The 227284-nt window shown below is 33.0% G+C and overlaps 3 protein-coding genes and 1 long non-coding RNA gene across 8 annotated transcripts; 2 read left to right on the top strand and 2 right to left on the bottom strand.

Moving 5' to 3' along the window:
• Nucleotides 1-12128: 12128 nt before the first annotated feature.
• On the bottom strand, nucleotides 12129-56420 carry LOC124352973 (DNA-binding protein Ets97D). 4 transcript variants are annotated; one of them, XM_046802733.1, is made up of 11 exons: nucleotides 56266-56420; nucleotides 49571-49683; nucleotides 46469-46611; nucleotides 43251-43350; nucleotides 41293-41425; nucleotides 26947-27106; nucleotides 24870-25007; nucleotides 21765-21977; nucleotides 20336-20521; nucleotides 19437-19660; nucleotides 12129-12345 (listed from the first exon to the last, which is right to left on the bottom strand). In XM_046802733.1, exons 2-11 carry the CDS (start codon nucleotides 49678-49680, stop codon nucleotides 12172-12174), a joined length of 1581 nt encoding a protein of 526 aa, XP_046658689.1. In that variant the 5' UTR covers nucleotides 49681-49683; nucleotides 56266-56420; the 3' UTR covers nucleotides 12129-12171. The 4 variants fall into 4 exon arrangements, with proteins under 4 accessions (XP_046658689.1, XP_046658691.1, XP_046658692.1 ...); XM_046802735.1 differs by having other exon boundaries at nucleotides 19437-19646; XM_046802736.1 differs by having other exon boundaries at nucleotides 19437-19640.
• Nucleotides 27113-41286, bottom strand: LOC124352975. Its single transcript, XR_006921560.1, has 3 exons — nucleotides 35943-41286; nucleotides 33512-33610; nucleotides 27113-31433 (listed from the first exon to the last, which is right to left on the bottom strand). It is a non-coding gene; the product is annotated as an uncharacterized LOC124352975 (long non-coding RNA).
• A 4245-nt stretch (nucleotides 56421-60665) lies between the features above and the next one.
• LOC124356005 lies at nucleotides 60666-70321 on the top strand. Of its 2 annotated transcripts, none has more exons than XM_046807153.1 (3): nucleotides 60666-61158; nucleotides 68424-68533; nucleotides 70054-70321. In XM_046807153.1, exons 1-3 carry the CDS (start codon nucleotides 60921-60923, stop codon nucleotides 70243-70245), a joined length of 540 nt encoding a protein of 179 aa, XP_046663109.1. In that variant the 5' UTR covers nucleotides 60666-60920; the 3' UTR covers nucleotides 70246-70321. The 2 variants fall into 2 exon arrangements, with proteins under 2 accessions (XP_046663109.1, XP_046663113.1); XM_046807157.1 differs by having other exon boundaries at nucleotides 60667-61158; nucleotides 68427-68533.
• A 3757-nt stretch (nucleotides 70322-74078) lies between these two features.
• LOC124354446 lies at nucleotides 74079-121589 on the top strand. Its single transcript, XM_046804899.1, has 4 exons — nucleotides 74079-74251; nucleotides 74480-76311; nucleotides 76788-77081; nucleotides 121474-121589. The coding sequence occupies exons 1-4, from the start codon at nucleotides 74079-74081 to the stop codon at nucleotides 121587-121589; spliced, it is 2415 nt and encodes an 804-aa protein (XP_046660855.1).
• Nucleotides 121590-227284: the final 105695 nt, after the last annotated feature.

Raw genomic sequence — 227284 nt, 5'->3', positions numbered from 1 at the left:
AAAAACATTCTAAAAAAAGTTGCGCTCTTTTTGGTGGTCTATTGTGTTTACAAACACTTCAAGTTTATGTCAGAAAAGATTTAGCTCTATATCAATCTCAAAACAGTTAAAACCTTTGTGTGATTTTCTTGAGATATAATGAATTCTTATGGTCAATTCATAAAACATAACCTCTAACCTGTTCTAGTAATTTTACTTAAATTCCTAAAACTAATCTGATCTGAGCAATTCCACTCTGGCCAAACCTATTGTGTCACATGAGAACGCATGTTTTTATTCTAATGGATCCTCGAATAAAAATTATTTTAAACTCTTACAAAGTTGTATTGTAAAACAAATGTTACATCACGGCATAAAATTACTATATTTTTACTGTTGTAAATGTAATATACAATACTAAAATATAGTATATAAAATATATACTATATATATTTTATATGTAGTATATATAAAATATAGTTTATACTATACTATATTTTAAGTGAATTGGTATCACACATTTCATAGTAGATTATGTTTATTTGAATTGTACACAAATTTTTTTTATGAAATGTATGTTTCCAATTCAAAATGGGGAGAAATGTGTGCTTGTTTACTCAATAAATAGTCTTAATCTGCGATCCACACTTCTCAGAAGAGGGTGAATGAACAGACGCATAAACGCATAAAATATGTATAATCATATACCTATGTTCATTTGTTGAGCATTGTTATTAACAAATTAAAAAAAGTTGTTACATATCTCTAATTTTTTAATGTAATTTTGAGCTGTGCTCAGTTTTTAACAATCAAATAGAAGTGACTTTGAATACAAGTGACAGAATTATAGTGAACTTTTATTTGTGTATACAGATTTTAGAGAAGAAATTAAACTGCCAAAATTTACAACCTACAATCTATTGATTAAATAGGTTTGATAACTCAGTAATTGATTGCTAGTTGTAAAAAGAAGTTAACATTTCTAGCTACAGTAAACACTTTATAGTTATAATGAATGTTTAATTCTCTGGACTCCAGGCTATGATGATACATATTCTAGAAATCATTGATATTGTTGCCTGGGGTTCAGAGAAATATTGTGTACTATACAAGTGTACATAGTCCGTTATTGTTGTTAACCGTGTGAACCCCAGGTGATAATTTTATTGCTACTCATATAAACATAAACTCTAGAGTTCAGCTGATGTTGCCTGGAACTCAGAGGATTGCACATTTGAAAAATTAATCATGGTTGAGAATCCATTAACCCTCTAACTGCCCTTAATATTTTCCGTGAACACCAAGCCACTTTCAAAATTTTGCAAGCTATTTTTCTAAAATCGGTAAAAAATGGGTTTTTACACCAAACCTAACTTTATTTGGTATCATTTTTTTCACAATGAAAAGTATAATGCAATGATAATAAGTAACTAAGATAAATATTTTGATTTAAAATTTTTATGGTGAGTGGGGAAATTTGTGGTTTGTATGAAAAAAGGGAGAGAGGTGTGCCTGGAAAATATAGTTCAGTATATAAATTTCAAATTCCAACTTAACACAAAGGTTACAAATTTAGTCTAGTTTCAAAAAAATTTATATTTTTGTTTGTCTTTTGGTAAATAAATTAGTTTTAGCGCTAAAATAAAGTGGTACAAAAGCACGGTTTTCATGGTTGAAAATAAAAATTAGTGAAATTGTTTTTAAATTGTATATATATATATATATATATATATATATATAACTATACTAAATTTGTGACCATTAGGTTATTATAAAATGTTATTATTAATTTAACATATTAAATATTATAATATATTATAAAACAAAATATTACTCTATATATATATACCTAATGGTCACAAATTTAGTATAGTTTTAAATTATATATATATATATATATATATATTTTAAACTATACTAAATTTGAGACCATTAGGTATATATATATATATATATATATATATATATATATTTGTTATAAACTGTAAAACACTCACAAAAACAAAAAATTGGGTGAAACTATTTTTTCTGCAAATATGAAAACAGCAACATCATTCTAAAATGATTCCACTATTATGGAACAACAAAAATACCAGTTCTGTGTTCGGCAACTCTTTACCTTTCCAACGGTATATGAATCACATCGATACTTGATTGTTAATGTATTATAACCAATGAGATTAAGCGGGCAGTCCAAATCAACAGATATCCGTTGATTTGCGTTTAAGGAATGAAAATAAACAACAGATATGCGTTGAGTGGCAGTCGGAAGGTTAATGGTTGTGTAGTAAAAAACCATTGAAATTGAAACAGACTTATAAATAAAGTTTTATTTTATTTTTTCTTTAATTAATACCAAATTGGACCATGCAGACTGAATATTGAAAATTACTAGGGGTATATAACGGATTTGTTACAAATATGAGACAATTAACAAATCTCTATTTGATTGTTTTAAATTTTTTCAAAGGTTAAGACTTTTTCCTAGATAATTTTTTGCCCGTATGATAATTTTCACTAAAGGCACTCAAAAGTTTTAATACATTACATGATGTTTCTTGTGCATGAATTTGACCAACATAAAATATTATCCTTAACTAAGAAATGATAGATATACACAAGCCATTTGCTGGACTAAAATAACTGTAATTGTGTTAAACATTATATACTTTGTGTTAAAATATATTTAAATACCATTGTCAGCTTTTTTGAAAGAATAATTGTTGTAAATTACAGAAAATTCTAGATGTCATTAAGAATAACATCATTTATCTACTCAAAAAAATCATTAGACATGTTTGTTAATTTTAATGGTTGGCCTGCTAAATTAGATCAGGAGCCAGACTGATTTAATGATAATTGATAAGTAGTAGATGGCAGAGGGAAGGTGTCTATTTTTGAAATATATTTTTCTCATTCCATATTCATGATATTTCCCTGTGGCACTATGAAAAATTCTTGGACACTCAACTGATGCTGGATCAATTCTCATTACTTCTCCAGATCTATAATATGCTAATGAATGCAGGTAAAACAAATAAGGCAAAATTTTTAAATGCCTGGAGGTTTAGAAATGTTATCTCGGAAATAAAGTTCAAATAAAATAATTACAGTTTTCAAATTTTAAATGTCTAAAATTAGCTTCTTTAATCTAACCCTTCCATTCCTTCTGAAGGAAACAGGATTTTTCCGGACATTTGCCATCGTTCAGTGAAACAAAAAATCAGTAACACTATGTTTCTTTTTTTGCTTCTGTCTTTTTAACAATACCATACCACTAAAAGCATCTAAATTACCGAGGTTTAACTATGTATAGATTTGAACTATTGTATTGTCTGTTATAATCCAGTTACTGACATGTTTTGCATTATTAAGATCACAAAGGCGTTGTAAACTGCAAAATTTGGAGTTTTAAGTTGACCATTTGTAACTTTATTATTAAAAAAAATATTTTATACAGACTTTAAAACAACTGCATTACTTCAAATGCTACTCAAATTCAACATTACAACTTTTGCAAAAATATATTATGGTTACTTTAAAATTCTATTCAGTGCTCATTTGTTAGCATAGAGGAAAGTCAGGATTATTTAGAAGGCAAGAATCTCTTCATTACAACAAAAAAGGCTCAAAATAATATCACATAGATGTTTTTTGTTTACTATGACCACATAATGCCTAAATATAGACCATAGACTGACAAAAAGAGTACTTGTTTTGATCTACCACCCATCATTACTCATATTTTTAAATTTCTGTTAGGATGTACAATCTAAGTGTCTGTACTAAACGCAATTGTTAACAAAGGTTAAATTAGTAAAAAGAATTTCAATTTCACCAAAATCTCTTGTTTCGAACAATTGGTAAATAGAAAAAATATCAGTGTTTCAATGCTACATTGAATACCAAAGATACAAATATTATTCAGTTTATAAAACTGCCTTTATTTTCAACATATTAACTTAAGTTATAGTAAGAGATTTTAAAATTATTTTTACTTTATAAGTTATAAAATTACATAAATCAAAACCAGCAGTTCTACTTTATTTGTTACTTAAAATTTTGTTTTTATGTGATAATATAATATGATTAGGGAGTCTGAGTATGTGTGTACTTTTTTACTGTGTTTGTTGTAGATAATATTATTAGAGTGCTATGTTGTAATATTGACATTTTCACTGATAAATTCAAACACTGGAGGAATGACATGGCTTTAAGGCTGACAGACTTTTTTAATGTAGTATATAAATTTTCATGTTGTGAAATTGATTAATAATAACCATTATACAAGTAGTAGCTCTTTTTTAAAAAACCCTATATCTCCAATTGCTTTTTTATAAGATGATGATATTGAGCTTTGCTGCATTCCCCTCACACTTAATGCAGCGTCTGAAATCTGACACTCACAGACTTGGCTCCTGGAATCCTTGTACGTCAAAAAAATTGCAAAAAGATGTTCAAAATGAACTTACTGCATCGTTTCAACATCATACGATCCATGGAGGATAAGGTGATCGAACCACACGTACCAAAATCCTCGTAATTAGAAGTATTGATTTTTACAAATGAAACGAGCAAAACACCACCAATATTATCGAAATATGTCGGCTTAGACGAAACCGACAATCGATGGCGGATTAACTATGTTGCATCTGCGGGCCTGAACTATACCAGCAGTTGCGATGCAGTTTCAGTTATTTTATGTTTTCGATCCAATTTGGATTTTAAAAATTTCAGGCATATAGCTAGTTTTGTAATACTACAGCATGTTTTTAAGAAAAAATCTGTGCAAACAAGTGCCCATAGTCATTACTTACATTATCGAATCGTTTGGCAATAGAATTTATGTTTAACACACACGGAATGCACACGTTTTTAACTGAAGCGAACTGTGCCTAAGGGATGCATGGCGCAGGGGAATGCATTGCGAGTGGAACCCAGAGTTGGGTACCTCCCAAGCATAAATAGCCTTACCTGGTCATGCTGGCCTCTGACCAGGTGGACCTGTTATTTCCTCGGTACAGTTGGGACCTTTATGGAGTCTAAAAACAGAAAAAACACTAACCGAAACCCAACAGATCTTGATCTGTAACTGTTACAGCAGGTAGTTGCATTCATGGTTTTGGATGTATCTGCCTATTCATCATGCTCAACTGCCGTTGACGAAGCAGTTGGTGGTGTTGACGTAGAGGGTGAGTCCAAGGATACAGAATCTGATGTATGTGAACTGGACTACAACCTCAAGCTCCCTTTCAATTTGCACAAGCAGTGGTTGAAAATACAAAATATGGCTGATGGCACCTAGTTTCCTGACAACAAATGGAGACAGAGGGGCAAGAAATCAGCCAATGAAAGAAAAAGAATAAAGCAGTGGTGGGAGTCAGAACCAGGTGAAATTGCAGGAGCTAACTACTCCAAGCAGAAAGAGAGGACGCTCATGCAGCTCTTTGGTGGAAAAGCATTCGTTTTCTCAGCAAAGTGTGTGTGTCTGCATTTCAATGGGTACTTTACTGAAAGATGAGCTCTTGTCATGATGTATGGCAATGATGAGACAAGGTACTGGGTGTGGAATCGGGCTCCGTGCCTGAGGGAATGGGTGTGGTCTTAAGGGACCTCATAAGATCTATAAAGTCCTTCCTAAAGGTCGACGGTCCTGTGGACACAAGGACTCTGCGACTATATTTAAGGCCATTGCAATGCAGAATATTAGAATTTCTGTAACGGACTGGAAGGTTGTTTGAGATATCCACACGGGAAGTTCATGGAAGATGATAATGTTGGTAGATGAGCAGTCTATAACGACTCTTAATGTGAGGAACTGGAGTGGTGTTCATTGGTGTAGAGCATGTCCAGCTGAATCAAAGTCCTTCAGGTCAATCTGCAGCACAGTAAAGTGACTAAAGCTGTGTTCTGCAGACACTTTTGGCAGAATAACATGTGGCTCTGATACAACAACTCTGGATTTGTAAAGGTAAAGGGTTTTTCTTTTCATGATATGGGTTAAACTTGTTAGCACCCATGTCCATAATGCCAGAGCTTGTATTGATGTAAGCAACAAGGTGAACAGCATTCCTGTTCTGGCATTTCGTTCCCGGGATCTCTCGACCCTCAGGCTGATTTGGACTGGCACTGGACGAACCCTGGTGCTATCATCATATCTTCCATATGATGATGTGGATTCCACACCCTCCTAGAGATGGCTGTTTAGGTAGATGTTGCCTAAAAGAGTGGTGTGGAATTGGTTATTGGCTGTGATGCTAAATCACATAGTGAAGCATGGAGCAACACCAACACAAATAGCAGAAGTAAGTTGTTTCTGAAATACATGATGTCCAGTGGTCTAGTGATTGCAAACATAGGTAATGCTCCTTCATTTTGCACGTGGACAGGAAGGGAGGTGGTAGATGGGACCATGATGACGGAGGTTACAGTTAATTGGATACGCATTTGGCATGTACTAGGCCTTTGATACTGTTGAACATAGTATTCTAGTCAATAAACTGAAATTTTATGGTTACCTTTAGATCTTTTGAACTCTTATCTGACAAATAGGTCACAATGTGTATATTTAAATGGCTCATATTCAGTAACTAAACCTGTTAACTTTGGAGTGCCGCAAGGCTCAATACTGGGGCCAACATTATTTATTCTTTATATAAATGACCTCCCAGGAAATCTAAATGACAGCTGTGTAAATACTCATCTCTTTGCAGATGACTTGGGGCTATTGGTTAGTGAATCAGCCTTGGGCAGTGTAAATAAACTTAGCGATAAGAATTCTACTGTCTTGGATTGGTGTTCTGCAAATAAGCTTTGCATAAACATTGAAAAAGTTCAAGACCTACCTCTCAATTTCTACAGTAAAAGTAGCGATAATAGTATTAAGTTTCTTGGAATATATGTTCAGTCGAATCTCAAATGGCATGATTATATTAACTATATAGCCTCTTGAGTTGCTAAAGGTGTTTTCTTAATTAGGGTATTAAAGGGTACAATTTCAACTGATTATTGTTTGTATACTATGGTTATGTTCATAGCTTCATCACTTATGGGGCAATACACAGTATGCAACAAAACTTTTTACTCTGCAAAAAGGACTGTTAGATTGATTGCTGGTGTACCTAACAGAGATCACTGTAAAGCTTGGTTTGCAAAGTTTAATATTTTAACCCTGCCACCTGTTTATGTATTAAGTGTTTTGATGTATGTTAAAGATAACTTGAATGACCTTGTTAGCCTTAGTGATAACCATAACTATTTTACGAGAAATAGGAATGATCTTGCTGATGAAGTGTAAGTTAAATACACAAGCATGCAAAGTAGCTTTAGGTATCTGGGAATCAAATTGTACAATGCTTTACCTGAACAAATAAAAAAATTATCTAGGCCTAGGTTTGAAACCTTCATAAAAAACTTGTTGCTTAAGAAGTGTATATATAGTGTAAATGAATTTTACAATGCTAGTAATAGTAGGCTATGCTTCTTTAACTTGTTTCACATGTTATAACTTTTGACGCTATTATACACTATTGTAGTGTCCTGATAATAAATGATTTGATTTGGTATCTGACGAGCCTTCCCTTGCCAGGGGACATAAATTTATTAACGATTAGCTCATCAACTCGAAGATGGAAACACTTCCACAGCCATATTCCTTGACTACAGCAAAGCCTTCGACTGCCTTAGCCACGACCACCTGCTATCAAAACTAGCTACGCTTGGAATACGAGGACAATCCCTGGAATGGTTTCGAAGCTATCTCACAGGACGAAGCCAGATGACAGAAGTGAAATACACCGCCAAAGGAGTTACACGCCAAATATGCTCAGGACTACAAGCCATCACTTGAGGAGTGCCGCAAGGCTCTGTTCTTGGACCAGTCCTCTTTATCCTCTACACAAACGATTTTCCTCAGTACATGGAGGATTTCAGCAGTACACTGATGTATGCTGATGATACTGTGCTTCTGCTCGGGAAAACGAATCAAGACGAGCTAGAGATAGCTGCTTACACGGCTGTTAATATGGCAGTGCAATATTGCCATGGCAATACCCTGTTGTAAACGAGACAAAAACAAAACAGCTATTCTTTGGAAGACACAAAGATACTGTAGGACTGCCTGAACTGGAGGAAATCAGCACTTCAAAGTATCTCAGAGTGACAATAGATGACTCGCTGACGTGGACACACCACATTGACAACCTCTGTAAAAGGCTTAGCGCAGGACTGTACGTGATCCGCAGGATGAAACATATCAGCGACCTAGGAACAGCTAAAACTGCATATTATGCTCTCTACGAATCACATCTTCGATACGGTATAGCAGTCTGGGGAGGTACCACACTAGGCAACCTGCAACGGGTCCTAATACACCAAAAGAGAGCAATTCGGATCCTTGCAAGCCTACGCACAAGAGAATCATGCAGGCAAGCCTTTCAAGAACTGAAGATTCTCACTGTGGTTAACCTATACATCCTAGAAGCTGTGACCTACGTACACCTGAAATCATCCGATGAAGTGATGCCTGGAGCACAGCAACTGAAGAGGAGTGACCGACTGCAGTTTGGACACAAACTAAAACTCTGGCTTCAAGACCATCCATTTTACACAATAAATGAATTTTTAAACAGAGCTTACTAACCTGCTGTAACAAAATAAAATCTGACGATTGTACTGTTCTCTAAGAATATGTTCAATAAAGAATAATAATATAATATATATTTTAATTTTTCAATAGCTTCATCGAATATTTTAGTCCTAGAAATGTATTTGTAAACAGATGGACTAAACGCAGATTTACTTCTCTTTGTTCTAGATTTGTTGCATAAGCATTTGCACTCCCCCAAGAAGATACAAAATGTTTGATGCCAGTGCAGCCATTGTTCTTCTGCAGATTCATGTTCAGGCTCTACATCAAATCTATTATGTTTTCCATTACTAGTAAAAAGGTTCATTACATTTTTAATCAAATCAAACTTTAAAGTAAATTTACCTAAAGATAGGTTTTAATAAACTTTGAACTCAGATACATTTCAGAATACATAAACAAATACATAAGTTACAGGTGGGAGCATTATTAACGGTTTACTGTATTATTTTAAATAACAAATGTTATCAAAACTATTACATAAATTTGATTTTAGTTTACCTATTATATTAACTTTGTTGAAAAGTGTTGTTAAGTTGATGTTGATCATAGTTATAGAAACTTTCTATTCAGAATGAAGAAAGCACTTTTTGAGAATCACATAAGGTATGCCCTTTCTGATGAGAGCTTATCAGATTTTTTAGTAACAATTCTAAAAGTTTTCTACTACAACTAGTGATTCTGATGGTAGTGAACCGTAAGAGGTAAGGGTTTAGATGAGATGTAAGTGAAGCTTTTAAGAAAGTGAACAATACTAAAACTTTAAATAATGAGCAAAGTGCCAGCTATGAAAAATATTCTACATAAGAACTAAATAAGAGAGTACAGACAAAGTGAAAAAGAAAAAATCATCCAGCTCTTTTATTTGATTTGCAAATCATCATATTGTGTCCCCATGCAGATATCAGCAGCTTATTACATAAGAGAAAATTAAATATAACTTGACCATCTACTTCACTCTAACAAAAAAGTATATTGTGTTGTCTGGAATGAAATGATGCAAGGACGTGCAGCGATGATTTAACAAACACTGTCAAGAGAATATTTGATGCAGTCATGATTATAAGATTACTGAAATAATTACCTGTCCCTTTCTTGTGTGTCATAAAACCGCAATTAAATTAAATCAAATGCAGTTTTGGACTGTTGATTATCTCGAATAACTTCTATATTAATGACATATTCTCTTCCTGAACATTCCTGTGTCCCGGAAGTGTACAATGTTCATAGTTCAAATGAGAAAGCAATGAAGAAGACTGGGTCTTAAGAGAGTATTAGAGTGTAGATCATCTCAACCCATACAGTGTGATTCAAATAAAGGTAAGTGACTAAAACGACTTTTGGAGTACACTTGATGTAATACATATACCTGTAAATCATAATTTCTCTACTACCACTTCTAATGAAAAAAGTCTTTAAAATGTTAAAAGCAATCAAGTGTAGAATAGGTAATTACTTAGTTGTTGATACAAAGGAAATGGACTCTCCTTTTTTCTATTGCTTTATTTATTTATTAACTCGTTCTTTGTCCTTGCTTAACTAGTTATATAAATTAACATTGATATAAATAAATAAACGTTTGATTTACAATTATTTTTGAGTTTATTTGTTACATTTTATGATACAGGGTTTCGTGAATTATACTGCCATGGGCACATAAAACAAATTATATCCAACATAGAAAAGGTTTTGGTGCATGTTAGGTTTGAATTTATACAAAAAAATAGATTTGAATCTTGAAAGATTTGGAATCTTAAATTGGGTAGATCTTACTTGAGTTCAAGTCCAGTTTTACTTTGTGTTTTCCATTGACATTTATTCATCTTCCAATCATCCTTGTCTGTTTAGTATTGATTTAATACTGGCAATGTTGATCCTTAAAGATTTGAGAGTCTAGTTGCCATCCAATATTCGAGTGGTCATCCTCTAGTAAATGTCTATTCTGTTCTTTTACAAAAATTGAGATTCACCAATTTAACACAAAGAATAAAATGTATGACTGTATTTAATAACTCAAATAATGATTAACTTTGTTTTTTAATACATTTCTTGATGAAAAAGGTTCTTCTCAGTCTCATATTCAGTCACGATTCAAAAGAATAAATTCCATTATTGAATAGTCATCAGCTGATCTAAATTCAATTTATAACTCCAGGTGTTGTAAACTTAATTTGCATATGCAACTCCTTGTTTTTGATATTAAGATTTAATGTATTCTGTGGTATTTGGTCTAAAGAAATTACTTTATTTTGTCTGCTGATTCAACATTGTGTGTTATGCTATCTTATATGTATGATAATTTGTTTTATGTTAATATTAACTCTAAAATAGGTTGCTAGTTTATCTTAATTTAAAAATCTATTGACTTATATATGTTTATTGTAAGTTATCAAAATTGTATGGGTGTATGTTCTTCTTCTTGTATGGATTCCTGTGTGTGGTATACACTCCTTTAGTTATTTATTAATCTTTTATAAACAAACATAAAATAATATGAACTATTAAATTTTCAAAACAGAACTGTAATATTACCTTGTAAAAAATAATTTTGTGATTCTTAATTTATTTATTAATATTTTATAAGTACTCCCATACCATATCAAACCGCACTAAATTTTTGAGTTGATTAAAAAATAGTATAATGTTTTTAACAGAGCTGTGTTAAAAAAATTACGCAAAAAATAAAAAGTTCTGATTGTTGATCTTATTTTATTCTTTAACTGATTAAAATAACTTTTCCAAGAGAGCTTTCGATCCAAAATAGCCCCTAAATACCTTATACTGTAAACTCTTTGGATCTCTTGACAGTTACAATTATGAGAATGGTACTTGAGAGATATTGGAAAATCCATTCCCATTACACCAAAATTTATAAATGTAGTCTCATCAACATTGAATTGATTTTACACCATTTATTAAAGGATTTTAAATCTTCCGAAATCATTTCACCTAAAGTAATTTTATTAGAGTGTGCATAGAAAAATGCAAAATCATCTGCAAAAGCTGACATTTTACAAACAATTTTAATTTTAATAAATTGTTAAAAAATGAATTTTGTTGCAGACAGTATAGACCCTTGTGGTACTACGGATTTCACTATCAGAGGAGGACTACAACAACTAGTAATTTTAACTTTCTATTCAACAATTGTTTTCTTTCCACAAGAACATTTTTGAACCAATTTAAGGTTACTCCTATAATACCCACTGCTTCCAATTTTAATGAATCATATTGTGGCCCTCTAAAGGACGAAATTACCCTCTTCAAAAGAAGAAAAAAACCCCAATGTCATTGTATAAAGTGCTAATTGGCTCTTGGCTACTGGACTATGCTGACCATCCATAAAGTAACAGTAAGAATTTCTTTATTCACCATGGAATTCCCACAATCTTAAACCAAATTCTTGGACTGTATCCATACAAATTCAATTAATGTAATGTAATTTGTCTTTTATACTTGCAAATTATAGATTAAAAGGAAGAAAAATCAAAGTAAACAAAACTTTCGTTAAAAATATATTTTTACAAAAATGTTTTTACATATTTTTATAGTTGACTAATATTTCTATTTCCAAAAATACTGTGTTGGAGAGGGTCATGTGCAGCATTCTGTGATCTCATTTCTGCTTCTATGACGAGGCGATTCAGTTCAAATGCTGAGTAGCCCAGAAGCTGCTTTAAGTCACACACAAACTTGTAAACAAACCTTTTGCCATGAACCTGCAATGTAAAAATATAATAGATAAAATAAGCAAATAAATACATTTTATGCAATATTTATTCTATAAACAAATTTAGGTTTCAATAGATAATTAAATGAACTCATTCCAACAATCTTTCAACTATTAATCTTCCTAAGAGTGCTCTCTCGTTTGCCTTTACACAGAACTTATCAAGTAATACTGCATGCCTTATAAATTACTAAGACTTCTTGGATGCTTTTCCAATTTTTGATTTTCTTGCTTGTACTCTGTAGGTGTTGCCATTTCAGTTCCATATGTTTAACCAGAATATTTGAGTTTAAAGTCACACCAACAGCTACTGTTGATAAAAACAGAAAAATAACAGACTTTGTTATTGTCAGGTGTATGCTGACTGTGCAGTTATTATTCCATACTGTTGCCTTTGTATTCCCAAAGATGGTTTTACTATCCAAGTTTAATTTTTCTTTAATTTCAACAGTATTTTACGGTACTTTTATAGCAGAAGAGTAGGGTACTAAATTATCCTTTGAAATTACTGTAATTTCATTCTGAGTTTTAATCCATTTACATATGTTTTTAATATTAGAAAAGTATAAAATAGATTTAAATTAAAAGTAAAATTTCCACTGCTGAAATGTTACAGTCCAGTATTTAACAAGCAATGTTCAATATTTCAAGTGCATACATAAGTTTGATTGCACATCTTGAACTGTGTTACTAGTTGGCCGAACATTTCCAAATTAGATTTTGTATAGTTTCAATAAAAAAGCTAAAGATTTATCGTAGTTATTTTTGTAGATTATACATGTTTTAACTCTAGCACTGCAGCCATGCTAAATCCCTTAGATGGATTCCAGTTTTAGTGAATGATGCAAGCCTTTTTTAAACAACCCGTAAATAAAATACAAAACCTGTTTAACCCTTTGAGTGCCACAACGTCGCTAATTTTGACACTACAAAAAGTGCCATTTTCGCCAATTTCGACGTTTTGTATTTTGATAATATTTTGTAGTACAAAGTTATTTCAACCAAATAACCGGATAGCTGTAATCTATAGGTTCCAAACTATTGTATTACAATGTTTTCCTTCTTCTTTGGTCTGTGAAACATGTTTTGTTTGCGATGATGTTTCTTCCAGCCACATGACGTGGCGGTCAAGTATTGTGTTGCGCATCAGCCATTATTTTTGTTTACGTGCCGGTAACCAAGCGTTTCAATAAATATGAACTAAAATAGTTAGTTATACAATGTTTAGCTGTATTTGTTACTGTATAAGTAATGCAGTAACCGAGTTGTGTTCAATGAAATACGTTACTTTCAGTGTAAAATAGTGAGAATAGTGTCTTTGTTTATATTTTTAGACTTTTATTTAGAAATGAGTACGTTTAATGGGAACATTGTTGACGACGATGATTATCTTTTACAAATGTTGAATGAAAGTGTTTCTTCTGTATCTTTCATTAGCAGTAGGCTGGGTGGTTCAGTCGATAATGGAGAGGTTAGTGAGAACATCAGAAGACTCTGATTTAGAAAGTTTGAGCGGTTATGATGACGACACTGATGCAGATAAGGACTATGAGCCTTCTTCGGCCGATTCCGACTCTTCATTTAGCACCAGAGGTAGGTTAGAAATAGCTACATCTACTCCTATAGCTAAAAATACCGCAATTAGTAAATAATGTCACGCTAGACCTAAATGTCTCAGACTACTCAGTAGCAGTGAATTAGCCACAGCTGATGAGTTAGAAGAAGAGTCAATCCTGGAAGAAACTGATGATTCTCATGCTGAGGATAATCCTACTTCTGAAGAACAGCTATCTTCTGAATGGGAGGAAGTGGGTCCTGATGACAACTTTCCCCCTGGCTATGTTACTTACAGAGAACTTGCAGGACCTAAACATATGCCAAATCCCCAGTCTGGCCCACTGGCTTATTTTTGTTTGTTATTTACAAATGTATTGTTTAAAAGCTTAGTCAGAGAAACTAACAGGTATGCTGAACAGTGTATTACAAAGACAATTCCAGAATAAATGTATGGCTACCTGTCACTATCGATGAAATGAAGGCATTCATTGTGACAATTTTGAATATGGGTATAGTACGGTTGCTAATAATTTGTAGCTACTGGTCCACGTGTCCCTCCACAAATCAAACTTGGTTCAGACAGATGTTTTCACAGAACCGATTTCAGCTAATCCTAAAATATTTTCATATGGTTAACAATGAAGTTTTAGACAGGTAACCATATGACCCCTGCACAAAATGTTACCCAATTGTTCAGCATGCAAATGTATTTAGACTTCATTACACTACGCACCAGCAAATTTCAGTAGATGAATCTTTAATTCGTGCTAAGTCCAGAACAATTTTGCAGTATTATCTACCGAATAAAAAATATCACCAGTGGGGCATCAAGGTTTGGATGCTGTGCAATTCTGTTGTAAATTACTGTTTGGGGTTTTTTGTCTACAAAGCAGCATGTCACGATGACCTACAAGAAAAAAAAGAGATGAAGGAACCAGGAACAGGTTTCTATGTTGTAAAAAAGCTACTAACCATGTTTTTGTGGACAATTTCTTTCCTCACTGTTTTTAACAGACTACTTATACAGTGTTGGGACTTATTTCACTGGAACTGTATGGTCAAATCGGAAAGGTCTGCCAGAACACTTCAGCAAGACAAGATTTGCAGTAGATGTTACCAAATTTGTGAAGAAAAGACATTTTCTACTTTGTGTTCACAGAGACAAGAAATCTCAGAAAAAACAAGTTTTGTTATTGTCAACTTCTTCAAAAGCAACTTCAGAAATGCCTAAAAGGATGAGAAATCAACAAGAACCACAATTGATTGCTAAGCCAGATGTCATCATTGATTATAATAAATATATGGGAGGCGTTGATACATCAGTGATATGATGTTGTATATCTACCTCGATGAAAAGAAAACTAAAATATTGGAAGGAGGTTACCTTCAACATTATGAACAGAATGCTTCTCAACTCCAACATATTGTATAATGAGCATAAAAAACCAAACAACCAAAAAGCAATAAATCGCCTAAAATACACTCAAACCATTGTTTCGGAGATTGGAAATGAATGAATTAAAATAAAAAACCAATGCCCCCCCGCCTGACAATGGACTTTCTACATCAAAGGACACATTTGGAATAAAACAGTTGCCTGGGAAAATGCTTCGCCTCTGCAAGGAGTGCAGCACTGAAAACACCAAACATTGCACTGCCTAAGTTTGTGTTAAGTGTGAAAAAGATGTACATCCCAAGTGCCTCAGCAGGCACAAGAGCAAAATATAGATGTGTAACCTAATTTACAGTTATATAATTTTGTATATATAAACTTTTTATTGTTTCTTTTTATAATAGTGTTGTTTTGGTTTTACGAAGTTGCTGACACCCATGAAAGAAATGTAAGTAAGTTTTTCTCTACATTTACTTGTTATATTGATTTTTTAGTTTATGTATTGTGAAATCTGTACTATAACTATGTCATTTCTAAACTCTGACAAATGAGGTACAATTTATAAAATGTCGGTACCGAGCAGAATTTTGTTATAAATATAATGCTATGTTTGTTTATATTATAGAATCACATATTATGTATGACTATTATTTAGAATTTCATGGCCTTTCTCATGACATACAAGATCAGTCCAAAAAGTATCCGACCGCTGTCCAGTAGTCGGCCGCGGCGTAACCGATCGGCTCGAACCGGTTATTGGAGGGGAGGGGCGAGCCTACTCCTTCCCATATTAGGCATTGAATACGATCCGGTCACTCAGTGAGTCACAGCGCTCTGTTCCGTACAGTACTGCTGTGTGTGTGCGTCGCATTTCAATATGACTGAACGTGTTGAGCAGTGCATTTGCATTAAATTTTGCCAAAAACTTGGCCATTCAGCATCAGAGACGATTACTAAGATACGGAAAGTTTATGGTGATGTGTCTATGGGCTGCTGACAGAAGACCAAAAGAACTGTTGACTTGAAATCGCACAGGACAATCTGGATTTGATAAAAAGTGACCCAGGGCTATTTAAAAAAAGATATTACTGGTGATGAGTCATGGGTTTATGACTACGACCCTGAAACAAAGGCTCAATCTTCACAGTGGAAAACTCGCAAAGAGCAATGACCGAAAAAAGCAAGACAAAGTCGAAGCAATGTCAAGACAATGCTGACAGTTTTTTTTGACCAGAACGGCGTTATTCATCACGAATATGCTCCAAGAGGCTGACAGTGAATAAGGAGTATTATCTTGAGGTCCTAAGGCGGCTACGAGATGCAGTGCGAAGGAAACGACCTGAACTGTGGACAAGCCGTGACTGGATCCTGCACCACGACAACGCACCAGCTCATTCCTAAAATATTATTCAGAGTTTTTTGGTCAAACACGACATCAACCAACTACGACAGCCTCCCTACAGTCCTGACATAGCTCCTTGTGACTTCTGGCTATTTCCGAAATTAAAAATTCCTTTGAAAGGAAAAAGATTTGACGATGTTAAACAAATACGACATCAACCAACTACGACAGCCTCCCTACAGTCCTGACATAGCTCCTTGTGACTTCTGGCTATTTCCGAAATTAAAAATTCCTTTGAAAGGAAAAAGATTTGACGATGTTGAACAAATAAAACAAAATGCGAAGAAGGACCTGTTAGCCATTCCACAAAATGAATTTAAGAGTGTTTCCGGAAGTGGGAGGAGCGTTGGAATAAGGTAGTGGTTTGTGGAGGGGAGTACTTTGAAGGGGACCAGATTGCCGTTGCCACAGAGTAACGTCAGTTCATACCAGACGTCAAGGTCGGATACTTTTTGGACACACCTTTAATAAATCTAATATAAATTAATATGTAAACAACTTCAAACATTTTATTTTTAAAAAAGTTCGGGATTTTTTAATATTTGTTTTAAGAAATGTAATTTTTTTATTTTAAATCCTATGAAAGTAAGTGCATTCTATTCTCCATTTCATGTACAACAATGTATTTCAACAATTATGAAAATCAAATCATGTTTTTCCTAATTGCTTGTAGTTTGAAGTAAAATGTTACTTTCTGCTGAATCATCGTACACGTTTCTTTTTGTCAATAAAACAATGTTGTAACGTACGAGGGTCTTCCAGAAAGTAAAGAACGATTGCGCATCACGGGCGGCGCAGTTCCCCCACCACCGCGGTAGATAGCTTGTTCGTTAGCCACACCTTCTGCCTCAGTGTGAGCTGAGTAGCGGTACCGTGAGGTCACGTTTGCGTCTCATGTGAAAGTTTAAAATGGCGGCGTTAATTGAAAATCCCGCCAAGTGTGAACTGCGTAGTGTGATACGGTTTCTGAATGCACAGAATGTTCGACCTATTGAAATTTATAGGCAAATTAAGGCAGTTTACGGTGACAATGCGATGAACGAGTCATCAGTGAGAAAATGGTGCATTCAATTTAAGGAAGGTCGAACTAATGTGCACGACGAGGAACGAAGTGGAAGGCCGTCACTCGTTACTGACGAGTTGGCAGCGAAAGTTGATGGAAAAATTCAACAAAACCGTCGTTTCACTTTGAGTGGTCTAGTGGAATTTTTTCCACAAATTTCAAGGTCGCTTTTGCACGAAATAGTGACTGAACGTCTTGGTTATCAGAAAATGTGTGCTCGTTGGGTGCCTAAGATTCTTACTGATGTCCACAAGACTAAACGGATGGGAGCAGCTCTTGAGTTTTTGACTCAGTATGACGAAGAAGGTGATGCGTTTCTTGACCGCATCGTAACGGGTGACGAAACTTGGGTTTCCTATCGAACCCCGGAAACAAAGCTCCAGTCAATGGAATGGCATCACTCGAATTCACCAACAAAAAAACAGGAAAGAAAAAACCAAATTTGAACACCCAGGAAATTGATGGCAACAGTTTTTTTTGGGACCGAAAAGGCCTAATCCATGTGGAGTTCATGCCGAGAGGCGAAACAATCAACTCAGAGGCCTACATCGAGACCTTGCATCGCTTCGCCGCGCTATTCAGAACAAACGACGCGGAATGCTGTCGTCGAAAGTGGTGCTGATCCACGACAATGCTCGGCCTCATTGCAGTGCACGAACCAAAGCAGAACTCAATTCTTTCAAATGGCAAATCTTCGGACACCCTCCGTATAGTCCAGATCTGGCTCCGAGTGACTATCACTTGTTTCCAAAGTTGAAAGTGTTTTTAGGCGGAAAAAACTTTTTGGGTGACGAAGACCTCAAAGAAGGAGTAAAAACGTGGCTTCATTCCTTGGCGGCAGAACAGTATAACGTCGGTATAGAAAAACTGGTGCCACGCTACAACAAGTGCCTTGACAGTTCCGGCGATTTTGAAGAAAAATAGAGTAAGTTTATAAGTATTTATAAATAAATTTTCATGCTCTTATCTTTTGTTTTTTATTGACTTATAACAAAACGTTCTTTACTTTCTGGAAGACCCTCGTACTAAATTTGTTCAGATTTGTACACCCTTTCTCATGGTATACATTAAAAAGATCTAAAAAAATACCATATACACTCAAATTAGGTTCAAACACAACTTTTAATAAAATAATATAAATATTATCATACATAAATTTTGTTGTAAAAACTGAAATTTTTATATAGCAAAAAAATTTTGTTAATCATATGCTTCATATACTTCATTTCATTAGAAAAAACAACACCAAAATGATCAAAATCTGTTGGATAGTTATTTTACTACAGCTTTTCTCTCAAAAGCTTGTAAAATATGGGAAAAACATATAAAATGATACAATATCTATGTGAGGCTCTTACAAAAGCTAAGAAGACAGATATATAAAATGTTAAAACAAAAATGTTATGTGTCTAACATTTAAAAGTATATACTTTCATAAAATTATACTCATTAATATACACATTATACACACACAGAGATTAATGGATGGAAATTCAGATTATTTGGTGTGTTCCCCAATCCTGTATTTAAAAGTTAATATTTTAATAATTTGAACACCAAATTTTATTTAAAATTTTGAAAATGAGATGCTCTGGTCATTCCTCGCACAACAAAAATACCATTCATCCCTCTATTGACAACCCTATGGTATGACAATAACCTCACCTTGGCAATCATGTCTCCGTCATAGTAGTAGCGTAGTGCTCGGCTCAGTTTTTCGTAGTTCATGCTCGGTTTGTTCTTCCGCAGACCCCACAGGTGGGCTACCCTCTCCGGATTCATCAGTTTGAACTCCCCCTCCGCTCCCAGCCACTGGATCACCTCCCGGTGGTTCTTGTCTGTCAGTAAGTCCAACAGGAACTGCCACAGCTGTACCTGGCCATTATTACCTGTATCAAGAAATGGAATGGATTCCACAAAGGAAAAAAATATTAAGTGTTGCAGTATGGCATTCTCCCATAATGGAATTATTGTTCAGTCAGTTACAATTTGGTATTGCCTGCGAGTTCAGCTGAGCTTCGAGTTTTGTGATTCTTATTACATTTTTGAATACTATTTAAAATGAGAAGGATGGGACAGGTTAAACCCCACCACGGCATATTTGGCCATGAGTTGTTACATAACTCAACCACCCATACTCTGAAGTCAGTTCCAGCATACATACAGTCGGACATTGAGTGATGCCACCCACAGTGCGGCGTATCTCTGAGGTTATGAGAGAGAAATCTGGGAAAGTCAACTTGGAATGTGTACATTTCCAGAATTTCGGCGCATCGAGTTCACAGCCTTTCTCTTTATTTAAAAAGTGACTCCTGGCATGGTGGAAGAGGTTAACCCCTATTGTAATTCAGGGGCTTATTGCAAAATGAAGGGTCTTATCAGTGATAATATGCTGGCTCCAGTGTTTAATATGAGCTGGCACTGCTGTTGTGTGTGTGTGTGAACTGGCCTGTCACCACTTCACAGCAGTGATGGGCAGTTCTTTTTTAACGCTCGATGAATCCATTATGGAGAAGAATATTTCAGAATATTCAATTACTATAAAACAGAATAGCGGGTATTACCTGAACCAGATCTTAGAGCCCATGCACTTGACGTGGGTGATGCATTCTGTTCCATTATAACTGCAGTTTTTACAGCAGTTTTGGTCTTCTTCTCTCTGCCTCTCATGATATTTTTATCGGTCTCGTTTTCCTTGTCCTTCGGTGATTCATCATTTATAATTACTTCTTTAGGATTCTGCATTACAGCTGGAAAATTCAACCATTAGTATATATACAATTTTTAAATTTATTCGTAGAACTTAACTCCTAAAGCGAGAGACACGGAAATATCCATATTGTCTTATTTTAGTATTGTGTACTACATTATAATTCATGACAGTGACGCAAATGAAATAGTCTATGGGTAAAACACGGCTGTCAGTAACAGTAGAATTTAAAACATTTTTTACATTAATTTCTACCAAGAAACAAAAAATAAGTGTAACTTGACAAAAACCCAATATTTGAAATTATTTAAACACATGCTAATTGAACTCAGGCCACATTTCTTTGGTGATTTAAAAGTTAAAAATAAAATGAGTGATTATGAACTGAAATGTATTGAAAAAGAGGATGAAAGAAATCAAAATTTAACCCATTAGCCACTCAATATACTTGCGCCTAACCTCCTTGTATAAATCCAATTAAATATACAAAAAATGCAAGGGTTTAGTAAAACTCTCACAAACATTCAATTTTATTGCTATTTGATTGACTGAGCCATTGTTTTTTAGGTAATGAAACAGGCTTTAATATGCTGTAATTTATAAGCACTAAAGTATATTACATGTTTTTTTAATTTCGAGAATAATTTTTAAACATTTTATTTTTTTGTAAATTTTGAAAGCAAGAATTTTTTTAGTACAAAACGCAGTTATAATCTATGATGTTTGGTGTAATTATGTAGGAAATTTAATTCTTAAGTAGAAAATTGTATTTCATTGATTTATCTTAATTTTTCCAATTTTACGTAGATTTCAGTAAAATGTGACATTTGTGTTCTTACACAAATCCTAGCAAACACGAAAAAAGCGCAAGGGTATAGTATTATACCTTGATTCACATTATTTTTCTGGGGTTAATACATATTTATATGTACATTACACATTCTTTAGTTTAATTTTAATATATAAATTTTATTATTTGAGCCCATACTATTGTTTAAACAAATATTTAATAACGTATGTCGTCATCACGGTACCAGCTCACGATCAGTGTTTTGGTACTGCGTCGGGCGTCACGAGATGGTACCGTTATAAGTGGTCAATGGGTTAATGACTTCCAAAAAAACATGTTGGGAATGGAGAGTAAAAACTACAAGATCTATGCCACAGGTTAGAATATATGTACCGTTTTACTTGTGAAATTAAGCATTAAGGTCTAATGCCTTAATTTAGAGTAGATCTAGACTGAGTTGCTACATCTAAATTTATAATGTGAGTGGACTGACCGACGAACTTGCATCGCCGTAAGAGCTCCAAGTGTGTCCAGAAGATGTCAGCTGGATCATAAGGGACACGAGCCTTGAAGTCATCAAGGGTAAGGTTACATAGCATGGCTCCTGAAATCTTCCAGTCTGCCAGGTTGATGCCAGTCAAGTTGAACTGACGGACGGCCCAGAGCAACCAGTGTCGCACATGTGGTACATCCCACTTCATTGGATCTGCACAGCATAAGGTGTATTGTTTGACCTTCACAAATATTACTACATCAAGGGTAAAGTTATATAGCATGGCTCCTGCAATCTTCCAGTCTGCCAGGTTGATGCCAGTCAAGTTGAACTGACGGACGGCCCAGAGCAACCAGTGTCGCACATGTGGTACATCCCACTTCATCGGATCTGCACAGCATAACGTGTATTGTTTGACCTTCACAAATATTACTACATCAAGGGTAAAGTTATATAGCATGGCTCCTGCAATCTTCCAGTCTGCCAGGATGATGCCAGTCAAGTTGAACTGACAGATGGCCAAGAGCAACCAGTGTCGCACATGTGGTACATCCCACTTCATCGGATCTGCACAGCATAAGGTGTCTTATTTGACCTTCACAGATATTAGTACACCACAGGAAAGTATCATTTGGGAAAATTTTTTACACCCTGAAAACATTTTGTACTGAACAAGAACAAAAACTGCCTGTCCCCAACAACGATATAATGCATAGGGAGAGCAATTGGAGATCTATAAAATGTGCTCACAAGACCTAGTAAAATCTCACTACTCTTTTAATTTGATTTGTTATTACACGTACATATTCCTTTTACCCTTAGTACATGGTTATTATATTGAACCACTTTAAAAACCAATTCAACTTTCTTTTTTAATAGGACATTTCCTTGTTAATAAGGATATATTCAAAATTCATTCTTAATTAAGAGTGGTTTAGCGATTTTAGTTACATTATTCTTTACTGATATGAAGTAATTGAACCGTGTAAATAGAGAGACAAAACAAAACAAGAATGAACTGTATGGAAACCAATTGATTTTGACACAAACTTCTAATAAAATAACTCAACTTTTAAGAAAGCACTAATTCAATATGCATTAAAAACTAATTAACTGCTATGAAACATTTTTGGTTATGATATATTTTTGATTATTACAGTCTTTTACAGTTGTTATGTAAGGGTACAGCAAAAGTAACAAATACTACGAATAATTATATTTTTTACAATTGATATAACCTTCTCTCTGTGGTACGGTACAAATTTTGCACAAGGTATTCTTTAACAACCATAATTTAAATGAGTAAAAGTTACTGTCACCAAGTGAAAATATAATAAACATAAGCGTCAACTGTATATTCAAGATCAGCTACTTCCTTATATATTAATTTTTATGCATAGTTTACACTTTATTACAAACCATTATTTTCTTTGTGTCTTAAGAAAAGAAACACATAAAGCGCAAAATAATGTTAAAATAGTAGCTTCTTGAAATTGTGATATAGGCGTTTCCATTGGATGTAAGTACTCTGGGTTATCATCATTAAAGCATACTCTTAAAAAGAGAAAAAGATTTATCATACGAGGGGTATCCAAAAAGTAAGTTTCCATTAATTATGAAAAAGTTAAAAAGACTCAAAAAATAACTGAAACACATTTATTCAACTTTTTACATCATACCTTATTTTTCTACATAGTTACCATCCCTTTCTAAGCACTCTTGGTATCTAGGAAGTAGTTTTTTTATTCCAGCATCACAAAATTCACCCGCCGCCAAATTTTTAAGCCAAGTATCCACCTCATTTTGAAGGTCATCGCTGTTGGCAAATCGCCGACCGCCAAGGTGTTTTTTCAGCTCCGGAAACAGATGAAAATCGCTAGGCGCAAGATCTGGTGAGTATGGAGGATGACCAAAAACATCCCACTTAAATTTCCTCAAAAGTTCCATTGTTGCACGAGCAGCGTGTGGTCGGGCGTTATCTTGAATAAGCAGTACTGTGCGCGACAAAAGTCCGCGCCGTTTATTCTGTATTGCCCGCCGAAGTCTGGTGAGAACTTCACAATACCTTTCTGCATTTATGGTTTCGCCACGAGGAAGATAGTCAATCAATAACACTCCACGGCAGTCCCAAAAAACTGTAGCCATTACCTTTCCTGCCGACTCAAAAACTTTGGCTTTTTGAGGAGCTGCCTCTCCTTTTTTTTGCCACACCATACTCTGGCGTTTGGTCTCTGGAGTTGAGTGGTGAATCCATGTTTCATCACCAGTGACTATTCTACTGAAAAGGTTTTCATCTTCATCGTCAAACAATCGCAAGAAAGACTGGGCAGCAGCCATTTGTTGTTGTTTATGGGCATTGCTCAATAAGCGAGGCACCCATCTTGCACACACTTTTGCAAGCTGAAGATCTTCTGTCATGATATTGTGCACAGATGACCGGCTAACTTCAACACTTGACGGCAGTTTATCCGTAATTTCATCGAGAGTCACTCGCTTATCATTGTCAATAATTGCTCGTACAGCATTAATGACGTCAGGTTGCCGAGAATTGGCCGGTCGGCCACTATGCTCATCGTCATGAACATTTTCTCTTCCTTCCAAAAACATTGCACGCCAACGACGGACCATCTGAACGGACATAACATGTTCACCATACACTTGACACAACTGACGATGAATTTCAACGGCAGTTTCGTTTTTGGCGGTCAAGAAACGAATAACACTACGGACTTCACAACTGGCGGCAGATCGCAGTGGAGTCTCCATGATGTTTGGGCAGCAACTGACTGAGAAGCGTGACAATGGGCCAGTGACCGGCGCACCTGTTGCCAACCGAACCGCGCTACATATCCCCGCCCACAGCTGCACGCTGTGTTACGTACGCGTCTTTTTACAAAACAGGGAAACTTACTTTTTGGATACCCCTCGTAATTATTTCCAATCAAAGAGAAACATATGTTAATAGGCTAATAAGATTTAAAAATGTTGCTTGAATAAGAAAATCTAGTAACATGAACATTGAATTTTCACTTCTTTCTTTCATATAAATTTATATTGGTAAAAAGGTGAAACTCTTTTAATTATTTATTGTTGATATAACTGTACCTTCAGGGATCTTCAGTCTTTGTTGGCTGGCCTTGAAGTTGTTGTCAACTACCCAGCGGATGAGGTTCTTGTCGGAAGGCCCCTCTTCTTCAGACATTGGAGTTTGGTTTGTCTCCTCTGGCACATCAGGGCTGAAGGCTGGAAACATTGTTCAATATCTACAATGGCACTTGTCAAATACTGAATAATAACCCTACAAAACTACTTCAATGTGTACCCATAGTTTACGATATATTAGATGTTAGCCGTTGTTAAATGTAGTGATTTATAAATCTAAATACACAAATTAGGAAGAATTTTATTTTGGCCTATACTTTACTTTCACAAAATATATGAATCAAAATGTGGATTGGAATTTAGTTAATACTTGTAACTTCCCAAACTTACTAAAACAAGCCAATCAATGGAAATCATTGATATATTTCCTTGTTTTTATTCATATAGGGATTTATTAAATTTTTTTTAGGTACATTTTGTACATAAATCGGCCTATTACAACTGTTCTCATGATAAGATATACTGAAGTCTTTACACAAGTCTTTCACTGAACATTACTGACATTCCAGTTTACACATATATATCATATGCTATATTATAACACAGCTACTTGTGAAAACGATTGCCAAACTATCGCATAAAAGCCTAAATAAAACTATGTTCCAAATTGATCTTATAAATATAAGATAAAGCTTTTTTTAGAAAACTTTTTTATCATAAACAGTTTTTGAGCTACTTATTAATGTAGCTGAGATTTTTATTAAGGAAGAAAGTGATGATTTAATTCCAATAATGGATTTCTGTAAAAATGATGAAAACAATTGTAGAGGTAAAGACTGTCGGCTAGCGGCGGTATGGATACTCACAAGTGTGATTTTGCACTGTATATCCCAAACTGCTTACACACCACTAAAAACTTCTAAGGATACAAGAGTACACATTATTAAACAATGATTTTTTATGCCTTTCTTAATGAAGTATACATAAAAAAACCAACAAAAACTGATTTACTGTATTATGAAATCTTAATGTTTTGTTTTTAAAAATTCTCAAAAAATAAAAACAAATAATTTTAAAACCATTTTTTAACCATTTTGAAAGTCTTTTTCGTATGTGAATTATAGCCTGTCCACTTGAGCAATAAAACAATTTTGGGACATGAATACTGTACAAAAACATACTAGTCAAGGGGTTAATATATTTTTATTGCGCATATCAGATCACCTGGATTGCTTACTATCCTATACATGTCAATCTAACACTTAGAACTTTGACCCAAAACATTTTTCTACTAAAAAACTTTGACACAAAACATTTTTCACCTAAATCCATCACAATGAACTAATTAAAAATACTTTTGCTTTTATTCAACTTCAGACTTTTGCAATCAGAACAGACTCACATGTTGATTCTAAGCAAATGTTATGTGTAAACCTATATCATGATCCTAAATTTTACTTTTTTATTTATAACTGTAATAGTACTTTAATATATATGTGTTTTTAAAAATTTAGTTGTATTGGGTATACCAAACAGAAATTATATAAAAAAGTTCATGTTTTAAAATTTAATTCATGCAAAAACTGGAAAAACATTTATATCAATAGTATATTTATTAACAGAACATTGAGAAAATCAATACTTTTACAGTCTTTTCTCATAAATATACCGAGGAAACACAAAACATTAACAAAGTTCAATAAACTAAGGGTGTACGGTTTCCTTCAGAAATAATCATGTCACATAGTTTGGGACACATTCAGAAAAGAAACTAGGAAAACTAAACAACTTAGAACTACTGAGAACACTAGTAGTTCTTAGTAGTAGAAACTAAATTAAAATGTTTCTAAACATCACGGTTTTCATTGTTTCATAGTGCATCATGGAACAGTGCAGAGAAGAATCTTTAGCACAAAAATAGTTCCTTACAGCAATCAGGATTACCGTGGTGAGCCGTGGCTGCCGCATAAACCTTAGGAGGGATTACCATACAGAAGGTACACCACAAAATCTCATGTATTTTGGACGATTTTTGGACGGACATTTTGGTGATTATTTAGTTCTTAGGTATGTGTCTTACCTGGGTTCCCTGTAGCCAACAGATACGAGTCGGAAGGTTTGAGGACATCGATGATGTTTATCTTCTTAGTGCCGTCTTCTGCCACCTTGAGCTCCAAGTTGACCTGCACCGTGCCACAGCCTTGCACGCATTGCTCCACCAGGTTCTTGTGGTTTTCCAGCTTTGGAACAAGACATACCCAATCAGCTCAACTTATCTATTTGTTAAATCTGCTTTATTGTGTTTTCTGCTAAAGCTAACTAATTAGTTTAAAAATGTATTCTTATAATATAATATTAGTTAACATTGTCAAGCAACAATTCCATTCTATATACACACATATTCAATATGACTAACCTTAGGAGCATCAATTAGAAATTTTGAAATGCAGATGGTTTTATAACAATAAAATTGTTTAGATCCACATTGAAAATTTAATAAAACATTCATAACTTTAAAGTGATGTGTATATTTTTACAAAGAACAAGAGAAAATACAACAAAAAATGTCAAGCTAGAAAAAATATAATTTTTCTATGGCCAACTAAATTGCCACCTAGTGTCGAACAAAGAGTATCCACACTTAACTGAAGTACTAACTTCACAGTTATTCCATATTAGTCAAATCATATAACATTCTGTTACAAACAACAATAAACAGTTAGTTGAAAAGTTCACATAGTTTAATGTTTTCAAGATGTGAGCAAGTCTAATTTTTTCAACTATTTGTGGTTGCCTTGAGAATTTTCATAAAAGTATTTTACTATATTTTTACTGAAACATCTTGATGTATCAGATTTACAATGCAGTTTGTGACATGAAAATATTATAAAATTAAATGTAAAAAGTTCTTGAAAAACTGGAAATTGGCCTAACTTCAACATCAGACTCAACAAAATCACTCCTATAAGTTTTCATAGGAATGTTGTTAATATCATTCGTTTTGTTGACAATGCTTGTGTATGTTTGATAACTGAAGGAAGGTGAACTGGAGCTAAATTGAACATTAAAATTGAATCAACCCTTCCAACCATAGCTAGGTTATGTATAAAAACCAAGTTTGAGACTTCGGGTGCCCCGAACAGGGCTGGGCTTCAACGTGTTAAAACATTTATGACTGGTATCAATGATGTTAAATTCATTTACACTCATTAGTACAGATTTAATGTTTCATGGCTGATGCCACTTTGGAAGGAAAAAGATTGACAGAGAAAAGAACGCTTGATGCCCATGGTGTTAACATAAATAATAATATGCTTAAATAATTCTCATTATATGTATTTTACCATTGCAGAAAAGAAACAATTTTTGACTTATCTATTCTTACCTGAAACAAGTATTTATACAAGTACAACTGTTATGTTTTATACTTTTTTAAATGTAGAAATAAAAAATAATATAATATTACAAGAACCATTGTAAATGACTATATTTATCTTATTTGACAAAAATCAAAAATAAACAAAGAAAACATTGGCATATTAAGTATGTAGCTGACCTCAAAACTTTGCCTGCAATAGTCATAGGCGTTTTCTCCAAAAACTAAAGCAGTTTCTCATGTTCTTGAAGATTGCGAAATGAACATTGCAATTAATGAAACTTAAACCCTTAAAATTAAAGTATCCTTGGCAATCAGAGAGTAGGCCAAGTTAATACACAATACACTAATAGAAATATTTATCATATACGGTACCGTACCACTTCTTATACAGTATAAAACATTCATATCCATTTTTTGCCATTTGTACCACAGCAAATTAATATATTTTTCCAATATAATTTCATGAGTCTCAAGGCACTTTTGGAGATGTAAGAGCACAAATAACACAAACACCTTACCAGTCAAATGGCATTAGGAAAACACACGTAACCCATCTTACCAGTTTCAAGTAGCATCTACATCGCTTCATCACTAGAATCACTTTACTAGACACTAGTACTCCACACCACGATAGGATAAAACTGTAATATTATCACGGAGCACTATAGTGTGAATATACTACCACGGGAATATCAAATTCATTAATAAACATCAACTCATATTGAAGTAAAAATCTTAGAATCTCACAAAATGCCCCTTGTTTTTGTTACTAAATTCTAATTAGCCACACTTCTCTTCATTGTTCCACACGTCTCTTCTCTTGACGATTCACCATGGTACCGGACATGAACTTGTTCCAACTTACTTAGAATGAGTTATGTATCCTCAAAAAAGTTGCATCAAAGGAATGCAGCTATCTTCTGTTCTAAACAAAACCTGTTCGGTATTGTCATTGTATACATTTTTCTGAACATTTAAAATATTTTCAATTTTTTACAGGAATTAGTTTTCCAGCAGTTCCATGTTAAACTCTTGTGAGTGGAAATTTCCAACCAATTCTTTCACTAAAATGTAAAAGAATAAAGATATTTACATTTATAACAACCGTACCATGCACAGAATGATTACTAACAGCATAGAAGAGTCTTGTTGACATATTTTTGTTAGTATAATCCGGTTATAGTGCCGTCCCCACATCGCCGACGTTATAAGCGGGAAACGTTATACACGAAAGTTCGGAAAACATGGGTAACGGTGCTCAGGCTTGCCAGGCTCTCCTCTGAAGTTACTGGAAGGGAGCATCCTCGCTGTCGGCGTCATCGTCGCTCTCGGTATTCTCCACTTCCATGCCGTCGGCAGCAGGCTGGTGTGCGGCGGCTATATCGTCTAGACTCAGCTCCTCGCACACATCCAGATTATCGTCATTCCTGACGAAGGCGTCGAAAGATGGAGTCTCACCGTCATCGCCGAGCATGCTGCAGACATCTTGCCACCTTGAATTAAGAGACATCTTGCCCCGCTCCCCCACGCTCCTTCTCCGATTGCAACCCTTTGGCGGCGAGATCCTGGCGGCGCGACGGTACGTCATGTCAAAAGTGGCGTTTCTCTCACTGAACTGGATGCTCTCTCAATACAACTGAAAACGTTATAAGCAGTCGAAATGCAGCCAACACCGTACCTTAAACATGGATAAATGTAATAAGCGGGCGACGCTATAACCGGCTTATACTGTATTATTATTATGTGTTTTAAAATTCAAACCAGATTAATGAGACATTGATAACATTCATGTCACAGTGTACAAGCCAACCGCAGTGACATCACTGTTGTGTTTTGTATTTATCTTCAAGCAGTGTGAAAAACATGTTGCAATGTACTCTTGTTTGTGACTACTCCGTCACCATCCATTGGCAGATAAAAAAATTGTTGCAGTTCTAATCACATCCATTAGGTGTCAAAAGCGTGTTGTGTGAGTAATGCATAGCACTACTGTATGGCCCCAGCTAGTTCACGGCTACCAACACGATTCTTGATTAGTGTGTCTTTGTAAGTATATCTTAATATGGTGTAATATAAATAAAACATTCACATTGAATCTACACATAAATTAACTGTTTGTAACAACCTTATTTTGTGAGTTGACACAAAAATTAATACGGCTCAAATATAAATTCACTAATACTTAAAAGAGCAGAGACGGTTGATCTGTATTAGAAGAAACCGTTTGTTGTTGGGTTGTAAGGATAATATGAGGTTATGTTGTTCAAGATTCTAATGGTTCACAAGGTCAATTTCCTCTCTACTTTGTAAATTGTCACATTGTGTTAGGTTCCAGTGTATACAGTCACTAATCTGGTTTGGTGAACTACGGTAGAACTAAGTAAGTTCCGGTTTCTTCTGCAGCCCCTCCTACACTCAACCAGTATTCCCAAACGCTCCTAGCAGATTTCTGAAACACTATACTGTATTTCATGTCTGGGATAAAGCTCATCCTTGAAATTTATAGTGTCTGTTGTAGCCAATTTTTTCAGAGAGGAGCTAACCTTTGCTTTTCTCTTTACTTTTATAAGAATTCCAAAATTTCAATGGAAATGGACACTTTCTGAGGAAGAAAATGATATATCTATTTCAGTTAAGTTGTACTGGACCTCACTACAACTTAATATCAAAAAGTTGTTTTGGACCCTGAAATATTAACTGATCACAGACTAGAACTTAGAGAGAACATTGATATTTTAATCTGTAGCAATTTAAGAAGCAAGTTACAGCTCCATATCAATTATACATATTCTCTGTTCAAATAATATAGTTATATTACAAAGATAAAGTGTAGACTTTAAGAATACTTTCAATTTATGATCACACAATTTTGCAATATTGTTCATCATATTGAACACCTACAGCCTATACTTTAAAAATAAAAATCTCGGCAATAATAGAGCTGCAGTCCAACAAATCCTGAAACATCAAACAAAAACAAGACATTTAGAGACAACTTCAAGCAAAAAGAAAGACATTTAGAAACAGCATAAGGGAAGAATACATTTTTAAAAGAAGACAGTGAAGGGAAAGAAAAAGTGGAAACAAACCACACAACAGACTCCTGAGATCGAGAGCTTCAAATCAAATGTACGTTCATAAGGGTATCCAGGAACAAAGATAGCAGGCCACATTCTTTCAATCTCTTTCTGTAAGTCATCAAAATAACAACATAAAATTAAAACAAATATTTCATAGCTTTTTACAAAATAATATCATTGGAACTAGCGATAGTCGAATCAAAATGTTCAAATCTTAAATCTGAATCTTAAACAAATTGATTCCCGATTCTCGAATTTTCTATATTAATAATTTTTAGCCTAAGTTTGATTTAAATAAAATTATTTATTACTATAACATTTTTGTTAACTTTTACTTTTTAGTTTAAGAATACATTTGGAGATCAGGTTAACAAAAAAAGAAATCCAATGAGACAATTCCATTTCAAAGGGAAATGGGTACAATTTAAGAACTAAGAAAACGTATCCTATACCGTCAAAGTACGACAAACATATCTTAGCAATCTGTAATTTGCAAACTTCTGATCAGCTAACGTCCACAAATAGAAGCAGCAGACTTGTGGTAATACACAAACAAAATAAAGAAATTACCAATAGCAACCAAATATTATTTATAAAATTATGATAATGTTTTAATTAGATTATCTAGAGGTTTTAAGACATGTTTTAGCAATCGGTAATTTGTGTACTAGCCATCAGCCAATAATTAGTGACACAGTGATTTTTAGTATCCTAATCTCGTTTATCAATTCTCAAATCAAAATATTTTTTAAAGATTCAGTGGATTTGAGTTTGGTCTGACATTACTAATGGAAACAATGGCCACTTTTTGAAAAATGATGTACTCATATTTAAAATCTTTAATCTAATTGTCTCATAAACAAATAAAAAAAAAATTAAAATTGTATGATTTAAAAATAATCTTCAATAAATGGATGAAGGCTGAGAAAGACATTGTGTTTAACAAATTAACCCTCTGAGTCTAGTAGTAACATTGGTGAGGCCTTGATATAGGCAGTAATGATAATAGGAAAGTCATTTTTGTAGTGAAAGTTGATTTTTCTGTCTTTACCGTCACTCTGTAAAGATTTGAAATTTTGAAGCTATCACCAGCTATTAGTTGTTTGTAAACAAATACGTTATGTCTATACAGTAGAACCCCTCATATCCGGCCTCGGTTTTACCGCACCTCGGTTTATCCGGCCACTTCCCGGAAGCCAATATCAAAATTTATTTACCACGGCTTGCAGACGCGCAGTTGCATGCACTAGTCTCCCACGACTCTTGCGTTATTTTGGTGTATCTATTTGTTTACATTTTCCTGGGTTGTCCTCAGTTGAGCTAATAGGTTTAACCTGTAAACAGTTCGTTGATTATTTCCAGTGCGGTTAGTACAGTACAGTACAATTGTTTTGTTTCGTCAAGTGCTGTGTACTGTAGGTTGTTTATCCGGCCGAATCGTTATCCAGCCAGGGGCTCGGTCCCGTGGTGGCCGGATATGAGGGGTTCTACTGTATATTGGAAACGAGTTCTCAATGTAAATATTTAGTTGAATATCTTTATAAAAATACACTCTCAAAGTTATATATTGAAAATGGCAATAATAATGAACAGATGTTATAACCACAAATGTAGTTATAAGAGTTATATAATTATGATGCTAAAGACTACTTTGTGGAAAAAACCCCAGACCAAGTTTTGACATGGGAGTAATTTTGGAGATTTTTTATTAAAATCATGATACTTTTTTATTTCAATATAAAATTTGTTGACATAAAATCAGGTTTGTTTACACCTAAGCAGCAGCAACTGGGGCGTAGTCTGACCATTGAGGGAACAAACGGGCAACATTGCATGTATACAAACATAGAATAAACAATCGAAAAGTCAAATACTACTTACAAAACTGTTATATTTCATTATTTCGGTTATCCACTGAGACTTTTATTTGTGAAAATTCGATTGAAATGTGTCATTGAATAAATGAAAAACATTTATAACAAAACTATTCCGATATATCAGAAGTTCACCGTATTCACTACTATTACCAACTTTCAATATACCGGAAGCTGATCTCCAAAAAGTTAAACAATAACTGAAACGTACAAACCATTATAAAAGCTGTAATAAAAGTAAAAAAAAACAAAAACAAAAAAAGTTATTACATTAACAGGTAAGGTGTAAAAAGTATAGGTAAGAAAACAAACCAAAAAGAATTTGGAGGTTAATTCTATTGCTAGGAGTTCATACAGGGATAAGTCTTGTGGGATGGGACCAGTGTACCAACATGGAAAACCTGGATCATCCTGCAATACAACAGTTCTCTGTCAAACAGGCCAAGACACAGAACAGTGGAAACATTACACTGTTATTAACAATAAAAAACTTCAATTGAAAGAAAATTGAATAGAAAGAAAGTGCAAGAATAAACCTCACCCTTCATTCATTTTCCTACCACTGCTCTTGCTAGTTGAAGTGTTCTATAGACTGCCAATCCCAAAAGAGAAATGAAATAGCTAAAAAATATTTACTATTTCATCCTTCAAATGACAACCAAGGAGCCACATGGTCAGGAGGGCTTACAATATCTTGAATGAGGTTCTTGAGCAACCCTGAAGATAAGCAGCAGTGTGACTACTTTATATCATTTTATGGAAAATTTAGTAATAATCTGAATGATAAGCACATAATATAAGATGTAATTATAATGTTTACTTTATAAATTTTTATTCCTAGCTAATGTGATAATGTATCTTGACTTAAACGCAAAACTTCAATTTTGTTTCTATTGTCAACAAACTGCTGTGACAGTTCTATTCACATATGGTCAACAGCAGCGCCAAATTCAACTGCATGAACCTTTATATTGATAGTAAACGTTTTTTTTATGATATGACCGGTGGATTGTTTGTAATAAACCACTGAATACAAGTCAACCCATTCTATCATGACCAGAGATCACTTTATAGTAAAAGGTTGGGTTGATTGCTATTAAATAATAAAACTTGTGTATACAGGTTAAAAAGAAGTACAACAAGATGTATTGAGTACAAAAGTCAGATTGTCCAAAATATTACCAAGGAAACAAACAAAACTGTCTTAATAATAACAATCCTCATTACTAGGCACCGAACTATGTGAAATTATCTATGTGCATGTGGAAATCCACACTAACCCCTGGACTTTGGCTACAGGTCCAAAACATCCTTGAAACAAACTTTTCTTCCGGAGTGGGTTGTATGTTCTTGAACAAGAATTATTAGCCTCTAGCTTTTTAAATTAACAAAAATGTTCGAAACTAGAGTTTCTATATCACTCACAAAATTCTCAGAGTTTGTGAACATTTTCTAAATTACATTTAAGCAACACCATATGCAATCAAAATTGAGGTTAAGAAACTGAAGGTGCTAACAGAGGAAAGGATATAATGTAGAGGTTGACTAATCTGATATGTACAGAGGTCAGTCACAAGCAGGTAATTATTTCTGAGGAGGCTCGTGTTAGCAGCAGCACACACTATCTGTGCCGAGGCATAGACGCACGAATCTACTCTAGGATAGGATTACTCTAGTTCAGTACACTGACTCATTGTTCTTCACGTAAATCAAACGAAACACAGAAAGAAGTAATACAGTGTAAAAAACAATATTTTGAATATAACATATCTTAGCAACTGTTTGAGTTCTTTGGTATTATCTGAAGGCCACTATTTTTGAACGTGTTTTTCTTATCGGGACCAAAATAACTTTATTATATGTTACTAATACTTTCCTTCTTTCATAATGAATCGAAAAGTACCCTATGAGTCATACTTTCTGTCGCCAAATCGCCTTCAAATAGGCATAGACGATCGACCCTTCAAGTAGGCAAAGACGCACAAATCACCAGTAACTTTCAAATAATTAATTGTTGTTCTTTTAGTTTTTGTTTCTACTGGTTATTATGTGCTTCATTAATTTATAATGTTATCATGAATAATTATTAAATGAAGTGGAAAGTTTTTATGGTGGCAAAGAATTTAACTCAATTCTTGCTGACATCGCTTCCTTTTAAGAGACAGAATAGCCATTCATCATAATGACATGTAAATTTCTGTTCTTTTTAATACTATAATTTATTTTGGTCCCCAATAAGGAAAACTTGTCCAAAAATAGTGGCCTCCAAGTAACACCAAAGTATCACTGTCTGTTTATTTACACTCGAGAAGCAGCAACTGGCATGTAGTCTGGTCATAGAGGAAAAAAACGGGCAACATTGCATGTATAAGAACATAGAATAAACAATTGAAAAATCAAATACTATTTACAAAACCATTAATTCATTACTTTGGTTATCTATTTAGTCTTTTTCCATGAAAATTCAATCAAAATGTGTCACTGAATAAATGAAAAACATTTATTACAAAAAAGTGTATAATGAAAAACATTTGTTACGAAACTATTCCGATATATCAGAAGTTCGCCGTATTCGCTGCTATTACCAACTTTCAATATATTGGAAGTTGGTCTCCAAAAGGTTAAACAATAATTGAAAAGTACAAACCATTATAAAAGCTGTAAGAATAGTACAAGTTAAAAAACAAAAAAAGTTTATTATATAAACAGGTAAGGTGGAAAAGGTATAGATAAGAAAACAAACCAAAAAGGATTCGGAGGTTAATTCTATTGGTAGGAGTTCAAATAAGTCTTGAGGTTCAGGATCAGTTGGGTAGAAATACTGAAAACCTGGATCATCCTGCAATACAACAGTACTCTGTCAAACAGGCCAAGACACAGAACAGTGGAAACATTACACTGTTATTAACAATAAAAAAAAACTTCAATCGAAAGAAAAATAAATAGAAAGAAAGTGTAAAAATCGGAATAAACCTCAACCTTCATCAATTTCCCTACCACTGCTCCTGCTAATTGAAGTGTTCTGTAGACTGCCAATAACCCAAAATGCCATTATTTATGTATAAAACAGTGAACAGTGATGTTTAAAAAAATGAAAATAACTTTTGAAACATGGATACAACTGAAAGAAATCAAATCACTAAAAACTATTTCATCCTTCAAATGACAACCAAGGAGCCACTTGGTCAGGAGGGCTTAGGATATCTTGAATGAGGTTCTTGAGCAATCCTGAAGATAAGCAGCAGGGCGACTACCATCTATCCTTTCAAAGAAAATGTAATAATTTGGATGATAAGCACATAATATAAGTTGTAATTTTAATGTTTACTTTAGAAAGTTTTATTCTTAGCTAATGTGATAATGTATCTTGACTTGTATGCAAAACTTCAATTTTGTTTCTATTGTGTCAACAAACTGCTGTGACAGTCCTATTCATATATGATCAACAGCAGCGCCAAACTCAACTGCTTGAACCTTTATATTGTTAGTAAACGTTTTTCACTGATATGACTGATATGATTGTTTATAATAAACCACTGAATACAAGTCAACCCATTATCTATCATGCCCGGAGATCACTTTATAGAAAAAGGTTGGGTTGACAACTAGTAAATAATAAAACTTGTGTACACAGGTTAACAAGACGTATTGAGTAAAAATAGTAATACAGTGGAACCTGGCTAATTCAAACTTCTATAATTCGAAATCTTCTTTAATTAGAATATTTATATTGGTCCCTAGCATTTTCTATATAAGTAATACAAAAATATCGTGGTTAATTCGAAGTTTATTTTGGATAATTCAAACTTTTTATTCGAACCCGCGAAAAGACGCTGCACTCTTTCTAATCGCAAGGCCATTGGACACAGATCTAGCCACCCTCCCGCCCGGCCGGCCGGCTCGGCCCTATGCTTCCTCGCCTATTGTTTTGTAGACGTGACTTCGGTTGTCCAGCCTATGGACCAGGGGATCATAAAAATTCTAAAACAGTTTTACAGACGTTTATTGGTTGAGTACATACTGACTGAAGATTGCGACACCCTAAAAATCAAGTTAGACATTCTTCAAGCCTCTCGCATGTGCAAGAAAGCTTGGGACAAAGTAACGCCCGAAAAGATCAAACACTGCTTTAAAAAAGCTGGTTTTGTAAAAAAGGAGGACGACGTCGAAAAAGCCAACGACATTATAGCGGAAGCGGTACCTTCAGTTGACGGCTGGGAGGACGTCATTACTGACCCTGCCATCTCGTTTGAAGATTTTGTCAACGTGGATGAATATGTTGCAGTATGTGGTGAGATAACAGACGCGGAGATCATCGCTGAAGTGCTCAACAATAAACAAGATGGCGACATAGCATCGGGTGACGAAGACGGTGAGTCATCAGTTGGGGCGGAAATAAACATTCCGAGTGCGGCCGAAGCAGCACATCACATCATGGAACTTAGACGTATTTTTGAAAGTAAAAATGACGTAAGTGAGTCTATTTTCAATTAATTGAATATGGCAAAATCTTTTGTCACTTTTGAAAGACTTAACTTTAGAAAACAAGTGAAGATTTCCGACTTCTTTCGAAAAAATTAAATAATATTGTACTGTATAATGTTCCTTATGACCATTCAACTTATTTTCTTTTATTCATAAACATAAACTGTAATTGTGTATTTTTTTAGATAATTCATGATTCAATTTTGCACTGTTTTACCATACTTCGCTTGGTAGAAATGTACAGAAAAACATACATTTACAACCATTCATGTTATTTTCAATGAAGGTTTTCAGCAAAGATGTGAAGTGTCATTATTTTAAGTCTTAAATTCTTAACTTTTTTAATTTGAATTTTTGGATAATTTGAATTTTTTTATTGGTCCCTTGAGATTCGAATTATCCAAGTTCCACTGTAATGACAATCCTCATTGCTAGGCACCGAACCATGTGAAACTATCGCAATCCAAACTACCCCCCTGGGCTGTGACTTTGGCTACAGGTCCAAAACATCCCTGAAACGAACTTTTCTTCCAGAGTGGGTTGAATGTTCTTGAACAAGAGGTGAAGTAGATGTAGGTAAAGGAGTAGTAGTAGGAAAAGGCGAGGCAGCAGGAACAGATGCAGGTACTTCTTGTAGAATAAAAGCTGGTTTCACACAATCGATAGAAACTTTGGCAGGCTTATTACAAATTTGAGAGTTACAGTTTTGCTGTCTTGATCAAGAATTTCGTGAGTTCCAGTATATAGTGGTTGTAATGCTTTAAACATTGATCCATCTCTCAGAAAAGCATGACTGCAATTTGCCAGTTTAAAAAAAATTAAAACAACAAGTTGGTAATGTCTTGACGCTGGGAAGGTTGTAAACGAAACAAGGACTCTCGTAAACTTGAAAGAAAGCTGCCTGAATCATCAAGATAGTGATTATTGAGATTCAAAGAGAAGAGTTCACCGATAAAAATAAAAAAGTTTTTTATAATAAAATTCAGCTGCACTAGCTTTGATGTCACCTTTGAAAGCAGTTAGAATGCTGAGATAAACAAGAGACAAAGCATGAACCCAATCAGTCTCAGAGTGAGCCATGATTGCAGCTTTTAATTGACACCATTGACCCTTCAGTTTCCTTACAGTAGAGATAAGCTACACCTTCCAGAACTGGACATGGTGCCAACCGGAATGTTCAATCTATGAAACAGTTCCAGTTGTTCCATTATTCCAACAGGTTTTCGCCTATATAATTCTTGGCTGATTTTGTTCCGGAATCATACATGCTTTGATAATTATATTTGAGATAAAAAATATTCCATCACATAGGTTCCTTAAAGATATTCAAAACTATGAACATACAGTGTGCATTATGAAAGTAATGAGCAGGATTTTATTGTGACACGACCATCCATTCCAGCATGGTCCAGGTCGTATTGGTCGGATATTATGATGGGGGTTCTGCTCCTCCAAACATGTCCGATTTCAGTTCGCTCCAAGCAGTAGGAGTGATAGGATGTGTCTTTACACGAAGTCTATTTTATTATTGTCACGGTGCGATGGAGCGCTCTAACAAACAGACCAATCTTGTGAACGTAAAAAAAGTAGGCACTAAACTCAGCTAAAACCAACTAGATAGTACATTCGGATATACTACACATCCTTAGGATTAGGATGAATAAAGACACACAATTATCTCAATGTAGAAGTTTCTGTTTCAAAATCGAGACGTGAGATCTCAGCACACAAAAGAATAGATTGTCAGCAGTTAGTTTTGGTGGAATACATCTAAAATATCATATTTGTTCACAAGGCACACTTTATAAGTTTATTACATAAAACCATGATAAATTATACTGAAAATTGTGAAATATAGCTTTTTAGTGTATTTATTTTGTTCTTTAACCCTAAAGTACTGTTATTTGAATGACTAACTAACGTTTAAAGAGTACCAAAGGAGAAAAGGTACTATAAAAATTTATTTGACTTCTGGAACTATCCCTGAAACTATTGTGGCTGACAATCAGTTTCTGCCAAACGTTCAATAAAATACCACTATTGATCATGAATAGCTTAAAAAAAATGTTTATGATTGTCAAAGCTCTGTGCAAATGTATAAGTAAATTGAATACACCCAATTCCAAGGAGACAACATTAATATGATAATTATTATCCAAAGCTTTTTAAATTGACAAAAATGTTTGAAACTATAGAGTATCTGTATTACCCTCAAAATCCGAGTTTGTGAACACTTTCTTAATTACATTTATGCAACACCATGTGTAATCAGAGATGAGGTGACGAAACTGAAGGTGCTGACAGAAGATGTGTGTTACCATTAGCACACACTATCTGTGCCAAGGAGAAGAAAAATTTGTTGGACTGTCGTGTCACCAATTACAGTGTGTTCAACTTCATTAGTCACGGATTCCCACATTCAGCTACTTACAATTGTCTGATACCACCGGATGACAGAAGGGCTCAGGTTAATTCAGTTAAAACAATTAGAAATAAAACAGCAGTGCCATATCACGACGTTGTAAAGTAAAAAAGACGTAACTTAGTAATACACGTATGCCTTCTGGATTCCAGGTCTACCAAACTGATACAAATTTGTAACTTCAATATGTTTAAAATGTTGTGCTCACTATTCTAGGAAACTGCAAGAGATAAAGATTTACTAAATAGAAAAATATAACAGAAGTACAATGTAATTTAAACATATGTAATTTACAAATGTAATATATATATTTTTTTTTTCATGGTTTGTATAAACAATATAGTGTGCACAAAACATTCATTAAGTAAATGAAACCCACTAAGTTATTACCTTAAATCATGAATTGATGTTGGCTGTACTGTATGCAGTCAATTCTTTGTTGTTGCCCTCTTTATAATAAAAAATGAAAAGGTAATGACCATTACAGACCCTTTCCTCAACATTATTATAATGTTTAAATGCATTTGGAGACATGAAATATATTTCTTTAGAGCCTGTATAAGTAACAACACAGTTGGTTTTTTGCAATCAGGAAAAACTACAAAAATAGCTGAGAGACCACCATAGCATTAAGGAAATTACCATTCTCTCTAAAGAGCATTTCAGTACTGAAATGAAGCTAAGGCACCTGCTGTGTTCAACGAGATTGACAGCTTACTGAAGGTTAGCTAATAAAATACATTACATCTTTAAGTTGTGAAAAAAGTTATGTGGAAGCAATTAACACTGGATGAACAATTTCATAAAATTGAGTTTGTATATTAAAGCAAATTCTACGTTTAAAAAGCTAGCTAGTCTATCAACATAATTAAACAAGTAGCTTATAACTGAATACATCTAGACAATACACAATGGCATCTCATGCAAGAACAACACAAATGCAGAATCATCACAACATCTACAATAACCCTTAGTTCTATTTGCTTTACAAAATTAATAATCTAATTCAAAACCTGCAAAATACTAGCCAACTACAACTCCATTAAAATTGTATCAATGGAATCTTACTAACTATTAAATAAATACTCGATTTTACTTTCTCATGCAAACAATTTCACTTTATAACTAAATCCCCAAAAAACAAAGCAACAATGATATCAATTACTCAAAAGAGAGGATGACTCACCAAGGTAGTGTCTTGGAGGTAGAACTCATATCCATCCAAATTAATGCTGTGAGTTTCTTCCAGAGCTTTCTTCAAGTTGGCCAGAGGCTCTTTGATGTCCATGTGATGGATAAGAATACAAGCATCGTCGTCTCTAAAATGTAAGAAACAAATAGTTATTGATATTGACACTTTGGCCTTTTTACTCTTATTATCTGGGATCTACTTTCTTGATGGGTAGATTTAATTTTGTGTAAAAACAACATATTTGATTAGTTTTTATTCATTTCTCAACCCTTTTACTGCCAGACTCATTTTTATGTTGAAAAAATGTCATGCTCTAAAGTAGATGTCCTAGTTTTGAAGATCTAATTTGAGAACATATAGTGTCTTATATAAAAATTAGTAGTTTTCTTATTTTTTATCAGAAATACATGAATTTGTTTTTGTTTTTTTTTTTTTGTTAATGAAAAGGTGTTGACTGTAACAATGTACTATCTCTTTAAAGTGCAAATAAAATGAAACAAATATTTAATGTAACTTAATTATTAAAACTTTGTAGTACTGTATAATAACATAGTATAGTAATAGTACACCATTACCTTAATTTGTTATTAGTTATAACATAATAATTACAACATAATTAATGTTGATAAACACAACATTTCGAGGACTTATCTTTGTAAATACCGAAGTCTTGATGATTTTTCCAAAATAGTGAATATACAAAAAATTTCCAAATGCTGCACCTAAGTGTATAATATGTCACTTGTACAGAAGAAAACACTTTGAAATAGATAATGATATAACAAAATAAATTAGAATATGTATAAAAATAAATAAATAGAGAATTCCATTAGCATTTGTGCCCACCAAATCTTGTGAGTTTCACACCACTTTCGCAGTTCTTGCAAGGTCATCCTTTACTTGCTGGCATTTTGCTCACCAAAACTTGGGAATAAAAACCCCTTTTGCAGTTTTTGCAAGGCCATCTTTTACTTGCTGGCATTTGTGCTCAAATAAACTTGGGGGTAAACACCTCTTCTGCAGTTCCTGCAAGGTCATCCTTTACTTACTGGTTACCTTCTTCTTTTACCCATTTTCAATATTAACAATAAAAATAGAAACAAAACAATCGGTAAAATCACAAATCACAACATCAATCGTAACTACAACATAGTAGGACACAGCTGACAAAAATTATAAAGTACAGTAAAGTGGTTAAATAGACAACTAAAGAAGATATTGATCTCATGTAAAACTAAGCTTATTGTCCAGTATTTTTATTTATTGGATCCAGAATTTGGTTTATCAGCAGTGATTTGGCTGTATTATATAAATGAACTTATATGCGTTGTTCCTAATCCAACTTGATTATTGCAAAAAAGCTTGTTGTAACGTAATATTGTATATTTCCATTATTATTATGAATAATACATTAACATTACAAAAAATTAAAACTAATTACTTTAGAGTAAAATACGTTAATATAAAAGACACACAATTGTTCACTGAACTATTTTTTGTACCCTTCACACCCCCTAATAACACATATAGAAAAAGGCTGTACTGCATTAATGTTCTGCTATCGAATATCTGAATTTCACCACTTATAAAGTTCTCAAAATTAATTATTGCCTCATAGAGAAATATATACATATCTTACTTATCTGTGCTCGCTTAAAGCCTTGATGGATGCAGAGTTTTAAAAAAATTACAAAATTCATGTATTTAGGAAATAAGCCTAGAAAACTATTTGCAGTTTAACAATAAACCTATTGAGAGCACACAGATCAAGAGATGTCCCAAAATAGTTTTCCCAGAACTCTGGTTGAGTGGAGATAACAAAAATGCACCTTACTAAGAGAAAACAATAACTTGTACATACTAAATCACACTATCTCAGATAGTATGCCTATAATTAATAATTAAAATTTGTTCAGTAAACTGGAGCACTTAAATTGATAAAAATGTCTTACGAGTTTTCAGTTTCGTTGTTAAACACCAAATCTGACGAACTTGAAGCCATTACTTCAGGAGGTGTAGATCCAAGCATAATTCCAGGGTCATCTCCCAAATCTGCAAATACAAAAATAACATACTGAACAACTAATACATAACAAGCTTTACTCATTACTGGCTCGTACTTATTGCCGACTTTGTTACTGGAAGACCTGACGAATTTACAGATTTGAGCCAACTACGTTTGCCCCTAGTAATCAGTGTACCATTCCACATAGTCTAAGTTGTAGCTCATAAGGAACTGTAGATGCATTAGATAATTGTGAACTGCACAAACAGATCAACTTAGAGATCAAGTTTTGAGGCTATGGTATAATGGAATTATTCGTCATATGATATAAAAATTGACCACTTTCTTCATTAAATTGGAGTCTTGAAAAGGTATCCAGGTCATCTTTGAACAGTATGGGGTGGGATTTGTCATTGGAAATAGAATTTTAATAAACTACAGATATTGGAATCTCCGTTGATCAGACTCATAACCTGTCGATGTATGTGTCAAATGAGAGCCAAATAAGTATAGTACACAGCATTTGTTGTTTAACCCTTTGCACTCCGACGTCCGAAATATCGGACAACGTTGTTTTGGCCAAAACCTCGGTCGTCCGACATTTCGGACGTTTGCTGTTTAGGCCAAAACCTCGGACGTCCGAAATGTCGGACGTTTGGTAAATCCTTTATACTGGCTTTATAAATTATCCAAATGCGGTAAATTTGTGATATACGCAATCTGGATAGTTGTTGGATGTAAAAACGTAGTAAACCTTTAAACTCTATAGCGGTGATTTTGCAGTTTTACATTGAGTTGTAGAGGTTTGTCAACTTCACCATTTTCGTCAGCTGATTTGATCACAACTTCAACAGCTGATCTCTTCATTGTTTGGTTTAGTCTGATAAGTTATTTCAGTCAATAAGGTTATGTTGACGATCTGAGTGATACTTTTTGTCAGTAACATATCAGATTCGGAATCATCTGACGATGCCAAAAGTGAAAGTGAGGGAGGTATTATGGTACTTTGGGATTATACCGACAACACCCAGACATGAATCGTTATTTGACATTTTGCTTCTACTGATTACTAGATTAGCGTAGAACAATATTTCTTCAATATAAAACAGGAATTGTCTTATCGCAAACCCCTCCCCAACCTCAGACAGAGGTCAAAGTCGAGCGGTCTAGTAGATAACGTGATTGCAGAGTCCCGCCGCGCGGCCTGCCGTAATCGGGATTCTCGAGAAAGATAAGATAACAGCGACAAAAATACCGATCACAATACCTGGAAATGCTTGTTGATTGATGGAATGTTAGTTCTGTTACTCAACTACATCGTTTTATAATGTTCTAAGTTCATTGAAAAAGGTTTAAGCGTTGGGGCATATAACGGAATCTGACCCCATTGACAATCGTTGTAAGTTTGTAATTTTGTAATTAAAGAGTTGTTTTTTTTCGTTCTATCATGTTTGTTTCTATAAATTTATATTTTTGTGTTCTTCATACTGATGCGGTCGGTATAATCCCAAAGTACCGGTATTACGGGCATAAAAAGGTGTAAAAAAGTAAATATTCAATCATTTGACAAATAACTCACTATTTGGGGAAATTGTCGGAAATTACAAAACTGCCTACAACATTTTTGTTTATAGAGGTAAGTTTATGAAATTTTATGTGAATGTTTAAAATTATGTAAGGAACCTAGAAATAATAGTAGTTTATATAATGTCAATGCAATTTTTTTCAGTTATAGCAGCTTAAAGTTAATTTTAGTAAAAACTTTTGCAAATGAATTTTTTTTAATAAGTGAAAAAAGGTATTAAAAATATTGTAATTACAAATATATATTTTTTTACAATATAGAATGTTATGACAAATAAAACAAAACCAAAATTATAACTCTAACTGCTAAAATAAAAAAGTTACAACTTTTTAACAAAACCTTTACAAAATTGATAAAAAGGGCTCCGAGGTTTTCGCCAGTACTTGTTCAATAGAGGCCCGAGTTTTTGGTAGTGACCAAAAATTTTACTCTCGAGTGCAAAGGGTTAAACCATATGAGGGAGATGCTAATTGTAGTTGAGTTTTGAGAACTAATGCTTTTAGTGGCATGGCATGACATTTAAGAGCTTGTCAAAACATCTTAAGCGATCCAATAAAAATTATGTCAAAAACATTTTGGCACACTCTTTCTTCCCAGTTAAACAATCAACAATCACTATAGGCACAACACACCCAAATAACAAACAATATATCATAAAGAAAAAACCAACAAACTAACTTAATAAGCCAAAGTCATTTCCAAGTGGAAAGTAATTTGAAATCAATGGTTGATTTAAGCAAGTAGGGTGAACCTTCTCTTTGTTATAAAAAAAATCTATGGATACAATAATTTAAATCTGATTTTTAAATGCAAAATTATAATATCAATTTTCTTTGTTCGTAAGATGTCATAATATGATCTATGCTGAATAAAGTACATGGTCATGTGATCCTATCCAACCAATCAGAAGAGTCCAATATCCCGCCACTTCTTGCTTCTCTCTCTCTCAACTCCTTTCCAGATTAGGTCATGTCAGTCTGTACCTAGTGTTAACCTACCATGTATTCGCAACCACAGTATTTAAGTAAAATCACATGTAGTTATTTTTAAAACCGACTACTCCCATAGTGTATTACAAGTGTCAAAAACACTACATGATAATATAAAAAAAGTAAATCACAACTACAGAAAATTTAAAAAAGAAGTATATATAAGTATACGTTAATCAGAGGGTGAACTGAATAACAAAGAACTGAGAGCCACAACCTGTAAGGGTTGGGGTACAGAGTGAACAAGTCTTAAGTTGAAAATGTAATCAAATTTAAGCTAAATATCCAACTACGACTTTACATTAACAGCATGCTCAAGAAATCGAATGCATCCATTCAAAAATTACAATATTTAGAAAAATGACAATTCAAAAACTTAACATCTAGCAAATGCAAGTCACTATTGCAGATATTAGAATGGCCAGCATGGATCTACGAACACTATTCCAGCATAAAAACTGTATTATGGGCAAAGATTAGTTATCTTTTAATCATTACTTAAGAATAAAATATATGTTTTATATACTTACAGAATAAGTGTTGTAACAAACTGAAAATACATTGGCCTAATCAAACAGTAACACTACTTACCCTCACAGCCAGTCCGCATCAACCCAGAAGTGCCTTCATTTTCGTCCTCAGAGTTATTTTCCAACTTAATCCTCTTGTCCATCATAAATCCACCAAAGTTGCCTACTTCAATATCCACAGATGACTCACTGTCAAGATGCAATCTACAACAAGGAAGTTTTAGGGTGTTAATCAAAATTGATATCTTTCTCAAAGAACTGACTAAGGCAGCTAGCTGGTCATCAATCAGCTAGTCTTGATTCCACTGACTTTGTCTCTCCATAAAATATTTAACAACCTGTTAAATGCTTTATCTTTCTTGCACCAAATCCAACATTCTATACCTTTCAGTAATAATCGTTGTAGCTATGAGTTTATATTATAGGGCACCCAAACATTTTCCTGAGATTTCCACGTGTTAGACCAAACTCCAAGAATTTCCAGAGATGTCAAAGAATGAGTGTAATATAATTTAATGAAAAGCAACAACTTCTTTTAGTATTTTAAGCCATAATAGTACAGTTTCACACAATGTTTGAAAAACCGAAACTATATATGTAAGTGTAATAAAATAATATGTAATATTATTTTAGGTATTTCAAAATTAGGTATTTTTAAAAGATTCCCTGTTTTTTTCTCTGAGTTTTCCAAAGCTAATATAATAAATCCCTGAGAATTCCCAGTTTTTCCTGAAATAGCAGTCTTGCATTACCTCTAACAAGGTAAAATTATTTGGTATAATAATTCAACTACAACAGTTGACTGTATCCTAACAAAAGTTTATAGAGGAATTGGACCAAACTAAGTTCTTTAGAGCACAAGAATTAAGTTTTTCATCTTCATTAATGAAAGAATTTCAAAATTGAATAAATATAGTAATACTTGAATACATAACAAAAAGTCCTCTTTTATACACTTAACATACTGTAACTTGTTTTACTGACATTTCTTTAGTTACTACTTATATACACTGCTGCATTGTGAATATAACTCAAGTGAATATAACTTAGTGCTTGGATTCTAAATACTCTTTCTTGAACTTTATCAACCATGTATGGTTAGGTTCTTGTCTAATTTAATAATAAAAATGTTTACAACTTTACTTTCAGACAAATCACTGAATTTTATAAATATGTTTCATTGAACACAATACAGTACAGATTTATATTAATACAATGGCTAATGAGCTGTATTTGTGTTTCCAATAGATACATGGGCTGAGTTACAACACTTTTATACATTTTTTGGTTAATCTTCAATGTATAAACATTAACTTTTATATTAGGACCGAAAAAATTGTCTATTAATCAAGAAGTTTAAAAAAGGAGAAGTTAAAATGACCAACTATACACATTGCTTCTGAGATTTTTTTTGTCAATATCCTGAATTAAAAGAATGCTATAACATGTAATAAAAAATAATTTTTTTAGTTTCCACAAAAGAAACAACTCTGGAGGTATTATGAGATTCATTCTTCAATTGTAGTTTTAATTTTTTTATACATAATGTTGTTTACTGTGACAGTTTTCTTTACAAATTATTACATAAATTAAATCAATGATGCAAAATAATTTGTTGGTAAGCTTCTAAATTAACTCAGAAGTTTTAAAATTTAATCCCTTAACTGCTGAGCAATAAAGCGAGCCTAGTTTCCAGCTCTATTCTTATGTTTACATGTTCCAACACGTTGTACACTCACTGCTGCTCTTGTGTCAAATCTTTTTTTAAAATGGCTGGTTGTTTTTTATTTTTTCCCTGCCTCTTTAGGTGTACAACTCCACTGACTGCTCTCTGGTGTACAACTTTGGTACTATGTGAAGAGCACATATTTATTTACATTAAAATTTATTTTGTCTAACTAGAATTTATTAACGCTGTGTGTGTTTCATTGTATGAAGATTTATATGATTTGTTTATTTTAGAGTTTGAAGTATTTATTGCTGATAGTCACAATAATGAAAGTGAAAAAATACTATTTCTTAAAGAACCTAGTTCACAGTTAGACAATGAAAACAGCCTCGTTGTCACAAGATGAATATATTATACCCAAAAGTGAAGTTTGCATTAAAATTTAGGTAAGGATACGGTTTTTTATGCAAAGTATAAGCAATTGTTGAAACAGCACGTTGAACTCCATGATTTATCCTTAACACTCTTCGCTGCTGTGACACTCCCAATCAGCCACGGTAATGGCTCGGTGCTACTGTACGTGATAACACATCTAGAGTCATTAAGGTGTTTAATTTAAAGATTCTGCTTAGGTCTATTTACTAGAAAAAATAGTTGTAGTATCAACAGCAAAAATAAATTTGAATTTAAATTTTGAAGCTTCCTGCATTCGTAATAGGATATTAAAACCGGGATTAAATGTAGGTCAGCAGTGAGCTGACTTGCTAACCCGGGATGGCACACTCTGCCCTTTAGCTTGCCTTTCCGATGCACAAAATATATATTAACAAAGACTTAAGTGTTGGTCCATGAGTTGAGTGCAGAAATTGAATAAATGCATGAGAGGAGAGATTGGTGGTGAAGGTTCTCCTTTCACGACACTGCGTAAGACTGCCACTGTAAAGTGCCAATTAAAAAATTATATTTGAATTTCTAGTTAAATAGCTGTGAATAAATTTGTATTCAGTAGATGGTCAGATAGTGACTTGAAAACACAAGTATATTGGCATTATTATCAGTAATCGTTGCAATACAGCTTGAAGCTCTTCAGATGCTTTTGGTGTCGCTAATACAGACTGAAATTAAAATAAAAATAAAATGTCTGTAGTGTACAAAATATATAAAATAGTACAATTGACGAAACTGCTGAGGACGGTTACACATGATGCGCATTGGCTGCTTTATACTTTTGCACTGGTCTCATTAGTAACAATGCTAACTTCATGGCCATTACAAATATGATTGTATGTTAAACCCCTGAAGTCAATAAATCCCAGATTTAGTTCAAGAAAAATAGCACAAAATATATTTCAGAACCTAGAAACACTAATAGTTTTTCAGGAAATCTCTGAATCAAATAAAACAAATGTTAAAATATGGTGCAGTACAGCATAAAATGTGAGCATTAATGCCTGTGTTGTTCATTGGAATCAGTTATGATAGTTGTTACAAAACCTTTTTGTTCCAAGAACAGGGTCAACTTCATATGAGATGTTTTGGTTTCCATGTTCATCTTCACTCAATCCAAGAATTTGCGCATCACTTTCCATTTCAGAGCTATCCATTATCTGTAAAAAACAATGTGCCATTCTAATTACAAATTTTAAAACAGCGTTTTTTGTTTTACTGAAATTCCGACAACTTAATAAGTCAATAAAACAAAAATAAAACCCAGGTGGTTACATCAATGCATCGGGAATCCATTCATTTGAGCAAGTAAACCTCATGATTAGTTTCCCTTCAAATAGACTTCATACAAATTAAAAAATTACTTTAATGCCCTACAAATCTGTAAATTTAACCCATTTGAAATTAGATAGAAGTAACTTTTGAATGGCATAAGAAAAAGGGTTTTTTACAGTTTTGTTTTCAGTTTTATTTAATATATTTTTAGTTTAACTTTAAAGAACATTGAAGATTTAACTCAATATTTATTCTACAATTATAAGTTGGTACACAATATATTCCTTAACCAATAATTTAAAGATCATGAAAATAACTTTATAAATTTAAAATTTTTGTAGGCATTACTATGCAGTATTATTACTGTACTTATTTAATTCATACATACAAATACACAAATCATAAATCATTAAAAAGAATTAATCACCCTAGATTTACATTACTAGAGTAAACCTTTTATTTGCTTTAAAACTAAATATTTTATATTTACAATGGTTTTTAGTAGTTTGTCAATAGTTTTTGAGTTTATAAACTGTACTTAAAAACTGCAGTAGAAACACAGAAAATCGGTTGTGAACATATGATTTTTATGTGTATACAAAAGAGTTTGTAACACACATCAAACTTCACATTAATTCTCGAAGTATACAAAATTACTGCAAGAAATTAGTTGATATAACTTGTTTATATCATATATTGTTTGGAATGGCAAACAAATTTAATAAACCAGCTGTAGTTAAAATAACATTTTAAAACTAAAGTAACACTGGAATGCACTGGGGAGGATCATGAATCTGGTTTATGAGCACACAACCTGGGGGATGGAATAAATCTGAATAAATTTTAATAAATAGGTAGGCCTAATTTAAAGTCAAATATTTAGCTGCTGTATTTCAAACAAGTTGGATTCTTGTTTACTGGATGAGGCAGACCACCCGTGCAGTATGTATAGCAAGAGAACAGTTTGGTTCATTGACATAAAACAAAGTGTTTTTTCCACATAAATCTTCCAGGGGAGTCCGTTGAAAATATATTCATCAGATTCTATGTACAGGGTATTCCAAAATTAAGAGTCGAGTTTTCAATCTAAAATTTTTTAAATACAGCATAGGGCAAATCATAGATAGTTTTAAAGGTGTTGTTATAAGGAACTCATTGAAAAAAACAGAATTCACTTATCTCAATAGCCTACATTTCAAAATTACGGCCTTTTTTTTTAAAACAAATTTAGAAATTAAAAAAATTTATTTAATCAGTTGAAGTTTTGTTTGGTCTGATTCCGATTTCTCGCTTACAATAACTGAGCTTGATTCTGATACGCAACATGACTACTTTTAAGAGTACTTTGGTGTTGAACCCTAACTCAAATTTTGGAAAATTCATTTCAGTTACATTTTGAAATATGAACATGCATAATGTTGTAAATCATTTTAATGTTCTCATTAAGACAAAGTATGTATTTTAAACTTTATTCAGATCTTCAATGGTTTTCAAAAATGAAGCAGAAATATATTTTTCACGTAACTTTCCCAATATTTTATGGCGTTGCCTTAGCCATTCATAAACTGTCCACTTGGAAAGTTTACATTATAAGAAAACAAAACATTTAAAATGAATTTTTAAAAATAATAATGAATTATTATAGAGAATGGTACTATTAAGTATAATGTATTAATAAAACAAAACGAAGTCATGTTTATACCAAAGGTTTGAAAAATTGTTAAAATAATACAAATTGTAATTTATAAATGAACGTTGAAAAAATAACAAAATCTTAAGTTATTTCACTACTTTACAGGTACTAGGTTGGTTAGAGGAAGGTTTATTTTAAAAAATAGGTTGCATGATACACAATCTAATAGTTGGTGTTGCACTTAACGCTTTTGCACAAAATATCACGCAATTTACAATGTACAATAAGTGATTTTTTTTACTTTGAGTGCTTGCTGTTAATATGCAAATCACAAAATGGTTTTTTAAAACATTAAGTACTAAGGTAAACATGCGGCAGGGCTCTTTTGATGATTTTACGGATTTGTAAATACTCAAAAATTAAATGACCTTTGAAAAAAAATTGTATTTTTCAACATGGTTTCATGTTTTTGTTGTAATTTTCCACTCTTAGGTAGGTAAAAATAGTGGACCCTTTCTCAATACCATTTCACATTTTAACTGCTGAGGTACCTCTCTTAATGTATTAGCCTATCAATGTTCACTATCATTGATACTTAGCTCCTGGGTCACTGTAAAATTAATCTTATGATTGATTTATCAGCTGATAATTATCAGTGGTTCACTAACACCTGTGTTGGGTCATTGTTGGTTTACTTTCTGTTAGTTTCTCAACTAGAACATGCTTTTTTATTGTGAATTATAGTGTTTCTGTGAAATACTGTACACAAATGAAGAAGCGTACCAAATGCTAATGGTGTTAAGTGAATGTTTTCAGAACTACTCAGCTGCAGTGTATCTCTATGCTGAACACTATCCAGACAGTGAACCTTAATCGTGAATAGCCTTTCAAAGACTTGCTTGTTGTACGTGTGAAAAAGGACAAGTGCAACAAGAAAAAAATAAAGGAAAGACACTGGCTAGGCCTGTAAGAAATAATAGGGCACCAGAAGTATTTGGCAGCAGTTCAACTCAATCCAATTGACTTTTCCAGGAGAGTTGCTCTTGATTCAGGTGTAAGCCAAAAGGATTGTTGAGGATCGTGAAAGACAATAAAATGTACCAGTATAGGTTATTGCTACACCAAGAGTTGCATGGTGATGACTGCCTTTATAGAATGAATTTATGTTTGTGGGCTAGAAAAATGTGTCAATAAAAAAAACACTTCTTTCATTATGTACTGTGTGTGTTGAGGCAATTTTCCACAGAAACCGAGAAGTAAACCCCCATAACATGAGGTATTGGGTCTTTGAGAACCCACACTGGATGCGTGAGGTTAATAATCAGAGGTACTGGACTTTGAATACCTGGTATAGCATTGTTGTTGGCAAGATTGTAGGTACTTTTTTGCATAACACCTCATTGAAGACTCTTACAACTTTTTGATTAATTACCTGCCTAACTTACTGATAAGTTTAGCTGATGAAGACTTGGAAAACATGTAGTTTATGCACAATGGGACACCACCTCACTACACGCCAACGCTAGACAAACACTCAATGAACAATATCTTGGAAGATGGATGGGAAGAGGTGGTCCTGTCAACTATCCTCCAAAATCTCCTGATTTGACATGCCTGGATTTCTAGCTATGGGGTAGGTTGAAAGATTTAGTGTACACTATAAGACCAACAACAGTTGAACATATGCAAAGAATCAGGAATACTATAAATTTGACCAATGGCCAAGAGGTGTTGCGAGCTGTAGATAGTTTAAGTTCTAGAGTAGACTTGGAGGAAACAATCTAAAAACCGCTGTTTAGTGTGTTTAACAAATAATGGATCTGAGAGTTTGAACACCTGTAAACTAGTGAAACAACCAAAGTAAGATTTTGTTATTTCTTCAACGTTCATTTATAAATTATAATCTGTTTAATTTTAATGATTTTTCAAACATTTAGAATAAACATGAGTTTTAGAATTGTACCAAAGTTTTGAAACAAATTGAGATAAGTGAATTCTGTTTTCACCAACAAGCTCCTTTCAACAAGACCTTTAAAATGATGTATGATTACATGCTATGCTTACATTTAAATATTTTTAGATTAAAAAACTCAACCCTTTAATTCTGGAACACTCTATACATAGAATTAGATAAATATATTTTCAATGGAGTCTCCAGGAAAATTTATAGGGAAAGCACTTTGTTTTATGTCAATAAACCAAACCGCTCTCCCGCTATACATACAGCACGGGTGTTCTGCCTCAACCGGTATATATTTTTTTAAATGGTTTAGGTCTTTGGCGAAGGGGGGGGGGGTTATTTCCCTCATCCTTCCCCTAGTTAATTCCCTATACACAAAAGCAATACATAGGGTACTAGGTTGGCTGAATTGCTCAACAAGGTTAAGGGTTACAACCAAATGAAATAAAATTGTTAATTTAACTAAGATGAAATAAATTAAAAAGGTATTTTTTCATTGCAAACATAAGCAGGAAGCCTTACATTTATATTTTTATTATGGTTTAACATTAACTTGCTTTTTAAAATTATATGTTAACTATAAATCAATATTCATGCATATAATAACCTACATAAACAGACAGTACAGTACACAGTCTGTCTCTAGTATATAATAATTTTTGTCAGTTAATGTAATTAGTTACATGTTTTGTATATGATAAAATTAAAGCTGCATGTGCTCCAGTGACTGTCACAAAAAAGTACATGATATTACAAGCTTAACATGCTTTTCATACAATGCGGTGTCTTCAGAACATTTGTACTATTTTTTCCCACATGTGACTTTTAGAAGAGCTTTTGGAGGGAGGGGAGGATTACTCTACTCACAATTCAAGTTGACATGAAATGCAAGAGAGTTTAAGTATCAATGCTAAACAAAAACGCATTGACTTAAATTTGTGTTCCAAATATTGGTGTGATTCTTTCATTCAACTCTTAGTGATCTGAATGATTTAATACTGAAAAATAAGAAGGATACTAAAGAAATGAGCTACAAAATATGTAGAGTAGAGAACATTAATTACATATAATCTTTTGATACCATTGTGCTATAAGTTACATGTTGTGAATAGATATGTACAAAGAATTACAATAAACTTAAACTGTGAGTTGCTGTAAATCTGCTAATACACTTATGGCTAACATCACAAAAGGGAGTTTTATGCTTGTGGTAAGATCACCTCCTAAGACATGAATAAGTTAGGCTATGTGGCCTGAGAAGTTTCAGATAAACCCTGCAGACTGTTGCCCTTTAAAATAGAATTTTCTTGTTTAGCAAAGAGATTAGTAGATCGTATGTCATATACAATTTTTTTTATATTAGGTCTAGCCATATTTTATTCATCTGGAAAAGGCCTACTGGATAATAAATAGTTCCTTTGTATGCATGTTTACCAAATTAATTTCTGATACACAATATATTCTACTTATAGTATTTTCATTTTTTTATATAAATTATATAAGTAATCATATTATAAAATTAACAAAATTAAAAGCCTAGGTTACCTATCAATGTTTTACTGCTATCATCTTTCTATACTAAGTTACAAAGTTATTTTTAACTATATAATTCTGCAACTATATGAGGTCTATTTATAGGAGTGGCAATGTGTGTATAAAAAAACTAAACTTTAAGATTTTAGGCCATATTGTGCACAATGGTTTGTGATCACGGGCAAATATGTCAATAGTTGGTGTGAATTTATGGGATTTGCAATAATGGTATCGGAAAGCTAATTAAAATAATTGACTTTATTTCATATGAGATAAAATGCAGTAACTTTATTCTGGTTTTAATATGATAGTGTTATACTATTTCATTTTGCAGTAAAAAACATTTTCTAAAAATGGACTACAGTATAGTAAGCGACCACTACCATAATCGAATTAAGGAACCAAATTATTGATTAGAAATACTTAAACTATCAAATACACAAATATTCTCATTACAGTGGTTTACAATTGAATATTGCCAGCTCTTTTTAATGTATTAAATAGTAATATTGGTCAAAATTAATTTAAACAAATTAAAATTATTTGTATGGTTTTTGAGTAATGTCAGCAATAATTTTGAACGATATTGATATTCAACAGATAAAAATAGCTGCCAATAATTAATTCTAATAACTATAATTACAATGTGTTTTGCATTCCATAGTGTTTGGGTATCTTTAATTGATAATTTGGTACCCAAATTTGATTGTGGTGGTGGGCGCTTACTATAAAGTAGCTACATTTGTATCAAACCAATAGGCTAGATAATAATATAGTCTACCTAAAACAATTTATGCTAACAGAAATAAACAGCACATTCCAAATTAATCTGAATCAGCATGTAGACATCTCACTGAATCGGCTTGTGTGAGAATAAATCACATCATGAATCTTCCGAATTAGTGGATCTGTGATTGACATTACTCCACTTCACTAACATGAAAATTGTAGGTACATTATATGTAATGATGAGCATTAGGCCTAATAGATTACTTACTCTATTATTTATATTTTCACTTTATAGGAAACTTCTAATAGGCAAAATAAAATCAGAATAGTATATTATTGAGTAAGTGACAGTAGGCTATAAATATGTTCTTGATTAGTCAAAAGTAGCATGATTATTTAAACCAACAAGGTTGCAAGTATCTTAAGTAATGGTAAATTTAAAATGACATTTGTTTGCAATAAAATCGTACAGTTAGTTAAAACTGAAACAGTTTCAAACAGGCATGGATCACACTACTGATAATAGATACAACGTTGCAGTGAAATAATAAAAATATCAAATAGATGTACATAATGTCCTAAAAAACATTTTCTGAATAAAACAATACTTACTGTAAAAATTAAGTTGTAAAGATTATGAATATTTGATGTTGTCTCAAACTCTTATATGAAATGAAGTAAGAAACTATACAAACTTGACAAGTCGTTCTTAACTCATCCCGCTGGTAAATGGAAGAATGTGTAAGACGAACGTTTCCGCATCCACCGTATGTGAGGACAGGAAGAAAAAAAAATCTAGCCTATGGCTAAATACCAAAGAAAAAAAGGATTGCTTTCACAGGAAGTACAAAAACAACCATAGCGGTAGACTCTTCGGTATGAGTGAACACATTTTATATACACTTATATATATAAAATGTGTACTATTTTTAATGTGTATAGTACATCTCAGTGTGATTATGGTGTGTGTGCGCGCGTGTGCAAAGATAAACAATATATTAATTATATGATTGTATTAGTTACAATCTGAACTGATGTATTAGTTATATTAGGTATAGGTATAGTGCAACTAAAAGTGTTAAGAGATAAACAACTGATTATTCAACAGATTAAAAGTAGCATTTCTGCAAAACTGCAATTCACGAGTTTATGAGCCTGAGTCATACTTTATTTGATTATGTCTTTAGAATTTGAACAACAAAGAATTGTCATCAGATGTTTAATTTTCAGATAGGTTTGAATTATCCATTGAAAGCGTTGGTAATATTTTAAGCCCGTTTCAGACTGTTTCAATAAACTCGGGGTTGATAGAAGTAAGAGCATTTTATAACTTTTTCCAATGGTGGTGTTTGTATCAAGTTTGGGAAAATTTAGAAAACAGTTTCCAAACATTGTTTCTTGGAATTGTATGAAACATAGAATAAAGTTTTCTATAATTTAATTTAAGCAATGGTGCAGGCGCTGTTAATCACTTTTAAACCTTCATGGATAACATATACGCGTATACTCTTATAAAAAATTACCAAAAAGAATTAGTCGAGTTTGTTATTAAGCTAGATTTGCAAACGAACATAATTGGTAATATTTTCGGCACAAGATGGGGCAGGCACTTAACTTTGAATCAGTTGAATCAGCGATAATGTAATAATTTATAAACTTAGTATAACTACTAAAAAATAATACAATAACAATACTCCATATTACACTGTATACTTTATGAATTTGAATGATTACAACATATGATTAGAAATATGTAATATATACTGAATACATCAATATTAGTAATATGACATATTAAAAGACACTAAAACTGGGAAATGGAACTGATGAGGAATTAGGTTATTGTTAATGCGCCAACATACTGTTTGTTTCTGCTAGAGAATATAAATTTTCGTTCGGTAAAACCTGAGAAAACAATTGATGCGGCACAGTAGGTGTAATAAGGGCCTCTGGTCTGGTAAAAATTAGTGTTTTGAATTATGTTGTTTTTAAATTTTACTACGAGTACATACATGCATATAATAAATCTGTAAAATGGTTAAAAGCTATACTGTCAAGTTCTTTATAACTCAATGTTTTATAATCATAATGATGTCCTTTTTTAAGATTTACATAATATATAAATATTTCTGAATTTAGAAAATAAACATAGTAATAACAATGGTCCTTTTTCAAAAGAACGTGTTTTAATTTTTAACGTGTTTCTCTGGAAGAAGAGCCTACAAACATAATGACTTACGATAAATATTTTGACTTAAGCATGATTATATCAACAAGATAAATGTTTAAAACACTGTATAAGTTACTTTAATTAAACAAAACAAACCTAATTTGTTACATTTACTTTGGTTGAACAAAAAGTTGTTCAATGTTTAATAAGTTACAGCTATAACAATTCTAACCCAAGGTCCTAAAAATTAGTTTTGTAAATAAAGTAAAATACTGTAATAGACTATGATTATTTTAATGAATATATTATAAACCTGTTACATACTGAGTACACACGACGACTTGTTGCGTAACAGGCTTCGCTGACGTTACATGCACAGTTTTTAGTCTGTAGCTCATTTTGTAAACAATAATCTACGGACAGACAGACGATCACATATAAATAAATACACAACATAAGCTCTCAAGCACACAGAAAGGAAATTTTGCCAGTTCACTGTGTGATAGGCTTCAATGATGATCAGCCAGATCCTATGGGAGGCATGCGCCATCATCAAACACGACATTACCTATGTAGAAATACAAACCCTATGGAAAACAGACATACATACAGAAAGAGAATGGTGCCACCCTTTCTACTGATAGCAAATATTCAAAATTAAAATGTATAGCTCATTTGTTCTTGAGATATTCTGCGAGAAGGATTTGCTAACGCTTAATCACATTTCATAAAGGGTTGTGCACCATCATCAAACTTGATGTTACTTATACCTGTATAGAAATGAATTAATGTGCAAACCTTCACGTCTATAAATCAAGAGAATTAGTTTTCGAGATATCGTGTGGATAGACAGACAGAAGATACATTTTTAACGCTTTAACTGCTACACTTTCATACATACTTACATATTCTGTTTTACATTTACTATTTCACCAGGCCTTCTATATCATTATGATACGTTGCCATGCTAATCCCTAAGTTATTTGTATCATATTGATGCACACAACATTGCAATGTTGCCTTATATATCAACTACTGCACATTTACATAAACAACCATGCATAACTAAATTAACTTGACCTGGTAGAAGAGACATACACAGTTGGTTTGTACAAGTTCATGCACAACTTGACAGAACTGTATATCATATGACAAATATTTTTTCTTCCAAACTGTTACAAATTATTTTATGTATTTTGATTTAGAAGCAAGACATTCAGGCAAGGTTAGGCACCTACTAATAGAAAAATCAATGTTGACTCTTTCTTCGGCATCCCGTCGTGTCATCTGAAACAATGGAACAGGAAGGTGATGGTCAGGAGTGGGAAGGGGTAAAGGCAAGACGCGTTAATATCCCACTTTCGCCTGAGCTGGTGTGACGTGTGATTGTGATTCTCGTACTCGTGACTTGTGCTCGGGACTTGTATCCTGTGAAATGACAACGCTTGGACCGGACTCCAAGCAGCTTTTGGATATGTTTGAACCATTTCTTTTCCTTATTTTCTTCTTTCTGTTATTTATTATTATATGCATTACTGTTCCCCTATCTGACGAAGAGGATAGGCTCCAATCCTCGAAATGCTGTGTTTGATCTTTTGTAACATTGAACGAATATAAGCAAATGTCCGAAATCCTGTTATCTTTTCAAAATTCCTTCCATCTTCAATTTTTGTGGTTTAAATATGGGATGAATGTTTGTCCAAATATGGCAAGAGTGGGCTTTAAGTGTTATACCTTTTAAATTACATGCGTAATAGACTAACCGTTCGATTATGTTTTATTTTACCAACTCTGACCGGATTGCTTGTGACGAACGAAAAACAACACTCGAAGTAGTGCCTATAAGGAAAATATATTAATGCAGTAATCCTTACCAATGGTAACGAGAGGGATGATATCGGTCCCATAAAGCAAAAAAGAGTAGAAAGTAACAGAGTAGAAAAATCGTTACAAAGATTTGGTTTCATCGTACCCTCGCGTTGTAGTATCCACCCTAGATTATCAGAAACTGGACGACGGCACTAGTTTCTAGCACCTTCCACATAGCACCAATTTCAAGTTTATTGGTACCAATTTGATACTAACAAATTTTCAACTATTTTAATTTGTTGACTTAGGTTTGCAACAAACGTTTACTTGTTTTATATTGCAGTACATCATAAATATACATAAGCAGCCATACCACATATAAGTTTTTAGTAAGTTAAAAGAATTAAGAAAACTTAATTAACTCTGCTTAAAGTATCATAAATACAGCTGTTTAGAAATTAGTCATGAATAAATATGGCAATGAGGATAAACCATTCTAACGGCTGTAACTAAAAAATAAAGTCTGTAATAAAAACGTAAAACATACATTTAGATATTAAAACTGCATCTTAGTTTATACTCTATGAACTACAAGATAAATTCTCAGCCAATCAAAAACCAGGATTAGGACTAGCGCTCCTTTCGGTGCTTTTCCAAACTACCCTACATAACTGTAGAAGGGTAGAAGATATGAAACTCAGCCCCGATCACATTTATTTCGAGAATAGTGGATGCGTTGCAGCTGAGAATTTCATTCATTATTTGCAGTTTTCGGTACATCATGAGCGCTGCTCACAACTAAAATAAATTTTATTAATGTCTTACTCAATAACAATAAAATTATGATGTTATCATATTTATATGGCACTTTACAAATCACATTTAACATTTATCAATATTAATAGAAATAGTCAAGGTCAGATTTTCAGATATAGTTTATTTAAATTAAGTTTTATTATTTTAGATATTACATGTACTATATTAATCCAGCCAGCTGACGAGGCAATGCATAATTATTGTTAAAAAGGTTAAACAAGTTAAATTAATACCAAATTAAACTTGTAGAAATATACATCTTCAAACTTATGGGAAATGTTATGCTTTGGAAAATGATGGATTTACTGCCTGATTCTACTTTCAAAATTAATGATAAAAACGATACAGCTTAAGTAAATTCAGAATTATAAAGCTTTTACATAGTCAATGAAACAAGCACGTGATTTTTAACAGCTGTTGTTTAGATAAAGTAGAGATCAAAAGCATCAAAATGTTGATTTAAGAAGATAGTATGTTTCGACAATTGACATCAGAACAGGAAGAAAGCGAGATTGTTCTCTCAGACAATAAAGAAGACGATGCGGAAAAGAAGGATGGCACCCCCTTGCTCTCGGAAGCTCTCCACAACATCGCTTTGGAATTTCGATGTGAAGATACGACCCCCAGCCAGAGGAAGTTGTGCACCGATTTTTGGAGAAAGTTAGATCGACACCCTGAGTTTGACCGAGTTATGGCCCGAGGTTGGTTAGGTGAGGGCATATTCTGACTCCTATATTTACAATGACAGGATAGTTTTACGAGATAAACACGATTTGAACAATTTACAATACAATGGTGAGTAAACTGACTCAATTTCAATCATAGTATAATCAGTAACGAAAATAAACTTAGTTTACAGCATGCATGTAGATTAGAATGATTTATGGCGAATTTAGTGATACTGACAGGCCTGGCTTGCTTACTTACAATTAAACTTGTCGGAACAACGTTTCTACATCGAAACCAAATGTTATTTAACCATAAGTAATGGTTAAAGTAAAAAAAAAATGAATTCGTAGTATTATATCAGATCTTCTGCAGTTACCCATTTTATTTATATAAGATGATTAAACGTTTTAATGTAGTAACATAATGCTCCAGCATGATTTGTGCCAACGACAAACAGAATATACAAACAATAAAACAGTAGGCTTTTCTTTATGAAAAGGAAATCACAATAATACACCGAAACAAGATTAGCCCCAAACTTTACGTGTTTGGTTAAATGAAGCACTCAGCGAATATTAAATTGACTAAATAATTTATAATATTTATCTTATAAATATTTCTAAAAAAAATATTTACAAACTTAAAACTAGGTTGGCTTTAAATATCATAATTCTATATACAACTGTCACTAATTTTTATTGTTACACTATAACTATTAACTACATTGTATATTTAGTTACATACGAGTCTTTAACACGGACACAGTCAGTAACTAATAACGCAATTCCAACTACCACGATCACGAGTATTAACACTAATTCTGTCACTTCACAAGTTCATTTCCAAAGCGTCACTGACCCGCTGCGTTACTACAGCTCCTTATATAGTTATTGGCGCTTCGAGAACCTTGGAATTCGAATAATTACTGGAGAGGACAGACGTGCCGAAGGGAAGAACAGGTAAGTAAAAGGTTACAGTGTTCACCCACCGCTCATGTAGGAAGGGGCGGCGAAGATTCAGATAAAGGACCCAAGCCACTGAGCGCTCTCTCTCCAACGCCGTTATTCATCTATTATACCTTTTACTACGGCCCGACATCTTCCTCTGGATTAAGCCACCCTGTCTGATTCGTCTCTATGTTTTTCCAAGGAGTAAAAATACAAGCGGTGATGTTAATTCATGAGTCTTCGAAGACCTTCTCCAACATTGATTCTACAATTCTACGGTCTAGACCAACGTAGCTACAACCTAATTTAGGGATCCCGAACTGCTTCACACCTGAGCACTGGAGGTGGGTACGCAGATTGACTAGACGTCTCCACAAGGTCTGATGAGTAAATTCCTGATATGGTTTCTCCTTATCAGCAGGTAGAACGGTGCCGATCCCAATGTCGAAGGTGTAGTACTTTCCCCGTAACTGGTCTATGGAGCTCAAGTTCATTAATTCCTCTAAACTTCTTCCTGAAGACCGTGGTATTCCCTCGTGAAGCTGCTACATCCTCTGATACGCAGTGAGTAAAGGCAAATTCGTTTGGAAAAGCAAAAAAATCCTTCCGAATCACTGTGGTCACATTGCTTGCGTTAGCCGATTAGACATCCCGTCCAAATCGGCGCCGATAGACTGGAGAGCTCGAACTTCTCGTTTTTATTCTCTTCCGTTGCCCTCATGATACGGAAAGAGGTGGTTAAGTGGACAATTCGATATATTATAACGTAATTTATTCTTGTCACCACCTCAAACGGTCCCTCTAAATATGTTTGTAAATTTGGACAAACCAAACAAGGTCTCCTTGCTGAGAGCATCCTTTATCAGCTCGAACGTCGTATCGATCCTTCATATCACTCGCTTTCTGGACGTTGGTACTCATTCTATCACGAGTTTCATTCAGCCGCTTCCGGAGAGTAATATAATCATCTCCGGGTATGGCTTCTCCTGGTTTGCATTCAAACTAAAAGTCTCACGGCAATCGTAGTTTTCGCCTAAACACGATGCCTACCTTCGTTTGTTTCGTAGTTTCGCTGACATACCTACGGTAGGACATCAGCAAGTAGTGTATGTGCTGGTCCCAATCTCGCTGATTTGAGACACGACCTTGGACATATATTTATTTCCCACAAAGTTCCATTCATACTTTCCACCATTCCATCGGATTGTGGATGAAGAGCTGTCGTCCTTGTCTTGCGGTGCCAAGTACTTCACATATCTGGGAGAACATTGTAGACTCAAAATATCTTCCTTGATCGGAATGCAGTTCCATTGGTACCCCTAAAAGACAGTTAAACTCATTCACTAACAAGTCGGCTACAGTGACTGCCTTTTAAGTATATATGCTTCGACCCATTTGCTAAAGTAGTCCATGTCACCAGAATGTACTTGTGTCTATTCACGGTCTCAGAAAAAGGGTTTGTACCGATAGCCATGCTCTCGAAAAGTGCTACAAGGTTTTACTTACTGTATATAGAGGGGCCCTATTAAGACTCAAGAGGTTATTTGCTGATGCTCAAATACCTGCTCTAACTCTTTACGTCCATCGTCATGTTTGGCCAATAAAACATTTCTCGTATGTTTTCAGCGTCCTGTTGACTGCTAAATGGCTTTCTGAAACGCCGTCAGCAAGCTGTCTTAGTACGTCTGGAACTCGTTGCCCGGGATCCAGGACTTCAATTTCCTTCGATTACCATCTGCATTCTCTAATGCGCTCTTCAAGATATCGTCTTTTAGAATTGATTCCCACTGTGTCTACAAAGTCGGCGGTAACAACGTTGGAATTTCTTGCCAGGCTTCTTTTCTCTGATTTCATCCAAGCCCACAAGTATTTTAGTTCGTTGTCTTTCTCCTCGCTCTAACATCTCAGCGTTCCCTTAATGACAATTTTCAACAGTCATCCTCCTTGCTATCGCGTCCTTGTCATCTTGGCGCTATCAGTGTTAACACCTTTCATTGCAGAGTCTTCGGGGAAGAACTTCGGCATTCCTGTGACCAGTTCACGTGCGATGGACCGATTTAGAGTCATATTCCTAAAACGTTCTATCCACCGTACCACCTGTCCCTCTGGTGACGTAATATTCAGGAGCCACATTAAAACATTTGTTCTCAGGAAACAATGGCGGCCATAAGGATATTTATGGAAGTGAATGATGGACTTCACTACATACATTAACTCTCTTCTGGTAACAAAGTAGTTCCGCCCTGGCTTCGATAATACCTTGCTGAAGTAAACAACTACCTTTTTTCACCCTACTTCTCCTGGGACAGTACACCCCCAATTGCGATATTACTGGTGTCGGTATCAAGCATAAAAAAACACTCTGGCCTTGGGTATCTAAAGCTTATAACATTACTAAAGGCTTATTTTAAACCGCCAAATGCTTTATGGCAGTTCTCGTTCTAGACAATGCCTCGCTTTTTTTCTGTAAGTTTTGTGAGGGGATTTGCGATGTTTGGCCTATCACGAACCACTGATAGTGCGTGAAAAGCCCCAAGAAGCTTCTTACCTCGTGTTCATCGCGTGGAACTGGCTACTTAATAATTGCTGCAGTCTTCCTTGGGTCCACGGATATACCCTTAATCAGAAACCACAATGCCCAAGTCAATTACTCAGAAACAGATTGCATTTCTTCGGATCAAGTTTTTAGTTGGCTTACCCCAAATTTTCCTAAAACTTGTTCCAAGTTTTTCAAAAATATTGTTGAAAGATTTTTCTGATATGATGATGTTATCCAGATAAACCAGACAATCTTCCATGGCAGTTCTCTCAACACATTTTCCATAAGCTATTCCAACGTTGCTGGATCGTTCCATAGACCAAATGACATCACATTGATCTACCACAAACCTTCTCCGATCGAGAATGCAGTGTCAAGTCTAACGTTAAGACCAGCTTACAGCCCTCTGGACTGTACCAGGTGTCATCAATTCGAGGCAGAAGGTGGCTGTCTTTCGTTGTGAAATTGTATCAATATCCGATTCTCCACGCAGAATCTCAGAGGACCGTCCAGTTCTTCTCAGAACACAGAATAACCTCTTCTTCGCCGATAGTCACTACCTTCTTCTTTAATCTAGTTTGAGTCTCAAGGTTATAAAGTCCATTCAGAGTATAACATTTTCATTAATATTAGCTACCCACGCGGGACGCTTGAACCAGCCTCCAGTGATGAGAAGCCGTCTCTCCATAGACTTGCGCAGTCTTCCTTGTTGCGGTCCTCAACGTCCAGGCTGTTGGATCTTTTTGACTTTATCAGTTATAACGCTACGATAAAGGATAGTAATTATGGCTCCGGTGTCTTTAAGGTTTCTTCTCGACTTTTTATTCACAAGACTATTAATGTAGAAACTGTTCGCTCTCCCATCTGACATTGCCACTATTGCAGATGTATCTGGAGCCTTTAGTCCGGTCGACGGCCGAACCTCCCCATCAACTATTTTCAGTTTCCCTGCTTGTCCTTGTCCTTGGAGACCCTTCGACACTTAGATTTCAGAGATGCTTCTTCTCTTCACAAATCCAGCATCTTATTTCCTTTCTCCTAGTCTTTAATGTCTCTATCACCCTCTTGAAAATCTCCTCTATCGAAAGCGGCCACACGTCTTCAATTTCCACACCTCTCACTCGTTCATGGCCCCATTGCACATTCTCCCCCATTGCTTCGAATTCTAGGGCCTGGGCTAATGTTTCGCTGAGGGTTTTATAGCGGGCAAGCTTATAATGACTTGCTGCGTTTCGGGCTCACGAAGACCGCACAAGAACATTTCCACCGCTAACCTTTCATAGACCTCATCATTTACGGGTGGGTAAGCACTCTGACGAGGCGAGCTATGTCAGTCTCAAATTCCTGTAAAGACTCGTTAGGCTTTTGTGGAAACGTACTCTTAAGTTGGAAACGATAGAGTTGTTCCATGTGTCTATGGCCGAAACTTATTTCTAAGAGCTTTATTATTTTATCGAAATTTGGTCTATTAGTCATAGTCACAGTCTGGAGTACCGCTAAAGCGTCGCCTCGAAGTAAAAAACACAACATTACAGCCTTATCTGAAGGCATCCATGGGCTGATGTCGCTGTCCCAAAGAGAGAAAGTTCTGCCAGGGTCTTACTCTCGAAGATAGGTAATTTGCTTCATGGTGCGGATAACATCATGGGTCCCGGAGCTCTAGCGTTTGAAGGTTCTGTCTTGTTGGTAAGCCCCGCGTGTGTCGGGGTCCGCGTTTGATCGTCTAATCTGTTAACCTTAGTATCTAGATTAATGATTAAACTATTTACTTTATACTGTAAAATGTTACTATTTTATCTTAATTCAGCTTCTACTCTAATTTCTATTACATTTCTGTTATCTTCTAATGTATCCTCTAATTTACTTTCTAAAATGTTTTCCTCTACTAATTTATCTTCTTATTCACTCATAAGCCTAACAACATAAGAAGTCTCAAACAAGAATTTATCTGGATAAATGCCATCCGCAACCAACGCTACCGGTTCTGTAGCACAGACTTTATTCCCGCTGTTTCAAGATCCCGTTCTTCCAATTTACGTTTCAACTCTGTTATTTTTAGGTCCGAAAGTCTCACACCAGTTAAACTTAAAAGTTTGTATATACTAAAAAGTGAGCAATATTCACCGTACCCAATAATAACCCCACAACTGACACCAATTGTTACGGGTTTGCTTAAATGAAACACTTGGCGAATGTTGAATCCACAAAATATTTATTAATCTTATAAATAAATCTAAATATAATATTTAAAACCTAAATCTAAGCTGGGTTCAAATAAAACAATTGTTTATAAAACTGTCACCAATTTATGCTGTCACAACACTACTATTAACTATATTGTCTATCTCGAGTTTGTCACTTCACAAGTTCATGTCTAAAACTTCACTGACTCGCTGCGTCGCAACAGCTCCTTATATCGTTATTGGCGCTTAGAGAACATGTGGATTCAAGAACTTACAGCAGAGGTCAGACGTGCGAAAGAGAAAGACAAGTGGTTATTTTAAATCAGTATTTTCCACATAGTTCTTAGTGCCTAAAAATTGTATTATAGGTAAACCGCTTATAAAAAGACTCTGGGGATTTTAGTTAATGCAGGGTGGGTAAATACCCCTCCACCGCTGTGATGCCACCCTCTCCCAGCATCCCCACCAATGCTCGTCACTCGCCCGCTGGCTCTATCTCCTGACCTGACCACTGCCACTTTTTGGCTTATCTCACACCAAAATGTAAGTTCTCTGGATACGTCTATGGCTACGTTAGTCTGTTCAATTACTATATTTTACGCTTGCATAGGCCTACACACAAAAGTACAATATATTTTGGAGTCCAAGGCTTTCTACTCTGTTGATGAATTCATGTCAAGCCGCTGGGATATTTAAAATTGCTGGATCTGAGGTCAATGCGATTGTGACCTGAATGATTGTAAGAATTGTGAGTATGAGGTTGTGTGAATGTGTAGATGAAATCGTGTAAATTGACATAAACTATTGACGATTGCGATACGATGTAAAAATTGCTAAAAGAATGGAATAAAGATTAGTATTAGTATTATATTTATAGAATAGGTTAATAGGTGCAGTGTAAACAAAATGGCGCAAGCGACCTGATAAAATAGAGACGAGGAGATGCTTGTCCCACTCCCCACAGCTGGAGGGGGCTCCTCCTGCGCGTGGCTGCTCAGATATTTTATTTAGTATGTAACACTGTCTGCATCGCACTGTATTAAAATAAATTCACAAATAATCTTTGTCATTTTTATATATGTATAACGTAATAGTGAAACACAGATTTTTTATTGCTGTACGTATTACTTAACTTTATTAAGAACTCCTTAGATAACTTAATTCATTGTTGCCACTGTGACTACCTTGAAGGGTTCTGTAGTAAGATTTTTTCCGAAGATCTTATCATCTCGAAAATCTTTTTTTATATAATTTATCTTATCCATAAGAGAGATTATGTAGACGTGTTTTATCAGCTTGATGTAGTCATCGCACGTTTATTCAAATACCGGGGTCCATTATTTACTAACCTCTTTGAATAATGAATAATCATTTTAAACGAAGGTCCTTCAAAACGAATTATTAAATTTTACCTGTGCAAAATTACGACTTTCAGATTATGATGAGTATGTAGCTCCAATAGCAAAAACCTAACACTTAAAATGCCATAAAAATGTATGGTACTTTTTTGTTCAGTGCTTTGGTACGTCACAGTGAAAATGCGGTGGTTGGATTTCAGTGACAAATATCTTTATCTCACTCGCTGTTTTATACAATCTTGTTTCAATTGTTTGTCGTAATCGAAATAACTGTTCCAGCAGAATGCACCGAGGTTGGTGTGGAATCAAAGTCTGCTTTGAGATCTCTCTCAAGGACTCCATGTGATGACCTTAGAGAATTTGTGGATAGACACATCGACGATATGGTGGTAAGTCATATAGGACACAAATATACGGGGTAATGTGCCAAACAAATAAAATAAATATTTATTTATATATTTCGGCTGTTTTCTCGCTCACTATATCCATAGATGTCTTATTCTAACCTTAGTTTTTCGCATCAATTCAAGAGCCAGGATCTCTAGTATTTAATTTTAGTTCTCTTGAAAAAGCCACGATCTCTTTCTTAGTAGCCACTTCTTTAGTACAGGAATACCTTATGCTCTCAACATTAAAGGGTCGTATAAATTTCCTTCGCTATCGATGTGGTCTCTCAATGCAAGCATGCGAGTTAATAAATACTTAATCGATGTGCTGATATGAGCTTTGTGTGGATTCAGCATTTGAAAATTTGATTGAATACATAACGGAGCCTCAACTGGAGTTTAATTAAAAGCCATTAAATCTGTAATAGAAGCTTTACAGAATTCAATACTTTCATGAGAAAAATTTCTTATAAGCTTTTTTTTCATTTGAACAATCCGGTAACAAAAATTGTTACGTCTATTTTGCATCAGGAGAAAACCTTTAGGCCAAGATTTTTAGATTTTAGGCAAACATAGCATTTAAATGTTTCAGATACATCATACCAGGATAACCATATATACTTTCTGTACCATTCTGGTTAACATTATCTGCTTATTCTTCCACTTACAACCTTTATTGGGCATTTAAATCCTAAAGACAAAAATGGCTCATTAGTTTCCATTCTTCCAATTATTAAATTACGAAGCTGGACCACGGAGTCATCAGGCCTGAAGTCATCACTACTTGCACAATATCATTAGAACTTTCACAGCAGAAAATTTAATTTGCGGTCGTGTAAATCTAATTTTCTTAGTAAAATAATATGTAATACTTCTTACTAAGAAAGAGTAACAATGTAGATTGGGTTTGTAGGTTAAAGGCAGGCTGTGATGCCAATGCCAAAATACCCGAGCGGACCGCGCGTGCGTCTGTCGTTCGCCATAAAATAATAAATTTGACTGAAACGAACCAAGTCAAAGAATATAATTGACGAGAACTAGGCGGTATCAACAATTTTTGTCTGTTAGAATGGTAATTTAATTTGATATAATGAAATATACGACAATTAAAATTGACTAATTATATTTTGTTTTCTTGTCCGAATTAGCTATTTAGTTTTTAATCATAACTCTGTTGCTGTGGAGCGATCACATAATTTTATTTCACGCTTAACTAAATTGAATGTTTGCCCGACCCTGATCTTTGCCTGAAAATTCAGAGGGGTCTGCTGACTCCACCAGACCCCCCGGTTCCTACGTCTCTGTTCGGAATTGATCCTGTGTAACCATTTATTTTTTTGCTGTTGTTTGAATTATTTTTTTCTAAATCTATATATTAATAATATTGTTATTTACAAATTTAAGATATATTTTGCACTAGAATTTTATATTAGCACCAGGTATTTTATATCAAAATTGAAATTTTGTGGCATGCATGAATGTGGAATAACAAAATGAGACTATATAATATTTTTGTGTTCCAGTTTCCGTCCATGAAACAGGACACTGCAATTTGCGACGTAAACAAGGATCTTGAAACATCGTCGGCTAACCAGCTTCTTGACGACCTCGAACAGTTCGACTCCACGTTGCAAACAGAACATACCGCTCCTCCAAAGTCACCGACAAGACACAAAAATAACAAGAAAAAGCACTCAACAAACAGCGAACAATAATATACTGTACAATTATTTGTAAGAGAGATTTCACTAACTTAAAAACTAAATTACATTAAACGAATTTTAAATAGTTCAACATTGTTTTCATAGAGCTAAATTCAGGATGGTCGCCAGTATAGCTGATTATTGATAAGGCATAACCTCATTCATGGTGAACACTTTTAATCCTCTGACTCACTTTTTAACTTACTGAACTTTCAGTCTCCAAGTATTGAGTTCTAATTATACACGAATATGGTTTTAGGTTTGGTATTTGTCCAGAACCAATACATTAGTGTGATTTTTAAGTCAACTCAGGGTGTCAGGTAGACTTTAAAAGAGGTTTTAATAATAAAAAAGAGAAATCCCTCTCCCCGTGGAAGCGTAGTTACCCTACCCAGTCCTTGTCAGTACGGGGGAGCCGGGCCTTAATAGACAGATACACAGAGAGGGATAATCCGGGTTAACTCCCCAAAATGGAAAAGTATCTCAGAGAAAAAAAATAATAGGCCTAATTAATCGACAGGGTAATTTCAAATTCCTTTACAATTTAACCAGAAATACTTAACATTAGTTAATTTACAATATTGAATAAATTCTTATATAAAAACTAATTTCTAACATTACAAAACAATAATCATTAGATATTTAAATTGGATCAATTTAGATTAATAACTTTTAAGTACACTCTCCGCTAGCCATAAACGATATGGCGGAATTGGCAGTTAGAAAATTTGAATTGAAACTGATGCTGGCTGGACAACTAGACAAAACTTAATTAACTAACCCAAAGGGGCTTAAATTCTGAGAATTTAGTTTCTAACATGCTATATTGCCTCTATGCACTAACGATTACTGCTATGGCCAAAAACGCAAAGACAACAAGATTAACCTCAATTTTGCAGATCAATCATATGAAAGAGACAATATAACCTCAACCTAAAACATAAAATACAACGACACGCTTTAACACCATTCACACAACACATTCACGCAAAGTAATGTTATTGTTTAATTGTTACCATCCACATCCTGTCCTAAGGTGTGTGTGTTGCAGCGAAAATCTGCTGCTTCTACGCACGAACTCCTTAACTGAAGAGACAAAGCGAAGTCGAAACGGAAGATCCGTAAATATATCAAGAGCGTAAGCTCAAAGAATACGTTTGCATTGACACACAATTCCAAAAGCGTTTTGGCCGTCACGAGTAACGGATCCCAAAAGGGTCACCGGGCTCTACAAGCTTTCGGATCCCAAGAGGGTAACCGATCTCTTTGTGACAAAGCCTTGTCGCCTGGACAAAGATGTGGATGGTAACAATTAAGCAATAACTTTAATTTGCCAAAGTACCCCATTTTGCAAATCAGACTTTTGTCTTTGACCCTTTTGGGATCCGAAAGCTCGTAGAGCCCGGTCACCCTTTCGGGATCTGACTTTTGTCTTTGATAAACATTCACACAGTATGAAACATACACATAAAATAAATAAACGAAAAAAAACGTTGTACTGCCATTGTAATACGAACAAAACGGTTAAATTGTGAACAAGGTTCATAACAAGGTGTCGTAGACTTGAGCTTTGTGAAAGGCAGATAAGAGAACAATCATGGATAGGATAGCTGTCAAAAAGATGTAGGCAGCGATACCGTCACTAAAGTCTTTAAAATGGACAAATAAATAACATTATAGACAGTTGAAAAATACGTAAAATGTTGTAATTAAGACATACAAAGATTTTGTACGCTAAAAGGATGGCAATTACGAAAAGGAAGATGAAATACAAAGACAGAGCTAAAGGAAGCCTATTACTAGAAGGCTTCAGATTTGTCTTTGCTACATAGTTATGAAAATATTAAGATTTTATTTGGAACAATTGTGATTACAGCCCGTGATATAAGGGAAGCAACTGAATGTAAATCTTACATGAAATGACAAATTCAATGATGAGTATAACTGCTTTTACAGCTTGATGTTTCGTTTCTTCTAATGGTCTTATCTAGTTTATTTATTCACCCCATTGCCTGTAAGTTCTGCCTATGCTCGAACAATACACTGGATGCATCCCTATTCTCTTACCCTCATTGATCTCTTCTTATCGTGGTACAAATTTCAGTATACATAGAAAAGTAAAAAAAAAACATAAATGTATCGTATACTCATATAAATGTACAATGTAAGACTTACTTCAACGTCGAAGGATTGAACTACACCGTTCTGACACTATTGTGAGTCTACACAGCGTCTTGTGTGTCTACACAGAAGTTACAAGTTTGTTTGTGCTTGTGCCACTTCAGACAACTGGGTCGCAAGCTCCAACTATACGGCAGGTTCAAGTACATTGTACTTTCTTAAGTGGAACATTCAACACGGTATTCTAACCCAGTAGTAGCCTAGTCTCTGTACTCTCTCAAGTAAAACTTTAAAAAACTTCAGAAAAGAAAACATAAGTATACAGATTTTTAATAAATTGGTACGAATTCTCACAGCAGTTTTAATATGTTCATCTAGAATGAACCTGTAAATAATAATAACAATACAAGCAGAGGGTTCCATCCCTCAGCCCTGATTACTCGCCATCTTGTTGGGCTTTGGGCATTTGTGGGTTGTCATTGGATAGGTATTGTCTACATTCCTATTGACTTATATAATTTAAATCAGATAATAAGAAGTGTTTTTTTAATTAAGTGTATATATTATAGGTAGTGTGCATGGAGTACACTGAAATGGTTTTATGCGATTTCTAAGTTAGGCGTATTACATCGCTTTGGTAACATTTATTTATTTTAACCTAGTCAATATATTAGGTTAGTTATCCGCCTGATAATTCAGGATCCGAGAACCAATTTACAATCTATGTCTAAGTACAGAACCTAGTTTTTCTTGTAATTGATAGAGAACATTTTCCTAAGAAATAAATCGATTGTCAACTATGCTAAAGCTGTTGAAATATAAAGGTACCTAAAGGGTTAAAGATATGAAATGATATCGATGATGGTGACATCTATTATTTATGTGTCTAACGCTCTGTTTTTAGTATATAAATGTAGGAATAATATAATTTGAAAAAGTTATCGAGCCATATTTTTTATACTCTACCATTTCCGCCTGCTCCAAAACTATCGTGGCTTAGATCTAAGCCTATTTATTTCTTAGGAAAAATTCCTCTATCAATAAAAAAATTTTGCAAATTGGCTCTCGTCTCCTACACCATGAGGATTAGATTAGATTCCAAATCTCAAAACACAAGTTTACGATGTTTTGTATCACTAAACGAAAGCAAATGCCAGGAAAATCGGTTACTTTCACAATTATGACATCATAAAAACCGAACTTTAAACAAAATATGGTACTATAATCCAACATTACTCTGACTCCATTGAGAGTAAACCGACGGTAATCTCAATTAAAACATTCAAAACTGTGCTATGACTTAGATGTACTCTAATTAAATTCTAAGTGAACTTAATCTTCGAATACTTATTGAACTGAGTCGTTTGCACATGTACTTAGTTAATGTGAAATACCTCCAAAGCTTAGAAGTTGGCGGTAACACTCTAAGCTCTAACTCTCCGATATTGAGAGTAGAGTCGATGCAAGACTTGCTGACGGTAGTGGTTTTGAGGAAACCCTGATGGAGATCAATGATCGTAATAAACGTCTGTGTAATGTAATTCTTTACGGTATTGCTGAAAGCTCCCAATCAAACACTGAATCTAAAAGAAAACACGACAAACAGCAAATTAAACAGCTTTTGTCTGGAGTTTACCAGGAAGCTAACCTCGAATCTATTAAATTCTTTAGAATTGGAGTAAATAAGAAAAATAATTCCAGGCCGATAAAAGTCATTTTCCCTAATGCTGACCAAGCTCGAATTTTCGCCAAACGTTTTCTCCGACAAATATGCAAATGGTGATGGTGGAATCAGCATGTCTAGAGATCGCACAGTTAAAGAGCGAAATCATCTTCAGAAACTCAGAGCAGACCTTGAAGCGAGGAGGAATGCTGGCGAGAATGACCTTAATATAAGGTACATTAATGGAGTTCCCTCTATTTCCAAGTTGAAATAAAAAAACGCTTAAACTCCAACGGTCAAAAGAAAATCAGTGTGTTTTTTTCAAAACGTCAATGGACTGAGATCTAAACTTGTAACCCTGCGCCAATCTCTTAGTCATTCCGTATATGATGTGATTGTATTGGTGGAGACCAACCTTACAGGGGATATAAGTAATGTTGAACTTGGTTTCTTCAATTACAGGGTGTATAGATGTGATAGGACCTCTCTATCGAGCCAGAAAACCAGTGGTGGTGGGGTGATTGTGGCAATACGGGACCGGTTTGATTCCTGGGAACTCTCTCAGTCTTCTCTTAACATTGAATGTGTCTTTGCAGCCATGAAGCTAAAGAATTCTATTCTTGTCCTGGGTGGTGTCTATCTGCCTCCTAATCAAAACTCTACCCAATACATGGAATTTTCATCTGTTCTGGAGGAACTGTCAATTACCGTTCAAGACATACACCCATTATTGATTATTGGAGATTTCAACTTGCCGAACGTGGACTGGTCCAGTCTCTTTACCCACCTCAACAAATCAGCCCAATATATTTATGATGTTATGAATTTCCTTGATCTTAAGCAGTACAATAATATCTACAATGATCGAGGTGTCCTTCTGGATCTGGTCTTTTCTTCTGTGAACTTGCAAGCCCTGAATGCCTCAGACCCTCTTCTTCCTGTGGAATGTCACCATCCTGCGCTAGAAATGGACCTGGATATTAATCCTTCAGAAAACCTCTACTACAGTGCATTTGTTCCCAATCTAAGGAAATGTGATCTAGCCCATGTGTTTGACTGGGTTCAGCGTCTGAACTATCCTGTGTTTGATAACAGTGTTCCTGTCGAAGACTTATTTTCAGAATTTTGCTTCCAACTTAGCTGCACTATCAGGAGCGCATGTCCATCTAAATACATTGGTAAACGAGCCTTTCCTGTTTGGTTCTCCCTTGAACTAAAAGCTGCGATCATCAGGAAGAAGATACTTCATAGGCGCTACAAACAAACTCTTGATAATCGTCTTTATTATCAATTTTGTGGTGTTCGTGCAACATGTAGTAGACTAACGAGGGAATGCTACTCAATATATATTCAATCCATCGACTCATCTCAGAAAAGTAACGTTCGAGTTTTCTGGAGTTTTGTCAATTCTTCCAAGAGGACTCCATCACTTCCTTCTCGATTGCAGCTCGATCATCAATTTGCTAAAAATCCTCAAGACATCTCTAACATGTTCGCCAAGTTTTTTTCCTCTGTGTACAAGGCTCCATCTTCATCTCCACCTAGATATCACCTCAACGCATGTACCACTCTCTCTTCCTGCTGTGTAACCTGTGCTGAGGTGGAGGGTGTACTGAATTCGCTTGATGTGAACAAGGGAGCTGGCCCTGACGACATCTCTCCATTAATTATGAAATTCTGCAGTAGCGTCTTATCTCCTCATCTTGCCATATACTTCAACATGCTCGTGGCTGCCGGAATCTTTCCCTCTAATCTCAAATTGGGTTATATAACACCTATCTTCAAGTCTGATTCTCCCGCTGACGTCAAGAATTATCGCCCGGTAGTTGTTCAGTCATCAATTGCCAAGACCTTTGAATCCCTAGTTCTGAAGAGGTTGTCATTCCATCTGAAGGGTGTTATCTGTGCTGAACAACATGGCTTTATGAAAGGACGCTCGACTACTACTAATCTACTAGCCTTCCAAGATCACATTCTCACTGCCTTCTCAGAATCTCATCAGGTGGACTCCATATACACAGACTTCTCTAAAGCTTTCGATCGTGTAAGCCATGAACACCTGGTGGCCAAGCTTGAAGCTATTGGACTCAGTGGATGCCTCTTGATGTGGTTGAAGAGCTATCTTCGGGATCGTTCTCTTCGGGTTCGGGTTGCTGGCTGTTTGTCGAAGCCTTTCTCTGCTATATCAGGTGTGCCTCAGGGATCGCTGTTGGGCCCTGTTCTCTTCTCAATATTTATCAATGACTTGGTCCAGTACACCCAAGGATCAAAAGTTTTACTCTTCGCCGATGATGGTAAATTCTTCAGAACAATAAAAACCCTCAACGATTGCCAAGCTTTACAGAACAGTATTGATCTGTTGATGAAGTGGTGTTATGATAATGACATGTCATTAAATATTTCCAAATGCTCTATGGTATCTTTCTCCAGGTCTAGCACACCTATCATATTCCCTTACACACTTGAAGATCAACCCCTCTCGCGTTCCGTTCTCTGATGATAAAAGACCTTGGAGTCATGCTTTCTCCTAATTTAAACCCTCAAGAACATATTAACTATAATTGTAAGAGAGCTAATTCTGCCCTATACTTCGTCATACGGAACAGCCGCAACATGTTCTCTATTCATGCTCTACGAATCCTTTACATCCATCTGGTGAGACCCTTACTGGAATATTCTTCACCTGTTTGGAGCCCTTACTTGATTGGACAGATTGATGGACTTGGGAACGTTCAAACCCGTTTCGTCCGTTTTGTTGGTGTGCTGCTAGGCTTCGACTACCGCACTGCTCCAATTCATGATCTGCAACTTCAGTTGAACTTGATGCCACTACACACAAGACGAATAATCAATGACCTACTGTTCCTGAGGAAGCTGATTAACTCGAACATTGATGCCCCAGATCTACTTGTCAAGCTGGACTTCCGCACTTCTCGACACCTGCGCAACACCCATCTTTTCGCTAGACGTCAGTATGCAACCCAGTACTTGTTCCACAGCACTTTTCCTCGCCTCCAGCTGCTGGCCAACAGCATGCTGGACGACATTGATCTGTTTTGTACAAGTGAGGAGGCCTTCAAAAAGAAGTTGTTGGACTGGAAGGCACTGCATTGAGTCTGTATTCGGCAATCAAATCTGTATTTATTAGTATAACAAATGGTGCATGTTCATTAGTTTTTTTCCTAATTCTATTTACTTATCATGATCCTCAATATTTATTATAAATTATTGTTATTTATTTGTTATCATTGTTAAAATTTATTACGAATTCTATAGTTTATATTTTGTTACTCTAATACTGTTAATATTTATTAAAATTATGTAGATTTTATTTAAATTTACTAGTATAGTTATATTTATTGTAAATTATATAGCTTTATTTATTTTTATGGTTGCATAATGTTAGCTGTATTGTTTCCTGCATGTTTGGCTTGGTAGTTAGTAATTAGTTGGTAATTAGTTTTAAAGTCCAGTTGCATGTTTGGCTTGTCCCTTCTCATACCTTAAGTTTTTTTTTAAAGTTTTAAGTTCCGTTGCATGTTTGTCTTGGCCCTTTGTGTGTATAAGTATTAGTCATCTTGAGAAACTTTGTAAAACTGTAACACGTTGTAAATTGGTCTTTTGACCGTTGGAAGTTAAATAAATAAATAAACACACACTGATTTATGTAATTTATTGTAATTGTGAAACTGTAGATTATAACTTAAAAGGATGCCATATTTTCTACACAAATGAATTATAACTTCTAGAAGTAAGAAAAAACTGTTTGAAATTTAAGGAAAATACATTTTTTTAAATTAATACAATTTCAGAAAATTACATAAAAGTATAATGGATTAATTAAAGAAATTAAACGTATGTGTTTGGCTTACTTCAAAGCTGATTCTTAGAATTCTCACGCTTAAAACTTTACGTTGTTTCTACTTTCTTTTTAGGTGAAAATACTTTAAAATATTCAAATATAATTTTAAAAAGTAGGAGTACACCAATCCAGGTGTCGTTAACAGTCTTCACCGAGGCTCTATGTGTTACTATGTCACATGTAAAAAGTCATATCATTGTACTCGTTTATTTACAGATTTATTTATTCTGCGATTTTGTTTCGCTACCTCATCCATCAGACCAATGTAAGTAGCTTAGCTAACGCTCAGCAAAATTCCATGGAGTGGATGCACCATCAGCGATATCGATGTTGCTTATATAGAAATGAAGCATTATGCATAATTTCAAGTAGTTAGGTCAGTTCGTTTTCTATATATCGTGTAGACAGAGAGGCAGAAGTGAACACTCTCCAGCCCCTCGAGTTGACGCTCAGCCCATAACATAATAACATATTACCTAGCTAAGTTTCGCGTGGATTTATTTTGAAACGTAAAAACGAAATTAATAGTAGCAAAACGTGTACTCACTACGCAAGCCGAGAAAATCAACACCCAGTTGTACCCACGTGCACAAATCAAGGGTAATTTAACATCTTTATCTTAGTATTAGAGAAGACAGTTCGCACATATTAGGTAACTCGCGGTACCGTGTAGTATTATCAGCCGTAGTGTCGTGTTGAGCGGGAGTGTGTGTTTGGTGCTGTTACCTGAACTATATTTTGTCGGATACTACGCTTTATACGGCTTCTAATATATTTCCGGTTTTAATACAACTGCAGTGATAACACTTCCCCCAAATCCTTGAGTGGCGGTCGGTTGAAAGCGAGCGGATGGTTTGGAAACCGAACAACAGCACAAGGCTCCATGACTATATGAAATTTCAGGTCTGTGTATTTATCACCTTAATTAGTTTTATAGTATTCAGTCGACAAGGAATATTGCTCCTTAAATTTAATATTTTATGTAATGAATCGACTGGTTATAGCTTTAACATAGTGTTTTTATTTATTTAATAATTTACTTTTTGCAATCCTATCAATATTTTTGTGTTATATTCGTTAGCTTGTGGATCTAAGTGGAAGCAAAATAACAGCCTGTTTTACAGTTGATTTCTATAACTGTAAATAAATATTCTGTAGAAAATATATAAACAAGTAGTAAGTACCATAATTCAAAACTGAAGCTGTTATCAGTATTCTAGGAAGTTTGCATTCTCTTAATACTTGCGTAACCTTCATTATCATGAGAAACTTGATAATCATCAGGTGTTTCCATGGATAATATTAAAAATGTCATTATTAGTATCAATCTCCAACAGTATGGAACGTTTATTTTACGACAGAGTTTTACAAAAAACCCAACAGTAAAAATTGACTTTTAAATTAAAAAACGTTGTTTAGCTTATAAATATTTCTAAATGGTCGACTTCATGGGCATTTTTGGGTAGCTTGCTAAATGAAGTTTTCGATTATGTAAACAAAACTTTCAGGAAATGTTCAACATAAAACGCATGATGGAGTGGTCAATTTAAATATAGTAATATTTTAAATGATTGTCACAATAAAACTAAGTAAATACCTAATAAAAAAATAAAAAAATCAAATAATTAAAATTAGCTACAGAATTGAAGATGAGGCATTTAATTTTTTAATTGAATAAGAATATTTTTGTCAGTTTTTAAGAAAGTTTTAGTTCTAATAATTATACTCAGATACCCCCTCCCTCACAAACGTTTGAATAAGTATTTTGAACAATTGTTTTTATTAGTCGAGTGGTCCAGTAAAAATATTTATACAGAAAAATAACAACATTTTTTACCATCAATACTATCTCAGTGAAAATAAAGTTGAAATGTGGGAGACGTTTGGTGATCTGTGAAACTTAGAAATTTTGAGTTAGGACGTGCCAAGATTTTGGAGTTGCATTAAATATTACACGCTCCCCCATTAGCGATGTTAGTAATATATGCATTTTTAGCAAGCATGTTATTGGGTCAATGGGTCAGAATCTTCAAAGAAAGGCTCTCTAATTACTCACTAACTATTTTGTGTCTCACTAATTAGACAACTTATTTAATACTGCTCTACCACTTACTAATCGACTTCAGCCGAATAGCCGTAGTGTACCTGTCAAAATGGGTTTGTGAGACTGATGGTATGAAAATAGGATAATGCTACTTGTCGTGCCAGGTGAGGTGACTAAAATAGTTCAGGACTTATTTTAAGAAGAATCTCAGACGTACTATTCCTTACCTGAAGATCTTGGATGTGCCTATTGACTGTCTGAACCCTAGGGTGCCCCGCACTAACTCAATGAAACTATTTGGTTTCCAGCACTAATCTAACAATTATGAGCTCTTTTAACCTGTGTCTAGAATCTAAAGAACAGTCAAAAAACCTTTGTTTAAGGATTTAAAATTCTTATGAGGCAATATCTTCACTTTCAAACGACATCTGGAAGATCGTTACTGGTGCTTCTAACGACGCAAATGGTAGACATTGTTTATATCTTGGCGATTATGTTATTATAATTTATAATAATTAGTTATTTAATTCTAATAATAGTTAATTAATATTTACTCGTTGTACTTTGACTTATTACTGTAGTACCGTTAAGCCCATTATAAGTATATTTTATTATTTTCTGCGTTGTTGAATTCTTGGTACCATAATTTGTATATTCTGTGAATTCTTAGGGACACATTTATTTGATGCATTTATCAATGAGTGTTAGTGTTTACAAGGTAAGACTAAATACTAACACACATGATGTGGCGTAAAAAGCTTTGATTAGGTTGCATGTACCACCAACTACCAAATCAAGTCTACAGCTCATTTTATTCTCGAGATGTCCTGCGGAAAAAACGGTAAAAAAGGAATATTTACGTATATTTCCGGCAGACATAACTGTGGCTACCAAGAAGTATTGAATCTAGTATTGGGGTGGTACAGAGTAGTAAGTTCCTTGGAATGAATAAAAGTATGTTAAGCATGCGAATTAGGGATTCCAAATCATGAAAACAAAGTCAAACACACCTGGTCGTCACAAGCTCTAATCTAAAGTATCAGTCTTCGAGTTATATGTTAGAGATAGTGCAGGTTTCAATCATGTCTGCGAATTTTATCAATATCAGTTGTTTGTTTCAAGTTTGTTATTGACAATAGAAGTGTTAAAAGGATAATAGGATTTCGGACATTTTCCACCGCTATATTAAAAATATATAACACTAAGTTTCGAGGATTGAAATCTGTCCTCTTCGTTAGGTGAGAAGAACACACACACACACACACACACACACACACACACACACACACACACACACACACACACACACACACACACACACACACACACACACACACACACACACACACACACACACACACACACACACACACACACACACACACACACACAAACTCAAAAGCTACAACATGCATCAATGGGTTGTCACTAAAAAATAAAGATAAAAGAGAAAGAAAAATAATTAAACCCGAAAACTTATCTCCTGGTCTTGACAGGAGAAAATTAACCCAGGAACTGTCATTGCACAGAATGCGGAAAATAACGGGCAAAGGTAGAAAAAAGTGGCTAATTTTCTTTCTCCTTTTTCTTTTCTTTATGACGATCCATTACAGCAAGTTGGAACTTTTAAGTATATGTATATATACCGTCTTATCGCCTGACGAAGAGGATGGATTTCCATCCTCGAAACGTTGTATTATAAATGTTGTAATATATAACGAAGCCAAATGTCCGAATCGAATTATACTTTACAATGTGGGTTACATTTAACTGACCACTACTCTTTTCTTCATTGCGCTCTAATACCTAGCACATGCATGACTTGCCCAAAACATCAATATTATGCTGGGTTACTATATCATATAGTGTGAGTAAAATATAGCATTATTATAGGTCTAGCTGAGTAATTGATATTTAAAACAACAAATAACACTAGTATCTAACGCTTCCAAGGACAACAGGAGTAATCCATTGTTTTCTTTTGGTTCTTCCAGTAGTTACATTAGAAACTGGTTTTACAGCCTCCTTTCGAGAAGCTGTATACCTTAATGATGTAAGTAGAATCGGAATGTTTTAATTGGATTAAATTATGATTTCACTCTATACACAGTGCCACCAGAAATTATAGAATATCAGACAAATGTTATAAATGATTTAATATTATCAGTTCATTTTTAGTATCCATTAAATAAAAGTTACTTTCATATTGGCTAGTTCAAAAATTAGATGACCATCTTGATCCGCCATCTTGGATTTATATACTATTTTAAATACAAATACGGTCACGTGACTTGTTGCTCAATGTCTCAATCCGTTAAAATAGTTATTTAGAATACTGTAATTTTCAAATCCGTAGTTTGTACTATCCAGAGTTTTATTCGTCCATATTGTTTTGTAACATGGGTCAAAAACATGAATTAAATTAGTGATTACTTCTATGAATTAAGGGAACGTGTTTAATAATGTTACAATAAAAGTACCACACGCCACACCAAAAAAAGTTAGTTCTTCCCTAAAATAAAGAGGGTAATTTGAGATACCGTCAAGTGAGAAGGGAAAGTGATGCCAACACACAGTAGTGATCAGTGAAATGTTAGTAGTTATTAGATGTTGTCAAAGATTATAAGTAAACGACTCACTGTAATGACAATTTTAATGCATCAACTTTTACTAAAATATTAGTTTAAATATAAACAGATTATGATTACCTCATTTCGTTTAGGTATTTACTAATTAAGCTTGTAAGTCCTATCTTTCAAAAGTATCAACTAAACCTTCATTATAAACATAGCAGATTTAGAAATTATATGTTTCTGAATAACTTTTTAATAGATACAGATTCGAAAAAACGGTTTGCATTATTCAAATCAATGAACATAATATAAAACAATATATAATAATGATCCTATTCGTATTCATAAGTTAGAAGGTTGGGAGCTTTAAATACAGAAAATCTAAAATACTGCATGAATTATTTACGAGTCAGTTCACACCGCATCGAACCAGAATAATAAATGCAAGTTATTATTGCGTCCATATTACAAGTACATTTATTTGAATATACATTTATGGTGTTATGTTAGTCAGCTTATGGTAAAAATATCAAAGAACATAGCCAATAGATAAAATGCACCTAGTAATGTACGTAATATGACTACACAGTGATTATTTACAATTAATTACAATACATAAATTACACCTCACATCCATTTAAAGATCTTGGATTTACATAGCTACTAAATATTTGTGTCCAAGTAAAGCAAATGTAAATATTATTGTTTCCAATTAAGTCGTATATATTATTGTTTTTAATTACGAAACAAATTTAAAATTTAACAATAATAAATTATAATTAAATATTTTTTGTTCAGTTATGTAATTGGTTTCGATAGGTTTGCTTGATATAATTTGCAAAAGATTCGCTTGGGTACGGTTTGCTACTTTTGCTTCACGAATAAGAAAATATAGATAATGTAAAATTATTGAAAGCAAATGTTTCTACAACCACGAGATACATAAGGCGCTGTGATTGAAGGTTCGTTGGAATCGCCTGAAGCTATGTTTGATACTTTATTAGGTTTGTAGAGAGTTTTATTGCTTTAGCGTAATAAAGTTATCCTCCGACAAAAATCAATGACAGTTGAATGTAAAGGTCAGTGTGGTTGAAATGTTATGTGGATTAATAAGTAAAGTTTTATATAATTCCAACATTGGATGGTATTCTAATTAACATATAATATGGTGGTGTGTTAAGCCTTCTTGATCACATCAAGGATTTAAATTTCGAATTTTAAACATTTAAAATTGATTCGGTTTTTTTGGAGAATCGCTGAAAATAACTCAGATCTATTAGAAAATAAATGCAAAAGTTTCTTCTTAGATTTTCAGTTATTACTAACTGAACATTTTCTACACATAACTGTATTATTTCCTCCCAAAAAAATTGCTCGTATTTTCAAACTGATTAGAGAAAAAGGATTTCATAAAAACAATTCCCATAAAAATGAAGAACATAAAAAAATAAAATTCCTATAAGATATATTATTTTTAAATAATAATAAAAACTTAATTTTGCAACGATTGAATTTGAATTCGGCATAATTTATGGATCTTGTAAATACTATGAGATTTAACTATAAGTACTTTTAGAAACATACTTACAAGGCGAAGATGTTATTTAACTACGTGTAGTTATTGAAAACCTTTTAAAAATTGCCTTACAATATTAATGAAATTTTCGTCACCTCTAGAATATAAAGTAATTTAAAAATTCAGATGAACATGGGGCATCATAGTTAAAAAGCGATAAAATACTAAATTCGTATTGGTGGAGTGGAATACTGTTCACAGAGCGATCCGACGGCCAGGCCTAGGAACTACCATTTATGTGACAATTCAACACTAGGAATTTGTAGATTTGTTGTAGTTATTAACCTCAACGAGAAGTCTGGGTTTGGATCGTCTTTTTACTACAGGAAAACTCATGTTTACCCAGGATATGGAGCAGATAAACTGTTACGCAACATACGGTTGTACTAGTAGAGGGTCGATACTGACCCCATGGGTTTATACAGATTATGAGATGGGATCAACAATCTGATTTAGGTGTCTAGTATTCCCGCAGAGCACTGGCAATAATCGTAGTACTCACTTCCAAAAAAGTCCGTAGGCTCAAGTTTCACTCCAATGGGCTCATACCATTGTATGGTTTATTTTGTGATTTATTCAATCTGGCTGGGCAAGAACGACGCCGCATTACATATCTTCTGTTTCTAGCTTTGCACGAATAAAAGTAATACTGTCAAAGACTGCTGATTAGGGATAATTTTCCGAACGCCATTAAAAAACACAAAAATCCTGCTACTCTCGCTGAGCTGCTCTTGCCGAAGCTTGCTCTTTATCCCCTTCTGGTAAGACCCAAGGTTGTCACATGCACCAGTCTTCGATCCATGAGGTTGCTGTGAAGCTGTCAATAAGATAGGCAGGAAAGCGGTAGTGGTTTTCTCAAGGTGACAAGTATGACGTCATCCCTTGGCGGAATTGAATATATTTAGCATGGCCAGCATGATCATATGTTTCCCACACTGACCCGTTTCGAAGGGATCACCATCCAGGCCACCAATCTAATTGTAGAAATGGCAGTCTGAAAATCCTTTTGTTGACCATACAGCCTAAAACCAGTTTCAACAGCCATTCGGAAGGTTTCCCTGGGATCTTAGCCAAAATATGCAACGGGGATTTGGGATATTCGCACCCACATTGATAAGAGCGAGGAGTTTGAATTTCTATCAAGTGTCGAAGATTCTTTTTTTGAGCGTTGCGACATTAGGCTATGTCACCCTGATAGCCCTTAGCACATCCTCTGAAAGGATAATTTGTCTGGGATCATCTATGATGTCTTTGACTTCCGTGACAGGATGGGTCAAATGTTGGATATGAAAATACTGCCCACAATCGGAAAATTCATGTTTGGGCAGACCTTCTGGGCATGAAGGTAACGGTAACTAATAAGCCTAAAATGTTATTTGATTATTTCCAGGCATTATAAATAGAATCGGAGAAAATACATGTTAGTTATGTTCATATTATTATTTATATTCTTCGTTTTCCTCGTTTAGTGACGACTACTGAAAGCAGACGTGATGGAGGGTTGTGGGAGGAGAATGTGTGGGTGATATGAATATTATCGAGCATTATCAAGAGCTTACCTGCCCACTAGGCATCGTGGTTCCACTAACGGTTTCTGGAATAATCATCAATGGGTGGAAATATAAAAAAAGAGGCGATGTACTTTGACGATAGGTGCAGTTAATATACGCCTACGCCTAAAGTAAGTTCAATACTTTGTATATTTTTAAATAGAGTATTGTAAATTATGTCCTTTTCAGAAAAAAATACCACTGAGCAATCTTTAAAAAATGTTTATAGAAATATGTTTGCATGTCAAACCTCCGGTTTCCTGGAAATTTTAGAAATAGGACGGATAGACTCTGGATATAGTTTGTATGGGGCTTTACTTAAAATATTAAAATATGTGATGCAATCTCTACGTAAAGGTTAAGAAAACTGTTGATATTTATCAGATAAAAAAATTTAAGTAATTAATTTTTGGTTAACCATCTGTGATTTTATTTTTGGATGAGGTAACTTCGGAATCTTTCTTTATTCATGAACACATTGTATAGTCTTGTAATAAATTTAAGTTTGCATTCATCAGAATGCAAAATAAAAAAGTCTAATAAAACTGAGTTTTGAGAAACGTAGCTCGAGGGATCGCTCAGTTTTGCCAACTCGATGGAAACTCTGCCCGGGCTCGCACATAAAAATAATTTCAATCAAATGTTTCAAACTTTTTAACGCGTTACACAGAGGCCTTGGGGATATAAAATGTTCGAACCGCTTCTTCTTTGTCTTAGTTATCATTTAATTTTCGAATGTATTAACAACTGTTATGATATTTTGATTTAGTATGATGACACTGTTGATTATATACCAATATAAGGAGATTTAATTTGTTAGGAAACCCATTTTTTGTTAATTAGAAATATGTATACATATCGCATTGTGTTTGTCTCATCAAACATGTAATCCATCATTAACATGATTACGTCTACAATCCTTAAAGGATCGTTAATTTGAATCGGAGTAGACGTTATACAAATAACATGTTTGTTACTGGAGGTAATAAAAACGAAAGAAGCAGAGCCCGAGAACTAAAACAATTTTTTATGAAACTGCTCTGAACATGGATATTAACCACAGTTGGCAGATATTCATAGAAATCAGCAAACAAATTTCTAAACTACAACAATAGATGTACAGGGTTAGGCTGACCATCCAAATGGTACGCGTAGCTGCCACACTAACTTTAACTCGTTTTATTTCTCATTTCCCTCTAAATTGGCCCCACAGAATCTAATAAAATTATGTCCAACTTTGTAAAAGAAATTCTAAAAGAACTTAATTAAGAGGAGTTTTTGTTGGATATTCTTAATGTAAACATTGGTTGTGTGCACCAATTTAATCGCCTATTTCCCCTGAAAATCGTTTCAAATAAAAGTAACCTTTAACAATATTCAGAGGAAACAAAAAGTTTTGAAATAGAGCTCTAATTAATTAATGTGTTAGCCTAAGTAATAAGGAACAACACCAAACCTTTCTCAAGCCTAATATTGAGCTATTCTTTAAGTAAAAATATCGCAGGAGCACTTTTTGTCGCGTTTTCCAAATTACAAAATGCCTACCTTAAACAATACAAAACATGCTTAGTTTCAAAATAATTCTGAAACAGCAATGTACAGTAAACTGTATATAAAATAATATGTCCTTTTGAAATAAACATTATTGTACTTGGGAGTTTTATTTAACTCTTACATTTTAAAAATTGGAGCCAAAATATAATTATGTATTATATTTTAAAATGTTTAGTTTATTTACAAATTGATTTAAATAAAAAAAATTTAATGTTCATTTAGCTTTATATCTCAGAATGTTCTGTAAATTAGTCATGATCTATCATTTTATTGATTTTACCAGTTCGCACGTGCTAAAATTGCAATTTTCTAAACATATTTCTATTCCGGAATTGAAGTTATTTACAACTCCCAGCTCATTCTCAGAACTGAATGAATTTTTCCAGATTTCTGATTTCCAGGATCCACGATACGTAATTATGTTTTTTAGCTGCCTCTCAGTGTTTGCGTTTTTAATTAACATTTAACCCTTTTCCTAGTATTTTAGATAGGGTTCTTTTAATTTATCTCAGATAATTTCGTTCCTCAACGTCTAGGAAACGAGAAATAATTAACTTTGGGTTCTAAAAAATTCTTGATTTACGTTTTCTAATGAGTTATTGCAATGTGTAAATTGACTTAAGATTGAACTTGAAGTCCTTTCCTTTCAGATACACCCCTAAAATGTCTCAATACGTCCAAAAGTAGGCCCAACTTATCGCAAACATTACAATATGCTGTAGTTTGAAAATTAATGAGGGGGTGAAACTTTTGATCACACCGATAGAGATCAAAATGATCTGTCTCTGTTTACAGATTGTTAGGCAGATTGAGACAATCTTGTCACGTAATATATTGAATAGGCTTACACAGTATTGCTCGGGAGATATCCTTAGGAATGCTACTGACACAAAGACATATCCTAGGGTGATACACACCTGTATCGTGCAGGATATTAATGAGGGGGTGAAACTTTTGATTACACCGATAGAGATCAAAATGATCTGTCTCTGTTTGCAGATTGTTAGGCAGATTGAGACAATCTTGTCACGTAATATATTGAATTGTCTCACACAGTATTGCTCGGGAGATATCCTTAGGAATGCTACTGACACAAAGACATGTCCTAGGGTGATACACACCTGTATCGTGCACGATACACGTTTCGTATAAGTTATGGAGGCAATATAGTTCCTGTATGAATGAAACCAACCCTATAAATGAATACAGTGAACTAAGGTATCATATAGCATTTTAATTTTATCAGTAAATATTAAAAATGAAATACTATTATAGCGAATTTAGTACTAAACATAAATGATTCTACCTTAATTTAAAAGCAGTAATTAGAACAGCTTTATAATAACGAAATGAGCTTACATAACAACAAACTACACGAAGTTTATAGCTGAATTTCAAGCTGTACCATATGTGAATCAGTGAATACAATGGAGTATCAATTTTGGTTTTACACGTAAACCACAATAAGTATATAAATTGAACTTTCAATATTAAATTTAATAATGTAAAATGTCTCCAATATAATATTCCCATGGTAGTAAGAGGTAACCATTATTTTATTCTATAAAAAGGTTCTAGGTAAAATTTAAAAGGGTTGCCATCCAAACTACTCAAGATGTTTTGATGTGTGTTAATGATAACAAGCTAAACATTTTATGTATATGAAGGAAGAAATATTTAAACAGCAGCTTATTAAAGCTACAATTAAAAAAGTGTTTCACACGTATTGTACTGTAAGTATGTATTTTTGGTACTAAGTTTATAAGTCATAATAATTGATTATCGAAAAGTTGTAGTAAAGGCAAGTTTTTTATAACATATCGATATGATAAACCGAAACTTTCATTCTTTGCTTACATGGATATTTTTATTAAATAAATACATACTGATATTTTTGAAAATATACTTTCGTTTTTTCTATTATTATTAACTTGCATTAATGCAACAAGAACTTGAAATTGTTCTTGCCAGTGTAATAAATCAAAAGTAGGCTAAACGCTGACCGACCAAAAAATATTTAAAGTTAAAGATTACCAGGCGAAGTTACGGCTAAGAAGCCCCCTGTAACACTTAACCTGGTGACCAACGGTCTAAAGGTGACTCCCGAATCTCAACCAGTGCCCGGGCAGGCGGGCTGCTTGCAAGGATAGGAACGTTCAGCGGTCACCCATCCAAGCAGCAGCCACGCTCGACGTTGCTTGGTTTGATTATCTTACGATAACCGCTGTACCCACTGCACTGCGCCATTGGCAACATATTGTCCGGTAGATAAGTAGGTGATATTTTCTAAAAAATTCGAAGGAAAGTCAATTATTATCAGTAACTATAATAAAAAAAGTATATTCGTTTCAAATTAAATAAACTTTTAATAGCATGTTCACGATATATTAAATAATCGTTCCAGGAAATGTACACAAATTTCAGCACAAAGCGTTTTAGAGATTGGCCTTACAAATGAAAGGTAATATAATAACTCGACATACCAAACAATGTTATCAAGTTGTTGACTGCCTTTACTCACTTTGTTCTACCATTAAATTTAGAACTAATTACGCTCGTGATGAAACTTTAATGGACAAGAGTACCTGAAGAAGTTTCTGTCATGCCAGAGCAAGTGCAAGTGGACAGATCAACGTGAAACGGTTTATTGAAAGGAAATTAATCTCGAGCAGGAAATTGATTTCTTGGTATTCAATTTGTAGCAGTCCCTTACGAAGTGAAGACAAGGTCGAATTTCACGTTTTCCCGTTGCTTGGATATTAGGAATGACAAGGATACCTTGGTAAGAGAATATTACAGTCTGAATAGTCAGTTATACTTGTATTGTACTTAATATTATTTTTGGTATTTTTTAACCTCGGTTTCGTTCACATCATACATTTTTTGCACACTGTATGTGAATTGTAGAATCAAATATAGTTTTATATCTAGTTTATTATGATTAATAAATCGGCTAAAACGTTGTATTACTTCACCTTTAAATCGAATAAACTACTTATTCGCTTATCCGATTGTTCAAATGATTTTTTAACCGAACGATTATCCATTAAGTAATAATCAGCAAAAGAAGAACCGAACGAGTCGATTGGCAAGCAAATACAAATGATGTTTGTTCTCATCTAAAGTTTTTCACCATTAAGTAAGAATCAGATATATAAGAGCGGATTGAATTACGATGATATGAGTATAAGGAGTTAAATTTATATATTTACGAATATTATCGGACTTTTCCTGATAACAGTGAGGAAATCACTTTTGCTTATTGACGGATGTGGGAGTAGCGAGGGAAGTTAACCCCCGTCTGTCCAACACCACCCTTGTCACATGTTATTGGTGGCGCGGCATCCGTCATTAATAAGGCCGTAGCATCAGTACATGAAACCACATATTATTATTCTTATAGCAGACGTGATTCATGCGTGGCTGGATTGGGCATCCTTGTCACGAACCGTTTTGATGTGAACAACGATGTTGACTACACAACTTTAGAGTAGTTGATTAATGAATATTGGTATATCTTGGTATAGTTTAATTTTTCACCAGTTTCTCTGAATAAATAACTCTGCCATGCTATAAATAAACTGAAATTTACAGCCTTTGAACAATGAATGACAAATGGCTTTATTTTTATAAAGCACGAATTTTGGACCATAAGGTCCTGTCTTACAATTAACCCTAATAAAATAATATTTCTTAAGTCACGTAAAACTACTGCATTTGATAAAAACAAATATGCAATAACGGTCTCTTTAAAATAATTTAATATGTTTAACTCATTTATTAGCACTCCGTCATCCATGACCTCCCACCTTACTCACTGCTGACCTATTTTCTAAGGCTGCAAACCGGTTCGAATAGCAACTAACTTAATATTGTTAGGAAGGGAATTCCATGCTCGGCAAGCAATAACGAGAAACGATTTTTTCTAAGTTAAGGTTTTTCTAAGTTTTTCTAAGTTTTTTCGGTGGCGAGGAATAAGAAGCATGATGAGGCCATTCTTGTGTCTCTTGCGCTTGTTTCAGGGATACATTTGAACTCTTCAGCCATATATATATATATATATATATATATATATATATATATATATATATATATAGACACTTAAGAGTTAAACGTAGAATATACTAATTTCAAAGTTTATAACAGTATTAAATTGGCCAATTTTAGAATAGAAGTTTGAATATAAATATGCGTGATATAATTGAATGCAAGAATGACACGGATGACAGCAGCTAACATAAAAAACTATATAAAGAGCTTTTAGCAAAATTAAAACCACTGTGAGAAGTTACTGAAATTGTTTAACATGTGGTCGTCCAACCATACACCATAGAAGGATGAACGCTTCCCCGGTGTACAATAAAGAGATAATGAATCTATATTTCACGAGATTCTTCGTGAAGAATTGTTCTAGATAAAAATGTTACTTGAGGGAAGAATTTGCTGAAAGACAATCTGAGTAGATTGAGTTATTTTTATAAAAAAGTTATTATTTTTAATTTTATAAATGTTTTGAGTAAAATAGATTTTGGTGTAAGCAATAAACTTAAACGTTTTATCGTTTCTCAGTTATAAATATTATTTTTAAACTCTTCAAATTGGAGTTTATTACATTACGAAGTTCTTATAAAATAAAAAAACTCCTTCTAAAAACGAACCTAGTTTTGATTATACTCCAAAACAGACGAAATATTGATTTGCTACTTGCATTTTTTGGTGCTTACAACTAACTTTCATACACTAAAGCCTGAGATGACAATAAATCAGTCAAAATTTTAACCCTAAAGTGGCTTTCATATATAACACAAAGAAGATTTATAACTACGTATACAGCGCCCAGCTCGTGATAACATGTGAGGGTTCTGACACATATTTGACACCTTATTTAAATAGTTTGTGGCATCTGTCTCAACTTATGATAAGATAAACAGCAAAGCCGTATTGTAAATGCGGTACATTGATCGGTAATATGTTAATTGATCAAATTGTAACGTAGGTAAAGAGTAATTTGGAGAGTACATAATTTGTTATTCGTTAAATATTCAAAATAATATTAATGGAAATACGTGATTGCGTTTATTCATAACAAGTACAAAAGTTAGATAATTACTTACAAGTTAATTAATTAAATAACAAGTAAACATATTATTAACCAACGTGGAACATTTCGAAAAAACCTAACTCAGACCATGTTCTTCCAGAATGTATGCTGTAAGATTGTCTGAAACAAATGTACTATGACTTTGAACTAGGTTCGAAGAGGACTCTACAAGACATAAGTTATTACAAGTCAATTATTGAGAGGATAACTGTTGCTGGCTCGTTATTTTAGTCAAACACCGCAGGCAACTTCCACTGATGGAAGTTAAAGCCACGCCTATTAAGTCATCCTATCTGGACGCATAGTTATAGTTTTCTTTCTTTGCGCGTAAACATAAGAGTACACCTTAGTAGTGTTCTAATAGTTGTTAAATTGTCACACTTACTTTTACGAGATATAGAAGATGGAAAGAAGTTTTGAAGGATGCCACTGTAAAAATAAGTCTTTGTAAAGTGATTCAAGGTTTAGACCAGAGCTTTAGAGACAGAAAAAATTTACCCAGACGTACACAATTTGGGTTGTGAAGACACCTACTGGCTCAGGGGATGATCGCTCATTAGTCCTACAATAACCCTGCAATTTACATTCTTTTATTGGAACAGCAACCCACTGAGGTTGTGAAGTACCAATCTCTTGATTCAGATCTAGAACCAGAAGACGCTATTCATTTTTAAACTAAGTTTCTATACTACCCGCCAGGAATTTCACCTCGCAATTCAGTTTGAAAGCTGGATATTTTAATAATGTTGATATGATGGAACCTCAACCCCTCTATAAACTGTACAATGTCAAAAGACTGCAAGTTAAAACTTTGCACCGAAATATCATTGAGGCTACCATATTCACTGGCTGTGGAACGATAAAACAGTCTTAATACCCTTAATGCCCATGATTTATTTAGATTGCCAGTTTCAATTAAAGACGGTAGTTAGCGGTCCAGCTCTGTGTTTCTATGACAGTGAATGAAGATAAGAATTAGTTGTTACAAATAGCTAGGGTGGATTTAGGGAGTCCGTGTTTCTTCCGCGGCCAGCTATATGTACTCTGCTCTTCAGTAAGCTCTCCTGATAGTCTGATGATACTGCAACGCGAGTAGTGCACAATTTTGTGTGCAGGGAAGTTTTAGGACGATAAACTTAGAAGTTTTAAAAGCTGACTCTTTTTTATAAAAAGGAGAAGCCGATCTCCTTGTACCGTTATTACAGCACATATATTAAATTTAAATGGAGCTAATACTTCTTAAATCAAAACAACTTTTCGGAAATACTTGTTTTATTCCGAGATTAAAGTTCACTCAAAATTTGACAAAGTTTACAAACTTTAGATTCGATTTTCTTCAAAACTTCACACAATCGAACAAATCTAATTAAGAGTCTGATCAAAAATGAATTAAAATTAAAATGAAACTAAAAATGTATACTTCTCCAAAAATGGTTTAAATTAACAAAATAAAATAAAAAGTTCTCTTATCAAAATACTCAAAAAATCAATATAACACCAAACTTGATATTAACTTTACGACCAAAATTTAATTCACAATACCCTACTTCCAAAAAATTGAATTAAATTCTCAGACTCTGTAAGATGGGAAACTTTAGAAGTTTAATTACAACAGTATAAAAATAAAAGATATTAACTAAACGCTGGTACGGGACTTACTACTTTGAAGATTACGGAGGCTGATAGGGATTTAATACGCACTGAAGAGAAATTAAATACTTGAATTAAATTTACACGCGATAAAAGAATTACTCTAGATCCCAAAAACTATAGGATTAGAGGAAGAACACTGCTTCTCTACTCGACGTCTGCACCTTCTCGTTGTGGCTTCAAGACTGAACTGATCCCCCTCTCTCTCCAGCGAGCCGGGTCCGAACGTATCACCGTAGATGACAAGATCAGCTGATTGACCGGTCTCGAACCAACAAACAATGTCCACGCACCGCGTCTAGTTAACAAAGAGCCTACTTCCTACCGCGATTCAGCATAAATAATTACAACTACGGTACATCCTTTTGTGCCTTATTCTGCCCGTCCTCATGGGCCACTGGCCTGTGCGAGGATCTTATCAAACAGAATAAGGGGGAGAGTCGATACAGTACAAGGTCGATGGTACTGATAAAAAGTGCAACGGTCACAGGCAGGATTCGAACCTGCGCTATCACTAACTCAGACTCAAAGTCGAACGTCTTAGACCACTCGGCCATCGGCACTCTCGTACTAATTTATTACAGTATTCAATACATAGTAGGTAATAATTGGCACATGACAAAATAGAAGAAACAAATGTACGTTATAATCCTGTAGCACGGGTATTCAGGTAGTCTATGTATATAAAAGAGGATGTTTTTATATACTGTATATCATAGATAAACTTACAAACTGTTCAACTAATCATTATGAAACTTTGAATGCATATGTATTTTTCCAAGGAGAAGGTTTATATGCTATGCCCATTGATGTAACTCGTCACCAGGCGGCGCTGCAAAAGTTTTCAAAGCGCCTGCACATTATAAACGACAATTACGATACAGTTACGTATATTAAATAGCCAAACATTTTTAAATGTTCAAAAGATTTGGTTAACCATATTGCCACGGGCAAGTGGAAACATTATTAGCAATGTTATTATTTCAAAAAGTTTTAAATAATTCAAATACCGGAGAAGACGATAATGTGTTTGGAGTGGTTAGCCACTAAACGGAATACAATTCTAGGAAATATAACGAAGTCGGAGGTAGACACTGAGGTGTAATTGTAAATTGCTCTTGTCAATATTCATCTAAAAAGCTTCCCTAACACTTAAAATAATAAATGTCTTGTTTTATATATCTAGTATGATACTAATAAATAAAATATAACACAGTAAATTTATGATAAAACAATATGTAACAGTTTTATTTGGGAATCAAAATATATATTGTCTGGGAAAATAAAATAGCAAACAGCTAGCGGAAATAAACTAAGAAGATATACACGTCCGGAAGAGAGACGGTTAATTATCAAGGGACTGGATACCAGTTCATTAGCTTAATTGGAGAACACAAACACATACTAATTAATTCTACTACGAACATTCACTATTACTAGAAAATATAACTCATTCCTATTATTATGTTTGCACAAAATTATATTTGATTTTGGAATGGCGTCACGGAAATATTAAATTGGGCACTTCTAATTCTGCTTAAATGTTATATTTGAAACATATATTTGCATCGACCTTTGCTCGTGGGCTATACATACGGTAGTTAAGTCATGTCTAAAGAAAAAAAATTAAATTTCAAAATATTATGACTTGTTATACCACTTCTCCAATGGCACAATGTAGTGGTTATGGTGGTTATCGCAATATAACTAAATAAAGCAACGTCTTGTGTGGCTGCTGCTTGAATGGTTAACCTCTGAGCGATCCTGTCCTTGCAAGCAGCCCGCCTGCCCAGCCATTGGTGGTGGCTCAGAAGTTACCTTTAAGCTTTTGGGCCCCGGGTTGTGTTATAGAGGGCTTTTTAGCCGTTACTTCGCCTGGTAAAATAAGAGGTTTTTTACTTTTAACTTTAAATATGATTTTGATAAAAAACTGTTTTTTCTTTTTTTTTTTTTCAAAAAAGTGTTGTCAACAATTTTTCTAAATATTTAATAATATTGTTTGTTAATATGCGACATAGAATAAAATTCTTGTGTGGTTTCTATTAAAAAGGTGAGCCACTGGCCTGTGCGATCATCTTATTAAACAGGATACAAAGGAGAGTCGATACAGTACAAGGTCGGTGGTACTGATACTATGGTCACAGACAGGATTTAAACCTGCGCTATCTCTAATTCAGATACGAAGTCCGACGTTTCGGCCATCACCTCTCCCGAGAAATGTTACGTGCTATTTCTTCCGTGCGATGCTTCCGTGAGAGTCAGGCTTGCTATAAGTGTTTGGTACTCCGGGAAAAAAATTCCGAGTACAATGTTCACTTCGTAAAAGAAAGAATGATTGTTTAAAAACAATTAAAGAAAATAACGACGATATATAGTACTAAGCTACAACACTGCGGGTTTGTGCATTGGGATGGCTATGATGTGGGAGGGGGAGGGGTGACAATGTTGCCTCTGATAACGTGTCAGTCCCCGTGAGACTATCATAGCGCGTAGTGTTGCACTCTTCGTACTACGCATCTCCCGGCCTTACTCTGAACATCTTACCGCTGAGGAATTTAAACTTTGAATGTGTGAGTAATGTATTTTATTTATATTTTATTAATACAGACGCAACATTCAGCCAATTATAGGAAGAACGTACTGTACTCCTCCGTAGCTACTTTCCAAAAGTATACCTTCGTATAATGTGCCATAATACAGCATAATGAAATTATAAAGTATTATCAAATTATAAGTAATACAAGGTCGATTCTGAAGTTGATTTATTATTGTATTAATGTACGATAAATATTTTCCTAATTTATTGTTATATGCAATCTTGTTGTCCTATCACTAAACTTGTGGACGACTCGAACAATTTTATTCTTGTCTGTCTTCCCGCAAGAAATATCGAGAATGAAATGTCCTACAGAGTTTATAAATAGGCAAGATGGTACATTCAGTGATGGTACATGTCCCTTTAGTGAATATATCTTGTCTGTCTTCCCGCATGAAATATCGAGAATGAAATGTCCTACAGAGTTTATAAATAGGCAAGATGGTACATTCAGTGATGGTACATGGCCCTTTAGTGAATATATCTTGTCTGTCTTCCCGCATGAAATATCGAGAATGAAATGTCCTACAGAGTTTATAAATAGGCAAGATGTACATTCAGTGATGGTACATGGCCCTTTAGTGAATATATCTTGTCTGTCTTCCCGCATGAAATATCGAGAATGAAATGTCCTACAGAGTTTATAAATAGGCAAGATGTACATTCAGTGATGGTACATGTCCCTTTAGTGAATATATCTTGTCTGGCCAGGAGCTGTCAATACCCTTCCCTACCAAGCACCCCCCCCCACAAACACCCCCCAAACAACAAGCCCCCCCAAACAGCAATAATTAGTAGTAACTTTTAGGTCGTTGATTTTGAACCCAAAATGCCTTACCTACATTCATATATATACGAGATATATTGTTAGTTACTGTATGTTCTCAGATCTCATCGAAAATTCTTTACTTCAGCAGTATTTTATAGATTTAATTCAAGGAGTAAACCATGAACTAAAAGATAATAATTTGGTTTTATGTGTGCGCCTACGTTGCTATATGCGCGAGCGCCTAACTTACCCACTTTAAATAAATATAACCTCATATTTTTAATACCTACAGTTAGTTCTTCGTTAGTTCCTACAAAACTACCGTTTGTTCAAAGATAATAACCACTATAGAGCTTTAATTTATAGTGGCTAAGCGAACTTCACACGCCGAAAATTAGCTTAACCATATTAAATTATGATATTTAGGTTTACTGAAAGTATATCGTAATTTCTTCGTTAGCTGCTGTTAGTTGCCATGAAAATTCGTTAGTTCAACAATAATAGGCATTTCATAGCAATGTCAACTTCACAGACCTGTACGGTAGTTAAGTCAAGGGAGCTTTTCGGACAGTTGGTAAACTATGTCCTATCAGGATGTTGTTTAATTATGTCGGTAGCATTGTAGCTTAACAAGCCTGTCAAGTGACGCGTGGTCCGAGGTACTCTTATAATATGAAGCGTACCAAGAACACATTAGGTATAATTTGAAGAACATCAGGATCATGACACGATATCTCATAATCACTTACTTATGAAAGCAAATCGAGTTAAAAATGTATATACAGGCTGTGTACAATTTTTGGAAACAACTTAATATTTTTTTAAACCATAGCCGGTAAAATATACAAATATTCACAATGTTATATAAGCTTTATTTATAAAAAAAACAAAAAAAAAAAAAAAAAAACGGTTTCTGTTGAATAAGATCAACATTGAGTCTTTAGATGGCTGCTATTTTGTAGTGGATAACGTTTTAGAAATCACGCTATTAGAAAATTAACAACTAGTTATCAAATAATCACTCTCAGTATTAAAATATTGGAATTTCGTGAAGGTATTGAAACTTTGAAAATTAAATTTCGGTAATTAAAAAATATGTTTGGGTGGGATACACGGGAAAACACCAAATATTTTTTTTAAATAACAAATTCATTATTCAATACTTTCAATACACAAGTTAGTCTATTTTCTGTTAGAGTGATTCCTAAAACATTAATCCTGTACCAACTGGCGACCATTTTGTAAGGGATAAAGTTTATGAAGTGTGGTTTGTGGTGTTATTTTGCAATAATAAAAACATTTAAAATGAGGTGTATATTGACCTAGGCTTGCATTAAAGATTTCTATAACACTCCTTACGGCCTGTCCCCCCCAGTATAGGGGTGTAGTGGTTATTGCTTGAAAAAGTGGTTAAAACGACGATAAAAGATTGTGCAAGGTTGGTAGATTTTTCAGCTTAAAAAAAAGGTTAAAAAAAATATCAAGGTGTTTTCAAACACGTTATACAACCTGTATATTGATATAGAGGAGAGTGGTTGCAATTATCAAAGTAGTTTTTAGTTTTTTTTTAACAGCACAAACCATATAAGCAGAACAGGAACTTTTGAATAACATGAGAGAATTTTTAATGATGCCTAAATAGGGTTCCATCCCTAAAAGACTTTATAAGCGTATAATTTCACATGGAATACTCAGTTAAGGCTTAGTCACAAGCTAGATACAAGGCCAGCTTTATTGCACCAAAAAGTATTACCTGAATTGAATTAACCTATTCAAATGAGGGGCCGTATGACTAATAAATTGAATTTACTTAATTGCTCTCGTCTTGATTTCCTGGATTTCTGTAAATATCCTTTTACAGTTCACTTATACCATTCCTTCCTACATTAATTTTCCTTCATTTCAGTTCCTTTTACCATTCACCAACGCTACTCACTAAATATCAATACTGATATAAGAAACCAGACTATATCACGAATACCAAAATATTCGGTCCATTAACAAAGTTTTAAATTAAATGCATACAAATTTAGTACATTATTTGAAAGCTTAAACTTTTTGTTTGAATAAGTTAAGCTAACGCAAATAAACAATCTTTATTCTACGATAAAGCAACTGCGTAATCGGTGATACAAGGTATTGGTGCCACTACGAACGAAGTTTCAAGGGAAGTACCTAAAATGTTTTGTACACAATCATTACTCTAAACACGTTTATGATTGCATTGATTTAAACAAAAATGGAGTGGATGTCCTGTGAAAGAAATTCTTACTAGTTAGTGCAGTGCGCCCAAGGTGTTAGCCCCAGAACCAAATACTTACTGTACAGACCAAACCCATTTTTGTTTTACAAAATGTTGAGTTAGAAAGTATGCAGACATATTTTCAGGTACGGATTAGAGTCTTAGGTTAAAACCACGGTTTATTGTTTTAGAACTATGTTATTACCAATTTTAAGAATCTATGGATAACTATGAATAATTAAAATTGCCATGAATAACATATGACAGAAATATTTAAAGAAGAAAATTATTAAGAGCCAAAAACACGTTTATATATAACTACCAAATTCATATTATAGATATGAGGATTGTAACCAAATTTGAAATGAAATTATGAGTATACGAACGAAAGTTAATGTAAACTTTAGATGTCAGTAGATGAAGGATCATTAGACAATGTCAGATTTAATTAAAGCTACCTTGAAAGCCTTATAGACTTATAATTATTTTCATTATAAAAAATTTGCATACCTATTCAAAGGAAAAAATGGTATAGCGTATATTTATTGAGAAAGGTCACGACCTCTCAGAGGCCAGAAGCTTCGACGGAATCTCTGTGAGCTCAGAAGATATGAGTCCGTATAAGTAAATAATTGAAAAGTGGCTTAAATTTCCAAAAGCCGTGGGCGTACTCTGCAGATAAGTCCAAGGGGCTGAAGCTGCCTTAAGTCGGAAGATGGATGTTTTGAGAATATTCCAGAGCTATTCCAAGAATCTAGAAGATCCCAGTTGCCTGGAGTAATTAAGTGCCAGGAGTTATCATGTTATGACAGGAAGTTCATTAGAATTGTAAATTCAACTTGTTGTGAATTCTTTGAGGTGGGAATCTGCCACATGACAGGAGCTATAAAATGTGGTAGCACCCATAGGCCAAAAGGCTAGAACTTCCAGTGGTTGGAAACCTCTGAAGGTCAGTAAATTTCAGAGCCCGAGAACACCCAAATACAAGTAAACTTAAAAATACAAGGAAAACGAGAGCTTTCAGAGCCAGGAAGCTCCTGAAGACCAGTTACTCCTTGAGATTGAACAATCCGGGTGGCTGGAAGCTCCCATAGGCAAGAAACCTCGATAGGTTTCTGAAAGAAACTGTCCATTGAGCGCTATCGCACGATTAGGAAATGACATAAAAATGGAAGCTTCGGGTGGTTAAATCTTACAGAGAGCCAGATATTCCGAAAACCAAAAGCCTCTTGATACTGAAAGTTCCCATTGATCAAAAGCTTTCATTTGGGAGTCGAGTCTCTTAGAGGCTGAAAAGCCAAGAAATCTCACACACTGAGAACTCCAACAGTTTGAGAGTTGCATTCGATTAGGAGCTTCCACAGGCAGGAAACTTCTATAAAGCTTCCAAAAGCCAAAAGATTCGAAAGGATCATGTAAGCGGGAAGATATCAGACGTTGGGAGCTCTCATTGGCAAAAATCTCTGGACGTTGAAAGCTTCCAGAGAAAGAGAGATTATAGAGATATACTCATAAGCAACAGCGGTTGATACTCGAAACCTGAAAGTTCTTATAGGCCGTTCATTGAGGTAAGAACTTACACTGGCCAAGAGATGATAAGGACCAGGAGCAACAGAGTTTAAGAACTTATGGGGTCAGGAAACTTAAAATGTTGCATCTCATGGTGACATTTTCAGAGAGTATGACATTCATATAGGTCAGCAAATCCAGTAGGCTGGAAGCTCCTATACCTAGAAGAGATTATACATATCGAGAACTTCTAGGAGACGAAGTGTATTTTTATAACCCGGAAACTATAGAAACTGAAAGCATAGGCATTGAACTCTTGTAGACTTATAAATCCCAGAGATTGGGAGCTGATAGAAGATGGGACCTAGCAACCTCCTAGCACTATGAAAAAAATGTAATGTTGTAATTTAATTTGAAGTTTGTTTTTAGTCAAAGCAGTAGTATTATTCGTAAAAACGGGAAAGCAACTTTAAAAACGTGAAAACAAGTTGCACGATAATTATAAACACGAGATAAAAAAAAATGTTAAGGAGAAAAAATAAAATAATTTGAAAGCCAACCACAAATCCAATTTCATCAGCCACTAATCAACTATAAATTTGTCAACATGACAACAGGGATAGGTTGGAGGACACGATAATCTCCAGGAATTAACGTTGTTAGATAACTCTCCAGAGTCTTGACATTGTCAGTGACCAGATACGAGGTGTATTATCCATTACCCATTGCCAATGTGAAAACGTGGTTTTATAAATGTATACTATATTTATAATCTATCTGAATCTGTTAACCCAGTCAATTATGTCAGGTTTTTCACAAAGTATACCAAAGAAAAGGTATTCATATTGCCAATACAACAGAATTTCTTACTAAATTATTTGAACCTATCCAAGGGAAATTTATCTTATTCTAATTAAATAAGCTTAAGTATATTACCTTATATAACTAAAATACTTTATAAAGCATTTATCCTGAGTATGCTTTATATCGATTAATTAATTTTTTAAATATAAATTTACGAGCTTAACTACCTTCACTGTTAAGATATAAAAATATTGAGATGCTTTATAAAATAAAACCAATCTTGCTGGAAATATTATTTAGGCTTAACGTGAGTAATATTCTGAGTTAACCTCGCCGCCTTTCATTTATAGTTTTAGCCATTAAAATTTTATATCCAGTACACGTGCAAACCTCTACCTAAGATTTGCACGTAATTAAACGATAAGAGTACTTCGCTTAAAGCTCATTGTTGGCAGTGCATGATTTTAAAGAGTTATTCCTACATCAGTGATGTATTAATTTAACCTTATTTGTACTGTTTTTACAAAGATAACAGGATCTCTGAAGTTTGCTATCACGTTTGATACTAAAATGGAACTTCACGTTTGGAGAACTGGCATTGGTATATAAGTTAGTATATAAACTTAAAAAAGTTTGGATCAAAACACACACAAAGCAGTTCACATTAAAAAATCCAGTATATAACTGAAACAAGCACCTTAATTTTGCCTCCTGGATCGACTTGCGTTGTGGCACCATAATATTCAAAAGACACGACGGCAAAGTTTTTTGAAGGAGTAAAGGAGATAATTTAGTCGAGTCATTATATTTTGAGCATGCTTAACCTTTGATTTTTCTGAAAAATCTTATGATAAGTTTTCCTTATATACAATATATTCTGGCCTTTGTAAAATCAGTGTGCTAATTAAATGCTGTGACGAGAAAAACACAGTAATTATATTGAACTTTGAACACCCATAATGAAGATTGTAATACAACTTTTGAATGATTACAGATCCATAAGTCCTTTCAAAGAGTTCCGGCCATCATTTCAATATTATAAAACGAACAGGTTTTATAAGATGAGCGTTAGTATATTCGTGTACTCCTAGTTTGTGTGCCTAATTTCTGAGAAGGATGAGCTATTGCAATTAGCAATATAGTAAAATTAGCAAATTATAAAATAAAACTGCTCCATAAAGAAAATTATTATGATTTTTAAATAATTCATAATAACCTAAAAATATTGACTTGACTACCATTTTGTTTAATTTAAAATGATTGCATTTCGAATGAAATATCCAAAACTAAATTACAAATTCTAATCTACGACTTATTTTAAGTATGCTTAAAATATCTTCCCTAATATCAGCATATTCCAGGATTAATTTAGTAAAGCAGTTATAAATATTGCAGCAGTTACAGTATAACACCCTTAGAGAATTGGAGGAGAAATAAACAAACGTCTGATAGATGAGTTGAAAGTAACATAGTTAATTACTCCCCAAGATAAATTGGCACATTCACTAGAGGTTCCCTAGATTTATCAATTCAATTCGGGCTCAAATCCTCGATTATTTTTGAACACTAAACGAATTTAAGATGACCAACAATTTAAATTTAACTAGAATAGAGTTACTAAGAAATTGGAGCGTCCAATAAATTAAAGCAAAAATGTACGAGGTATTTTATAAAATTCATTCCCAGACGAAGGTGAAACAATATTTTATACACTTTTGTTTCTTTAGTTTAATGATTATATTAATGAACTTCAACATTTGTTTTATTTACGACTTAAAATTAATTGAAGTGAAATTAGATGTTTTCAATCTACTATGTCCACATGGGTAGACTGACAAAGTTTGAAACAGTTTGACCTATTACACGTATGCAATCTACGAACAAAACTAGTTTGGGTTGTCCAATGAAGCGAGCAGGGGTGTTCTCTATTAATCAAGAACTTTAAAGAACGAGCTCCACGTGTTTCGGAAAGTTAATCAAAATGTAATATACTCATAAAATACCCTTACCTATCTCTACTTTACGTAAACACTGTATTCACCAATTTTGTGTAATGAAAACCATAGTTCAGATTGTAAAACCCTATGGCTTTAAGGACCAAAAATGAAAAATTTCCTGAACAAGAAAAAATGTAAATAATAGTTAACGTTTACTTACTGTAAATGCATTTTTTACATTAATGGAATTGAGAAAGTTATGTAATTGAGCATGTAAGGACTATATTAAATAAATATTAGTATTAAACACGAACTATGTAGTTTAGTCATAACGTTTCTTTAGAATTCAATTCAATAATTCTCTATTGTCATTATTTAACAATTATACAAAATTGTATGACATGCGTCACTAATCCTATTTTTCAGCCAATAAGCTTCGTCATGTATAAAATATTAAAAACTAAAATTAAATAAACATTTCAAATAAGTAACAGTAATAGTAATAATAATTAAAATACACCCAATAAATAACTACACATATACACATATTATAAAATCTGTCATATTAACTCAGTCGCACACCCTTCAGCTCCCCACATCTTTCAGCTCTGACAACGTTATAATATAGAATCATCTACGATACAATAGAATATCTGCAATAGAATATAACTATCTAAGAGTATAATCTAGTGTTTATTTTAATATTGACTTTTAATTTGTTTGTTAGACATTGAGATATATAAGTACTTATATATTAATTTAAGTTTAATGTGCAGATTTGGAAGTTTTCAAATAAAAAGTGCTGAAAAATGTATTGTAAGAATAAAAAATTATATTATAAAATGTCTGTTTAGGCCCTGTTTTTTTGTTAATTATTGTTTTTAAGAAGAGTTAGATTTCCTAAATAAAGTAGACTATAACCCCCAGAGAATTACAATTTGATCTGTCCGGGTTACTGCTTATGTTGGATTGTCTCAATTGTGTAACATCACTCCACCTGTAACAGTCATCAATCATCTGGATTTCCGGATGAGTATTTTGATGTCATCAGAGATGATTGCCATCTGATATGGAGTCTTAGTTAGGAATTAATCGGCGAGATTGTTCTCTCGTATGCTAACGTAATGTATGCAAGCGTCGTATACTAAACCATTAAGATGGTTAAGAGTTATGAGACTGTATCCCTAAAGCCCAATAAATCAATTGGTTAAGTCTTAAATATTAGAGGAAAGAATCCAAATTGTATAAATTTATTTATGATTGTGCTATGCAACCTTGCGTTGGCTGCTAGTATTTTCTAATCTGCATTTCAAGGATTTAATATATGAGAGCTACTATGCATCGCATTCGTGAAACTCAGCGAACGAACTCAAATGAAACTAATTGAGGTTGTTCACTATAGTTTGTCAGCTATCTCAAGAGTCCCAGAGGATTCGAGTCCCCAAGGGGAGCCTTGCAACCGAACGCGCACACACCGTCACACGCGCAGTCCTGCCTACCTGACATCACCGTTCCGAAGTCACATAGTAGCCGTTTGTCTATTTGTTATAATTTTTATCTTAGGTTATTATTTTTGTAATATTTTAATTCTGTATTTTATTTCATTAAAATAGAGTCCAAACACGAAATAACTACGAAATTCTTGACGGCTCTTAGAAACTAAGGGATAAATGAAAACTCAACTTATAAAATACGTCAGGAATGTCATAGGCATTTCGTGTTTGGAGTCTATTTTCATGATAAGAGATCAAAGTGCAGAATTAAAATATTATATGAATATTAAACTAACATAAAAAATCTAAAAATTAGCAGTTTTTCAGAATAAAGCATACATAGAATATGCGTTATGGAAATAAAAGTGACGGCAGGTAGGCAGACTGCGCGTGTGTCGGTGTGTGCGCATTGGGGCGCGAAGGTCGTCAAATCCTCACCCTCTGGACAAACTATACGCCTACATAACTTCTAATTTATTGATAAAAATTGAGCCAACCAAAAAACAACCGTTTTAGAATTAAGACATAAAGTATTAAACCCCGAGTTTTGTTCATTTAGTCTTTAAATAAAAACTTCGGCGTAATTCACATTTCTGTTTCTGTGATATATAATATAGGAGAAAAGATTATAGAAATCAAAATTTTAAAATTAAATGTTCGATGTTTCAATGGCCAACGCCAAGAAGTAAAACTCTGTGTTTGAATATGGCTTAGTTGGGCTAGGGGATAAATATAATACATCACAAATAATATGTACTTCCCATCAATTACATATTACATTAATTTAGGTCATGAAGCTTATGGTTAATATAATCATAAAAAATATAAAGATTTTAAATTAACAATGATTCAAAATTAAAAGACATAACATTGAAGTTAAGAAGACTGCATCGTTTTAATCCATATTCCTTATCTAATGCTTGTTAAATCTCTGGAGACTAAATGAAGTAAGTGGCAGGATCCTCAGTTTAGTTTTTACAAAAATATCAAACACGTGAAATTCAGCCTGTTAGAATCAAGATAATTCCAACAAAAACAATGCACGACTACTTACTGTATTTATATTGACAGTTAAAAATACAAATATCGTTACTTTAATTTCAAGAACATTAGAAAATTCTACATGGTATTTTCCAATACGCTTAAAGTGGTGGCCACATACGAGACAAGGAACACAACAAGAATGTTTGTATTGTATTCTCCCGTTATTGCATATCTCAGCTGCCTTATTGTATCAGTGGATAAAGATCTACAGAGTAGCTGTGTGACTTTCAGTCCACTATGCAGGACTGAAACATAATATTTATGAACTACGTTACATTACATGCAACGTTTACTTATATTGTCCAAGATATGTGACAGTGGCTGCTTAATATGGGACAAGAACAAGAATGCTCTGTATTGTGTGCTCCCGTTATAGCATATCTCATCTAATTGTATCGATCTACAGAGTAGCTAGTATTTCAGTCCACTATGCATATATGACCTACGTTACGTTACATGCAAGAGTGTCTACTTAGTATTGTCCAAGTGCTGCTACATATGGGACAAGGAACACAACAAGATGCTTGTATTGTGTGCTCCCGTTATAGCAAGAGATCTACAGTGTAGCAGGATGTAAGGACTTCAGTCCATACTTGCAGGACTGAATCATAATATTTATGACTACGTTACGTTACATGCAAGAGTGTGTATTGTCCAAGATATTTGAAGTGGCTGCCGGGACAAGGGAAACAACAAGAATGCTATTGTGTGCTCCCGATTGCTCATCTACCTTATTGTATCAGTATCCACAGAGTATTCTGAAATGATGAAGGACTTTCAGTCCATATGCAGGACTAAATCATGAACTACGTTACGTTACATGCAAGAGTGACAAAAATCTATCTTAGTTTTGTCCAAGATATTTGAAGTGCTCTGCTACATATGCTGAGTGTGCTCCGTTATAGCATAGCAGATATCTACTAGTCTTTCAGTCCACTATGCAGGATGAATCATAATATTTATGGACCTACGACGTTACATGCAAGAGTGACCAAAAATTACTTAGTTATATTTGAGGTGGCTGCCACTACGGGACAAGGAACACAACAAGAATGCTTGTATTGTGTGCTCCGTTATTGATATCTCATCTACCTTATTGCAGTGATAAAGATCACAGAGTATCTGAATGACTGAAGGACCAGTCCACTATGCAGGACTAATATAATATTTGATACGTTACGTTACATGCAAGCTGACTAATCTACTTAGTATTGTCCAGATTTTTGAAGTCTGCTATATGGGACAATGCTCCGTTATAGCATGTCATCAGATCTACAGAGTAGCTGAATGACTGAAGGACTTTCAGTCCACTATTGCAGATCATCTGAACTACGTTACGTTACATGCAAGAGTGACAAAAATTTCTACTTAGTATTGTCCAAGATATTTGAATGTGGCTGCTGGGATGCTTGTACTCCCCGTTAAGTATCAGTAGATAAAGATCCACAGTATGAATGACTGAAGGACTTAATATGCAGTGAAACTACGTTACGTTACATGCAAGAGTGATCTACTTAGTATTGTCCAAGCTGCTAACATATGGGACTGCTTGTATAGGAACAGAGTAGCTGAATGACTGAAGGACTTTCAGTTCCACTATGCAGGTCTGAATCATAATATTTATGACCTACGTTACGTTACATTGGCAATGACCAAAATTATATTAGTATTGTCCTATTTGAACGTTACATATGTGAATGCTTGTATTGTGTGCACGTTATAGCATATCTCATTTGTATCAGTTCTACAGAGTAGCTGCTGAAGGACTTTCAGCCACTAAATGTATTCATATATTTATGACCTACGTTACGTTACATGCAAGAGTGACCAAAAATATACTTAGTATTGTCCAAGATATTTGAAGTGGCTGCTACATATGGGACAAGGAAACAACTAGAATGCTTGTATTGTGTGTTCCCGTTATTGTATATCTCATCTACCTTATTGTATCAGTAGATAAAGATCCACAGAGTATCTGAATGACTGAAAGGACTTTCAGTCCACTATGCAGGACTAAATCATAATATTTATGAACTACGTTACGTTACATGCAAGAGTGACCAAAAATCTACTTAGTATTGTCCAAGATATTTGAAGTGGCTGCTACATATGGGACAAGGAACACAACAAGAATGCTTGTATTGTGTGCTCCCGTTATAGCATATCTCATCTACCTTATTGTATCAGATCTACAGAGTAGCTGAATGACTGAAGGACTTTCAGTCCACTATGCAGGACTGAATCATAATATTTATGACCTACGTTACGTTACATGCAAGAGTGACCAAAAATCTACTTAGTATTGTCCCAAGATATTTGCAGTGGCTGCCACATACGGGACAAGGAAACACAACAAGAATGCTTGTATTGTGTGCTCCCTTTATTGCATATCTCATCTACCTTATTGTATCAGTGGGATAAAGATCCACAGAGTATCTGAATGACTGAAGGACTTTTCAGTCCACTATGCAGGACTAAATCATAATATTTATGAACTACGTTACGTTACATGCAAGAGTGACCAAAAATCTACTTAGTATTGTCCAAGATATTTGAAGTGGCTGCTACATATGGGACAAGGAACACAACAAGAATGCTTGTATTGTGTGCTCCCGTTATAGCATATCTCATCTACCTTATTGTATCAGATCTACAGAGTAGCTGAATGACTGAAGGACTTTCAGTCCACTATGCAGGGACTGAATCATAATATTTATGACCTACGTTACGTTACATGCAGAGTGACCAAAAATCTACTTAGTATTGTCCAAGATATTTGCAGTGGCTGCCACATACGGGACAAGGAACACAACAAGAATGCTTGTATTGTGTGCTCCCGTTATTGCATATCTCATCTACCTTATTGTATCAGTGGATAAAGATCCACAGAGTATCTGAATGACTGAAGGACTTTCAGTCCACTATGCAGGACTAAATCATAATATTTATGAACTACGTTACGTTACATGCAAGAGTGACCAAAAATCTACTTAGTATTGTCCAAGATATTTGAAGTGGCTGCTACATATGGGACAAGGAACACAACAAGAATGCTTGTATTGTGTGCTCCCGTTATTGCATATCTCAGCTGCCTTATTGTATCAATGGATAAAGATCCACAGAGTATCTGAATGAATGAAGGACTTTCAGTCCACTATGCAGGACTAAATCATAATATTTATGAACTACGTTACGTTACATGCAAGAGTGACCAAAAATCTACTTAGTATTGTCCAAGATATTTGAAGTGGCTGCTACATATGGGACAAGGAACACAACAAGAATGCTTGTATTGTGTGCTCCCGTTATTGCCAACTCAGCTACCTTATTGTACTCAATGGATCTTTTAGAATATCACATTCCTTATAAAATATACTATGAAATACTAGATCTTGTAAACCTTGAACCAATTTTGAGGTTTGTATAATAGTTGTTGATATTAGTGAAGTTGTTTTTATAGGTTGCTGCTTTATATTATCGACGTTCATCTATTACAGTTGTATATTATTACAATAAAATAGATGTGCTTATATGACATGGTACTTTACGGCATTGTTTCTGTTAGTTTCTTAGAGGATTAGAACTTCGTAGAGAACCATCATGGAACCTTCGTGGAGAGTGTCCATCATGAGAAGTTGAATAATCTTAGATTGTTCATGCAATCATTTATGTGTCACAATATTGAATTATGGTAATATCTTCGTTATCATAACCGGTTTTCAATGTTGGCCACATAACGCGGTAAACTCGCCTTATGATATCCATTTTCGTTTTAGAACTACAAACAAAAACCTCTGTTGAAATGGTTAACGTTTGAGAAAAAAAAGTATGATACTTCTAAGCAAACGTAAGCTATATAATCTAATTTATAGTACACTCCTCTAAGTTGGCGAAATGGGGTTTTTGTTGTGTTATTATTTCCCATAAAAACATTTAATAACAGCTTTTTAAAATCTCTCCCTGTAGGGATTTACGGGATTGTATTCAAAATGGAACAATCTCAACAGAAACCGATCATTGTGAATTATAAATATTCAAATTAACTTACCTGGTTGGCAAACGTTTGGTTGATACAGTGCAGATTAAATTACGAAATTATTAAAAAAAAGTTATTATACTTTGGAGCACCTATATATGAACTCCTGAAGAAGACTGTACCTTCCATAACCCCCTTTGGATACGCCACTGTTTACGAGGTCTGGTCTGTAAGGGTTGATTGTATTTGCATATGAGAGAACATGCTATAACTGATTAATCCTTAACTAAGGTTTCATATTAGATGGCAATCCTCCGCAATGATTATCAACACAATTATATAGAAGATTGATGACTGTCTGATATGTTGGTGGAGTAATATTACTAAATTTGACATCCAGTCTACAAATGCACAAACTGTAACTTGCCTAGATGAAATTGTGTTTCGCTGGTAATCATACACGTACTCTCTACTATCTCTTTTCTGTAAATCTGAGTATCATTTTACACACATTTCTTTAAAGTTTATCTGAACGTAATAATCTTCCGTGTTTACAAATCAACAAATTAGCTTGACTTAATGTTTATATTTATTAAAAAAATCCATGTAAGTGTAAACATAGCAAAAATTAAAATTTGGTTATTGAATGCTCATTTAAGTATCACAATACCCTTTTTTATTTTATTACTGCACACAATTTATTCGCAGTACAAATATACTTTAATCAAACTGTTTTTGGTTTATGGTAGCAGGAAATGTCTCAATTGGCAATAAAATATTAATTCTTGATTTTCATCAGAGGGGTAGAAAATAAAGTGTATTCATAAAGAAGATAGAGGCAGAGAATATTTTATGGATGTGTTAAAAGTTTACGAACTTTCTTAAACACGTGGAGCTTTTCTTTACAGATCTTAATTAAAACCGACTAAGGGACACCTCGGCTCGTTTCACGTCACAACTCGGCTCATTGTAGTAGATTTATCATTCTAACTAATATGCCATATTAGGTTTCCAAAAACTAGTAATTTAACTTGAAACTCTTGATTCTGACTGTAAAAACCAAATAAGAAAAAAAATTCTAGTCAATCCCAAATATAAACAAGTTTTGTAAATTATTTCTATAAAATTCATTTGTTTTTTAAATCGGAGAAACAGTATTAACCATAAAGAAAACAAATGCTCTTAGATTTTAACTATAGTTACTCATTTGTAAGGCAGAAAAGCTGTAATATATTACTAACATATCTCCTAATATTACAATTTACAGTTAAGTTCGTTTATACATTTCTGTATTACCTAATGGTAATTAACTCTGTCATTTGTTAGTAATTATATTTTCCTTATTTAAAATAGTTGACCTTAAAATTAATTTTTTATTGTTGAAATACTCCAGGATTTTAGTCCGACTGGAATTGATCAATCTAGGAAACCTCTAGTGAAAGTGCCAATTTATCCTTGGAAAGCAATTACGACTGTTCCTTTAAACTCATCAATCAGACGTTTGTTTATTTATCTTCCTACTCTCTACCCTTAGGGGTATTGTACTTTAATTTGCTATAGTATTTGGAACTACTGCACTCAATGAATATCTGAGTTGATATTTTCAACACACTTTCATTATAAAAAAAAACATATACATGGAAATTAGTACTCTTCTTTCGGCTGTTCAATCCAAAGACAGTACTGTAGTTTACATTACAGAAATGCAGAAATTGTAAGACATGTGCAAATGCAAGAGGTTAATGTTTGTAAGGAAATAGTTATTCGGATAAAATTCGAGCTTGTATTTTCTTCCCAGATTATTTTGTTGCATTTTTAATTAAATGCTGAGTTTTTCCTCTATAATATTCAGTTTGTGGCAAAAACTCCGTAGCATATCCTTTAAGATCCGTAAAACCTTTACACGTTTCAACTATTAAAAATTATTTAGAACAGTTTATAATCTTTTGTAATTACTATGTTAGTCTTCTAACGGGATTTTTGTTGGGTTTAACATATATTTGTGTGTAATTATTTTTGAAAGATAGACTCGAACCACACTAGATGATATAACAGGAACTCTCATACGGTCTTTATAGAAATTCGCCTATTCTCTATGAGTCAGTATAAGCAATAGGATTATTTTTGCCGTCAAAAGTTAAATTATTCAAATCAAATCAAAGATCACTTGACAAACATTTGGCGCTAAAATTTGTTGACAAAATTTACGTTAAACCTTTTTGACAGTAATAATAAAACAAGGCAAATGTATTTCTGTATTAACTTAATGAAACGTATGACTATGTGCTTGTTTTAAATACGCATGTTTGTTTCTAATTTTAATGTATGTTTGGAATGGCTGAATAGTTATAAATAGGCAGTTTGTATACGCGTACTTGAATTTATGTCTGATGTATGTACTCGTTATAAAGCTATAAGGTTGGAGGCAGAAATAATATAACTTTTTCTTCCAATGATATTATTCTATTCATTTATTCCTACTACAACGGACATGAGATTTTGTTTAGTAGAAATATTCAAAAAACTTTGATGAGTTATTCTAATGTTCCATAAAAATGGCAGACAGTTTTTACTAGCTACATGGTACCGTTTATGACTTTTTCTGTATTTTTGTCTGTATTTTTGTATTTTAATAAATTTATTTATGGTTGAATCTGGTGTGTGAGTATTGTTCATGTTTTACAGATGTCGATACAGCTGCCATGTTAAAAAACACTTCGAGACAGTTCAGATATACTCCAACGATAAATGTGGAAAATTGTTTCAGCAGCTGTGGGCACCACACATGTGTACCTGGAACAATAGATAAATAGATTCATGTACGAAAAACATGCTTGTTTGTATTTGACAGCTATTAGGAGATAAATTACGGTAATACACAAATTAAATTCTTGTGATTCCTGCTGTAAACAAGAAAAGAAATAACAATTATTGGATGATTATAGAAATAATAGAAAAAAAGAAAGTTTCGTGATTTTTGTGAAAAGAATCAACGTAACCGCTGTTAGTTAAACTTACTAAATGTACATTTATAAATATTTTGTAATCTCAACTAAATACGTAATATTGTGTTTATTTATTTAAACAAAAGTGGTTCCAAATTTCTTGGAACTATATATTTGGTCATAGTTTTTTCTCATATTTCAACAACTGTTTCAGCTAATATTTTAAAATATGTGTCCACCATATGTATTTAAACTAAATACAGATGAAACAGATCAAGTAGACAAAGCTATATGCAGTTGTAATTTAAGATCAACCTAGCATTTAAAATACATATACGAGGAATCTTTAACAGATAAAATAAAAAACTTGTGTTTGTATTAAATTTCCTACAAAGAAATTTGATAAATAATTTATGAAATAAATAAGTTGAGTCTCGTCGGCAGTTAAAAAAAGTTTTAAACATGACTTTGGATTTAAACCAATAGTTTAAAAAATATTTTATGAATTTTGAAAAAAAAAAAAAAACGCCCACTTTTGAGATAATTTGATTCTTTTTATTTTAAATAATATCGAAATGATTATAAATGGTATACACAGTCATCTCATAGCTTAATCGTAAGTGCCTAATTTGAGAAAAAATAAAGTCATTTATTTACAGTCTGTCTACTAATTATGTTTTGCTAATTTAATATGGAATTTAAAGGTTTTTATAATTTGTAAACATAAAATTCTTTGTTTAAGTCCATTTCAACATATAATATACAAAGTTTCGAGTTAAAGTCGAGCCTATTTCATCAAGTAATCAACGAATATATACTTTGATTAAAGTCGAAGAATTTCTAAAGACACTTCAACTAGTGCTAAGCTACCGATATGAACAAGAATGAATTGATTGTGAGGTATTAACATTGAAACAAAACACAGTGATTTGGAACTTTACTACTATTGCCGGTCAATTAATGGAATTATTCCGAGAGCTGGATATTCGTCCAACAGTTGTTTCTCAATAACTTTACCTCACCTTTCCTTCAGTACTGATTAGACGTATAGAGTGTCTGCAGGCAGAGCAGTAGGCCTACATGTATATTCCCGGTATTACCACGTCCCCGCGGGCATGTCTTTGTATAGCGTCTTACTATTAATATCTACCTTATTGTAAATTGGTTCCATTACAACAGATCCCTTTGGATGTTGTGGTTGGGTTTACACAGTAGGATAACGGTTATTGTTCTTTTCCCCTTTGTACCTTCCTTATGCCTAACCTTTTATGGTTATTCATCAACTGTGTTAATGGCTTAATTTACTCAAAATCCAACTAAACTGTTTTGTGGCTGACGAAATTAGTGAATCATGTTTAGTTTCTTGGACTGAAGATTGTACTTAACTGGTTGATTAACATGCACGACTTGCTTGGTTGATTACGTGATTGACATAGACGCGACTTGCTTGGTTGATTACTTGATTGACATAGGCACGACTTGTTTGGTTGATTATGTGATTGAAATAAACACGACCTGCTATGTTGATTACTTGATTGAAATATGCACGACTTGCTTTGTTGATTACTTGATTGAAATAGGCACGACTTGCTTGGTTGATTATGTGATTGAAGTATGCACGACTTGTTTGGTTAATTACGTGATTGAAATAAACACGACTTGCTTGGTTGATTATTTGATTGACATATACACGACTTGCTTAGTTGATTACTTGATTGACATATGCACGACTTTCTTGGTTGATTACTTGATTGAAATAGGCATGACTTACTTTGTTGATTACTTGATTGAAATATGCACAACTTGCTTTATTGATTACTTGATTGAAATAGGCACGACTTGTTTGGTTGATTATATGATTGAAGAATGTACGACTTGCTTGGTTGATTACGTGATTGAAATAAACACGACTTGCTTGGTTGATTATTTGATTGACATATACACGACTTGCTTGGTTGATTATGTGATTGAAGTATGCACGACTTGTTTGGTTGATTACGTGATTGAAATAAACACGACTTGCTTGGTTGATTATTTGATTGACATATACACGACTTGCTTAGTTGATTACTTGATTGACATATACACGACTTTCTTGGTTGATTACTTGATTGAAATAGGCATGACTTACTTTGTTGATTACTTGATTGACATATGCACGACTTGCTTGGTTGATTACGTGATTGAAATAAACACGACTTGCTTGGTTGATTACTTGATTGAAATATGCACAACTTGCTTTATTGATTACTTGATTGAAATAGGCACGACTTGTTTGGTTGATTATATGATTGAAGAATGCACGACTTTCTTGGTTGATTACTTGATTGAAATAGGCACGACTTACTTTGTTGATTACTTGATTGAAATAGGCACAAATTGGAACTAACAAATATAATGAAACAATGAGCGTGATATGAGTACAATACTCTCTGTAAAGTTCGACTGGTCCTTCTTTGAATCGTTATCGTCTGTATAATAACTATTGATCGAGAGCTTAGTGACATGAACTTTGGTACATAGGTTCCTCTTGGTTACAGTAAAAAGTCTGTTGATTTCAGGTTCAAAAGGTCGAAGGACGTCCGTCTGTGTGGCTGTGCGCTAACACTTTCTTTACGTTTTATCCTTCGATACTCCGTTTTATCGGTTTATTCCTATTTTAAAAGGTTTTGAAATAAAATAAGCTTTCTGCCACAATAAAAAAAAATTGGGAAAAAAGTGTCAATTTCTAAAAATAAAACTGACTTTTGAACTCAATAAAGTAGACTTCAAATACTTTCCTGCAGAAAAACACTTAAATGCATAATATTAATAAACTTTTAACACTTTTGTTTAAATCAATGATTCCGAAATGTACATCGTACGAAAAATAAAAGTTTAAAAGTGTTAAAAGTTTATTAATATTATGTTATTATTATAAAACACTTTTCGAGGCTACATCTCTAACTTAAATGCAGCTGTGTTTATGGTCTATAACAGATATATCCTTGTAACCTGGAAAACTCTGGACACATGTTTCGGGATATAATTTTATCCAGTACTACTGATGCTGACCAAACTTGTTTGATTTTATCCAGTACTACTGATGCTGACCAAACTTGTTTGATTTAAAAATTGATACACAAGTCAACCTTAAAAGTTTGTTCTGAATTTGTTCAAAATAAAGCAATGTTGAACTGGGACCGATTTTAAAATGCTTAATAATAAACAATAGCGTTTCAGTAATCACCTAAGAATTATTTCAGTAATTGCCTTGATGAAATACAGTACACGCACATTATAATCGCAAGAAAATCTGTTTTATTAGCCAACTAGGGAACCATTTATCATGGCATAACAGGGTGATAAGGTGGACAGTCGGTGTCCAGGGACACAGGGAAACTTCATTAGCGAAATTGTGGACACACGCGCACACGCACGCGCACGCGCGCGTCTCGAAACTTTCCTAGTAATTGTTTAGACTCCGTTACACTCAGCCAATTATTTCAGTTAGAAATTGTTATAAAGTAATCATGCTACATTATATGGAAATTTCGAACTTATGTTCTAATTGTTAATTTTCCAAAAAAAAAAATTTGTAATACCTAAAGTTACATTTCATTCACTAAGTAATTTTCTTGAAAATGTCGTTTTCTCAAGCAATTTTCTCGCAAACACATGTCATTCGCTTAAGTTATGATTCATATACATAGAAAAGAATGGATGTCATCCTTACCCGTTTTTCTTGATCCTGATTACAAAAATGTCCACAGTGTCTACTTTTTATATCTAAAATGCCCTGTGGAGTGAATTCAGTAGGGTGAAAGATAGTGAAGCAGACGGACACATTTCTATATATTGTACTTATATACAATCTGGAGATTCTCACGAGAATTCTGAATACAGTAGATGGATAAGTCGTGGGAAAGATAGTGAAGCAGATGGACACATTTCTATATATTGTACGTATTTATAATCTGGAGATTCTCACGAGAATTCTGAATTCAGTTTGGGGGGATAATTCGTGGGAAAGATAGTGAAGCAGACGGACACATTTCTATATATTGTACTTATACAGGGTGTACATAAAGTCCTGCACGGGTATAATATTTTCTGAACGATAACAGATAAAGAAACAAGATTTGGAACATCAATACTACACCTAAAAATCTACTTTTTGAAGGAACTATCAGTTTTCTGTAATATCATGGGGACGTCCCGCAAGGAGTCAGAAGGAAATCTTAAATAGGAGCATAGGTCAATATGGACATCATTTTAAAGGGCTTATCTAGCAGAGTTTAATGCCGCAAACCGCACTCAAAAAGATTGATCCAGTACAAAATGGCGGCTGTTCAAAGATTTTACTTGGTTACATTTTATTAGTAGCCATAACCCCAGTAAAGCAAAACTGCAACCAAACGAATACTGCAGCTAACTACTACATTATGCTTGTCAGTTGTACAGAAGTGAATTATGACATTAGTTATCCTCAAGGGTTACAGATTTGGTCCTAATATATTGATAACGGGGAAAACCTGATAACAGTAACAATTAGAAATCTCTTATCTTTGGGTCGCAGTTAGGACTTTCCTATTAGCCAGTCTATTCATAGTAGGCTATTCTAGTTTTCTTGTTTTAGTAGTGCTGTCCATCCATTTTATCAGTGCGCTTTAGTACAAAAGAGTTTGTCGTATTGCTTGTAGTTCTCAACTACACTATGTCGCTTGACGAACGTGAACGTATAACACTTCTTATGATGGTTGGGGAAATAACAGACGATCATACGAGGAAGCATGCCATTTATTTAATGACTACTTTCACGAGAGGCAGCCAATTTCTAGAACAACTGTAGGGAGAACTGTTCAACACTTTATGAAAACAGGAAGTGTTTCCGATCGTCATAGTTCGCTGAGATTTCTAATTGTTACTGTTATCAGGTTTTCCCCGTTATCAATATATTAGGACCAAATTTGTAACCCTTGAGGATAACTAATGTCATAATTCACTTCTGTACAACTGACAAGCATAATGTAGTAGTTAGCTGCAGTATTCGTTTGGTTGCAGTTTTGCTTTACTGGGGTTATGGCTACTAATAAAATGTAACCAAGTAAAATCTTTGAACAGCCGCCATTTTGTACTGGATCAATCTTTTTGAGTGCGGTTTGCGGCATTAAACTCTGCTAGATAAGCCCTTTAAAATGATGTCCATATTGACCTATGCTCCTATTTAAGATTTCCTTCTGACTCCTTGCGGGACGTCCCCATGATATTACAGAAAACTGATAGTTCCTTCAAAAAGTAGATTTTTAGGTGTAGTATTGATGTACCAAATCTTGTTTCTTTATCTGTTATCGTTCAGAAAATATTATACCCGTGCAGGACTTTATGTACACCCTGTATATGATCTGGGGATTCTCACGAGAATCCTGAATACAGTAGGGGGATAAGTCGTGGGAAAGATAGTGAAGCAGACGGACACATTTCTATATATTGTACTTATATTTATGATCTGGGGATTTTCACGAGAATTCTGAATTCAGTAGGGGGATAAGTCGTGGGAAAGATAGTGAAGCAGACGGACACATTTGTGTAGACCATAGGGAAGCTTCAGTAAGCGGATTGCCAGGAAGCAACTCTGTGTAACTCATTCTGGAGTATAACCGAGATAATGAGCTTACGTTTTGCAGAGCTCACCTTGCTGACACTTAATTCTTCTTAAAGGTGGATTTACCTTGCTTGATTTATCACAGAGTTATTTTTGAGCAGGAAAAGCGAAAAGCAGAAAACGGCCTATAATTTATCAAAGCCTAACACTGTTCTTAGAATCCTTACCAAGAGCAACACATATTCCTTCAATCAAACAACTAATAACTAATTACTTTTCAAAATGGTAATACAATTATTTAAACTCAGGGCGTCTAAAAACCAATATTTTTGTAATTGGTTAACACTAACTAAAAATAAAAAAAAATTTAAACTACAGATATGATATTTGAATCTGATATTGTGAACATCTGTAAGTATAATAATAATAAATAAAAATGTAATACCATTTATATTTTTTAATACAGAGTTTTCAACTTTTAATGCAAATTTCATGTAAAAATATAGTTTTACTCATATACAATAATTTATTAACATATGTCCCGATGACCTATGTAATAAAAAACTCAATAAGACCAAATTCTGTTAGAATATCCCAAAGGACTTACTGAATTATTCCTATCTCCTAGTAACCCGCACGTACAAAGTCCGCCGATATTTGAGACACTGTTGCCATATCGCTGCTGACCACCAGATCACTGTCGCCATATCGCTGCTGACCACCAGATCACTGTTGCCACATCGCTGCTGACCACCAGATCACTGTTGCCACATCGCTGCTGACCACCAGATCACCGTTGCCACATCGCTGCTGACCACCAGATCACTGTTGTCATATCGCTGCTGACCACCAGATCACTGTTGCCATATCGCTGCTGACACCAGATCACTGTTGCCACATCGCCCCTGACCACCAGATCACTGTTGCCACATCGCTGCTGACCACCAGATCACTGTTGCAATATCGTGGGTGACCACCAGATGTTTCCACTATGGCGAATCAATGGTGACATACTGTGTGCTTGATTTACGTGCTGTTGGCAAAACAGGTGAATGGAATCAAACAGACGCATTAATTCATGGTAGCAACTGATAATGGGTTTTTATTGAAACAAATTTTGGGTCGAATATATAATTTTCGATACGTAAAACTGGCAACAGTGTTTGGACGAAGGGTGTGGAGGGGGTATTCAGACGTTACGGCTAAACAGGAGTATTTTCGTGCGGACTGCTATAATAACGTTATTGTCGCATCGGAATACCAATATCTTTAAACAGCTGGAAATATTTAACTCATGGCGTTAATCTGTCTTTTTGGCCAAGATATGCTATGACAATAAGATATTTTTTGTCCAACAATACTTAATTTTGAATAATTGTACTACTGTTATTATTTTATTTAAGTTAAAATCAAAGAAAATATATTGCTTTGCTTAACACGAGTATACAGTAGTTATTATTTTGGTTACTAGTTATGCGATATCCGTATTGTAGGCAGTGTAATAAAGTTTATACAAACAAATCAATATCAAAATCAAATTTTCATAAACCCAGGGAAGAAATCAGCTTTAATTTAAGTAAGATTGAGTTTTTTTTGCAGTTTTTGCTACTGATGATTAGTATCAAGATATATGTGTTTTGCTCTTTCATATCACCTTAACAACATTTTGGTGTATACTCTATTTTTGTAATTTCATAAGGCCTATAATTTTTAATTAGTCTCTTCAACATTGCACAAAAGTTTGATTGTGTTGTACAGTGTGTGAAGAAGTTAGTCTAATGGTATTTTGATAATGATATTTTGGTGCGACATAGGTTCATCCTTAGACTGAGTGATGTTGATGTGTCACAATGTAGTCTTGAGGGCAGCTAATAATGACACGGAAATTTGTAAACTACAGTTTTAGTATGATAAGTATTGTTCCCTGCAAATTAATACTATTTCTTTGCAATATTACTTTTACAAGGCACTTCAGACCTCGAATACCTTGAGGGGCTTATCATTCAACCCTCAGTGGACAACATCTAGGTCCGGAGAGCAACTACCAGTGAGCCGATGTTTACTGATTTAAATTTAAATATAGAGCTAGTAAGGTAGAGTTTCACATACAATTTTAATCATATAAGTAAATTCAAATATCATGGATGCAGAAAGACGAACACAAAGACAGACATTTTATTTCGTATTAACATTATTTACTTCTTTGTTTTAAGTTAGTTATCGACGATGAAAGGTTTGAAAGGATTTCGGACATTTGCTATAGTTATATGTTACAAAGAGGTATAACATAAGTTTCGAGGATTGGAATCTACTCTCTTCGTCAGGTGAGGGAGGATTAATACATATGAAAATAAAAGACAGAAAGAAGAAAAGAAGGGAAAGACAGGGTTCAAACAAACCTAAAAGCTGCTTTACTTGATTAACCATTTTCAATACCGATATAGAAGTTGCAGAGGTTGAATTTTAACTCTATAGGTCAACTTGTTTGACACTTATTGTGCGTACAGATAGATATAAATCGTGTTTTGTTAACAACTGATCTAGAGTCTTCGCTATTGGCTCAGCCAGTAATATTTGTCGATTACATTATGTTGCATTTTCACGATTTGAATAGAGGAATTCCACTTATTATTCTGAACGTTTCCAGTTGATATGCCTGAGGGTTGCCAAAGGCCGGGTGGCGACTGGGTGGCTGATCAGGGTGGTTGTGGAGGGTGGCTGATCGGTGTGGGTGGGGGTTCACATTCACAAGGTCGCAACTGATAACGCGTCAGTCGTTCGCGGGACCAGCACAGCGTTTGAAGTGTCGCGCTCTCCCTGACGCAATCCGCGCGTCAATCTCGCTGGCAATCTGAATATTATCATTCAGTAAGTAGATACCATCTAACAGTTACCCTATTGCTTATATATACTTACATTTTGTTTCTCAAAACATCTCTTCATATTTTCGTCTTGACGCACAAATGCAATTGTTTATTTGCTCAGAATAAATTATGTGCAATAGATAATTTTGAGAAATTATTTTTGTGAAGTTTCTAATTAGTTATAACCCATTGAATGGATGACATACTAATAGACGTATTTTAAAGAATGAATGAAGAATGAGAAAAATAACGTACAATTTTAATGATGTGTAGACTGGTTCTCAGCAAGTGTCATTGATTAATAGAATGATGAAAATCAAATAATATAGAGTGCAGTTTTACTTAGAATCCAAACAATGAGTATCTTGATTAAGAATACATGTCTATGGCTAGAATATATTATATAAAGAAAATAAACTCAAATAAAAAATCGGGTTAAAATGTATTTAGCAATCACTGTTATAACGACAGTCCATACGTCTATACCAAGTACATGTGTTAAATTGGAGCAAACGACTTTTAATTCATTAAATTTTTTGTAAGTAACAGCCCACGTATATAACTTTCCTGAAAACAGCAATAAGTTAAAGAAATGTTATCACTCCGCGTAGAATTATAAGGTTTTAAAGTAGGAAGTTTGGAAATTTTGTAGTAAGGATCAGCCCCCCTCCCAAAAAAAGTCTGAAGATAAATTTTTGAATTTTCACAGAATGTTCGAAACGTTTTTAGTTTCAGTGGGATGATTTTTAGTATTAGAAATTGTTATTTTTTTGTAAATGCTTTTAATAAAATTTTACTTAAAGTATTTAATTTTTTATAAATAACAATAAAGAAAAATCCCTGTCAGCTTTCATGTACAGAATGTAAAGTTCATATCCCTCGACGAGTTTTTTTGGCTTAATTGTAATATGCTGATTTATACAACATACTCATTTAAATGTATAATATTTATATAGAATAGTTAACATTATTTTTTATATCTTTAGGTGGCGCATTTTAAATAGCCATAATTAAAAAGCATTTTAAACATTAAATAAATATTCCAAACAACCATACGTTACAGCACTTAGACAAACGACGTGTGAATAATATATTTTACACTATACATAAAAAAATTATTGTACGATATTTCACAAAGCCATTAAAAGACAATAAACTTGCTTTGCATATTTGAATTTAGCTCTAATTTTCAATCCCTCAATTGATTGAAATACAGATAGAAGTTATGTAAGTAAGTATCTGAGTTATTGAAGGAACTTTCATTCTGGATTCTCTTCCTAGGGTGTTGAATTCTAGCTGTCGATACCAAATTCCATCCTCTCTATCACCCACTCTGTGACCTTTACACATCAGAATGCCTTACAACATTGGGTGGGTTAGTGTGGATGACAATTAATGTCTGTAATTAATGACAGCGCTCTACTCCTAACTCTCCTACTGTAGCACCTCTGTTCCTATTGTGTAAGTTTTGAAGGATAACATAAGATGTCTATTAGTAACGAATTGTTACAATGTATTAGTTTTTCATAACAGTTGTTTGAGAGTTTCATTCATGATTTTGTTAGTTATATGCTGGTCGTTAGCGATTCAAGAGGCTGGGAATATTTGTTTGTCTATCTGTCCGCATTATATCTCGAGAAGGAACTGATGTACGTACTTGAAATTTTGCATTAAGCTTCACTTTTTATATAGGCAGCATCGAGATGGATGATGGTGCATGTCACTATATAGGATGCAGCTAAGCGTTAGTGAACATTTTTACATTAGTGTTATGGATAACGATGGTGGCAACTAGAAAATCGCAGAAAAAATAAATTGGTAACTAAAAGTGAGTACACCCGTATGAAATTTTAACATGTGGCAGCTGTAGAGTTAAAATGTTGTATGCAGCCTCTGCGAAGGTTGGTTACATGGAACGTGGTATCGGGTAGTCCAACCTTGTATATCTGAGAATTAATTAAATAAAATGAACACTACTTCATCGAAAATTACGATGACACAGTCAAAATTAAACGGAAGAAAATATTACACTTTACATTCATTATAAATACTGATTTCATATTATTCAAGTAATATTATTAGTCTATTATAATTTTCATAACGAGCTCGTTTTAATTTGTATGAAGATAAAGTATATAAAGTCAATATCGAATTGTTGAAATTAGGAAACCCGCAATCAGTACTGGAACAATATTTCCGAATTAAATTTGCTCTTTTGTAAGCAGCTTAAGTATTTTAGCTTTTCTTTTAGTATCGTAATTTATATCGAAGCCGGCTATACAGTCTTGAAGCTTAATGATCTAATTATAATGTAATTATACGTACGTAGTATTGATTATTCATTGCAAAACTGCGCAGTCGACTTAAACTATACCCTGTCCGTTGAGTCGTGGCCCCTGAAGTGTTATAGAGCCTTACCACGACACATACACACATACTGCCACATGTAGGCTGCAACCCTTACTAGCTCTCCTGGTGTGAGTTCTCAACCGGCACTATGCAAATTTTGTAATATACTGTATATGTATATACAGAGTGTTCAGTAAAAGTGTTCTGTAGTTAGGGTACATGTTAATATATCATGTATTTGTACTCACTTTTTACAAATTTATATACACTGATTTTTCTCGTTCATATTTAACCATAAGAATAATGTAAATATGTTCGGTAACGCTCAGCCAAATACAATGGCGTGACATGCACCATCATCGATGTATGTAGATGTTGCTGTTAAAGAAATGAAGCCTCATTCCAATGCCAAAGTCTATAGATCAGTTCGATCAGGCTTCTCTGAGGCTTAGCCTTTAATTTTATGTTTATCAACTGTTTAAAACGAGCGTTAAAATTTTGTTTAATAGTCAATAGGTTAATTACCTACAATTTTATAAATCATAAACATATCTACTTTCATTAACAATTAGCAATTGTTAAAAATCTGAGATGTCGTACTTTAAGAAAACTAAACATTATTAATAATACGAGTACATGTAGCTTATTAAAAGCCACACAGTAACAATGAAGTGTACAGAATGATGTGAAGTTTATGAAAATCTAAACATTTGACATTAAACCGAAATATCAGAATTTTACTCAATGGGCGCAATACTGCATTGATCCTAATGTATATACAAATTAATATTACAGGGCATGAAATCCGATATGCCAGTCATCAAAACGTGTTTCATACAATAATTAATTCATCAGTCACAAAATATATGTAAGGATTGTCGTTGTACAATTCATAATCCAAAACTATGTTTTCGATTCTTGTGATTCTTGATATTGGTAGATATATAAATTCACTAATTACACTTAAAATAAACATAAGGTTGCGCTATATTCATTTTAGCAGAAAAAACAAGCGATAAAGACAGGAATACTAACTTTGAACGCTCTGTAATATTACTTTGTTTATACATTACAGTCAATGACGCATTAAGCTCATTCAGTACAACTCTAATATTTCGCTAAATATCGTTGTATTTGCATGATGCGGATTGACGCCATCATCTAAACTATAAAAATAATAATGTTCTTACTTTGTATAACCATACATAATTAGCCTAATGACACTTGTATAGATTTGTAATGTTCCAGATTCAGACCTTTAACGAATAAAAAAAATTAAAAGAAATATATATGGCCAGGCAGTAACTGTCCTTAAACATAGCCGCATATTCTTTTGAGTTATTTTGATGCACTACAAAAAATGTCTGAAATATTCTGAAACATTGTCAGCTGATGAATGGTGCACATTGCATAGATGAAACTAAATTAGTAAAAAATGTATAGAAAAAAACTTTTAAGACTGGGGAAAACAATGTTTTAAATTGAAACAATAATAAAAGAATGATCATATTTCGATATAAAATTAGTAAACTATAACAATTTTTATTGTAAAAATTAAAACAGAAGATTAAAACTTTTAGTTCTTACGCGACCGTGTGTAATAACGGTGTCGAAATATTGTTCATTTAATTATATACTTGAAATATTTAAACATTGCTGTAGAGAGCCATATTCAGTCAACAGATATTGAAACTGAAACTGCCAATGATATTTATCCGCCTGTACAGGCGAGGGTGGGGGAGCTATATCGTGATTGGCTGAGATCTAAACAATGAACGATCAGCATGGCCAAGAGTGATAAACACCACTTTAACACTGATACATTCGTAGTTGAAGTTATTTCCTTTCTTTATTATTTATAATGTTTCCTTGGATAGTAGAAAAAGATGTTTTTAAGTAATTTGAATTGTAGATTTGTGCTGAGGTACATCTGCGCCTCCGTTGACTTACCAACAGTGGCGGAATTATACCAATTGCAGTTTCGGTTTTATCTGTGAATATTGAAGTTGAGTTTCCACAGTCAGGTCTGAATACTTTCAACAATAGTACTTCAAGAACTTAATTTATGTGGAATGTTTCGACTGGGTGTGAAGAGGAAAACGTGTGATTAAATTGTTATTCATGTATGTTTTTGTAGTTGATTTTATTGTATTAATTTATTTCAAGGACACCCTGCGTATTGGTTAAATTATTTTCTTGAGATTCGAACTGTTTCAAGAAATAAAAGCTACAACCTATTATGTATGTATTTCTGGATATCTTTGGAATATTAAAACAATTGTCAATGAAAGCCAGAGACAGTATTTAGTTGAATTAGAGCTCATGTAAATTCCCTTTAAGTTAAAGAAGTTGTTATAACACAATCTTTGAGACAGAAAAGTTTGTTCTCTAAAAAAGTTTTGGATATTTTAAATTAATATTATTTAAAAACCTAGCTGTTACCCACGGTTTCGCACGCACTTTTCAAAATTGAAGTCTTTGCACTACTTCATAAAAGCACTTATTATGTAATATGGAGTAGTCCTATGCAATTTTTTAAACGTAAGTAAGCATACATCAGGTAGATATAGGAAGTGATAAGAGTTTAACCTGATTCTTATCTCATGTTTGTATTTCAGGCTCAAATTAATTATATTTTCAACCTAATAGTTGAGTCTGCCTTGTCACCCGGATCAAAAAAATACAAATATACAGGTCTCTGAAATCTACTTAGGTCAAAACGCGTTTACCTCTCTCCTTGTCATTTATTTCTCATATATTCATACATTTCTCCTAAGATATTGTTTTACCATTTAAATTCCCTTACGGTGCTACAGTTTAGTTTGTATTTTCCTCAACAATAATAATAAAAAACGTATTTAGCTTCCGGTTTCCTACTTAGGCCTAACATATTTATAGTGTCATAGTTGAGTTTGCCTTGTTGTCCTGATGAAGAAAATATACTTACTAGCTTAGGTATGAGAAGCCTATTAGGACCTAGGGGAAAATCATACAGATTTCCTATCTGCTTCCGATATGAGTCCTTATTAAGTTCATGCAGCATTCCAAACCATTTATAAGTGTTGTGTTATAGAAGTCTTGTTGTTTTTCAGACAGTCCGTGAAAGATTAGATCATTCAGGCATATCTCTGTTTTTCCATAAGACATTATTAAAAAGTCATATCACAATGGCAAGAAGGCCCTACCAGTTTGGAGCACCTTACGTGAAAGAATTCACAGCAGTGTTAATTACAATTGGTTTTATAACGGGTTTTAAACAATATTTACAATGAATTACATGTTTCAAATTCATCATTAGCTCTAAATCGGATATTATGCAATACAATACTGATCAAGCATTCTATACTTTACATTTTATAAGGTTTAAATGTAAACATATGGTTCAGCCAATTTGTGGAACTTAGCCTAATAGTCACAAGCTCTTTTGAGTCAGTTAAACTTTGATTATGAAACATTAATACTAAAATTTGTAATACTATAATTTCAGGAATTAATAATTAATTAGGAATACTATAATTTCAAATTATTCCAGGTAACTTTTCTAATTTTTCTCTTCTGTAAACCTTCCTTGGATTTCAATGGATTTTTACAAAAAGAAAGTGCCGAATTGGTCCATCTGTTCTCAAGATTAGTACTTGGCAACTTATATTGTGATTCATTGTTATTTATAAAGTTAAAATATTTTCATAGGCAGCGCACAATTATGAAACTTATATTATGTAGATCTATATTAAGATTATATTTTGCAAAGTCATCTTAAAAACACATTATCGTGGGACGTTGTTTCAAGTAATTTGGTCCTTGAAGTACTCCTCATTCCATTAGTTAAGGAGAGCAAGGCGACATTTCCTTGATGGAGTTACACGATTACATTATACTCTCCTCCAAGAAAAGCCTAATTCCGTCGTTATGGCATAACAAGAGATGATTGCCACACTTGAGGGTACAAGGCAACGATCTTATCTGTGTTACCGCGCTAAATTAGAATATACAAAATATTAACAGCAAATAATGTTTTACTGTGTTTACGGTCATTTTGGAAACTAAATTCTTCGTGAATCTTATTGCAAGGCCATAGAGAATTCTCGTAAAATTGCTACACATTTTAAAATATTTTGTTCTCAGTGGGTTTCGCCATTCTTTTCAGTAGCTACCCAGCTGTACTAGTGAGAGGTTCCTCTTGCTCCTTGTTGAAGTGACTTCTTATTTTGGTGGGCTATGGATGTACGTTTAATGGATTAAAATAAATTGATTAGATCTTTTATAGCTAACAAAACCGTAGTGTAATTTAATCCTGGAATAAAATTAATATTTCTGTAGATTATAATTAAAACCTTTATTAGTTATACAATTACATTGGACATTACTTAACATTTACGTAACAAATAATTTACGTAAAAACAGATTGTAATACAACTTTGCTGATGAAACGTCAAAACCAGTAATTAAAGATTTAAAAGATAAATTAAAATAAACTATGTAATAATAATAAAATTAACAACAAGGTAAGAAACAAAAGATAGATTCTGTATTTACAAGATACTTAGCAAGATTTAATTCCAGATTTTATTTTTATTTCACGTATCATAAACCCATCTATATATTCATATAATATAGATATATAAATAAATATATATATATATATATATATATATAATATAAAACTGGCTGCCCATTATAAGAAGTTATACATTTTTGTATTTTTAAATTATTACTCATTAAATTTACCAAATAATAAATATTTTTCAATTTAAGTAAGCTTTCCCATAAAAGACATTTCTTACTGATTGTATTTAAGTCGAATTAAACGTCTTTTATACTATTAACTGACTATACTGTACTTCTCATCATAATAATTTTGTAGCAAAAGTACGATAGTAATTTTGTTTTTTATATCTGCATTACACTACTGATCAAGTACTGCATATTTGATACTTGCGAAAATGTACAGTTTAAGGTCTATTTTTACTCAAACTTTTTATTACAGCTTAAAATAGTAAGTGTTGTTACTTTTTCAGCTTACTTTATTCTTAAGCTATAATCGTAAAGTAATTTTTAATGGTACTTAAATAAATTAAATATGTGAATGTGTTATTACATTATAATGTTTCCTAAGAACAGTTGATTACATTTCAAAATATGTTTAAATTATTTTAATTAATCTTAATTTCAACGTTAATTTAGAAAAAAAAATCTTTAAGGTGTTCGCTCAAGTAATATACTTGTATATCCATAGTTTTCTACAACTATTTTTACAGTTAGAAGTATAATGATGATCAATGTTAGTTTTGAGTATTTTTAAGCGACTTTTTATAGGATTTATGATTTAATTGATTTATTTAGTAACTTTTAATCATTAAAAATATCCTCCTAAATAGTGCAATGAAAAAAACAACTAGTCTTTAGCTGAAAATAAATTAATTCAGTAATTATACAAAGCTAAATGGATCACGTGACCTCTATGCTCTTAGATACCGTATTAGCTTTGAGTTGAGTAAGCCTTTGTGTAGTATGGAACATAACCATATTATCATGGAAGTACATTATTATACCGATAAGAAAACGTAAACTAATATATTTAATTTATTTATAGAACATAACCTACTGGGCAGTATAAAAATGTAAGAACAAGACAGTTTCATTCACGAGTTTTAATCATTATAAAATTCTAATTTCATATTTTAATAGCTATTAATTTTTTTAAAGCTGTACATTGTAGTAAAGGACTGCTTTTGAAATGAAAGAATGTATTCTCAGTGGACAATAAAGCTGAGACACTGGAAGTAAAATTTTTAATTAGGAATCTTGAAGAACACGTTTTACGACTTATGTTAACTCCACGTGCTACAAGTGCTCTACATCTTTTATAAAACTGTATAATAGATATTTTAACCTATACATTAAACACAAATAGCATATAGAGAGTACCACGAACGAGGTTTCTATATATATTTTTAAATAGAATATTCTGTGATTTGACTACACAGTTTAATCCCGTTTCTTAGCTAGCACCTAAGAGTTAGGGCGAACATGTGCACAAAATTCCATCCGTTCTGTACTTTTGGATATTTCTTGATGAATCAGTCAATGGTATTTGGTTATATATATATATATATATATATATATATATATATATATATATATCATAACATATATAGATAACATGCATATCGACGAGAAAAATGCTGAAATGTTTGGATTTTATAGGCCTATTGGTTTTGTAAAAACATTTTTCAATATCGGTGGTCCTTATAACTTACCACAGGGCAACAAATCTGTCAAAATATCCATATAAATATTTCGAATATAAAAATTACTTTAATTGTAATAATAGCTGTTTATATAAAACTTTTTCAGGTTTTGAAATAGATAAATGGCTATTTATCGTGTAATATTTAAAAAAATTTTGCCGAGGCAGTGGCCCTGGATTCCCTTTACTTAGGCGTTATTCCATACTACCAGGCTCCCCACCGGACCCACAAACAATCTAAACCACTACAATATCCTTCACAAGTCTTGAAAACTTCTGAAATGCAACAGCGGTAGAATCGGATACCTAAAATAAGCTAATTAAGTCTTATTTTACTAGGCGAAGCTAAGGCCTAGAAGTCATCTTAAAGACCATCACTCAAAAGGGTGACTACCGAATCGTAGCATTGCTTGATTCAGATATTTTGCTATTACAGCTGTACCCACCAGACTTAACAATCGGATAGATATTTTACTTCTAATCTCTGAAACTAGTAATTTTACTAAATATAATCCTCACCACAGAAACCAATCACATGACGCAACACTAATCTCAGAAGTTAGTTAGTATTACGGGAGGTGCAGGTGAGTTATCGGCACAGAACCCTCGCCAGGATGTCAACATCCTTACCATCCCCGAGTTCATCATGACTTTGGGTCTTGAGTGTGAGGTGTGAGGTAGCACTTGTCATACAGAGACTGGAATAAAAAACACAGTGGAATGTCTGTGTGGCTAATCAATTACTGCTTCAAGCATATTTTGAGTCCTCTAACAAAATTGATAAGTTTATCATGGGGAACTGGAAGTTTTACCTTTCTTTTAAAGACGACCAAGATCACCTAAAATTTCCAAAATGACGATCCTTGTCTCACAAGCAATTATCGTCCAATCTCAATTCTTCCAGTTTTCAGACTAAGTTTTAAAAAAACGTTTCTACGAAAGCTTAAATAAAAGCTTTCTGAAAAAATACGAAATTCTGAATCCCGAGCAATTCGGATTTAGAAAATAAAGATCCACAATTGACGCTGTGCACAATATTTTGGACAACTTTTTCAATGGTTTTTGATAGGCGAGAACATGTGCTCAGCATATTTCTCGATCTGTCCAAAGCCGTTGACCGCGTGCAGCACGAGACACTGTTGAACCAGTTGGATAAATGTGGCATACGAGGTCTCCCGCAGTTATGGATCGGTTCTTACCTTAACGATCGACGAAATTGCGTGGAGATTTCAAACTAAATTAAAATGGCTCACGGTGTTTCTCAGGGTTTAATCCTCGGGCCTCCCTGTTTTTTGTTTTGTCTGCGGATTGGATTCAGCTATCCAGCATGGAAAACTGGTTTAATATGGCGATGACACGACTATTTGTTTAAAAAGCAATACAAGAACTGGAATTATGAAATAAAACACGTGCATTCAGTATTTTACTGAAATTAATCTGAAAACAAATCAGTAAAAAACAATAGTAGTAAATTTTAGTCTTCGTCAGCATGATCGAGTGGTGTGTCGGGCAGTATTTGTGGATGAAGACCTTCTTAAAAAAGATAATTCCACAAAGTTTTCAGGAATGATTCTGGACAAAGGACTGACCTGGAGCGATCAATTGGACAGGGTCTGTGCTAGAGTTACCTAAGGCATCTATGCACTGCGCAATCTAGCAATATTTCGTTCCTCAGAAGTTTTAAAAATGCCCTTCTTTGGCCTAATCCATCCTAATTTTGCATATGGAATAAGACTTTGGGGAGGTTGTGCAAAAACCAAATGGATCGAATCTTTAGACTCTTTAGACAAAAGACTATCAGAATCATTAGAACATTTATTTACAGAGAGTCGAGTAGGGAATCTTTCGGGGAGTTAAGATTACTGACTTTGCCCTGCCTCTATATTTGTTAGAGGTGATCATGTACTGCATATCAAGGTGCACCTTGATTCGTGTTAGGAACAACTTAGTCAGGAGCAACTAGATCAATATGAAACTTGAGGCAGGGACAACTTTCGAACTCATCAACGCAGACTGACATTAGAGCAACATCTACCGCAAGAAGATGGTGTCAGATTATTCGACAGGCTCCCTGAAGAAATACACATTTCCAATAATCAAAATTAATTTAAAACGGATCTAAAACTCCATTTCTACTCTGTCGATGGATTCATGATAAGCCGCTGGGATGTTTGAGAGTGCTGGATCTAAGGTCAATGCGGTTGTGTATTGAATGGTTGTATAAATTGTGAGTATGAAGGTGTGTGAATGTGAAGATGAAACCCTGTAAATTGAATAGAATTATTGAAGACAGCGATATAATGTAAACATTTTTAACACAATGTAATAAAAACATTATTGTTGTTAATATTAGTAGTACTATCAATCTATGCAACCAAAGCCGTTATGCTTGGATTGTCATTTGGAACAGTATTTTCCTCATTGGCCAAGGTTGTGCCAAATTCCATAATCTCGTATGGTTGGCATCGGATTGCAGAGACTATCACAAGCACAGGGAACACATCAGGGGTGTTTACATGCAGGGTGTCTGCTCGTTAGGGACGGTGGTTTTAAAATGTATAACGAATGATAAAGGTATTCTATTCTACGTCACTTAACTTGTCTCAGTTTCATATGAAATGCAACTTCAAAGGAGCTTTATGGTTGTTATCATGAGACCATTACATACATTATTACTTAACTAGTTCCATCATTTTACATCTCGTTTGTATACAGTAGTAGAGCAGATAATGATATACCTTATGATTATTGCTTGTGAAAGCTTAATATGACACTTGGTTGAATATTAAAACTGGGAAATTACTGTCACACCTGAAATTAGTTTATACCTTTGTATTTTAAAGTATATTGTAATTCAAGGATGAATAAATGCATGTAAAGAATTATATGGAAAGATTAATAGAAGTTAAAATATTCATTATATTTAATCTGAGAATAGTAAATCTCTGGGCAAAAGCTATATGAAATTATTGCTCAGGTCAAGACAAACGTTTTCACCATATGAACATGGATCTCTCGTGTTTAATTTCCCGTCGGTCTGTCTCTATGTAAAAAATTAATATCTTTAAAAGTAGTAAACTAAACGTAACCAAATTTGGGTCAAACATTTGCTTTTCCAAGATCAGTCACGCAAGAGCCAAGAAATAAAAAAACACTTTGTGCATAATATCATATGTACAATATTTTGTGGATGGAACACGTAATAACAATAATGATACCTGTTTCACAAATCCAGTAAAAATAGAAATTAAAAACAGCTACGAACATCTTTCTTTACTGTGAACAGACTATCATTAGCATAAAAATCCTTGCATGTAGCTTACACTCATACGTTGTTGGTGGGGTTGACGAATGCTGATGGACAGCTGCGCTAAGAACTCGCACAGTCATCAGAAGACGCTGGAGAGTCGATATCCACAGGCGCTTCCAGGACCAAAGATGATGTCTTGTTCTTGAACAGTACCTCTAAAATCCGTGATAACACCAAGAGAATATTCAGGAACTATTTCAATAAGGTGTTAATTCAGAAAACGAACACCCAACGGTGCATCAATCAACCCCTTTCACACCCTTCTCCACTCGCCATTACCTGTAACTCTTCTAGAGTGACTGCACATTTCACACATGTAGCACAACTTATTGTATTTTATCCGGATGTGCATTGCTTTGGTAAGCATTCATCCAGACTTTGTTAAGTAATCTTAAGACTTAAATATTGCTTATTTATACAGCAAGCAAAGTAAGCAGTAAATTTATTTTTCAGTGCTTATGACTATGATTTCCTTAAACAGGTCACGTATGCCACATACGTGCAACAGGCATCAATAGGTTGCATTCAAAATTTAAAGTCTAAAACATATTTTATTCTTGAGATGCCACGTGAACAGACAGATAGAAAAATTTTACACCGTCTAGAGTAAAACGCTTCAGTGACGGCCAAACAAATCCACCAAAGAACACTCAACTAATTTTTCTCTGTGTAAAAATGAAGTTTAATGCAACATTTAATGCCTGCAGGTCTGTCCGTTTTCGACACGAACAGACAAAAATGAAATTTGCCCAGCCTTTTGAGTGATAGGGGTCGCTGACGCTCAGCCAATAACAGGTATACATGTTTCTAGTGGATAATCTGGAGCTCTAGCCCAGAATATTTCATCACATTACCTCAGGTTAGGGTCAGATGATTATGTGTTAGCCTGAGAAAATGCCATGGTTAAACTGGGATCCGACCCTGGACTATATCTAGACTATACGTTAATAGATACAACCCTACCATAAAAGTTTTTTAATTGTGTATTTCAAGCTTGAAGATATCTGCTCAGTAGCTAAGCTAAACCAGCTTTATTTAACTTTAAGACTGTTGGTACGGACCAAGAAAGCATTTTAACTCTAAACTGAAATGGTTTGAATGTTGTTCTCTTTTGAAATATTAGTTTTTTACAACCAAATTAATGGAAAGAGTATCTCAATTTTGAGATTGCTGAAATAGAAAAATATGAATGTACACTTTCATATGGTTTATCTGTACCTATTGCGAAGGATCAGTGGTTGGCTTATCGGATTTAAAACTTAAGGATAGCCTGTTTAATCTTGTACCTTTGAAACTCCCCGTTGTCTTCATGTCCACATTTACCTAACGTTGTCGGGACTGGTGTGTTGAAAGTTAAACAAGTCATATTTCACAATTTAAAAGTATAAAAAAATGTAATATGAATAGATAAATGATATTTTTTATAATTGATACACTTTTAAATTGAAATTAACCCAATTAGAAACGGAAGAGAACCAATAAAATCTCACAATTTAAACCTTTGGTCGTAATTTACTTACATTGGAACCTTTGATTCTATTATGAAATAATTCATTTAACACTATACATTTGGGCACTGAATGATGAATTGTTAAAATTTCCGATGATCTGTTAATGCTAATTATGTACAATTTATGTTAGTATACAGATTTCCCTATAAGAAACTCTACACTAAATCCATACTTTTGGCGAGTCTAAGACCAATTTCTTTTTGTAACAGAGGGCCAGGTTTCCTAGGCCTGGTAGTTGCCTCTCAGCCATCCGGCTTATTGTGCACCCTCTCCCAGGTTTAAGCTGTATCAAATCCCAGGCCTTTACAAAACCATGAGATCTTCTGAACAATGCTTTCCTGTTCCAACCCCTCTTCCGTATGCATAAGAACACCTAGGGATCTTGAGCTTTTGCTCTGTAATGCCGGACATTCAAATATGACGTGCTTGGCTGTTTCGTCAGCCTCGCCACATTTCCTGCACAGTGTTTCCTGAACTGGAATACCTATTGACCTAAGACCAATGATTCTGTTGTAAAACTAATAACGCGTAAAATGGACATTTTTTAAATCGTACAAGATTAATATGCAAGCTAATTGTTGCAAGGCATTAAACAATATACATTTCTTAAATAATTATTTTTTGGAAACATATTGTTACGCTCAAGAGCTACTTTTATAATTGAGTTTTGGCTTAATTCTAAGGAAGCAATATATTAAAATAACACTATCACCCCATTAAAAATTGCCATTTACAAGCGTATATTGCACCATTTTATAGATTCACGGTAATTAGATAATGATTGAAACAAACGATTTATTTATGTGTTCAGAAGAGAGGATGGATGGCTTTAAAATCAAGAGGCCATAATTGGATGTCGTGAGGTCGATGGCAAGAGGCAGATTTGTAAGAACATGTTTTCAACTAAAATAATCGTCAATTTTTTCAGATTTTAATTTCAAAACAATTAAAACCTAATTAGTTTTATAAGAATTAAATTAGGGAATACAGAGGTTTTAAAGTAGCGATTATTGTTGTATTGATTTGTTTCAAAAATAGAGGAAGTAATTTTATGGCAAAAAAAAAAAACAAACAAAAAAAAAAACAAATACCATCTCAATGCATAATTAAAGGGGTCAAAATTACCATAGTCTTATAATTGTTTTGTATAAGAACTTCTAAACAATCTTAACATTATTAATAACCAAAATCTACTATAACACTTAGAGAATTCGAATCTTCCTAATTCCTTTACTGAAGTACGAAGTTGGTACTAAAAGGTAATCCAAGATGTTTTATTGGCCTTTCCAGGGCGACGCGACGCCAAACTTTTATTTACTACATCCACGTGCTCATATATAATAAGCTAATGGATTTCATGAGTAATAGCTACGGTCCTGTGAAATATAGTTTATCGTTTGGAAGATTCACAGTTTACCCACTTAAAAATATAGTAGAGACTTAAAATTTGCTATGGTATTGCTAGCTTTAAAATATTTATTGGAGGTAGAATTTCGATATTACCGATTTTTAAAGTTGGGAGCTTTTATATGGTTAAAACACCGCTTCATTTGTTATTCTTATAGAAATAAAAATATACATGGTTTTATGTATTTATAAGAACAATAATTATTCAAAATTAGCGAGGACAAGAACATTTATTTTATATTATACTTATGGACCAAAGTTTTGCCCTAAAAATTTAACGAACTTGCAGTAAGATTTGTATCTCTTATAGTGCAAGAAATCGAAAAAATTCAATAAGTTTGAGATTTTTCATTTTAAGGGAGAATTTTTGAGGCTACCAAAATTGTATACATGGCTATGATGTAGGAATACATGGATACAATTTCAAACTGCTAACAATATAAAAAAGTACATGCACATTCACATACTCAAGTAGAATAATAATTTCTTCAGGCATACATTATAAAAAAATCCAAAATTATATTATTTAACTACTGAAAAAGTTTAAAATTTAATGGTGTAAGATTTAATATGAGTCGTAATAAACTCTATAGGTATTGCGATTGCTAAACAAAACAATATTTATAATTCTCTATACTGTTATTCCAGTCATGCCGGAGTAGGCAAGTAAAGGCTATTCTATACGTTCATGCCGTTGACCGATGATAAATGTGACCTGCTTTCACCAGGAGAGGTCTAATAAAGTTAGTTGGTACGTAAAGGCATACACAGAATATGCGTGGCAAACATCCAAAGGTAAGACTGAGGGATCATGCAGCAATAGCAAGCTGAATGCCTTTAGTATAACCATCTATATATATATATATATATATATATATATATATATATATATATATATATATATATATATATATATATATAGATACAAGGTGCTCATAAATTACTCTATTAAACTTCATTTGATTTTTTAGGTCAAAATAACTAAGAACATTCATATAATCTCGTAGTTCTATCTTACTTTACCGTATGTCTGTACGCTGGTGATTTTAGGAAAAAATGTGTAAGTTTGATTTGTATAAATTTATTCAATTAAAGGATATAATTTGTCCTTCATAACACAAACAGACGGATAGATGCTACATTAAACAAGGTAAGACTATACTTTATATAAAATGTCACTTATTTAGACCTGATTTGAGTAATTTATGGACAACCTCTATTGGTTGCATTAATTAGAGGGGTTTAGTATTCAATATACTGGAAAAAAATCTACGGTAGAAAATTGGTTCTATGTCTATTAAGTCATCTAATTTTTAATTTTCAAAGTAATTAATGCCGGCTTTAAAAAGTAATCGCGTAACGTTAACTTCGCTCTTTGATGTTTATACTGTTCGTTAAATACACAGGGCAGGTATATGAAAGTTGCTAATAGAGGTTCCGCATTCCATTAACCTGTACTCTGTTCCTTAAAAAGATTAATTCGCTCATTAACTCAGGACATCACTCTTGGTCTTAAAATCACAGGGGCTGAGTGCTTTGCCAGAGTCTGATGTCGCTGTTATACAACTTTCATTACTTGGAAAAGAAAAGAAAAATACATTTATTGTGGCTCAGACTACATACTTCATTATAAGTAAGAAGAAAACTTATTGATAGTGTTTAAGAAATAATAAAATCTTTGTTTAAATTGTATTATTTATCATGGTTGGTTTGAAAGGAATTTTTAAAAATTGTTCTTGAATTATACACATATATCCTGTGTATATCCTGAGCAGTGACAACGCCTGGGCTGGACTCCAAGCAGCTTTTTGAACCCTTTTTTCCTATTCTTTATTTGTGTACATATTAATACTTCCCCCACCGAACAGTATAGATTCCAATCATTGAAACGTTATGTTATACCATATGTAACATATAACGATGGTAAATTCCGAAATCCTGTTATCCCTCGTCAATAATAAACTTTAAGCAAAGAATTATACATAGTTGTAATTATATAAAATACTATTGAGATTATGATAATTACCAACATAGGTTTTCTTAGGTGTCCCATAGTTAATGTTACTAAACTATAACAATACGATTCGATGATTGGAATCTATACTTAATACACAACACTTCTTTATGTGTGAAAACCAATATGCGTAATGTGAGCATACAAAGAAAGCCTCATATTGTATTATTTTTGTATATTATATTAGAAATTTTTATACACACCTGAAGAAGAGGAGGTGGATTTCAATCCTCAAAACGCAGTGTTGGAATTTTATAACATTAACGATGATAAATGTATGAAAACCTTTTATCCTTTTAAAATAGAACTGAATGTTTTTTTCTTTAATGAAGGAAAATAGGTGCAATGTATATGGTTTTAACACTACCTAATCTAATTTTAAAACAAAAGATGAATATACTCTAAAAATATACAATTTTATGACAATCAGATAACTATGTAGTTCAATAATTGGTTAGTTATTAGTTAATGTTTTGAACTATGCTTTAACATTAACTTAAATACATTTTCTCTTAGTAATTAATTGTAAAAGTAAAATAAATAAAACCTTAGAAAAACCGCGTGTTAAAACATATAATAAGAGACCAGAGTGATAAAACATGAAAAATTTAAAATACATTTGTTGGGAAATGAATATTTAAATCGCTATAAGTTAATAAATAAAATAAAAAGTTAAACAAAAATACTGTATAAGGTATAACAGGACTAAACACGTTTGTCACCGTTAAATGTTACCTAGATTAAATGTAAAGATTATACATTTTGTTAACTGAAATCTCCTATATAAATATAATATGCATCTCATTCTTCAGGTTTCAAAATATGAAAAAGAAAGAGATTGTTGAGTTGGTTTTAAATCTTGATCTTACTAAAGCACAGAAAATTCAAAGAATACGACGATATAAATTAAAAAAAAATAATTTTTAAACGTTGGGTAGACTTAATTAGATTTTACTAAAACATGTACATAGTTTTAAAGTAATCATAGTGGTAACAAATGTTTAATGACGATCAAAAATTAATTACACAATATCCATCCCCACAGCTTTTACATTTCAAAATTGCGTAGCACACAAGATGGACCTGTTACTGATTTTCCACTGCCTGAAAAGAAGTTTTCACTTCGCGACTCAAATCAAGCTGCTGGTACAGATCGATTCCTTGTAATCAACTCTCCATCAATACGTTATTGGCCAGGAGATGAACTACCCTCTATTGGCAGTCTCCTGTAACCGCTCCTGGCTGGAACCTATTTTCCGGCTCAGTGACTGTTATCGTAGCCACTCAGTGTCGTTCCCGCACTTGAACTCTGACAGCAACTTTAACCCGCCTCTTATATTGCTCGCTGCTTCCCACGCTATGACGTCATGCCTACATGTTGAGTGTCAGTCACTCTCACTTCAGTCCGCTATGGCCTCCTATTCATGTCCTAGGTAGAATACACTGCATACACTAGTGTATATAGTGTACACCAGTTTCAGTTAAAGAGTCAATTGAGGTATCATCGAAAATATATGTAAGATGATTTTTTTTGAGGTAGAGGCAGGAAAAATGCAATTACGCACGCAGGTGGGCAGCCTGTAGTGTGGGACTCCCCTAAAATCGTGTTTACCGACTAAAAAACCACCTCTACTCTTTAGAATTCTAACCTGGGATTGTTTATCACATTACTTCAGGCTAGGCCTAAATTTGGCTTAGGCTCGTGGGGCTCGCTCCTTATCCAGCCGCTCGATCAAGGGATCTGGGCCACTCGCGGTCCAGATCGGGTTTCTTTTCCAGGAGGATTATATGTAAGATGATTAAGAAGTCCAAAAGTTCTGGTAATGTATAAACGGTATCATATAGATCAAGAAAACTTAATGGCACATACATTTAAATATTTTGTTTGATATTCATTAGACCCTAGACATTGAAGATGAAATATTTATTCTATGCACAAAGTTACAAGTTCTGTTAAAAAATTCAGAAATAGCCAAATAGAAGTTAATGATGCTAAGAGAGGCCAACATCTGAAGGAAAAAACTACTCAAATCTACATTAGGATATGTTAACCGAAAAAAGAGAAATAAAAATGTAATTTTGTTGTCTTTATTATTTTTAAATTTATTCTTTATTATAATACTTCAACAACTACATGTAAAAGTAAAGTAAAGTAAAGTAAAGTAAAGAATGTCTTATTTTACCAGGCGAAGTTAGGGCTAAGAAGCCCTCTCTAACACTTAACCTGGGGACCAACGGCTTAAAGGTGACTTCCGAACCACCACCAATGACCGGGCAGGCGGGCCGCTTGCAAGGACAGGATCGCTCAGCGGTCACCTGTCCAAGCAGCAGCCACGCTCGGCGTTGCTTGATCTGGTTATCTTGCGATAACCGCCGTACCCACTACACTGCGCCATTGACAAGTATATAGTTGCTGAAAGATTACACAACTGTAAAGCTGCCTTAATTGTGGATATGGGTTTTTCTACCTCATCTTCTTACTTTATTTGTTTTTTGAATTTTTCTGAGTTTATTTAAGATTAAAGCGATATAAATTACTGAAATACTATATAATTCAATGGAATTAAAACATCCTTTCGGCATGGCCTACGGCTGAAATTTTTTGGAAAGCTTGCTTTTTTACTCTCCTAAAGTGCTTAGGTGTACACCCTAAGTTCGGGTATATCTACATTACCGTAAGTGTTTTAGAGTTGTAAATCTGATAATAAGGGTGAAATGAGGATTAAACTGTTCGGATAGTGGATATTGAATCCTAAAAGCTTAGTATTGTAGGGTGTGTCAAAAATCATCAACGGGGAGCACTTGAAAATTGACAGAATGTACCCGAAGTTAAATTGGAATGATTTCTTCTTACATTTTCGTATAACATTAGCTATGTTTTAATATTTTCTATAACATTGTTCTTAATGTTCCACATGGGATATCTGACAAAAAAAGATTTATTCCTAAATTTAGCATATCCTAAAACATACAAAGTACAATGTCTGTTCGAAGACAAACTATACAGGGTTTTATAAAAGGTTATCACTAACTTCTGTGGATAATACTTATCATATTTTCTGTAGCTTTACTAGTTTTAGAGATATTAATATTTTAATAAAAAGAATAAAAATTGCGACTAGCGGCTAAACAACACATTCCTCAACCTTTTTTTATAGGAGATTTTTGGTTTGAAATGATGAATATTATCACCATAAAAGTTTGTGACTCTCTTTTTTGAACACAAATTATTTAATTAGTTTATTATATTAAAATGCATAACATCACAAATCGATTGATTCATGTCCAATACTTATTCGGATTGTAATAGATTTTATAGGATTAACGTTTATTCGTTTTAGTTTTAACGCCTGGAAATATAACCAATAGGGTTATGAATAATGCACAGAGGAAGTTTTGCCGGTTGGACTAAATAAATCGCACGAGCTATGAATATTCACACCCGTTTTGAAAACCGCAGAATTCGCATAAATTTGATTAAAATAGCAGATAATTTCATAGTTATTCTCTCAGAATTTGCAATGGGCTAATAAAGCAGAATTTTGCAAGAAATTAAACAATTAGCATAGCAATAGAGACAGTTGACGAATTTTAAATCATATTTAAAATAAAGGAATAATATAGTAGTCTACTCTGAAATTTAATCTAATTTAGAATGATTTTTATAACGGTTTATAGCGAGAATTGTACTAGAACACATGGTTTGGTCGATTTGCACATTTTCAGTATGAATATATAATTGAAAAACAGCAAATTAAATTACAAGTTAAAAACTACATTAAGTTGGTTGAACATAAACGGGAAGTTGGTAAACCGCTCTATTATGTCAACATTTAAGAATTATTTAAAATAAAAGATGTTGAAGGGATAAAGGTAGTATTAGACTACAATTCGTCCAAATATCTAACGGTCAAACGGCTGAATATAGAGATTTAGTTTAAACGTATTCCCCACTAAATAGTCCCTAAAGAATTTGTAAATAACTTGAACTCTCTCAAAATTCAGGGCTAGGGCACCCAAATGGGAGTTTACATTGTCCTTTTACAAGTAGTTGGGTAATTAAGAGGGCAAGAAATAAAACAAATATTAAAAAAGCTGTATTCCCTACTTTAATAAATATCACATCAACCATGCGCTCGAGCCTCACTACAATCTTAGCGTACTGAAAATGGCGCTCGAACTGCTTGCTGTTGTTTTCCAAGCATAGCAGAAACATGTTGTGTAACACCGTAACACTTCTGTGTACTTGCATGTGCTAATTGTAAAAAGACAAAGTAAACTTACACTAGTTACCCAAAAATACAGTTTATTTGCCTCAGTTATGTAATGGTTATAGATAGAAGAGAAATGAAAAGTTATCCAGATTTATATTACCTTAAATTTGATGTATTGGAAACCCCCCTATTCTTTCTTTATCATTTAAAACTGTGATAAATTAAGTGTGGTCGTGGCCGAAATGTCAGTGTTTTGGGAATTTTTATATTTTCACAAAATGAAATTTTATAGTTGTAAAACATTTTTGAAAAACATAGCGGTGTATGGTATCATTTAAAAGCTCGTGTCATGAAATATCTAAAAAATGTGAATTTGTTTTAGGTCTATATCTCAGGAGTGGCAATAAAAACAAAAAAAGCACTCTTTTCTATATACTTGAGACGGCCATTTTGAAGCAAATAGAGATAATACTATTTTACCAAAAAATGTTTACGATGAAAAAACCTTTAAAATTGTGTAAACCATGTGGTGTGTTTGTATTTAAAGGTTTTAAGATTCGAACATGGAACACTCTGTTTTTGGGACACCCTATAACTGTACAAACTTGAAATTATTTTAAACAAATATTTTAGGGTCGATTTATGGGGGAATCCGTTTAAACTAAATTTCTGCAGTTAGCCGTTTGACCGTTAGACATTTGAAACGGGTGATCTGAAACACCCTGTATAACTGCATTGAGAAATGATATGGATCATTGTTTAATCTGTAGCACAGGTAGATGAGTAGATCCAGCTTACTTACGAAGCAGGTACTTGCATCTTCTTTTCAGCATTTTATACTACTGACGAGTTTATGGCATTCGATTGGGTGACCTCACAATTGAAACACTGACAACCAGCGTTGGAAAATTGGAAAATTGGCATGAGTGAATGTGGTGCGACTGAAATTTCTGTATGTTTGTCTGGTCTCAATGTGGAGTGATTGTTCCAAATTATAGAAAAGTGACTATTGCTATACATTTTTGTTATGTCCTGGAAAAATAAAAATGATTTGATTTGATTCTTTGCCTTATCCTGAAACGGTTGAGGTGTTTAGCAGATCGAAACCAGCTGGTGGAACATGGGTACTGAAAATGAAGAATTCTGTTTTTGGAGAACACTAGTCCCATTCCTGCTGCCAATAGGATTTACAATTAAAAATAAATTGATTGGTGGTTTACTGGAGCGTAATCTATGTCCTAATACAGATAAATACCTGTTAATATGGAAGGCTTCTCTTGCTGCCAGCCTGATCTGTATATATTCCATAGCGCATGCAGTCTACGGTGATGAGGTGGGCTATTCAAACGAGCGCTGTAATAAACGGATTTTATTCCTCCACATAGGGACCTCATGGAGTTGCTCAATCGACTTAGGGATGTGTGTGCTATTAGTCGATACAGGGGCTCCATACTCTGCAACTGGGTAAACAAGGGACAAGGCTGATGTTTACAGTCTAAAATTTTGAAGCACATTTCATTACGTGACTTTTATAACTGAGTGTTCTGTCAAGCATTACACAGGTATGTTGGTGCAGTTCCTGAAATCAATACATGGTACATCAGATGCCATCCTGTTGTTTAAATAAGATGTGGCCACTTCAGTTTCTGTTATCTTTGGCTGTAATACACGTATCTTTCATGAACTATCCAATATGTTTAGATTTGACTTCAAAATATCACTAGTGAATTACATGGATGTGTTCTGACAAGTCAAAGCAATATCATCTGCGTAGATGAAACTCTCAGATACAGTGTCTGGTAAGTCAGCGAAGTAGATATTGAAAAGGAAAAGCACTAAAGAAAGCTTTAGGGAAGACCTTTTTAAATTTCTTTATCTAATAGTTTTATCCCCTAGCAATACTTGTATCACATGACCACTAAGAATTTCTAGAAAGTTTATTGTAAAGAGCGTGGCAGATCTTTGTTGAACTTGTATATTAAACCATCCTTCCAGGCAGTGTCATTCGGTACTTTGAGGTCGACAAGAACTGCTGTTGTCTTGAATGACTACAAGTCAGAGCATATGGTGAAACTAATAAAGTTAGGAGTAGTTGCCTGACAAGACGGTCTGGTGTGTCCTTTACTTAAACTTGAATACACATCATAAAGGATTTAATTCGAAATTTCAACTGATTACACCAAGGCCCCTTGCCTTATTGAAAAACACATGTGCAGAAATCCATGAATTTGTATGTCTATAGAGGAATATAAAAATTAATTGTGCCGGAATCATTTCTGTTTGTTTGTCCACATGGTATCTTAAAAACGAATATAAAATCAACTGTTAAATAAAGCTTCATTTCTGTATAGGCAACATTGAGTTCGATGATGGTGCATGTCAGTCAAGATTCTTACATTTATATTTTTTTGAAACCATGATGGCAAGGAGAAAATCGTAGAATAAATCAATTTTCAAACAAACTTATAACAACCATATGTGATTTTGAAGACTTCATACGCGAAATCTGTTACGCGATACGCCGTGTGGCGTATTCCTGCCCTTGTTAGTAGTAAAGATTGAGACAACAGTTTTTAGAAATATTGCCAAATGTGCTTAACAACTTATAGTATATTTATATATGTTCTAAACTTAGATCACAGCAATAAAAATGAGGTTTTTGAAACGATTTAGAAATATTAAATTACAACTTGTCAAAGTATTCAAAATTTAAGATCTTAGTACACAGTGAGATAATTGTAGGTAAATTATATAATGGACAAACAATTATTGATTTTTACTAAAGTTTTTCTCTTTAGCTCTTATTTAACTTTAAAAGTTTGCTGCATTCAGGTCAAATACTACTTATTTTTCCAATTCAGATAAAATTTATAAACGAAATGGTCGTTTTTATAAAATATTATTTGGAATTAGAGTTAATTAAAAATTATATAGTCCGTTAATATTGAATTGCATTCACTAAAACGTACATTTGAAAAACTTCATGAAATTCCAATGAAAAAAATGTTTGAGAAACTTTTTCATGTGTTCTCATAATATTTTAAAGCGAGAAGTGTTCTATAAAATGTTAATTACGTTATATCCTCGTACTTTTATGCAATAAAGGGTTTAAATGTGATGAGATAAGCAATGAGATCGTAATTTTACTACTACAGGTATTTAATAAAGAAGTTTGAGTTTCATTGTATTTATTTGACTTTCGCTTTTAGATCTAAAAATCCTAAAATAATTCACTGCAACTGTAAATTCCAACGAATACATCTATGTATGTACAGGGCCGGTGTAAGCTACTCTGACACCCTAGGCAAAATAACTTTTTGCCACAATCCACCACCAACTCGATCGCTTCCCCCCTTCACGACACACACAGAAACGGTATAAAAAAACTGTTCCATGGTATAGTTACGTAACAAGGTATTAATTACCGATACGTCATGATATTTCATATTAATTTATTTTTGAAGTGACAACTTTTTCTGGCGGGCCATAAATTAATCAGATGTCATTTTAAATTTGCACAGGGAAAAACGTTCGTTTCGCGTCACACATGTAGTGTTTTCCACATGCTTTCAAAGTAGAATAACAGCTTTACCAAAAAGTAAAGAAACCGTTATATAAACATCTGATCTGAACTAACAACAGTTGACATTAATGAAAGATCCTTTGGGAGAGATTAAAAACAAAAATAAATCACAATAACATACAACATTATGGTAGGGTACTGGAATTCGGATTCCTTGGATATTGTAGGATTGCATATTTACAGTAACCGAAGGAACAAAAGAAGAGGGACTGGGAACTAGCCTCATTAAAAAAATAATTTTCTCCGTAAGAAGAAACAAGAGCCGCAATTAGTCCGTAACTATAGCTAGTGGAATCACAAATCGGTGCTCCCGGCACTAATGCAATTCTTTATGACAGAAAATCGTCGAGTTACACTAATGAGGAATACGATATTGATTACAAAGGAAATAGAATGATATAGCTAACATGGGTTGGGAAGCAAGAACACATACTGTACAGTATCAGATGTACAGATATTCATTCGAAAAACGAATACCGATAAATAAAAAGAAAAACAGCGAAGCGGGTGATCCACGAAGTGATCATGAATTTTCGTTTAGGGAATTAATCTAATCGTAAATAACAAATTTGGAAATTTGGAAAAAATTAATTTAGTTCACGTTTGTGTGTAAGTCCACGTAGGGTTTTCCACACTTATTTTGTATATCGTAAGTCTTTTGATATACAGTGAAGATATTTAGCATCAGTATATGTCTGTCTATTGAAGAGTAAGACACGGGTGGAAGTTATGATTTTTCGCTCCACCCAAAGTGGAATACAAGCGCAGAAGTAGACACTTTTTTAGTGTAGTGGAATTTACAGTTCAAAGTATGTTGTAATAATATACTAATATATAATTGTATATTATACATTTATATATTGTATATTATATACATTTATACTAATATATAAATGTTGTATATATACTAATAAATTTACTAATATATTGTAATATATTAGTAAATTCAGTCCAAAAGATTAAATACAAAAACAAGGGGGAACATATATTTTAAGAGCGAGAATAACTAATCATTGGTTTGGTTTTAGTCTGAAACTTGGAAATTCAGCAGAATCAATATAATTTAAAATTTCCCACAAAATAAAAGGAATGTTTTACTTATAACCTTAAAATATTCTACGTAACAGCTGAAAATGTTGATGCTTATTATATCCATTAGTCTATTATTATTTTTTTTTATATAATAAATTTTAACCAACATTGCCCCTATAAGGGCAAAAGCTGAAATAAGAATTACTCGCAATTTTGCTTAACTCTGAACCTATTAACTAAGAAACTGAAAACTGTGAACATAATACATGATATATGACTACTTTCGTTTCAAAAATATCATGGGATTTCATCGCATTAAATCATTATACCGTATTACACCCATTTCACTAAAAAAGCTACGGACTTCGTCTTGGGGTTGTTCCTCATAGTTCTAAAACTATTCAAGTGTTACTGAATAGTACATTTTGGGTACTATTCAATTAATTACATGGACATTTGGAGAGAAATTGTGGACGAAGCTACGAGTAAGTGCTTGTATTAATATAAAACCAAACTTTCATTTAAATTTTCAGCATTACATTTATTTATTCAAAACATTAGAATATTTTTAATTTGAAACTCACATCTGCTTGTACTAAAATTTAAAGTTTAAAATTAAAATCTCCCTTGAAGTTCAATTTAATAAATTAAGATAAACGACTAAAGTTAGGTTAACACTCTTACTTCTAATTAAATGTAAATGAGGACGCATCGTTGTTAACAGTTACTATTTATCAAAGGTACTTTACTTTTCACTTTATATTTGAAATTAAGTTTTTGATCCAGTGTATCGGTTCAAATACAAACAAATTAAAAATATAGATAGAAGCTTGTTTTATTACTATAAGTTTTGTACTTTAATTATTATTGAATATTTTAGAATATTATTAACAGATTTACTTTAGCATATTTGATTAAAAAAAGTTAAACAGTATTTAGATATATGTTTAGGTTTTAGAAAGATGCTTAATGATAAGGCACAATCTAAATTTACATTTAACTTTTTATTTATACTTGTGTAAATAAACACTCTCAAACCTTATATGAAAACTACTTTATTCCAACGTTTGGAAAACTGTATAGAATTCAATATTTTGTTAAAAAAACGTACTTATTTCAAATTAAGTTGTTGTAGAAACAACAGTTAATTAGTGTATTGTTTTGTCGCAGTTGTCTCGCCAGAGCAGATGACGCAATGGCCCAACAAAACGTTACAATGAGCCCGCGCTGGCACATCACGTAGACCGGTGTGTGTAATACGGCAGGTGATTGAAGGCCTGTAATTTATTAACACCCCGGTGGCAGAAGTCTGATAAATTTGTAAACTGCTGTCTAACAGTGGTAACGCCCTTGTCACGTGGCAGTTACAAGAATCATAGTTATTATAGCTGACTGAGGGTTAGCAGTGGGGCTGACAAAATGTCTCCATGTTAGTCTGTCTGTCCGCATGATATCTATATAATTGAACTAGAGGTTTGTAATACTATCATAAAACTTCATTATTATATAGAAAATATTCATTTAGATGTTCGTCCATGTCCTTTGGAACTTGGCTGAACGTTCGTGAAGCCTATAACTTAGAATGTTGTATCCAAAACGAATTGAACTGTAGCTTTGTGGTTCTTTCATTAAACTTATTTTCTTCAAAGGCTGAATGGAGTTCAATGATACTTCCAGGGCTTTTGACTGAGCGTCAGCGAAACCTATCATTTAGGTGTCTGACAAAGTTACTCTCTTTTCTGTTTGTATGTCTTTGTTTGTCCCTCAAATGTCTTAAATTAATGTTTATTTCAGTTATCATTAATAAAAAATTACAAAAATTAGAAGATATCCTTACCTGCCTTGTAGACCAATCGCGGCTCTATTGCAAATCTCTTTTCATATTTAAAGGGTAAACGTGAAAAATGTTTAAAACATGCAATGAAAAAAGAAATATTCCAATAAAAATGTTCAAATGTGAAATCAAGCAGTGTAAATTGGAGATATCATTCGATAACGATATACCATTGGATTCTTTAAATAAATTGAGCCTTTACTATGAATTATAATTTGAGTTATCGCTTTACATAAATGTAGTGTTAAAAGTTTCAAATGATCACTTTTCTGAAAATTAACGCTTGTATATATTACTTATTTGGCCATTTTACAATATAAATACTATATAAGAAACATAAGTAACTATACAAATTTAAAGTATGTAAATAAGTAGGTTTTTTTATGTAAAACGTTTTTACTAAACACACAGGAAAGGCTTTTACATACAGGAAGCTTTTACGAATAACAACCCACTTACATATTGTTTGTTCCTAAATCTTTGTACACGTAACGACTAATTTGACTTCAACGACACAAATATGATTTATTTCTAGTATGTGTTAATTGGACTGATAAAATTAATAATTTGACCATGAGCTTAACCTCTAACTTGAGTTTTACAACTGTTACTGAGGAATAATGGTCCTTTTTTAAGTTGTGAACCATATCGCTGCCACGTGTAACCAGTCGTTTTTGTAAGTTGTACTTGTAAATGAAAACACGCAAATCCTGATGCAAATACACATATGGTGTTGCTCTTTTTCATCTTTGCATTAAAAATCCTACTAAATATGGAATGTCCCCTAGTAGGGTTCACTTCTCGACGGTTTACACCTTCCAGTTGAACCTACACTGTTGACAGCAAAAACAGAATTCACTTAAATCTTGGTAGTCATATGAATGTCCAGGAGCAGCATATCACTAACCGCAAATATCGAGATATTGGGGTAGAAGGGTGGATTGGATAGGTTTAGTCTACTGGGGAGGATGACTGTTGGAGTGGTTGGAGCTCCCTTAGTGTTAAAGGGTGTTACCAGTCTGGATATGAGGGAGTGCTGCTCGCTTTCTTCTTTGACTAGAGAGACTGGCTTCTTCCTTCACCTTCTTCCAAGGTGACATGACAGGTAGCGCCCGTTATCCCTCCTAAAGGGATTTTGAAAGGGCACTACCCCCAACCACTACCCATTCTGAATATCCTGTCACTCCGAAGCGGTCCTTTTATGACTAAGTGCAAATAGAGGTAAAAAACACTTGAATATATTTAAATAATGGCAAGTCCATGAAAACAATTTTGCAGTAGTAAATTATTTTGCACATACCGTTGCTTTTTCTGTAATCTTACATATTGTCATGCAAATCTATGAACTTTTTTATAAGAAAAACCAGGTGTGTGTTTGTGCAATGCAAATTGGGTCTACGATACAATGATTGTCATTAGTTTTTCAAAATGTAACATTTAATGGTATAACTACCAAAGTTCAATACTTAAACACGAAGAAGTTGGTTTGTTTCTTTAAATTTTAAAGTGAATGAAAGTTAATACAATGAAGAACAGAATGTCTTTCTATTCCTAATTCTTTTAAACACAAATTGAGATACTATTTACAAAGAGGGTAAGTATGGAATGAAATAAGAATACAAGTATTAGAGTGGAATCTCACTAAAACTTCCACGTGTCTTTAGAATTTTTTTAATCGAGTTTAACTAAGTCTTCTCCGATAATTAAAGTCCTTGAGGAAGTTCACTCTTCATTGTTTCCAAAGTAATTATCATTGTTTAATTCATCTCAAGTTGCGAAAATGTGATAAAAGTGTCAAGAATTTCTAATGTTTACTCTTAATTAGTTATGGTAATCACTGAATGAGTCAGCCTGGAGGGTGATAGATTGTACAAAAGTTTGTATGAATACTATGTCGGGCTTCTGTAAAACTTATTTGAAGTTGAGATTTTCCACGGTTTTAAACTTGTTATTAAGAAATAAACTAGACGAAAACCTTTACTTAGGAATACAGGCGAAAAATATGACACATCACAAATTAAAAGTTTTGTTTATTAAGATAGGTTTATTAACAGAGTTTTAGTAATAAAAGTTTCGGTGAGCTATCAAGGTACTACGACGCGAGAGAGCGCTGAAATAAAATCGTTACATATGAATTAATATGTCACATGTTAAAATATCTAAAGTTTATTTTTTCTGTTGTTTTCTCTTAGCCATCATTGTTATCAATAAGACCAATGTAAGGATATTCTCTAACGCTCAGCTAAATCTCACTGATTTTTGTGGACCATCATAAACCTCAGTATTGCCTGTATAGAGATGAAGCTTCATGCCAAACCGAAAGTATATAGGCTAGTTAGTTTTGGAGTTATCGTGCGAGCAGATAGATAGACATCTTGAAGCCAGGTTAAGTCAGAAAGGGCATCGCCCGTAGAAGTAAGACATACTTTATCTTTACCTTTAATTTTACAGGCAAAAGAAATGATATTTTCTAGGCTCTCTAATAATAGGCTTCGCTGACGCTCAGCCAATAACTTTATTTTATCTTCCAATTCAAAAAGGAATCATAGGTTTTAATTTTTACCGCATGAAGTACAATGAAGTCCTAAACCACTTTTAGATGGGAAAAACATTAAAACAACTATGGATTATTGTTGAAAACAAATCGCGATTCTCGAAGCTGTTGGCTTTGAACATTTAAAAAGCAAACTTTCTAATAATACTTGGATATTGCATTCACTACTGGGGAGTGTGGGTTACTTCATTGGAATGTGCTTGAAACGCTGTTTAGGTGCCGGAGATCACACAAACACTGTTGTGAGAAGTGCAACAACCCGTGTGAGATGTGACAGCTGAGCGGAAATTGTGTGGAAAATGGAATCTTTGTCGGAGTGTCACCTGCCCAAGTGTAAACCTACTTTGTTGTTGAGGACTATTGTCCATCCTCTCTCGGTAGGCGTTAAACACACACACACACACACACACACACACACACACACACACACACACACACACACACACACACACACACACACACACACACACACACACACACACACACACACACACACACACACACACACACACACACACACACACACACACACACACACACACACACACACACACACACACACACACACACACACACACACCTGCCATAATGGTAGTAAGTGCAATTCTGCATATTTCGTCATACTTTATTATGAGGAAAATGCATCCGTTTCCGTTTGTGGTTCAACTATTTGTTGAATAATAATTTAATGGTATACATCTATTTAATTGAAATATCGAAGAACGTACTTTAATATTTTTTATGAACACTGAAGTCTTACAAATCTATACCTCGAAATGTCCTGAGGTTAGATCAAACAGTCAGACAATCGTACAAAAAAAGTTGACACAAAAATGATGCATTATATATCTCATTGTTATAGAAATGAAGTTTCAGGAAAAATATAAAAATCCGCATGTGATATCTTTCTCGACATGTCTTGCCACATGATGCATTCAGTTTTTCCCCATTAAATTGGTATTAATATCAGCGTAAAATTTTAAAAATCTACACACTGTCATTATAAAATAACGAGTGTTTAATATGTTGTTTGGTTTAAAAATAATTTGAAGTTTTATTAAGTATGCATATTGTCCTCCTTGCTGGGTAGTGAATTTGTACTTGGAATAAAACACTGTATTATAACAGTTACTATAAGATCTCTGTGAATCGTAACAAATTAAACAATTAAGTTCAAAGTAGAGTAAATTGAACGTCTGGTGAAAAAAGTAAGGTCTTGAAATATATTTGAAATGGAATAGAGAAGAAATTAGTTAACTTTTAGTTTACAAATGTATTTATTCTGACATTTTTCGTTGCCATTATGGCTATCCATAAGACCAATATTAAAATATTCGCTAACGCTCAGCCAAATCCCATAGTGTGTGAAAAGGACTATCACTGAACTCGGTGATTCTCATATAGAAATGAAGCGTCATGCACAATTTGAAGTCTACAGGTCACTTCGTTTTCGAGATATCGCGAATACAGACCGACAGAAATTACATTTTCCAGCCTCTAGAGTGATGGGGTTCGATAAAACTGAGCCAGTAAACAATAAAAACACAATAAATTTATACGATGCCACACTTAATGCAGCAAAAGTTGGTTATAGAAAGCGTTATAAACGCTTATTTTATAAAAGTACTCGTAAAAAATTTAGTATAGAGTCATACCGATCTAGAGTGTTGTAGGCTTTGCAATATCGTATTAAGTAAATGAATCATGTGTATTATTAAACGTTTACAAATGAATGATAGTGAAAATAACACGATCTGCAAACGGGTCTGAGAAATGTAATAAAATAGTTTAAAACGTTGCTGATTTTAAATATTTGGTAAAAAGTGCAGAGTTGGGAAAATATTTTAAAACTTTCGTTTCGCAAAGCACTAATCCTAAAAGTTTAGTAACAATAGTCTAAACCTATAATTTCACTTGTGCACAATTAATTAATTCAACGAATTCAACAGAAGCACAATACTGTATAGCGGATGGTAACGTCTGTACAATAGTATTTGGAGTAATTGTTGGAATTAAATTAGACCGCCCCCTTTGTTCTGTACGCGGCCTCAAAGTAATACATCCTGCAGTGCTTATCCTGAAATTACCCTTCATATTAACCTGAAATATATTAAATGCCTCCATTAGAAGAGTTCACATTCTAAATTTAAACGATGATATTTCATATGCACTTTGTTTACTGCAGGGGAATGGAGGATTGGATTTGTTCTAAAGATCCATGCAAGATTTGCATGCAAATTTGGAAATTACATTCTGCCACCGTTTTAAAAGTGTAGAAAAAAAGTGTTTTGAGCCTAAGATGGATTTTAATAAATTAAATATACCATAATATACCAAATTATAAAGTTGTTGTTTCACTTACAGCTATGCATTAAAAAAGTCAAAATAAACAGACATGACGAATTGTGAAAGGAAATCACGTGATTTTTTTGTATATAACACTTTTATAAATGTTTGGTTAGATTTCCTAGCGTTTCTTCTACTTTTTTCATTGTCCTAATCATGATATTAATACAATTTTAAACCGGACTATATAACATTTTAACTTAAATTCGTTTAGATTATAGTTCAGATTTTAAAAATTAGCTGGTGTTCCGAGATGAACGCTAACAAGTTCTATGTTCCTAAAGAGAAGGATTGGGTTGCCTCTTGAGCATATAAGTAAACTAATTCGAGTTGATTTAACAGTGTTAATCTGAGAAGGTTGATATGCAACATGTGTAATTTTGAAAGTCACTGTTGTAAGATCGTGCCTTGCTTGTGCGGGAGATACAGAGTGCAGGGCCAGGAGATCAGAGAGCGTCAATCATCCAATCTCGAGCCCTTCCTGAGATTAGATCGTCTTTACATTTCGTCAGGAAGATTTGCACTGGCTTATTGCTTTCGATTTCACCAGTCTCAACAATAGACGTAACTTACACTTGTTTTATTGTGTTTACTGTTGTATAGAAATGTTGGACTTAAAAGGTTGTGAAATAAATTGACTTACATTGACTAAACATTGACTTAGCGATGAGCTGAAGTATGAAGTAGCTATTACGCAGGCGCTGCAGAAACAAATGTCCCTCCACCTTTGACAGATATTTTTGCGGGTATTTCAGTCTGTATTAGCCGATCTAAAACATTTCCATGTAATTCGTGAAAATACTGTATATATGTTCCTTTTGCTGTATATAAACAAAATGATCTGTCCACTCAATAACGTTATTTACAGCTTCAAAGCTTTAAGGGTTTCAATTTTAGGTTTGATGTAATAAAGGTATTGTAATATATCTCATGTTTTTATTTCAATAACAAGTTATCAAAATACAAACCGTTAATTGTACGTTTTGGAGATCAACTTAATAACAACGATTATCCTAAGTACCAGGGAGTCACACTTGATCGCTCACAGACGTTTTAAAGCCACCTAGTAAAGACTACGGGTAAAGTTAGGATCAGGGCCAACATAATACACCATCTAGCTGGGTCGTCTTGGGGAGCCAGCGCACACATTCTGCGCACCTCAGCTCCGTCTGTGGTCTACTCTGCAGCTGAATACTGTGCCCCTGTCTGGCTTAACAGTTCGCATACTAGAATAGTTGACGTACAACTTAACGGGGTTATTATGACAGTAAGCGGCACTCTGACTTCCACTCTTTTTCCATGGCTACCGGTACTCAATGGTTCTGCCGCAACATTGTTGCGTATCCAAGTAAAGTTGCCTATCCTACAGAATCTCCAGAACATGACAGAATTCGGTTGAAGTACAAATATCAACCCTTACAGTCAACTAAAAAACAAATTTCAGCCAAAACCGTCTGGATAATGTAATCGGATACATTTGATAGCAGGCATAAGTTCTTTATTCCCAGTGCACATAAATGGTAGAGAAACAACTACTTCGGAGAAAATGAATAGATTTCGCACTGACATGGTTCATGGAAGTTTAGGTGGGATCAGGCTTCTATTGAATCTTGCGACTATGGAGCTGAAACAAAAACAACCAAATAATGCGTCTTATAGTTGAGGACTGCCCTTTGCGTGCTTTTCCACGGGGGCTAGCTCATCTTCAAATGGTAGATGAAGCAAAGTTAGAATGGATGAAAGGACTGGATTTGGATTTATGAAGATGGAAATGATGTTTCCTAGTTTGTATTTGTATTGTATTATCTTATGACTCGAGTTTTTATTTGCTGAATAAAAGAATTTCAGATGTCAGCTGTAACTGAAACTATACGATACATTTTTATATTGGCAGAAAGCAATGAGAGGAGAACAATCTAACTACTTCTCACCTTACATGCATTTCCAGTTTCTTCACTTAACTCATGGCTGATACATAATTTATCTACAACGTGTTTAACGAGAGGTTGGCATAACTTAAGCAAATTGTAGAAGAGATATATCAACAAATGTCCCATTTCGGTTCGTGTAGTGTATACATATATATGCCATTTATTTAAGAAATCACATATAAAAAACGGTTAAGTCGAATCATTTAAATCTTTATTTGACATTATAAAAGAAATTATTAAAATAATACCAATGTCTATCCCCATAGTTTGGTAATTTCAATAGTTGAAAAAAGTAAATATCTCAATAACCATAAATCTTACAACAGTTTTAAAAGACTAAACTTTATTTTAATGACAAAATGAATAAATAATGACAATTCCAACTTTTTATCCTATTTGTGTATATTGGTTGAAATATAACAATGTTATGGCTATTTTAATGGTTCGTGGTGAATGCTTCTTACTAGTGGAAAGGGAACTCTTAGATTCAAGTGCTCATCAAAGCCTTATTTAATATTGGATTGTGCAGCATTGACAAATATTTTTAAGAAAAAGAACATTTACTTTCCAAGAACATTTATGATTTTACATATACTTATCAACTAAAACAGCCGTGCCACTCATAATTTTAAACCATTCCGTGTGTGTAAATAACATACCTTTTCATACTGTTGAATTTATCATTGAATTTCGAATAGCAACATTATTATTCCCTGTTTATTGAAGATTAAACTTTTTGGGCTATTTAATTTAGAAAACTTTAAAACGCTGCAATTTTTATCCCAAAAAGATATTTTTTTTTTAAATTATCCTAAATGTCAAGTTTTAATTTGTAGTAACAATTGTTGTGTTGTGCCATTTTAATAAAGATCCGATATGGGCAGACAGAAACTCGCCCTAACCGGAAAGAGATAGGACACAATTCATATGAACTTGTTTACTTTTTTCTGTGTGTACTACCATTTTCTAAAGTTGTGTCAACCTCAACCGAAACAATCCTTGAAGATATTTAATTTGTGTTTAAAGTTTTGAAGAAGCATCCATACATTTTGAAAATAAAGGTTGTAAAAATACAATTTTTTTTTAAATTTCGTCTTTGTATTATACAGCTATTTATCAAATTCCAATTTATTATAACAAGCCATGCTAAATTAAAAGATTGATACAGCGTTCGGGAACTCTTTTTCTAGGTAAATATTGTTTAATCTAAATGACGATTTCATACTAGAGTGACCCGTATACAAATTTCACGAATGAGTATCCAGCACTCGAGACTGATTTATTTTCAAGTGGAAAACCTTTCAGAATATTGCGAGAGGTCACCAGATGTGCAGCTCTGATATAACGTGGATTCAGATGGGTAACCAAAATATCCATTCAGAGTACAATATATGTAAATTAAAATGAATAGCACACAATCTCGCAATCCCCCTCCTCCTTCTGAATTAATTTGGATGGGGTTTTTAACTGGCCAAATCTGACTGGGAGATCTATTTCGTGTTACTTCGTAGCGAGCAAGTAGGAGTATGCTCTCTGATGCCAGAGCTATCAGAGATAGAGCTTTTAAGATAGAAAATACTTTTTAAAACCTGCAACTGTATTTATTTTGTTAATTTAGTATGTTTGCATGAGATTCATAGTTATGAGCTATTGGGATATTAAAGTTATAAGTGAATGTTTCATAACTTGTTAATTCTTTCACAAGCATTCACATTTACGGAACTCAATTGAAATGTTGAGTTTACCTCCAATTCACTTTTCTTTTATAAGGGACACCTAGATTCATTGTCTCATCAGGTGCACAATTGAGTGCACTACGATATCTAAGCAGGGTGGAGCAAATAATTCTTCTTCACATAATTCTGATGTAAAGAGTTTATGTTAAGCTTCGTTACTGACATATTTTTGGATCTCTTCAGACGAGCATGACTCCAGATTCCATGAGTCAAGTCTGAGACAGCGTCAGATTCCAGACTCTGCGCTAAGTGGAAGGTGAACTGGAGCTGAACTCGACATTCACAGTGAATGTTTAAGTTTGAACTAGATTTGCACAGTGTTTCGGTATACAGTATGAAGGAATAATAAAAATATTAATATACATTAGTAAAATCACCTAATGTAAAGCAAAGGGTTGTGAAAAAACCCCTTAGGTGTACAGTAACTTCACTTTTACGCCCTTATTTTAATTCTTAAAACTATTATAAATGTCTCATTTTAAATACACAATTAATATGGATTCAGTCTTTCAGTTTTTTTTGTAAAGTTTTTTTTAGGATATTTTAATAATAAAGTATAGCAATAGTTAATTTTTATCAACCAATAAAAATATTGAAAATATGGTCTTAAAAAGAGACCTCTTCTGTAGTTATACGACTGAAGAGGTATAACAATGTTTATAAGATTATATAAATGTTTGATGTTTAAAATTATTTTTACGATATTAAAATCAATATGGCCAACTATATAACTGACTCTTAAAGTACAAATATTCTTAAACGTAACACAGTTTTGAGTTGAAATAATTTATTCCTTTTTGCTTATCTTCGTTTACAATGCAAAATTATTTCTAAATAATTCTTGACTACTAGACAGAAAATAAATTATAGAAAGTATACTATACTTAAGGGATAATTAAAATGATTGTATTTAAACATTGCACACTTTATAATTTGCTGTAAATACTGTCTGATTGTGACCCCTCACAAGCGCCGCTTAAAGATCGTATGTAATTTAATAAAAGTACTACTAACACACACACACACACACACACACACACACACACACACACACACACACACACACACACACACACACACACACACACACACACACACATAATGAATTACATTAAAAAGTTTTAAGTGTAAAGAAAAATATTTCCAAAGACTAGCAAAAAGTATAGAGACATAATCATCCAACCGCAGCGGTCCTTTATCTCTTTTATAAGCTCTCCAGGCCTATAATCAGGACTTTCTGTGGGGTAATTATTGCTTTCAGTCTCTTATTACAAATAATCATCTCTCATACTTTTTATTTCATCTTATTTAATGAAGTTCTTTTTCCAGATTTAAGAGTCTTATTTTGCCATGAGTTGGGAGAGCCCTAGCTGTTCGTTAGTTAGATTAAATAAAAATTAAATAACGATTATTGTTAAAATACTAGCGTTTTTTTTATATATCACCAGCCTATATTTGGCTCTACTTAAAACGTTCATATCTTGTAAATTTGTAAAGAAATAATGTAACATGAACATTTGAAGATTTAAAGGAATATAAACAGATAATAAATAAATATTATAATGACCAATATAAGTAAAACAGTGATGTTTACAAATTACGTATAATTAAGTATAATATCACTATTTTCTGAGCCCAGTGGTTGTTACGTTCATTTTGACAAGTTTTTTAAGGCAAAGGCAGTCATATGAAATTCCCCACGTAGAATAAGGTCAATTAAATTGTATTTATGGCTGGTAGGATTGGTCCCTTTTAGTAGCTAAAGGGCCGTATAGTTCTAATGACGCATGAACTGAGGTATCTGGTGTTGCTCTGGACAAAGCCAACAACGGGGAGCAAATTTAGGCAGCATTATTGACAAAGGCAAACGATTCTTGGTACTCCCTACACATGAGATAGACAGTTATTGAGAAACTAAGCAAAGGCTTATTACTTTGGCTGTCGTCTTTGGCATTAGGCTTGTGTTAGGCTTTGTAGCTGTGGTTGAAAATAGAGGTTACGGTTGCCGTGGCTAACATTCAGATGGTGACCAGCCTGGACGGTATATTTATAACATAAACGTTATGGAAATTTATCACATAATTTCTTCTCTCTGTAGAAACAACGCCGTCACTGCTTTTGTGTGTGTAAGTCTAAGATTTTGAGAGTACCATAGGAATAAATGGACTAAAATATTTGGGCTTAGCGTCAAACATGACATATCCTTGATAATTTTAAATACCCGGTTGTGTAATTGTGGAAGCCTCTTCTAAGATATTAAGATAAATAGGATAAAACAGATGGGGACGCTGTGTGAGGGTTAAGGATGGTGAAGATTGTTCTTAATTCATATTCCCAAAGAGTAGGCTAACTGCTTTCGCTGAGGTTGCATGAATTCTCCAATAGTAGCCATTAGATATACCTCTACGTATATATTATCAAAGATCAGAGAAGCCTACTTCTGTCAAAAAATTTGGTTTTATAACAGTCTTTAAATTTGTAGTAAATGTTCGGCAGTAACTTTGCCTTTTATATCTAATACGTAATCATTGCAGAAAATCTAAAATTAAAAGTACAGTAACAAAGATACTTTTTACGTGTTTGTTTCTAATAAATTATTTAAAATATTTAAATATATTACATAATTTAGAGCAGGAGTTGGTACATTATTTGAAAAGCACAGGCCAGCGAACTTTCATCTAACATTGGTCTTGCCAATTGCTTTTAAGGGATTCTTAGGAGTGAAATTTCGACCATCTTATGTTTTAGGACATTTTCTAAGGTAAATGAGTACTTACCTAATCCATAAACAGTTGTGAAAACTAATGGTTACTCCTTAGCGATTTTACACACTATACATGTAAAGAAATTGAAAATAGTGGTTAAATTAATAAAAATATGCTTTTACTGTCATAACAAAATATTTACACAGAACAATTGATTACATTTAACAGGCCGTATCAATTAATATTTTACGACCTTAGAAACCAAAATGGGATTATATGCTACTTTAAAGAACAGTGGAGAGTAGCCCGAAATAAGAACAAGCCTATATTCATACCAGAGATCGTAAGAATGTCTATGTAAAATTTTAGTACAATCGGTTCAATAGTTTACGTTAAAACAAACAAACAAAGGTACTTTCGCATTTATAATATTATTAAGATAAAGACCACATTTCCAAATAAGGAAAATGATTACATCGATAAACCTATTCGGTAATAAATGTGCATTTTCCGTACAAAACCAGTTCCGTCTCGGCCTTATCTCATGATAACGCTGTGCCTCTAACATATAAGAGTAATGCAGAACAGATATACGCAAATATTCGCAGCTAAATTTTATACGGTTCTTTATTGATATACAACATCATCCAAAAGTCAATGGCCACCCCTGTCATTTCTAGACGGTAAAAATGTAGGGATCTTTGAAAATTATACCCTGTGGAGGGAGCGCACCCCAACTCAAGATTTGGCAAACTCCACATGTGTTACTTGGTTTTAAATGGAATAAAAAAGAAATAGGTTGGCAGAAGCGTGACGCTACTTATCTCCGTTTCAAGATGGCGACCGGTTAATGGCGGAAATTGGGATTTCAGGTATTTACAAACGGATTTGCACGAAGTCTAGGAACACGTAACTGACATCAGTTTAACAAATTACCCATTCATGTCCAAGATGGCGTTGTGAAACAAGGGGGAAAAGGAGTTTACCTTCGTTCCCTGGCCATTTGTCAGCGGATTTGATTGAAGATCGATACTTGGGGGTTTTCAGGTCGATACGCACGTATTTGAAATCGGTTTTCAAGAATACCTACACGGCGTAGAGGAACTAAAAATTAGGCCTCATTAACATATAAAGTTCCTCAAGTTTTTATTTCATTTGGTCAACCAACTCGAAATGACAGGGCTTGGCCACTCAATTTTGGACGACCCGTTGTAATTAAAAGAATTGCAAAATCATGGTGCACTTCAAAAACCGAACTATTCTTACAGTTTTCATCTTAAATATATATTAAATCATAAGATTTTGTATCTAATTGTAATATTATATATTCATTAACATGTATTTTACTTTATAATTTATCACCCCAGTTTTTAAATACTAAGATACTAAATGTATGAGGTTTAACAATTTGATATATTTGACTCGTATGCTGTTCAACTGTGATTTTAGACTTGAGTATCTTGTTGTACTTAACAAAACAGAAAAACCACCAAAATAATGTTATGTTAAAATATTGTCTGTTCTTCAGAAGTTTATGCCAGTCAAGTTAGACCTGATTCACGTATTAATAAATTAGTAGTGCTGTATTATGTAGTGCCGTAACTGCTTGCGAATTCAGGAATTAATTATTGCAATGATTTCAAAATTTATAAATACATTTATTTTATAAGTTGGAGCGTTTTGATTATAACGCAAAAAGGATTGAATGCATGCAGATTTTGTACAAAATTAATAAAATATGATTATAACAAAATATGTGACCCTGCGAATACATAAGATATTTCTTATCTGGAGAAAAATCAACCAGATCGTGTGTGGGGGGGGGGGGGTTTCCAAATTCTTCCCGGTTTATTCTGGGAATTGTTTGATGACCCATTCTAGGCATATCTGGGGTCAAAGTGTTACTGAGAGAACTCCCCATCTACGAGAATTCACCCTGTCGCATTTCTTTTCGCCAGTATCAAAATGTCTTGACTTCCAACATAGCACGTTCTCTACTGTCCCAAATACTCCCTATATGAGAGGATTCTTCCTCTCTGCGATATACCCCATCTTACGGCACAAAGTCCGGAATGTACGCTTTCACAATCACAGTGAACCTCCTTAAGTCCAAGAACATTTAAACCCAATTAATCGTAGAAAGAATTTTTTAGGAGAATCTGATCTTATCAAACAGAATAAGGGGAAGAGCCGATACAGTACTAGGTCGATGATACTGATAAAAAATGCAACGGTCACAGACAGGATTCGAACCTGCGCTATATCTAACTCAGACTCAAAGTTCAACGTCTTAGATCGCTCGGCAATCGGCACTCCCACACTTAGATGCAGTTTTAAGCTACAGTGTAATTCAAGAGATAAATGGAAGGAGATAGGTTAAGCATGATGTAAGCGGAAAAAATCACAAAGTTGCCACTGGGAATATACTAAAAAGCCAGAAAACTGCATAGCACAAAACAAAATAAAATAAATAAATAGTTTTACACAGTACACTGCCAAGTGTATTTTAGAATTGAATTAGAAAATAATTACAATTCTCTTGCACTGTTCTCATTCCAACACGTTTCCAATTATTGTACTGGTCGTTGCAATCATCGTCAAACTCCTTACTTGGACCCTGTATTGCAACAAAATCAGTTTAATCATACTTATTGCACTTTATATTTTAGACTTGACAGTAACATGTCGATCGTATTTTTGTAACTAAATCCGTTAGTTGCGTTGCCATTTTTTTAAGTTATCCTTACAAATCTTATTCCGGAACCTTATTTAAATAAAGGATTAGAAATTACTGACACAAAAGAAACAGAAACAAATAATTGATACAAGACTCCAAAGGGTATAAAATATAATATAACCTTTATAGTTTAAGGAGTTAAATCCATTAGTGACATCAACTTTAAAATTGTTTCTACGTAGTGGTCTTGTATCAAAACATTTTTAAATTCTCTACCGGCGTAACCAGGAAAGACGAATTGACAAGCTAAAAGGTTCTGTCATTGTAATATATAAAAAAAACTGTCAATTCGTAACAAACTTGTACTTTCCTTAACTGAGTGACTTGTCACGATTCGTGATTGGCAGGTTTAAAATCCAATGAAATTCCGGAAGAAACTTCTAAAACCCTTTAAAAGTTACAAATACATCCTGAACAATATTTTAATAAAGTAGTGATTTGTAGTAGTTGTATTGTAGGTTACGTACAGGTATCGTACAGATTATTTAAAATTAAGGATTATAATTTATTATAACATTATTCAATTTATTAATAATTTTAATACATTTTTAAATTGTTTATTTGTATCATAAACCTAACCGTACTGCATTGACTCTTCTCTTAAATTCTCGCACAGGCCCACAAGAACGGAGAAAATAAGGCTTAAAGGGTCTTAATTCGCATGTAAGACTACTAAAAGAAGAGTACCCAGTTCTATTCTGCCACTAGCTCATAGTTTTTGTACGTTATATTGTCACATTTGGCTATTTAGACGGGACTGGCGAAAGTAAAATAATGTCTCTCATAATTTTTGCACTAATTTTGATAGACATCAAAATGAAAAAGTAGCAAAAGGGTTAAAATACGAAACGATAATAAAAAAACAGATTTGGCTTGAGACAGCTGAAATAACCAGTCAAATACTCGTACATCAATAATAATTTATTAGCTTCAATCAATGCGATACTAAGATTGAAGATCGACTTTAAATATTTTCAGTGAGAATTGTCACAAAAATCATTAAAACTTGTAAATTAACTCTGTTCTTCCAGATTATAAGTATATTTAAACAAAAACACAATACAGGTAAAAGCAAACAACTAAAAGTCCCGATCCCAGAAGAGAAACGAGCTTTGGCGCTAGTCCAATTTTATACACCTTGTAATTAAAATACTCAACGTTGGTGTTAGAAGGCAAAGGTTTAATTATGCACAACAAAGAGACTTCATTGTTAATGTAACATTTAATGTCTTGAACGTTGGTCTCAATTTACCGGCAAAAAATTTTAACGAATCACTTTCTTAATCGAACACATTTTTAAGTGTGTATCTAAATTAGCGTGATGTGTGGAATATACTACTGTAATTCAATTAAATTAACATGAATTTGAGGACAATGACTATAACTTTAGGGATCTTTCCGAAGAATATTTGGTTATCTTTGCAAATTTCATACTCATACTAGTATTCGGGTTCATTCAAAGCTTTTTTCTAAGCAAACGTCACGCCATTGAATTTTCTTCCCTCTCCTTACACTCCAACCACAGTGGAAGTCTCACAATCAGCAGACAACCTCTGATCTCGTTAGTGTCAGTAGTCTCACGTTACCGTAGTCTCACTTGGAGATAACGAGCGACCTTCACCTTCACCTCAGCGTCACCGGAGCTGAGCGTCAGCACTGAGCCGACTTGTCATGGACAGTTAGAAATAACCCAAGGGAAATATCAATTATCAAGTTATTCTTGACATGTAGTTAATTACACATCAAAATATTATTGTTTTGTTTCGTTAGTTATATTTTATGTTTAAAGCTGCATACTACATTTATAATCATACCCGCCCGGTTTGAAGGTAGTTTTAATCAGATTTCATTTAATTTTTGAGTAAAACTTTAAGAATGAATTTGAAAGAGCGCCATCTTGAAATGTTTTTTTGTTGTTAAGAATGTTTAACGAACTTAAACAAGTTATGTGCGAATAGTGTCTCTGTTCCAAGTGTTTCTCACGTCATATTGGAAAAAGAACACACACACACACACACACACACACACACACACACACACACACACACGCGCGCGCGCGCGCGCGCACACGCACACGCACGCGCGTTCGTACACACATATTTTTAAATTTGTGGTTTTGGATTATTGTGGACATCAGGGTCATCGCAATAGGCAGATTTCTATGAAAATCGATCTAAAATTGCAAATCAAGTTTTAAATCGTTTATTACATTCTTAAATGAACATAATAAAAATTTTAATTATTAAAATTATTGGCAGAAGAGTTGTTTTATTTCTTTAAGTGCTGTTGGAATATGTTTTAATAAATTGACTGGGCTTTAGTGTGGCTTCATAATCGATTTAGTACCTGCATCTACAAAAATAGTCATTTTTATACAAATTAGTTACATAATTTTGATGACTATCTCTCTACATATAGCCCGAGTAAATGCTTCCAGGTGTAAAATGAGACAACTATATTCGAGAATTACCTTTCTGTGACCTCACTTCAAAATGTTGTTAAGTAATTAAGCGCATCTCCCTGAAATTTCTCGTTAAAAAGTTATTACACGTTACATTTTAATTTAGGGTTTTCATTCAATTAAGGCATTTTACTACAAACATCACAGCAGGGACCAAACACGTGGAAAAATGTTATTAAGTTACGGCAAAAAATATTAAGTTTGAAACTTTTAGTAACAAGTTATGTTTTTTGACTTTAAAATATCGGTTATTAACCATGATATCTCTGGAAAACTCTGTTTCTCGAGGGACGTATTACTTCTTAAAATGGAGCGATTAGAATAGCCTAAATCAAGCTTCTGTCTGGCTGTAATACATTATTAATACGTAACATTGTGAAAAACTTTGCAATGTTTCGGGTGTAAAATTTTCACCTGATAAAGAAACCGATTGTCAGCCCCAATAATTTTGTTGAAGGTTGTTCCGTTTTGGTGATGTTAAAAGGGTTAAAATATGATAAAGATAAAGTTGTTATTTAATTTTTTTACTTTAAAACGGACCGTCAAACACATAAACGATATTTATATCATCGTCAGATAATTATATAAAGAGACAAGTAATTATTTTCAGTCAAATAGTCGATAAATATTATCAACTGGTATTATTTTAACATTTATCTGAGTATCTCGCCGTTGGATTTTAATGGATAAAGGTAGGAAAAGTATTCTATAATCTGAGGAAAAAACTAGTTTAATATTTTGACCCTTTTTGTAATTTTCTCATTTCAAGCTATACAAAATGCCAGCGTGGCTTTCGATCCATTTCTTTCTTAGACGAAATTCCTTCATCGATTTCAAGAAAGTTCATGTTGTGCTTTTTTGTTCTGTTAGGACAAGAAACTCAGAAAAGTGCACCAGTCCTATAAGGACCTCTTGCGCTTCTTCCGGTGGTGCAGGATATTCTGGATGGGTAAGGTTTGGGAGTAGGAGCCGCCTCCTGTCGAGGTTCATGTGGAACAATTTAGGGCACTAATCTCAAGTCATGTCCTCTCGAAATAAAAGGACGCCAGTTCTGAACCAGCCTCTCCAGTCAAAGCTGACAGGGGAGTGGCACACCCTTATTTAGGATTAATTGATAGCAAGAACTATTGACAATTATAGGGAACGAACCCCACCAGCTCAAGCAGTCATCTCCCGCTGTAGACAAGACCTATCGAATTACTCTTGCACCCTAGAATCTCGAAACTTACGATTTAGTGATGTGCCGCTCCTGAACATCCATAAGGTTGCCCAGATATAAGTAACACATACCCAGTGGGTTGCTGTACCCAGTGTGAGTTTAACTGGAAGGTATATAGCCAGAAGTGAAAAGTCTGGGGAATGTTATGTGCTTACTCGTATATCTTGTAAATTGTCTCTTCGCTTCCTGCATTATGTTTTCCAAAGTCCACAATTCTGCCATTACTCATTTTCAAATAGTCACAACTTTTTCGAATGAGTCCCATGGAAATGCTTAGTGGAAGTTGGCACATCTATTATTAATCTAATCTAAGTGGTAATGTGCACCTTAAGTAATCAGGTGAATTGCTCGGCCTGTCCTGGTGTTACTGAGTGCCTCACGTTCACTCACTTCAGGCCAACTTGGATTAAAATAGGTTCCAGGTAATAGGAAAACTTTGTTGGTAGAATAAACTTCTCGGAAATAAATGAACCAATTCTCTTCAGTTTTAATTAGACCTAAACTATTAATACACATATAATGGTGTTTGCCTGTATGTTCACATGTGTGTAACTCATTCACGTAAAAACTCGACAAATAGTAAATAGTGTTTGGAATCAACTGTTCTTCGTGAACATTATAATGTGATAACACATTCAATCATGAGTTTTATTAAATTATGCACCATAATAATAAATTATTCACGTTTATTGCTTGATAGCATAGAGTAAACTTAAAAGTAATAACACTTAATAACCGTTTTTGTAATCTTGAGCACAGAGGTTACCTATTTAGATAACAAAACTTGAAAGGTCAAACTACTTACATTTAAATTTTAGTAAATATTAAGTATATAGTGCTTGATCAGTCGTGTAATGCAGATATCAAAGACAACATTATTATTTAACTTTTACTACAGATTTAAATATTGCTATAAAACCCATCTTAGAGGTTCTTTGTGACAGAAGTACGGTTCTTAGAACTACGTATTTATATATGTTCTTGATCAGGGTATCAAAGCAAATTCAGCTACGGTATCAGAAATACCACGAACCGAAATGGCAGAAAATATACGCTTTATGACCGAAGTGGTCTTCTCAGACCTGTACATGTACGTATGTATGTAAATATGTATGTATATATATATATATATATATATATATATATATATATATATATATAATATTGTAGGTTAAAACACATAATTTTAATAAAATTGGAAGGCTTCATTTTGAATTTTGTTTCAACACTGTTCAATTTAGTGTTTATATTTCAAAGTAATTATAAATAGATTAAATTAAAATTTACGACAGTTAAAATACAATTATAATATTTTATCAAACACACGTATCAGCAATATTTAGAACAATGAAGGACGCATCTTTATGATAATTTATTACATTTTGAGACTTAATGAAATCATCAATATTATTTACGTCGTCAATATCATAAAAGTCCTTTTGTCATCGTTAATTATCTACTTGACATATTGCACTACATTACCAATATAAGCTATACTATTATATACGCTAGGATCATCAATCGGCGGTGGGATACACAGAAAAGTCTTGTAAGCAGGATTATGCATATTGATAAGGTTGTTCTAAAGTAGTAACGGTTTTGTACCTGGTGGTATGTGTAGCCGTCATCTATTGATTATTAAACATTAGTCATTTGGCACGAATTTAAATTATTAAATGTTTGTGGTTTTTATTCATGTTTAAAAATTATTGAAAGGAATTCATCTACCAATTCAAAATGGCTGATGTGATAAAACTAGGTCTTAAAACATCTATGCTATTATATAAAACCTAACAGTGTCTCTCTGTGTGTTTGTGTTACGTATTCACACATACTGAAATCCTACACAGGCTAGACATGCTCCGGGTCTCTGTTTATCATATAGGACTATTTAACAAATAAGCCTATTCCTATTTGATAATCCCTCCGCCCTAGTGGCCTCTAAAGTTTGGAAAAATCCCATAAGAAATGCATTGCTGCAAACACATGTTATTATTGTTACATCTAACCAACTATTGTGTATTGTGCCAAATTGTAAAGAAAGTTATTATTAGAAAATGCGGCTTATGCAGTGAACACAAAGGTGTAAGTGTGTGTGTGTGTGTGTTTGCGCACACACACACACACACACACACACACACACACACACACACACACACACACACACACACACACACACACACACACACACACACACACACACACACACACACACAAGTGTTAGGAATAATATATTTTCAATTTCTTTATTCGTATTTCAAAGCTATTAAATACACACATACACTTGTATACATCTTGTTTGTGTCTGCTCGTATTATATATCTTCAATGAAAACATACAAATTTACAAATTAAACATGAAAATGTTTTTTAATATTGCTTAGTAACGTTCAAAGTTTCACTTGAAGCAGTTAACATAAAATACATTTTTGAAAGCTCTAATATTTTAGCATTCTTTATGAAAGCATCAAATACTGAAACACCACCACAAGTTAAGATGCGTAATAATGTTTAAATGATATCATGTGTAGTCACCTTTATTTATATCTACCACAGTTTGTAGATTCTTAGATTTAGTCAGGAAAAGCTTTAAATATCATCTTTATCTTGCCTTCAAGTACTCATAAAAGTTAAATTACGCGATGTATCTTATTTTTTACACATTTTCTGGTTGTGTGGAGTTAAAAAACACTGTAGAACATTACAGGTATTTGTGCTGTGACATAAAGTAAAATAGGACTTTTCTTTTCATAATTAATTATAATTATAGTGCATAGTTTTCCACGAATATTTAACCACGTTTGTACCTATTAAAGTAAAGTAAAGTAAAGAATGTCTTATTTTACCAGGCGAAGTTAGGGCTAAGAAGCCCTCTCTAACACTTAACCTGGGGAAGTGTTACGCACGAATAAGAAGAATTTAAATGGTAAATATTATTGTACTAATTCTCATTAAATTGCATGTGAAAATATAAACTTCTAACCTTCAACCTTCAACATTAGATTGTTAGTGTTATCATACAACAATAGTATTACACTACATTGAATAGAATTATTTATGCTGCAAAGAAATTGTCAACAAAATAATATTTCACGGATGTTAAAAATACTGTCCCCGGTCATGCAAAATTTAATTATTATTGAAATCTGGAAATCATGACTGCAGGCGAATCCTAGAAAGAGTCGTTGTTTGTGTTTTGTTTTAACTACTACAGTCAAAGATAGAGAGGCAATAATTAATACAAGAATATAAAATCATTATTATTTATCAAAATATCTAACTTTATCACTACAACAAAATAGCATGTGATAATTACATTTGCCAGTGGATGTTATATACCGTTCGATTAAGGCAGAGTTGGAGAATATATTATCTCACAGCTCAAGTTGTAGACTTAGTTTACAGCTAGTGTTTTTATTTAGATAATTAGTCACAGATAATCGCAAAAGATTGTTCATGATTGGTACTATGAATTGGAATAAGTGTAGATCATATGAATTGGAATGAGTGTAGATAGTCCCAATAATAAGGTCCTTAAACACAAAAAAATATTTACGGAGGTTTTTATCTCTTAGGATTGTAAATGTTTTATATTCTTTGGCGCAAGTCCGTTGCCGTTTGTATCCGATTCCCTGCATCAAAGATTAAAAAGATATTATTGAATACGGTTTTTAATATCGTAGGATTAATTTTAAAGCACTAAAATAATAAATATACGAGCTCGTAATACGAGCATCAGTCAGCCAACTAAACAACACGATAATCATGTTAACCTTCAGGTCATATTTATAGCTGCTATAACTACATTATTTAGACGTTTAACAGCTATTTTTGATTGTAACGGTAAAGCTTCTCCAAAGTACTTTGAGTTCTAATTCTTGATTTTGTTATTTAACTGTTTCTAAAACTATTACTAATTAGCTACGTACCTACTAATAAAAAGTAATCCAGTTTATTTTTCAAAACACATTAAAATGTTTAATGAAGATCAAATATTTAACCATAAGGACTTACAATTGAAATAAAATATTAAAACATTATTTATTTAATTAAAAAGTTGTTACGATAAAGTGTTTATTTCTGCAAAGCATTGTTCGAAACCATAATAGTGAAACTAAAATTCGGGTGACTATTTGTAGCAAAAGTATAAACCTTAATATTTCATAAATCAAAAAAGAACATAAAAAAAGATAAAATATATTTGTTACACCAAATACAAGATACAACACAACTCAACGTAACTGATAAAACGAAGTAGTCCATGTTCAACATTCTTTAAGACAATTATTCAGAAAGTGAAAAAAGTATTTTCAATAAATTAATTAAAAAATTACTACAACTCACTGCAATTTGAATTCAATTCAATATTATGCAGCATCTTCGACTACTTTACCTCAATAACCAGATGAATCGGTAATGAATCAATTGGTTATTCTTATAATTAATTTAACTATAATTTAGTCATTAAATTTACAAAAAATTTAAACATGTTTTAAAACGCACTAAAGAGTAAAACAAATTCTCTTACATTCATACAGATTGATAATGTCATTCAGACTGTAATAAACAATTGAATAGTAAGTTTTATTATATATGACAATTGCTATAAAATTAAAAACAAATAACCCGTAATACTCGTTCTCTAATTGACCCATACACATGTTTGGTAGAGTGTGAATGGTACTATCAATTTGTGGGAACTTAATTATTTGTAGCTATTAGTTCTTTTTGAAGGTCTGAAAGCTCAAACCTGTTAATGAAGCCCTTTGTATGGATTTTAAGTAATTAGGAAACATGACCAGAAATTGTTGAGGTATGTTTTTTTTTTACATTATTTGTTTCTTTGCAGCAGGTTTACAGGTAATTAATACACCACAATATGCACAAGCTAACTATACCGTTCTATTGTTGTTATTAGCAACTAACGGTATGAATTGTAACGCTCAAAATTCGTTGTTTACATTATCACTGACACAGTGGATAACTTGTTTATACAATTTGTAGTATATTTATGATTCATTGATCGATCCATGTTTTAAATTGTTTTATATCTATTACCGTGTTATTTCTTAGTTTTTCCACAAATTATTCGAAGTTCGTGAGTTAAACAGTATGTATTGGGTTTTATTGAAATGAAACATTACTGATAGTATTATTTATTAAAACTGTTATTAATTTATTATAATGGCGAGAAAATTATAGAATAAATTCAAATACTTTTGCTCCAGAGTAATTCTCATTCGTAAAATCTAATTTTTAGAGTTCATTATTCAATTTAAGTTTGCCTAAAACATTTTCTATATACACGCACACACGTGTACATTTATAGACGTATATTGGTTTATAGTAGGTGAAAAACTATTATATAAACAAAACTAAAGATAGAAGCTTATTTGTACTCTATCACGACACTGACAGCCAACCGACCAACATTACATGGTAATTTTGAATAGACGGTATGTAGGTTATGTAATATTTAGATTCATAATAATAATAATAATTATGTCTGCTATGTTTTTCCTATTGTCTATCTTTGCCTCCAGCTGTGTGTTCATTATACAAAGAGAAGGAAACAAAAGCACGACTGTCTAGGACAGACCCGCAGCTATGAAGTTTGGCGTTACATGTTTTGGCGAACTACACTAGATATTAAACTTGTTCATTACTGGCATAGAATACTACTGCGTTTTTGTCTTCTGTGGAATATTTCAATGATGGAACGCGCATAAGAGTATAAATAACGATTTGGAATATTTATCAAAATACGACTAATTTTAAAGGTTAAAAGTTTACATATTCCCATCCGTTTAAATAATAAATATAATAATATACTCATTCTTAGATTTCTATCTATTAAAATAAATGAGTGGAATATAGTTTAAATTGTAGTTGAGCATCAAATATGACAATTAAATGCACTTGCGAAAAATACAGGATTTTAATTTTCTGGCTTTTTGAAAATTAAATTGTAACCCTTTTTAAACCGTAACAAAATATATCTGGTTATTAAAAAAATGTGTTCTAACACAAATATCTGCAATACATAGTGTATTTTTATTTCAGTACAACTAGTTGATAATTTAAACAGATAATACATAATTTTATTTAAGCTTTTCGAGTTCTAGACACACAAATGCGGTCCAAATACAATGTGTATGTGTGTGTGTGTGTGTGTGTGTGTGTGTGTGTGTGTGTGTGTGTGTGTGTAATACCCTAATTGTGAAATAAATGGAGAATAGAATGACAAATAATTAAAACATGAAGCCCATTTTTGTTCTGTTTATCTTTGCTATGGAGCTTTAATGGTTAAAAAAACCATTATGGTATGTAAAATTGAAGTGAAATGGTGTTGAAAGTTTGTTAATCATATTTAGTATAAATTACATTTGAACTAACGACGCTCCGTAAAATTAATTGGCGATACGATAAACGAGTTTATCGATGAATAATACTCAACGTGATGTTGTAATTAGGTTCGTTACTTCGGGATTGGATGTTTACATAAGCGCTGAAAAATTAATACGTAATACTGACTAAAAATTAATACTCAGTCTCAAATCTGATTTTGTAACGCTTACAGGATTAATGCATAAACACTCTTATCAGCACAAATTAAATTTTTTATGATATATCTTTGCTGTTTAATAAGTGATTGTTATCAGTTCTCGGACTAAGAGTTAGTTTTGTATGATATATCTGTCTTGTTTATTGATTTTTTAAAACTTTTTATTGACGATGGAAGGTTAGAAAGGAGAAAAGGGTTTCGGACATTTGCCATCTTTATAGGTTATAAAAGATATAACAAAACGTTTCGAGGTGGAATCTATCCTCTTCGTAAGTTGGGAGAGGTATTATACATACAAAAATAAAGAACAGAAAGAAGTAAAAAAGGGAAAGAAAAAGGTTCAAACATACCCAAAAGCTGCTTGTAGTCCAGTCCAGGCGTTGTCACTGAACAGGATACAAGTCCCGAGCATAAAACAAAGTAATTTGTATCAATACCCGTACAAAGAGCGGTATGTTTTCGGTATTTTACTATATTAATTCTTGCACTTTGATATGTGTAACCATGTGCACACGAAACGAAGCCAACTAAGCTTTCAAGTTAGTTAAGTTAACTTTAGAAAAGTTAACGTTAGTTTAGAAAACTTTTTCCTATCAATATCATATTTACCCCTTTTCACAACAGCATTGACTTAGTATGTCGTTTAGAAATCATTCATTTAAATCAAAATTTTAGTCAAAATCAAAACTTACTATTTTAAAATTGAAATTGGCTGAGAACTGTCCTTCTTTTAGTGAAATGTGTGATTTTTATTTGATACGTTTTGACTTTATTGCAAATTTACTTTGGGATATGTTTGATTTTTATTGGATTTAAGGATTTAATTTTAAAAAATATCAAAATTATTGCGTGAAAGCGAAAACTTTGTAGGGCGCTTAGTTATGAATAAATCTCCCCGTATAGTGTCTACAATATTTTAATTATATATCTGCCCAAAATCCGCCTTTAAAAAGTATTTTATGGTTGTCATTTATGGTGTTTTATTTAACATGATATATGGGCTCTTAGTAGTAATAATGTAATAGAAACCGTAATTATAATGCTATGAAAATAGTGTATACACAGATTTTCAGACTAATTTAATAAATATATTTTTTACGTAAAATGAAAATCGTCTACTGGTATCATCAAACTGAACATGTCATATTTTGACAAATGGGTTCATACTCACTGAGAGGCTCCTATCTAATTTTGTATGGCTATTTATATATGCCAGTAAATAATTTTAGAAGGTATACATATGAGACTTCTTGGATATTTAAGACAGAGTAGACTTTAAAAGATGAGATTTTCTTCAATTTATTAAAACTTAACTCCGAATGCCAAGAATAGGTGTAAACTGTTCATATTGAGTTTCCCTGTTGCAATAATGATGATATAATAAAATAAGATACAGGACATACTGGATTTTCAAATAACTAATCACCCCAGAATTACCGTGGAAAGTTTTCCTGTTTACATTCAGATGATACTGCTGTAGGAGGCTTTTGTAACATGGTCGGGGATTTGCTAGAATTTGTTGAACAATAAATTGAAGAAGATGTAAAATCTAACTTAGGGAAGCGGGGTGGGACAGAGTATAAAGATTAGTTAATTTCCTAATAAAGCATAACTTACCATAAGACAATTTTCTTATTTACATTATAAGGGTTCCTTGTCTTGATCGAATGAACGATTCATATAAAATTCGCATGTCTATGATCAAAAGAATATTTATGTTAATCGGTGTCGCTAAACATCGGTGCTATTGCCTGAACATCTCCATCTGGAGTCTAATTTTAGTATTAAATACAATATATTAGGCAGGCAAATATTTAAATAATACATTTTTTAAAATAAAATAACTCCAAAAACTTTAGAAATGTTAGTAGTAACTAACAAAAATTAAAAACTAAAGAAAAATTTTAATTCAGTTATTTTTTCAGTATATTATTCTTAATATTTGATGCTAGTTTCAAAAAAATGTGTGGCCATTTCCTTTTTTCCAATAAGTTTTGCTCCATTTCATAACGTTTCTACAGGTTTTTGAAGTCAGAATAATTTTATTTTTGAGTTTTTAGTATATCACTCACCGTGTTTGCATTGCTTTTTGGGATAGTTCATAACGAAACCAATTAAAAGTTTTCTACGTTACCCCCTGAACATATAACGCGACTAAGTTTGAAAACTCAGCATGAAAAAGTTCTCCATCCTTAAACTCCTCCAATTTTACTCCTGGCTTACCTATACATTACGTCATAGTACCTAAAAGATACTTTTAAATTTACTTCAATGGTATGCTGACAAATTCGGATCTATGTATATGCTTATTACTACAATAAATACATACGACTGTGTGGTTAAAATTGACTTGTTAATAATTTAAAATAATATTTCAATCGGATTGACATTGAGGTTGTAATATAATCCAAAGAAATAACAAAAAATAACCGTTTTTATGTAATGTTTTAATTTTTTATATTTTAAATTTTCTATTTCACATATTAAATAATAGTAATTTAGTTGGGAAATAAATGTACATACAAACTAGTAATAATACAGTACTAAATATATTGAGCTTTAAAGATTTGATGGCCTAAGAGCGGACCATCGGATGTGAAAAATAACAAAATCACATCTTCATAAATGTCCTCCTTAAAAAGATAACAACGACATTTTAAGATATTTAATATGTAGTAATTATTCCGTCTCAATAATGTGCAATTTCATTGACTAATTAATGTACGAGAAATTCTGATGGTTACCGTATGAGGTTTGTAACAGTTCATAAACTAAATTAATAGTCCGTTGAGTTTATTTCATAATGGTGACTTTTAGTTATAATATGTGAATGCCCTGATTGATAGCTTTTCCAAGTTATTAAATATCACTACCCTTTAATACATTATGTATAGAATGGAGTAAGATGAGTAAAATAAGTCTAGATTTTATAATGATTATATCCTGATTAAGGGTATCTGAGTTAATTACAGATTCTTTAGATATATTTTCATAATACATAATCAGATGCACTGACTATGTATAATAATTATTATTACTGACTGCATGTATGTTTATTTCAATTTAAAAGATACCCATGTCCCTCTACACGCGCAAACCTGACTAGCGTTCACTTTATTAAACCCCGGCTCACTGAATACAAACATCTAAAATTAAAGCCCGCTGTATCGAATATCGTGTTATCGTTGAAGGACCTACCCCGGCACACTTCATCAGTTTGGTACTTTTTACATTTTACAAAAAATTAATGTATGTAAGCCAAAAAATACACACAAATGTTTTAAATTCAATGGTTTAACGAGTTCTTGTCTTTAATACTTTTCCAATTGATTACATTTTAAATAAATCTGAAAAATAAATTCCTTAAATTTGGAAGAATAAATTACCTTTATACGGTTAGGTGCTCATAAATCCAAGACCACACTGTGCTGTGTTAGCCAAAAGATTTTGCATCTTACTCTAATTTGGAATCTTACTCAAGTAGTTAACAATAATTACTTTTGTGAGTCTTGACGCCAGGTTTTAGGCAGATTTTGTAGAAATCGCCTTATGACGGAATTTTTTGAGTAATTTTAATACATGTTTTTCGTTATTCCAGAATCCAAAACTATTATAATCCGAAAATGTATGTACGATACATATGCATGTTTTATTGTTAAAAAAAAGGAGAGACCGATCCCCTTTTAAGCCTTATTCTGTCCGTCCTCATGGGTCACTGGCCTGTCCGAGGATCTTATCAAACAGAATAAGGGGGAGAGTCGATAAAGTACAAGGTCGATGGTACTGATAAAAAGTGCAACGGTCACAGACAGGATTTGAACCTGCGCTATCTCTAACTCAGACCCAAAAGTCCAACGACTTAGACCGCTCGACCGTCGGCACTCCCTTATATGTATGGGCTTATGCAATGTAACGCGAGCTTGTGTGCACGATAATGCCGTTAGATAAATTCATTATTCAGTCTTAACTAATAACAAGTTTTAAGATGGTAGACATTGTCACATTTGAGTAACATTTTAAACTCATCTACTTCTGAACATATGAAAAAATATATACTAAGTAATTTAAAACAACTTTTATTATTTCCTTTGTTTCGATGTCTCTTATGATATCATGATGGCGGCCATTCAAAGTTTGGAAAAGGAATGGTTACGTATCAGTTATTATGCATCATAGCACAAAAAATATGGGGTTAGGTGATCTCAGGACATTTACAGTAGTGTTTGTTATTACGGTGTTTTGATATATCGTAAAATTTCCAGACAGCGGCCATACAAATACAGTAGTAGGTATACAACATTGAGGCAATAATTGTGAACACGAATACTACAATAGTTCTTAGTACATTTACACTAAACGTGGTGCAAGGAAAGCATTTACGCATAGACTGGTTAAGAATATCAGCCAGTCTAGACTAATAAAACGTTTTAAGTTGGCTGTCTTTCAAATTTAGGCAAACATTTTATCTCGAGTATTATTTAAAAAAACGAATAATAACAACTCTTAAGGTTCCGTAAACAATTGAACCGTTTTAAGTGAATATGTTTACAAACATAACTTCGGACCAATTGTAACTAAATCAAATCAATGTTTTACAATGAAATATATATGCGTAGGACAATGTTTTCTTGTAAGGTTTTAAGATTGTAAAGATTCTAAATGATTGAAAGTGTTACCATAATGTTAACACGCCAACATTGAAAATTATTATTCCACCAGTAATGTGGGTAAATAGCCGTTGAACTCTGAATGGAAACCATGGTGTTATACTTTAATACTGGCAGTCCCAGTGGCTGGATAGACGCACAATGACGTTATGCGCGCGCATGTCAACAACACACGTCAGTTAATTGTCAGCCCATATTTACAATCAGCACTTCCCGAGGGATGGCGCTTCTCTCAATTTTAGTCCAAACCCGTAATGTATGGCATATTTGATTTTCTATATTCATACACTCAAAGTGTTTATTGTTATCTTGTTTTATGCTAGTGGGGCGTAGCCCGGAGGGACGTTTGAAATAATAATAGGCCAATATTCATCCCAGGCACCGTGGGAATGTCAATGTAACATTTCAGTACAATCGGTTCAATAGTTTATATTTGAAAGCTAAAAAAAACAAACAGATGTAATTTCGCATTTATAATATTATTAGGATCAGTATATTTGCATTAAATGAAGAAGTGATTATATAAAAAATATATTAAAATTTTAAAACGATAATTCATTACTAAACTATTTACTGCTTCATTGCTCTAATGCAGTCTATTGATTAGTGGCAAGATAACTTACATTAGTGGATGTGTTGACTGTCATTTTAGTCGATTGTTCGCCTTGACCTTTTGTCTCTCTATGCCTATATTATTCTTCTTCTTCTTCTTTTCCAAGCAAACATATTTAGGGTACTAGTACAGTACCATTTTGGGAATATCAGGATATAGCTAAAGTAAGAATCCAATCTCACCGAACATCTTGCTACATGAAACACTACAATTTAACTTTAAATTACATTTACGGCATTCTTTTGAGGTATAATTGAGCCAACCGCCTTTTCTGTAAAGGGAAGAGATAATCGCTGAGAAAAAATGGCGAGTACTCAGATAACACAATGATGACCTATGGCCTACTATCCTGTAGGGTTAATATCGATACGAGTGTTGTACGCAACACAACAATAGGGCGAGCACAATGTGGCTCCTGATAGTATTATGGCTTTACTATAGACCCTCGTCAAATGATCATATCTTTTGTTGATCAAAAGTGAGCTAAAATTAGTTTAAAACTACGAATGTGAGAGTTGGAAATATGAAATTGTGTAACTTTCAACTAAAGATATGGACCTTGAATAACCTAAATTAAACTATTGTTTGAATTTTGATGAATTTGTGTAGTGTGAGTGGCAAACGAAAAGATAAAAATATGAACCTACCTGCTCTTTCAGTGTCTAACGAATGAGTATTTTTTTCAGATATTAGTTTGGAATTAAACTTTTAAATTCATTGATTATTGTAGTAACTTAGAGGAACGTCATTATAACCTTATATTTTCCTGGAATTATAATATTTCTTTCAAAAGTTACAAGTCTATTGGAAGGTAAACCATAAGTTAATAATTATTTAAAACTCTTCATCATTGGACTGATTTCAACCAAATTTTATTGCGTATTGGAGACTTAATTACATACAATTAAGTTCACTATCAACTCTTTCAGTGATGATAAACTGAAAAATCGTGTCAATATCTGACTAAATAAATGAAATTATCCAAGAATTTGCCTGGCAACGGAGCAATTATTGGAATGCACTTATGGGCGTATTGCGGGCTCGGGTGAAATATCAAACATTCTTACACGTGTCAGAATCCTTCGTGTTCGCTTTCTTCTTATAATACTTAAACTATTGTAATAATAATAGTAATAGACAGACTAATTCATCATTGATTAGTGAATTGTCGAAACAACAACATATAGTGATAATATTATAGATAGTAGTTATAAGAAGAATCGTTTTCCTTGAATTAAAGGGGAATGTATACTTTTGAGGTGAGTCGTCAATAACAATAAAAACTTTTAATAGCATTTACTTTGAAACAAAATTTTAAAATATAATTAGTATTTCCTGAGTGGTCGTTATGAATGACAAATAAGTAAATAAAAACAAATATTTTTTAATATTCACATTGGTTTTTCTGTTTTTGTGTGTGCAGGTTTTAGTAGGTACCACTGAATATTATTATTATTATTATATGTTTACAAATAAATTAAACACAAAAAGCATGACTATGTCTGGGACAGCCCCGCAGCTACAGAGTTCAGTATTACATGTTTGACGGCTGTCACTAAATATTGAACTTGTTCATGATCCATTCAAAGTGTTACTATGTTTTGTTATTTCCGTCCAAAATTAGTTTGTTAAAATGTTCATTGCAGTATAAATTATTTAGGAGATGAATTATTATGCACGCTGACGCTAAAGTTTAAGGGTTAGAAGTTTATTTATTCCTATGCAGTTTAGTAATTATTTTGAAATTTATTTTTATTCATAAATATTTGGAAATAAACATAATCATTAAAAATATTACAACAAAACTTATAAACAATTCCAAAAGAAAAAGGAGCAAAATGAATGTGAGATAAATGTTAAGTAATACTGCACATAACGTTGCTATAGAGGGAAAGGTTAATTCAGTGCGGATGTTCAGCTAGCTCCGTTTCTCACACCAATTTATTGCATCGTCTGAATTCTCGCAATCATTAAAACTTCGTAGTGCACTCAGTTTTGCACCTGATGGAACGATGTGAACACCTCTTCGTCTGGACTGCTGTAAAGGCAAAATATCTCCTTTTATAGTCTAGGTGCCTCTGATGAAAAAGCGATGCAGGGATCATTTTGAACTGTTTCATCGCCGAGTTTTTTTATCTCTGAATACGTGAACTCCAGATTCTAAAAGCCTGGTCTGAGATAGTGTCAAATTTCGGACTCTACACTAAGCGGTAGTGGAAATAGAGCTAAACTCAATATTCGTAAAACTGCTACTTTCATTATACTACATTACAGTATATAACTGATTTTATGTAAAAATATAGTTGAACTTTTTATCAGTACAATCAACCTCGTACTGTATCGACTCTCCCTTTTATTCTGTTTGATAAGATCCTCGCACATGCCAGTGGCCCATGAGGTCGGACAGAATAAGGCTTAAAAGGGGACCGGCCTCTCCTTTTTAATAAGGAAAAGATATTATACTTTATTTTCCAAAGATTTGGTCTGCCGAAAAAATGTATTCCATTAACTTTCCTATTATTCAAGTTCGATTAAGTTGATGCAATTGGATTTCGGATGAATAATTTTTTATGTTTTATTGAAAATGTTGTGGCATTCCTTACGAAAGCATTTCTAAAGGCTGGATTAAAAGAAATACTTTTGGATCATTCTAAAAGGAATGGTAGGTATATGATAAAATTAACAAAGAGTAAACTTATTAATACGTACTGTGATCAACTGGATACGTGATTCTTCGTAATTCGGCCACGGTTCTCCGGACAGAGTAAAGGTCATCGTATGTATCCGAAAAACCTGAAAAGCAATAAAAATTCTCAACTTCGACCAGGTGCTAGCTTTGAATTTGTACTATGTGGAATTCTAAATGTAATATTGTAATAGGACAGCGCACACTGGTAAACTATTCTAATATAGGTCTGGTGTCTGAATGCTGGTGTTGAACCACACATTCCCCTTCAGACTAAATGGTAATATTTAATATACAGTATTAACATCAGTTTAAATGCATTATTACGCAATCCAGGATGCTTTATTATTCATTAATAATGAGCGGTGTTACAACCTTATTTTAATGTCATTAAAAAGCACAGTCCTTTACTGACATAGGCTAATCTAATAGCTAATTTATATTTAATTTATAAAATGTGATAGCTAAACTGTTTAAAAAGTTATACTATTTTAATTATCGAATATAATTTGATTGATTAACATGCATGTTTTTAAATAAAATACAAAATTATTTAGACGACGATAGGACTGCAAAGTTTCTATTACGACTTAACCTCAATATGAAGTAACCTCATATATACCGTAACAGTCAGCCAGACAACATTTCAAGTAACGGGCTTCGTTGAGCAAGCATGAAAAATTACCGAACAATAGAATAAATCAACCTTATTACATATTCCATGTTAAAATATCAGTGACTTTCCTCTACTTTTTTTACAAATTGTTTATTCTATGTTTTATTTCGTTGCCGTAATGCTTACTCATAAAACCCAAAATGTTAGCTAACGCTTAGCTAAACACTATAGAGTGATATGCAACATCATCAAAACTCTATGTTGCCTTTAATGAAATTATTTCACATGAAACATTCTAAAAGTTAGTTCGTTCTCAAAATAATGCACTGACAGAAATGGAATTCTTCCAGTTCCTCAAGTAATAGGCTTCGCTTACGCTCAGATAATTATGAAAAAATTCGAGTAAAATTTATACAGAACTTAATCTTTTTAAATTAAAGATTTAAAATAATTATATGCTTCAAGACTGATCCAGCAGCCCTTCCACTAAAACGGATGTTATCTCACATTTAAACTCGTATGAGCCCCAACTCGTAAACTCGTATACCGAATATCTTCCTTGTAAGAAACGTAAACAAACAAGAAGAGCTTTGATATTGTCAACTGTAATTTAACATCATAGCAAGACTGGCGTGTGACAGCTCTCCTTCTAATCGACAGTTCGATCGCTATATCTTGTTTGTAACAGTTTCTCGTACGTCACGTAGTACAGCCCACTCACGTTGATCAGCGACCTGCACAAAACACGTCCCCAATGATCACCAGTGTCTGACGTTGATGTGACGTGAAAGGTTCTCCATAACCGGCTTTCCGTGTAATCAACCGGACTACGCGGTTTGCATAGAAGTCCTAGTAAATCGTCAAGTAATGTGAGATGATAGGCTATCGTAGCCTACTGCTACGACACATATTGAAAAGTATACATGTCTTCGAGATAGAAATTATTGAAACATGTATAAATTCAATTGTAGACGTTACTTATTTTTGGAAATACTTCTACAGTAAATTTAAAATCAAACAATTCAACAAATTTGTGGATTTTATTTTTGTAAGGCCTTTCTTCTTCAAAGTGAATACAAAGTATTTTGATTTAAAATATAATTTAGTTTTATATATATTGTCTGTTATTTGTGACAGCAACAGAAACATGAGTTCTGATTATATGAGCTTGAATACGAGGATGTTTTACGAATCCCATATTTTACGAATAATAATTTTATATCAATAATTAATTTAACATAAAGGTGTGAAATAATGTTCGATATTATTTTAAGAAATTACAAGTTAAAACATTCAAAGTTCTTAGAAAATTGTATAAGAAATAATTGTGGAAATAAAGGTAAACACATACATTTTACCTGGTTGTCTATGCCAGGAAATTTTTCTATTCGTATTGCTCTGTATATCCTTACTCCATGTGATGACCTACTTGCTTTATTATTTCAGTTAATAATGAGCGGTGTTACAACCTTATTTAATGTCATTAAAAAGCACAGTCCTTTACTGACATAGGCTAATCTAATAGCTAATTTTATATTTAATTTATAAAATGTGATAGCTAAAACTGTTTAAAAAGTTTATACTATTTTAATTATCGAATATGATTTGCTTGATTAACATACGAGTTTAGAAATAAAATACAAAATTACTTAGACGACGATAGGACTGCAAAGTTTCTATACGACTTAACCTCAATATGAAGTAACCTCATATATACCGTAACAGTCAGCCAAACAACATTTCAAGTAACTGGCTTCGTTGAAGAAGCATGAAGAAATTACCGAACAATAGAATATATCAACCTTATTAAATGTTATATGTTAAAATTTCAGTAAACTGTCCTCTATTCATTTCAGTAACAAGTTAAAACATTCAAACTTCTTAGAAACTTGTATAAGAAATAATTGTGGAAATAAAGGTAAACACATTCATTTTACCTGGTTGTCTATGCCAGGAAATGTTTCTAATCGTATTGCTCTGTATATCCTTACTCCATGTGATGAATTACTTCTTAGGCAGCTTTGGAGAGTGTTAAGTACTGAAAGAAAGGAAACAATTGGACATGGTTCGTCATTTTCATTTCGTCGAGGGCTTAAACTGTTTATTAATAAGTCACTATCAATAAGGTGATATGCAAACGTTTAAAAACAAATTATTTAAAAGTTAACCAATTTTACGATTTTGAGCTCCACATTAAATCTTTATGTCATACAAATTGAGTAACTGATGTATTACATTATTAACATTACTTATATCTAAAATTAAGATATTAAAGCAAGAAAGTGGTCAAGCATATTTAGCGCAGTCTTTAGAAGTACCAACAACCCGAGTAATTTTACGCCGGTTCTGAATGTAATACACTGTATTAACACAAATTTAATGTAGGCTATATTTATCTATACACTTAACATTAAAGCCAAGATGTAAAGATCGTAGACAAGTAAGGGTAATGAGACAGCAGTGTGAGAGATGAGACCATGGTTGTGTACTGAAAGGGGCGAGGGGAAAACATGTAACTGTAGAGTGTGGAGTATAATTACTTTGACACCCTTTCTCATGTCGTCGTTGATAGACTGGCTCAACTATCATTGTTCTCATCACAACCCATATTTGTATTGATAATGCATGATGAGCCGATTATAATACTAATTATCTTGCATTTACAATACTATAATTATATAATGAATTATAGTAAAAATAACGCCTGCAATAGCAGTCAATTTGTATGCACTTATCAATATACTTAGAGCTGATCTTTAGCAAACCCTTTCACTCGAGAGCATTTTATAGATATGTATAGTTTCATTGTATGTGTAAAAATATTGTAAGAAGAAAACTAAAGATGGAAGTTGGTTTGTTCTCCTTCACGACACAATCAACCGGTCGACACAAATCGACGTAATCGTAATTTTGAATGTGTCATAATATTCGGTAATAATTGTAGGCTATATCGTATTTTGATTAAAAAATAATAAGAATTTCAGCCCTCTGCTCAGCCAGAATTGTCTCTATTTTTGTCTCCAGTTGTGTTTTTGTTATACAAAGAGAACAAACACAAACGAAAGACTCTGTCTAGGACAGGCCCGCAGCTATGAAGTTTTGGTATTACGTATTTGGCGAACTTCACTAGATATTCAAACTTATTCGTTACTCATTCTAATCTAATGCTACTTTGTTTGTAACTTCTGAGAAACATTTCTTTGTTTTAACATTCATTACATTATAATAGTGATTTTGAATATTTAATAATAAGCGACTAGTTTATTTATTTACCATTCCGTCTTCGATAGTTCTATTAATTCCTTCTTATTTTTCAATAATTTTCTCAATTTCAAGTTAGTGTCCTTTTAATTTTATAGAAGTCTGGAACTAAACCGTTATATGTTAATATGTTTACAAATATAATTTTCGGATTAATTAAAATTAAAATTCTCATTTTTACTGAAAAAATTGTAATTTTTTTATAACAATTATTATCTTGTAAAGACTCAAGATTATGTGGTTGAAAATGTTTGAATTTTTATGAGATTATATTAAAATACTAATATTGAGAATTATTAGTGTTATACAAATTAAACACCTAAAATAATAATGTAATCTCAGTTTGACATGTTTATTTGAAATGTTCTTGAAGGATGAAATGATTATAAAAAAATGCTTAAAAAAATAAAAATTTAAAACGTATTGGAAGCCATAAAACCATTTTAGGACGAATAAGTCTGTAATTGATATTTTACTTGCACATACTGGCACATACCCACGGCTTCGCCCGCAATTTCGATGCTACATTCCTTGTATTTGATTGAATAGCTCCCACAATTTCAGTAATAGTTAAACTACTTCAAACCAATGTAGAGGAACTCCATTGTAAAAGTTCATGAATGTTTTAATGAAAGAAGTTGTTATCGAATATGATAGGGTCCTTTTATATTATTCAAATGGGATTAGTCATATATTATCAGAATTAATCATCAGGAACCAAGTTTTCAGTTTCATGATTAAGAGGACCTTACATTAAGTAAGACTGCGAGTAATTATTATTTTCAGGTACTCACTTCTAAATTCAAATTAATTTGATATGCACCCCGATTGGAGTTTGCTATTTCGCCCAGAGAAACAATATAAATTGATCTACATTAATTTTGTAATAAAGGTTCTATTCAAAACTTCACAGACTTCTAATTTGTAATGAATGTCGATATTGTTATTGAAAATTCGAAAACTAAAATCAACATAAATACCTTATGACAGGTTAATCCATATGTAAAGATAATACATGATAGAGTAAAATTCTTGCTTCCCCAAATTCATCTTAGGTATATCATACTATATCCTCGATCCAGTCTAGGAATGATATAAGTATAATATATGTAGAAAAAGGCCAACATATTAACATTAATTAACTATATTTCGCATTACGCTTCTTCAGGTCAAAACTAACAACATAACGAAACACATAAAATAATTAAAAACATACGTCATGTAAACAGATAAATAAATTAATAAACAAAATATTCTTGAAATGATAAACATATGTTCAAACTGTGGGTGTAAAGATGTGATGAGTTGTTCAGATGATTTAAATTTACTATCGAAGATTTTATCCATAGGGAAATTTAGATTTTGTGACAATTTGACATGCTTCTTCTAAATTTCTTAATTTTGATGTATTTGAATTATTCTTTATTGATCGTATTGGTTTTGCTGTATATAAATTTTCAAAAGATTCTTTGTGCATTTTACTATGAATGACTAATGGTTTTGATTCATCATTATGCTTAAAATCATAACGGTGACCTGTCATTCTTATTCTTAAATTATTTGTTGTAGAGCCAATGTAGTCTTTAGAACATTTATTACATTGAATTTGATATACTACATTTTTTGTCAAATTTGCCAATAATTTTGTATACTTTTTTAGTTGAACTAATTTCAAATTTTGATGAATCTTGTATTTGATTGCACACCATGCATCTTGATTTATTACAAGAATGCGCTCCTTTAAATTTAGTTTCCACATCTGAATCAGCTGGTAATTTTGGTTTCGATATATAATGTCCTTGAGATAGGAGGTCTTTTAAAAACAATACGTGGAGTACTTTTTAGAAATGAGTATGTCAGTAGAGAATTTTGTAAGCTGCTTTAAACATAAAAAAATTAATATATATAAAATAAGTATCGTACGCCTCATCAGTGACAAATGGGATAGGGATGTCCACTGGATGATTTTCTGTCATAAAAAAACTGTGTTTAGTATCTCGTGTTTGCTATCTGATTCCACTTGCTATAATTAAGGAACCACGGCATTCGCTTGTTTCCTCAAATTGTAGTCACAGAGTAAATTGTGTTTTGTGTCATGTCCAGTACTTCCGTTTTTTATTCATTCAGCTACTGTAAATATGCCAACCCACAATATCTAAGGAAAGCAAATTCATTTCCTTACACATTCTGTTCACATTCACAATTTTTTTTCATTATATAACACCAGAATGAATGAATTGGTTTACCTATTAAAACGACGTTGAAATAAGAAATGTTATTACTATCAAACTTACTTTATTGCTTTTACTCTATAAATATAAACAAATTGAAATAATGCTTTAATCAATTAACCTATGGTCACGCTGTCATTTTACAAAGAACAATTTATTAGATATAACAGGCTCATTCAATTAAATATTTCGCAACTTCACAGACCAAATGTTATTGTTAACTTAGAGACTAGTGGCGTAGCCTGTAGGGGACTTATGAAGTAATAATAGGTGTCTAAATTCTCCCAGACTCCCTAAGAATGTCCATGTAAAATTCCTGTATAATAGGTTCAATAGTTTATGAGGGAAAGTTGAAAAAACAAAATGCAATTTTCGCATTTATAATATTATTAGTATCAGGATATTTGCATCACAAGAAGAAGTGATTATATAAACGATATATTAACATTTTAAAACAATTATTAATCACTATAATAGTAACTACTATCGTTGCCTCATGCAGTCTATTGATCAGTGTTTGGACTAATTAAATTACATTAATGGACATTAGTGTTATCTATCTTTTAATCGACTGTTTGCCTTGTGCCTCTGTATCTTGCTCTATATTATTTGCTTGTGGATATTATTTTTCAAGCAAACAGCGAATATAACTGTATTTGGTAAGTAGTACATTACAGATTCGGGATTATTAGGATATAACTAAAGTAGCAATCCAATCTCACCAACAATCTAGCTTACTACATGAATCAATGAAATTTAACTTTAAATTACATTCACGACTTTATTTTGAGGTATAATTTAGGTAACAACCTTTTCTGGAAAGGTAAACGATACTCGATGAGAAAAGACGAGAATCCAGATAACACAATGATGACCTATGGTCTACTATGCTATAGGGTTAATATCGGATACTCAACACAACAATAGGGCGAGCACAATGTGGCTCCTGATAGTATTATGGCTTTACTATAGACCCTCGTCAAATGATCATATCTTTTGTTGATAACAAGTGACCTAAAATTACTTGAAACCCCCAAATGAGAGTCTCAAATATGATCTTGTGTAACTTTATCTCTTTTGGCTCAGACAGAAGAAAAGTAGATTTCATACAGCTGAGACAACCAGTTAAATACTCGTACATCAATATTAATTTATTAGCTTCAATCAATGCGATACTAAGATTGAAGATCGACTTTAAATATTTTCAGTGAGAATTGTCACAAAAATCATTAAAACTTGTAAATTAACTCTGTTCTTCCAGATTATAAGTATATTTAAACAAAAACACAATACAGGTAAAAGCAAACAACTAAAAGTCCCGATCCCAGAAGAGAAACGAGCTTTGGCGCTAGTCCAATTTTATACACCTTGTAATTAAAATACTCAACGTTGGTGTTAGAAGGCAAAGGTTTAATTATGCACAACAAAGAGACTTCATTGTTAATGTAACATTTAATGTCTTGAACGTTGGTCTCAATTTACCGGCTGAAAATTTTAACGAATCACTTTCCTAATCGAACACATATTTAAGACATAAATAACACATTATTTAATTTATCTAAATTAGCGTGATGTGTGGAATATACTTCTGTAATTCAATTAAATTGACATGAATTTTTGAGACAATGACTATAAATTTAGGGATCTTTCCGAAGAATATTTGGTTATCTTTGCAAATTTCATACTCATACTAGTATTCGGGTTCATTCAAAGCTTTTTCCTAAGCAAACGTCACGCCATTGAATTTTCTTCCCTCTCCTTACACTCCAACCACAGTGGAAGTCTCACAATCAGCAGACAACCTCTGATCTCGTTAGTGTCAGTAGTCTCACGTTACCGTAGTCTCACTTGGAGATAACGAGCGACCTTCACCTTCACCTCAGCGTCACCGGAGCTGAGCGTCAGCACTGAGCCGACTTGTCATGGACACTTAGAAATAACCCAAGGGAAATATCAATTATCAAGTTATTATTGACATGTAATTAATTACACATCAAAATATTATTGTTTTGTTTCGTTAGTTATATTTTATGTTTAAAGCTGCATACTACATTTATAATCATACCCGCCCGGTTGAAGGTAGTTTTAATCAGATTTCATTTAATTTTTGAGTAAAACTTTAAGAATGAATTCGAAAAGAGCGCCATCTTGAAATGTTTTTTTTTTTGTTAAGAATGTTTAACGAACTTAAACAAGTTATGTGCGAATAGTGCCTCTGTTCCAAGTGTTTCTCACGTCATATTGGAAAAAGAACACACACACACACACACACACACACACACACACACACACACACACACACACACACACACACACGCGCGCGGCGCGCGCGCGCGCGCGCGCACACACACATATTTTTAAATTTGTGGTTTTGGATTATTGTGGACATCAGGGTCATCGCAATAGGCAGATTTCTATGAAAACTGTCTAAAATTGCAAATCAAGTTTTAAATCGTTTATTAATCTTAAATGAACATAATAAAAATTTCATTTATTAAAATTATTGGCAGAAGAGTTGTTTTATTTCTTTAAGTGCTGTTGGAATATGTTTTAATAAATTGACTGGGCTTTAGTGTGGCTTCATAATCGATTTAGTTCTACAAAAAGTCATTTTTTATTAAAACTTTTTACATAATTTTGATGACTATCTCTCTACATATAGCCCGAGTAAATGCTTCCAGGTGTAAAATGAGACAACTATATTCGAGAATTACCTTTCTGTGACCTCACTTCAAAATGTTGTTAAGTAATTAAGCGCATCTCCCTGAAATTTCTCGTTAAAAAGTTATTACACGTTACATTTTAATTTAGGGTTTTCATTCAATTAAGGCATTTTACTACAAACATCACAGCAGGGACCAAACACGTGGAAAAATGTTATTAAGTTCCGGCAAAAAATATTAAATTTGAAACTTTTAGTAACAAGTTATGTTTTTTGACTTTAAAATATCGGTTATTAACCATGATATCTATGGAAAACTCTGTTTCTCGAGGGACGTATTACTTCTTAAAATGGAGCGATTAGAATAGCCTAAATCAAGCTTCTGTCTGGCTCTAATACATTATTAATACGTAACATTGTGAAAAACTTTGCAATGTTTCGGGTGTAAAATTTTCACCTGATAAAGAAACCGATTGTCAGCCCCAATAGTTTTGTTGAAGGTTGTTCCGTTTTGGGGATGTTAAAAGGGTTAAAATATGAAAAAGATAATTGTTCTTTAATTTTTTTACTTTAAAACGGACCGTCAAACACATAAACGATATTTATATCATCGTCAGATAATTATATAAAGAGACAAGTAGCTATTTTCAGTCAAATAGTCGATAAATATTATCAACTGGTATTATTTTAACATTTATTTGAGTATCTCGCCGTTGGATTTTAATGGATATAGGTAGGAAAAGTATTCTATAATCTGAGGAAAAAACTAGTTTCATATTTTGACCCTTTTTGTAATTTTCTCATTTCAAGCTATACAAAATGCCAGCGTGGCTTTCGATCCATTTCTTTCTTAGACGAAATTCCTCCATCGATTTCAAGAAAGCTCATGTTGTGCTTTTTTGTTCTGTTAGGACAAGAAACTCAGAAAAGTGCACCTAGTCCTATAAGGACCTTTGCGCTTTTACGCTTCTGTCGGAGGTGCAGGATATTCTGGATGGGTAAGGTTGGGGGTAGGAGCCGCCTCCTGTCGAGGTTCATGTGGAACAATTTAGGGCACTAATCTCAAGTCATGTCCTCTCGAAATAAAAGGACGCCAGTTCTGAACCAGCCTCTCCAGTCAAAGCAGACAGGGGAGTGGCACACCCTTATTTTGAGGATTAATTGATAGCAAGAACTATTGACAATTATAGGGAACGAACCCCACCAACTCCAACAGTCATCTCCCACTGTAGACTAGACCTATCGAATTACTCTTGCACCCTAGAATCTCGAAACTTACGATTTAGTGATGTGCCGCTCCTGAACATCCATAAGGTTGCCCAGATATAAGTAACAAACATCCAGTGGGTTGCTGTACCCAGTGTGAGTTTAACTGGAGGGTATATAGCCAGAAGTGAAAAGTCTGGGGAATGTTATGTGTTTACTCGTATATCTTGTAAATTGTCTCTTCGCCTCCTGAATTATGTTTTCCAAACTCCACAATTCTGCCATTACTCATTTTCAAATAGTCACAACTTTTTCGAATGAGTCCCATGGAAATGCTTAGTGGAAGTTGGCACATATATTATTAATCTAATCTAAGTGGTAATGTGCACCTTAAGTAATCAGGTGAATTGCTCGGCCTGTCCTGGTGTTACTGAGTGCCTCACGTTCACTCACTTCAGGCCAACTTGGATTAAAATAGGTTCCAGGTAATAGGAAAACTTTGTTGGTAGAATAAACTTCTCGGAAATAAATGAACCAATTCTCTTCAGTTTTAATTAGACCTAAACTATTATACACATATAATGGTGTTTGCCTGTATGTTCATATGTGTGTAACTCATTCACGTAAAAAACTCGACAAATAGTAATATATGTTTTTGTAATCAACTGTTCTTCGTGAACATTATAATGTGATAACACATTCAATCATGAGTTTTATTAAATTATGCACCATAATAATAAATTATTTACGTTTATTGCTTGATAGCATAGAGTAAACTTAAAAGTAATAACACTTCTTACTTTAACCGTTTTTGTAATCTTGAGCACAGAGGTTACCTATTTAGATAACAAAACTTGAAAGGTCAAACTACTTACATTTAAATTTTAGTAAATATTAAGTATATAGTGCTTGATCAGTCGTGTAATGCAGATATCAAAGAAAAAAAAAACATTATTATTTTACTTTTACTACAGATTTAAATATTGCTATAAAACCCATCTTAGAGGTTCTTTGTGACAGAAGTACGGTTCTTAGAACTACGTATTTATATATGTTCTTGATCAGGGTATCAAAGCAAATTCAACTACGGTATCAGAAATACCACGAACCGAAATGGCAGAAAATATACGCTTTATGACCGAAGTGGTCTTCTCAGACCTGTGCATGTACGTATGAATGTATGTAAGTATGTGTACACACACATATGTGTGTGTGTGTATATATATATATATATATATATATACACATACTTACATACATTCATAATAATGTAAGTGTAATATTGTAGGTTAAAACACATAATTTTAATAAAATTAGAAGGCTTCATTTTGAATTTTGTTTCAACACTGTTCAATTTAGTGTTTATATTTCAAAGTAATTATAAATAGATTAAATTAAAATTTACGACAGTTAAAATACAATTATAATATTTTATCAAACACACTTATCAGCAATATTTAGAACAATGAAGGACGCATCTTTATGATAATTTATTACATTTTGAGACTTAATGAAAATCATCAATATTATTTACGTCGTCAATATCATAAAAGTCCTTTTGTCATCGTTAATTATCTACTTGACATATTGCATTACATTACCAATATAAGCTATACTATTATATACGCTAGGATCATCAATCGGCGGTGGGATACACAGAAAGAAAAGTCTTGTAAGCAGGATTATGCATATTGATAAGGTTGTTCTAAAGTAGTAACGGTTTTGTACCTGGTGGTATGTGTAGCCGTCATCTATTGATTATTAAACATTAGTCATTTGGCACGAATTTAAATTATTAAATGTTTGTGGTTTTTATTCATGTTTACAAATTATTGAGAGGAATTCATCTACCAATTCAAAATGGCTGATGTGATAAAACTAGGTCTTAAAACATCTATGCTATTATATAAAACCTAACAGTGTCTCTCTGTGTGTTTGTGTTACGTATTCACACATACTGAAATCCTACACAGGCTAGACATGCTCCGGGTCTCTGTTTATCATATAGGACTATTTAACAAATAAGCCTATTCCTATTTGATAATCCCTCCGCCCTAGTGGCCTCTAAAGTTTGGAAAAATCCCATAAGAAATGCATTGCTGCAAACACATGTTATTATTGTTACATCTAACCAACTATTGTGTATTGTGCCAAATTGTAAAGAAAGTTATTATTAGAAAATGCGGCTTATGCAGTGAACACAAAGGTGTAAGTGTGTGTGTGTGTGTGTGCGCGTGCACACAGACACACAAACACACAAGTGTTAGGAATAATATATTTTCAATTTATTTATTCGTATTTCAAAGCTATTAAATACACACATACACTTATACATCTTGTTTGTGTGTGCTCGTATTGTATATCTTCAATGAAAACATACAAATTTACAAATTAAACATGAAAATGTTTTTTAATATTGCTTAGTAACGTTCAAAGTTTCACTTGAAGCAGTTAACATAAAATACATTTTTGAAAGCTCTAATATTTTAGCATTCTTTATGAAAGCATCAAATACTGAAACACCACCACAAGTTAAGATGCGTAATAATGTTTAAATGATATCATATGTGTAGTCACCTTTATTTATATCTACCACAGTTTGTAGAATCTTAGATTTAGTCAGGAAAAGCCTTAAATATCACCTTTATCTTGCCTTCAAGTACTCATAAAAGTTACATTACGCGAGTATCTTATTTTTTACACATTTTATGGTTGTGTGGAGTTAAAAAACACTGTAGAACATTACAGATATTTGTGCTGACATACAGTAAAATAGGATTTTTCTTTTCATAATTAATTATAATTATAGTGCATAGTTTTCCACGAATATTTAACCACGTTTGTATCTACTATGCTCGAATAAGAAGAATTTAAATTGTAAATAGTATTGTACTAGTTCTCATTAAATTGCATGTGAAAATATAAACTTCTAATCTTCAAACTTCAACATTAGATTGTTAGTGTTATCATACAACAATAGTATAACAGTAGTGTAACATTGAATAGAATTATTTATGTTGCAAAGCGATTGTCAACAAAATAACGGATGTTAAAAGTACAGTCCTAGTCATGCAAAATTTAATTATTATTGAAATATGGAAATCATGAATGCAGGCGAATCCTAGAAAGAGTCGTGGTTTGTGTTTTTATTTAACTATTGCAGTCAAAGATAGAGAGGTAATAATTAGTTCAAAAATATAAAATCATTATTATTTATCAAAATATTTATCTTTATCACTACAGCAAAATATCATGTGATAATTACATTTGCCCGTGGATGTTATATACCGTTCGATTAAGGCAGAGTTGGAGAATATATTATCTTACAGCTTAAGTTGTAGACAATTTAGTTTACAGCTAGTGTTTTTATTTAGATAATTAGTCACAGATAATCACAAAGGTTGTTCATGATTGGTACTATGAATTGGAATAAGTGTAGATCATATGAATTGGAATGAGTGTAGATAGTCCCAATAATAAGGTCCACAAAAAAATATTTACTGAGGATTTTATCTCAGGATTGTAAATGTTTTATATTCTTTGGCGCAAGTCCGTTGCCGTTTGTATCCGATTCCCTGCATCAAAGATTAACAAGATATTGAGTTCGGTTTTTAATATCGTAGGATTAATTTTCAAGCACGAAAATAATAAATATAATACGAGCATCAGTCAGCCAACTAAACAAAAAGCTAATCATGTTAACCTTCAGGTCATATTTATAGCTGGTATAGCTACATTATTTATACGTGTTACAGCTATTTTTGAGTGTGTAACGGTAAAGCTTCTCCAGAGTAATTTGGTATCTAATTCTCGATTTTGTCACCTAACTATTTCTAAAAGTATTATTAAGTACCCGCTACTGATAAAAAGTAATCAAGATTATTTTTCAAAACAATTAAAATTTATACTGAAGATAAAATATTCAATCACAAGGACTTACATTTGAAGTGAAATATTATAAAATATTTATTTAATTAAAACATTTATGGCAGTGTTTATTCCTGCAAAGCATCGTCCGAGACCATAATGCTAAAACTAAAAATTGAGACTATCTATAACAAAAATATAAGATTTAATATTTTATAAATCAAAAAACAATATAAAAAAATGTAAATATTTTTTATTACAATAAATACAAGACACTTGAGTAAACATAACTAATAAAACCATGCACTCCATGTCCAATATTCTTTAAGACAATTATTCAGAAATTGAAACAAGTATTCCCAATCCACTAATTGAACAAACTACTACCACTCACTGCAATTTAAATTCAATTCAATCACATGCAGCATCTTCGACTACTTTACCTCAATAACCAGATGAATCGGAAGTGAATCAGTTGGTTTTTCTCAAAACTAATTTAACTATAATTTAGTAGTTACATTTATAAAATATTTAAACGTGTTTTAAAACGCACTAAAGAAAAAAACCAATTTTCTTACATTCATACCTATTGATAACGTAATTCAGACTGTAATAAACAATTGAATAGTAAGTTTTATTATATATGACAATTGCTATAAAATTAAAAACAAATAACCCGTAATACTCGTTCTCTAATTGACCCATACACATGTTTGGTAGAGTGTGAATGGTACTATCAATTTGTGGGAACTTAATTATTTGTAGCTATTAGTTCTTTTTGAAGGTCTGAAAGCTCAAACCTGTTAATGAAGCCCTTTGTATGGATTTTAAGTAATTAGGAAACATGACCAGAAATTGTTGAGGTATGTTTTTTTTACATTATTTGTTTCTTTGCAGCAGGTTTACAGATAATTAATACACCACAGCACGAGCTAAGCATACCGTTCTATTGTTATTAGCAACTAACGGTATGAATCGTAACGCTCAAAATTCGTTGTTTACATTATCACTGACACAGTGGATAACTTGTTTATACAATTTGTAGTATATTTATGATTCATTGATCGATCCATGTTTTAAACTGTTTTATATCTATTATCGTGTTTCTTAGTTTTTCCACAAATTATTCGAAGTTCGTGAGTTAAACCGTATGTATTGGGTTTTATTGAAATGAAACATTACTGATAGAATTATTTATTAAAACTGTTATTAATTTATTATAATGGCGAGAAAATTATAGAATAACTTCAAATACTTTTGCTCCAGAGTAATTCTCATTCGTAAAATCTAATTTTTAGAGTTCGTTATTCAATTTAAGTTTGCCTAAAACATTTTCTATATACGCGAACACACGTGTGCATTTATAGACGTGTATTGGTTTATAGTAGGTGTAACACTATTATGTGAACAAAACTAAAGATAGAAGCTTATTTGTACTCTATCACGACACAGACAACCAACCGACCAACGTTACATGGTAATTTTGGCATATAGGTTAGGTTATGTAATATTTAGATTCATAATAATAATAATAATTATGTCTGCTATGTGTTTCCTATTGTCTATCTTTGCCTCCAGCTGTGTGTTCATTATACAAAGAGAAGGAAACAAAAGCACGACTGTCTAGGACAGGCCCGCAGCTATGAAGTTTGGCGTTACATGTTTTGGCGAACTACACTAGATATTAAACTTGTTCATTACTTGCATAGAATAATACTGCGTTTTTGTCTTCTGTAGAATATTTATATGATGGAACGCGCATAAGAGTATAAATAACTATTGGGAATATTTATCAAAATACGACTAATTTTAAAAGTTTAAAGTTTATATATTCCCATCTGTTTAAATAATAAATATAATAATATAATCATTCTTAGATTTATATCTATTAAAATAAATGAGTGCAATATAGTTTAAATTGTAGTTGAGTATCAAGTACGACAATTAAATGCACTTACGAAAAATACAGGATTTTAATTTTCTGCCTTTTTGAAAATTAAATTGTAACCCTTTTTAAACCGTAACAAAATATATCTGGTTATTAAAAAAAATATTCTAACACAAATATCTGCAATACATAGTGTATTTTATTTCAGTACAACTAGTTGATAAATTAAACAGATAATACATAATTTTATTTAAGTTTTTCGAGTTCTAGACACACAAATGCGGTCCAAATACAATGTGTATGTGTGTGTGTGTGTGTGTGTGTGTGTGTGTGTGTGTGTGTGTGTGTGTGTGTGTGTGTGTGTGTGTGTGTGTGTGTGTGTAATACCCTAATTGTGAAATAAATGGAGAATAGAATAACAAATAATTAAAACATGAAGCCCATTTTTGTTCTGTTTATCTTTGCTATGGAGCTTTAATGGTTAAAAAAACCGGTATGTAAAATTGAAGTGAAATGGTGTTGAAAGTTTGTTAATCATATTTAGTATAAATTACATTTGAACTAACGACGCTCCGTAAAATTAATTGGCGATACGATAAACGAGTTTATCGATGAATAATACTCAACGTGATGTTGTAATTAGGTACGTTACTTCGGGATTGGATGTTTACATAAGCGCTGAAAAATTAATACGTCATACGGACTAAAAATTAATACTCAGTCTCAAATCTGATTTTGTAACGCTTACAGGATTAATGCATAAACACTCTTATCAGCACAAATTAAATTTTTTATGATATATCTTTGCTGTTTAATAAGTGATTGTTATCAGTTCTCGGACTAAGAGTTAGTTTTGTATGATATATCTGTCTTGTTTATTGATTTTTAAACACTTTTTATTGACGATGGAAGGTTAGAAAGGAGAAAAGGGTTTCGGACATTTGCCATCTTTATAGTTTATAAAAGATATAACAAAACGTTTCGAGGTGGAATCTATCCTCTTCGTAAGTTGGGAGAGGTATTATACATACAAAAATAAAGAACAGAAAGAAGTAAAAAAGGGAAAGAAAAAGGTTCAAACATAGGTACCCAAAAGCTGCTTGTAGTCCAGTCCAGGCGTTGTCACTGAACAGGATACAAGTCCCGAGCACAAAACAAAGTAATTTGTATCAATGCCCGTACAAAGAGCGGTATGTTTCCGGTATTTTACTATATTAATTCTTGCACTTTGATATGTGTAACCATGTGCACATGAAACAAAGCCAACTAAGCTTTCAAGTTAGTTAAGTTAACTTTAGAAAAGTTAACGTTAGTTTAGAAAACTTTTTCCTATCAATATCATATTTACCCCTTTTCACAACAACATTGACTTAGTATATCGTTTAGAAATCATTCATTTAAATCAAAATTTTAGTCAAAATCAAAACTTACTATTTTAAAATTGAAATTGGCTGAGAACACTGTCCTTCTTTTAGTGAAATGTGTGATTTTTATTTGATACGTTTTGACTTTATTGCAAATTTACTTTGGGATATGTTTGATTTTTATTGGATTTAAGGATTTAATTTAAAAAATATCAAAATTATTGCGAAAGCGAAAACTTTGTAAGGCGCTTTCTCCGTATAGTGTCTACAATATTTTAATTATATATCTGCCCAAAATCCGCCTTTAAAAAGTAATTTATGGGTGTCATTTATGGTGTTTTATTTAACATGATATGGGCTATTAGTAGTAATAATGTAATAGAAACCGTAGTTATAATGCTATGAAAATAGTGTATACACAGATTTTGAAACTAAATTAATAAATATATTTTTTACGTAAAATGAAAATCGTATACTGGTATCATCACACTGAACATGTCATATTTTGACAAATGGGTTCATACTCACTGAGAGGCTCCTATCTAATTTTGTATGGCTATTTATAGGGTGTACATAAAGTCCTGCACGGGTATAATATTTTCTGAACGATAACAGATAAATAAACAAGATTTGGTACATCAATACTACACCTAAAAATCTACTTTTTGAAGGAACTATCAGTTTTCTGTAATATCATGGGGACGTCCCGCAAGGAGTCAGAAGGAAATCTTAAATAGGAGCATAGGTCAATATGGACATCATTTTAAAAGGCTTGTCTAGCAGAGTTTAATGCCGCAAACCGCACTCAAAAAGATTGATTCAGTACAAAATGGCGGCTGTTCAAAGATTTTACTTGGTTACATTTTATTAGCAGCCATAACCCCAGTAAAGCAAAACTGCAACCAAACAAATACTGCAGCTAACTACTACATTATGCTGGTCAGTTGTACAGAAGTGAATTATGACATTAGTTATCCTCAAGGGTTATACATTTGGTCCTAATATATTGATAACGGGGAAAACCTGATAACAGTAACAATTAGAAATCTCAGCGACCTATAACGATCGGAAACACTTCCTGTTTTCATAAAGTGTTGAACAGTTCTCCCTACAGTTGTTCTAGAAATTGGCTGCCTCTCGTGAAAGTAGTTATTAAATAAATGGCATGCTTCTTCGTGTGATCGTCTGTTATTTCCCCAACCAAACATCATAAGAAGTGTTATACGTTCACGTTCGTCAAGCGACATAGTGTAGTTGAAGAACTACAAGCAATACGACAAACTCTTTTGTACTAAAGCGCACTGATAAAATGGATGGACAGCACTACTAAAACAAGAAAACTAGAATAGCCTACTATGAATAGACTGGCTAATAGGAAAGTCCTAACTGCGACCCAAAGATAAGGGATTTCTAATTGTTACTGTTATCAGGTTTTCCCCGTTATCAATATATTAGGACCAAATTTATAACCCTTGAGGATAACTAATGTCATAATTCACTTCTGTACAACTGACCAGCATAATGTAGTAGTTAGCTGCAGTATTTGTTTGGTTGCAGTTTTGCTTTACTGGGGTTATGGCTGCTAATAAAATGTAACCAAGTAAAATCTTTGAACAGCCGCCATTTTGTACTGAATCAATCTTTTTGAGTGCGGTTTGCGGCATTAAACTCTGCTAGACAAGCCTTTTAAAATGATGTCCATATTGACCTATGCTCCTATTTAAGATTTCCTTCTGACTCCTTGCGGGACGTCCCCATGATATTACAGAAAACTGATAGTTCCTTCAAAAAGTAGATTTTTAGGTGTAGTATTGATGTACCAAATCTTGTTTATTTATCTGTTATCGTTCAGAAAATATTATACCCGTGCAGGACTTTATGTACACCCTGTATATGCCAGTAAATCATTTTAGAAGGCATACATATGAGACTTCTTGGAAATTTAAGACAGAGTAGACTTTAAAAGATACGAGATTTTCTTCAATTTATTAAAACTTAACTCCGAATGCCAAAAGTAGGTGTAAACTGTTCATATTGAGTTTCCCTGTTGCAATCATGATGATATAATAACATAAGATACAGGACATACTGGATTTTCAAATAACTAATCACCCCAGAATTACCGTGGAAAGTTTTCCTGTTTACATTCAGATGATACTGTTGTAGGAGGCTTTTGTAACATGGTCGGGGATTTGCTAGAATTTGTTGAACAATAAATTGAAGAAGATGTAAAATCTAACTTAGGGAAGCGGGGTGGGACAGAGTATAAAAAGATTAATAAAACATAACTTACCACAAGAAAATTTTCCTATTTACATTATTAGGGTTCCTTGATTTGATCGAATGAACGATTCATATAAAATTCGCATGTCTATGATCAAAAGAATATTTATGTTAATCGTTGTCGCTAAACGTCGGTGCTATTGCCTGAACATCTCCATCTGGAGTCTAATTTTAGTATTAAATACAATATATTAGACAGGCCATATCAAAATAATATACATTTTGTAAAATAACTCCAAAAACTTTATAAATGTTAGTAACTAACAAAAATTAAAAACTAAAGAAAAATTTTAATTCAGTTATTTTTTCAGTATATTATTCTTAATATTTGATGCTGGTAAAAAAATGCCATTTACTTTGATAAGTTTTGCTCCATTTCATAACGTTTCTACAGGTTTTTGAAGTCAGAATAATTTTATTTTTGAGTTTTTCAAAATCACTCACCGTGTTTGCATTGCTTTTTGGGATAGTTCATAACGAAACCAATTAAAAGTTTTCTACGTTACCGCCTGAACATATAACGCGACTAAGTTTGAAACTCAGCATGAAAAAGTTCTCCATCCTTAAACTCCTCCAATTTTACTCCTGGCTTACCTATACATTACGTCATAGTACCTAAAAATACTTTTAACATTACTTCAATGGTATGCTGACAATTTCGGATCTATGTATATGCTTATTACTACAATAAATACATACGACTGTGTGGTTATAATTAACTTGTTAATAATTTAAAATAATATTTCAATCGGATTGACATTGAGGTTGTAATATAATCCAAAGAAATAACAAAAAATAACCGTTTTCATGTAATGTTTTAATTTTTAATTTTTTAAATTCTCTATTTCACATATTAAATAATAGTAATTTAGTTGGGAAATAAATGTACATACAAACTAGTAATAATACAGTACTAAATATATTGAGCTTTAAAGATTTGATGGCCTAAGAGCGGACCATCGGATGTGAAAAATAACAAAATCACATCTTCATAAATGTCCTCCTTAAAAAGATAACAACGACATTTTAAGATATTTCATGTGTAGTAATTATTCCGTCTCAATAATGTGCAATTTCATTGACTAATTAATGTACGAGAAATTCTGATGGTTACCGTATGAGGTTTGTTCATAAACTAAATTAATAGTCCGTTGAGTTTATTTCATAATGGTGACTTAGTTATAATATGTGAATGCCCTAATTGATAGCTTTTCCAAGTTATTAAATATCACCACCCTTTAATACATTATGTATAGAATGGAGTAAGATGAGCAAAATAAGTCTAGATTTTATAATGATTATATCCTGATTAAGGGTATCTGAGTTAATTACAGATTCTTTAGATATATTTTCATAATACATAATCAGATGCACTAACTATGTATAATAATTATTATTACTGACTGCATGTATGTTTATTTCAATTTAAAAGATACCCATGTCCCTCTACACGTGCAAACCTGACTAGCGTTCACTTTATTAAACCCCTGCTCACTGAATACAAACATCTAAAATTAAAGCCCGCTGTATCGAATATCGTGTTATCGTTGAAGGACCTACCCCGGCACACTTCATCAGTTTGGTACTTTTTACATTTTACAAAAAATTAATGTATGTATGCCAAAAAATACACACAAATGTTTTGAATTCAATGGTTTAACGAGTTCTTGTCTTTAATACTTTTTCAATTGATTACATTTTAAATAAATCTGAAAAATAAATTCCTTAAATTTGGAAAAATAAATTACCTTTATACGGTTAGGTGCTCATAAATCTAAGACCACACTGTGCTGTGTTAGCCAAAAGATATATTGCCTCTAATTTGGAATCTTACTCAAGTAGTTTAAAAAGTATTTTATTAACAATAATTACTTTTGTGAGTCTTGAGGCCAGGTTTTAGGTAGATTTTGTAGAAATCGCCTTATGACGGAATTTTTTGAGAAATTTTAATACATGTTTTTCGTTATTCCAGAATCCAAAACTATTATAATCCGAAAATGTATGTACGATACATATGCATGTTTTATTGTTAAAAAAAAGGAGAGACCGATCCCCTTTTAAGCCTTATTCTGTCCGTCCTCATGGGCCACTGGCCTGTCCGAGGATCTTATCAAACAGAATAAGGGGGAGAGTCGATAAAGTACAAGGTCGATGGTACTGATAAAAAGCGCAACGGTCACAGACAGGATTTGAACCTGCGCTATCTCTAACTCAGACCCAAAAGTACAACGACTTAGACCGCTCGGCCGTCGGCACTCCCTTGTATGTATGGGCTTATGCAATGTAACGCGAGCTTGTGTGCACGATAATGCCGTTAGATAAATTCATTATTCAGTCTTAACTAATACAAAGTTTTAAGATGGTAGACATTGTCACATTTGAGTAACATTTTAAACTCATCTACTTCTGAACATATTAAAAAAATATATTACGTAATTTAAAACAACTTTTATTATTTCCTTTGTTTCGATTTCTCTTATGATATCATGATGGCGGCCATTCAAAGTTTGGAAAAGGAATGGTTACGTATCAGTTGTTACGCATCTAGCGTAAAAAATATATGGTTAGGTGATCTCAGGACATTTACAGTAGTGTTTGTTATTACGGTACGTGTTTTGATATATCGTAAAATTTCCAGACAGCGGCCATACAAATACAGTAGTAGGTATACAACATTGAGGCAATAATTGTGAACACGAATACTACAATAGTTCTTAGTACATTTACACTAAACGTGGTGCAAGGAAAGCATTTACGCATAGACTGGTTAAGAATATCAGCCAGTCTAGACTAATAAAACGTTTTAAGTTGGCTGTCTTTCAAATTTAGGCAAACATTTTATCTCGAGTATTATTTAAAAAAAACGAATAAAAATTAACAACTCTTAAGGTTCCGTAAACAATTGAACCGTTTTAAGTGAATATGTTTACAAACATAACTTCGGACCAATTGTAACTAAATCAAATCAATGTTTTACAATGAAATATATATGCGTAGGACAATGTTTTCTTGTAAGGTTTTAAGATTGTAAAGATTCTAAATGATTGAAAGTGTTACCATAATGTTAACACGCCAACATTGAAAATTATTATTCCACCAGTAATGTGGGTAAATAGCCGTTGAACTCTGAATGGAAACCATGGTGTTATACTTTAATACTGGCAGTCCCTGTGGCTGGATACACTCACAATAACGTTATGCGCGCGCATGTCAACAACACACGTCAGTTAATTGTCAGCCCATATTTACAATCAGCACTTCCCGAGGGATGGCGCTTCTCTCAGTTTTAGTCCAAACCCATATTGTATGGCATATTTGATTTTCTATATTCATACACTCAAAGTGTTTATTGTTATCTTGTTTTATGCTAGTGGGGCGTAGCCCGGAGGGACGTTTGAAATAATAATAGGCCAATATTCATCCCAGGCACCGTGGGAATGTCAATGTAACATTTCAGTACAATCAATTCAATAGTTTATATTTGAAAGCTAAAAAAAATCAAACATATGTAATTTCGCATTTATAATATTATTAGGATCAGTATATTTGCATTAAATGAAGAAGTGATTATATAAAAAATATATTACAATTTTAAAACGACAATTCATTACTAAACTATTTACTGCTTCATTGTCTTAATGCAGTCTATTGATTAGTGACTAGAAAACTTACACTAATGGATGTGTTGACTGTCATTTTAGTCGATTGTTCGCCTTGACCTTTTGTCTCTCTATGCCTATGTTCTTCTTCTTCTCGAAGCAAACATATTTAGGGTACTAGTACAGTACCATTTTGGGAATATCAGGATATAGCTAAAGTAAGAATCCAATCTCACCGAACATCTTGCTTTATGAACAACTTAAAATTACATTTACGGCATTCTTTTGAGGTATAATTGAGCCAACCGCCTTTTCTGTAAATCGCTGAGAAAAAATGGCGAGTACTCAGATAACACAATGATGACCTGTGGCCTACTATCCTGTAGGGTTAATATCGATACGAGTGTTGTACACAACACAACAATAGGGCGAGCACAATGTGGCTCCTGATAGTATTATGGCTTTACTATAGACCCTCGTCAAATGGTCATATCTTTTGTTGATAACAAGTGAGCTAAAATTAATTTAAAACTACGAATGTGAGTTGGAAATATGAAATTGTGTAACTTTCAACTAAAGGTATGGACCTTGAATAACCTAAATTAAACTATTGTTTGAATTTTGATGAATTTGTGTAGTGTGAGTGGCAAACGAAAAGATAAAAATATGAACCTACCTGCTCTTTCAGTGTCTAACGAATGAGTATTTTTTTCAGATATTAGTTTGGAATTAAACTTTTAAATTCATTGATTATTGTAGTAACTTAGAGGAACGTCATTATAACCTTATATTTTCCTGGAATTATAATATTTCTTTCAAAAGTTACAAGTCTATTGGAAGGTAAACCATAAGTTAATAATTATTTAAAACGCTTCATCATTGGACTGATTTCAACCAAATTGTATTGCGTATTGGAGACTTAATTACATACAATTAAGTTCACTATCAACTCTTTCAGTGATGATAAACTGAAAAATCGTGTCAATATCTGACTAAATAATTGAAATTATCCAAGAATTTGCCTGGCAACGGAGCAATTATTGGAATGCACTTATGGGCGTATTGCGGGCTCGGGTGAAATATCAAACATTCTTACACGTGTCAGAATCCTTCGTGTTCGCTTTCTTCTTATTATACTTTAACTATTGTAATAATAATAGTAATAGACAGACTAATTCATCATTGATTAGTGAATTGTCGAAACAACAACATATAGTGATAATATTATAGATAGTAGTTATAAGAAGAATCGTTTTCCTTGAATTAAAGGGGAATGTATACTTTTGAGGTGAGTCGTCAATAACAATAAAAACTTTTAATAGCATTTACTTTGAAACAAAATTTTAAAATATATTAGTATTTCCTGAGTGGTCGTTATGAATGACAAATAAGTAAATAAAAACAAATATTTTTTAATATTCCCATTACTGATTTTTGTGTGTAGGTTTTTTTAGGTACCACTGAATATTATTATTATTATATGTTTACAAATAAATTAAACACAGAAAGCATGACTATGTCTGGGACAGCCCCGCAGCTACAGAGTTCAGTATTACATGTTTGACGGCTGTCACTAAAATATTGAACTTGTTCATGATCCATTCAAAGTGTTACTATGTTTTGTTATTTCCGTCCAAAATTAGTTTGTTAAAATGTTCATTGCAGTATAAATTATTTAGGAGATGAATTATTATGCACGCTGACGCTAAAGTTTAAGGGTTAGAAGTTTATTTATTCCTATGCAGTTTAGTAATTATTTTGAAATTTATTTTTATTCATAAATATTTGGTGGGAAATAAACATAATCATTAAAAATATTACAACAAAACTTATAAACAATTCCAAAAGAAAAAGGAGCAAAATGAATGTGAGATAAATGTTAAGTAATACTGCACATTACGTTGCTATAGAGGGAAAGGTTAATTCAGTGCGGATGTTCAGCTAGCTCCGTTTCTCACACCAATTTATTGCATCGTCTGAATTCTCGCAATCATTAAAACTTCGTAGTGCACTCAGTTTTGCACCTGATGGAACGATGTGAACACCTCTTCGTCTGGACTGCTGTAAAGGCAAAATATCTCCTTTTATAGTCTAGGTGCCTCTGATGAAAAAGCGATGCAGGGATCATTTTGAACTGTTTCATCGCCGACTTTTTTATCTCTGAATACGTGAACTCCAGATTCTAAAAGCCTGGTCTGAGATAGTGTCAAATTTTGGACTCTACACTAAACGGTAGTGGAAATAGAGCTAAACTCAATATTCGTAAAACTGCTACTTTCATTATACTACATTACAGTATATAACTGATTTTATGTAAAAATATAGTTGAACTTTTTATCAGTACAATCAACCTCGTACTGTATCGACTCTCCCTTTTATTCTGTTTGATAAGATCCTCGCACAGGCCAGTGGCCCATGAGGACGGACAGAATAAGGCTTAAAATGGGGATCGGCCTCTCCTTTTTAATAAAAAAAAGATATTATTTTTTATTTCAAAAAATTTGGTCTGCCGAAAAATGTATTCCATTAGGTGGGACTTCCTATTATCCAAGTTGGATTAAGGTGATGCAATTGGATTTCGGATGAAATAATTTTTTATGTTTTATTGAAAATGTTTTGGCATTTCTTACTAAAGCATTTCTAAAGGCTAGATTAAAAGAAATACTTTTGGATCATTCTAAAAGGAATGGTAGGCATATGATAAAATTAACAAAGAGTAAACTTATTAATACGTACTGTGATCAACTGGATACGTGATTCTTCGTAATTCGGCCCACGGTTCTCCGGACAGAGTAAAGGTCATCGTATGTATCCGAAAAACCTGAAAAGCAATAAAAATTCTCAACTTCGACCAGGTGCTAGCTTGAATTTGTACTATGTGGAATTCTAAATGTAATATTGTAATAGGACAGCGCATACTGGTAAACTATTCTAATATAGGTCTGGTGTCTGAATGCTGGTGTCGAACCACTCATTCCCCTTCTGACTAAATGGTTGTAATATTTAATATACAGTATTAACATTAGTTTAAATGCATTATTACGCAATCCAGGATGCTTTATTATTTCAGTTAATAATGAGCGGTGTTACAGCCTTATTTAATGTCATTAAAAAAGCACAGTCCTTTACTGACATAGGCTAATCTAATAGTTAATTTATATTTAATTTATTAAATGTGATAGCTAATCTGTTTATGAAGTTATACTATTTTAATTATCGAATATAATTTGCTTGATTAACATACGAGTTTAGAAATAAAATATAAAATTACTTTATTAAAGGTGAAGTTAGGACTGCAAAGTTCCTATACGACTTAACCTCAATATGAAGTAACCTCATATATACTGTTACTGTCAGCCAGACAACATGTCAAGTAACGGGCTTCATTGAACATGCATGAAAAATTACCGAACAATAGAATAAATCAACCTTATTACATATTACATGTTAAAATTTCAGTGACTTTCCTCTACTTTTTTTACAAATTGTTTATTCTACGTTTTATTTTGTTGCCGTAATGCTTACCCATGAAACCCAAAATGTTAGCTAACGCTTAGCTAAACACTATAGAGTGGTATGCAACATCATCAAACTCTATGTTGCCTTTAATGAAATGATTTCACATGAAACATTCTAAAAGTCAGTTCGTTCTCAAAATAATGCACTGACAGAAATGGAATTCTTCCAGTTCCTCAAGTAATAGGCTTCGCTTACGCTCAGATAATTATGAAAAATTCGAGTAAAATTTATACAGAACTTAATCTTTTAAATTAAAAACTTAAAGGAACTATATGCCTCAAGACTGATCCAGCAGCCCTTCCACTAAAATGGATGTTATCTCACATTTAAACTCGTATGAGCCCCAACTCGTAAACTCGTATACCCAATATCTTCCTTGTAAGAAACGTAAACAAACAAGAAGAGCTTTGATATTGTCAACTGTAATTTAACATCATAGCAAGACTGGCGTGTGACAGCTCTCCTTCTAATCGACAGTTCGAGCGCTATATCTTGTTTGTAACAGTTCTCGTACGTCACGTAGTACAGCCACTCACGTTGATCAGCGACCTGCACAAACACGTCCCCAATGATCACCAGTGTCTGACGTTGATGTGACGTGAAAGGTTCTCCATAACCGGCTTTCCGTGTAATCAACCGGACTACGCGGTTTGCATAGAAGTCCTAGTAAATCGTCAAGTAATGTGAGATGATAGGCTATCGTAGCCTACTGCTACGACACATATTGAAAAGTATACATGTCTTCGAGATAGAAATTATTTAAACATGTATAAATTCAATTGTAGACGTACTTATTTTTGGAAATACTTCTCCAGTAAATTAAAATCAAACAATTCAATAAATTTGTGGATTTTATTTTTGTAAGGCCTTTCTTCTTCAAGTGAATACAAAGTATTTTGATTTAAAATATAATTTGGTTTTATATATATTGTCTGTTATTTGTGATAGCAACAGAAACATGAGTTCTGATTATATGAGCTTGAATACGAGGATGTTTTACGAATCCTATATTTTATGAATAATATTTTATATCAATAATTAATTTAACATAAAGGTGTGAAATAATGTACGATATTATTTTAAGAAATTACAAGTTAAAACATTCAAAGTTCTTAGAAACTTGTATAAGAAATAATTGTGGAAATAAAGGTAAACACATACATTTTACCTGGTTGTCTATGCCAGGAAATTTTTCTAATCGTATTGCTCTGTATATCCTTACTCCATGTGATGACCTACTTCTTATCCAGCTTTGGAGAGTGTTAAGTACTGAAAGAAAGGAAACAATTGACATGGTTCGTCATTTTCAATTCGTCGAGGGCTTAAACTGTTTAATTATAAGTCACTATCAATAAGGTGATATGCAAACGTTTAAAAACAAATTATTTAAAAGTTAACCAATTTAACGATTTTGAGCTCCACATTAAACCTTTATGTCATACAAATTGAGTAACTGGTGTATTACATTATTAACATTACTTATATCTAAAATTAAGCTATTAAAGCAAGAAAGTGGTCAAGCATATTTAGCGCAGTCTTTAGAAGTACCAACAACCCGAGTAAATTTACACTGTATTAACACAAAGTTAATCTAGACCATATTTATCTAGACACTTAACATTAGAGCCAAGATGTAAAGATCGTAGACAAGTAAGGGTAATGAGACAGCAGTGTGAGAGATGAGACCATGGTTGTGTACTGAAAGGGCGAGGGAAAAACATGTAACTGTAGAGTGTGGAGTATAATTACTTTGACACCCTTTCTCATGTCGCAGTTTGATAGACTGGTTCACCCCTCATTGTTTTCATCACAACCCATATTTTTATTGATAATGCATGATGAGCCGATATAAAAATACTAATTATCATGCATTTACAATACTATAATTATATAATGAATTGAAGTAAAAATAACGCCTGCAATAGCAGTTCAATTTGTATGCACTTATCAATATACTTAGAGCTGATCTTTAGCAAACCCTTTCACTCGAGAGCATTTTATAGATATGTATAGTTTCATTGTATGTGTAAAAATATTGTAAGAAGAAAACTAAAGATGGAAGTTGGTTTGTTCTCCTTCACGACACAATCAACCGGTCGACACAAATCGACGTAATCGTAATTTTGAATGTGTCATATTATTTGGTAATAATTGTAGGCTATATCGTATTTTGATTAAAAAATAATAAGAATTTCAGCCCTCTGCTCAGCCAGAATTGTCTCTATTTTTGTCTCCAGTTGTGTTTTTGTTATACAAAGAGAACAAACACAAACGAAAGACTCTGTCTAGGACAGGCCCGCAGCTATGAAGTTTGGTATTACGTGTTTGGCGAACTTCACTAGATATTCAACTTATTCGTTACTCATTCTATCTAATGCTACTTTGTTTGTAACTTCTGAGAAATATTTCTTTGTTTTAAAATTCATTACATTATAATAGTGATTTTGAATATTTAATAATAAGCGACTACTTTATTTATTTCCATTCCGTCTTCGATAGTTCGATTAATTCCTTCTTATTTTTCAATAATTTTCTAGGTTTCAAGTTAGTGTCCTTTTAATTTTATAGAAATCTAGAACTAAACCGTTATATGTTAATATGTTTACAAATATAATTTCAGATTAATTAAAATGAAAATTCTCATTTTTACTGAAAAATTTTAATTTTTATAACAATTATTATCTTGTAAAGATTCAAGATTATGTGGTTTGTAAATGTTTTAAATTTTATGAGATTATATTAAAACACTAATATTGAGAATTATTAGTGTTGTACAAATTAAACACCTAAAATAATAATGTAATCTCAGTTTGACATGTTTATTTGACATGTTCTCGAAGGATGAAATGATTCTAAAAAATACTTAAATAAAATAAAAATTTAAAACGTATTGGAAGCCGAAAAACCATTTTAGGACGAATAAGTCTGTAATTTATATTTTATATTATACTGGCACATACCCACGGCTTCGCCCGCAATTTGGATGCAACATTCCTTGTATTTGATTGAATAGCTCCCACAATTTCAGTAATAGTTGAACTACTTCAAACCAATGTAGAGGAACTCAATTGTCAAAGTTCATAAATATTTTAATGAAAGAAGTTGTTATCGAATATGATAGGGTCCTTTTATATTATTCAAATGGGATTAGTCATATATTATCAGAATTAATCATCAGGAACCAATTTTTCAGTTTCATTATTAAGAGGACCTTAGATTAAGTAAGAACTGCGAGTAATTATTATTTCAGGTATCCACTTCTAATTCATATTAATTTGATTTCCACCCCGATTGGAGTTTGCTATTTCGCCCAGAGAAACAATATAAATTGATCTACATTAATTTTTTAATTAGGTTGTATTCAAAACTTCACAGATTTATTAATTGTATGAATGTAGATATTGTTATTGAAAATTCGAAAACTAAAATCAACATAAATACCTTATGACAGTTATAATCCATATGTAAAGATAGTACATGATAGAGTAAAATTCTTGCTTCCCAAATTCATCTTAGCTATATCATAATATTTCCTAGATCCAGTCTAGGAATTATAATAAGTATATATATGTAGAAAAAGGCCAACATATTAACATTAATTAACTATATTTCGCATTACATAGATAGTACAATGATAGAGTAAAATTCTTGCTTCCCAAATTCATCTTAGCTATATCATACTATTTCCTATATCCAGTCCTAGGAATTATATAAGTATATATATGTAGAAAAAGGCCCAACATATTAACATTAATTAACTATATTTCGCATTACATAGATAGTACATGATAGAGTAAAATTCTTGCTTCCCAAATTCATCTTAGCTATATCATACTATTTCCTAGATCCAGTCTAGGAATTAATATAAGTATATATATGTAGAAAAAGGCCAACATATTAACATTAATTAACTATATTTTCGCATTACATAGATAGTACATGATAGAGTAAAATTCTTGCTTCCCAAATTCATCTTAGGCTATATCATACTATTTTCCTAGATCCAGTCTAGGAATTGTATAAGTATATATATGTAGAAAAAGGCCAACATATTAACATTAATTAACTATATTTCGCATTACATAGATAGTACATGATAGAGTAAAATTCTTGCTTCCCAAATTTATCTTAGCTATATCATACTATTTCCTAGATCCAGTCTAGGAATTATATAAGTATATATATGTAGAAAAAGGCCAACATATTAACATTAATTAACTATATTTCGCATTACATAGATAGTACATGATAGAGTAAAAAAATTCTTGCTTCCCAAATTCATCTTAGCTATATCAAACTATTTCCTATATCCAGTCTAGGAATTATATAAGTATATATATGTAGAAAAAGGCCAAACATATTAACATTAATTAACTATATTTCGCATTACATAGATATAGTAGTACATGATAGAGTAAAATTCTTGCTTCCCAAATTCATCTTAGCTATATCATACTATTTCCTAGATCCAGTCTAGGAATTATATAAGTATATATATGTAGAAAAAGGCCAACATATTAACATTAATTAACTATATTTCGCATTACATAGATAGTACATGATAGAGTAAAATTCTTGCTTCCCAAATTCATCTTAGCTATATCATACTATTTCCTAGATCCAGTCTAGGAATTGTATAAGTATATATATATGTAGAAAAAGGCCAACATATTAACATTAATTAACTATATTTCGCATTACATAGATAGTACATGATAGAGTAAAAATTCTTGCTTCCCAAATTTATCTTTAGCTATATCATACTATTTCCTAGATCCAGTCTAGGAATTGTATAAGTATATATATGTAGAAAAAGGCCAACATATTAACATTAATTAACTATACTTCGCATTACGCTTCTTCAGGTCAAAACTAACAACATAACGAACGAAACACATAAAATAATTAAAACACATACGTCATGTAAACAGATAAATAAATTAATAAGCAAAATATTCTTGAAATTAGAAACATATGTTCAAACTGTGGGTGTAAAGATGTGATGAGTGTTTCAGATGATTTAAATTCACTATCGAAGATTTTATATCCATAGGGAAATTTAGATTTTGTGACAATTTGACATGCTTGTTCTAAATTTCTTAATTTTGATGTATTTGAATTATTCTTTATTGATCGTATTGGTTTTACTGTACATAAATTTTTCAAAAGTTCTTTGTGTATTTTTTACTATGAATGACTAATGGTTTTGATTCATAATGATGCCTTAAAATCATAACGGTGACCTGTCATTCTTATTCTTAATTATTTGTTGTAGAGCCAATGTAGTCTTTAGGGCATTTATTATATTGAATTTGATATACTATATTTTTTGCATCACATGTCAATTTTGCCAATAATTTTTTATCCTTTTTTAGGTTTCGATATAATGTCCTTGAGATAGGAGGTCTTTTAAAAAAAAACAATACGTGGAGTACTTTTTAGAAATTAGTCTGTCAGTGGAGAATTTTGAAGAATTTTGCAAGCTACTTTAAACATAAAAAAAATTAATATATATAAAATAAGTATCGTTACGCCTCATCAGTGACAAATGGATAGGGATGTCCACTGGATGATTTTCTGTCATAAAAACTGTGTTTAGTATCTCGTGTTTGCTATCTGATTCCACTTGCTATAATTACGGAACTACGGCATTCGCTTGTTTCCTCAAATTGTAGTCACAGAGTAAAATTGTGTTTTGTATCATGTCCAGTACTTCCGTTTTTGTTCCTTCAGATACTGCAAATATGTTTACAACATTTTATTAGATATAACAGGCTCATTCAATAAATATTTCTTACTTCAGAGACCAAAATGTTATTGTTATATAAATATATTACATGTATATTGTTATGTAAATTATACTAGTAGGGCGTAGTCTAGAGGAACTTATGAAATTAAAATAGGTCTAATAAGAACCATACTCCCTAAGAATGTCCATGTAAAATTCCAGTCCAATAGGTTCAATAGTTTATGCGTGAAAGCTAAACAAACAAACAAATGTAATTTCGCATTTAAAATATTATTAGTATCACGATATTTGCATCACAAGAAGAAGTGATTATATAAACGATATATTAACATTTTAAAACAATTATTAATCACTATAATAGTTTACTACTTCGTTGCCTCATGCAGTCTATTGATCAGTGTTTGGACTAATTAACTTACATTAATGGACATTAGTGTTATCTATCTTTTAATCGACTGTTTGCCTTGTGCCTCTGTCTCTTGCTCTATATTATTTGCTTGTGGATATTATTTTTCAAGCAAGCAGCGAATATAACACTGTATTTGGTAAGTAGTACATTACAGATTCGGGAATATTAGGATATAACTAAAGTAGCAATCCAATCTCACCAAACATCTTGCTTGCTACATGAATCAATGAAATTTAACTTTAAATTGCATTCACGACTTTATTTTGAGGTATAATTTAGGTAACAACCCTTTCTGGAAAGGTAAACGATACTCGATGAGAAAAGACGAGCATCCAGATAACACAATGATGACCTATGGTCTACTATGCTGTAGGGTTAATATCGGATACTCAACACAACAATAGGGCGAGCACAATGTGGCTCCTGATAGTATTATGGCTTTACTATAGACGCTCGTCAAATGATCATATCTTTTGTTGATAACAAGTTACCTAAAATTACTTGAAACCCCAAATGAGAGTCACAAATATGATCTTGTGTAACTTTATCCCTTTTGGCTCAGACAGAAGAAAAGTAGATTTCATACAAGGCCGTCTCGAAATGTCAAAGTGAAGTTGTGTTATTAGTTTAGATGTTTGTTTCCCACAACATTGATGGGACAGTAAGCCTCAACGCTTGCATGTTAATATAATCGTTCACTTTCACACATTGCGGAAGACCATAATCTTGAACCAAAAGATTATGTTTAAAAACAAAATTAACTATATAAATTTATTTGTAAAACGTATACATTTCACATAAGGCCGTCATCTCGAAATGTCAAAGTAAAGTTGTATCATTAGTTTAGATGTTTGACTCCTGGAACACTGATGAAACAGCAAGAATTAACGTTCGAATATTAATACAATCGTAACACTTTAAAACATTTAGAAAGTCCATAATTATGAAACCTTCTATAAATTAAACGGCCACTATTTTGAAACCTAAAAAGTTATTGAAACATTAGTAATAATAATATAACTTCAGTTTAATAACCTAATGGAGTATTCAATTACAATCTACTGAGGTGCGGATTAAATTTTTTATTACTAATTTCAACCTATTTAAGTCATTCGGTAAGAAGGTGACCGTGTAAAACGCACTCAATAAACTACTTTTCAACAATTTTATATTGCCATATTATCAATAATGTAATTATTTAGTGCATATAAACAAGGTGTATATTATTGGAACGTAAAAAACTGTAATGTTATAATATACATTGGAAATTGTTATTTTGAGCTATATCGGCCCTTACGATATTCTAGCTGGTCCAAGTGTTTGTACCCACCAGTGAGAGGTCGTCAGTTGTAGCAAGGAGGACTGTAATTTTCAACGACACCAAACAATACAATTCTCGTTTAGTGATGGAAACATTTGGCATAAATATTTAAGAAGTCTCTGCATTATACGTGTAAACAATGTGCGCGAAAATAATGAAAATAATAATATTTATGATAATTTTTTGTTCTTTCTCTCATTAAATGCAGTGTTGGTTGTCATGGTAACAAACCCAAAATAATACCTAACTTTATTGTATTGTGCTTAAAGTTTTTGGCAGAATACGGACGGTTTCTCTTCCTGCAGCCAAAATATGGGCCACTCTGTTCTAACCATATGCCTTTCAGTACCTCCTAGCTACTGGGAGCAAGCAACCTAATTTATTTAACGAGAGACTTTTCTTTTAACTTTTGTCATTGAAGATTGATGGTTCGGAAGAATAATAGGATTTCGGACATTTGGTGTTGTATATGTTACAGAATACACACAACACAGAATACAGTAACACTACTTTTCGACAATACACCATCCTTTTCCTTATGTGAGAAAATGAACCAAGGCCTCAAACTGCACAAAATTCAAAAGCACAAACAACACGTTTCCTCTTCACGAGTGAAAGTGGAACACTAACAAGATAATCACTGTCGCCATTTCCTGTGGTACCGCGGTGTGTCATCTAAACATTGAGACAAAGGCGATGGCCCGAGGGGAAAGGGTAAAGGTAGCCGACCCTATCTTTTTGGTTCTAGACCTCTATGCTGTGGTGTGTGCACGGTTGTTTCATTGCTAAAATATTTTTCGGTTTGGTGGAACTCTTTTTAATATTGGTACTCAAAGTGACCAAACCTCCACTTGAAGGTTTACTTAGTGGTTTGTTTGCTAATAATATGTATGAAGCCTCAATAAGTTTGCGTTTGAAGAAATTCTCCTCGTAGTTTATTATTTTGGCCTCCTTCAATTTCATGTGATGATTTTGAGAAAAGCGATGTTGAGTAATTTTATACAAGCATTTTCATATTATCCTTATGTTGTTTAATTCTTGAATGTAGTTCTCTTTTTTCTTGCCTATGAATTCCTTATTACAAGAATATGTTATACTGTACACAACTTTGTCTAAGATTGTGTTGTAAGAGAGACTTTTGTTATATGTTCTTCTCCTGAAGGTATCGAGACCATTAACACTTTCAGCCCCAGACGTCTATGACGTCTATTACTTTATAACAAGTACAAATATTTTTACAGTTCATGGGCCTGAGAGTGTTGTATAATATGTAATTATCTGTAAATATTTTATAATAAGTCTGTTGAAAGGCCATTGATCATCAATTAGAATTAATAAGACGATTTCTTATAGTTTCAGGAGAGATAAAGTATGGTTTCAAAAAATAATATGGTTTCATTGGATTGCGGAGTGAATGAATATGACAAATAACATAAATTTTATGAACATTAAGTTTATCGTTCACTTAAAGGTGTATTGGTTATATTTTAAAAGTTACGGTTGAATGTATTACACGTTTATGGTGAAAATTAAACAGACTTGTATCTTGACGACTTCAAGATATTTTTAATTTTAGATTGTATGTACTGAAACATTACACTTAAAACGTGGATGTTAATTTAAAATATTACGGTTTGAACATTTTAAAATAATCTTGAGATGTAAATATTGTTAACGTATAATAAAGTAAGAAATATTAAATATAAGTGTATATGTACTAATTTCATTGATATTAAACACGCAGTTTAGTTTAATTGTTCACTTTATCTACTCTATTATATATTATTATTATTATTGATTATAATCTGTATTGTAAAATTAATGAACTTATATAAATATTAATTAAAACACAAAACTCGATTTTCAAGTTAAGACTAACTAAGTCCACGTTCAGCTGGCCAGATAGCAATATCACAATTCAAACAAAGTAAAAAGCTGATGTATGTAGAGTGATTCATGTTTAACGAACAGAATAAATTATATTTAAATTTAACGATACTCCGTAAAAGTAATTGGCGATACGGTAGGCGAGCTTAACGATAAAATGTATTCAACGTGATGTCATAATTGGCTTCGTTAGTTCGGGATTTGATGTTTGCATAAGCGCTAAAAAATTAATATCCGATACTGATCTCACTCACAGGCGAGATTATAGAAAGCTTACAGAAATGGACATTTGTAAATATCCAAATGAATATAAATTTAATATACACATATATATCATATGACACCAATATTTATATTATTGGTATTATTTGCGTTATTATGGATATCATAAATCATCTTATATATTCATGGGTGTCATGTCATATCGTATGATTATTTATGTTTTGGTTAAAATTTGTGTTATTTGGATATCGTGATCCATACTTGTATAATATATTCATGGATGTTATCCTATGTTTCTCAATTCATTATGTTATGGATATCTTTTGTGATAATATTGATACCATGATTCATCTAATATATTCATGGATGCTATCTCAATTTCTTTAAAAAAATAAGCATGAATTTAGATAAACTAAATGAAGACGATGAATTTGTTCATAATATTAAAAATTTCCTTTATGGATTAGCAGTATTGTATTTTAAATTCAATATTTTGGTGAAGTGAGTTCATATTGAAGATGGCCTGTTTCATACGTACTCAAATGATTAAACTTATATATTTTATCCATTGTACATTTGTACCTTATCACCATACATGTACAGAATAACTATTAAAACTAGCTGTCTGTAAAAATATTATATACCAATAATAAATGATTAATTTACAAACATAAGTTATATGTGTTTTTCAGTCAGCGATCTTTAGTTTTTCCAACATTCTTGCACTGCATTAATTCCCTATACTTGAGACTATTCATAAACAACTATATATAATATTGAATTTGCGGAAGTGAGGACAGTGAAAATACGATTCAAAAAGTAAGATATATCAAGATGAGGATGTATATTTGAGAATGAGCTGAGCTCTTACTTAGAGGCCTCAGGAGAGAAAAAGTGTTTTACTAACAAAACTTTTATACCTTTACGATGAAAACCTTCTCTGAAATAGAAGTTTCTGTTCACACCCATTAATATTTAGAAGGACAGGAAGAAGAATTAAAAATCAAATATACGTAGTATTAATTATACATAAGTTGTAGATTGAACGTTAAACTAGGAGCTCATCAAGTTTTGTTATCCTCTTTGTCGACATGATTACGCAAAGAAGCAAATACAACAATTTAATGATTGTAAGACGTGGGAGTTATTTTTAGACCATAGGAAATTCCAGTTTAAATCCATATGAAGCTGCTAAGAAACCTGTTGCAAGTTTAATGTCATGAGTTCAGAGTGTATCAATCATCCAATTCTGTCATCCAATTCCGGACCCTCCTTGAGGTCACAATTTAGCACTTGAACACTGGGGCCTTTGAACTTTCTACTTTAACACACTAGTAGTCTCTTTACCTTTTTACTGGCTGAACGTTAGTGAAGCCTATCACTCAAGGGGCTGCAACAATTTCATAATAATAATTTTGTAAACAATCTGAGCACAGTCTTACGACATTTTATCATGTGATATAGCAACACATGTAATTATAGACTTGAAAAGTTTGCATGGAGCCTTACGTGGCGTACCTTGTTTTATTTATTATTATTTGTATTAATTTCCAAAAAATTAAAGCATTGGTATAAGTACAGAACTTAGTTTATAAGCTCACCGAAAGGATTTTTCTATAGTTTTGAGTATTTGTCTTATACAAAAATGTTCGTTTAGATATGATCGAAGCATTAGTTCTTACCAACTTTAACAAGTATTTAAATACTCTAAACTCATCATGTAAATGCAGTATCCCTGCAAAATCCAAATATAAATACTGCATTTCTAATGAATAATACCTAAATTTAAAAGTCTACTTACAAAAAATCCGAATACCGATACTATTTTCAATTGTCGAAACATATCTCTAAAGCAACTGTCGTAATTACACTTGATCAGATGAACAAAAGTTTCCTTCTTAAGTAGTTTTTCTACGCCAATAGCATTTAATCAGTTAATTACATGTGTAAAGGGGAAATGACCCTAGCCTATTTGCAGAGTGGTATTCTACTTAACAGAAACTCGAACACTTGATCTCTGAGTTTTGAGTCCCAGCCTTCAAATTCTACGCTGCGGTGAAGTCTGCTATTGTTCGTTGTGAATTAAAAATGTACGCTGCGATCAGTAATTTAGACTCAGACTTTTAGTATTCTACTCGAAATACAACTTTAGGAACGTCTATATTCTTTATGGGTGCATCCAATTCAACTTATGGAAATTCTATTTATGGAAGTATCCATAAATACTTGGGATTGAGAAATCAATCAATTTTGTGAACAAGACGTGTAATATAAATCTACCTTCATTCATGTTAGAGTAGATAAACAGTCTAAATTGAAACTATGCTGCCAACGTGTAATACTGGGTGTCCCAGTGTACCCACGCACAGAGACGATATGTGCTCGACTGAACAGTGAGTGACTTGTATTGGTTTTCGGACCGTATTTACGGTTGGCAATTGCTAAGGGGATGATCATTTTGGAGCATTCTCAGCTATAAGTTGAAGGTATCTTAACATTTTACTTTCTACTTATAAATAAATAATATTTTAAAACCGTTTAAATATTCATTTTGTCTCAAGTCCAATATTTAACTTGAAAAAAAAACTCAAAACTGTTCTATGAACCAGTTTCATCACTAAGCGGAACATTTTAAGTATATACTCTCCAAATTGTGAGTCATAATTAAAGAGCTGTTAAAAATATTTAAAATATATTAAAAAAATAGAAAAATCAGAGTATAAATATTCAATATTTTCTATAAAAATAGAATTTCATGATATAAATTCCAGTGCTAGTACAACGCTCAACTTACAGTCCAAAATACCCCAACTATCATACATAATAAATTTAATGAATGGATCAGATCAGCATATTATGAAGACTAAGTTTAAAAGAAAATCATGTAAACGTTGTATTGCAAAAATATCTTCAATTAAAATGTACCTTAAGTTAATAATGTTGTTTACACTAAACAAATCGAATCACCAATTTAAAAATCCACTGACGTAAATATTTGATTGGAGATGATCTCTCAAAGGTCCTTTTTCGATTGTGTGAGTGGGCATTTCGCCCTTACCCTTCACCTTGCAAAGTGAGATTTCTTTCACAGGCTTCTCATTTTGTTATTCATTTTTTTAACATCTAATTACCTACTATATTAAGGACATAAATCTGCTAATTATATTGTCCTTAATATGGAAAACAGATTAACAGTATTTGAGCAGGATTAAATTAAAACTTTCCTCAATGATAAAAAAATGGATGACTAAACATGTGAAATTATGGAAGAATTTGCCTGGCACAGAAACAATTATCGGAATGCACTTATAGGCGTATTGCGTTCTCGAGCGAAATATTCCACATTCTTATACGTGTTACAAACCTTGCCTTTTTGCTCTTCATTACAATGTTGTGATAATTTGGTAAGAATATTGGATTGGAAGAACTATTTCTATTAGTATATTCTAAGAATCACAGAACCAAAAACATTTTGAGATTTTGTTGTTAAAAAATAAGAAAGAATCATCAATTAACTTAAAGAATATACGAGAACTACTTTTTAGATCCATAGATTTAGAGGGAAGGAGCAATTCAGAGTTTCTTCATAAGATTGGTTATAATAATTCAGTAACATGATTGATCCTAAAAGTGTTACGGTTAGAATAAGCGTGTAATGTTTCCACCACAAATGCTATGAATGTTTTTTTTAATTTTCACGTGCTATTTATTTTTACTATTAATTATAATAATATGTGACATTTGTGGATCCCTTCAAACGTCGTGATTAATAAAATTACTTTATTGCCAAAGAGATATAAGAAAGCTCCAAAAGATCGTTATTACAAGATTGGTTACATTAAAAATTAACTGCCGGAGTATCAAAATACTTACTAAGTTATTGATATAGTCTCCCTGAACAACAAAATACAAGGTTCTAATGGGTGGAAATTACAAAAGAACATAAGTTGTTCTATAAACATTAATGTTCTATAAATATAACATATCATATTTATAGAACATTAAAAGTGGAACAACATTTCTCGAGCGGAGTAATATTCCTTCTGCTACATCTGTGTTGGGAGTCACGTGGTCTTGTGACAGTGAATCAACCTGATATTGGTTGTGCCATCTTTGGATACGTAAAGTAAAAATAATGCTGAAATCAGAGGATTTTTACCCAAATAAACGAGTTGTTTTGTTAATTTAGACCTTTTGTGAGTAAAATTTAATATCAGCCTCCCACAAGAAAAATAGCAGCCTCCGGGCATGCGAAAAATATCTCTCGAGGTAGTAGTACCTATCACTAAAAGATTATATTCTAGATGGCCTGATCACGAATGCACCTTCCATTACTGCTAGCTAGGAAACGCAATATGACGAAGCAAACAAATAAACAAATATTGTAAATTAACTTAACCAGAGCCTCCTACTATCTTGCAAGAAACGTAGCTCCACTTTTAATGTTCTAAAATTCATCATTTGTCATTTTCATCGTTGCATTTTTTGTTCAGGAGAATATTGTTTTTTGGAAAAGTTTAATAACGTGAATATCGTTACGGCTAGGGACAAAAGCAAATTTTAAAATAATATAATAACATATAAAAAAAATGAATAAATCCTAATAATATTATGAATGCGAAAGTGCCATTGTTTGTTTTGTTTTCACGCGTAAACTACTCAACCGATTGTACTGAAATTTACATGGACATTCTTACGGCCCCTGGGATGAATATAGGCCTATTCGTATTCCGAAAACCCCTCCGGGCTACTCTTCACTAGTCTTTAAATTAGCGAAAAATCCCATCTGATCTCTAAAGTTGTCAAATATTAATTAAAAGAGCATGTCTAATGTAATAAACTGTTCTGTGTAAATATTGTATTATAACAGCACGACCACTATGTTTCATTAAATTAACGAATATTTTCAACTCGTTAACATTTATAAAGAGAAAATAACTACCAAAATAACAACACTTCTTAGTTGAACATCGTGGCAACAAGGAAAACCAATTAATCTATTCTATATTTTACAAATTGTCAATCTGTATATCAAAGGTATTGAATTTAGTTTCCTTAGAGATTGCAGGACGGTATATTTACAGTAGCTGAATGAACATAAAACGGATGGACTGGGCAGTAGCATTATTCGACAAGCCACTCGCTCTGTGACTACAATTTGCGGTAACGAGCGAGCGCAGTGTGTCTGTTTATGGCAAGTTGAATCTCTAAGTAATGCAGTTTTGTAGGTACAATTAATTACGAAACAATTTACCAATGTTTTCTCATGAATCACAGTCACGTGGTCATAGTCGCAATCCTTTATCAATGTCTCCAACTCTACGTAATGGAATATTGACAGTGCAGAGATTAATGATTGCATTCGTTAGCTAGAATAACATGACATTAAACATCGTGTAAATATCTACTCAGTTATTGCCATAATTATAATATAATGTAATACTTGTAAAGTTATTCTAGACTATGTAATGAATAAAGTACCTTCCATTGTTTGGGCGACGAGATTCCATGAGACAAATTAGTAGTGCGCCAACGACGTGTTGCAAAACAGGCATGAGGTACGTCCCATGGGGGATGGAGTATAATCAAATCTGATATTGCCTATGTGGAAATGTAGATTTATTCAGCAATTCCAATGTATTTGTTCTCGAGATACACTCCTGGGTAATAAACGTTCAGCCATATTCCATAGACTGACACATTCCATCATCGAACTAAATATTTTTTATTTAAAAGTATAGTTTCATTCAGAATTTTGAGTTTATTGCTCAATATGTTCTGAAGATATCTGCGGATAGACAGACAGACAGAAGACAAACTTTGGCCTGATTGATAGGCTTCGCTGACGCTCAGCCAAAAATGTCGTGTACATTAGCAGTGTAGTTTCACCCTTAAAGTAGAACATCACAACAGTTTGCAGATAAAATCGAGTGCAACTGGTTATTGTATTGAAACCACCATTTTATTTGTATTAAAATAACAAGTGAGTGAATGTCATGTTATATATTAATGGCCCTGTAGTAATACCCAGTTACCGCCGTATTAATGGACCACCAGACTTAAAATTATATATAACAGTAGGTGAACTGAAGATCTGGCCCTTACACGTTTACAGCATTACACCAGGACAGGTTCTGAAGATTATTTCTTAGTATGCGAAAATCCCTTGGCCAAGCCGAGCTTTCTGCGATGATATGCAGGATGAGGCAGACCACCAGTATGTGATGTATAGCGACTGCAATCGAGATCTTTCTCTTCGTTTTCACGAAAAACCCACATATTTACACGCCAAATAATTCGGGAAAACAATTTTTTTACACAGAAAATACCTACATATTGCATGTTGAGGAGCATGTTGAGGAGGGTCACATTTGAAATAGTTTCAAATGTAAAGGTAGGTTGAGCCGTACCTCATTTTAAAGATATCTATTAACTAATCATTTTAAAAAAGTTTTAATTTATTTCGCTACTTTTATACAGGGAGGCCCAACAAGTTTTACGCTTTCCTCAGTGTTTTTTTACTGTTACCTCGTTAAAAATTCCGCCAAATCAAAATTTTTATCCAAGGTTACCGACCGAAGAATAGTTTTTCTAAAAATATGTTACAGTTGTCAAGAACCGTTAGCGCCATTCACGAATGGTTTTACAAAGACAGAGAGGGTATTTTGGGCGTTTGAAATTACTTTCCCGCATTCTCTGGGATCGAAATATGAGAATTTGCGTTAAAACGAAGAACGTAGGCTTATATATTCAGCCGCTATGCATTGCGTACGGACGGGTGGTCTGCTTAATCCTGTATATGCCGAGGCGTTAACCACTCAGCTGGTTACCAATGAAGAACGTTGGTTATTAAAAATAAATAAATCTATAATAACAATTTTATGAACTAAATACCGATAGTTAATTTCAAAGTGTATAGAGCTGGTTTAGAAACTTTGCTGCGTTTTGAGTAAAGTAATAAATATTACAAAAATAATGTTACGACAAACACATCTACCCACCAGCGGAAAGTTTTCCGAGCATTTAATATCAGACACGAAAAGGCGCTTACCAAGAAGCCTTAGCAACCAACACACAAGTTGCGCCACCGGTTGTGTGGACATTGTAGCCAGAATTGCCAACTTCACCCCACTAAAGTATTCATACCAGTTCCGAGTCCAGTGTAACGTCCATTGACCCATAATGTTCAATAAATGCCATGATCAAACAAATGTCTATGTTTTACTTACCAGTATGCTGACTGTTCCAGTAACAAGCTCAATGAACAAATTAAAACAATGAAGCACTAGTGAAAATTCACAATTTAATGAATTAGTATACAAATTTTATTAATTTATTCTCCCAACAGAGAGCACAATTAGTTCAAAAATGAATTACTATAATGAATACTTTTACCTATTTTAAATGATATTTTAATAAAAAGTTGATAAATAACGTAACAAATATCACCAAACAAAATAAAAATTATAAAGTTAATAAGGTAAAAATAACAGATAAATGTAAGATAAAATAAAATATAACAACATAAAGGTAATAAAAAGAGATAACAAATTTAAACTATTAACAATGAATACATATTATTTCAATTAAAATACATAAATGCAAAACAAGAATTCAATAATAATAAAATTAGCAAGAAATAAATACTAAATAATATAACAAATAGACAAATTAACCTGTGCTGATATTTTTGGATATGGAATATTGCTCGTACACCAGATGGAACCATCTTGAACATACCAATTATTACAAACATCTTAGTCAGTTAGAGTCAAAATAATGAATGTTTATTTTATTAACTTTCTAAAGATATTGTTGTTTGAAGACATTAAGAAATACAGTGAAGATTACTATTGGGAAATTCAGACATGAACAGCGAAATTTCCCGAGCATCCTGTAGACAAAGACAGAGAAAAATCGTTTTCGGCCAAACAGCGGTCTGCAAATATCTGGCTGATGTTGATTAAACTTTGATTTACTTACTGAATCTCTAAATCAAAGTTGAATAAAAGTATTTAAATTAAGTATTATCTATCCAGCAGGATTAAGAAGATGAATGATAAGGTGATCATAGACTCAGGAATTCTGTAGATGTAATCTAAGATTAATAGCCCTCGTCGTCCATATTGTACTTAGCAATGGTATGAGCAATACCACGTGTTAGTACAGTTTAAAACCTTAATGATTCGTATTATTCTCAATACCATCAGAAGCTTTTCAGTAGGGCCTCAATCAAAGCCACACGTGACAGATTATACAAGTGTGATTATACTTTTTTCACTTACAACAGTTACAGACGTCCTCCAAAACCCATAATTTTTAGAATGCAACCGTTACTTGCTAAATATAAGGCCTTAAAGTGTTAATTATAATGTGAATAATTCAAGGCACAAAATTTTATAAAATGAAAAATTGCAGAATGTAAAAAAACTTATAACTATTAAATTATCGGTAGATAAGTTTTTTGAAATTAGTTTTTTACTCTATGTACGAGAATTAATAACTATGAATAAAGCTTTTCCTTCGAGATTTCTTAACAAAGACGGTTTTTCTTTTGTAAACACTAATTAATTCTTGTAGTAAAGAAAGCACTTGGTTTGCGACAAAGTCTGAGTAAAAGCCAATAAGTGTGACAATTGAAAGGGTCCAAATGTATTGACTCGGCGCGGCGGAGATTGTTTGTATTGGCCAGATTAAACGTTGTCCGCCGAGAATAAGGACAAACTCGCAAACACGGTGATTTAGGTCCACAGATTGTATCACGTATATGTTCAATCGACAGCTGGGATAAGAATGTTTTCTGAAATAGCACATTTTTGAAGTGCATATTATTTGTAACATATTGAAAACATATTAGGACTTCATACACTTACCATCAGTAGGGGTGTGACGTTTTTATTTTATAGGTTTGGTATTCAATGCATATGTTCTGTGCTATGACATTGTTAGTGCTTGCTACAGTCACAGTCACCTTGCGCCCTCAGCTGGATGCTCGAGTGTTTTTTAACTCAAAAACTTTTCAGTTGTTATCTATAACTACCATGAGTTCATCACTAAATACTTACTAGATTTTTCAAACTAAATTTGTGCATGCTTTGCCCTATACCTTAGGGTTTTTAGACACCTGATGCAGAAGATACATAATAGAAACCCAGCGTTCTATGTTTGTAACGATGGAAAATGGCCGAAATTACCTTTTCCACTTTTATATCGTCAATACAATTTATAAGAAAAATCAAATTTATTGTTAAAACTATTTGAATTATGCTCATTCGGTAGCGATCCCTCTGAATATGTTTGATTTTTATGCTTTATTCGGGTTTTATATTATATTTATTGAAAATGGGTCTATATTATCTTTCACGATAAACATTACTTATTAAAATTAAATAAATAATTAAGTAAATCAGTTCTAGTTCCTTTTTTACTACAAGTGTGACACTTAGAAAATTGCAAGTAATTCCCAAATGATACTATACTATAACCAACAGGAGCACATTAACTAAACTCGTATATGTCAAAGTAATATTAATAACATCTACACTATTGAGGCTATTTCTTCAAGAGATATTACTCTTTGCGTGGCTTTACCACATTTTCTTAAAGTATGTATCTTTTTTAAGTGCCATTTCTAAGAATTCTTAAGGAAAGTGATGGTCATTGAGAAAATGTTCCCATTAATGCATTTCAACAATTTATTTGCGAAAGCCCCACTTTCTACGGAGTTACAAACTATTAAAAACAGGGCTAAAATAAAAAAATATGGGTAACATGTTTTTTTAATAAG

The sequence above is a fragment of the Homalodisca vitripennis genome, chromosome 1 (genome assembly GCF_021130785.1).
Source record: "Homalodisca vitripennis isolate AUS2020 chromosome 1, UT_GWSS_2.1, whole genome shotgun sequence".
Taxonomy (NCBI): Eukaryota; Metazoa; Arthropoda; class Insecta; order Hemiptera; family Cicadellidae; genus Homalodisca; species Homalodisca vitripennis.
Note: the sequence above shows the minus strand (reverse complement) of the source record. Positions and strands in the feature narration are given on the sequence as shown.

Excerpts from the sequence above, each read along its gene's own strand:
- LOC124352973 (XM_046802733.1), bottom strand. The coding sequence starts at position 49,680 with ATGGATAGCTCTGAAATGGAAAGTGATGCGCAAATTCTTGGATTGAGT. Across the intron at positions 27,107-41,292 it reads ACCTCCAAGACACTACCTTG|CTGGAAAACCACAAGAACCT; the intron begins GTGAGTCATCCT and ends CTTGTTCCAAAG. Across the intron at positions 20,522-21,764 it reads ACGGCGATGCAAGTTCGTCG|CTGTAATGCAGAATCCTAAA; the intron begins GTCAGTCCACTC and ends TGAATTTTCCAG.
- LOC124356005 (XM_046807153.1), top strand. The coding sequence starts at position 60,921 with ATGTTTCGACAATTGACATCAGAACAGGAAGAAAGCGAGATTGTTCTC. Across the intron at positions 61,159-68,423 it reads TATGGCCCGAGGTTGGTTAG|CAGAATGCACCGAGGTTGGT; the intron begins GTGAGGGCATAT and ends TAACTGTTCCAG. Across the intron at positions 68,534-70,053 it reads GACACATCGACGATATGGTG|TTTCCGTCCATGAAACAGGA; the intron begins GTAAGTCATATA and ends TTTGTGTTCCAG.
- LOC124354446 (XM_046804899.1), top strand. The coding sequence starts at position 74,079 with ATGCTGACCAAGCTCGAATTTTCGCCAAACGTTTTCTCCGACAAATAT. Across the intron at positions 76,312-76,787 it reads TTTACTCTTCGCCGATGATG|GCTTCGACTACCGCACTGCT; the intron begins GTAAATTCTTCA and ends GTGTGCTGCTAG. Across the intron at positions 77,082-121,473 it reads CATTGATCTGTTTTGTACAA|TTGATATGCCTGAGGGTTGC; the intron begins GTGAGGAGGCCT and ends GAACGTTTCCAG.